This window comes from Marmota flaviventris, chromosome 7 (genome assembly GCF_047511675.1).
Source record: "Marmota flaviventris isolate mMarFla1 chromosome 7, mMarFla1.hap1, whole genome shotgun sequence".
Lineage (NCBI taxonomy): Eukaryota > Metazoa > Chordata > Mammalia > Rodentia > Sciuridae > Marmota > Marmota flaviventris.
In genome coordinates, this window is record NC_092504.1 from 123,177,935 (window position 1) to 123,466,292 (window position 288,358).

At 38.6% G+C, this 288,358-nt stretch overlaps 2 protein-coding genes across 6 annotated transcripts; one reads left to right on the forward strand and one right to left on the reverse strand.

Annotated features, from left to right (window-relative positions):
* Positions 1-656: 656 nt before the first annotated feature.
* Slc10a7 (solute carrier family 10 member 7) lies at positions 657-240,718 on the forward strand. 5 transcript variants are annotated; one of them, XM_027926759.2, is made up of 12 exons: positions 657-1,090; positions 7,302-7,384; positions 14,494-14,630; positions 20,200-20,275; positions 77,077-77,115; positions 171,398-171,433; positions 190,761-190,844; positions 201,342-201,507; positions 202,459-202,510; positions 210,898-210,971; positions 235,848-235,993; positions 238,251-240,718. In XM_027926759.2, exons 1-12 carry the CDS (start codon positions 991-993, stop codon positions 238,278-238,280), a joined length of 1,023 nt encoding a protein of 340 aa, XP_027782560.2. In that variant the 5' UTR covers positions 657-990; the 3' UTR covers positions 238,281-240,718. The 5 variants fall into 5 exon arrangements, with proteins under 5 accessions (XP_027782560.2, XP_071470736.1, XP_071470737.1 ...); XM_071614635.1 differs by having other exon boundaries at positions 202,462-202,510; XM_071614636.1 differs by lacking the exon at positions 171,398-171,433.
* Positions 240,719-262,976: 22,258 nt separating this feature from the next.
* Positions 262,977-273,207, reverse strand: Reeld1 (reeler domain containing 1). The gene is given in 7 exon segments (XM_027926550.2): positions 262,977-263,660; positions 264,433-264,496; positions 265,411-265,712; positions 267,994-268,001; positions 268,971-269,140; positions 271,317-271,539; positions 273,003-273,207. Coding segments are annotated over 7 exon segments (1,656 nt in total).
* Positions 273,208-288,358: the final 15,151 nt, after the last annotated feature.

A 288,358-nucleotide genomic window follows, 5' to 3' on the forward strand; every position in this document is an offset into this window, starting at 1 on the left:
CCCGGCACTACCCAGCCCCGGCCGCAGGTGCTAGCCCGGGATGGGAGTGGAGGCGGGTCGGGCGCCCACCCTCAGGCGGCCGATCCGGCGAGGTCCGTCCCGCCTTGATCCCGCAGCGGTGGCTGCTGGAAGGAAGGGGTCCGTGAACCTGGGCGTCCGCTCGCGGCCGGATTGTGAATCCATCCCCGCATCCCAGACCAGGAGCCGCTTTCCCGCGCACACAGCTGAGCGCGTCTGGGTCGGGCAGTTCCAGCCCGGAACCCGGCGAGCCGGAGCGGCCGCCCCTCCCCCGCGCAACGTCAACGCCGTCCGGGAGGCGTCGTAATGTCCCGAAGAAGCGCGCCTCAGAAGCCTGAGCCCAGCCAGCGCCGCTCCAACCCAGAAATTCCTTTCCAAACCTTGCACGCCGAACCCTCCCAGTGGCTCCTGGCTGGCTGTGCAGAGGAGAGAATTTCGGTGCGTGCATGCTCTAGGGGCGCGGGCAGGTTGGCCTAAAGGTTTATTGCAGAAAGACCCTTGATGAGGCTGGGTATCTGCGGCGCCAAAAGACAATTTTTAAAGTCCCCTTCATTCCCTAGCTTTGGCAGGTCTGGGCGGCAGCGCGTCTGTTAATCCCAGCCGGTGGCCAGCCTTCCTTCCCAATCGCCTGCTATCGTCAGTCTGGGCCAAGTCTCCGCTGCAGCTCCTCTTCGCTTGGGACCCCGCGGCCGGAACGGCTATGGGCGCGTGTGCGCGTCTATTAGGAGGCGCGTGGTAGTGATGGCGGCGCTCAGTGAGACTTTCCTGTCACTGGATACTACTACTCCCAGCCCTCCTCCAAGCCGCCGGAGCAACCCTCTGGTCTTTAGTTTACAAGTGGCAATTTGACTTGCTCTGCTGCATGTCTGGAGGGATCCAGGAAAGTGTGGAGACGCCCCGGGGATTCAGAGACCGCAGCTTGAAAAGAAAAAAAGCCAAACAAATAAACAAAACCCACCCACCCTAACAAACATGCGGCTGCTAGAGAGGATGAGGAAAGAATGGTTCATGGTCGGGATCGTGCTGGCGATCGCCGGAGCCAAGCTGAAGCCGTCCGTGGGCGTGAACGGGGGTAAGTCGCACCTCCGCTGGCGGCACTGCGGCTCCCGCGTCGGAACCGGCCCGCGAGTCCCGGGAAGGAGGGGCGAGCCGCAGCCGCCAGTGCCTGTCGCCCGAGCGGTGGCCAGCCCGCGGGTCCCTCGGCCCTCTGCTCGGTCTGTCATTTTCCAACCCTAAAGGGGACTTGTAGTTAGGAGCGAGGCAAAGGCGTTTGACTGCAGGTTGCCTTTTCTTCGAGCAATCCATGACCAGCCTCGCTGTCTAGGAGTGAGGTTACAGAGAGTGAAACTTAACTCCTCTTGCCTTCCAAGTAGCATCCCATCCCAAGGGACTCCAGGCTGCCCTTATAGATAAGAATTCCTTATCTATCTTGGAGTGAACCTCATTCTCTAGTCGATTTCTGACTCCTCCCCCTCCGCACATTGGGGAAAAAAAGTGTGTGTGTGTATGTGGGGGGGGGGGGGAAATGGTCACACTGCCCCCAGCTCAGATTTGGTAGCCCACGTGTTGGAGAGTGATGATTTGCTGGAGTTGCTGCCACTCCAGAAACTCCCAAGCCGAATGACACGTTGCACTCTTTCATTTCAGGACACTACTTCCGTGTGCTGCTGGGATTCAGTAGCTATACTGGGAGTCTAACAGATACAGACTGTGTTAAACCATAAGTGATGTGTATTTTGGCAAGGAAACGCAGATGGGCTAAAAACCTACCTAAGTCTGTATACTGGAAGCTTTGTAATGTGGCCTGAGGACACTGGTGGGAACCCTGGAAATATCATTAGCCTTTTAGAACCTCCTCCTTCTACCTTTAGACAATCTCGTCCTACTTTTCATCAACATTAATTGAATTTCTTCATTTACTTTTGTCCTTGTCAATCTTCGAGTTTATTTGTAGGTTTAGTATCCAAGTCTCACAAGGAAGGCAAATAAGGACAGAAGAGAACAATCTTTTTATAGTAGGAAGTGCTCATGAGGATATTTGAAATTGCTTGTACCTCTTTGTGAAAACTTGGTGGAAGTGAATGAAATAGTAGTTCCTTCTAAGTTGCTTTTGGAATTGTTATGTACTTTTTATGTTTTGTTTTTTACAATGCTGGGGATTGAACTCAGGCCCTTGCTCATGCTGGGCAGGTGATCTACCACCTCAGCTCTGGAATCACTTTAAATGGAATGAATTAAACAATGATCTTGGAGATGAAAGCTTTTCTGTTTAAAATTTTTTGTCTTTTATACATAGTGCAAAATATGTACAGTACATAACTGTGAGAACAAGCCTGTTATTCCTAGTGGTTTCTCCCTCTGAAGATATGGGTTTCTTCTTTGACACAGCCTCTTGGTAAGCTTTTGAGAAATTCTTCTGAAAGCTGGTATTTCAGGTTCTGTCAAAGGAAGACCTTCTGTGCCTGGAACTAACCAAGCAGTAAGATTTAGACCATGTTTGTAGCAATCTGCAACATACACTTCAATAGTTAGAACTTCTGGTGTTAGATCTGTTTGCTCAGTTTTGAGATGAAATCACTGGTGACGTATGATCTTTAAGTTTAAATCTGCGGGGGCTAGGTTTGCAAATTACTTTTACCTTATGTTTCCCAAATGCTGTGCCAGCAGGAAGGTTGTTGAATGGTGAATCAGTTCCCTCCAGCTCCCCTGGCAGTGGCAGATATGAGCTAGATCCTATAATCATGTTTCTTCCCTTGGCCTTTGCTTATTGAAGTTTTGGTACATTATTGTATCTTAGAAATATTGTTTCCCATTTCCATTACTCCTTATGGCGTTAATAGAGGATAATTCATTTCTTTGCTTAATTATAACAGTAGAAATAGAATATTAAGAGCTGGAAGGAACATAACAAAGTATTTTAAACCAGCGTGTGGCTTTCTTTCTTTCTTTACTTTTTTGTTCAAGTGCTGGAGATTAAACCAGGGCCTTACACATGCTAAACTAATGCTCTACCACTGATGCTCTACCACTGAGCTACATCCCCAGCCCCTACACTCTATTTTTTTTTTTTTTAATTTTTTTATTGTTGGTTGTTCAAAACATTACAAATTTCTTGATATATCATATTCCTACACTCTATTTTTAAGTGTAAGACTTTTAAAGTATTGCATATATGTGTGGTCGGACCTCCCTTAAAAAAGTCTTTACTGACATCTGGTGAGTTAGTGTGCTAAGAAATTTATAGATTTTGTAATCCTAAAATTAAATAAGTTGAATAACTTTCCAAATGGAAAGAAGTATAGTAGATATTAGCTTAGATAACTTAATTCTTAGTTCACTGCTCTTTTTACTCATTTGCATTTCTTTCTTTTTCTGGTACTGGGGATTGAACACAGAGGTCAGGGGTGCTTTGCCACTGAGCTATATTTCCAGCCCCTTTTATTTTTTATTTTAAAACAGGGTCTCACAAACTTGTTGAGGGTCTCGTTAAGTTGCCCAGGTTGGCCTTGAACTTGTGATCCTCTTGCTTGGTTCCCCAGTTGCTGGGGTTATAGGCATGCACACTGTCCCTGGCTTATATTTCATTTTTAAATATATAGGAGGTTAAAAAAAAGTCTTACAAGATATAAATATGTAGATCGTGAGATATTGACAACCTGTTCTAATGGGACCCAGGAAAGCCCTGCATTATTATTGTACACCTTAGAGTTTATGGCAGTTCAACACTGTTCTATTCATTCTTGGGAAGAGAAATGTTTATTTCTTTGGAAGTATAGAAGAAGTTTGTCCTTTCTATTTGTGTATTAAAATTATTACTGTTAATAAGACATTAACCCTAAAAAGGAAGTTGCTTTGTTTTTCCATTAAAAAAACTGGAGCTGGGTGCTGTGGTGCATGCCTATAATCCCAGGGGCTTGGGAGGCTGAGGCAGGAGGATCATGAATTCAGAGCCAGCCTCAGCAACTTAGTGAGGCCCTAAGCAACTCAGTGAGACATTGTCCCAAAATAAAAAAATAAAAAAAGGAGCTGGGGATATGGCTTAGGGATTAAGTGCCTCTGGGTCCAATTCAAGTACCAAAACAAAAATAAAAACAAAAAATAGAAACATGATAAAACCTACATGTATTGCCACAAATATCTTAGAATATTTTGGATTATGTTTGAAAGTGTAATTTACTTTGATAATGAGTGACTTTTGTGAAATGGTAATAATTCCTTGCTTTTTAAAGTATTCCAAAACATTTTATTTTTTCTTCCTATTAGAAATTGCCTCATTTTTTTCAGTTGCCAATTTTTCTTTTGATTGATGTACTATCCATTCCATTTTTTGGATGAACATTTTTTGAATTTTGTTTAAAAGTAAAAATATATTTTCAGTTTAGCCATTTAAGATCGGAATCTACTTATTTTGGTGATTTGGAGAACATAATTATTAGCTCAAGGAAGGGCCAGATATCATTTTTATGTCTCAGCTTCAACTCTTTGCTCTGCAAATATTTGCCAAGTTTTTCTTTCTGCTCTAGGTGACTTCTAGTTCCACATTCCCAACTTGAGCCATTTGTTAGCCTATTGGTTGAGTATGTCTCAGAAGTGACTTCTCTGAAGTCAAAATTAATTCTTCTTTCTCCCTTACAGGTATATTGTAAGTAGCCCTGGAATAACCTCATTGTGTCCTTTTGTAGATTAGAGTTATTTACATGTGCATCTATTATAAAAGACAATATACCTAATCTTAGGGATTTAAAATATTAAAAGTCCAGGATTATTTAATTGAATTATGCCAATTTAGTTAAATAGTTCTGTGTATTTATGTATATGTGTGTAGAGCATGGGGAGAATTAGCTTCTTAAAAAGTGAAATTATGTGGGCTAGAGGTATAGCTTAGTGGTAGAGTGCTTGACTAGCGTGAATGAGACACTGGGTTTGAGCCTCAGCTCTGTCAAAACAACAACAATAACAAAAAGAAGTAAAATTATTAGTCAACAAATGTGGATGCCTGAGCTACCCAAAGAGACATGTAATCCAGGTAAATACCTCCTGCTGGCTTTGCAGCTGGTCTGTGGTCCCCTAGCTCTCCCCTGCAGCCATATTGCTAAATCTGACCCCTCCTGTATAGAAATTCTGGAGGTATCACTGAGAACAGAACCACAATTAACAAGAATAAGATCTCAAAAAAGCAGGGCATAGGAGGAAAATAAAAATGACATGAGTTTCAAAAAGCAAGGTATTTAAAATTCCTAGGAACCATCCTCTTCCAAAACAAGCCAGATTCCTTGGATTTAAAATCTGCTCTTAAATCACCCTTCTCAGCTGTTGAAGTAGTACGTTTGAGTTGCTGAGCAGATTCACAATTGTAAAAAAAGTACTTCCTGAGAAAAGTTGATGAAAAGCCTTTATTGTCCCCAAACATCATGCTTTTCATACTTGTATTCATCCTTTGGCTCCCTTTTCTCAGATCTCAGCAAAATGGTTTGTATTAATGCCAGGTATATAAAATAACTTATTGCAGTGTTTGATGAGATCTTTGTTTCTTTTATGCATTGTTGTTCTACAAATGCCTAAGACACAGTAGTTGCTCAATAAATATTTGTTGAATGAGTGAATGGTAGTTTTTATTTCTGAGCTTGGTCTTCTCTCCATTTTTTGAGCAGTATCTGTGGATATGGCGGAAGGTTTTGGAGTATGGAGGAGCCACAATTTTTGTCTTGTTTTGCTTTAAGGAAAACAAATTAGGCAACAAACGACCTAAGCAACAAATTACCACATATCAGGTGGCTTAAAACTGCAGAAATGTATTCTGTCACAGTTCTGGAGGCCAGAAGTCCAAAGTCAGGGTGTTCTCCATGCTCTGGGGAAGTAGCCTTCCTTGCTGCTTCTGTCTTACTGTAGTTGCGGCTGTCTTGGCTTCTTGCCTTGTGGTGTTATCACTTCAGGCTCTGCCTCAGTCTACACGGGGCCATGTTCCCTATGTGTGCCTGTATTCAGGTTTTCCTATTTATTAAATATGAGTCATCGGTGTGTGTGTGTGTGTGTGTGTGTGTGTGTATGTGGGCGGAGGGAGGGGGAATATCAGTCATTGAATTTGTAACAATCCCAATCCAATAAGACCTCATGTAAATTTGATTATATCTGTAAAGATTCTATTTCCTAATAAGGTCACATTCACAAGTCCTGGGTGGACATGAGTTTTGGGAAGATACTACCCAATCCAGTACAGAGGGCTTTACAGAAAGTCAAATATGAGTTGATCTCAGATTTTAAGATCTTGGTATATACGGCATATATCAGGGTTTCTCAGCTGGGATATTAATGACATTTTGGACATGACAATTTATTGTTAGAGGGGCTGTTTCACGCCTCCCAGGATGTGTATGTAGCAGGATTCCTGATCTCTTTCCACCAGATGCCAGTAGCACACCCTCCCTGCTGAGTTATGACAACCAAACACTTTTTAACCATTGCCAGATATCTGTGGGGACAAAATTGCCACTGCTGGAAAACTGCTTGTACACAGGTTTAAAATGGCATTTCCTCAGAATTGCATCTTTTAAAGGAGAATTGTTCTGTGGTTAGCACATTAGGTCTTCAAGCTGATTGTGTGCAAGTCAACAAATGATAATTAATTATCAGAATGGCCCCTGTTGTTCTCGTAGCATTAATATAATTCTAATGATGCCAGTGCAGCTCCAGAGAGAATTTTCTGGAGGGTAAGGTCCAGGCCTCTCTGGTTCACTATCATGTCCCCAGGACCTAGCACAAGTAGTTAAGTGTTCTGTGTGCAGTATCTCACATAGGATATGCTTAGTACATTTTGGTAGAAAGAACACTCTAGACTAGAACTGAAGGCATGTATGGATACATGCTTTTATTTCTGCTAACCAAAATAAATGACATTTACTATATTAGAGAAAGGAACTTCTTTCATTGGTTCTCTTTTTGAGTTTGGGGTATTTTGATTGTTGTAGCAGCAGTCAAGCGTGGTACACATAGGACCTGTATTGAAGGCAGGTGCTTTTCTACTCTCCTGTGAGCTTTTTTTATTCTTCTAGTCTGAGGATAATGTGCTGGGCCAGAGAGCCCTGATCCTGGCCTTCTGGAAAATCTTCTCTGGGTTTGGGCTGGATCACAGCAAATGAGCAACTCCGCTGGGCAGGGGTGGGGTGGGGTGGGGTGCGGTGCTAATATTTAAAGTAGCATTTACTCTCCTACAACAGAATTTTCTTCCATGCCAAATTTTCTACTGGAAATTCTTTTCTAACAGTAGCTCATTTCTCTCTTTTTAGGACCACTGAAGCCAGAAATAACCGTATCCTACATTGCTGTTGCAACAATATTCTTTAACAGCGGACTGTCATTAAAAACAGAGGTACTGTCACCTATGGGGCACATGAAAAAAGGGTAGAAAATTTAATTTGTACTTAGGTTTTGAAATTGCAGGGTACTTTTGAAGAGCCATTTATAGGTACAACGGTCTAAAGGCTTCACTGTGACAGAAGATAACTTGTACTATGTCAGAGGACTTGTGTTTTGTTTCTACATATTATAGAAACTTCATAGTTGAGCAGCATGGACTCTAAGTATGGCGTTAAATGAATATCTTTTGGCAATTTAGTAAGATCCTGTCTTAGAATTAAAAAATAAATTCATGAGTGAAAAGGGCTGGGGTTGGAGCTCAGTGGTAAAGCACCCCTGGGTTTAATCCCCAGGACTACAAAGAAAAAAAAAAAACAACATTTATTGCATTCTGTTGAATATCAAGCTAAGTAACCATTATTTAATTTTCTAATTTCACAACTACTTGCTTTTGAATAACTAAATCTTAGCCTCATTTAAAAAATTAAATGCTTATTCAACAAAGCTAATTGAACGAACACATCTATACAAGTTTATATCCTGGAATACCAAACAGGCGACATTATTCAAAGATGAATAAAAAAGTCCTGTTCTTTTTTGTCATCTATGTGGTCAAGTTGCAAAGGACAGGCTTTTCTCTTTGCTCTTCCTGAGCCACTGCTTCCTGCTGCTTCATGAATCTGATTCTCTCTTTCAGAATCTTCAGGAGATAGCCTGGAGAGACCGCTAGTTCTTTTTTTGCCACTTGGAGTTGGGCAGACACAAACTGGATTTCTTCCTGCACACTTATTTTCAGCTTTTCTTGATGAGAGTGATAAAGAATTAGTGGCAGAGGTGGAGGAACCAGGGGCCAGAAGCCTAGGGGCTCTAGCCACCACTTTTCTGTAGGTGCCTTGACACAGTCTGCTTTAGTTGGCATCAGGTTCATAGAAGAGGAAACAGGAAAACACTTTCCACCTGGGAGTGTTTTACTGGACAAGCGCCTCATGAACAGCCCTTTTAATGAACACAGTGGTATGAACAATATCCTAGTGAAGAATGCAATCAAGAAAACAGAAAATCAGAGTACAATAAGGTAGCACATCTCACCTGCTAATTTGGAAAAAATTAAAATATCTGGTAATACCAAGAATTAATATATTTTTTCTTTAAAAAATTTTAAGCTGATACATAAAAACATAAAACTTGTAAGAATGAGTGTTTTAAACATCTACTTCACATCTTCTTCTGGATGAAAATGATGGGTGCCTGCTGTGCTTGGGCACATTTGTGCTGCTGAGGTTTAGTTTAGTTTCCATAACTTTTGGGGATCATCTTTTTTTTCCAGGACTCATGCTGTTCAAGTGCTTCTTTGGTCATAACTTTTAACTAATTTTTATTTTTTAAAATCATAGGTTTTCCTTGCCTATCTATTAAATGTTAATAGTTAAAAGAAATATTGGTATTTTTCATACCAAGTCACAGTCTGTCATCAAGTCACAGTCTGTTGTGCTTATTGATAACATTTACTGATCCAGGCTTCACCCAACATGGTATTCTCTTAGAAGTAAAGAAATCTGGGCTAGGGATGTGGCTCAAGTGGTAACGCCTGGCATGCGCAGGGCGCTGGGTTCAATCCTCAGCACCACATAAAAATAAAATAAAGATGTTGTGTCTGCCGAAAACTGAAAAATAAATATTAAAAAATTCTCTCTCTCTCTCTTTAAGAAAAAAAAAAAGAAATCGACACATTTTTACATCTGAGAGAGGAATGAATTGGATTTGTGATTCTCTTTTGATAATTGTGAATGAGGAAAAAAGAGGAGAATATACCCATTTGTTCTTGAAGAAATAACATAAAGTTATTCATTCTAACATACTTATTCTTATGCAGTTGGGAAAATCTTACTATAAAAAAGATTTTTTTTGGAAATGTCTTGAAAAGTTAAAATTCTTGTTCAGCATTATTTCTTGCCTTTATTTATTTAAGTTTATTTTTTTAATTTAAAGTCTGTTTGTAGGCTAAATTTAGTTATCTCCTCCTTAGAGCACTCTTTAACAACATGGAAAAAACATGATTTACTAAGTTTGTGCCTTCTGTGTTTATTGGCTTGGTATAAATCTTTTTATTGGGGTATTCTTTTTGATTTACATAGGATCAGTGTAGTGTTTACAACTGGTAAATTGTATCTCAAGAGTTCTAAATGTTCTCACTGATAACTCGCTGTTCATAAATATGTCAAATTCAAGATTTTATAAGAACTGTTGATATGAAAGAACCATTATTACAGGGAATAGACCTTTTTTTTTTTTTTTTTTTTTTTTTGTCAGCACCCCAGTTCAATATTGGTTCTGAAATGTGGGGCACAGTGACACAGGGAGATATTTGCCACTGCTGTGGCTCTGGGCTGATCCGACTTGGAGGTCTTCCTACTGACCTTGGCTGATGCTTCTTGTGGAGCAGCTGCCTTACCCAAGTCCTCTGTTAGGACCTTGCTCTAACTACGTCCCCTGGTGGCTGCTTAATGGCTACAGCTGTTACTTAGGCCATGGGAAATCTGGCAAGAGTCTTGATGTCTCTCACTCCTCAGCTTCTTACATCATGCTCTTCTGTAAAGCAGCCAACTTTGTGGGATGCAAGAGTTGAAGAAAGAAGAATGTCATAGCTATCAGCGTCTCTCTAAGGACCAGCTACTCTAAACACCTAGGAAACCTTCAGAGTCATCCAGCTAATTTGGATCTAATGATGAAATGTCTAGATCTGTGCTTTATCGTGGTATCTAAGTAGCTATCAAAGCCATTTCCTCCTTTTAGGCCCTTTTCAATCCAATACAACATTAAGTAATTTTCAAAAGCCATTTAATGTGCTAGATTGCATCGCTGTGTAATATTAGACCATCTCTATTTTCTTGGGCAAACAAACAGTTATAAATTAGGAGGTAGCATCTTGTTATTTTCCAGTTAATAATCCTGAATTAATTTCAATTGCTATTATGATTTGTGTGTCTTAGAATAGTGTATTTTTGCACACAGGAGACACCCAGTAAATTATTGACTTGAGGTTATTTGGAAGCACTTATTTGGTTCCACTCAAGTTTGATTTATAAAATTGACCATTTCAATGTCTGTTTTCCATACATTGGTTTAGTGATGTGTATTCTAGAATTTGTTTTACCAATTTATTAAAATTATAAAGGATACTATGCTAATGCAATGCTACATCTTCAATTTCATGACTATTGATTTCTAATTTAAAAAAATTTTTTTTAAGTTGTAATTGGACACTATTTTTATTTATTTTTATGTGGTGCTTTTATGAGGATTGAACCTAGCACCCTGCACGTGCTAGGCAAGCACTACATCGCTGAGCCATAACCCTTGCCCTGATTTCTAATTTCTGAAATACCTGTTGAATGGTTTCTGAAGTTTTGTTACATTGAAATAAGGTTCCATTTTAAATTTATTTCATATTTATCTAACTTCAAACTTACAGTTTCAGAGAATATGTCACAATAGGTTATGGAAGGGCCAATTCATTTAAACAAATACCTTTTAAGTGTCTGTGGCTCCAAGACACCGTGCTTGGTGCTGGGGATAGAAATAAAGATGAGCAGGAGGCTCAGGTCCTGAAAAGGGGTCCAGAGTAGGGCAGAATACATTTTCTTTATTTTTCTAAACCGATTATGAATTTTTAATCCCTTTAGCTGAAAAATAAATATAGCAAATTTAAACTTTAGGCTCATGCTGCTTGTTTGAAGCCCAGAGCTATGAGGCTGACTCTTGGAAAGGGAATCAAATAAAGGTCAAATAAGGGCTAGAAGGGAAATTGGTATGTAATGAAAATATTTCTACTTCCCAGTCAGAGCCCTGGTTTTAAGCAGTTCTTGATGCCGTCAGTGAGACTCTGGCATAATCAGTACATTATGTGGAGTATCTCCTTAAGTTTATTTTAATGGAATTTGACCTGTCTTACATGTGAATAAACAAAATGTCATGCAGGGTCTCCTTTTTAATTATTCATGATGGGATTTATTTGAATGTATGGCCGTCTATACGTGGGTATGTATGGAATGATACTATTTTGGATTTTGTGGGGTTTACTTATTTTTTATTTTCCATTGTTTCCTTTTCTTACCTTTATGATTGTATGAAGAAGATATGGAAAATATTTGACACTGGATTTTTGTGAGAGTCTTAAAAATCTTCCTTAGAAACACTTCCTGTCTGTTCTTTCCTGTGCTTCAGAAGCCCCTGGTGGCCCAACATGGTAGGCCATCATGGCTCATTTTGCTGAGTTCTTTACTGTTCCATTGTTCTTTTACATTTGCAGTTGCTTCTAATTTTATTTGTTAGGAGAGTTAGTATTTTTTAACTATAGTTTTATTATTTTTTACTGATTTAAAAAGTGACATTTATTTATTGTAAAATGATTAGAAAGTTTAAAAATGACTGCTATTAATATCATGTGTTTTTAGTCCCTTTGCCCTACAAATGCTTTATATATATGATATTTTTAAAATAAAGTTTTTGTTTTTAAAAATAATATTATATGTATGTATGTGTATCTGTATACATACTTGTAGACATATATGTAAACATGCATACACATATGACCTTACCTTATTTTTTCCATGTAACACTGTAAAACAATTTTTCATGTAATTTAATAATATTAATTAATTTTTCATCACTTATATATTATATCTGAAAATAAAATAACTTACATTTTGTTTACTTTGAGAAGTATATGATTTATTTACATAGTTCAGAATCAAAAGGTACAAGATTATTTAGGATGAGAAGTCTTCTTTTTACCTTTTCACCACATATCTGGTTCTTTTCTCTAGGGACAACCAATTTTTATAGTTTGTATGTATTTTTCCAGAGATAGGCTATGCAAAGCATAAACGTGTATCCCACCACCGTACAAGTTGTATTATTTATGTTGTTTGATACCTTACCTTATTTTACTACAAAAAACAAAACAAAACAAAAAAACATACCTTGTAGGTTGTTTTACATTAACACATCAAAAATACTATTTCTTTTTATATGCCAAATAGTGTGCTATTGTGTGGATGTACTATGTTATATTTTACTTTTCACTTTTCTTCTATTGATGGACACTTAAGTACTTTTACAAAGTTTTGCTATTACAGATGTGTTGTGAAGATTAGCCTAAATATATGCCATTTCCCACATTGGGACTATAAGTGAAGGATAAATTCCTAGAAGTGGAATTTCTGGCTCAAATAATATACACATTTTAAGTTGTGATGTATAGTTTAGATAATAATATCTACCTAATGGGGTTGCTGTGAGGATTAAATAAAATAACATGTAAAGCCATGAGCTCAGATCATCATGGCATATGGTTATTATTAATAGAATGGTCCTATGTGCTCAGCAAGTATTTCATGAATGAAGGAATGAATTGCCAGAATGTTCTCCATAGGCTGTGCCAGTTTACACGCCTGTTGTGGAGTAGGGTAACATTTCATACTCCGACATCCTCACCAACCGTTTTAATAGCTCATAACACTGTGGTTATACTTGATCTATTTAATTTTTCTCCCATTTTTGGACTTAACTATTTAAGTTGTTTTTAGATTTTGGTCTAAAAGATAGCTCTGATGATAACTCTGTACATAGCTATTCATTGCTATTTTTTATATTTGTGGAGTAAGTGCATGAAGTTTTGGGGTCTAAGAATGTGAATTATATTATGGGTCTTGTTATAAATTCCCAAGTTACTTTCCAGAAAAGTTATGCCAGTTGATATTCCTATCAGAAATAGATGCAAATGCCTCGGTTGTTGCATTCTAGCTAATCATTTTACTGTTTTTTTTTCTAAATAAAAAAAGAATATTTATTTGGCATTTGTGGTTTCTTTAGGTCTGGTGTTTCCCAGTGACCCTATATTAGACCCAGACTGCCAGAAATTTTTTACATGTCTTCAGAGATGACTTATGATCAAATAGGAACTGCTGTGGCCTCTACATGGGGAGATAGCAGGAGCTGATGGGACAGATCAGAACGTGGCATTAAGTCAGTGAGTCTCCATTGACCGACTCTTTATCATACCACGAATGTCTCTGAGTTGAAGATCTCCTCAACATCTTACTTGAACTAGGGCCATAACCAGTGAATTTCTGACATCTTTGAATATATTTTCATGGTTACTTGTTTTCAAGGTGTATACTTTTTCTACTACTTTCTAAATTTGTTTGATTTTAACTGAATAATCCCATAACACAAATTCAAATAGGCATATATATTTGAACTCTGGAGATGAACTAATTATTCCTTTTTAGCTGTGAGACTCAATAACAAGTACCTGTTTATGTTTAATGTACATTTTCCTCCCTAGTGTGCCAAAATGGATTTGATAACTGATTTTCACTGTGTAGTAGCTATCAACCTCAGTTTCCTCATCAATAAAATAAGCATAATAATATCTATCTAATGGGTTGCTGTGAGGATTAAGTGAAATAACATGTAAAGCCACAAGCTCAGATCATGGTCTATGGTTATTATTTAATAAATGTTACACAGTACAGTGACTGTACTGTACAGGGAGTCATTTTTAAATTATAGACTATCATTGAGGCGATTGTGTAAGAAATTATTATTTGTTGATCCAGGAACATCTTGACAAATTGCGGCCTTATAAATTTGGTATAATGAATAGAGATTAATTAATTAAAATGTGATAGGCCTTATAAATTTGATGTGATGAATAGAGGTTAATTATTATACTTAATTAAAAAGTGATAAGTCCGGCAAAGATTTTTTTTGAAAGATTAATTGTAGGTAAGTATGCTTATTTGTTTATGGAGTCAACAATCTGTAAATCTTTAGTAGTGTGATGAGCTTATACTGCCTGGTCCAGAGTTCTACAGATCTGAATTGTTAGGCCATATTGTGTATTTGAAAGATGTTAAAATATATTTTGGAAATTTTATATAAAAGTACTTTGTAACCATCATGAGTGCCTTTTTTTTTTTCTTGAGGTCTGTCTCTTATAGATGTGCTCATGGATAAAACTATGAAACAATTCAGAACTAAAGACGAACTTGTGGTGCTATCTTTTTCAGAAATAATTTTCTTACCTTTATTTATTTTGTGTCCTTCCTTTTCCAGGAGCTGACCAGTGCTTTGGTACATATAAAACTGCACCTTTTTATTCAGATCTTTACACTTGCATTCTTCCCGGCGGCAATATGGCTTTTTCTTCAGCTTTTATCAATCACATCCATCAATGAATGGCTCTTAAAAGGGTACGTTTAAATCTTTTGAAGGGTGTACTTTTAATGTGGCATATGCTTTCTTATAAGGAAATAAAAACATTTAACATTAGCATTATTATCCTTTAAAACAACAGTGTTTCATCAAAAAGATTCATAAGAAATAGTTTAATAATATCTTAAAATAAATCCCCATGCTTAATCTTAAGATACTACGATAAACCGGGCACTGTAGTGCACACCTGTAATCTCAGCAGCTCAGAAGTCTGAGGCAGGAGGATCGCAAGTTCAAGGCCAGCCTCAGCAACTTGGCAAGGCTGTAAGCAACCTACTAGACCCTGTTTCAAAATAAAAAATAAAAAGGGCTGGGTATATGGCTTCCTAGTGGTTAAGTTCCTTGGGTTCAATCTCTGGTACAAAAAAAAAAAAAAAAAAAAAATTCAACAACACACACAAAAAAACCTTAAAAGACACTAGGATATATGCCTTTTTGTGAGTTTCAAAGAGAAAAAAAATTGAAGAAACTAGAGGTCATAAGATGTATGTGCATGTGTGTAATGTAGGCTGTCCATTGGATGCTTTAACTTTGCATTCTGTATCTTAAAAAATGTATACAGATAAGATGGAATATTTTCTTTCAAAATGTACAAGATGGGAAAAATATGTATATATTTGTGTAAATATTTACTTTTCCATGTGTTTTGTTTTGTTTGATGTAATAGTTGAATTAACAGTAGATTTTATTAGAATCCTTTTCATTAAAAAGTCATATTTGATGAAAATAACAATTAAAGAATTTTTAAAGTGATTTAAAACTAAACCTATTATAGAATTGTAGTATGACAGCTAAAATACTGAGCTTAGAGCCTGAAAGTTGGTTTCTGATCCTATTCCTAACATGCCTTTGAGCAAAGTTATTTAATAGTTTTGAACCTCAATTTCCTGGTTTATAAAATGTAATCATACTTTTACTTTCTACTTAAAAATGATGTGGGGATATCAATTAAAATCACCTATTTATTCAAGTCACTTCTTTAGCCCTACTATGAGCCAGGAGTTTTTATAGGTAATAGTAGAGAAACAACTGCAAAACTGGTGCCAGTACATTTTGTGTGTTGGAGAGACTTGGGGTACGAGTGTCCATAAACAAGTAAATAGATGAGTAAGATAAAAAAAGAGGTGTGAGAAGAGTTCAAACTGTGATGTGGTTGAAAGCTGTTAGTCAGGCTGGTGATTAATTTGAACTACAGAATTCTTAGGGTAGAATGTTCTAGACAAGGAAAACAGAATGTGCGAGGCTCTAAGGCAGCAATAAACCCGGTGTGTGTAAGGTCAGTAGAACAGTCAGGATGGCCAGATCTTGGTGATGTGGAGGAGAGATACCATGGTGTGGGGGTGGGAAGGTTGGCAAGAGCTGTGTATGCAGAGGCTTATAAATACCCAATAAAGAATTCTGACTTGATATTAAATGCTACGGGAAGCTATTGCAGGGACTGAAATGAGGTAGAAATGGGGTCCGATTTATATTTGAAAATGATTCTTCTGGCTGCTCTGTGGGAAGTAGGCAGTAGAGGCAGCCGAGAGAAAGATAGGAGATGAGTTTGGAGACCGGGGGTGAGGCAGTCGTGCAATAGAAAGGTGAGTGCACACAGGGTAGAATTTAACAGAGCTCTCAGAGCCCGTGGGTGGAGGGGCTGAGGAGTGAGGACTTCTAGGTTATAGGTACAAGCCACTGAGTAATTGGCAGTGTCATTTACTTAATTGGGGAGAGACAGGTTAGGAGCAGAGGGAAAGTGAAGAGTGCCACTTTGGCCAGATTGAGTTCTGAGAGAATGAGCGTTAAATTCATCCCAAAGCATAAGAGCTCACATAAGTAAAATGGCAGCATTTTAGAGCAACACCGTATGTGCATCAAGAACCAATTGTAGTTGCTGGGCACGGTGGTGCAGGCCTGTAATCCCAGTGACCCGGGAGGCTAAGATTGGAGGACCGAGAGTTCAAAGCCAACCTCAACAACTTAGTGAAACCCTAAGCAACTCATGAGACACTATGTCTAAATCAAATACAAAAATAAGGGGGTGGGTGGGATGTGGACCAATGGCTGAGCACCCTTGGGTTCAATCCCCAGTAACACAACACACACATATACGCACATCTCACACACACACACACACACACACACACACACACAGAACCAATGGTATCTGCCACATGTAGGCCACTCAAAGTATAGGGACATAATAACTCGGTTTCCTTGTCTTCAGGGACCTTCCAACCTAGTTAGATACAGAGGATAATGTACATGTGTACATGGTTGTTTATTATAATAAAGATGGGGCCGCCTATGTTTTATCAAATGAATGGTAAAACCAGCTAAAGGATAAATGGTTCAGCAAGGGTTGGATATGCTTTAAAGTAGAAAGTTAAAAAATGAGACATTAGTAAAAGTCAAAGATAAAAATATTTCTTTTGGCCCACGCCAGCAAAGTCTGCACTACTTGGCTGAGGAGTTTGGGTTTGAAGCTACAGGTGACGGGGAGCTCTTAAAAGTGCTAAAATGAAAAGACATAGTGCTAAAAGGTAGTCATTCAGGGAGATTGGTCTGATAGCACTGTACTGTGTTTATTATTAGAATAGTGCGTGCAATTCAGTATGCTAAATAAAGCAAGCATATAGTTCTCACCTTGGGAAGTTAGACTAAAAATGTACATCTTTGGTTTAACTCCAAGAAAGCTCTCTCGTAGCTTACTTTTTCCTCTGCCCAGTCAGAGAGTACACACTTAGTATGTTAACTTGAGGGAGTTGCAGACTCAGAATCCTGTTAAATAAAGGTGTTCTGAGCACACTCTCCTTACTGTGCAGTGGTGAAGGGTCAGTGTGGAGGTAGAGAGCATTCAGTACATTTGAAAGTTTCAAGAGTCCAATGAAAAGCATCTTAACAAGAATGATGGCAACAGTCATGGAGAAGAATGGAAACTAGGATGTGGGGACTGGTTAATTTATAAGGAGCAAGTGGAGTTGCCTATAACTCCGGAATTTCAAATTGGATCATTAGGTGAAAACTGGTTCCTGTGGTAAAGTCACAGGAAAAAATTGATTTTTTAGAAAATATATAAATTTGTTCTGGAGATCTATTGTACAGCCCAGGGACTATAGTTAATAGTAGTGTATTATGTACTGCCAAATTTTTGGGAGAGATCTTAAGTATTCTCACTGCACAACACACACAAAGATAACTTTGTGAGGTGATACATATGTTAATTAGCTATATTATGGAAATGATTTCAAAATGTAGACATATTTTAAAACATTTAATATGTAAATATATTCAGTTTTTATTTGTCAAATTATGCCTCAATAAAGCTGAAAGAAAGAAAATATGTAAATTCAATATTAGACGTGTTTAGTTTGAGGGAACAATCTGGCTATAAATTTGGTGGTAGTAGTTAGGGCTAGAAATGTAAATTTAAAAATATTTCTATGGACTGAAAATAAGATTGAAAAGACAGCAGGAAAGCCAGCAAAAAAAAAAAAAAGAATAGTTTAAAAGGGGTAAATGAGAATGATGAAGTAAGCTAGTGACCAAGAAGATAAGAATAAGAGTTGCCTGGAGAAGCAAGAATGTAAATAGAGTGAATAGGGAAAGGGTGTTTGGTTTGGAGATTTGGAGATCACGGGATACTTTCAGATCACTTCTAGACTAGTAGAAGTGGGGAAGAAATCCAATTCCAGAGACATTAAGGGAAAATGCATTGTTGTGGGGTCATGGGGGTAGAGTATTCTTTATAGACCAACAGTGAGTTGCAATGAAAAATGTAGGATTGGATCTTGAGGGGGCAATAGTACTAATTTTGCTGTTAGTTATCTACATTTGTGTATTGAATCTTCTTAAAGGCAGGAATAATATCTTATGCATCCTGTTTTGGATACTCTTACATAGTACCCTACTCATATATTCTATATATAGTTCAATATACAATTCAAAGATTTTTGTTTTTTAAGATAGGGAGAATTCTGTTTCTTTGTAAGTTAAAGGGAAGGGACTAGAAGATAGAAAAGATTGAAAAAGTTAGAAAGATTGAAAATGCCCTAGAGGACTCACCTACTATTGGTGGTAGGGGAAATAGAAGGCTGAAGGAGTCCTAGATAAGTAAATCTTTGACCCTGGATGCCAGAATAAAAGTTTAACTCTAGAGAGCTGGCTTTGGGAGTTTGCGCAAATTATTGAGCTTCTGTCTTAACTTTAGTTTTCATTAAAGTGAGAATAATACTTGAGAGGAATAGATAAGACAGTGTGTGTCAAGTGTGTAGAATTGGATCTACTACAAATGGTAAATGCTTTGTATTAGTGAACCTGAAGAAGGGGCAGAGGCTGGGAATTCATAATAGGACAGACTACATTAACCTCACTTAGGAAACAGACCTAAGACCAAGCTGGGTGTGATAGCATGTACCTGTAGCCCCAACTATTCAGGAACCTGATGCAGGAGGGTCGCGTGAACCCAGAAGTTCAAATCAGCCTGGGTAACATAGCAAGAGGCCACTCTAAATATAAAAACAGTGGGAGGAAAAAAAAAATCCAAAACATATTGAATTGAATGAGATGGAAATTCCATAAGTTGAGTTTTCTTATGTTTTAATCAAAAGGAACTAAAATATTTTTTTCTTATTTCAGAGCTAACATCAATTTACTGCATAAATTTTAGATAACACATCCTTAAAAGAATCAATAAAAGTCATCTATAAGCACACTCATTCAAAATCTGTTTTATGTCAAATACACTTTGTCCACTATGCCCTGTATGAATTTCCCCCTAGTTAGCGTAGCTCCTTGCTCCTCCTATATCTTTTCCCTAGAAAGGTATATTCTATATGAATTCTGAGTAATTTTTTTAAATTTTTAGTATTTAGATTTAGTACTCATTGTTTCATTTTCTTGTACAATTTATTTTGTATCTTTAAGAGAGTAGACTTGTTATTAGGATCTTGTAAGTATAAACATAATTTAATAAAAACCAAATTTAGAACAGATATGAGACTATCATTATAGAATCTAAATTCAACACATATGATTATGTCATGCCTATTTTTATAATGACACTACAACATGAAAATGTCTTTTATAAGGTGAAAGTTTGAGAATTGCTGTTTCATAGAAAGAAATTGAAAATGTAAGTTGTGTTTTATTAAATATTTTTCAACTTCAGATTAGAGCTTTATTTTTACTAAAAGATTTCTACATAAAGTTTAAGGAGCATTTTTACTTTAACTGAAAATAACCTGAGATTATTTATGTTTCAATGACTGTACTTACTATAAGTTGGCTGTGTTTTGAATTGCACAATCAAAACTTAAATAACTACGAAACTAAAATCACTGTCGCTTGTAGAATGTAACGAGAGCTCAGAGGCTGCATGTTTGCTGCATCTTCTAAGTAATGTTGCTTCATATAAAATCGTCTAAACTCACCAGGGAATATGCATCAATAAACACTCTCCTATTTTTATTTGCTCAGTTCTGCTATTTTAGAATAAATACAGTGAAAGCTACTATAATTGGGGGGAAAAAACTATTTACAATTGGATTTTCTTTTATTTTTCAGTTTGCAGACAGTAGGTTGCATGCCTCCCCCTGTGTCTTCTGCAGTGATTTTAACCAAGGCAGTTGGTGGAAATGAGGTGAGTCCTGGGGGCTAACCTGATTTAAACATAAGTGCGTGCTGTGCTTCTATTTTGTTCAAAACCGTGTTTTGAACATAAAGCAGTCATGTTACAGAAAACTCATAACCATAGCAGCTTATGAAAGAATTGGTTGTATTCATATTAAGATGTGCTAAAATTGGTGATGTTGAGTGGAATTTAGGATTTGAAATACAAGTAAGAGAGGTGGGTGAACCAGAGATGGCAATTTTTCCACCCCAGTGGGAAATGAGGCGACCAAGGACAGAGAAGTCCAAGGAGGAACGTTCCGCACAATACTCACAGACTAAGAGCTATGGCCATTTCTTAGTTCCTATAAAATTTATAATAAATTAAGTTGGTGATAAAAGGCTCAATTTGTTTAATGGCAAGTGAAAAACAACATAAAAAGGAGAAATTAGGTCAGGTTTCTAAGATGGATTCAAAGAAATCATTCAGCTGCTGGGAGACTGTGGCAAAAGATTCATGCTTGTGTATTGGGGGTGGCACTGTTCATTTCAGAAGTGATTGGTGGTTCTTCCTTGGTTGAAAGCCCCTATAACTTTATGTTGAGGGATATTTCTTTGTGATGGGTTATTCCTCCTTTCCTACCGATATTCTCTCATTTAGAAAAGAACTCCAAGGGCTGGGCACAGTGGCACCCGCCTATAATCCCAGCAGCTTGGGAAGCTATGGTAGGAGGATTGCAAGTTTGAAGCCAGCTTCAGCGACTTAGTGAGGCCCTGTATTAAAATAGAAAATAAAAGGGATCAGGGATGTAGCTCCGTGATAAAGACCTCCATATTCAATCTCTAATACAAAACAACAACAACCAAAAAAAAAAAAAAAAAAAAAAGAATGCTCTGAGGGAAGATATAATGGGTTTCCACTTCTGTTCATTCTTGGATTCTGTTTCTTAACCAATTTTATTTTATTTACTTTATTCTTTCCAAAAGTAAAGTACATGCTGTATTTTATTTTGATAATAGGTTTGTTGAAATATCATTTTTATTCACTAAGTTGGCACAAATTAACATATTTTCATGTTTTGACATATACCCCTACAAAACCATCACCACAATTAACATGGTAGACATAACTGTTACCTTCTGTCTTAACTTCATTTTGGGCTGCTGTAACAGACTACCTGAAATACCTGAATACCTGAAACTGGATAATTTATGAAGATTAGATTCTGGATTTGGGAAAGTCCAAGGCCAAGGGGCCTGCATCTGGTGAGGGCCTTCTTGCTACGTCATCCCATATTGGAGGTGGAAGGGCAAAAGAGAACATGATGGAGGGAGAGAGGGATTCATAGCCTCAAGTCCTTTTATAATTGGCTCATCTGTTCTTGAGGGTGGAGTCTTCATGACTTAAAATTCCTCCCATTAGGCCCCCCTCCCAACACTGTTGCATTAGAAATTAAATTTCTAACACATGATTTTTTGGGGACATACTCATTTATTGTTTTTGTTTTTTGAGAGAGGTCTCACTGTATTGCCCAGGCTGGCCCTGAACTCTTGGGCTCAATGGATCCTTCTGCCTTATCCTCCCAAGTAAGTGGGCCACCACACCTGACCTGGGGAACATATTTAAACCATAGCACCCTCAAAGTTTCCTGTGTCCCTTTGAAATTCCTTCCTCCTGCCTTTCTCAGCACCTCTCCTCCCTAGGCGACCCCTGATCTGTTTTCTGTCACTATAGCTTTTTTTTACAGTTTCTTATTTTATATAGTGGAATCATACAATATGTACTTTTCTTTTTTTCATTTACTCAGCATAATTATTTTGAGATAATCTACATTGTGTCTATCAGTAGTTCAGACCTTTTTATTGCTGAGTAGTAGTATTTTGTATGTATGTACCACAAATTGTTCATCCATTCACTTGCAGATGGACATCTGGGCAGTTGCTAGTTTTCAACTATGAATATTCAATATTTAAATGACATATACTTGCATTTTTCATGGGAATACCTAGGAGTAGAATGGTTGGATCATCTTTTGACTAAGGAAGAATTATCTGTATGTAGTTTTTATCTACTAGAAACAGCTTCTGAAGTAGACAATTTCCATCCATAATATATAAATACCCTTCTTTTAATGCAGACATATGTTTAACTTTTTAAGAAATTACCAAACTAATTTCCACATAGTGCTTATGCCCTTTTATAATTCAACCATTAGTGAATGAGAGTCCCAGTTTCCACATCCTAGTTAGCACTTGATATTGTCAGTCTTTTTTTTTTTTTTAAAGAGAGAGAGAGAGAGAATTTCAATATTTATTTTTCAGTTTTTGGCGGACACAACATCTTTTGTTTGTATGTGGTGCTGAGGATCGAACCCGGGCCGCACGCATGCCAGGCGAGCGCGCTACCGCTTGAGCCACATCCCCAGCCCAAAATATTAACTAATGTGCACTTTTTTCATTTTTTTGGTAGGAAGTGCTGGGGATTGAACCCAGGGCCTTGTGCATGTGAGGCAAGCACTCTACCAACTGAGCTATATCGCCAGCCCTATTGTCAGTCTTTTTGATTTTTTATTCTAAGATGTGTATGGTGTTATCTCATTGTAGTTTTAATGTTATTTGCATTTCCTAGTGACTAATAATGTTAAGCATCTTTTAATGTGTTAATTTGCTGTCTATCCATATGTCTTCTTTGGAAAAATGCCTATTAAATTTTTGGCTCATTTTCTTAAATTGAGTGGTTTATTTGTGTACTGATGAACATTGATAAAGTCATGATCACATATATGCACTGTAAATATTTTCTTCCAGTCTGTGGCTTGCCTTTTCATATTCTCACCCTTGTTTTTCAAATGCGGAGTCGTGGTGAAGGCAGTGAAAGGTGATAGGATTCCGGATGTATTCTAAAGTCATAAGATATGCTGATAAATTGGATGTTGGGTGTGAGACAAAGACACAGATCAAGAATGACTCCAAAGTTTTTGGCTGAATAGCTAAGAATTTGGGGTTGTTGATACAACAAAGAATATGGGGAACATATTTAGACCATATGTGAAAGCAGATTTGGGGACTATTAGCTTAGAGAGGATAGGCTATACTGAGGTCCCTAAGAATGCAAAAATATTGGTGGCTAGATGTATACATTTGTTTCTTTCTCATGGCACATACCACTTGTGGGTCAGTAGGTTTGCCATCCCTAAGGGAGGCTCGTTGGAGGCACCATCAAGATGGTACACCATCTAGATGGAACAGGGAGCATTTTCAGTTGCCATAAGAGAGGGGCAGACAAAGAGAAAGAAGCAGAGAAAGAGATATTAGGGAATTACGAACAGACTTTTCACTGCCCAGGCTGGTAGCGATACATAGAACTTCAATTTGCATTAGATTGGCCAGCAGAAGTCACATGTCCTTACCATTCTTATGCCCTGGAGAGAACTAGATCTTGGTGAGCACTTTTAATGTCAGCCATACTGATTAAGAGTTTATTTTTGTGATGTGTTAAGATGGTAGTTCAGGGAGTGGTCTAAACTAGAAGTGTAAATTAAGGAATCATCAGTGAATAAATGGTATTTAGAGCTATAAGTGGCTGAGATTACCTGGCTAGACAGCATAGGTAGAAAAGAGAAGAAGCCAGGCATAGTGGCACATGCCTATAATCCCAGCAACTTTGGAGGTTGAGGCAAGAGGATCACAAGTTTGAGGCCAGCCTCAGCAACTTGGTGAGACCCTGTAAAGCTCATTGGAAAAGCTCCCCTGGGTTCAATTCCCAGTACCACCCCCTACCTTCTTTAAAAAGAAAGAGAAAAAGGAAAAAGAAAAGAGAAGAGGTTCAAGGACTGAGCCCTGGGTCCCCCCATCAGGGTCAAGGTAATGAGGAATCATTAGCGAGGCAACAGAGGAAGCATAATTAGTGAAATAGTAGTCAAAACAGGAAAGCAAATCAGGGAATTCTGGTGTCTTGGAAGCCATGTGAAGAAAGTGTGAAGGAGTAGAGTGTAATCAGCTGTGTAAAAATTATGCTGACATATTGTGTTTGTTAAGATGAATTCTGAAAATTAACCCTAGCATTATGATACATGGCATGGAGGTTATTGGAAAACTTGGCCAGAATTATTTTGATGAAGCACTGGGGCAAAAGCTTATTTAAAGTGAACTTAAGGATAAATGGGAAGAGAAGAATTGGAGCCTGTTTTGAGATCATTTGTGATGAAAAGAAAGAGGGAATGGGGCTGTAATTAAAGGGCAAGGTAGGGATTGAGATTTTCTATGTGCAGTAATTGTAGCATGTTCCTATCATTATAAGCATGTTTCAGTAAGGAGAGAATTGATATGAGGGAGAGAGAGACAGAGAGAGCAAGCAATGGAGTGATACATTAGATTAAATGAGAGAATGATATGAGTTTCAGGAGGGGTTTAGACTGTTTATTCATAATAATAGGAGTGAAGGCAGAGTGTGTAGATACAGATGCACTTGGGAGTTTCCTTTTGATGACTTTTCTAAGTGAAGTAGGAAACAAGGCAGCAGCCAGCTGTGCTGATGGAGTAGATGGTACTGAAGTTTGAAAAGAGAGGAGAAAGTATGCAGTTGACATCTAGGTAGAGAGAGAGATTAACTTGAGAGTGGTAGATTGCTAGGCAGCACTGAGGGCCATTGATATTCACCTAAAGAGAAGTCAGCCATCCATCATGGTTGTATATTTTTTCTTGATCACATTTAGCTTCATGGGATAGGAAGTGAATTGGCGGATGGTTGGACTTAGCCAAGGTTTCTTATGCCAGGTATTTTCTGTTGCCACATATTATTGAAAGAAAGGAGTTACAGAAGTTTTGGTCTAGTGCCTAGTATGTTTTTTTTTCTGTTATCCTGAAAGAATTTGAGGAAGGAGTCTCCTTTGGTATATCTAAGACCTGTGTTAATTAACTTGAAGGTGTCATTTGCTACATTCTTTTAAATGTGAGTATCTAACTTAAATACCTTTTTGTTTTCAAATGACTTTGGCAGAACTTTAAAGTTCATCCATTTTCTTGACATTAATATATAGCATTGAATTCTTTTGAAGTATATTTATATGTCCATTCCACAAAAGATATTTAAATTATTTACATTGTGTTGCATATTAATAATGTGGAATTTACAAATATTTCCTTAGTTTTCTAAAAGTTGCAGTCTAATTTTTAAAGTGCTTATATTGTATAGCTTACTGATATTCAAACATTTTGGAGGCTGAAGGAGTAAGATACAATTTTTCATAAATTTTCTAAAAAGAACTTCAAAAATGAAACTGAGAGTCCAATGAGGTCCAGTGGAACACACTTATCTCAGCAGCTAAGGAGGCTGAGATAGGAGGACTGCAAATTCAAGTTCAGACTCAACAATTTAGAGACCCTGTGTCAAAAAACAAAAAAGGGTTAGCAGCTCTTGAGGCCAGAAGTCACTGGTAGAGTGCTGCTGGGTTCAATCTACAGAACCACAAAATAAAGCAAGCAAACAAGCAAATAAATAAATAAATTTACATGTCACATCTGATGTGAAAGGAATAGACCATTTCATATTTACATTAGATTATGGGAGAAAATGATCTGCAAGTAGATGATTTTATATTTAATGGTTTTTTCTAAAATCATGTTAGCAGGTAACTGAATATAGACTTTTTTAAAAAGGAAATGTAAGAGATTTATCTTTTCTATAATAGGTTGGGAAAAATCAAATCTGAGAATGTGAAGTGAATTTGCTGGTGCAGGTAAATGAAAAGGTTCAATAGCTATGTCCAGTTTCATTTGATGAAAGCTCTCTGTGATGGTGTCCTGCTTGGCATGTAGTGTCTCTGTACTCACTTTTAATTGGACTAAGGTCCTGGTTGCCCCTTACTCAAAAGCCTATATTTGGAAGATGAGTTGGTAGGAAGGAATATGGGTTATTCACAGGCCAGCATCTTAAGAACATGGAGGGGCTGACAGGGGGTTCTTTTTTATTTTTTGCAATACTGGAAATTGAACCCAGGGCCTCTCATATTCTAGGCAAGTACACTACCACAGAGCTACCCTTTTTTCAACTTTGAGATGGTCTCACTAAGTTGCCTAGGTTGGCTTCAGACTTGCAATCCTTCTGCTTCAGCCTCCTGAGTAGCTGGGATGAGAGATGTATACTACCAAACCCTGTTGGAAAGCACTTTCATAGGGAGGGGAAGGACGTGTAGAGAGACAGTGGGCAAGAAGCCTATGTGCTGAGTGGCATGCTTGTGCTGAGCAGTCTTCATAATCAGGGTCATGGATCTCTTTTTTTTTGTTATTGTCATCTGGCTGGAGCTTTGCAATAATCAACCTTTACCTTCTGGGGCTTGATGCTGTATTTCTTTAGACAGATTACTTTTCTGCAAGTTAAATATCATAGTACTTTGCATGCTTCCTGTTATACTTGGGAATAAAGACTAAGGAGGGATCTTACAAAGGTCACCAGATATTCTGGATTCTGTAATTTTAAGGAAGATTATATAGCAGTTAACATTTTAACCATTTAGGTGGGGTTTCCTTTTAGAACTTAGAAAGACTGGCAAAAGGAAGGGAACTGAATACTTACAAAAGGATTAGGGAGGGAAAACCACCTATGGAAGAGGAGAGGGACAGTGACTTGCCAATGCCCCTCCAAAAGAAGTGGCCCTGTTACATTATTGCCTTCAACATGGTAGTAAAATTACTGGGGCACATTTCCATGTGTCACTGTCCTTTCAAGCTGATTAGTTTTGGCAGTGATTATGACGTGTAAGAAAACTATCTCCTTAAGGATTAACTTCTTTACATTTAGTTCATGATCTTGTATATTTATGTCTACATCTTCATATATATTATATACCTGTTTAGTATATGCTTTCATGTATTAAAGAAGTGTATGTGTAGTATATTTGTTTTCAATGATTTAGGGATATGTATATATTATCATTTGAAATGATGCTTTCATATGTATATTGCAAAATTGTTACATAAGTTAGAGGAAATTTTTTCTGTTAAATAATATACCTTTAGATGATTTTCAGTAAAATTATTGGTTATCAAAATATTTCATTATGGGTTGAAAGAGTTATTTCATCCCTTTAAAATCACAGCTTAAAATTTGGTGAAAAGTGTTTTTAATACTCTTTGTCAAAATTAAAAAGTGATTTATGTTTTTATAACAAGTTATTTTTGTTTCAGCAAAACAACTAGAGTTTCTAATAGTTTTTAGCAGTGGAGGGAATTCAGTGCATGACAATGTTTATCCACTCAGATGCCAGTATATCTTTTAGGTATTTAAATGAGACTACATTTTGTGGCATTTAAAATTTAAGCTATCTTTATTTAAATACTAGAAATACACTTAGGTTCTTTTTTGAAGTTATATATTCATTCCAGTATTTTAAATGCATTTTTTTTCAAAATTGTAGAATTTGAGTGTTCTGTTGACACAGTCCAACTGGTGATGGTGGTGTTTATGTATGTATGCGCACACACATGCACATGCATGCTCACATAGTTGTATTTTTTTTTTAAATAATGGAAAAAGCAATAGGTGAGGGCCAACTTAATTGCCAAATATAAGAAGATAGATCAAAACATTTTAAGTTTTATTCTAACATGGGAGACATAGGATGAACACTTTTTTGTTGTATAAAATCAGATACATGTAGTTAATTTAGATTTCTCTTCCAAATATAAAGGTCTGTGGTAAAAAATTTGATTTTCCCCAAAAACCTTTGCAAAGGTTTTAAACCTATGAGACTTGCTGGTTGAATAATTGTATTTAAATCACAGTTATTTCTGCCTTGTAGTAACTGCCATAGGGATTCCTTTTATAAAATAAATTTCTTTTTTAAGAAACTGGAAAATTATTTCCCTGTGTTTAGAGATAGAGTCCCGTCCCGTCCCGTCCCCCCCCCCCCCCCATACTGTGGTTACGGAGATATTTCATCTCTCTCATTCCTGCTGGTGTTTAGTGAAAGAGAAAGAAAGTGGTTTGGGAGATGCCCTGACTACTTTTACCACAATATTTCTTCTTTTTCAAGCTAAGAAAGGGAAGGTTTCAGCTAAAAACCATTTCCTAAAGCTATGAAGTGAATATGAGGTCTTAACTCCCAAATAAAGTTGCAAAACTATGTAACTGTAAAATTTTGAGTCTAGCATCAAAGCAAATATGAAAAAATATAATTAATGATTTCTGCCTTTCAAATCTTTGAATCAAAAAAGAAGAAGAAAAGCATTAGGAATCCTAATGGATAAAAGTTGGCAAGTTAGGAAGGAGTTTCTAGTCCTACCTGGGAGTACTACTTAGGCTGCACCCTGTTATCTGTGTTTAAGGCTAAGTGGTAATTAGAGCTATGACAATAGACACCTTCAGCACTAAAAGCACTGTGCTGATTCTAGGCATGACATTTAAGCTTGCTTATTTTGTTTCTTTGTTTCTCAAAATGAACTTCAGGGATCACTTGCCTGAGCATTATCTAAATGACTATAAGGATAATCTTAAATTATTCCTATCCTCCCTATACCTATTGAATTAGAATGTGTGGTGGATGGGGCTCAGGATTCTCTTTTTAAAAACTGTGAAGTCCATGATGTCTACAAAAGGCATGTAAAACATGTATACACTTTAAAAACATAATACACACTTCTGTGCGTGCCATCTAACTTTAGAAATAGAATGTGATATTTAACCAGTAGTTAAGCATCCGTTTTACTGAAGACACTATTTTCTACCATAGGGAATAAGAGGTAAGATGTTGTATGGGAGAAAAAATAACCTTTTCCTCATCTATTACAAGGTACATGGCTGTCATCCCTATAATAAAACACAGATTAACAAGAGAAAAGTATAACAAATCTGTTCAACCAAAGTTTTAACGTGACTTGGGAGGCTTCAAAAAGAAAGAGGTATGGATACAGAAACATAGGAAAGGTTAGAGAGACCTTCTTGGTTTCAAGACCATCCTGTCTTCAATAGTACTTGGGTGTCATTCACTGGGGTTTGAGCACCAGCTGAGTACCAGCAATCTGTGCTTGCCTTTGAGAAGCTTATATTGAGTGTGACATTGCACTATTCAAAACCTCTATATAAATAGGGAAAACAGTGAAATTGTTCAAGGTTGACCTTTATTATTAAATTATTATGTTCCTATTTTAGTATAGAAAAAAATAAAATACACTCAAGCCCTCTGTGGGTTGAGTCCCACCCAGTTTAGGAATTTGGGCTGTGTTTACTACTTGGAGGCATTCGGTTGTTATTTTGCCTAATACAGGATTAAGACCCCCTTGCTTCTTTTAACATAAACGTAATTAGGCTGCTGTTTTAATTCTATTTTATTTATCAGGTTGAAGGATTTCAGAACCCTTTGATAAGCATGTTGAATTCCAATACATATTAAAGAAACTTTGATTTTGGGTATAGAAGAAAGGTAATAAGTAAAAGTGTGTGTGTGTGTATGTGTGTTTAGTTTCACCATTGGGATTGGTGCCCTAATCTCTTCAAAGAAAATTTAAGAGTGTCTCCTGAGCAAAGAAATTTATAACATGTGATGAACTCTTTAAGTTAAGGACGAAGGTCATGAAATCTGAGTGTATTTTAAAAAAGATCTTCTATCTGCTTGGAAAGCAAATGAAGCACTCATTACTAACTTTAAAAGTATAGCTATGAGATTTTTGCTAAAGGTGAAAGATCAAGATCATCACAGTCCAATTGGAGACCAAAAGTTCAATTTCTGGCTTATCAGTGAGGCATGAAACATTTCAGGGTTATTTTGCATTATCAGTGGGGAGTTGGTCTTGCTAATCTAATGCATGAAGATAAGATTCATTGAAACATTTATAAAGGCAGTTAGAGTAGATCTGATCAGCAGAGGGAGAGAGGACTTGGAGTGAGAAGGAAACTTGATCTGTCAGTCACCCTCTCCTCTTCACAATCACTTAGCCTTTCTGTTCCTTGTCTTCTCTTCTGTTAAATGGGGTTACTGCTTTTGCTTGCAGTAGAAGGTTAATGCCCTCCTGGAGGAATCTTATATCTGAAAAAGGCTGTCAGTGCTGATCCATCTTGGAAACTGGAAGATGTGTGTTTTTCAGTTACTAGCCTCTCGTGGTCTTTGGGAAATAGTAATCATTTTCCTACTTTGACAGAAGAAAGAACAAGTATAGCAGTAGTAGCAGCAGGAAATTCTGTGCTCTACCCTTCTTTCATGCCTGCCTTTGACTTAAGTCTCATTTTCTGGGTTGGATTTGAGTTTTTAGCATTAAAAAGACTTGAATGTTTTAAGCTGCTGTAAAACTTGTTGAAAGGTATCTACATTTCCTGAGGTTTTTGTGCATAACTTAGAACTTTTTCATTTAACCCTGCTGCCTTTCCATTTGTCTTTCACTTATATCATGCTAACAGAAGGGTCTAATGGTTAGCAGTAGTTTCTAGGCCCCGAGCCCCAGTGGTCAGTTCTCAGTTCTCATCTTCCATGATTTAACTGCAGTTGTTGATCCCTAGCTTCCAACTTCCTTCTGCTTCCCTAGCACTGTTCTCTCCTAATTTCCTTCCCACATCTATTTTCACTTCTTTTTCTCTTTTCTTCTTGTCTTCTTCCCCATCCAAGGGGAATATATGCCTGAGATCTGATCTTGAAATACTTCATTTAGCCCTGCCAGATTTCTGTTTCTGAGTCCTTCTTCTCTCTATAGTAAAGCCATGTGACCCTTCAGACTCAACCAGGATTCAGATATTAGGACCATTGCCATCTTGAGAAGTATTTGAACAACTCCAACTTAGCATGCTGTGGCTTGATCTCACCACCTTGGCTGCTATCCACCTGACCTTGAGCATTGGATACCCTTTTCTTGGCATCAAAACGTGTTTGATTCTTGCTTTTACCATATTCCTTAGTTACCTCAGTAAGCCCTGGACCTCTCTGACCCTTGGTTTTCTCATCCAAGGATATTTCATATGATTGCTTGCAAGAATTTCATGCCTGTACATGGCAAAGTATTTGCAAATTACAGGGGAACTTATCAAGGAAAAATCAGTATTATCATCAAAGTGCAGGCAGGTCACTGATGAAATCACATTACTTGATGGCTTTTTCAGGACTTTGATTTTCTAAGTTCATTCATTTACTCACTTCATTCATTCATTTGTAGGTAGTATATTTATAGAATCTTCAGTTTAATAAGTCATTTAAAAGAGATGAATGGTAAATTGCAGGATAAGATGCATGGTATTTAAATAAATTTACAAGATGGGGCATGATTGTTTTTTATTAACATCCATTTTGTATTATTAGTTGTATTTGGTACTTTTATTATCATATTTCCTTTCATAACCTGGAATATTTACATCAGATTTCTAAGATAAGCCTTTCTGGGAATGAAAGAGCATGGGGAGCCAAATTAAGAATTGAAAGATTGCTTTTAGAATTTAGAACCAGATGAAGGGGATTGAATAGATTTACAGAATGTTTCCCCTAAACTCTACAGAAGACCATCCTAGCTCCATTCCAGCAAACAAACAGTACAAAAATAACCATGTACCTTTTAAACAATTCTGCAGAAACATTGAAAATTTGTTATTGACCTAGTTCTCCTTTTTAAATTTCAGAGTTTCTGTAATATGCTATGACTAACAAAACATCTTTAGATAGTTTGGTTTACTTTGGTTAGTTACATTTTTAATATTACATTTCCTTTTCAAGGAGACACCCTAGTCTATTAGTAATTTTGAGAAAACTTTATCTAAATGACAGCACACTTATCTTTCCTCTCAGCTACTCTTATCTGATTGGTGTTTATATTTTTTGTATCTTATTATAAAGAATTTTGTTATTTTTCCTTTATTTTCAAATTCTAGGCACATACCTTTTTTAGGTTCTGTAGCATATCTGTGCACTGATTACCTGTCACTTGTACTTGTATTTCTGTATATTTATGGAGTTATTACTATTGAAAATAGCCTTAATCTCAACAATTTATTGAACTGTGGAATTATGGAAATGTCACTAAATTAAGCTTCAAAAAGAAGCTTTTTCTTTTGGCCCCATCAATAACTTGCTTTGCTATCATGGATGTTATCTTTTTCAACTTTTAAATCAATTCTGTACAGGTAGAATTTTTTTTTTATTTCTTTATTTTTTGGTACTGGGGATTGAGCCCAGGGGTGCATAATCACAGAGCCACAACCCCAGCCCTTTTTTATGTTTTATTTTGAGAGAACGTTTTGCTGAGTTGCTTAGGGCCTCACTAAGTTATTGAAGCTGGCTTTGAACTCTGATCCTCTTGCCTGAGCTGCCTGAGAGTCCCTGGGATTACATGCATGTGCCATCATGCCTGGCTGGCAGGATTGTTTCAGATGAAATTATTTTGGGAAAAAAACATGTAAGAACGTATACATATGAGAGAAGGTACTCTGTCACTTGAAGCTGTTTTCTTCTTGGTGAAGTATGATCTACTTTATTGCCTTAATTGTAGATCTTTATGCTTCCTTGAATTATTTTCCTCATGAGATTACATGCTTCCTAGAGGTGTTACATGCTACATGTTGTCTTTGGCTTGTAGGAAGGTTTTGGCTTCTGTTGGACTATTATTAAGGGCATGGAAGTTGTGGAGATAGGCTAACAGAATCAGTCAGGCTTGATCTTTGCTGCTTTGCCGCAAACTTTGGAAATAACCCTTTTAAACTTTATTTGTTTCATGAAAGCATCAGGCTGTGTCTTCTAAGTATCTGATAAGAATATTCTGCAGTGAGGATGCAATAATATTTTCAAGTGCATTATTCATGGCCAAGAACACTTGGCTCTAAACTATGGTCTTCGTGTATTGATTGGGCTGAGGTATGTTTTAATCAAGTGCCGAGATATTGAACTTGAAGAACTCTCTAAATGAGTGATTTTTATTTTTATTTTTAAATAATATCCTATAGGTAGAAGCTAAAAAGCTTCTTAGAATATAGCTACTGTGGGTGTCATTCTGAGCCTAATCTGCCTTCCTGTTTCTCCTCTTCCTATTCTTCCCTCTGCCTTTCTCTTTCTTTCCCTTTCCTGAGGTGGGGGAGAAGCCAGTCCATATTCACTAAGTTTATTTCGTGAACCACAGCTTGGAAAACACTACTCTCAACTGCCCTGGAAACCTGCCATCCACCTTGCCTCTTGAGTCAGCTCTTTTTGCTCCTTTGCACAAACTTTTTGGCTTTGTTCTGTGCATAGGACATGCAGATGGTTTCTTTGGTGTTGGGCTGCACACCATTGTGAGGACTTTGTTTTCTTGATGACTTCTTCTACCATTTGTTGTCATCTTACTTGACGTGGCTGTTCCTATAACAGCAACCTCTTCATCATCCCATATCTTAGTTGAGGCCTCACCCACAAGTCAAGGCCCAGCTTAAATACTAGTTCTCTCTCCAAATCTCTTTTCCTTCCACAATGGAGTTCTTTCTTTGTGCTTTTGTTGTAACACTCACCCTTAATAAGATCTTTTTGCATATATTCAGCTCTTTAGCCAATATATATATATTTTTTTAAATTTTCTGTGCATAGACTGACTGCTTTTCTTTGTGTCCCCTTAGTGCAGGACAGGAGCATCCAAAGTAAAATGGCCAAGGAGACTTTGGGGAAGCCAGAGCATGATCTAGTTCCCTCCTGTTCACATCACAGTCCTAAAATTGTTTAGAACAATGAAGTCACTTACTTGAAGTAATTCCAAAACGTGTGTTCTCCATCTCCCTTTCAAGGATCTTTTCATGTATTTACTGTGCCAGAATAAAAATGGGATAGAATTGAACAAAGTCTTAGATTTAGACATATTTTCTCATTTATGCAAGTTCATTTTAGAGAGCTTATCACGTTCTTTATTCAAAGTTTATGCTCAGAAGTGTTTCTCATTTAATGATCCTTCAGATATGGACCTTGAGACAATGTCATTACAACATTCAGTCTAATTACAGTTACATGAAGTTCACACTGGTTTGAGACTGGTATACTTTCTCAAATAGGCAGATCAGGATAGTCTAATTCTGAAAAACAGCCCGAGAAACTAATGATGTAAAAGAAAGCCCATTTATATTTTTATATATACCAATCATTGTTTAAGTCCATTACAAGTTAGTTAGCCTATTAAAATTTTTTTTTTTTTTTTTTTTTTTTTGACTTGCATGGTCCCCTTTATCAACAACAACAGGGGAGCTGGGCTTGTGACACATGCCTGTAATCCTAGTAACTTGGCGGGGGCGGGGGGCGGGCTAAGGGCTGAGACTGGCCAACCTCAGCAACTAAGCTAGGCCCTAAGCAGTTTAATCAGATCCTGCTTCAAAATAAAAAATGGACTGGGGATGTATGAGGATGTGGCTCAGTGGTAATGCGCCTCCTGGATGGGTTGGTGGGGGACTGATGTGCCTTAGCTGTCATTTGTGTTTACAATAAGTCCTTGTCAAAATAACCTGAAGTTAATACTCATTTATGTTCCTCCAAAGTTTGATATTTTCAGTTTCCCAATTATTAAATTACCAACTGTCTGCTGTGTGTTTCATATTTGTTGTTAAAGGTAGTAAAGGTAGTACATAGTCATATTTTGACATGAAAAATGAGAACTGGCATAATCATTAAAAAAGAAATCTGCTATGCTCAAGTTGTCTAGCGAGACATTCTATTGGTTTGATTTTTTTCTTTTTGATAAAATATGGAGTTTTTGTTAGAGGAATTATGTAGCTTTCTTTAAAAAATTTTTATTTTCCAATTATATTTGAAAACTTTTCAAAGGGTAAAATAAAAAAGAAACTGTTGGTTTGTGGTTGATGAAGTTTTACAAATTCAAGCCCAATTCATTATAAATTGATTATCAGTAGAGAAATAGGAAAGAAGTTAATTGAGCTAGAAGCTTATTTGCTAAATAAAGTTTCCTTGTATAGGCTGAGAGAAAGCCTAACAGTTTTTATAAGCCCCTTAGGGATGGGAGATAATGCTAGCATTTTTTTGCATCTTCCAAATTTCCAATCTAGAAGGAAATAAGGAGGACTGTGGGATGATGGAATAACTCAGGACTGCCATCATGCACAGTATCAGGAGGCACTTTTAACTTTTCAGAGCAATCCTCTGCCCCTGTGGGTTCGGGGGGCTTCTACTCTGCACATCAGAATAAGCTGTCGTCATCACAGCGGTAGGACCAGCTGGCATTTGCTCTGTATCAGGTCTTGTTTCTTTAATCCTATGACCACCTTTTGAGATAGGTACTATTATTATTCCTATTTTACAGAAGAGAAAACTGATACAAAAGAGATTAGGAAACTTGTCCGCTGTTATCAAATATGAGAGAGGATGCAAACCAGGTTCTTTTGTCTTCCATGTCTATGGCCTACCCCTTCTCTTTTAGTTAATGGTGGAGGTAGGACAGACATATAAATGGGATGGATTCAAACTAAAAAGTTTCTTCTCAGCAAAAGAAACAATCTGTGAGGTGAATAGAGAGCCTACATCTTGGATGCAATTCTTTACCCCTCACACATCAGATAGAGCACTAAATTAGGGTATATAAAGAACTCAAAAAGCTAAGCACCAAAAAAAACAAATGACCCAATCAATAAATGGGCCAAGGATTTCAGAAAATGATATACAATCAATCAACAAGTATATGAAAAAAATGTTCATCTCTAGCAATTAGAGAAATGCAAATCAAAACCACTCTAAGATATCATCTCAATCCAGTCAGAATGGCAGCAGTTAAGAAGACAAACAACAATAAGTGTTGTTGAGGATGTAGGGTAAAAAGACACTACACTTCTGGTGGGACTGCATATTAGTGCAGCAAATATGGAAAGCAGTATGGAGATTTCTTGGAAAATTGGGAATGGAACAACCATTTGACCCAGCTATCCCTCTCCTTGGTCTATACCCAAAAGACTTAAAAACAGCATATTACAGGGATACAGCCACATCAATGTTTATAGCAGCACAATTCACAATAGCTAAACTGTGGAACCAATCTAGATGCCCTTCAATAGACGAATGGATAAAAATAATGTGGCATATATACAGAATGGAATATTACTCAGCAATAAAAGAAAATAAAATCATGGCATTTGCAGGTAAATGGATGGAGTTAGAGAAGATAATTTTAAGTGAAGTTAGCCAATCCCAAAAAACCAAATGTTGAATGTTTTCTCTGATATAAAGAGGCTGATTCATAGTGGGATAGGGAGGGGGAGCATGGGAGGAATAGACAAACTCTAGATAGGGCAGACATTATTATCCAAAGTACATGTATGAAGACATAAATTGGTGTGAATATACTTTGTATATAACCAGAAATATGAAAAAAATGTGCTCTATATGTGTAATGTGAATTGTAATACATTCTGCTATCATATATACATAAAAAATTAATTAAAAAAAAGCTGGAATCTAACTATTTTGGTGGGAAAGATAAAGTTGCCCTGAGAGTAGACTACAAAGTCCATGACTTGGTAGAATGTGATCCTAAGAAGTTTACACTTGATCTTCTGTCTGACTGGCAGCCTCCCTTTAGGAAGCTTTCCCCGTCTCCCAGGGTCCTGTGGTCCTTACCCCATCCAGGCACCTCAGTGCAGAATATTGCAAGGACTATGCATCTCACCAAAGCTCTCAGTGGATGACCAGGGGTGTGTGCTCCTTATTCACAGTTGTATCCTTTACATCTAGTGCAGTATTTGGCATGTATGGGGCATAGTAAATGATTTTAAATAAATGAATATTTTTTGGAGAAATTTGTTTAAATTTAGCCCTGAAAGTGTCTTGATTTAAACATGTGATATCACCAGGCATGGTGGCTCACTCCTGTAATCCCAGCAGCTCGGGAGGCTGAGACAGGAGAGTTCAAAGCCAGCCTCAGCAAAAGCAAGGCATTAAGCAATCAGTGAGACCCTGTCTCCAAATGAAATACAAAATAGGGCTAGGGATGTGGCTCAGTGGTTGAGTGCCCCTGAGTTCAGTCCCCAGTACTCCTAAAAATGTGATATTAAAGTAATAATTCATATTCAGTTATACTTTGTCCTGTGTTAAATTTTTATATAAAAATCAAGATACATAATTGGCTGTATTTTGGAACATTTTTGCCTTTCTCAGTCATTTGTACCTATCTGCTTTTCTAAGCCTCAACAGCCACAATTTTGTGGTAGCAACTTCCCAAAGTGGCTGGCATCATGCCTGGAAGGAAAATTATGGTTATTAATGCGTATTAATTGTACAGAACAATGGGTTCATTTTGCCAATTTCATACATGCATATAATGCACTTCCATCATAGCCACTCTCCTTAGGATGCTGGACTTTTAATGCCTGGAAGGAAAGAAAAGGCTTCTATAGGGTTGGTTGTGCATTTTCAAACATATTGAGTGGTGAAAGGGATATACAACAATTTTAATACCTGAATGGAATCTTAGTCTGTTTTATGCCATTTCTAATTTTGGATGACCTTAAATCATTTACTTAAGTAACTATATCAGAAAAATGATTCAGACATTAGTAGATACTTAATAAATATATATTTTTTAAACGAATGATGAAGTAAAAGTTCTTTTTCTTCCTTTCAATAACTGATGAGTCCCTGTGGAAATTTCAGTATACACACAATGAAAATACATGTGAGAATACTTCTTTAGGTCGTGTCTTATTGTGATAAATACATTTTTAAATCATTATGCATCTCTTAGGAAATGCTTTTGTCTTTGTTTTCTATTTTCAACTTCTCCCCAAATTGTGTGAAGTCCATAGGACTGGTATTATATTATTCTGATTTTACAGTTAGGCAAATTAGGATTGAGAGGTGAGGTGGCTTGTCTGAAGTCCCACAACTGGGATGTTCTGACTTCTGCAGGACACTTTTATCCCATTATACATTTTTTCAAGCAAAATTGGGAAAGCTTCAGAAACCAGCTCTATAAGATCTAGATCTCGTGTTGGCTCCTCATTACAGGCGAATGACTTGACATCTGTCTGAAGGGTGGATGTCAGTGTACTATTAATTTAAAATGAATTATGAACGCCTAAAATTACAGAGGGCTAAGTTAACATTCTGGGAGTGAGGCACTAGAATACAGATCTCAGACCTCATCTGCTTTCAAACAGCTTGGTAACGAAGTGCAGGAATTGGCAGGAACCCTAACAACAGGTGAGTGTGAATGAGCACGTGGGCTGAGTAAGAGACATGGCTGGGGAGGTCTCTGGAGCTTGAGTCAGGCTGTGGCTTGGACTGTTGATTCTTGGAAGTGAGAGTTTCAGGTTCTCTCCCAGGGATATTAGACCTTTTTGGAAAGGGCTTTCTGTGGTCAAGATAATGAACTCCCTGAAGATCCAAGAAGCTTTATCTGATGGAAGGGGTGTGTTACTCAGAAATCTTCCTTGGAATAGCGTTATCTGTGATGGGAGAGGAGGGCAGACTGGCTGAGGAAGTAATTGCAATTCTGTTGACAATTGGACTACAAAGTTGCTTCCTTATGGTGAGTTGGTGGCAGAATGATTGCTTTCTGGGCCCCGTAGATACACATTCTGAATGGAATCATTGAACACTTGGGTGGGTATTATGGCAGTGGAAGAGCTGAAGGAAAGGGGACATTCTCCTGTTTGTCTCAGGAACGCCTGCTTCCTGTAGCTGAAAGCCAAGCCGAGGTTTCCTTCCATACCTCAAACATGAGGGAACCATTGTCCTGAAAATTTGTTTTGGTAGCTGAGATCCAAATGCTATCAAGAAGCTATTCTCACCCAGGAACACATTCCCATGTATATCCTGTTCTAACAAATGTTTTAAATGATGTTTGAAACTATAAGACACCACGTACATGTTTTTTTTTTTTTCTTTAAAATTTGTTTGTTTAAATAAAGGAAAAAATAATCAGTATGGCCTGGGATTGTGGCTCAGTGTTTGAGCATTTGTCTAGCACATGTGAGGTACTGGGTTCAATCCTCAACACCACATAAAAAATAAATAAACAACAACAACAAAAGGATTATGTCCATCTACAACTAAAAAAATGTTTTAAAAAATCAATTACAATGTTAGGAACCCTATTAGGCTGTACCTTCTTTACTCCTGAATTTACTCTATTCATTAGGTTATGTAAAACATCCTGGCAATTCACATATGTTTCTTAGTGTAATTTTGTTAAACGATTAAATAAATGTGTATGTGCTCGGTAAATTATGAAACATTATACTGTTATGTTATTGTTCTTGCTACTAGAAGACTGGCTTTATACTTTTTTTTTATTAGAGTGCCTTTTGGATGTAGTTAATTGGTGATAAATTAATTATTGCTATCTTGACAGCTTTATTTGAATGACCTACATTTTCTAGTAGTATATTGAATTGTCTTACTTAATGTTGAGTTACTACTTCAGGGTTTAGGAATTCAATGTCATGTTTACTACTTTTGTGTATAAAATCATAGTTTTATCATGACAACTGAAAAAAGCTTTAGTATTTTCTCTCTCCTTTGCCTAAGTTGCTTCACACATGTCTTCTTATCCCATAAAGCCCAGAAGAGAGAATTCCATAATAGTTTACCTGATTTTTTTTAAAAGTTTCTTCATTTTTTTGTCTTCATATTTTTAAAATTCGTGCCTCTGTCTTCTGCTCTTCTCTCCTTCTCTTTCCTATCCTTGTCTTTCTTTCCTTTTATCTTGTTCCTCCTTTTTCTAGGGAGTTTTTGTTCCTCCACTTACCAGATCTTAACCAAGCTGGGGTCTTTAGAAGGACTCTGCTTGATCCTGTGGTAACTTCATTGTTGTCGTCATCCGTATCTTCCTGTGGTCATTGTACTCTTTTCCTCTGGACATAACTGTTTTTCAGCCCATAGTGGGGATCCTGCTTAGATTTCCAAGTCGTGAACTTGGATTTTGTAATACTAAAGCATGTGCTTCCCTGGCACTGTGTCTTCTTGTAGAAGTTCCAGTGGTTGGCCAGTCTGTTGGAGCTGTGGTAGACTCTAAGGGTCGTCTAGGTCAGTGGATTACTGTGAACCTGGCACTGTGTTGAGCAGATGTTCCCAAGGTATTCCATCTCCAGCTTCAAGGTGTTAGGAAGCTTTCTTCAGCTTGCTGCCCTGTTTTGCTGCTGCCACAAAGTCCATTCCAAAGCTTGCTGTTGCTGTCACGCTCCTTTGGGACTTTCTGTTAGATAACAACCTCTCAAAGGATAGCTTCCAATATGGTCCTAAAATGAATCACTGCAGCTTTATTTGGATGCTGCCGAAGCCAGGGTGATCGGTGATCGGCAGAAAGGAACTTGGGCTATATCTGTAACTCAGAAATCCCTAGTTACAGTCAAATGAAATTTTCTTCTTAAACTCCCTCCTGGATTATTTTGCACAGATAATTCTCCTTTTGATCTGTGGAATAGACCCTATATAAAATTGTTTGGTTGTCCTAATTTTCACTCTTTTGCCTGTGTGTGTGTGTGTGTGTGTGTGTGTGTGTATTTTTTCCAGTGGGAGAAAGGGATTGGAGGCATGGTGGAAAAATCAATGACTGCAGTCCATACCTAAGGATTTTACTCCCCACGTTTAGCTCTGTCTTAGCCAATACAGAATGTTGACTTATTGGAGGATCTGCCTGATGAATTTATTTAGTAAGGACCCAATTCATACTTAAAGAAAATTTACTTTGTTGCAAGGAAATTGATCCCTTGTGCCTGTTTCCTTAATTGGATATTATTTTTTCAAATTGACTCAACTTTAAATTTCTTTTTTCATCATGGTGATTTATTGATAATTCCTACTCTTTCATCTGAGTTATGCTAATTCAAAACCAGTAATAGGAATAAATTTATTTGCCTTTTTTTTTTTTTTTTAAAGCTAGTAACTGACAATTGTGGTTTTATTCCTTTCTTTTTTAAAACAGAGCTTCATCTTGCAACCAGGCACACCACCGCCCAGCTAAAGTACCATACTTATTAGATTTCCTGACATTCTCTTTGGCCATGTAAGACCTAAATGAAAGGATTGTATGTTACATTCAGGTGTCTTCTTAAAAGAGGGTGGTACAACCTTCATTTTTTTCTTCCTCTTTATCCTTGTTGAACTGTTGATTTGATGATTTAGGAGCATTCTTGGGCCATTAACCTGCCAATGATAGTGATGCAGCAAGAATAGCACTTTGGATCCTTTGACTATGAAGCTACTGTCATGCCAGCCCTGGATTGATTTTGGACCTCTCTTACATGAAAGAGAAATTAAAATTTCTTTTTATAAATTATTGGTATGTGGAATGTGAGTCTGTGAGTGTGCTCATGCACAGCTAAAACTTAAGCACAATTTATATAAAATATGTTAAGGGTATCATTTTCAAATAGTAGGTTATGTTAAAGTATACCTAACATTGGAACCATTGAATATAATTTAAAATTAAATGATATCTAGTACATACTTTAATTGCTGAGTTACTTTTTGGGTCTATTATAACTTAATAGTGTTCAGTAGTATTCATTAGTTGTTTTAATTTTCTAACTCTGGATTCTTTTAGAAATGCAGATTGATATTCAGAAATAGTTTTGTAACTTAGTTGAAATACTCTTTAAATTTTTTTATTAGCACATTATAATTATACATAATATTAGGGTTCATTTTTACATATACAAGCATGACTCTTAATACTAAGTACAAAGTTCTAGACATCTAGGGGAATTTTTGGAGACATTCTTTCCAGAATCCATTTTGCTAATATATCCAGGGACTAGTATTCTGCTTTTTTGTTTGTTTCTTGAATATTGGTGATACAAACCTGTAAACTAAAGTGATTTTGGTATTTTTCTCATAAATTTTATGCATCTGTGTTCATGGAGAGACAAAGTAAAAATTCTCTGACTTTTCATTGTCTTTGAGTTTTTCATTTTGTATTTCTAACAATGTTTTTGAATTGTGGTAAAATATACATAATAAAAATTTATTGTCTTAATCATTTTTTTTTTTTTTTGATACTGAGGATGAACTCAGGGGCACTCAACCACTGAGTAACATCCTCAGCCCTATTTTGTATTTTATTTAGAGACAGGGTCTCACTGAGTTGCTTAGTGCTTTGCTTTTGCTGAGGCTGGCTTTGAACTTATGATCCTCCTGCCACAGCCTGCTGAGCCGCTGGGATTACAGGTGTGTGCCTCTGCGCCCAGCTGTCTTAATCATTTTTAAGTGTTCAGTTTAGTGGCATTATATACAGTCATGTTATTATGTAACAATGGCCATCATCCATCTCCAGAACTTTTTCATCTTCCCCTGTTGAAACTCTGTACTCATGAAATAATAAATCCCCATTAAACTATAAGTTTTCATATCTCCTTTGTCTCTGGAAGCCACCATTCTACTTTCTGTCTCTAAATTTGACTACTCTGGAAAACTCAAATAAGTGGAATTTCTCAGTATGTGTCCCTTTGTGACCAGCTTATTTCACTTAACATAGTTCTTTTGTTTACTTCAGAAGTTATTAAATCACAAATGAATTATTATTGCATAAGATGTCTTTCTTATATTCATCTTCTGAAAATTTCATCTGTCATGGTAAATATAATGGATGTTGGAGTAGGTAATATGATAATAGAATAGGCTTTTGGAGGTTGTTAATGGTATGGTCTAAGGTAGAAGTCGCTACATAGTTATGTTTTTGTTTCTACAAAGATAGCTGAAACATCAATAAGAAATTTCACTAACAGTAGAGCTGAAATGAGCACATTGGGTATGTTGGGATTCTAGTCAGTTTTCCATCACCCTGTAGAACAATATAAATATCATATTGCATAAAACATTTAATTTCTTATATTATCTAAATCTATAATCATGTAGTAGAAATAGATAAAATGTGATTTTAGGATAAAGTATCAAAGTTTTCAAATTAAGCAGTTGTCCCACTTGGTTTATATTCTGTTCATAGCAAATGGTAAATGATTTTTTTTTCTTCCTCAGACTGTATTGATTTTGAGGATTGAACAATAATCCCTAATAAGGTGTTAAGATATTGATGATGATTTGGTGCCTTGGGAAAAATATTAATGATACCATGAGTACAAAAATAACATTTTGTCCTTAAAAAAAAACAAAAAAAAACCCTTGTATCATTTCTTGCTCCTTGGTTTCCTCAGAGACAATTTACAGAAGCACTCTCTATAAAACCTTTCTGCTAGATTGGAAGCTAAACTAAGATTTTTTTTTTTTTTTTTTTTTAAATCCCAGTTAAAAGAAGAACTAAGATAGGGAGTTGGCATAATGATGGTGGGAGGCATGCAGCTGTGTTTGCAAATCTTAGACACTGTCCCACAGTTTTGGTGTCACCCTTCAGCTGACAATTAAAATCTTTGTTTTATCAGTCATCACCCAACCCTAACAGATGGATGAAGAATTAATCTGATTTGTATTTTTCCCTACAACTTTCTCCTACACATCGTAATTTCTTATGATTAACAATCAGTGAATTCTTAAAGATGATTGATGGGCTTTAAAGATCTCTGTACTATATACATCCTATTTAAATTATGCCAGAATAAAACCACAGAACAGAGGCCCTCCAGAGACCCCTGTAGAAATTTGAAGACAATTTTTACACTCTCGTCCACTCAAAAAGAAATCTGCGAATACTGTAATGTTTTTTCCCTTGCCAGGACCATCCTTGCCTGGTGTCATTTCTTGAGCTCTCCTGGGAGGAGATTAGTCTAAAACAACAAAGTAGCCAGATGTCTGGTTCTGAGAGAGTCCCAGAGGCCAGGCTACAGTAGGCAATAGAAACCACGTGGGGCTGAAGATCAAAGATACCTGAGAATTACTTATGGGCACATAGTATGTGTCATTCCCATTATTAGCAGTCTGAGAAAATTTGTTTCTCTAATTAACCCTTTTGTTGGAGTAACCTCAGATTTTTAGTGAGTATATTTATGTTTTGATATATTTTCTTTAGTGTATCTTTGAGAAGTGCGTGGTCTGAAAAAGAGAAATGAAAAGGAACTCATGCACTTGGTAGAAATCTCTAAACTGTAGTGCTTATCCAAAATAGATACACTATCAAGTATGTCATCATTTATCATGAAAGAAGTGGCCATTATGGTCCTAAATTAAAATTATAAACCATAGGAACCTACGTGGCTTATATGTACAAAGAGCTTTTCTTAAATCCTTAATCCTTACATTTTAAGCATTGTTGATTTACCTTTTATCTGTTTTAGACTGGAGATTTTTAGATCACAGCTTCCTGGTCTTGAAATGAATTCAGAATAAATCCCAGTGGTGGGAAATCTGTACCTTATTAGTAGTAGGCCTCTTTCTTTTCACATTGGTATTACTAATGAAATGCTAATTAAAAATTCTTGTTATCCTTTACCTGTTTGCTTTGTGGGTACATTTTTACATTGTTTAGACATACCGATTTGGAAGCTATGAATGCACTTGCTATTTTAGATTATTCTTAATTCTAGACCCTCTAAAAGCTTTTAGCTGAATTTATTCCAAAGGATGGGTAAAAATCCAATTTTAACTTTTGATGCCTTAGCCTCTTGATGTGAGTATCAGAAGACAGAACAAAAGATTTTGGTTGACCTTGCCACTTGTTTTTGTTTCTGTTCAACAACAAAAGCATATAAAAGCCTCCTTCTTGTTTTCCTTGGGATATAATCATAAACCATTGTTATCAAGAGCATGATTAGCCAGCTTTAGAGCTTTTAAGTGCTACAACACATTCTTTAACATTCAGTAATATAAACTTGGCATAAAAGCTATAAAAATGTCTTTAAATCTAATTGGAGATATGTGTTAGCAATTTAGTGCTGAGCTTTTGTATTCTTTCTGTAGTGGTCAAGGGTTCTTTTAACTCCTTGAGGAAAATGAAGCTCCTAGGAGCAGTTTATAAGGATTAATTGATTTATCTCTTTGTTTCTGGATTTAAGTATTGAAGCAAGAATAAAAATCAGCTTCTTGCACAAAGAACTGGAGAGGCAACTGCGTTTTGTTCAGAGCAGAATTTATTGTTACCTGACAAAGGGTGATGCATGTTTTCACTCTTTGCACCTGTGTTTCTGTTACTGACTTACCCCCATTCTGAACAATACCATTTTCTGTAACTGAACCAATCTCGTTTTCTGTTTTTCTCGTTTGAATGCAGGTTCAGTCAGTTGTGGCCAGTGTGCCATAAATATTTCTGAGCCCCAGTTAGTGGATTATTGTAAGCAAGTAGTATTGAGAGTAACACAACATTTCCCAGTACACTCTTAGGAGTTGTCACTCTTAGGAGTTGATTATAGCAAGAATTGCTCCGAGGGACTGAGAGTCAGAGTTTGGTGAGTGAGGTCTAAAAGAAGATGCAGGATGCAGCATCTACTCTACTGTGGTTCAGGGAACTGTTCTGGTTTCCCTTGTTCGGGGAACTCCATGCCTTTCCCCTGACCCCCGAGATACACATTCGCCTGTACACACACACAAGCACACATTTTAAATGCTATGCTAAGGAGAAGACCAAAAGGTACCTCCACTTTCTGTCTTCTAGAAGTTGCCAATACAATATTGTTGTCCCTTCCATCCGAGTGTCTTCATCTTGGGTTGCTTCATTGGCTACTGGTTCTCCTCTCCTTCCTGCCTCATCTCCTACCTCCATGCACCTATGCACCATTCCTGTGTTGTCATCTCTTTGTGTGACATCTCTTTCATGACACTGTGTATGGAGAATTGTTTTAATTATGTTTAAAAAATAGGTATTATGTCAAGATGGTTAGTTTTCTAGTTCCTGCTCTTTACTGACTCATTTTTATTTACCTTTCTCTCTTACAGATTTCTTTTTCCATCACCTCCTCCTATAACCCTATATTTTGTTTCTTTTTTTCTTCATCTTTTAGTTCTAAATTCTGTTTCTTCATACCATCTGTATAAAAAGGTCTGATCTGAAATAGGAGCTCAACTGTAAGAGCAGATAATTAAGGTCTCTTTTAAAAACTTTTAATAACTTAATGCACAGTGATTTAGTGCTTGAGTAGATATTGTGGGTATTGAGGTTGTTTGACAAATTTCTATAGCTTTAATTTAGTTATATTTATCCTTACCTGGAATATGGAGATAGCCTTGGAAGGTCTGTTACTGTTTAGAATGGTGGTCTTTGACTTAAAGTTGGTAAAGCAGTAGAATTATTAGGCCTTAGCAGGTGGGAGGGCCCTTTTCTCAGGTGCCAAATGTGGGGTAGTGTGCTGCTCAAGAGGGTACCCCTGGAAGGTAGGTTGTGTTTTAGGTACAAAAACAATCAGCTTTTGAATACTTGTACCTTCCAACTCTAGTGCTAAATAAGGATCAGCAATTTGAAAAGAAATAGTGGAAAATTAACTACCCTCATCAGTTGCATCCAATAATGAGCAGCTGCCAGAAAAGAAATACTTTGAGTAGATTATTTTTACTTTTTTCAAGTAAGATTTACATGATTACATATGAAGTGAAACTACTGCTGATGGATAATCAGACACCTAAGAATAATGTTTGGGAAGCTGGGTTTCCTGAAGATGTGAGGCTCAGTTATTGTAGCCTGGGGATTTTGCCTGGGGAAAAATGTATGTGCCTCAACAGCTGAAGGGCTATTCAGAAAGAAACAAAGTAAAATGGCATCAACTTCAACGTGTAATTTTGATATTTCATACTTAATTTCATCCTTGGCAGAAATGTCAAAATATAGTAACTGTAAGCTTTCTCTGAAGCTATATGTACACTAAACTGAACAGGGTAGAGAAAGTCCTTAAGAATCAAATAGTTCTCATTGGAGAGAGAGGAAGGACCTTTCTAGGTTATTCTCTGGAGGGAAGGGAATGCTTTGGGAGAATCAAAACAAGTAACTGGCTTATTTCAAATATAGGAATGTACAGCCTAAATAATGTCCACTCTAATAGCGGGCGAGGGAACAGATTTTAAAACTGGGATATTATACTTAAGTACGAATATGATTTTTTTCACAGCATTTTTTGTTTATATTTACCCCCATTTAAAAATTTTAAATATACTTTCTTTCATTTATGTTCATTTTTTTGGTGTGTTTTTAAAAATTTTAAGTGCATAGAAAGTTGAATTGCTAATGTTAGAAATGACACTATGTCCTTATTGCCTTGTCTACCATCCTTTAGAAACCAAGTTATTTTAGCTGCATAAGTTGCTATTTAAAATCAGTTCTTATTAATGAAATAGCTAGCTAGATTTCTATTTTATATAAATGCTTTTCTTTGGTTTACCCTAGAGTGGAAGTATACCCCTTTAAGGAATTAAAGCGTAGGCCACTATTTATCCTGTTACCACCACATAGCTGTTGTTGATCGTTTTTTAATCAAAAATCAAGTTTCTGTATTTAATGACTTGAAAGATCTATTACATTTTGTCACAATGTAAGAATTTATGAAAAATAGAGAGGCCCTGGAATCCCCGAAAGATCAAGAAGGGTATGTATATAATTTTGCTGTTTAACACATATGTAAACATTAATATTTATAGTAGAGTTTAGTATTTTGTATTTATACTTCCATCAACATGTACTATATTATGGTATGCTATTTAGAGACTATTAAATAGCTCAGAATTTACTCACAGAAGAAAAAAAAACTTTTAGGATAATTTTTTTCTCTTTCATTTGAGTTTTCCCAGGTGTTTGGTAAGGAGCAAACAAATTTCTTCATGCTGAGGGTACTTACCTTATATAAACCCCTCTCTGCTGTGTGTGGAAATAATGCAGAGAATTGACAAGTAATTGAATGTTCACCGTCCTCTGTTAATGTAATGCAAAAACTGTTAATGTAGGGTGACAGAGGTCACACCAGGAAAAGCAGTGCTATGTGTCCACATGGCCCTTGATACTTAATTTTTACTTAATTATTACACTGTACATAAAATATATCAGCTTGGTTGGCTTAAATAATGGTGTTAGTTTCTTAACATTTAAAATTCATAGAAATATTAGATAAATGTACTGGAGGATTCATTTTTTATTAAAATACCAATAAAAAATAAAATGTACCATTCCTACTCACTCATTTTTATTTAGAAAGACTTGATCAGTAGAAAAGGTTTCCCTAATCAAATTGGTAGCGTCATATTCTTTTTAATAGTGTTCAAAGCACTTTTCCCTGTATTAAATTACATGTCAAATTATGCACCTTCTTTGCAACATTTTTAAGGGTAAATTTTAAGGAAGGAGACACTGTGTTTAACTCACTGAAGTGAATTATAATTTCATACTTCCTTTAAGTTGTTTTGAAAATGATCTTATGTTACATGGTAGTAAATGTGCCTATTTTAGTGGAATATACCCATTGGCTTTTCCTTACTTTATACATATTGTAGCTTGGAAAGACAATGACGTGTAAAGTAAATCAAAGATTCCAGCAACTGAGCAGCACAAAGATAAAATGTGCATTTTATACATGCAAACAGTAAAAGGCATACCGATGGGCCAACTTTTCTTTCTTTTTAAAAGAATCTTCAGTAATACTTTGAGATTTAAAAAATAATTTGGCTGTGTCTTTTGCAATCCAGCTTATTTATTGTGATCTGTCTACACACTTCCATATGGGGGTCAGTGTGCAAAGGCTTATCCTTTACAGTGACCTTAGGATATGCCTGGATTAGAATAAAAACCTACATTAAAAGAAGACAGCCATGTAGGATTCCCCTCCTTTTTGTCCCCTTAAGGAAATAGTGATGATTGCCATTCAGGCCCTCCACACACCTCTAGTCCTTTGTACTGATGGAAGAATCTTTAGACAACTGGTGTCCAAGCAGTTAACTCTTTATCATCTTGGGCTTTTGCATTTGAAATTCACATTTTAGTCTCATTCCTGCCTACTGCAGCAGAATGGCCTTTAGACAACTCGACTTTAAAAAAGTTAAAAGGCAATAAGTCAATCTCCTGGAAATGATGCAGAAATGTACATTCAAATCATAAATAAGGAAATGCATTGAGTACATTAAATAGACATAGAAAAATGGATTTCTGTCTTTTGTAATAAGGTAATTGGGCACCGCTGCTTGGCAGGAGCTGGTGCTATTGAGCCAGCTATAGCTGCCACAGGTTGATGGGCAGGTGATAAGGCAGCTTCCACCGGGTCTGCACAGGAGGCCTACCTAATATGCTGTCTGCCCTAAGGGCCTATGGGAACACAGTTGGATTATTATGTTAATGCATGAGCCCGCTGCCCTCTTCCTATCCCAGCTGGGTTCCCTGTTGTTAGGAACTGCTTTGCACTGACAGTGGAGTAATATGCTTCATGATTGAAAGGGCAAAGGGGCTTGAAAGAAAAAAAAGAGAGAGAGAGAGAGTGAATAGGCCTGCACAGATATGTAAATGAGGGAAGGAAATCTGTAGGAAGATTTTACTCTCAGTACAGAGAGAAAGTTTATTAGAAAGTTCTCCCAGTGCTCTGTAAAACCACTTGTTTCTTAATTAATTTCTGGCTTGCTTTCTTTCCTAAGGCTGGTGTGTATACTGTAACTGAAAATGTTCTCCAAGATGGGCCTTTTGGTTGATTTTTTGGTTGATTGTTTAAACTAAGGTAATGTGGTGTATTGGTACCCAGGTATAGTGCTGACAGCAGTATTTTTTCTTCCATTCGTTCGTTCTTTTTTCTTATCTGTTTTTTTTTTTTTTGCAACTTCTTTCCTTTAAAAGTTCTCCCTCAGCTATTCCACTATATTTTATAGAAAAGTTATTTTTTAAGCTGTTGAAGGATTTATATTTTGTGTTAAGGCACTACTTTTATTTCCCTTTATTTTTGATGTAGGTTTAGAAAACTCTGTGCCCTTATCTTTTGGGAGTGGGCTGGGAGAGAGGTGAGGAATAATTTGATGAATCAGAGGGATAATTCCTTGTGTTTATGAATTTGGTATGAGTGGTGGTTCGAACATTTTTATTTAGTGGAGTTTTTTAATCTTGACACCTTCACATTAGTGAAGAGTGGTACTTTTGGTGTCTGTAAGCCTATCCAAATCCTGGCTTTACTAATTAATTATCAACTATCTGAATTTAGAGAAATTACTTTTCATTTATCTCAGCTGTAAAAGGAGTCTACTCTGAGTTTGAATGGGAGGATAATAACTATAAATCATTTAGCCTCATATAGAGCACTCATTAAATGCTTGCCATATTTTGATACCTATTGACATTATAACAACTGTCATGTTCAGTTATATGCCTATATAATTTTAATGGAGTGAGGAATGAAGATTTTTATATATTTCATTTTCAGCAAGCCTCACCAGAAAATAGGAGTGACCGGCTTCAACCAGAATTTGATACAGGAAAATATTCAGAGAGACCCCATTTAACTTGAAAGAGTTAAAGACTCTTCAAACAAAATGCTAGGATATGTTCCTCAACAGTTTTATAATCTCAACAGTTTTCTAATAAGCTGTACTTCAAATATAAAAAGAAAATCAAATGGAAAAGAAAATCTAGCTGGGCTCATGTTCTGGATAGCTCTTGGAATCACTTTAAGAATATGCTTGAATTTGGGAAAATATCCAAATATCCATGTATTTGTAATTGTTTCCAATATATTTGTTTATTTAAGCCAACTTGAATGGCAATGTGTAGTTGGATGCTATTTTAAATATATCTCGTGTCTTTTGCCCAATTAATACTGCACCTACTTCACGACACAATATGTACACGAGGATATGTGCATGGTGCCTAGTACACACTGAGGGATTGAGAAGTGGCAGTCACTGTTACTAGTGCCCCAGTACATTTCCCATACCAATGGACTGGCTTTCATTAGTAGTGCTTCACAGATTTACAAGGAGGAATTTCAGAGAGATTCTCAAGGTCAGCAAATGCAGAAAGTTTGGGGCTAGTGTAGGTTCCTTAGGCTAGTAGAATGGTTACCTTATAGCTGGTAAAAAAGGATCCACATGAGTGCTTTCACAAAAATATAAGTACATAAGCATCATTTTAATACTGTCATGAAAAATTCATTAAGTAGCTTGTGTGCTATCAGAAAGGAGACTCCTTTCTGAAAAGGCAATTGTGTATTTGACTTTAGGATAAAGGGAGGAGGAACTAGTTCTATCTAAACTATCCTTCTTTGTAGCCATAGGAAAATCCTTTTATAACATGTCTTCAAACTACCTAGTTAATTATGGATTTGGGAGTTGTATGTGTATGGCACAGATGTGTTTGTGTATAAATAGGTACATGTGTATATATCATTGCATAAAATATATACATGTATATAATACACTTCTGTATGTATCCAAATGTATATGTAATATTGTAATATTTGCCTCTGTACCTCAGAATCAGAAGTGTAGCTAGGGATATTTCAAGAGGCGGTCTGGTCCAGCACACTCTTCAATAGTGAACATTTTAAATAATGCATTAAATCTGAACCATAGCTGTTAAGACTCTGAAGAAAAGACATAAAAGGAAGCAATAGCCCATAAGACAGGTAAAGAAATAGTTAAAGCATTACACCTGTTTTACATCTTTTTTTCTTCCACCAACCAGTAGTGCAGGCTCATAGCCATTAGGAAGAAGCCCATTACTGAGTAAATAATATATGCCATTTTAAAAGAAGTCTTATTTTAAGTGAATTCCTATTTTTTTAAAAGTGGATTTGTATTTGATAAATGCTCTATTCCTTTATACGTTGAAATGATCTCAAGAACATGGATCATGTCTTACATTACAAGAAAAGAAAATTCCCAGTATCTAATACACAGTAGAATTTTAATGATAGTACTTAGATTCAAGGAATTCCATAGGCTCAAGTGCTCCTGTGTTTATTACATGGGTCCTTTGGCAGCTTTGTGAAACTACTGACTGAGTGAAATTTCCAGCTTCTCTGAAACACCAGTGATAACTTCTGCTTCTCCTGACTAGCTTCCTGCCTTTATCAACCGACTATGCCTCTTTACCTCCTCCCATTTTATCAGAGACTCTAGAAAGACCAGAGCTGGAGGAATGCCTGTTAGGAGACGTACTTCATAGGAAAGACGCACAGATCTTTCTGCCCTCCTAGAAACCATGAGCCTCTCCAGGGGCTCTGCTGTCCTGGTCATGTTGCTATTCAGCTTTGCTTTTTAGGAAACTTTTAGAAATACTCTGAATTATTCCTTTTTTCCAAACCACAGTCCTAATTGAAACTCTTAGGACATCTTCCTCCATACAGGTTTGTTTTCTTTACAGTGATGGTATAATAAAAAAATTGTTGAATATTTTCTTAGGCTTCACAAATCTATATTAACAAGGAGGTCACAAATAACAAATTATGATTTTAAATAAATGACAGTGAGTTGCCCCAGAACCTAATGTCCATCCTTCCTTCTTTCCCCCTTAAAATATTTGTTTCTGTTTCCAAATTTACCAGAAATTTCACATCTGTATTTCTGGATTCCTAATTTGGCAAGTTATTGATTAATGATTTTTATTGGTGACAACATGGCTAATAATAGCTAATCTTTATTAAGCACTTACTATGATAATGCTTTATATGAATTGTCTCATTTAATTCTCACAAATTGTTATAAGTAGATACTAATATGATGCGATAAGAAAACAGAGGCTTAAAGTAGTTGAATTAAACTCATGAGATGTTCTCTATTTAATCTTAGGAAAACTAAGTTGTGGGCCCTCTGATCCCTGCGTAGCTCATGATTGTTTTAGGTGATGAATGACACACTGGAATATCTCTCTTGTCCAGTCTATGTCCTTCTAATCTTGATTTTGTTTGTTTTCTGTTGCTACAGTGGAATACCACAGGCTAGGTAATTTATACAGAATTGAATTTTGTTGAGCTCATGGTTTTGGAGGCTGAAAAGTACAAGAACATGGTGATTTCATCTGCTTGGCTTTCAGTGAGATTCTTTTTCCTGTTAATAACATGCCAGAGAGCATGGCATGATGAGACACAGCAAACTTACCAGAGTGATAATTTAAAACAAAGTCATACCCATGATAATCCATTAATGCATGAATGGATTGAACTATACATGAGGGCAGAGTCCCCATGACTCAGGTACTTCCCCAAAGTCCAGGCTCTCAACACTGCTGCACTGGAGACCAAGTTTCAAACACAAGGAATCAGTGGAACACATACAAGCATAGCTTGTCTGTATCTATCCTGATGGTGTGTTACCTTAGGCGTAATCACATCACATAGATTGAGGAGGGAGGATCATAGATAGATAAGCACAGAAAGTTGTTTTAGCCTTATTTTCAGGATTGACTGAATAGTGAGGTTTGTCACTTGGTGGTTCTGATGTTGACTATCTAAAAAGAAAAATTAAGAGCTTGCTTAACTAGTCTCTGTTTTGTTAGTAAAGTGTAGCAGCAAAATTGTGTGGAAACTGATAAATTAACAGCAAAATGACAATGGAAGAGAATGAAAGGCAGAACTTGAATTTGCCTTAGTTTCTTAAAGACAAACCTAGTTTTGGACTGGGTAGTCTATGGAGCACACAAGCAGACCTGAGGATAAAAGAGGAAGGTCACCAACAGGAAATTCGCATAGATGGATATGCCAGAGCTTTACATTATGGAGAAGCCAGACAGTGCCTGAGAAGACCACAGAGAAAACCTGACTTTCAGCAAGCTTTTGGCCTTTGAACAAAGAGCTCAAGAATGAAACTTTTGCAAACATTCTAACCAAGCTTACCCTCAGAGATGAGGCTATCACCTGGGGCCACCAATATTCCAGCAGCCAGTTTTAGAGGATTATAGTTACATTGAAAACAGATGTTTGATCCTAAGCTTTTCTCTTAAGGCCTGACTTTTGCAGAAATGATGCTTTTACCTGACAAGTGTATGGGTTTAGGACTGAGATCTTGATTTCACTAACTATTCATTTAAATTTATTTCTCTCAATCACTTGTCTTCTCTGAGCCTTTTATTTTATGTTTGTAAAATAGGGCTATTTTGAGGATCAAAGAAACAGTTGTTGTCTGGAATATACAAGATGTTTAATAAATGCCAGTTTTTTTCTTCTTCTCAAATGCTATTTTGGAAAAAAATAAGTTAAATAAAGAAGCTAGTCATTCCATTATGTATTCCTGGGTTAGAAGAACAGATTTTGTCTCCTGCCCTTACAGAATTGTATGCATCACGTCTCAGTGAAGACTTTGTGAATTACTGATCTAAGGAAGAAAAAAATGAAATTCAGTTTGGTTAATAAAACCTCTTGGAAGTCAGTTTTTAAACTGCACTGAAGCTAGGTTAAATGGAAACCAAGTGGGGCCATTTTCAGGGGTTTTGGAGGTGAAGCAATTTGTTTTTATACTTGTATCAGTGCTTTTACTCTTTTAAATCTCCTTTCTGATCCCTTAGGTTCCATAATAAAGTCTTCAGTACTATACATTTTTATTAAACATCTTTTTTTGGACTCCAATTTGCATTTCAGATAATATAACAAAATATGTGTTTCAAATTCACTGCATAATTGTGATTAGAACATGTAATCCCTCAAAAGATGTTAATTGCAATTTAAATTCACACTGAATTTAATTAAGTGAGTTGGGGATTAGAAAGTAGATGTAAGAAGTAGTTAAGGGAATACATTTTTAAAAGGCATCCACTTTTTTCTAAAAAAAAAAAAAGTAAACCTCTTTCAACTTTAAGATTAGAAAGATAAGGAAATACTGAAGAGGAAGAAGCAGGTTAAGGACATCTTAGGAAAATCTTCAACTATGTTCACTATTTGGATAGTGAATTTAAGCTAATTGTGGTTTAAGAAGAAGGTCTGTTTTGAGTATTCTTCTCATTTATATTCTCAAAGAATCTTTCAGTACATGTTAACTCACTTGGCTTCTGTGAAAGACTTCAGTCAAACTGAGATGTTTAAGAACTGCAGAGAAGGATTGGGTAGGAAATAGCAACAGAGAACTTTCAGTCCAACTGTTATTTGGTGCTTCAATCTTCCCTACAATCTACTTGCCAAGGGGGTATTTTATGAATAATTAGATTTAATAGAATCCTCTTGCAAAGGCAATTTGTATATAAGTAGCACTTTTCTATGAAGACTCCAGTGTATTCATGGAAATAAAGAGTAGCTTTGGAAGAACTGAAGACGGTCTTATTTTTTCTGATATTGTAAATATACTAAAACTTGAGATTTAAGGTTTTGCAAAGTTCTAAGCAGCCCTGTCTTCCAGTGATTGGGAGAATGAAGTGCTTAAGTTAATTATTTGATGTTGGCTCAAAAAGCAGTTTTTCAAAAGGCTACCAGAATACCATTTGTGCCTATAAATCTCATTTTATCAATAATTTTTCCAGGAATGTTTTAAATCAGAGATCAGTTTTGAGACGGTCTAAAATAGTTTAAAAGCAAAAATGTTATTTTTACTTTTAAGTACTTTCATTGTTTTCCTGTGTGTTTAGAAGTAGAAAAATATCAATTAATTTTATAAAACTGGTCTGAATGCATCATGTCATGAATGTGGTGCACAAATTTCTGGCGAGAAAGAGAGGAGTTGGGGAGGGCATGTGTGTTACTCCTACTAACTGCCTAATATTTTGTTAGACTCTATAAGCAAAAAATTAAAAAAACCCCCCAAATTTCAGAATTTCAAAATGTTGCCCTTAGTGAACTGTTGCATGATAAGATTGAGATGAGAAGCAATGAGATACTGTCTGTGGCTTTAATTATTTAAACCACTATTCATTTTGCTTGCAATGTAAAATTCTACCAAATTATCGTCTTCATTTATTTGTAACTTATTTTCCCCATAAATGACTACTTTGATAATGACTAAGATTTCTTTTCTAGTGGCAGACAATTTTTGTTATTCCTAAAGAAAAGACTTTTTACCTTTTGATTTTGATTCACACTATCACATAAACATAATTTCTGACTAATGGCATATCAAAGGAAAGGCTTAGCATTTATTCCCTGTCATAAAACACATTGCGTTGTGACAAACCCTAGTTCAATACAGTATTCCATGATGACTGTGTAGTCCACAATGACTATGTGATTAAAATTTTAAATTACAAAAGCACGACGTACTCCTCATGTAAAGTTTGGAAAATATAGATGAACAAAATAAAGAAATGACCAATCCCACTTTTCAGATAAGTTTATTGATTTTCTTATGTATATTTATCTAAACCGTTTTATCTATACCTTGTGTAACAAGATTATATACATTCTTTTGTAATACTATTTGTCCACTTGCCAATATATTGTGACCATTTTTCCAGAATGTTCCACAACATTCTATTTATACACTTTTTTTTTTTTTAAACTCAGGGGCGCTTGGCCACTTAGCCACATCCCCAGCCCTATTTTGTGTTTTATTTAAAGACAAGGTCTTACTGAGTTGTTTAGCGCCTTGCTTTTGATCAGGCTGGCTTTGAACTTGTGATCCTCCTGCCTCAGCCTCCTGAGCTGCTGGGATTACAGGTGTGCACCTATTTATAGGCTTTTTTTTTTTTGTTCTCATGTATGGATGTGCAGTGATTAATTTTAGCTCTGATTATTTCATGTGCTTTTTGCTCTTAAAAAATAATAGTATGATGAAAATCCTTTTAGCTGATTCTTTTCTTGGATTTGCATTTTTTTCTTCCTAGGTAAGTCTTTAGAAATAGACTTGCCATTAAGGGGTTTTGGACATTTTTAAGACATCAACACTTGTCATCCTCTCAGCCAAGACAGGAATAATGTGAAGTTACCACTTTTCTGAACTCTCCTCAATCTTATGCATTATTATTTTTAAAAATCTTTGCTCGTTTGGTAAATTTCTCCCCACAGTACTTTTGTTTCTCAGTGCAAGCTAGGTCATGTTGTAAAAATGGCGAACCCACATAATATTTTATAACAATGTGTATTTAATAAATATTTAAAAAATCTTTTAAACTCCTATCCATTTACATGTTAGAGTAAAATCTAGAGAGCAACAGTGAAGATGTTGCCCTATTTCTTTGTTTACTTCAACCAAAAGAAACGCACATTGAAGTTGCTGAACGCATGATTTTACTGGAGCTCTCTAACCAAGTGACAAATGGTGCCTCTAGAAGGACCCAGGGACAAGACCTTTATGTTTTTTTTTTTTTCTTTTTCTTTTTTTTAATCACATCTTAAGATCTCAGAGAATCTGAACTTATATAAGAACGTTTGGCCTACTGTTATTACAGTGAAACCTTCTGAGAGTATCTTCTCAGGCCATTTTTTAAGAGAAAGTCACTTACAGATATAAAACGTTTGACCAGAAGAAAGCCTCAGGTTGTCAGAGTTACTTATACACCGTTGTTCAGCTGGGCCTCTTTATTAAATCATCTCTTGGCAGTCCATTAGTTGTGGTGCTACAGCTATTGCATGGACCACTAAGCTAATCTACCTTCAATCACTAACACAAGGATACCCTTAATAAAAATTTGAAGTCGATTTAGTGCTTCATTGCTTGCTGACTAGTGTTTCACTTTTTAGTGTGCCTGTACAATTTCCACGCTGTATATTTTTGATACTCACATATATCTTATCTACATAGTATATTAGAGTCAAATAAAGATTAATGACCTGGAGAAGGAAGAGTGTTTGGAAGCTCTTCCTTGTAATTCTGAACCAGCCACTGTCAGACATTATGATCTTGAGCAAGTCACTTCCCATACCAGGCTGCTGGCTAATCCTTATATGTAAAATTAAGCAGCACAAGTCACAGTAGCATATTATGGAATCATGCCAGATGTCTGTTAATAGATGAATGGATCAGGAAAATGTCATATATATATACACAATGGACTTTTACTTAGTCATAAAGAAGAATGAAATTGTGGCACTTGCCAGTAAATGGAGAACAGCATGCTAAGTGAAATGAGTCAGATTCAGAAAATAAAGAGTTGAATGTTTTCTCTCATATGCAGAAGCTAGAGCAAACTAAAGGAGAACAGGGGGATCTGATATCACAAAGATAAAGGGAAGATTGGTGGAGTAGAAGAAGATTGAGGGGAGGGAGGAGGGATGAGAAAGGGATGGAAATATGGACTGAATTGAGCAAAATCAGATTGTTTATATTATATATAAATACATTAAAAGGAATTTTCATCCTAATATGCAGAAAGTAGTAATAAAAAAATAACTAAAAAAAACAAGCAAAAGGAAGATCAGTAAAGGAAGACTGGGGAGGATGAGGGAAAGTAGGGAAGGGTGAGGGAGGAGGGGATTGAAATCACATTCCATGCATGTATGATTTTGTCAGAATGAATCCAACCACTATATATAACTATAATGATCTAACATAAAGAAAGGAACTTGGACTTACTTCTGTATAGCTCTATTACTTGCAGAAAAGGTAAATCACATTTTGCTGAGAGTAACACTTTGAAGCTTCTTATTTAACCTTAGCTTGATTTTATAGAACATAAAAAGAACTGCTGTGTTCTGTGCCCTATGAAAATTTGAGTAACTCGAGTGATAAAAAGAAAACCACATTATTCAGTGGTAAATGATATAGGAAAAAGTTTTCTTAAAGTCAATTTTAAAAAGAGAATCAACATTTCATAGTAAAAACTGAGAATACATTTGATCACTTTACTTTGAAAAAGTGAAATTTTAATTTATGAAAGCAAATTTATATTATCATTCAATAGCAAAATTCAAATTATAGTTATTTGCTAATTCTTGGAATGCAGAAAAAATCAAGTGCTGTTTTTTGGGGGGAGCAGGAGTTAATATGATTTTCCTAAGAAATTTGTATGATGACTTGATGCCATATCATTCTCTCCTATTTATTTTTGCATCACAATCATAAAGAAACAAATCTGAACAAAGAGTTGTCTTCATCAATCTTCATAATCTGATCACTCTTCCAAGCACCTATAGATCCTCTTTCCCCTTACTTGTCATTGCCTTGTTCTGATTTCATTGATTTAATTAAATCCTGCATCTTCTGCAGGACTTGAACTTTTTTTTTAACAACCTGTTTGCTATTTTATTGATGATGTATTGCCAGGTGTCAAAAGTACTGTATAGTCATTGAAGGGTGGAGATATAATACTGTGTGTAGTTGGTTGTGGGTATAGGAATGGAAGGGCAAAGATGATGAAATTTATTTGTAAAGACGGATTCATTTTTTCTTTTCTAATCTGTATGCCTTTAGTTCTTTTTCTTGCTTTATTGCATGGGTAGAGCTTTTAGATTGTCAAAATAAAAATCAAATCAGATTACCATAAAAATTTTAAAGTCTATTATTACATAAAAGAAATAATACATAGCCAAAGTTGGGGGTTATTTAATCTTTACAGTGATTCAACATAGCAGTGGAAATTTCCAGATAATAGGAGACTGGCTAATAACAATTATTTTTACCATTAAAAAGTCATTTTCATGGCCTAAGTGGCTTCTGCTTGGAGAAGTTTAGTCCCAATGTTCTTTTCATTTTACCTTAAAAAGGCCAAAGTTAAATAGAGGTAGCAGTCAGATTAGACATTCTCACTTTGTTCCTAATTTTTTAAAACATCATTTCCACTCTTTTTAAAATACTTCTTTAGTTGTAGATAGACACAAAATCTTTATTTTTTTTTTTATTTTTATCTTACATGTGCAAGGCAGGTGCTCTACCACTTCAGTCCCACTTTGTTCCTAATTTTAGGAGCGTTTAGTCTTTTGCCCTTAAAAACAATATAAGCTGTTCCTTTTTTTTTAAAGAGAGTGAGAGAGAGAGAGAATTTTTTAATATTTATTTTTTAGTTATCGGCGGACACAACATCTTTGTTTGTATGTGGTGCTGAGGATCGAACCCCGGGCCGCACGCATGCCAGGAGAGCGTGCCCGCTTGAGCCACATCCCCAGCCCTAAGCTGTTACTTTTTGATAGAAAACCCTTTATCAAGTGGAGAAAATTCTTATCAATTCTAGTTTTCTGAGTTTTTATCATGACATACATTTTTCTGCATCTTTTGAATATCCATGTGTATAGATATGACCATATGTTTGTGTGTGTGTATATATATACACACATGAATATATATACATATATATTCATATATATGGTAAAAATAATTGTTATTAGCCAATCTCCTATTATCTGGAAATTCCCACTGCTATGATGATTTACTATAAAGGTTAAATGACCCCCACTTTATATTCATATATATATATATATATATATATATATATATATATATGAATATATATGTACATATATAAGAACATACACACATACATACACATATACATTTTCAAATAATTTTTTTGGGGGGGGTACTGGGGATTGAACCCAGAGGTGATTAATCACTGAGCCATACCCTCAGTCCTTTTTTCATATTTAGGGACAGGGTCTCCTTGAGTTGCTAAGTGCCTTGTTAAGTTTCTAAGACTGTCTTTGAACTCATGATCCTCCTGCCTCAGCCACTGGGATCACAGGCATGTGTCACTGCACCCGGCTTGATTTTCAAATTTTAAACCAACTTTGCATTCCTGGAATAAACACCACCTCTTGACACATTATTTGTTTCATATATTCAGTTAGTTCAGATTTTGTAAGGAGTTTTGTGCCTAGTTATATGCATAAGGATTATTATTATTTGAAAAAAAGTTTTAGTTGTAGATGGACACAATACTTTTACTTTTCTTTATTTATTTCTATGTGGTGCTGAGGATTGAACCCAGTGCCTCGCACGTGCCAGGTAAGCGCTCTACCTCTGAGCCACAACTCAGCAAGGATTATTGTTTTGCTTCTTCCTTTATGAGTTTTCATTTGGTTTAGTACCAGGCTAATGGTAATCTCATAGAATGGTTTGGCAAATTTTCCTTCCTTCCATATTTTCTGGGGGAGTTTTTACAGAGTTAATATTATTTCCTTCTTTACATGTTTGGTAGAATTCACCAACAAAACCATTTGATCCTGGAGATTTCTTTTTGGGAAAGCTTTTAACCATACGTTCAATGTCTATCATATATAATGATCATATATAATAGGCTATTTATTCTTTCTGAGAGAGCTTTGGTAATTCATGAGTTTCATCTAAGTTGTCAAATTTGGGGATATGATGTTTATAATAATCTTATCTTTTAAATATCTGAAGGATTTTAGGATGTCCAGTTTTCCATTGCTGATACTGGCAATTTCTTTCCAAAAGCAAGAATGGATAAACTGTAGCTTAATAGAATAAGTCAGGTTTGCTGCATGTTTTTGTATGGTACATAAATTAGGAATGTTTTCCACATTTGTTTAATAGTTGGAAAGAAGTAAAAAGAAGGATGACATTTTCATTACATGAAAATTAAAAATCAAATCTTAGTGTTCATAGACAAGGTAAAGTTTTATTGGAACGCGGCCACACTCATTAGTTTAGCTAGTATCTATGACAACTTTGCATTTAACAGTAGAAAAGTAGAGCATTTGTGACAGATGGGCCACAAAGACTAAAATATTTATTATGTGGTTCTTATATAATAAAAACCTGTTTCCAGTCTTTGTTCATGTTCTTGGCACAGAGCTCCAAAAACCTTTGGAATTTGCTGAGAGATGGGAGTGTCCGTGTTATGCTAAGGAGACAAGCTTGGAGGGTCTCTAGATAGCTTCAGGATGGGTGCTGGTCACTAGAATTAGTAAGCCAATCATTAGATTGAAATTTTCAGCCACTCCAGGGAGGCCTGGGAACTGGAGATTGAGTTCAGTCATGTGATCAGAGAGTTAACACCTTATACCTACATAATAAAACCCTAATTAAAAACTCTGGACAAAGAAGCTCAGTGTTGCTCCCTGGTTGGTAAACACATTGATGTTCTCTGGGGAGAGGATATGGAAGCACTGCATTCCTTCCTAGACCTTACTTCATGTGTACTCCTTACAATAAAATTGTAAGGACAACATTTTGGGCAAGCTCCACGAATTATTTTAGCAAATTATTCAACCAAAACTGGTCAGGAGAACCCTAGAATTTGTAGCCATGTGGGCATCCTGGGGAGTTCCAGAGTTTGCTGCTGTCTAGATGAAGAGCAGTCTTGTGGAAGATGAAGCCTTTAACTTGTGGAGTTTAATGGTAACTCCAGAATGTGAACATCAGAACTGTATTGCAGTATCCCCAGTTGGCATTAGACCAGTTGGATCCATTACAGAAAAAACCCACCAATTCTTATTCTAGAGGTGTATCAACTTTATTGATCTTTTCCCAGAGCACCAGCTTTTGATTTCATTGGTTTTCTATTTTGTTTTTCTGTTCTTTGTTCTAGCCACTATTTTCTGCTCATGTCTTTATTATGTCCTTCCTGTCTTTATTTTTAGTTTGCTTCTTTTTCTAATTTCTTTTGCTTTTGGAATTGTGCCATCTTTCCCATCTTGGTGTATAGTGACATCATGTTTGCAGCTTGAAATTGGCCATGGTGGGAGTATTTGCTCCATGAAAATTAGCAAATGTCACAGACTGGTGTTCCTCCCCTCCTTCTGGGAGCTAGTTGTTAAATGTTTACGAGCACACTACTTCCAATGCCAATAACAGCTCTTTTAAAATTTTGTCAGGGGACCTAACCTGAAAAAAGGGATCTCAAATGAAAGTTAATTTAGAAAAGAAAATGATTTACTAGTGAAAAAAAATGTGACTTAAAACATACTCTTTAAATCTAAAACTCTAAAAGGATTGTGCAGTCGTTGATTCTGAAGACATGGAGAATAGGAGTGGCAGACACCATTTGCTAGTGATTTCAGTGAAGTCCTTTTTGAGAGAAAAAGTGCCTTGATTAGATGATCTGCTGAAGTCCACTGCAGCTCTGTGACTCTATGGTAAATTATTTCCCAGAAGATGGTTGGAAAGCTATTTTATTGCTAATGAAAAGCTGATGAGAGAGTTATTGCTGAGGGATTGATCCATTGCCCTCTTAAGAAGCTCTGAGATTCCCAGACCTAATGGATGGAAAAGAGCAGAAATAACAGTTAGGTAACTAGAGTCTGAAATTTGTAAGAAACATTAGATGCTTTGACATAGGTTGTCACTTATGTTTTGTGGATGCCCTTCTAAACAAAGCGTTAGGGGAATTCTTGGCCAGTTTCTCTCCTGGTGTGCTGAGAGCTTGGTTCATGTTTGGCATTAAATAGAACTTCCATTAATTGATCAGAGAAATGCTTGTCATATATCAAGAGGAGACACTAAAAAAATTCATTCTAAAGGAAATTTTAGCAGTTAATTCAAGGCCGCAGTAACTCTTTGATGTCATTGATCTTGCATTAAGCTACGATGATGTCTTTCTTCTGGTCCTAGATAGTGACTTGGTACTGTATACTATTTATTTCTGTTTTCTGAGGGCCTGACTTAATAAATTGCTTAATAAATTTGTGTTGAATAATGAGTAATTAGAGAAGTATTGTTTTATTCCTTTTTAGTAGGGATAGAAACCCAAAGTTAAACTTTAGGAATATTATGAAATTGCATTTTTGAAAGATAGAAAGTCAAGTAACCTATAACATTTTAAGTAATTTTTTTTCAGCTTAATATTAGATATTTATAAGTGTTGAATAAGCTACAAATAAATATATGTATTTTCAATTTAGGAGTTGGTATTCGTGTTTATATCCACAGTTTGAATAGTCAGTGGTAGGACAGCAGTGATTATATTTCAGGTAGTATCCTCTTGGTAATATCCTCAGTTCACCAATTTTTAGTCAGCACCTAATATATACATATCATTGTTCCAGGTTTGCCTAAAGATTAAAGAGAGAACTTCTAAAATTCTAATTTATACTTAAAATCTAACATTTATTCTGTTTTTTTCCTACTAAAGATATAATCAGTACAAAAACCTTAAAAATCAAAGAAAAGTATAAATGGAAAGTGTCCATAATCCCATTATTTCAACATAACCCCTATTAGTGTTTTGGCCTTTTCTCTATTCCACATCTATGAATGTTTGCTTAAAATAACATATGAAGTAGACAGTGTGACTGTAACTGAGGGTCCTGGGATTGTGTGGAGTTGAATTCTGGTTTGGCTTTGCTGTTATCCAACATGACCTTGAGAAAGACCCTTTGCCTCTCTAGAGCTTTGTTTCTTGATTATAAAGAGATATTTCTAGTATCTAAGGAGTCTTCCCATTTGAAAATTCCAATTTCATTGAAATTGAACACCTTTGAAGACTTGAGATTTCAGGAGGATGAAATCCAAAGCATTTCATTAAGTCTATATTCATCTCAATGATAAAGCAGATTTAAAAATCTTGAACTAGAGTAAGTTTTTCCTGTTAATACCATTAGGTTTTGTTCTTATGGACTAGTAACACTTAAAGTAACAAATTTTACCTGGAACCTGAACTACCATCTGAATTGACATACTTATTTGAGTTGTTAAATATGTTTTTAGGAAGCTGAAAACAATTCTTTTAAGCTTCATATGCTACTAGAAATAAGAAATACCGAATCTCCGCCATTTTAAGTGCACAGTATTTTATCAAAAAAGCATACCAAGGAGAAAAGCAAAGCAGTTATGTGATTTGATTCTTTTTGCACCTCAAGAAAATTGATTTTGCTCTCCTTCTCCTGCTCTGTGCATTTTGTGAAAATGTAGATTGGTATGCAAGAACTATTGCATATTAGGCACCAAGCCTTTAAAAGTGTTAAAAGGTGTCTGGTTTGCTTTAGAAGGGTCAGTTTGCACATTAAACGATTTTTGTTGAACAGTTAAGATGTCCTTTTACTTTTACATTTTGTACTAGAATTTTTTGTATGCATTTTAACGGTTATTTAAGAGTCCCCATGTGCTTAGAAAGGAATCTGAATATATGTGCCTTTTTAAAAAAGGCCTCAGCACAATGTAGGTTACTCCATCAATACCATCAAATGACTGGGAGCTGTAGTTGGAACAATATGTAAAAATACAGCTTGTGAAAGATTTCCTTTATTAACTGTCATCATCCGCAGAATATATGTTCAAATAAACGTTGTGTAATAACTAAATTTGAGATTAATAGGCCCCTTAAGAAACAGCGAAGTCATTCAGAATAGTCAGTGAAAAATAGGCTGTAAGACTGTAACATGCACATATTGTCCTGCTTACGTGCTCTCTCTGGTGTCATTCCCATTTATCACTGTCGCCAGCTCTGTTCTCATTAAAACAGTCTCGCACAAAAGCAACTTAATTTTCTTAAGGAGAGAGGACACCTGATTCAATTTAGCACCCAGAAACAGGAACTTGAATATATTTTTTTCCTGGCCTGAATTGAGATGAATAGTTACAAATAAGAATACCAGCCCCCGTTCGCCTCAAGATTAAGGATATTAAATAATTTTTTTTCCACCATGGAATCAAGAAATGGACCTGTAGAAAGAGGAAGGAATTGAAGCTTAGTCCTGGAAATGCAGCTGAATGTCAAATATTTACTCCTCACTTAGAGATGTGTAAATATCTGTCTATTTCTATTTCTGTTCATTTCTATAATATTTTTAGAACAAAGAATTAAAGTGTTTTTAAATTAATCTTGCTTTACATTGGTGGATGGCTTTGTAGCAGTACTATAGTCTTCATTTAGATTTCTTTGTTGAGAAGACCCTTTTTCTAGTACGGTTTCAAAATAGTATTCTTACTTTTTAGTCATTACTGCTTAAAAATCACACATAAATGGAATGAAATGAAAAGTGCTCATTCTGTATTTAGCATGGTGTGTAAATTCACATTTTACTTGATATCCTGTAGGTTCAATAATACATAAACATGGTATACAAATGCATGTCAATTTTTACTTCTTTTGAGATTTATACAGTGAGAATACTGCTAATTAAGTACTCAGAATAAAATTAGAAACTAAGTTGCTTATTAGAGAAGGATAATTGACTTTGAAAGCAGATAATAAACTTTTCTTAATTGTTTTTCTTTTGCCTTTGTTTAGCACTTTATAGAATACAAGTAAGGAGAAAGTGTTTTATGTTTCCACATTTAATTGGAGGTCAAGGATTGGAATTTACTCCTTGATGTTTTAGTCGTTATATGTTTTTCAAACTGAACCTGTGCTTAAGAAGGAAATAACTGTTAAGGCCAGTTCTCCTTCCTGTGAATCAGCCTAGTGTGATCAGAGGTTAAATCCATATAGTTGAGGAACTTTTCCAGATAAGGTAATTCAGCTTTGGTCTCTAACAATCATGACCAATAGCTAAATTTCTTTTCCTTCTTTTGCAGTGATGCCATTGGCAATGAGAGCAAGAGATTGTGTTAAATAAGCATCATCCACCTCCTCAGAGTTATCTTAGGGGAAGCACTTTTTAGTTTATCCCACCTGCCCAGTTAGTCCTTTGTTGTTTTCTTCTGTTTAGGGACATGATTGTGTTGCTTAGGCTTCAAGTCATAGAAAATAAACTAAAAGTGGCAAAGCAAGCAGGGACATATTTTTCTCATATACCACGGTGCTTGGAGGCTGGCCCGCTGGCTTCGGCCTTATGGCTTAACCATACCAGTGCTGCCACTGCCCTGCTCTTCTTAAGGATGCAGGATGGCTTTCACTGCTCTAAGCAGGAAGAAGGGAAGACCAGACAATACCAGATGCTAACCTTTCTAGGTCCCCGCTATCAAGCAGGTATCAATTGCTGTTTCATTGGCTAGAACTTGGTTACATGGCAACCCCTAGCTTTTCCTTTTTCGCATGCACTTATTTAAAAAAGCACTTGTTTAGAAACTACTTTCTTTTCTGAAGCCATAAAGATAGTTTCATATTTTCTTCCAGAAGTTTTAAAGTCTGCCTTCCACATCCGGGTCTTCAGTCTATCTAGTGTTTTTTTCCTTTGGCATATTGTCCAGAAGCCAATTGCTTCTCCTGTCCTCGCTGCTCAGTGATGTACTCTTGTCATATACAGCTTCTTCCCATTATTCACAGTGTTTCGTTGAAAGCTTCTCTTCAGTGGGCATTGTTTTCTCTGGGAACTCACTTTTTCTGGGTTACGGAAGTGACCCTAAAGAGAAATTTTGCATTTGTTTCTTTTAGGGTGTCAGGAGTTCCACTGGTCCTTGATCTGTCTTTTCTTTAACCCTTGGTTTGGGATTCTTGAATCACATGGTAGTGTAAATTCAGCCCCTGTACCCACATTTGATGCAAGCCTTAGGTTACTTTCCTGAATGTGTGAGTAGAGTTTTCTAGATGCTCTTTACTTGTGGGTCAGCCTTTCTAGCCATCCACGGCACCCTGCTTTAGACAGGTGTCTCAGCTCCAGATCTCCCACATGGCAGCAGAAGCCTGGGCTTATTTCTTCATGGGCATGTGTGCAGCATTAACTCGCGCAGGTCACTGCTCAGGTTTTACCTGACTGCTATTGGAACAGTATAATTTTTGTTTTATTTTAGTCAGCTATGTATTTAACATACTGTGTGGTCATTGTAGCCCCTTTATCAAATGGTATAAATTTAAGAATTATCTATCTGAAATGACATCTCACATCTCCTCAACCCAGTCTTCCTTTGACAGCAGCTCTGTCAGATCTCATGGATTTCTGGTTACTTTTGGTTCAAAAATAGTCATATATTTAATAAATAGATTAACTTTTAGTTATTGAATAATCCAGGGTAGTATAACTAGTAACTTCAAATTTCATCTTTCTCAATCTAGGGCTAACCTGTATTTTCAAAGAATAGAAAATTTTACTTTTTAATTAATAACTGCATACACAGGTGATACAAATTTAAAAAGAGGACCATGAGAAAGAAACAGCTTCTGTGTTATTGTTATGTTTCCACTTCTCCTCCTCCTTACTTCTGCCCTTTCCAGAGGCAGGGTAGGGCCAGGATAAGCACACAAAAGTGAGTGGGACAGTCTTTATTTGTTGGTACTATTGTGATATGGGCCTCAGTGCCCTCTGCCATCACAAGTGTCCAAATACTGTCTCTTGTTCTGGTTTGATTGTTAATGTCCCCCAAGGCCCCTATACTAAAGGCTTGGTCCCCAGCCCATTGCACTGTTAGGAGGTGGAGGACTGTAGGAGGTAGGACTTAGTAAAGGAAGCTCTGTCATTGGGGGTGTCCTTAAAGGAGGCTCTTGGGACCCTGCCCCTTCCTTCTCTCCTTTGCTTCCTGGCTACTGTGAGGTGAGCAGCTTTGCCCCAAGATGTGCTCAAACCATGCCCTTGTGCCTTTGCACAGGCCCCAAAGCTATGGAGCCAAATGACCGAAGACTGAAACCATGGATCCAAATCAGTCTTTTTTCCTTTTTAAGTCATTTATCTCAAGCATTTTGTCATACTGATGGAAATCTGACTAAGTCTTTGCTGGACATGTTAGGGGAGGGGTTATTTTTTTCTAGTCCCTTCTCCTAGTCAGATCCTCTAATTGCTGGAGTCTCTTCTTGGGCGTCTTTTTGGCTCCTATGGAATTGGCATAACCTTGCCCTTCACACAATTGAAGTAAACTGTCCAAATACTAACCCTCTCTCCTTGCCCTGTCATTGTGGACTATTCTAAGCAGCCTCCCCAAGTCCTTGCTGTTTCCAGTCAGGAAGCAAGTGCCTGTCTTTGGTTTACTTACACAACCTCCCCATTTCTGCCACCAGTTCTAAAGAACACACCATGATATTTCTAGGACTCTTATGGCATGTACTCACTGCTCCAGCATATAACTGTTTCCTCAGTAGACATCTAGCAGGGGACAGCAGTACAGTTCTTGCTTCTCTTCATTTTCTCTCCTCATCACTGGCAATTTTGTACATCATTCCCATCCCCCATTTGGGAGTTGTGGTGAACAGATCATTTTTTTCCCCTAGAAGAGAAAAAGTCAAAACACTGCTTCTGGAAGTTTCCTTCTTCAGTCTCTGTAGTTTCTAGTACTCACTTACATAGCCTGCACATGAAGTGAATCCTGGTCCAGTTTTGGCATCCTTCTGTTAGTACTAAGGGACGTGTTGGCATCTTATTTAAATAGTGGGGTATTTGTCACATATTCTCCTTAGTTTGGAATATTTTTAGAAATTCTAAAACAACCATAAATATCCTGTTTTAACATTTTGGAAAGCATTTCTGCGTACCCTCACTGGGATTTGGGGTATTCAACAACAAAAATCAGCAATTTCACAAATTAACTTGTAATAAACCATTCATTCTCAATGTAAATAATGACTTTTTTTTTTTTAACTTGGTGACTCATAAGGAAAGAAAAAGAGGGGATGTTGGACAAACATCAGGAAAAATTTTGACATCACATCATAGGAGAAGATTTGGATAGGACCCATCCGTGTTCATATGTGTAAAATGCATTTTTAAAAGGGACTAGATATATTTGTGTAACTCTGGAGCATAGACTATGGTCAGTGCATAGCAGTTATAGGAAGTTGTGGCTTTCAGGCTAACTGTAAGAAGAACATAATGTTCAGAGCCATTCAACAATGGAAATGATTGCTTTTAGGAGTTAGAAAACTCTCTGTTCCCATTGTTTTCAGATTTTTTTTTTTTTTTTTAGAAATTTACCCTTTTATTTGATATAATTGCAAGTAGGTTATGAAGAAAATAATTTATTATTGAACTTGTTCAATTTTCCCAAATTATTTAATAAACACATGCTGTATAATATATAATAAAACATTAGTACAATAGCTAATATTGGTCAGATACTGTGGTGTATGCCTATAATCCTAACTAATTAGAAGGCTGAGGCAGCAGAATTACAGGTTTGTGGTCAGCCTGGGCAACTTAGTGAGACCTTGTCTCGAAAGGCGGAGGGGCTGAGCATATAACTTAATGGTAAAATACCCCTAGGTTCAATTCCTAGTACCAAAAACAGCAACAATAACAAAAACAAAAATCAAAAACCCTTATTGGATAAAATTGGGTTAATACCCAAAGCAGTATATTATCTAAAAATGTGTAATATAATAGAAGCCAATTCTCTCATTATTAAAAAACCACCATACTATGAACATTTTACAGTTAATATCAATCTAATTATCTGTCAAATGTGATTATTCCGATATATATATACTTTGCAGAAGTGATTCATGAGTTAATATTGAAAACATTGTATAAGGCATTCAACTAGCACAAGAAGTATTTGTTCATTCGTTCATTAACTCATTCTTTAATTCAGTGTTATTTGTAGAGAGTACAGTATGAATCAGGTGCTATTCTGGGTACTAAAGATGTAACCTTGAATAAATTGGAGAATAATTTTATTGTAATGGAGCATTCTAGAGAGGAATGGGTTTTGAAATTATTTCTAGCAAAGGAAATAATAACTTTTTCAGTCAGCTTTGTGTTATTGTGACAAAATACCTGAGATAAGCAATGTAAAAGAAAAAAAGGTTATTTTGGCCTTTAGTATCAGAGGTTTCAATACATGGACACTTGTCCCTTTTGCTTTGAGCCTGTGACAGCGCAGTACCTCATGGCAGGAGCAAATGGCAGAAGAGGTCTATTTACCTCATGGTACCTGAGAAGCAGAGAGAGGGAGAGGAAGGGAAGAGGTCCCACTATCCCCGCTAAAGGCACACCACCCATGACCTAACTTCCTTCTACTAGGCCCTACCTCCTAAAGATTCCACCACCTCACAAATCACCACAGGTAGGGGACTATACCTTCAACACGGACCTTTGGGGGATAGTCAAGGTCCAAATTAGAGCAGTAACAGATGAATTAAGAATCAGTGGATTTCTCTCACCACTTCTGTTCAACATAATGATTGAAATTTTAGTCAGAGCAGTTAGTCAAGAAAGGAAATAAAAAAGTATAAGTAGGAAAGGACAAAGTCAGATTATCACTGTTTGCAGATAATGTGATCCTATACTTAGACGATCCAAAAAGTTCTACCAGAAGGCTTCTAGAGCTAGTAAACAAATTCAGATAAGTAGCAGGATACAAAATCAACAAACAAAAAATTAAAATAGTTTTTCTATAAACCAATAATGAATTTACTGAAAAAGAAATCAGGAAGTAAATCTATTCACAATAGCCTCAAGCAAACAAGCAATAAAACAAAAACGTGGGAATAAATCTAACTAGGGAGGTCAAACACTTGTACAGTGAAAATTATGGGACACTGAAGAAAGAAATTGAAAAAGACACTAGAAAATTGAAAGACTTTCCATGTGCATAATACATAATAAATATTGTTAAAGTGGTCATATTACCAAAAACAAGATTCAATGCAGTCCCTAGAATGTCATCAGAATACTAATGACATTCTTCCAATACCCAGGAAAAAAAAAAGAAAAAAAAAATCAGTCTTAAAATTCATGTGGTGGAATACAAGACCCAGAATAGCAAAGGAATTCTTAAAAAAAAAAAAAATGCTGGAGGCATCACAGTACCCTGCTTCAAATTATGCCACAGAGCTGTAATCACCAAAGCTGCATGGTACTTGTATAAAAGTACACACACATACCCATGGAACAGAATAGAAGACACAGGGACAGACCCACCCAGATATAGTCATCTCATCTTTGATAAAGATGCCAGAAACATACATTGAAGAAAAGACAGCCTCTTTTAGCAACTAGTGCTGAGACAACTGAATATATGTATGTAGAAGAATGACATGAGATCCCTATCTCTAACCCTGCACAAAAGTCAACTTTAAGTGGATCAAAGACCAAGGGAATAGGCCCAAAACTTTGCACTCCTAGAAGAAAATGTAAGGTCAACACACCAACATGTAGGCACAGGCAATGACTTCCTCAATAGGACTCCTAAAGCTTAGGAAATAATGCTCAAAGTTAATAAATTTGGATGGTGTAAAATTAATAATGTTTCTGTACAGCAAGGGAAACAATAAGAGCACGAAGAGAGATTCTACAGAATGGGAGAAAATCTTTGCTAGTTACTTTTCTGACAGAGGACTAATACCCAGAATATATAAAGAACTGAAAAAACTTATCACCAAAAACCAAGAAACAAAAATAAAACAAAAACAAAAAACATAATCAATAAATGGGAAAATGAACTAAACATACTTCTGAAAAATAGAAATACAAATGACCAACACATATATGAAAAATATTTCAATATCTTTAATAATCTGGGAAATGTAAATCAAAACTATATTGAGATTTCATCTTATTCAATTAAAATGGCAGCCATTAACAGTATGAATAATAATAAATGTTGGAGAGGATGTGGGAGAAAAGGAACTCTTATACACTGTTGGTGGGACTGTAAATTAGTACAACTACTATTAGAAATCATTGTGAAGGTTCCTCAGAACACTAGTAATGGAACCATCATATGACCCAGCTATATCATTCCTTAGTATTTATTCTAAAGAATTCAAGTCAGGGCTGGGGTTGTGACTCAGTGGTAGAGCACTTGCCTAGCACTTGTGAGGCCCTGGGTTCGATTCTCAGCACCACATATAAATAAATAAAATGAAGGTTTATTGACAACCAAAAAAAAGAGAATTCAAGTCAGCATCCTATAGTAATACATGCATACCATGTTTATATCAGCACAATTCACAACAGTGAAATTATGGGACCAGCCTAGGTGTCTATCAGTGGGTGCATGGATAAAGAAAAGGTGGTATATATACACAGTGGAGTTTTATTCAACTATGAAGAAGAATGAAATTATGGCATTTGTAGGAAAATGGATGGAACTAGAAAACATCATGTTAAGCAAGATAAGTCAAACTAAGAAGGTCAAGGGTCCTACGTTTTCTCTCATATACGGAAGCTAGAGATGGGAGCCTATGTTTCTGTCGACCTAGGTTCCTTCAGCCATGAAGAAGAATGAAATTATATCATTTGTAGGAAAATGGATGGAAGTTTGAGATTATTTTATTGAATGAAATAAAGCCAAATTCAGTAAGTCAAGGTTCATATGTTTTCTTTCATATGTGAAAGCTAGAGAGATAAAGGGGAGAGGAGAGCGGGGAGGAAAATTATGAAAACAGAAAGGAGGCAAATAGAGGAAGGGAACCCCGGGGAGGGGGTGGGGGAGAGGTATAAGGGAATGAAATTGACCAAATTATATTGTTCTATTGTGTGCATATATAAATATGTAACAGTGAATCCCACTATTATTTATAATTATAATGCACCAATTAAAAAAAAAAAAAAAAAGAATCAGTGGACTGTTCCAGGAATGGCTTCAAGGCAGAAAAGAAGAATTTCATATCCCAAGAGAATCTGGTGTATATCCCAAGGGGTCTTACCTTCAGAACAAATTATCTTTGGTGGCTTGTGTTTGATCTCAGTTCATAAAGTTTATATTCTCTATAGCTGTTTGTTTTAATATAAAGACAGTAGTGGATTTTGTTCTCAAAACTGAGTATTCACATTGCTATTTATATTTCTAGAAAATGCCCACCATTCATCCTGTAGCCACCCAGCACAGTGATGTGTGCTCCAAGGGTGCTCAGTGGCCAGCTTGCAGGCGACCAGCAAGGAATATTAACATGCAAAGTAGGAATTGAAATCTTTATTGTATTTTACAATGAAGTATTATATATTTTTTTTAACACAGAGGGGTTCAAAAAGTAAACAATAAGTGGCTTAGCATCTTCCTGCCCTGATAATCCTCGTTGAAATATACAAAGACAATGTATTAAAGAAAATTAAAGTTAAACAGGACAAACAGAACAAATGAAACAAAAATGACCTCCACCCCAGCCCCTTTCAACAAATTTAATCACGGGTGGGATGTGTTTTGTGATCCCTCTGAGAAAGATATTGTGTGTTTATACTGTCTGTGTGTGTACATATTTATTTACACAATGGGAATTATACACATTGTTTTGAAACTTGCTTTTTCTCTTAATATATTTTGACCTGTTTTCATTCGTATCAGTGTATGCAGATCATCTTGTAAGTGGTTGTAGAATATTCCTTAGTAATTCTAGATTTTATTTAACTTGATTGCTGTGTAGCAATGGCAAGTCTCAAAAATTATGCCATTACCTCACTGTATCATAACAGGAAAACAGGATGTTGTGAAAAAGATTCTTAGATTGGTTGGGAGACTGAAAATCTGAAATTTGAAATGGGAGACAGAAATCTAGATTCGTCATTGCTTTGTAGTACCTACCACATGTGAGATCCAGTCTTCTCTGCCTGCCTGTTCTTGGATTTTGCCAAATATAGAATAACTTAGTAAAAGAGGTAGACTTTGGACTTTTTGGGCAATCCTACTTATTTCATTGATTCAGTTATTAAACATATATATGCTTATGAAGAGCTTCCTTGCTTTCCTTAGAATACTTTTGACTCTGGTGGTGCAGGGAGGCATGTATATAGGTCATTTCAATATCATACGACAAACTCTATGACAGAGATAAGCTTAACATGTTCTAGCAGCAGGCCTGGGGGGGCATTCAGTCCACCTGTAAGTGAGATGTATGTGTGTGCTAAAGAATGATGCCCAACATTTGCAGGTAAATGGATGGAGTTGGCGAATATAATGCTAAGTGAAGTTAGCCAATCCTAAAAAAACAAGTGCCAAATGTTTTCTCTGATATAAGGAGGCTGATTCATAATGAGGTTGGGGGGAGCATGGGAGGATTAGATAACCTCTAGATAGGGCAAAGGGGTGGGAGGGGATGGGAGGAAGCATAGAGCTGGAAAGACAGTGGAATGAGGTGGACATCATTATGAAGACACGAATGGTGTGACTCTGTATACAACCAGAGATATGAAGAATTGTGCTCTATATGTGTAATATGAATTGTAATGCATTCTCCTGTCATATATAACAAATTAGAATAATAATTTTTTTTTTTTTTTTTAAAGTATGAGGCCCAAGCTAAGTTGCAAGATAGGTCAGAGTCACCAGGTAGAGGAGGGGAAAGGGCATTTCAGCTCAGGGAGCGAAGAGGTAAGAAGTAGCATGAAGAGTATGGGGAAACTGTAAGAGGTTTAGTTTTCAAAAGATAAAAGTTGAGGCAGGAAGTGAGATGAACAGAGACCTATTCATGGAGGGCCTTGTGCAATCATATTATTCGTGATCCTTAAGCCAATAGATATGCATGTCTTTTACATAACAATAAAATACTCTATTATTATTCTTTGGAACTCTAGAAATCATAATTCTCTAATTTGCTACAACTGTAAAATTGGGCCAACTATTAACTGAATTTCGAGCCCAGGATCCTTGGTTTTGTCTGATTTCACATGGTCTTCATAGCACCTGGAACAATAAGCGACCATTTCACAAAAGTTCACCAGAGTTGACTGCACAGGAGAACAGCACAACAGAGGGAGCTCAGATCCATCTCCACTTTCAAGAAAAAAGCAAGGAGTTGGCCTGCAGTGTCTTTGAAGGCCCAAGATGTCGCATCACTGGCACCACTGTCCTGTCAGAAGACATAGGAACATAGCCAACACACATAACATATGTGTTGGATACAAAAGAGAGTTGGACAGAATCTGGATGTGATGATCCCATCTCATTAACAGAAGTTAATACTTATTTTACTTTGACTTCTGAGTCTTTTTACTTCTAGTATTTCCGTATTTCCTTAAATGCTAGTTTTCAAGTATAAGGTTAATGAAAAGCACTGGAAGGAATACAGGATCTCAAAGGAAAGACCTCATTACTTTATTAAAAGGAGAGTCAAATTAATTTTATGAACAAAATAGGGTCAAGATTATTATGGGGAAGTACATTTTGTAGGAAGGAAAGCAGTGTTCCCTGTTGATCTCACCGCAACTCACTTATTTATATCCTTTTATTTTTCTCCATACATAAAACTTTCTTGGAATCACCCATAATGGAATTCCAGGAAGATGTGTGAAATATGTGCTATAGTTTTCAGTTGTCATCTGTAATGTTTTATTTAGCTGAACCTTTTTTTTAAATTTTCCCTCCACTGCTCCCAAAACAACACAAAACACCATATGCCATTGTCCCTGTTAGGAAGCAAAGGTTTCCCTGGCCTATGTCTGTGCCTTCGTTTATGCCACAGAGGAGCTGTGGTCCAGTGCCATCTTTTATTGATAGGGCCAGCAAAGGAGAAATCTAATGAAATTATCAAAGCTTTGAATTAATTATGAACTGGAAGAGGAGAGCTAAGCTCTCTGGAGCCAGGGATCTCATTACCCATTCACTCTCATTGCCTCCTCTTCTGGAGCAGAAGGCATTTTCAGCTGCAGCTCTTAGCCTGGCTTTGGACTTTATTCAAACTTACTAAACTGACATCCTCTTTTTACTACAGCGAGGCTGATAATGTCCATGATGATTAATTTAGCTCTGCTCTGGATCTGCTGGAGATGTAAATAGGTTTTCTCTACCTACCCTTCCTTTTCCCTTTTCCTATTTTTCCCCTTATTTTCTTTCATCAAATTGGATGTTATACAGTTTTTCTTATTTGGGGGTAATGTGAGAAGCTTTCAGGACTGTGGTGTAGCTTCATGGAATATAGTGATTGGTGCAAAATTAAGAGCTATATTGCATCTACTGTGTATTTCATGGATGTTTAGGTAAGCGCAAAGTCAAATATTTTTTCTTTGAATTTTGAGCACCAAATTGAAGTTTTTCTTGCTTGTTTCTACTGGAGAGATGATGGTTTAGCAATGCTCTCCTGGTCTTAACTGCGTCATTCACATTTCTGAAGTGTGTTGTATGGGAACAGATCTCCCTCATGGTTATAGTTATAGGACTTCTGCTCCCTAATAGGGAGTATTCATGTTTGCCTAAAGATTTTTTTTCCTTCTCTCACTAACATGAATTTTCTGATGCATAAATCAGCCTCTGATTGTTCTAAGTCTAGCAGCAAAATCAATAACAACAAGGTTTTGATTTACTATTGGTGAAGATTCTTTTGGTGCTGTCACACAGGTTCGGAGCATCTTGTGGCAAGCCTTTCTGCCTGCTTTGAGACCCATTATTTATGAATTCCTAAGCTGCAGCTCATCTGTCTTAGTAAACTACAGGCCACTGGCAATTTTTGTAAGCAGTGACTAACTCTGCTCAATAGGGTCAATGTTTTAAGGTTTTGAGTAGTGGGGGAAGGGAAAATGATAATCTTTGCTTTTCCTATTTTTGTTTACTTTCAGTGAGCTTTTCCTCCCATTTATTTTTTCTATAGGCAGCTGCGATATTTAATTCAGCCTTCGGAAGTTTTTTGGTAAGTAAACATGGTTTAACTTGTCTATTATAACTTGTTGTGATGTTGTTTATATGAAAGATTTAGTAAAAGATGGACATTTTTTACTTTTTGGTTTATATGAAAATTCTTGGACCTTTTTATGTGCCATTATCCATACCCTAAAGAAAATTGGTTAATGAATAAAGTAAATGTCCTCTTATAATTATTTTGGAGGCTTGGATTTAATATTCTATGTAATGGATTCAAGGAATCAATTAAAACACTATGTATCTCCTTATAGAGGTTATGTCAATATATTGATCATTTAATGAGGTCTTTTAGATAATTATTATTTCGTATCATAGGACTGAGATTTTGAAAAGGAAACATGACCCAGCTGGTCAGAAAGGGAATGCTAATTTATTTGTTGACATGTCATTTATTTTGTACCTTTCACTGTCAAAGAAGCTACTGTCTTGGATACTTCTGAGAAATCTTTGTGAAAAAATTTTGACATAAGAATATAATTAATGAGCGATTTGCAAGATAATGTAGTACATTGAGAGGTTTGAATTGAGTTAGGTTAAAAAAGATTGAAAAGTAGTTCAACTTTCATAAGCAGAACTAATATTAAGCATGTTACTTTAGCTTTTTAAAATAGATGATATAGCAAAGACTTGATTTTTTGTTATGAAAGAATGGAAAAGAGACTGAATTTTCTGTTAATGTTATTATTTGTACCATAAAACTTTGGTAAATTTGTGAAAATAAATTAGAACATTGTATTTTTATGTGCATAACTCATTGACAATATGTGGTATGGTAATTTCGAAATGATTGAAAATAAAATCAGTGGGGTATGACCTATTTCATGTAAAATAGGTAAAATATCAATTATATATTTTGAAAATGCCCTTTATGTCACCTATTACTGTATTGTATGTAACTAAATGTAGTTAAAGCTTCTAAACACACTGCTGCGTGGTGTTAACTCCACGTGGTGCTCCATAGCTTTTAATGTCTATAGCCCTACAGAACTTTTAATGGTGTAGCTTTCACAAAGTACATGATATTTTACTTGAGCAGTAATGTTTCTAGTGATGCTGTTATTATTGGATTTTAGAGAAGTAATAAAGCCTATTTTTAAAATAGATCTCTTACTCTACTTAGTTTAGACTCAGTAATATTTTGTCAAATCATTCTTTCTTGTGTCCAAGTGTTATTACCTATGTTGTCCCAGTTGTTTGGCAGAATAATATTTATAAAATATGATCTTGCTGGAAGCCAGTGTTTGTATGGTTTGAAATTGTACATATGCACCACAAAACATGGCTTCTTGAGTTAGGGGCTCTTAGGCTTGAAAATGTCAAGGCTAACTGATAAAGTAAAATTCAGGCAATTGTCTGAGTGAAGTCCCTTCATTGTAGGACAGCTTACTAAGGATAATTTGAACTTCACACCGACTGTCTGAGCCTATAATGATATTTTCCTGCCAGGCCCAGTTGTTCAATAAGGTCCTGTGAGGTAAACCTCCATCCAGAGTTTCTTTAGGAGTTTATTTTTGCTCCTTCACTTTTAAGAAGTTGTGTATTCCCATTCCTTAGTCTCCTACTCTTTTTCCTTTCTTCCCTTTCATTTCTTACCTTAATACAGTTAATCAATCAAAAGTATTTATTGATCTCCTGCCACACAGAGGTAGTTTCTTGGTAGCTGTGGAAAGGTACAAAGAAATATGAGGTATGTCCCACTAGGTTGTGGAGGTGACACATAGTGAAAGAAATACAACGTTAACAGTTAACAAGCGGCACAAAAGATGTTGCTGAGGTGTAGATTGTCAGATGAAGAGCAGAGGCAGTGAGCACTCTGAATTCAGGGGCCTCACAGACCAGATTTCTTTGATGTGGGCCTTGAAATATTGGTAGGACTTGGTGGCCTTCGACGAGGAAATGGCATCAGCAGAGACTGAGAGGCAGAAATGTCTTTTCCACTTCCCTCTCCCATTCCTTCCACTCCTCTTTCTTTCCCAAAGCTGAAAATGACCGAGAGAGTCTGAGAATGGAAATGGTGATTGGATATATTTTGCTTCAGTGTTTGTAAGGAAAACAATTCTATTTCTTCCCCCATTCTTTGACAAGTAATAGCAAACCTTGGATTTTGAAATACATGTGGGTCCGAATTGTATAAGTGAGCATTAGGTTCAACTTCTTTAATAGTAATCCCTTTACAAATGACAGTGGCTTATACAAGATAAAGATCTGTTTCCCTATTATATAAAGTCTGTGGGGAGGCTGTCCAAACATGGTATAGCAGCTTGCTAGTCAAGACTCCTGTCTTTCTCTTCTGCCATTCGCAGCATGCAGCATCCTTTTCTCTGTTGCCTCATGGTCCAGGGTAGTTGCTGTTGCTCCAGCCAAAACATCTGGATAGTAAGGAAAAGTAGTAGGAAAGGACAGAGAGCCCCCTAAGAGCCAAGTCTTCTTTGTTTAAACAGCATTCCTGGAATTCCAACACCATACTTGCATTAATATCATGGTGTTATAGTTACTTGGGAATTTTCTATAAGAATGGAAGCTAACCCCCTCTCCTTAAAATGTATGATTACGAGTCGTCGTATTTTAGGAGTTTCTGGAGTAAGACTGTCTGGATTTGGGTCCTTGCTTGACTGAATACCAGACTGACCAGATGCCCTTCCCTATGTATAAAATGGGGTATGATAGTACCCACATAGAGAGTGTGGTGAGGCTAAAGTGCTATAATCTATAGCAAGTGCTTGTATAATGTGATAAAAATCGCTTTGAGTGATTTTTCTGATTAGGAGCAAATGGTTCATGTTATATATTCATATTAGAATTTGAAAAGTGTATTTTTTTCACATTACCAAAACTTTGAATGAAAGGCCTTTAATAGAAGAATTTTTGAAGAAAGAACTCTGAGGGTGTTCTTGTTGATTTTCAGGCATCTGGGTATACCAAATAAAATACTGTACATATTTATAGCTAGTTTAATAATGTCCCAGGTCTAATTAAAACACAGTGTTTTTAAAAAGTAATTGATGCAGAAATTTTTTTTTAAAGAAATGTAGCTAGACTGGTAATAACTAATGATAGATGAATTCAATTTACATAAATTTCAGACCAAGAGAATATTTTAAAACTGTGCCACAGAGGATTGCTTAAGTTAAGAAGTTAATGTCATTATCTCCTTCTCTCATTTAAATTGTTCAGTTTATAATAATTGTGGAACATAATAAGTGATTTGAGATTTCCTTCTTGATGAGGCTTTAATAAAATTTGATAGTCAAGTGCACCCTGAAATGCTATCAAAATTTATATACATATACACTTTTGTGTATGTAAAAGCATGTATTTCAGGTTCAATCATCTTATACATATTACTTCCCCATCAGAAGAAGGGTTGTTTGCTTGTTTAGATATTGGCAAGTTTTTGAAAAAAATTCCAATTGAGAAATTCTTTTCCAAAGGTTTAACACTGTTAAATAATTTTTTCCCCAAACCAAATATAGATCACATGATTTGTTAGCATTTAGCATTTTTTTGTTTGGAGGTTAAATTCGGTGTTTCCATGTCTCCCAAGACTTACAGATTAAAAGGGAAAGAAAGAACATTTCTTGTTGGATTACTCAGCCTATTTTGTTATTTGTGGTGACTCCTGATCTTAAAGAGAAACCCTAGTGAGTGACAAAATTAGTCATGCTATTGCGTTTCCAGTAACCGGTGTTATACAACACTGGAGCAATCCATGGCAACACAGATGTAAGGATTTCTGAAACCGCAGCAAAGAATCAGAAGAGAGGTTTTACCACCTTGTGAATGCATAACAGCTGGTCTCATAAAGACCTATGAATCACTGTTCGCTTTCTGAAAATCTTCACTTAAAATGTCAAAAAAATGGGTTTATTTCACTTTTTTTAAAAAAATACCCACTGCTACAACTAGCAGGCTATTCTACCATGAACATTCCTCCTTACAAGCAAGGCCAAGGTTAAAAAGAACTCCTTCCCTTGAGCTGAGGGACTAGCCAGCACAGTTCTTCCTTCACCTGTCTGTTTCCCTCTTTGCTTTGGCTGGTTCCCCCATCACTGCCCAGCTTTGTAAAAAGATTCGAATAGTTAACTGATGTTATGGAAGCTGCTGGAAGGAAGGAAGTTGCAAACACTAATGCCACATTTTAATAACTTGAGATGTATGTTTATTCCCTCATTCTTCCTTTCTTCTTCCAAAATACACTCAGCCACATTGAGAATGTTGGAAAGGAAGCAAGTTAACTTTGCTGCATGACACTGCTTTTTAACAATTAGAGCAAAAATCTCACATGTGAACTCAGAGGCACAAGGGTGGTACTAGAGAAGACACAATTGTTACTTTGGTTTTTCTTTCACCTAAGTCTAGAATGTAAGTCATTTGTGGTTTTGGAGTATTTTATTTTGTACAATAATGAGAACTATGCTGATTTTGTTGTTGTTTAATTTTCTTAAAATCACAACCACTCCAAATTATTCACTTAGGATTTTGCCCCTCCCCAGTTCATGACTTCTTTAAAATTTTTATTTTTATTCAACTTAAATGCCAGAAAAAACAACTTCTTTGTTAAATGGTGTTTAGTGTCACCGTATAGAATACTATTTCAAGTTCATCCTTGTACTGATGAGGACTCAACAACACCAGATTTTGAATGGCTCATCTGGTCTTTAAAACTTGTCTTTTGAACTATGTTCAGATCAATGGAGGCTGTTTTCCACCTTACAGAATAGAAATCCCATCATGCCATGCATTTCATTTGACCACCTTTTGGGGCAGATGAATATCATGAGAGCTGAACTAGTCTGCTTTAGCAGACTACTTTTCCTTTTAAAAATACTGTTGGCTTAATTTGCAGTGTGGCACAAATAGGAAAATAGGAGAGGAAATCAGCACACATATACTCAGAGCCCATTAGGTTCAAGACATATTTCTAGATACTGAAGCAAGACATAGAATAGAAATATGTGAAAAAATAAGTAAAAAGAAATGATTTAAGAAAGGGGGAGGACAGGAACTGCCTTCAATGCAGCATTTTCCCATGTTCAGGCACCACGATGGCGTCTGTCATGTCAGCCCACTGTTTGTTGAATAAGATCCACTTTTTAAACCATTTCAAGTCAAAACATCAACACTATAAATAAAAAAAATCTTTTCATGAATAGAAGCTTACTGAAATTAAATCAAATGGGGAATAGAAGCTACTATTACTCTGTAGCTATGCTCTGCCATCTACACAGGCTGTCTGGGGCGTACCCTCCTTTTGATAAAGATGAAATTAGCACAGTACAAAATCAAGACTTTCCATCTCTGAACTCTGCAGGTTTGAAAAGGATTCGAAAAGAGAGTAAGTTTAATGACTAATTCTGACAGTGTGTCTTTTGAGTCGCTTTCTTTGCCTTACAATTGGGCAGCTCTGTTCTTAAAGGTCATTTCTCAGTCATTTCATCAAAGAGGTGAGTAGCACTATTTGGGAGAGGCAGAGAGGAAACTCCAAGAATCAGGGCCTCTGGCAGTCTGAAGATGCTCATATTTCTTTCACTGGAGCATTTTCTGTGTAACACTTGATTAGAAAAGCAGAACACACATCATGTTTAGTTAAAAATGTGCTATAATGCTGCAGGAAGGAAGACCCTGTGATAGCCATGCTTGGATTTAGTTTTTAAACAACTCTTATCTGAAGTATAGTCATTGTAAGTAAAAAAAATGGCCTCATTACTCAATAAAAATGTATGGAATCTTTACCTACTCCATTTTAGCAGCATAATGCTCTCTATGCTGTCTGACAGGACTTGTGTAGCAGTAAATGCATTAGTCACAGTGACCATTTTTCTTGCAAATTTGTGACACAGATTTAATTATATGAATGACCAGCAACTTACAAATCTAATTTTGGTGGAGGCTGAGGCAAAAATTTTTTTTATTTTAATAATGATGGATTTTTTTAAAGCAATGATTTCATTACTATTTAAAGAAATCTACTGGTGTAGAACTAGCCAATTGACTGGAGTTATTTTATTACCCTTTAACAAATGCCATGTACTTTCATGTTTATTTTTATTAATTTTTAAAATGTCATCATTCTCAAATTGGAAAAATATTTGCTCCTATATCCCTTTGGGTAAAAATAAATAAGTATAAATTATTCTGGACCAAGATATTTGTAAAGGGCCTTCTAAGAAACATGATCCTAGTAGTTGGTTAGAACCAAAATTAAATTTCCTTAATTTGAACCCAATCCACTTGGAATTGCTTCATTATGGACTGAAGTAGAACGTGCCCACCAATTATTAGCTGATAATAATAGTGTAGCAGATAGTTCACATTTTCTGGCTTCTGTTTCCCCAAACTGAAAGTTTACCATGATTAATCTATTTATTGAGCCAATTTTGGGGATCTTGGCATAAAAACATAGTAAACCAAACAGTGTAGGTTTCTGCCTACACAGCAGTACAGACTCTTAAAGTGAGAAAGTCAAATCCCAATTGGGGTATGGGTGGAGGGGGGGGCAGGTAGAGAGAGAGTATTAAATATTTGCTTAGAACTTATTAAACATTTTTCCACTGTTGCTATATCTCATTGACTCATATTTTTGATTGACAGAATCTTATAAATTCAGCTCAAATTTATTGAGGTATAACTTTTATACAGAAAAATTTACTTTAGGCATACAGTACTGAGCTTTAACAAAGGCACAGTCATGCAACAACCACCTCATTCAAGGCAAAGGAGAGTTCAACATTTCAGGAAGTTTCTTCTTGCCTTCTTGTAGTCAATTCCCTTCCCCATTCTTAGCCTCTAGTAGCCTCTGAATTTTTTCCCTGTCCCTATACTTTTGCCTTTTCCATAGCCATATGATTGGAATGGCATAGTGTATATGTTTTGAATCTACTTCTTTTGCTAAGTAGTATTGCATTGTTCATTCATTTATAAGTTGATGAACTTTGGATTGTGCTATACTTTGGATGTTGAATATCCCCCAAAGGCCTATGTTTTAAAGATTTGGTCCTCGGGGTGCTACTATTGGGAGGTGCTGTGGACCTTTAGGAGGGGCTTAATGGGAGGCCCTTAGGTCACTGGGGATATGCCCTTAAAGGAGATTATGATACCAGATCCCTTTATTCTTTCTTTTCTGTTTAACTGCCATGAGGTGAGCAGTTTACTCTGTCACATGCTCCCTTCTATTCCTATGTGGCACTTTTACCCAAGGCCTTAAAGAGATGGGTTTGCTCAGCCATGGACTAGAACTTCTAAAACTGTGAGCCAAAATAATCCTTTTTTCTTTATAATTATCTCAGTTATTTTGTTATAGTGAACAGGAAGCTGACTAATAGTTTTTTTTTTATGTTTGGTGATTATGAATACAGTCGCTATGAATATTTGTATACAGAATAAAGTTGCTATGAATATTTATTTACAAGTTCTGGCATAGACATGTGTTTCCATTTCTCTTGGAGAAATACCTAGGCATGGGATTGCTGATATGGTAAGTATGTTAACATTATCAGAAACTACCAAACTGTTTTGCACAAGAATATCCCAAGATGTTACATCTGAAGAGTAAATACATAAAGAATCCAGTTGCTCCATATCCTTGCCAGCCCTTGGTATTAGCAATATGCATTTATTTTAGCCATTCCAAGAGCTATATAGACATATGTCAGTATAATTTTGTGTTTCCCTAATAATTAATAATGTTGTACATTTTTAATATGCTTATTTGCTATCTATATATCTTCTTTGGTGGAGTGTATTTTCAAATTTCTTACCCATTTGTTAATTGGGTTGCTTATTTTCTTTAATGAGGTTTTGAAATGTCTTTTGAACACCGTTCATTTGTCAGATATGTATTTTACAAGTAGCTTCTCCCAATTTGTAGCTTCCTTCTACATTTTCTTAACAATGAATTTCAAAAGCAGAATATCTAAACTTTAGATAAATTGAGTTTATCGGTTTTTTCTTTTATGTCTCATGCTTCCAACTGCCTGCCTGCGGCTAGGGTTTGAACCCAGGGTCTTATGCATTCTGTCAAGTCTTTCACTGCTGAGCTATGTCCCCAGCCCTTTTTAAGTTTTATTTGGGGACAGGATCTCAGTAAGTTTCTTAGACCCGCCTTGAGCTTGGAGACTTCTCCCTTAGCCTTCAGAGTAGCTGGGATTGCAGGTTTGTGCCACAAACAATATATATATATATATATATATATATATATATATATATATATATATATATTGCCACAAACAATTATATTCAGGCTTATGATCCATTTGGAGTTAATGTTTGTGTGTGGTGCAATACATGAGTTGGAATTCATTATTTTGCTTATTGTTGTTAAAGTTTAAAGTTTTTATATCCCCCGGATTCATCCACCCTTCCTTTGTAGATTTTCCCCATTGCCTTTATATTTATAAAGTTCTTCCCTACCACAGTGTCAGACAAATCCCACATTTTCTTTTAGTTTTATAGTCAAAATACATATCTGATATATGTTGAAAGGCAAAACCCATCATCTGGGGGTTCTGTAGATACAAGTAATAGGTTTGGAAGTGCCTCTTCTGATGGTGAAACCGTTGGTTAATGAATTGAATCTGTTTGTTGCTGCCTTTACTGGTATTTTTCCCATGAAAGTCCAGCCTCATCGTGTTATTCTCACATCTACATAGTGATAATATGCTTGTCTCTGAAAATAATTGGATCAGTATTCATGACTGTTAAAAATTATTTCTCTATCTTAAGATATTACACATGACATTAATACAATTACTTAAGATAAAATTGTTTGTATGGAACATAAAATGAAGATGAACATAGAAGAGTAATTGAAAATTCTAGAAACCTCATTTTGATCTCTATCCATTTAATTTGCAAATATTCACATAAATCAACAGTAAAATTTGGAGAATTATGCACTTAAGTGAATGGAGGTTCCGATAATAGAGGACTTTAATAAAACAAAATATATTGTGAGGTAGTATTTATAAAATGTATGTCTTCTGAGCTTACAGTTTATATATCTTCTTTCTCTTTTGTTATAACCACACATGTGTTTATTTTTCCATTGTAGCTTTTTTGGTGATGTTTCTAATAAGTGTAATAATTAAATTTAAAATGCTGTGTTTATAGTTTAACTTTATAAGACTGCTTGGTCTACTAGTCAAGACTTAGGGGTTTTTTTTTTTAATCTTTTGGGCAAGAACATTCTAAAATGTTCTTAGTTTTCTCTTGAAAGCTTAAGTTAGTATGTTTATCCATTTGCTTAGGAGGGGTAATGTTTATAAATATTGTTGTGCTTTGGTCATTTCCAAGAGCTAAGGTGATGAATCCTATCTTCTTTCTCATTATATTCACAAGGGTCTAAGACAAACTGTCATCCCATACTACTTTTATATGTCCCCTCTATGCCCCAGTGCCTTCAGTTGGCTCTTAATTGCCTTCCACAAGATTGACCATTCAAGGGTCCTCCCTGTTTGGCACTCTCTTTTTTGTCTTCAGTGTATTTCATCCTCCTGCTAACTCTTGATTCACTCTTCCTTCTTTCTTCCAGCACTTGGGCATTTGCTTTGCTCGCCTCATGGTTGCAAGTCTCTGTTCTCCATTATTCTAGCCATCTCTTAAAGCCTCTTTTAAAAGTAATTTCTCAGGCTGGGGATATGGCTCAATTGGTAGAGTGCTTGCCATGCACACATAAGGCCCTGGGTTCAATCTCCAGCACCACTAAAAGAAAAAAAAAAGTAATTTCTCTTACTTTTTAAAAAAATGCTTATTTAATGTATAGAATGTGGATTTCTCTGTTTTGCTATACATATAATGAAATAACTGAGGCTGGGTAACTTAATAAAGAAAAGAGGCTTATCTGACACAGAATAAGTGCTCAAAAATGTTTGTTAAATAAATAGATAGAAATAATTCATTTAAAAATATGTTCTATATAGCCAGGTGTGGTGGCACCTATCTGTAATTTCAGTGGCTAGGGAGACTGAGGCAAGAAGATCACAAGTGCAAAGCCAGCCTCAGCAATATAGCAAGGCCCTAAGCAACTTAGTGAGACACTGTCTCAAAATTTAAAAACATAAATAAATAAAAAAGGGCTGAGGATGTTGCTCAGTTGTTAAGTGCCTTTGGGTTAATCACTGGCACAAATAAGTAAATAAATAAAATGCACCTCAAATGTATGTTCATTTATTAAAATTATATGTTGAATTAATTCAACAAAAATTCCGATGTCACTTTGGTTGGTCACCTACTGAACTATGTTAAAGTGATCTTACTTTGTTTTTTCTATTTTAAAATGATTTTAGATTGTGAGCTTTTAAACTTCTATAAAACATGGACTATAGCCATAAACATTTGTATTGCTTTACCGTCACATGTTGATTGAGAATTGGGGAGAAAATTCATCCCCACATTTTATTTGATATTGGATGATTTATAAGATTTTCTTCTAATAATAACCTCTGTGAAATAGATTAAGTCAGATTATTTCTACATAATAGATTACTAATCCATATGCCCTTATCATTGAAATTAGTGATTTTAAATATCAGAAAGTTTTCCATAAAGATTACTATATATGTGACTTCTACATATATTTAAATAGCTAGAGATTTTCTAATAAAATGTTAAAACAAGTGAATGCCATTATATACATTATAGAGAATTGTTACACTCTTGGTAATGAAAGAACTACTGTTTTAAAGTTAAATTTAATCTTTAACAATTTGTGAAATAGATCATATAGTCAAATTGACCAGTGAAAGCTGAATTTTTGGACAGTACTGAAAAAAAAAAACAATATATCAGAGAAAAATTACATGTTTGAAAGATTAAATAACCAATTCAGTAGTGTATAAAAGCTAGATAAAAATCATATCTAAGAGGCACTCGAAGTACTTAGAAAATAGAAAAAGGGGTGGAGAGGAAAGGTAAAGAAAAAAACTCAAGGTGATAGTGAGGAACCAGATAACTTGAACTTGCCATATGATATGAGAGCAAATGGAAGCTAATGCAATTCCTTCTTTAGAAGCATCATGTTACAGAGTTTTGCAGTTGAGTTTGGTAGATTCATAACTCAAGAGTATTGCTTTGACTTTAGTCTTATCATTTTGCTAGAGGTTAAATTTTGTTAAATGAGAAAATAATTTGTGACGGCTGGAGGAGCTTTGGAGAGTGATATATATCTTTATATAAAAAAGAAAAGAAGATATAGACTTTGAAGATACCCAGAGAAGGGATGTATAGTTAATCAGACGTGATTTTTAATGGGAAAGTTGGTTTCACTTTCTTATGATAACCTTTGTGACATCTATATTTCTGATAGCAGCTTAACAGGCCACTCAGAATCCCTGATCAGTAGCCACTGAGGTCAATAAATTTGGAGCAGGACAGATTTTTTTCAATCTTTTTCAAAAATTAAAATCAGCAATAGAAAAATAATATATTTTTTGTTTATTGAGAAAATAGTGGTTACTACTTTTTCTCTTCATTTGCTTCTGTTTCTTTGAAGAGGAATAAATTAAGTAGGGATCATGGAAAACATTGTTCATGCAGGGCCATCTTTTTTTCTTTTTTTTCACAGATACTTTTCCTCAAAGATAGTTGAACCCTGACTCTACATCATTAAGGATCTATAGAATTTGGCATCCACATCTCTTGTAGTTTCAGGCCAATTATTGAAGTCAAAAGGTTAAATTTTCAGCTTAAAAAAACCCTCACCAATATAAACAACTGGTTAAAAAAGTTTTCAAACTATTAAAGTAGAAAGTATTCAGATTAGAAATAATTCTTCTTTTGTAATAAAGTGTGTTCTGTTTTTTTCTTCTTTTATATGAATTTCAAAGATATATTTGAAAAATAACACCAAGGTCTCCTACAAGGAATAATCTCAATAATCCTTAGTCCTAAAGCAAACTTTCCATCATATCTGCCTTTTAAATTTTTTTTTTCCGATTCTGTCAATCTGGTGTCATAAACACTGAGTTTTCTAGAGACAAAAATATCATAAACTTTTGAATATCTCAGCACTGTTGTTGCTTCTCTTAGTTTTCCTAAATGTCACTAATCTTTCATTTGTATATGAGAACTGTAAGGAGTGGATCACTGAAGTACATATTTTGATATATGGTTTTAAGAATCTGAACAAATCAGAAAGAGAACTCTTTTAAGAATGAGACATTGGGTTCCATAGTCCTTGAGGAAGTTTTTCTTTGTCTGCTGGAGATAACTCTGGCACCCCAACATCTGTGAGCTCTTCTCCCTTGGCTTTGGTGATAGCAGATGTCATCCCCAGGTGAAATCATTTCCAGTACCGTCAACTGTTCTTTTCCATCATCTATTTGAATCTTTTTACATTTTCAAGGTACTGAGCTCTTCATTGTCAGGGACACAGGGTCATACACTTTGTACATTTACTACGGTCCTTTTCAGAAACTGATTTTGTAGCTCCATCTCCCAGGAATGGACTAAGTTATTCCCACTCAGATAATAATATATAAAGCAAGTAACCAGTTTATTAATTAAGTGGAAAAATAATTATGGGAAAATCTTAAGACATTTGCGTTGTTGCATTCTTCATGGTTCATTCACATGAGAAATATTTTAACAAGAAGTTTATTTGGTGAGAACAGGATTAGAGAAAGTTGACTTAGGGAGATAGTTCCCAAGTTTGATTCTATCGGGCTGTTGTAAATGGATGTGTCTGACTCCATAACAGGGGTATGTTACCCTTGGAAACAGACAGGTCCATCATTTGGACCAGGGATCTTCTTTCCTAGATGATGCTTAGAGATAGGTGTTCTTAATACTTGCTTTTAAGTGTGTTCTCTTTTCCATTGCTGACTGCTTTCCCTTTTTATTGACTCACTGTACCTTAAAATGATGTCTTGCTGACATTGAAACCTTCCTGGTTTGCGTGTGTCTGCTGTAAAGGCAGTTCCTTTATTTCCCAGTTCAGGAAGGGGAAGACAGTTGAATGCTGCCATTTCATATCATTCATAGCTGCACTGACTAATTTGGTAGCCACAAGCCACATGTGGGTATTTAAAGTTAAACTGATAGAAATTAAATTAAACTTGAGTTCCTCAGTCACACTAGCCACTTGTGACTGGGCTACAGCATTGAACAGCCTAAAGTGTTGAACATTTTTATCGTTGCAAAAGGTTCTGTTGGATAGCACTGAAATGTTTATTATACAAACTATTTTGCAAATATAAGTATAATTTGCTGTCTACTTTTATATGTCTTTATTTTTTAATGTTTATTTCAGGTAATAGCCCAACTTTCCACTCAGATCTTCTTATAGTGACTCTAAAGCCAACCGTACTCCCATGTCCGGCTTGACAGGGATTTGTTGTTCGGGTACTACCTGGTGCAGTATTCAGCATTTTACCTTATGAAAAGTGCTCATGAATTTCATTTGCAGTTCCCTTTTAGTTTACTGAGAGGACTATTTTCTTGAGGATATTAGAAAAAACTCTGGTGCATAGCCAAACTTTTTTAGTGGTTAAATTCCAATATATATATATTTTAGCTTTTCATAATGGTAGATTGCTTTTCTCCCCCAACACTGTGCTTATTTTGATCAACTACTAATACTCTTAGAAAATGTTTACAGTCTCAGGAAAATAAATAAACCTCATGTGTATAAGACTTGGGAAACAGATGATAATACAGCTAACATCCCGCAAGTTAGTTTATTTTCAGAATCTGAATATTTTTACTTTGTGCCTTCCTCTGTATTCAACAGCTGTTTTCATGGTACTATTATATTTTTTAATCGAATCTACTAACATCCCAAAACTAATTTTCAGTAGTAGTGGTCTCTTATGTGGCAGTTTGACTAGGTCAATGATCTTTTAACTTTTGGATTTCACTGATCAGTAAAAGTTCAAAAGAAATTTTAGTAAATGCCCAGTGTTTTCAGTTCTTTATTTTGATAATTAAGAACTACCATTTGTTGTTATAATTTTTGAAAGAATATTTAAGCCTAAAACCTAAAGGATATATTTCAGAGTAACTTGAATGAACAGCTTTCTGACAGTCTGACTATTCTTCTTACCTTTCCTATTCTATTCCTTTCAGGCATTGAATTGTCCCAAACCTTAGCTCTTCATTGTAGAAATTACCAATTTTTTTTTTGTTTGTTTGTTTACCTCTTTGATCCTCTTACCACCCCTCTTTAGGGGTTTGAATACTGATTTTGATTTAAAGTTAGGCAAAGACTATCTCTAGTCACAGAAATCCTGTGTTGTAGTCCAGGCTGGTCAGAACATTTAACAAAATGGCAATTTATCAAAAAGTTAAAAACAGTCTTACCTATGCCGATTTTTATCCTTATTTTCATTTTTCTAATTCATACCTGAGTTACGTTTGTCCAAGTTATTATTCTGTAGGGGCTCAGAAGAAATGATTTATCTTCCCAGAAATGTAGGCAGAAGAAAACAAAGGGATAAACAGATAAAGAGAAAATAACTAGTTAAGTAGATCTAGGAATCATTTTCAAAGAAAAATGCTTAGGGACTAGGATAATTTAGCCAACTTGTCAGGAACTTAAAAGTTTTAGAAAAAAATTATAAAGTTTGGAAAAATGCATTTTAAGGTGCCATTTAAGTTATGGACATAATTTTTACTTGTAAAATTTTCTATGTACTTGATGGATTTGTGAATGAATGTCTTGGAGTGTGTTTGTATAGAGGTGAATGTTCATCTGTATTTTTATACACAATTGTTCTTATCATTAGAAAAGATCACTTTTTATTTAGTACTTGCATTAAAGGAAATGGATCGTGGAGCTGGGAGGAATATGATGTCACCAGGCATAGATCCCAGTCTTACAGAGCGTACACTGCAGTGATTAAGTCTTTACAGGATAAGATAAGTTGAAGAATGGGTGACTGGAGAGATCTTCTAGTAGAGATGGTGTGAGAAGAAATCTTGCAGAGTGGATAGAATTTGGGAAAATAATGCCATTCATTCCAGACTAAGGGGATATTACTGCTGTTGATTCTTGTTTTAGTCAGCTTTTTTTTTTTGCCTGCTATGACTAAAGGATCTGACCAGAGCAATTGCAGAGGAGGAAAGATTATTTTAGCGTTCATGATTTCAGAGGTCTTAATCTGTAGAAGGCCAGCTCCATTTCTCAGGGCTGAAGGTGAGGCTGAACATCATGGCAGCAGAGGGTGGTGGAGGAAAGCCAGCTCCAGATACAAAATATATACCCTATGTCCATGCCCCCATTTAACTACTTCCTCCAACTGCACCCCACCTGCCTCTACCCCCCCCCATTCAGTTAATCCCATCAGGGGATCATTTTATTGATTGGATTAAGACTCTCGCAGTCCAATCGTTTCTCCTCTGAGACTTCTTGCATTGTCTCACACATGAGCTTTTGAGGGACACCTCATATTCAAACCATAACAATTCTCCATGCAGAAATCTACCTAGTAGTTTATGATGAATTATAATGTTACAGCCTTGTAGACAAAATATAGTATAAACCATCAGAATAACCCACAAGGAACAAATAGTACATTGAAGGAAACTAGTCTAATATTTGTTACAACTGATTTTCTGTAGGAAAGTTATATTTGACATGAAAAGCTTGCGAATTCACTTATTAGACTTTTTAGTTAAATTTACACATGGTTAAACTATGCTAATATTCTTTTTAGGTTAATATTATGACTACACACATAATATTAATCTTTGCTTCTATTGAAAACTAGTTTTTCTTCTAAATAACTAAAGACTTAATTTGCTTCTATCAATATTATTGACATCATAGCAGAACCCTAATAAATTTGGCCTATGATATGGCCTCTAAATTATATTTTATAAAATAGAAGAATTTTAAAAAAGACTGATATTTAATATAACTTATAAAATACTATACATTATTGACAATAGCTAAACCAGAGCAAAAGAAATTTTCCTTTTTGTACTTTTTTCATTTGTAAATCTATATCTTTCCTAGAGTTTTTTTGTATCTCCATTTTCAAAGATAAATTAGATCTTGTGTGTTATTATTTTGACTTAATAGTCTTAATTATTTTCAGTATTGAAGATAGTTTTCCTACTTTTTACTTATTTATTTTTTGCAGTGCTGGAATTGAACCCAGGGCTTTTGCATGTGCTAGACAAGTACTCTATCACTGAGCTACTCCACCCAGCCCTGAAAGATATTTATTGGCCACACAGTATTTCCATGCCATTGATTTCAGTTTAGTTACATTCAGTTGTGTGATGAAAAAAAAATAGAAGTCACAATTTCTGTACTTAGTGTAATGGAAGAAAGAGATGCACAAAAGTAAAGCATTTAGAGAAAAACACAATATGAAATGTAATTAACTACTTAAATGTATGATATCATCAATCAAAAAAGGGAGAGCATGATAGAGCAAAATGGCCAGGAAAGGATTCCTGGGGTATGTTAGGCATAAGGTTTTGAAAATCAAGAATAGCCTAAGTGGGAAGGTCAGCCTGAGAGTGGATGTGTCCCCAGAAGGCAGAGACCATGCCTGTTACCTTCACGGTTTTATCTCCCTGTGTATGGATAATGGCAAATACAGCACCTGGTATATAGTAGATAATCAGTATAGAATGAATGAATGACTTACTGGATAACAATGGCTTACTGGATAATCAGTATAGAATATTATAGAATGTAGAATCAGTGTGGAATGAATGAATGGCTTACTGTAGTAAGCCTATTCTTATTGGTGATCTGTAGAAAAAAGGTGAGAAATCTAATGTAGAGGCTTGAATGGGCGGCTCAGCTTGCACTTGATGCCATGTAAGGTACTGCTGTTGATTTTTCAAGAAGTATATTATGTAAAGGTATATACTGGGGAAAAATGGCCTGGCAGCAATGCATCTGTTAGTAAGTGAAGGACAGAAGTGCAGAGCATTCTGAGTCCAGACAAACAATGATGAGCACTGAGCCTTCGAATACTCTTAGAAAGAAAGAGGGAAAGGAAAAATTTTCTTGGTCATTTCTTCAGTGATTAGTGCCTCCTGTGTGCTGGGCCCTGATACAGGAGCAGTTTCACAACTAGTTTTAAAAGTTTTAAATTAAGGATGCCTTGCTTCCCAAATTTTTAAAGAGATGAAATAAGACCAAGTATCTGAAATCCTTAGTAGAGTGACCCATTAGCAAGCATTCATCAACATTATCTGCAATTTTTATCCAGTTTATTTTTAAAAATGTGTATTCCCAACCTTCTCCATCCCTGTGGCCAAAACTCTCTGTAATCCTGTTTTGAAACTTTTTTTTTTATCTAGTCACTGGTATAGTATTTCTTCAAAACCCCTGGCCCTTTGAAACATTTTTTTTTCACTAGAAGTTATGAAACATTTGCAGAGTAGATCAAATAATATTAATGAGCCTTCTGTAGCCATCCCTCAACCTCAGCAGGTGCCATCTCAACCCACCCTTGTTCCCTCTACACTCCCATCCAGTCTCCCCCTCTTGGGTATTATTTTGAAGCAAGCCCCAGTATTCGTCTCTTTTTAGTAAGTGAAGGACAAAAGTGCAGAGCATTTTTGTCCAAATCTCTAATAGATAAGGACTTTTGTTTTTTAAGCATTATTGTAATGCTCTTTTCCTACTTAGATATTTATTCTGGCAGTTTTTCATGAAGGTGTCTGTGGTACTGGGTGGTAGAAAGAACAGGACATGTAAAGAGCATAATGAGGTAGGGACGCCAAAGATTTTAGGATTAGTTAGTGTGGTGTTAAGAACAAAATTAGTGCATTTAGGTGAGATAATCAAGTCGGATTTGATACCTATTAGGTATGTGGTTTCCAGGGGTGAGCATAGCTGATTCCTGTTTTTTCTTCGGGAATGAAAGACAAATAGTTATTAAGTCAGTATAAAGGTGAGAATTCCATTCGTTCCCTCCCTACCCTGTTTTGTTTTTCTTGACTTCTATTCTCATCCTAGACTTCAAGTCCCTGCCTATACTCTCTTACATTCCCACACATTTTCCCATATGCTTTGTAACTTCACTTTTCTGTCAGTTATGTTATGTTAAAAAGTTGACTTTCTTCAAAAACATTTTGGCCCTTTTGACAATACTTGGAAATAGTTATGATTAGGCAATGAATAAATATTTAAATAGAATGGATGATAGATTTAATTTTAATTTTACACTGATTTCAGTTTAAGATCATTTTCAAAGTAAAAATGTAAAACTTTTCTATGTACATATATGAATGTACCACAATTAATCTCCACATCATGTACAACCACAGACTGGGATCCTAATTAGAATAAGATGTACTCCAGGTTCTTATAAGTATGTCAAAATAGACTCTACTGTCATGTACATCTAAAAGAACAAATAAAACTTAAAAAATATTATTATAAACAAAAATCCCATTTATCAAAGGAACACACAAATAAATGTCACTGATTCCTGAAGTTAAATTAGAACCAAAAATGTCCCTAAATGAATAACTTTAATTCTTAAAAAAAAAAAAAAATCCCCTCCTCTTTCCCTTTTGAAAATAGGATAAGCAATTTAGCTTTTAGGTCAAACTAGAGATTCTATTATTCTTTTTGATGCATGAGTATCATCACATTAATACTGATTCAAGTTATATGTTTTTATCCAGAGTAAAAATTAGCCTTGTTTTTGTTCCTGATTTAAGCCTGCAGCAGATTTTCACATCAGAATTGTAAACCCTAAAAATTAGAAATTTGTATAGAAAGTGGAAATATATATGCCTAGGACTTTGGCTTTATAACACACTCACAGTTATTAGCAGTGGGATCCATGCTGTTAACTGGGGACACTGTTTGAATGTTGTGTGATAATTTATAGAGTTGATTATTCCAGCCTCAAGTGGAAGCTTAGAAGAGGAACAGCAAATGGTAAATCTTTGTCACAGTCCCTGGAGCAACATTTCCATTGGAGGCTCTGAGTTATGTGGGTCTCAACCTCTTTTCCTCCCTAGCCCTTTCTGTGGCTCGTCATCCTCATCATCATCATTCGTTCAGATCATGTGTGTTCAGAAATCACAGGTCCCCAGGGACGAGAGAGAGGGGCGAGTCCTGTTGTAAGCAAGCTCGCTGCGAACCTTTCACCTTGCTGTCAAGGTGACAAATGTTTGTCCTTAAGGGAACACTGGAGGTTAAATCACCAGTGTTTCTCTCACTTATCTTCTTCCCCATACCCAAGCTCTTAGCCAAATTTGTAGCTAAAAGAATATCAGCAAATTAGGCTACTCTTAACCTTTATGGGTCTTATTCAGAGAGATTTTTTTGTGCACGCTCCAAGTACTAACCATATGATATACTGGTGTCTCAGTAATGAGAATTTGTGAAGTCATTATATCAGTGCATTTTCATTTGAGGGCTCATTCAGAAAGAAAAGATTGGGAAAGAAATATTTAAACTTTTAAGAGACAGTATTGGAAACTTTGCAAATACAATGTGATAAGGTGAGCAAATGACTTATTTTCATTTGCTAAGGGTGTACAGATTAATCACATAGATAGATGCCAAAGCTTGTGTGAATCCCAGGGATGGGAGTTCTTATTTGGTCCATTCCACTCCATTCCATTTTCCTTATACAAATTAAAATGATCCTGAAAGATATAAATTGATCATGTCGTGTTTCTGCTTAAAATCTGTCAATGGCTTTCTCAAGATAAATACCAAAATTCCTTTTATGGCTTATAAGGTCTTGTGCCTTAACTCCTTCTCCAGCTTCCCTCCACATCACTTTCTTATCTCCAAGATATGCCGTGAGAATGTAATACATGTTCACCAGTTCATTCATTAAACAAAAGAGGAAAGCTAGTGGAGCTTGCATTCTAGGGAGGAAATATTCCTAGTGTATGGTTTTACAATTTATTTGTATATATACTTCATATGGAGAAAATACAGTAATTTATCACTTCATGGGGGATTCTGAGAAAGGTGTTGTTGGTCAATTTCATTGTGGTAAACATCATAGAGTGTACTTACACAAACTAAGTTGTCACTAAGCAATATAATCTCATGGGATCACTGTCATATATGCATATATGCAGTCCATCATTTTCTAGAATATTTTTAGGTGGTGCATGACTGTAGAGAAAAATGAGGTTGGAAAGGGAGAGGAATAGAGGAGTGCAATTATGTAAAGAGTGATAGATGACAGTCTCACCTGTAAAAGAACATTTGAGCAGACACTTGAAGGAGGTGAGGGAACAAGCTATGGGTTATTTGGGGAAACAGTGTTCGTTACGAAGAGAACCCACGGTGCAAAGGTACTGAGGCGAGAGAGTGGCTAGAACAGTAGAGAAAATTCAGATATGTGTGACAGGGGTCCAGATTATGTAGTTGAGGACTTTGAAAGCAATGTGGCTTTAGATTTGAATGAGATGGGAAGACATTTGGGAGTTCTGAGCAGAGCAGTAACATGATGTCTCTTGACGACCACTCTCTGGAGAAGCAACTGTAGAATTGAGGCTGGAGCAAGATGGCCAGGTAGGCCTTGGCTGCTGGAGTGAAGTCGGGAAAGGCTGGTGGCTTTCAACAGGATGTAACTTCTGAGTCAAGCTCATTGTAGTCTCAGGGCATCCTCACAGGTTGTCTCCCAGATGGCTTTTACATCTCTTTATGGGACCCGTGTTTAGTGACCAACTTATTTCCCAGGTTCCAGCTTGAATGTCACTTCCTCAGAGAAGTGTTCTCTGACCTCCTTTTCCAGACCAGGTGTTCTTCCTGCACTCTCCCTGCACACAGTAAGTTCCTTTTAAGGTTTGATCAGAACTTCAAATAATTATTTATGTGACCTTTTGGGTTTTTGTTTTTCTCTGATGCGTGTTTTCTACCACCAATATATAGTTCTTTGAGGGCAGGGGTGAAGTCTCACATCCTAGCAGAGTTCCTCAAATGGTCAGATAAGAAGATGAATATGTTTTGAGTTTTCTGATTTACCCTTTTAAACAACTCATCTAAAAATTTTTTTTCCACAATTAATAAAATTATTTAGAAGTACATTATATACTCTTCTATCTTCTTTAAAACTCTCTGTGGTTTAATCTTTTGTTAGTGACTCCATTGGTCATTACCATGACAGTCATGCTGTGCCTCAGCTCCCATACCAACCATGCTGACCTCATGGCGTGGTCAAATGTCTTGGGTCTTTTCTGCTACACTCAATGGCTCCTACACTGCAGTGCTGTCTGCTTTGGGGTGTCTGGGCTGCAGTATCGGGCATCTCCCTTGCTCTGAGTTAACCATCTTCATGCATTCAGCCAGGTGTCTGCCCCATGCCAGTGAACATACCTGGTAGGAGGAAGAGCGCGCCTGGTAAGAGCAGCCCACTGGCCTTCATTTCTGTGGATCTGAAAAGCAGTTTGTTCAGATTGGTTTCAAAAAGGAACAGGTTCTGAGAGAGAGAGAGAGAGAGAGAGAGAGAGAGAGAGAGAGAGAGAATGCACACATGTGCACACTCGAGCTTGGAGAGTTTTCCTTTGTGTATGTGCTCCTTGGGTCTATATTTCTTACACATTCACAATTTACCTATTTCAAGCCAGGTTAAAATGGATTTAAAAGTATATGATACACACATATACTGCAAGTAATTTTAATATGCTTGAGAAATAAATTCAATATTTTATACTTTACTGATTTAATTAATTAGAATTAATTAGATTGATTCTGCTAATTCTTAATGAATTTTATCTATTCATTAAATACTAGTGATTTCTTATATATGTATAGCTTCTTAAGTTTCAACACTGTTTTAAATGTATTTTTTTCAGGCAAACACCAGTCACTCCTGCGAAGCAGGCACAGTACTGCTGAGACTCAAGTTTCCAATAGCACTGATGCTTACTCAGACCTGTGCCTCTGATTCTTGTAGGGGAATACAGGAAATAGTAACTTTGAGAACCTTGTTGGTTGTTGTGCAGATTAAATGAAAAGTTTGGTGTTAATAGAATGTGAAGCATGTCAGTAAATACTCAGTAAATATTAATTCTCCATTATTTTTGCCATTTAATAGATAATGGAATTGAGATTCAGAGAGGTTAAGTAGTTTGTTCAAATTTGCCCAGCAGGTAATGAGAAGAATCACAGCGAGGATCTACTTCCTATTATTTCTTTTACAGTCAATTTTGTATCATGTCACAGCTGAAGGAGTTCCATTTTACATCACAGGTTCATTGAGGTTATAAAAAGTAGTAAATGTTTTTTTCTTTTAAAATATTCTGCAATTTGGACTTTCCAGTACTCAGTCTTGACTTACATAATTTCTTTCTGATATTAATTCATAAAATGAGATTTCCCCATGTTACTACTATTCATAAAGTTATTTGTAAAGTTTATTCATAAAGTTTCCCTTAAGTAGTCAAAAAATTTATATCTTCAATGAATTATTAAGCTCATTTACCTCTTTGGAAATTGTTTAATTTCTTTCTGTTCTGTTTTCATGAGGAGTGAGAGTACTGAGGCTGGGACATTGAATTAAAATTATAAGGTTTCTGCTTCCTCACCTGACATTTCTTCTGTTTTGCCCTGCCTCTCCTGTTGGTTAGTTTACTGAGGAACATACAATACAAGTCCTATAGCACTCTCGTATGTCCAGGCAGGTCTTAGGTGTAGTTTTCTCTGGATACTCTGAGTCCTGGATACTGATAATCTCAGTGTTGGCCCCTGGCTGAATCTTAGAATAGGCTAGAAATGTGTGAAAAAGCCATATGGCGGCTATTGTCATGTAAGAGCTGCATTTAATGTTCGTTTATCTAGAAATCTTTATTTCCCCAGAATAGCTGCTGTTGCTTCCTAGTCCTCTTGAGCTTGGCCCAATGTGAGATTTCTAGTTTTCTGCTTCCCCAAGGCTATGCCTGAGGAAGCTATTGATTAGCACCTTCGTTCTGGGTTCTGGATATTTCTGCTTCACCATCTGTTTCAAGGAATGTCCTCACATTTGCCCTCCCTGCCTTCCTCTTCCTCCATGCATTTCTCAGTTTCCCTTCCTGTGGTTCAGAAGCGTGGTCAGCCTGCTCTCTGGGTCATGAAGAGTTCCCTGGCATCTCATTCTGGACTTTTTCTCCATCCATTTTTGTGTTAAGCATTGGCTTTCAACTCTCCTGGACTTGATCCTTCATCTGTTATAGGCATTTAAAGACCTTAAAAAATCTCTCTCTCTTTTTTGTTTTTTTTTCCTTTGGAAGATACTGAGAATCTTCTTCAGGAATCTTTTCTCTCTAGGAACTGAGACCTAAAATTCGACTGTCCAAACTGAATAGTAGGGCTGGGGATGTAGCGCAGTGGTAGAATGCAAGCTTGGCATATGTGAGCCCCTTGGTTCCATCCCCAGCACCACAAAACAAAACTCAACAAAACCGGAATTGTAACTTGCTGCTGTAGACTACCCTCACCCCACTTTGGATGATGAAATGGTTTAGCTTGAATGGAAACACTGTCAGGAATATTCACAAATGGATTTTAAAAAGACATATTTTAATATTCTCATAATATTTCTGTTAAAGGTTTTTTAAATGTATGGGACAAGATTGCGTTAGGAGCCTCTCATTCATCCTAAGTGATAGATAATAACTTATGAGGAACAGGAACCTGTGGTGAAGCAGCAGCTAGAAAGTAAAACATTGAAAACTGCGTTCAGAAAGGAGACAACAGAAGCGAGTCCATATTCATAGGTCCTCTTGGGACCCAGGCTTGGAGACACAAAGCCTTACCTGCTTCACTAACATCTGAGGGAGTCATGGTATTATATGGAAAAACAGAAAGTTTTAATGAATAATTTTGGTTGTCAGATAACAATAAATGATTAAATTATATGAAGCTTATTTTTTTGAAGGTAGAGAAATAATTATATGTTTGACTCACTTAAAATAGTTAAAATTAAACTGTCTTAATATCTTTAAAAGGTCATTTTGCCATTTCTGGCTATGTGAGAATCTCAGCTTATGTAGAAAATATTATTCTATAGCAATGCTAGTTAAGTGGGGATTTTCCGTGTGTGTGTATATCTGGTGTTTTAAAGGAAACAGAGAATTGGAAATAGTTCTTCAGAGTTCCTTCTTATTCAGTCTGATTGGGATTTTAAAAATTTGGATAAGAACTATTTACTATTTGCTGTGGGCTTGGAGTTCAGCTAGACATTAAGAACAAAGCGGTGAATAGCCAACACACTCTTTGCCCAAATGGAGTTTATATTTAGATGGGGAGACAGACAACAGATAAGATAGTCACATTATAATTATATGCTATGGAGGAAATAAGGAGAGAGACAAGAATCCAGAAATTGTTTAATTTTATTTCAGTTTTTCCCACTACTCCCATTTTTCCTCCTCTCAAGATAATTTTCTGTATTGGAGAAAGGCTTAAGTCCTCCATTTAAAGTTGTATAATACAGGGCAAATAATGTAAGTCATTGACAGTAGATTGAGGGTCAAAATTTAGCTGATGTTTGTTGATATGTATAAAATTTTAACTTATGTTAGGAAGGCTAAGCTAGAAAAACAAGCAATATAGTAAAAATGAACTTAGAAGAGATATTTGTGTGTTTTACAAATGGTATCAGTTATTACAGTTAGGTTTTTTCTTCCAGTTGTACCTGAAACAGACACTCATTGCAGAGGAAGTAGATTCTGTTATTTTTGCTCTACACAATTAATATTAATGTTTCAAGGAGATGGATACTATAAAGAATGACAACATTAATTAGTAACTTGTTTTAAAAATTATCTTTTGATAAGATAAAGGAGAATCCCTTTCAGAAGATTGTGTGAATTACTCCCTATCCATTTTAGGCCAAGTAATTATATTCTATAATGTAATTTTTTTTTTGTTAGATGGACAGAGTAAAGATAAAAGATGACTATAGAGATAACAGCACACTTCACAGCTGACTGAAGCAGGTGTTAGAAATGCAGATGAAGTAGGCTGACTAAAGACTATACAAATTTGAAGTGAAAATGCCCCTGGTCTGCATGCAGTGTTCTGCACATATGAAGTTTCAGGTAGTTAAATTATTCATTTTATTGTGTGAACTAGTTCAGGAGTTAGGGAAAAGGTGCCTTTTACATTTAAACTGTTTCTTCCCTTCTTCCTTTTATCTGCACTTGACAAGCAAAACGAACTTCGTTTTGTAAGTTTTATTCCAGCAAGTGAATGACTTACATCTCTCTCGCGTTACTCACACAAAAAAAAGCACCTAGAGTATAATTATAACACACCAATAAAAACATGGACAATTAATTTTTAAAAGAAAGGCAAAAATATAATTTATGGGCTACCAAAAATATATCTGAAAACAGAAATGCTTAAATGACAATATAAAAAAATAGAAACCAGATATTATTTATCTTTCTTACTTTTGTAACAAAAGCCACTAAAGACAAATAAATGTGAAAGGAACTTTGTAATTGTCATTACCATGACTCTCACCATGAAATATCTCTCAAGTGTCTATATGTGTATTTTTCTGTGCTGGGTTAAAAGATTTTTTAAAATAAACAATTTCTTCTTTTATAGTTGAAGAGTCCTGATTTTAAACAAAACAAAACATTTTTAAACATTTCATATGTAGTTTTAAAGCAGAGTTAACATCCTAAGGGAAAGGTCACAATTCCTGGAATTGTTCTCTCATTTTGCTTATGTTGCATTTTGGTCTCACGGGCTGGCGGGGCTGACTGACCAGCTGTGGGGCACCATGCTGGTACATGGAAGGTGATACTGGTATCAAAATGCCTGTTATTGGTGACTCAGATCACTGCAAGACACCTAGAGAAGTTTGTCACAGTTTTGAAAGGCAAATAAGAATACTTAATCCTCATTTTAGAGGTAAAGAAGCTATGAACAACATATGCCTTTTTAAGTATTTTATTGCTGTTCAGATTCAAAGTAAGGGAATGACTGAAATTTTAACTTGTTCTTTATAGATGTTCAGGCTTACAGTGTCTTTCTTTTGGGCTTCAGAATTCAGTAGGCTTGGGATTAGAATTCTGTTTCCAACCATGATAAGCTGGGAGACTTTGGGCAAGTTAATTTGCATCTCCTGATCCAAATTTCTCTAAATGTACAATGAGGGGACAATACTACCACCTACCCCTAGAGATTGTTGAGAGAGAGGGTATACACAGTGTGGCTGGCACGTTGTAGGAACTCTGTGTGTCTCCCATGTGGGTTTGCTCAGGGCCTGCTTCCTGAGATCCTTCCTGATGAGTTCACCATGCTATTGCGTCTTTTTATTTGAGCAGGAGCTTTCTTTCCAGAACATCCTGCCTCTGCTATATACTTATTTTAATTTATGGAGTCATTTAAGAAGCTATAGAGCTAAATTCCCTAACCTTTCTTTCAATTTTAGTTGGGTTTGTAGCTAGAGATTTGGAGAAAATTTTTGAGGTATTTTGTGTTCAGCTGGCAGCCTGATATTAGAAAAGTATTAGATTTGGGGTCAGAATATCTTGATTCATCTTCTGACTCTCTATATACTGATTTTAGAACTATTGCACCTAACTTATTGGGCCTCTGTTTTTTCATCCATTTGATGGGAAATATAAAAATTCATCTCTTATCTAACTTCACTAGATGCCTGGGAGAATCAGGTGAGATAATGTATGTGAGATATTTTGTAACTATTAAATGTTCTTCAAAGTTAAGGACATTATTGTCATCATCATACACATCATGTGTGCCTCCTTCCCACTGGAAGGCACAATTATGCTATGAAACATTAAGATTAATTGCTTATTTCCACAGCAAAGGATTTCATTTTGGGTGATCCCTTACTATGAATTAAGTCTAATAATTTGATATCAGATATGAAATTGATACCATTGAAAAGCCTTGAATATTTATAAATATTCATCCTACAAAATATAGAATCCTACAACTCAGTATTATTTCTGTCACAGAGATATGTAGGTTGAAAATTTACATAATAAGGGGAACAATTATTATATGTCTCTGCTTCTTCACTAGTTATTATAGCACAGATTAATCCAGCATAGAATAACTTTGGGGTCAGGTGACAAATGTGCTATTTCTAATATTTTTGAATTATGGTATAATTTACATATGTCAAGTTTATTCCTTTTTAGTGTACTGTTCTGCAAGTTTTGATCTTTGTGTATAATCAGATAGCCACCACAGTGGTCCAGATGTAGAACATTCCATCACACTGAAAATGTGCCCCTTTGTATGTAGTGTCTCCCCCTGCCAGTCCCTGTCCTGTCAACTGCTGATCTTTTTTTCTGTCCTTTTAGTTTTGGCTTTGCCCAAATCGAATCATGTATCATGCAGCTTTTTGAGTTTGACAAATATGGCTTATTTTTAATGTGCCATTTTAAACACTGTTTTGTTGTTTGAAATCAAAAGTGTTTTTATTTTTTAAAAGGGATTTCTGAAGTTGCATTTATTTTTAGTTTGCTTTTTATATATTGAGAAACACTGGTTGATATTCTTGACTTGGGTTTTTATGTATTTGTAGATAGTCTGAGTGTCGGAAACACGAGTAGATTAGACTAATGGTGAGTGATAGTCTACACTGATATCAGATATGTTGTCCCAAAGAAAACAGTTCTCTTAGCAGATAAGAAGCCAGGAATGCCTATTAGGTGGGCAGTTACTAGGGTCTCATATAGTAACTGCTTAAATGTTATATTTGATTTTAGAATATGCATATTTGGATCTGAATAAAAACATATCAGTTTCTCTCAGAAGTCACTTTTTTTCCATCAACAAGGAAACTGCTAGAGAGTGTAAGGGAAATGGGGCGTTTTGGGATAGGCAGAAAGGTTTAGTTATATTAGATGAGTAAGTTCTATAGATCTGCAGTAAAGCAGCATATAGTTGACAATACACAGTTGTGCACGTCAGAATTTGTTAAGAGAGTAGACCTCATGTTAAGTGTTCTTACTACAAAAAGAAAGGCACACGGGAAACATTGGAAAGTGTACCCTCTGCCTGTGACCTTGATTGGTTATGGCATCCTGGCTATTTGCAGGTCCAAACTCATCAATTGTACTGTACACAACTGTGAAGTTCTTGCTATGTCAATTATACCTAAATAAAAACTTTTAAACAGTCATACAACTGTATTGTGAAAGAGGAGCTACAAAGTTGCCTTCTCTTTTCAGGTATGCTATCTGCCTCACTTTTGATAGTCTGATTCCTGCGTGCATTGAGCTGTCCTGCTCACCTGTGAAGGGAAAGTGGGGGGCAGAAAAGGGCCCATCACCAGCACGGTTTGGGCTTATATGAGAGAGGCCCAAATAGCATGGTAAACTCATAAGGAAGGATCTTAGGAGGCAGGCACTGAGCAAACCCACATGGTAGCTGACTTATTTGTCAAGTTCTCTTGCAATTAATTCATTAGGTCTGCATGTAGTTGAACAGGATGCTTCTTGTGAGTAGTCATAGCAGAGAGGAGACCAGGTTTCCAGGCCTGAGGAGGCTTATCCCTTCAGAGTACCAGTGTAGAATTTATGAATGAGAATGTGGAACTTTAGGTCTTCTGTGCTTCAAAATAAGTAGATGGAGCGCCTAAGGTAGAAACAGAAAATGACTTCATGTATTAGGTATCTAGTTTTTAAAACAAAATTAGAAGGCAAAAATAATACCAAAATTTGCTCTGGAATTCCTTAGCCTACAGGCTTGAGATACTTGTGGTTAAAATTTACTGTATAATTAGATATGGGTTTTTGTAGAGGGAATGACAGTAGCTCTCACTTCGTTTTCAAAGATTAAGAAGTGAGAATCAATTGAATGTTAATTAACCCAGATTTAAAGCAGTCTTCCAGATCTTATGAGTTATTCTAGGAGATTGCAGCTCCTAATTGTCCTATGACCTGGTAAGCTATTTAAATTGTAATTTTCCTTTGTTATACAAGGTGCTTTACAGTTTGTACTATGTATATCACCAATTGCTTTATGAAAAATTGTATGCTTTTCTACAGAATATTCATCAGCCCTGAGTCCACAAATTCAGTTTTTCCTTCAAAGAATTTAAAATATATTTTATGGGATGAACAAAATGATATGCTATTTTATAGGTAATATTGCAAAGGGGCCATAAAATTCTTTCTTCTATTTCCGAGATTGTATAGAATTAAGAGTAATTTAGTTAAGCCCAGGCATGGTGACTGTGAGAAATAGAAAGTCCATTTTCAGAATACACCATTTAGTCTTAATTGTAAAATTGTTGAGGATGCAAGAAAAATCAGCTGAAGAGGAACTAAAGCAAATGGTTACCAGCAGTTAACACAGTTAATATAACAGATTCACAGCCCCCTTGACAAACAGGAGGTAAGGAGGAAGGGGCCAGCCTGACCCATACAGATAAACTTCAAATTTGTCAAAATGTACTCTTTCCCAGAAAGGGCTTCCTGCCACCAGGGAACAAAAGGAGGTGGGAACAACTAAAGGTATATTTGTTTAAATAACCCAATAGGCAACAGTAAATTGGGTTACCTTTGGGAAGATTGTGTACCCCATAGTACTCAGCCACCAGGGAACTGGGGAAGGGACCCTTCTAGGGGATAAAATGCTGATCATAACAGCCCAGGGGTGTGCCCCCCGTCCCCCAGTCTTTTGCTAGATTGTCATTTAAGTAAAGATTCGTTGTACCTTGTGTCTTTTAGTCCATTTGGGGGTGTTGGACAGGTGAGCATGTTTCTTATGGTGACACACATCTATAATCCCATCTACTCAGGAGGATGAGGCAAGAGGATCCAAGCTGGAGGCCAACTTGAACAAGCTTAGTGAGAACTTGTCTCAAAATTTAAAAAAATTTTAAAGGGCTGCCAACATAGCCTGTTGTTTTATAAGTACTGCCAAAAAAAAAAAAAAAAGGAAAAGGAAAAAATGATTTAGTTAAAATAATACTTATTTACTAATAGCTCTTACAGAATTTGAATATCAAAGATATTAGGTTAGCTACCTAGTTAGGCTTGTAAGCATAACAAAATAGAAGTGATAGAAAGAGAAAGAAAGCTGGACAAAAGAACTATTTTTCTCTACTGTAAAACAATCCTTGGTATTCCTTTAGATGTGTGTTTAAATATACCCTGCCCCCCCCCCCCCCCCCCCCGCAACCAAGGATGAAGCTGACAGCATTTTCCAAATTGATTTTTCTATCTGTAACATTCCAACTATATTTCAAACCTCATTAAAGCCCTTTTCATCATTTCTCTGACTCCATTAGTTATGGAAGCCTCTCAAAATCTGGTTTCCTCAGTAAATTTCATTATTGTGGTTACCAATTCATTATAAAATGATCAGAGGAGTAGGAGGCAGAGGGGAGGAATTGACATATGAGGACAAAGTGAAAGATTAGGACTCCTTGGCCTAGAAGGTAGAAATCTATCAAATCATAAGATGGTATGGAGGTATGGATAAGGTGAGCATGATCAGGATGGTAGATCTGGAAACGGAAAGTTGGGGTGACATTCTTAAAACTTTCTTGAAAAAGAAGGTCAGATACCAAGCAGGAGCAGGAAACTAATTTAAAAAGCTATGGGTGAATTTATTTCACAACCAATGAGAAATTCTAAGAAATTTATCTTCCTATAAACTCTGATCAGACTTTAATTAATTATATTATAATGCTAAACATAATTTCTTATTATTTATATTATCACATTCTCTGGGACATTCTTAAGGATCAGAATTTTACACTGATTCTAAAATTACTGGTAATTACTTACTCACTAGTAAGTAAATCTAACTTGGCTAGATTTATAGGGTCTGATGTGGAAAGATAATCCCTATGCTGTTTTGGTTGGAAGCAGTCTGGCAAGACTTAATAACTAAAATCATTACAGAATGCAACTATAGAGATCACATCTTTAGTATATTCTTTACAGTGGTACCTCTGGGAACTCATCCTCTGAAAACTAAGTGCTTTCATATCCAAAGTTCATGTAGCAAAAATCAACATATAGATAAGGATGTTTTTATCTTTAAATATATATACAATTCTTAAAGATCAAGAAGAAATAAATACTCATAGAAAAATGAGTAAAGATCTTAAATTGGCCATTCACAGAGAAGCAACTTTGGATGAGCAGCATACTTATGAAAAGGTCTAGCTGGACTGGTAACCACATCATTGCAAAGAAAAGATGGTATTTCCCATCTTTGAAATTATCAGGTTTCAGATTTACATGACCTATTGGAAATGGAAAGATGTGGAAACACACATTTGTTGTTGGTGTGTAAATAGGTATAGTCTTTAGTTGGTAGTTTAGCAATATGAATAAAAATTGAAAGCAGAATAATAACAGCAATAATAATAGCATCTATCAAAGCCACCTTGGACTTGGTATTATGTTAAACACTTAGCGAGAATTACATTTCTTCCTCACAATAATTATTATTGCTCCAATATTTAAAAGTGATGAAACTAGGATCCAAAGAACATGCCCCCCATCCTAGAAAGATTTTAAGTGAATTCAAGATTTGGATTTAGCCTGGTGTGGTGGTATGTGCCTGTAATCCCATTGACTTGGGAGGTTGGGTCAGGAGCATCACAGGTTCAAGGTTAAGCCTCAGCTACTCAGTGAGACCCTGTCTCAAAATAAAAAGTAAAAAGCATGGGGATGTGGTTCAGTGGTAAAGCATCCATGTATTCAATCCCTGGTACCAAAAAATAAAATCAAATAAAAAGATTTAAATTTACTTTTTTTAAACTCTAGATTTTAGGATGATAATCACTTTGTCATTCAGCTTGGTCTTGTTTAATTAGTTTCACTTCTAGGAATTTATGTCAAAAAGACATTTATCAGCTGTCCAAGTTCTACACATAAGAATATGATCAACTTTCATAATTAGCTGCTAAGGACACAAGCAGATATGTAAAATGTAGCCATGGGCATGTTCAAAGTAGTTAGCTGGCATTGAGATCACTGAATAAACTAGAAACCTGTAAGGTTCCCCTCAGTGAAAACTATACCAGAAAAACCCTATTCATTGGCCAAGATAAGTGAGAGTGTCATCCTAGTCTGGTACTTTGTATGAAAGGAAATAAGTCTCTCTGGGAAAAAGTCATACCCGTGTTACAGGTGATTGTAGAATATCAATTTATGCCATTTCCAGGGGGCTAGAAACTCCAGGCCTAGAAGTTCATGTTGAAACTAGTTCTTGACAGGAGTTAGAAATGAGAATGGCTGAGAAATTTTCAGAATTACTGAGACACAAATCCTCAGGTTGAAGATCATAAGTTCTAAGCAGTCCATTTATAAAAGAATCGACACTTGTGTACATCATAATAAAACTTAAGTACAACAAGGTCTACTACAACTGAGGGCACTACTAGCAAGAGCAGGCACTTAGATAGTGGACGTTGTGCCTAGGAATCTTCTAAGTACTATATATATATACACACATACACACACACACACACACACACACACACACACACACACAGTCACCCTGACCCGAGGGTGCTGCTCAGCAGTAAAGCACTTGCCTGGCATCAAGTACAAGGCCCTGGGTTTGATCACCAGCACCTCTAACAAAAAAGAAAAAGAAAGAAAGGAAGGGAGGAAGGGAGGGAGGGAATAATGGCAAAGGGAAAAAGACTGTATGTGTTTACTACAGACATAATTTTTTTTTCTGAATATTTTGGACATTAAGGTCTGTAAACAAGTCAAGATGGCGCCTGGCATTTTGCCAGAGGGAGTGGTTTGTGAAGTAACATCAGCGAGCCATTAAGTGTGGAGATTCCTTATTGGTTGACTGCTGTATCTAGTTTATGTTAATTAAGATAAGCTGTGTGGAATGTATATATACCCCTCCTGTCCTACAATAAACGGCTCCCACTCCTGCTGTATCAATGTACCCTAGAAAGGGTGGAGACTAGAATCAGTTCTGTGCTGTTGGGTTGGAGTTGTTGCTATCAGTATGGGCTCATGCTTTTTAAATAGACATAGGTAGGTACATAAAGAATAAATAGAGGTGTTTGTGTACACACATATATCTTTCTGTCCTGTGTCTGCTGAAAGAGTCTAAAATCAATTTTACCCTAGTGACAGTAAGCATACCTAGCACTCCAGATCTTGGTTTCTCAATACTGTTCTCCACCAAAGAACTATTATGTCTGCAAGTCACTTTAAAACCTGAAGATTGTGTGTTTATGTGCATGGCTATGTGTGTGTATGTGTGTGTGTGTGTGTGTGTACCTCTTCCAAAGTGATTGTGTGATTTCAAGTTATTTTTTCGTTCCAAACAGATCTTTATACTACCTAATTATCATCCTTTAATCTCATTTTTAAAAAATGCTTCATAAATTTTATTTTTATCTAGTTTTTAGCTTAGTTGACCTGTGCAAAAAAAAAAAAAAAAAAAAAAGCTGATTCAAAGCATCTCAGGTTACACATAAATTTCAGTTATATTTGACTTATTATTTTCATATAATTTCTTCTCAATTGAATACATTTTAAGCATATTTAACTCATAATGTATTGTGATGGGAGAAGGTGATATTTAGGATCATGCAGACTTCCTTTATGACTCAGTTCTGTTTCTGGTAGTTGTGTGACTTGGGGCAAAATTCTTACCCCTCTTTCATCACAGGATTGTTTAAAATATAGGAAAAGCCTAAGCAGAGTAGATGTCATGCAAGAAGCATGCAATAAGACTTGCCTTCTTTCATTTTATTTGTTTTATTCTTTTTCTTACCAGAGTGAAAAGAAAAAAAAAAACAGCTATAAAGTGGCCATATAGCTCTATTGGGCATAGCGATATACAAAGCTTATTAATAAAGGACCATAGTGAGAAGACTGTGTCCCTGCCCTTTTGTTCAAATTTGGCCTCTCTCCTTGTATCTCATTCTTACCTTTGTTTCTATAATTAAGTCATCCATCATCATCCAGAAGATGAACCAAGCCAGACGGTGGCCATAATTTGTGGGGAGGATGAGGGGGATGTGAGGGGAAGGGGGGCTTGTAAGCACTGAGGGCCACTAAAATGCCAGAACCCCCTGTAAGTGGGGAAGTTAAAATAGGACATCTTTCCAAACAGAAGATGGTTATTGTCTGCTGTCAGAGTCGCTTATGATCTCCAAGAAAAATGCTTATTGATCACAACTGAATGACTCCGCTTATGCCTCTCTCTGACTCCTTCCTTGGCGAGCAGATTTTAGCTCCTCTGAATGTGGGGGACATTCAGTGTTTCAGTTTCTTTTCTTTCTTACATTGATGTGTTCATTTTGTTTTCTTTTGGGAGGGGTTTGGAATATTTTCCTTATTGCTAGCTTTTGTATCTACTTTTATAGAAGTCTGTATTCCCTAAATATGGATATATATTTTGTGCAATTTTTAGGGAATATTGATTCATTTCTATGTCTTTATATTCCTCTTCTTTTCAGTATCTTTAAGTTCATACTGATGATGCAGGTTTTAACTAAACTACACTCATAGAAGGTAGGAGCTCTTATTGACAGCCTGTCCATTCATGGCTGTATTAGATGGGAACTATAGTAAGTTCAGCAGGACCTGCTCTTTTTGGTTCCTTGGAACCAAACTTATGGAAACATCCCACAAGTCTAGGATTAGGTTCTGCTGCCAAGCAAGGGTTCAAGTGCTGAAATTCTGAGCCCATATCTTGAGTTCCATTCCTGACACATGACTTGCGTCTAATAGATGTTAAATGTTTCATCGTTTATTATACCAGTGACTCAGTAACTTAGGATTCTGCTTTCCATCACTCATATTTGTATTTGTACTAAAGCCTAAAAACCAGAATAGAATTGGCCATGAACCTCTATTGGGTCCCGCTGTGGTAACACCTCTCAGGTTCTCCTCCAGCCACTGCCCAGTTTCACTTCTCTCTCAAGCACAATTTGAAATAGCTGTTCCAATCTCCACTTCTGACAACACCCTCTTCCCAGTTTCCCTAATTGAGCCTCCCTAGCACTCTACCCAGCAGTTGATTCTGCTCTTCTCAGGGTCTCCAGTGACCGACCTCCTTCTTGCCAAATCCAGTAGTGCTCCCCCTGTCCTTGTCTTCCTCAAACACCTGGCACTGGTGGACACTACTGACCGCTTGCTCCTCGCAGCATGTTTTCCTCTTCACCTCCATGAGGCCTCCTTCTTTTGGGGTCTCCATCTCCATCACTGAGTGATCCTCAGTTTCCCTCACTGGGCTCTGCGTTCTGCATGTCCTCTAAATGTAGATCACCTTAGGGCTTGGTTGTGGCTTCTGGTTTCATTTTTTCTGTCTCTATTATCTCCTTAGAAAAACCAATCCAATCATGGTTTTATATCACACCCAAATCTTTGTTATATAAAAAAATTGACATCTTCAGCTCTATGGGACATCGGATAGGCATTTCAGGCGTGCCATGTGTGAAGTAGAAGTCTTGATCTCCCCATCTTAAGCGCTTCTTCCTATTTCTTTTTTCAGTTAGCTGCCCTACCCATTACTTGGACTTAGGATTGTTTCTCAGCCTCCCTTTTTCCATCATCTTCCCCTCCCCATATCTGATTCCTCAGAAAATCCTATTGGGACTGTATCTTGAGTTTTTTAACTTCTTTTCATCTTCACTGTCACTGTCCAAATCCAAGATGCCACCAGCTCTTGCCTGTTATGCTACAATTATTATTCCCCAACTGGTTTCCCTGCTTCTTTTCTAATCCCCCTAAAATTCTGACTCTACCCTTCAGCTAAAGGAAGCTTTTTAGCATGTAAACCTTACATTGCATCATCAGACCCTCCCAACTCTTCCCAGTGCCTTGTTGCCCTCAGGGTAACGCCTAGACTCCTCATCCCAGCCAGCAGAACCCCGTTTTCCAGCCCCATGTGCTCCAGGCCCAGTCTTCCATCATGCCCCAGGCTCAGCTCACAGAGCAACACAGATTTTCTTTCCTCAAACACAAGGAGCCTGGTTTCTCCTCAGGGCTCTGCACCAGCCGTGCCCTCTGTCCCACATTCTTCATCAGCTCTTGCCTAGTCCTCCTTGCGTCCTCCTTGTCACTCAGGAGGCAGCTCCTCTCTGAGGGCCTCCCGGGCACTCTTAATCCCATCAACCTGCTTTCTTTTCTTCACAGTCCGGTTCCCACTTTCAAAAGGTGCCTTGTTCACTTCTCTCCTGTCTGTCAGGCCCCGCTAGATGCAAGCTCTGAGACAGCAAGGTCCTCGCCTGCCATTTTTACTGCAGTATATTCCCTGTATACACAGTGCCTGAAGCCCGATGTGGCTAAATATAAGTAGAATCGGTGAGCCACGCTCCAGGACTCAGCTCGGACAAGAACCCTGGGACTTGGGAGTCTGGCCAGTCACTGCTCTGCGCTCCTTAATCACATGCCAGGTTTCCCCTCTTCCATAATGGCCACCTTTTCTCTTCCCCCAGTATGGACTCATCTTTTGTTTCTGTCTCTAAACAGCTTTTACAAAGCCACATTTCATTCTTCCTGTCTTTTGACATCACCCAGAGATTTTTTTTTTGAAGCATAGTAATTTCAGCATGCTTTAGTCTGTAAGTCTGTTTCTTATTATATCAAATTAAAGGACTTCCTGATCACTGGCCCAAGGCTTGTCTACTTTTCTTACAACAAATGTTCCACTGTTGGTAAGATGTAGATCTACTGTAGATCCTTCTTTGTTTTTTATGGCTTTCTTGATATTAATTTTTTGACTTCTTTTGTGATAAAGAATCTTTTGATATCACCTCTCAGTTTTAAACCATAAAGATAACTAAATATTTAAGCTGTAGTGGATGCCTGTATTTATTATATTTGTGTGTCTCAGTGTGCGTAAGTGTATGTGATCAGTACTTTTTTTGCACGACTCTTTCTTATATTCTAATTGGTATTTCATTGCCAAAATGAATGTCAAATTGTAGCACACTGACTTCTGTCAAGAGATTTACCTGTGTTTTTCAGTACAGAGTGAGTCTCTTTTTCCCTAGTTGTTCACAGGCACTTACTCTTGCATGCATATAGCCACGTTTTCAGAAATCTCCAGAAGCTCCTCAGAGTTGTGTTCTGACTGCATGATACTGTAGAAAATACCAATGCTGTATCAATAACGCGTGGAACCTGTGTGACACTATACATCTGGGCTGCCTGAAGAGCTGACTAGCTATGTAACTCCACCTAGAACTTCTTTTGTTATTGCTGTATGCAGTTTTTCCTTTAGCTTTAGTTCCCTCCCTCGTTTTGTATTATTCAATGCTACTCAGAATTCTTAACGGTGTTTCTTCCACTGTCCTATTTTAAAGCCACTTCAGATTAACTCACTGTAAAATGACTGCTTGGGCATCCTGTTGCAATATCTTATTAGCTCTTGAACAACCCATAGGTTAATGGTTCAGCACTGCTTTAGTGTAAGTGAACTGGCCATAGTGAAGAGTTCCCTGAGAGCGACCTCCCTCTGACTTTAAGTTCAGGAGTGGTGTAGATGAGAAGCTTCCAGCTCCCCAACTGCGGAAACCCTGTACAGATAGTCCCTGGTGCAGCCTGGACCATTGTCATGGTTTCTGCAAGCTGAAGGAAATGGTCCCCACAGCAAAGACCAAAGAAGATACCTGTGAACAAGATTATATATATTATGAGGGCCGTGCTTCTAAAGCAGACTTATCTTACCCTGAAATTCCTGGGTGACTTTGTTGTTGCTTGTAGTTGTTAAGCTGGAAGAAAGTCCCAGATGTCTGAAAACTTTTCTGACATTATTTTAATTGACAAATACTCTGCAAGTGGCCCTGCTTTGAAATAAGTATTATTTAATCCACAGTAAACCATCTTTTAGCTCTCACATCAGTCTTGACTTTATTAAAGTCAAAAGTAATGTTTAGGGAGGGTAAAATCATAAATATGATTCATAAATACTTAAAAAAACAACAACAACAGAGCTCCTAGTTGAATAGAAATCCCACTTAGAATTGTAGTTTATCTTTGAAAGAAAAACTTCTGGGATTGAGGGTAAACCAGTTTTAGAAAAGAAATCAAATATTATAGAATTTGAAAATCTAATTTAGTATATATTAGATTAATGCCCTGTAAAATCCCGAAGTCTGAATTCAGTTAGCAGGGTGTTTGACTTAATTCTCTTGTTTCTTTTCCTTCTTATTCTTTTGTTATTTGTGTTTAAATCTCAGTGACTTTTCCTTTTATGGGTTTAAACATTTAGTACTTCATTTCTAAAGGGGCCAATCCCTTCCTTACTTTTCAGGGAAGTTTTGAGGAAGTAGTGGTCAGGAATGTGTGTGTGTGTGTGTGTGTATGTGTGTGTGTGTGAGAGAGAGAGAGAGAGAGAGAGAGAGAGAGAAATCACTCTCTTTATGAACACATACATAATCTTATAATTTTACTAATGTACATATATTTTGCTTGCAAATAAGCAAGGATTTAAAAATTGTGTTCATAAAGAGCAAGGTTGATAAAGGCCTTTTCATATCTCTGTATCCTAATGTGTTTTTGTTTTTAAAAACATGCTGAAGCTGATTGAAATAAATTTGATTTTCACTTGTGCCACAAAACTGTAATTCCTTCAAAAATGTGTCAATATGCAGTATATTTAAGGTGATGTCAGCAACAATTCCTTCTTTATTTAGAGTAATGTAATCTAAAACTATCAGCCTTTTCTGCTTTCATGAGCTTTTGACTCTCTTGCCATAATGCGGAAAGTAATTCATTTTGTTTAGAGCTTTGGGTAAAATGTCCATCACTAGAGGGAACTTATTTATTTATTTATTTAAATATGTGCCTTCTACTAAAGGCTTTTCTACCTATATTTGTGTTTCTTTTAATTTTCTGAACCCTTTGAATTACTTTTGTTTAGTTAGTTCTTTATTTAAAAGTTAATATAATGGTCCCCTTCAGTGGCCGAAGAATTGAACCAAGCACCAGGATTGAGATGGGGAATTACATGCCAAATGCTATCAGAATCTAGTTACCCTATCAATCCTCTTCAGATGGACATCACTAGGTAACCTTTTGGATGGGTCTGAGTCAGAAAGAAGAAGAAATAATTAATGTTGGAAGGCTGTGTGTATGTGTGAGGGAGGAACCTAATTATTCTATAAAGAGAACAATCCATGATACATACATTAACAAAGAAGAATGATCAGTGTCTTGAATTCAGAAACTAACTTGGCTTATTTAATGAGGAAATTTTAATTAATTTTTATGATTATGATTTTCTAAAAAGTCCAAATTGAGCAAGAACAACATGGCATATATGGTTATCTACAAGTGAGGCATGGAGGGATGGGGAACTTGAGGGATAGAAAAATACATTGAAAATTTTAATAAACAAAGTAGAAATAGGCTAGCAAGATATTCATGCTGTGCATACACATTTGGTTTTGTTTAGGGGTTTTTGTTTTTGTTTTGAACTGGGGATTAAACCCAGGGTCTTGCATGTGCTAGGCACACACTCTACCATTGATGTACATCTTCAGCCCTTTTCGTTTTTAAAATTTTGAGACAGGGTCTTGCTCACTTGCCCAGGCTGGCCTCAAATTTGAGATCCTCCTGCCTCAGCCTCTTAAGTAGCTGGAATTACAGGTGTGTTCCATGTGCCACCACGCTTGGCCACGCCTGTTTTGATTTTTCATTTAAGTCAGTACATTTTATCACTAAAGAGCACGTTTGATGTTATTATATGTTAGCAGAATATATATATCTGCACACTCCAGTTTACTCATAAGCAACCGTTTCCATTTATTTGTGAAGTGAATTGTTTTCTTATGTTCATTCATTATGAAAAGTACTGGGGACATGAGGTGGGCACAAAATGTATCCAGTTAAAAAGCTTGCCCTGGATCAACTTTTGGCTTTAGCGGGGAGACATGGGCACATAAATATAAGAAATAAAAAATAGTAGGCACTGCATGTTTTAACAAGGTAGCATGTAATGGAGAAAGGTGTGACTTAGTAACATAGAGTGGGAGTTCAGAGATTTAGGGGGGAAGATGGAAATCATCTGGGATTGCTTCATGGAAGAAGTAGAGGCATTTACTGGAGAACAATATTTCCCTTAAATATTTCTGATAGCCAAGCAAAATTTGTTTATGTCTAATGAGGCATGGATTTTTAAAAATATGTAGAGTACAAATGCTCATATGAATAAGAATATGGAGAAATGTGATCCCATGAGAAAGAAAAAGAATTTAGAAAGAAGGTATTTTTCAGTCTTTCCCCAGTTCGTCTATATTTTCATTTGGTCATGTGGTTCATATTTATGTATGTATACCTGGTTGGCCTCTGTAGCTTCCTAACATAAAAGTTTTAGACGTTTGTCTTGGTGTTTTCACATACATTCTGATGTAGCCTAACTGGTCATTTGCAATGTGTGATTTACATTGTAATATTTATGCTCTTTGGAAAATTTTTCCTGGCAAGTTTCCTCATATCCTTGGCCATTTCAATACTCATTTACACATTGTAGGAAGGAAGAATAGGAAATGAGACCTGTTTATTTTGTTCTGGTGGATAAAAAATTTAATGAGGTAGGATGCTGAAATAAAGACTGAAAATAAAGAATGAAATCAAGCTTTCATTCAAATTATAACCATGGTTTATAGCAATTTGAAATTTGGGGCTGACTTTCACCAGTCCTCAGAGTCAGTGGAATTGGCCTTATGTTCTAGGTTCGAGAAAATATGTAACCACTCTATTTAGATTTCCTGAAATAATACAGAGTAATACTGAGTCTGTTTAGATGCAAGGGTTAGCTATATTCATTGAGGTAGTAGTTCTATAGGCTTGGAAACAATTTTACTTTAATTATACATACTATTTCAATGAGAGTTTTACATTTGTTTACAATTTGGAATGACAGTTAGGAGCTATGAAGCTTACTTTGAAAGCTTTAGATAACTGAATTTTCAAAAGGTTCCCTGATGACTCTATGCCATGTACAGTCAGAGAAATGAGAAGTTGTGCTCCATTTGTGTACAATGTGTCAAAATGCATTCTACTGTCATGTTTAACTAATTAGAACATATTTTAAAATTAAAGCAAATAAATAAAAAAAACAAAAGAACAAAAAAACACACACAACAACAACAACAAAATGTGCCCTGAGTAATTGTACATACCGCATTGCCTTCCCCTGCAGACCTTTCATGTAGTTCACATTCAGGCTATGTTTACTGTGGACTTGTGTGGACTGCATCTAGGACTTAAAAATAATTTTTTTTAAATATATTTTTAAGTGTAAATTGACACAATATCTTTTCATATATTTATTTTTATGTGGTGCTGAGGATCAAACCCAGTGCCTCACAGGTATGAGGCAAGCGCTCTGCCACTGAGCTACAGCCCCAGCCCCCCTATTTGAACTTTTTAAATTCAGCACTTAAATCGGCTGGATAGCAGAGTATCGCAGACTGTTTTCAATTAGTGTCTCTTTTCTCTGTGCTAGGAATTACTGAGCGTGCCATGCTGAGTAATTTCAAAAGGAATATTACTTCCCCTGTGTTCCCAGCACTAGCACAGTGCCTCTCCTGTAACGAACAGGGTGACAGTTTCTGCCTTCATGGAGGTTGGAGTCTCGTGTGGAAAGCAGACATTAAATAAGCTACTGATTAGGTGATGGTTTCACCAAAGAGTATGAAGATGTAAAGAGACAAGGTAGTAGCTAGAGCACCTCTGTCAGTCCTCCTCCACCATTTAAGAGCTGAGTGATTGCACATGTTCCTTAATCTTTCTAGGATTCATTTTTACATCTGTGAATAGAAGTAATAATAATGAGGGTTGTGAAAGCTAAATTTTAAAAATGCATATAAGGGGTAGGAGACAGTGCCTAACACATAGTCACATTTAGTAATTATTATCTATCATTATTAATTTATTCATTTATTTTGGTGGGGGGAGAGGTTCAGGGAAAACTTCTATGAGCAATTGAGATCTCAACAATGGTGGGAATCTGCTAAGTGGAGAACATTTCAGTAGAGAGAACACTATGTTCAAAGGCCCTGAGGCAGGATTGCCATGATGTTTTCAAGGAATTAAAGAAAGCCTTTGCACCTTGAGCTCAGGAAATGAAGAAGAGAGTGGCTGAGACTAGGCTGAGGTAGGCAGGGGTAAGTAGATCTCATAGAGTCTTGTGGGTTTGTTAGAGGATTCAGGATGTTTATTCTAAGGGCAATCTGGAGAATTTTCATCAGGGAATGGCATCATTCGATGTGAGTTTTAGGAAGACTATTCTGGCTTTAGTCTTGAGCAGTGTTCTACCATCTGGGAATGGTTCAATGATGGAGCTCGGGCTTAGTATGCGCAAAGCCCTAGAGTCAGTCTCCAGCACTCCCCACCTCCCCCCAAAAAGGAATTGAAGATCTGGCTTGTCTCTAAAAGGACTTTCTGGGAAAATAAATATTGGTGAATATTTTTGCTAGTGTCACCTTCATGAGTGATAGTCCCTGAGTTAATAGTGACATAGTTGACATTACTAATTTCTCGTTTTTCAGTAAGTCTGAGGGTCATAGTATGTGAATATGTACATGTGTGTGTACATCTTCATCTGTGTCCCTAAACATACATAAACATAGAAATACCCTTACACACACACACAGAGAGAGAGAGAGAGAGTCTCTCCCAACAGGGAAAGAGCCAACATGTTTTTCTTTCCTTTTTCTGCTTTCTGACCATTCAATTTCCATGTCTTTTTAAGAGATGAGGAAAATAGAACAAACTAACCAGTCCCTTTCGTCTATGAGGTAGGGTGACATCATGAGGCCTGCTCTTCCTGTGAGAATGCAGCGTGTTCCATTATGCATAATGACTTTATAACATAGATTCAAAATTCCAGACACTGCAGAGGTGCGGCAGGGTCCTGTGTTGTGCGTGTCATGATGAACGCAGCAGTCGCGCACATATACAAGAATAGATCATACTGAGCATCCCCTGAGCTCCGTTTGCAGACAAGTCGTATCTCCACCATGACAAAATTCCCACAAGATTTTGAATTATTAATGTCTTGGAATCTGCGGGATTCAGCAGATATGTTCAGTGTTATTGATGGCAAACTTTATCTCTTTTATTTCTGAGACATAATGAAATAGGGAGTTCCTCAAATAACCACAGTTAGTGTTTAGGCTAATTTTGTAGGGGCCTGTGGGCTTTTGCCTTAATGTGTATAAATAAGATTTTTCTCTCTCACAGCAGATTGCATGGTAGATAGAGGGAGAAAGAATTGGCACTAATTTATGAATCTTCCCAGCCTTCTCAGTGCAGTACACCCGGTGAGGGCAAGATGCTCTAATTACACTTACTACATATAATGAGAGCTTTTAATGACAATTACTGATTAGAGTTGGGATGTTTGGGGACCTTAGAGAAGATGTATTGACTCTCAGAAGACAGCAGTTCCTCTGGATAGCTCAGTCCCTACCAGTTGTCCAGCCACACAATAAAACTCAGCTCTACCGACTTGCCCCCAATACTGGAGTAGACTGAACTGCGGGGCTGAGACACACTTTGTTTCTCAATCAAATTAGGTCAAAGAGTTCAAGAATTTGGTTTGCTTTTAGCAGCGTCTTTACACTTTTTCTTCCTTGTTGATGATCACACAGATTGTTTTTCTGTTTGGTAGCAAGAATAACCCATAGTCCAGATGCTCATTTTAGACATTGATTTGCACTGTCATAAATGGATACATGACATTGTTTTCCTCTTAACACATTTGCAGTGTTCAAACTTGGGAGCCAACTTTGAAAAGCTCTGGTATATTTTATATAATATGTATATGAGAATTGTAATGAAGATTTGAGAAATTACAATTTTAGTTAGATAGGAGGAAGTTCTTATGTGCCCTTGCACAGTAGGGTTTCTACAGATAACAATAATTTATAGTATCTTGTAACAGTCCAGAAGAAAGGATCCTAAATGTTTTTACCATAAAGAAATGATAAATGTTCAAAGATATGTATATGTTTAATGTTATTTAAACATTACTCAATGCATATATGTATTGAAACCTCAATTGGTATCCCAATAGTATGTTCAAAGTTTGTTTTATATCTCAATTAAAAAATAAAGAAATTAGAGATTATTACTAAATGTACTAACAACATGAATGTGTGTGGTTTACTTGTCCTTTTGGAGTAGAGCAGATGACATATTATGTGCATGCCACATTTTTATCAACACGAGCATTTCATGAACACAGCACACTGACACATAACTAGCAGGACGACAAAGCCCTTTCTAGCTTCAGCATGGCCCTCTCCTCAGTGAAAGATCAAGCTTTGTTTGCTTGCTTGCTTTTCCTTTTCAGGTTGCATTGGTTTCTTTTAAAACCCCTCTCGCTTTAATATTTCCCACCTTTATAGCCATTTTTATTTTCTTTACAAATTTTCTATCTTCATGCTTGGCAAATCTGAAGTTAGATTTAAAAGCAAAAAGTGCTTGTAACACAAGCAGGTGTAAATGCAGTAAATTCAAAGAACTTACAAGTAGTGTAACTGGTAATGTAGGAAGGGAAATGGCTCCTGTTTCTTCCTCTTGTTCACAATCTCCCCAGTTCCCAGATTCTGATTGAAATCACTGTGGCTGATTTATTCTGCATCCTCCCGGTGCCCTCCCTATGCCTCCTGTAATTGAATCACCATTAGCTTCAGCAGTGCAGATACCAAGCAAGGGCTTGCTGACCAATGTGTGTAGAAGCTAATACCAAGGCACTGAGTTTTACAGAAAGAAAGAGCTTTACAGAAGGTTGAATTGAGGCACTAGGTTCGATCGTCAGCATCACATAAAAGTAAATAAATAAAATAAAGGTATTGTATCCATGGGCAACTAAAAAGATTATTAATTTTTTTCCCAATTTTGAAAGAGCCCATTACACAATCATACCTCTACACTTTCGTGATATTATGTACCATTATAATTTTCCTTGTCATAGCCTTTAAAAATCAATTTTTGAATCCCTGTAAGTTGTGTTCAGATACACTTGTTGATCATCTGTTAAGCCAGGCAGCTGTACTAACTGCTTTCTTATCCATTATTTCAAGGACAAAGAAGGCATTCTCAAATCTGTCTCCCAGATTAGCCAGTGAAGAGGGGTTTTAGGGCTTTGGGAGTTGATGGGTCTGATATGTCTTGGGTTTTGACAGGATGCAGTTGTATCTTTCAAGGTTTTCACTGTCCTGTGTTGTAGTTTCATGCTCAGCACCGTGCTCTTGATTGTAATTCATGTTCTTGGTCCTGAATCTAATTTTCATTGGTCTGAGCTTTTTAGTTCCATCCACCTCAGGGTCATCCCTTAGGTCAGACTTCCTCCCAGAACAGCATGTTCCATAAACAACTCACCTAATAGTTTGGAATTAGGGATTGATTGATTGATTGCCTAGCAACAGGAGAAAGTTCTTAGCTCCATTTTGACTTGGACTTTTTTAAGTGGGGGTTCTGGGGGCTCAGAGAACTGCACAAGTACAAAGAATTCGTTAGTGATTAGGCCAGCTGTGTTTATTAGCTGGCAGTTATCAAAGTTAGGCCATGCCTTCCCATGGCCTTTCAATGGTTACTTTCTTGGGAATGACTCTCAGGTCCTTGAGAGATGCTTCTGAATTGCAAGAGATACATACTTACAGTTGGAAGCCCTTTCTACTAAAGCCTGGCAGGAGGTTGTGGCCTCTGGAGCAAGGGCTCGGTGGCAGTACTGGGATTGGTAATTGAAACCATAAAACATGGTTGCATTCCGTCAATTTCCACGTGGTTGTTCCAGCAGGTTTGCTTATAACTAAAGAACCTGTTTTCATTTATTCATTCAGTGAACACATGTATTCACTTACTCATTTAATGAACACATATATTTTTTTGATTTTTCATTGTGGATAAGGTATAAAATTAGTCTTTCAAATTGCAGAATTTAGGATGTCTTTATCAAATTTTAATACTAAAAAGTTAGGTTAAATATGTTTTCGAAGTCCCAAGCCAGAGGCCTGACTCTGGGGTATCAATTATGGTCATTTACCATCTCTAATCTCTAATTAAGGAAAAGAAACTGTAGTGAAGAAAGAAAGGAATTTATTCTTGGCTTGACTGAACCTGGAAGATGCTCAATTTGGAAGGTAACTCTAGGAATGCACAGGAAAGGACGAAGCTGGGAACCAGTGTCAGCTGTACACGTTGTCCTGTGTCTGCAGTCCTGCTGGCGCCAGGAGTAAAAGGCAATTTAAAGAGAACAGGTTAGAAGGCAGGATAATGACTGAGTCTTCCTTAAAATTTCTGAATTTGGGGCTGGGGTAATAGCTCAGTGGTAGAGAGCTTCTTAGCACATGTGAGGCACTAAGGTTTGATCCTCAGCATCACTTACAAGTAAATAAATAAAATAAAGGTATTGTGTCCATTGACAACTAAAAAAATTATTAATTTTTTCCCCCAGTTTTGAAAGAGCCCATTACAAAATCATACCCCCCATGCTTTAGTGATATTATGTACCATTATGATTTTCATTGTCATAACCTTTAAGAATCAATTTTTGAATCCCTGTAAGTTGTATTCAGATACATTTGTTAGTCATCTATTAAGCCAGGCAGCTGTGCTAACTGCTCTCATATCCATTATTTCACAAATCCTAACAGCCCATTGGAGGGATGGTCATGTGTACTTTATAGCTAAGGGTTCTGAGGATCTTAGAGGTTAGATCAGTGATTTGCACAGAGGTCATAGCCCCGAGGTTGACCCACCAGGCCTCCTAATTCCAAGCCAGGAGTTCAGATTTATGTAAAACCCTGTTATGTTAAAAACTGATTCCCTGGCCTTCAGAAAGTCACTGAAACTGCACCAAAGAGAATGACATTCTCTCTGGGAGTGTTGGGCTCCCACTTGTCTTGGCCTTGCTTACAGCTTTAAAAAGACTGTGTAGTTCTCAAGAGTATATATTTCCTTAGTTTGTCTAGGCTGCAGTAACAAATTGCTATCATCTGGGTGCTTTAAACAATGAGCATTTATTTCTTGAAATTCTGGAACTGGAAACTGGAGATGAGGGTCCCAGCATGATTGGGTTCTGATGATGGCCCTTTTCCAGCTTATAGCTAGCCAACTTTTGCCTGTATCCTCTTATGGCAGAAGGTGGACTAGCCAGCTCGCTGGCCTCTTCTTATGAAAGCATCAACCCGATTCATGAGGCCTCTCAAAGGCCCCTCCTCTAAATACCATCACATTTGGATTACACTTTAAACACCTGAATTGGTGGGGGGAGGCACATCAGTCCATTGCAATGTTCAAAACTGAAACTCAGCAATGTCTTGGAAGAATGTCTGTATAATGAAGGGAAACAAGAAATTTGATAATTGATCTATGCACTAAATTTTTTCTTTTTGCATTTTAAGAGCAAGGCTTATCAGTGAGTTTGGCATTAGGCTTTAAGAGAACTGAAATAATAGCCCAATTATTTTAGGTTTCAAAGCCCTTCTTAGCCAGGAAGGTTGTACTTGACCCACAGACTTCCCTGACTTGGGAGCTGGGAACCAGATCCCCTATGTGACAACAAAAGGCAATGACACTGGACTTTGGGGCTGAGCCTTTTCCAAGGTACTATGTTTAGTAGAGAAGTTACAGATTCTCATCTGAGGGGTTTGGTAGAATGGCCAGTTACACAAGAACAGCAGACAACAGTTATAACCAGAACCTGCTCCTCTCCCAAAGAAAAGGCCACTCAGCACTGCGTATGTTTTAAGTATAGGCCTTAAGTATACGCATATGATATTCATGATAAATCAAAGTTTAAAGCTAAATCAAAAGAAGTGAAAGAACCTCTACAATGAAAACTATAGAACACTAAAAAAAGAAATTGAAGAAAACTTCAGAAGATGTAAAGATCTCCCATGCTCTTGGATAGGCAGAATTAATATTATCTAAATGGCCATACTACCAAAAGTGTTATACATATTTAATGCAATTCTTATTAAAATCCCAATGACATTCTTCATAGAAATAGAAAAAGCAATCATGAAATTTATTTGGAAAAAAAAGAGATCCAGAATAGCTAAAGCAATCCTTAGCAAGAACAGTGAAGCAGGGGGCATCACAATACCAGACCTTAAACTATATTACAGAGCTATAATAATAAAAATGGCATGGTATTGGCACCAAAATAGACTTAGGTACCAGTGGGACAAAATAGAGGACACAGAGACAAACCCACATAAATATGGTTATCTCATACTAGACATTTTTTGTCAAAAAATTCACTGGAGAAAAGATAGCCTGTTCAACAAATGGTGCTGGCAAAACTGAAAATTCATATGTAGCAAAATGAAATGAAACCTCTATTTCTCACCCTGCACAAAAATCAACTCATCAAAGTAGATCATCAAAGACTTAGGCAGTAGAACAGAGACCCTGCATTTAATAGAAGAAAAAATAGGCCCAGATCTTCACCACATCAGCCTAGGATCTGACTTTCTTAACAAGACTCCTAAAATGCAGGAAGTAAAATCAAGACTCAGTAAATGGGATGGATTCAAATTAAAAAGCTTCTTCTCAGCAAAGGAAACAATTATGTGACACAAGAGCCTACAGATTGGGAGAAAATCCTTAACACATGCAGCTCCGATAAAGCATGAATCTCTAGAATATACAAAGAACACAAAAAACTCAACACACACAAAAAAACCAATAATCCAATCAATAAATGGGCTAAGGAACTGAACAGACACTTCACAGAAGAAGAAATACAACTGATCAACAAATATATGAAGAAGTGTTCAACATCTCTAGTGATTAGAGACATGCAAATCAAAACTACTTTAAGATTTCATTTTGCTCCTGTAAGAATGGCAATCATCAAGAATACAGGCAACAATAGATACTGGTGAGGATGTGGTGAAAAAGGTACATTCATACATTGCCGGTGGGACTGCAAATTGGTGCAACCTCTATGGAAAGCAGTATGGCGATTCCTCAGAAAACTGAGAATGGAACCACCATTTGACCCAGCTATCCCACTCCTTGTCTTATACCCAAAGGACTTAAAATCAGCATATTATAGTGATGCAGCCACATCAATGTTTATAGCAGCTCAATTCACAATAGCTAGACTGTGGAACCAATCTAGGTGTCCCTTAATAGATGAATGGATAAAGAAAATGTGGTGTATGTACCCAATGGAATATTACTCACTTTAAAGAAGAGTAAAATTATGGCATTTGCCAGTAAATGGTTGGAGTTGGAAAATATCATGCTAAGAGAAATAATCCCACAAAACCAAAGGCCGAATGTTTTCTCTAATATGCAGATGTTAATTCACAATAAGGTGGGGATAGTAGGGAAGAATAGCATTACCTTAGATTAGATAGAGGGAAGTGATGGGAGGGCAGGGAATTGATGAGAGGGCAGGGAAGGGGATGTTGGGATAGAAAAGAGAGTAGAATGAAACAGACATTATTACTGTATATATGTATGACTACATGATCAATATGATTCTGCAACATGTACACTCAGAAAAATGAAATTATATGCCATCTATGTATATCAAAGTGCATATCATGTATAACTAATTAAAATAAATTTAAAAAAGCCAAATCAACCTGTTACAGACCCCCAAAGTACATAATGTCAATTTTTGTGATAACAGAAAGTATCAGCTTTTCTTTAGTTCTCTTTTATGAAGTCTGAGTTATTTTGTTGTTTTTGTTGTTATTTTGATTAAATAGCGTTACCCATTGAGTTCACATGTGCTTAAGCAGATATAAACACCCAATTTTAAACAAGTCCTTCTACATTTATTGAACACCTTCTTCAGGTCAGGAGAACAATACAGACAATGCAGATGAGCAAGATAAAAATCAAAAGCCAGTACCTTACCTGTGTGGCCTTAGACATGGTAATTGATCTTGCTCACTTGAGTTTCCCCTTGAAATATGGTGATAATGTCTATTCATAAAGCTGTTGTGAGAATTAAATGGCACAGTATGTGTGAAGTGCCACATCTTGGAAGAAAAAAAGAACTGGTATTTTGTCATCAATATTATCACTGCTAATGTTAAGTAATGTACTTAAAGTTTCTGAATGGGTTAGTAATACAGTCTAATATCTCCTGATTCTTTTGCACATGTACATTTATTCTGTGATTTTTAATGGCTGATTTTTCAGATATTTGTTATATATCTCCTCTCTGCAAATGACTCTTCTAAGCTCTGAAAATTATAGCTTGCTTTCAGATATGCTTCCTACCCTCCAGTGGTCATGGACTATTAGAGGGCATGAGAAACATACTTAAATAACTGGGCTGCCAAGAAGAAAGCAAGAAGTGGTCCAAAAGAGTCACAGAGAACAGAAGGAAAATTTTTTTCCAAAAAATGTTTAGGGCAAAAAATATCAAAATGTGTAAGAAATACCTAATCAATAAACAAAGGACAATCTATCTAGTTTTAAAAATGGGTAAGAAAATATTAAAATCAATAAAATCAATATCAATAAACAAAAATATGTTTAACTTCTTAGGAGTTAGAGAAATTTAATTTCAAGTAATGAGATAAGATAAAAATGTGGGGGGGATCCCACAAAAATAGAGGGAAGATTGGTGGAGTAGAGGATGGAGTTTGAGGGGGAAGGATGGGGGTTGGGAAAAGGGAAGAACCGTGGAATGAAATTAACCACATTACGCTGGCTGTGTGTATGAGTATACCACAGTGATTCTACCTTTACGTACATCGATAAAGACCCATTAAAACAACCAAACAAATAAATAAGTAAATAAAAGGAAGACCAATAGAGTAGAGGAAGGGGACCAAGAAGAGGGAGGGAAAGAGGAATCACTAGGGAATGAAATGGAACAAATTATATTCCATGCATGTATGATTATGTCAAAATGAATCCCACTATTAAGTATAACTACAATGCACTAGTAAAAACATTTTTTAAAAAGAAACAAAAATAAGGAAAAAATTTTATTAATGATAATATTTTCCACCTGTCTGATACTACATTTTTCCCCCTTTTTTCAGTGCTGGGAATGGGACCCAGGACCTCATACATGCCAGGAAAGCTCTACCACTGAGCTATAACCCCAGCCCCTGATTACACCATTTTTTAAGTGTAGTGTATTGGGGGTATTTGGGGAAAAGTGATGTGACTGTCTTCTGAGATTGCTATAGGGATTAGAGAGAAAAGATATGAAATACCTGCCACATAGATAAACTGGGACAGTATCTCCTTCTGATGTTATCATCTAGCCAAGGGTCTCCTGGCAAAGAGTGTGGAAGGCACTCAACTGGACTTGGCAACATAATTGTATCTGAGGGAACAAGGAGGAGGAAAGAGAGCTCAGGGCAAATCCAGAAGTGTTTCCATTGTTTGTGAAAGAAAAATTGCTTAGGAGAAGAAGATATTGCTTTGGAAAGAAAGAGAGAGAGGGGGAAAGAGGGAATAGAGAAATTGATTTGTTGCTGTATTGATTGGAAATACTCTGAAGGAGTCATCCATAAGAGTGGTTGAATCTTAGAATCACTAAAGATAGACCCATAATTTAAAGACTCCTCTCATAAATGTTCTGCTTTTAAAGATTCTATTCTTAAATACATAGTATAGGCACATTTAAAAAGGTATATAAATATAAAAAATGAAAATATCCCACTTTAACTAAGTTAGTTAGTGGATAGCCACTAAGTTCCTCATGTTTTCCACCAGAAAAATGTTTATGCTGATACTAGTGTAATATATGGATGTGCACGTGTATATGTCTGTGTTTTTAAAAATTCACACAAATGGTAGAGTATCATGTAATTTCCATGCCTTCCTTTAAAATTGAAAAAAAGAAAAAGAAAAAAATTACTATCTTCTTTTATTCTGTTTAACACCTGCATAATAGATCACTGACAATATACCATATTTGATTGGACCAGTCCCTTTTAATGAACAGAGAAGATGATTTTAGTTTTTTACTCTAACAAACAAGAATGTTCGTATGCATTGACCTAGCTGTTGGTTTTTCAGTTTTTGTTTAATTTGTTTTGGTTTTGGTTTTTAGTAGAATTGCTGAGCCTAAAATATTTATTTTTAAATTTTGGTAAGTAATTTTCCTATAAAAAGGTTCTACCATTTTACCTTCCTTCCTTCCAGCAGTGTGTGAGAATACTGTTTTCCCTACACCCTACTAATAGTGGGTGTTATTGACTTATAAATTCCTTAAGAGACAGCATTATTTTGTTCAGATACATATTTGTCAATTATTTAAATCATTTATCATGACATCATTTAAATGTTTCTTATCAATTACCTACTATAAGTGAGGTTGAACCACTTTTCAAATGTTGGCCTTTAGTTTTTTACTTTTTTTTTTTTAGTACACTATTCTGTGTTTATATTTCTGCAAAGTTCTGTAATAATACTGTAAAATTAGCCAGCTGTTATTGTTCCAATTTCTATAGATAGGTTGTGTACTTTTTATATTAAGCCTGATAAAGAGACTAACCATAAGATCACATAGTGCATGTTCATCATTGGCCTTTTGACCATTTGTTTCTTTCAAGAAATCTAGGCTAAGCACCAAAGATTCAAAGAAATATGTTCATATCTCTTTACCTATTTTCCCATTAGTCTTTTTATTGATTTTATAAGCTAGTCATAAAATAATAACCCATGTGTTTTGCATGTGTTGCAGATATTATTTCCAATCATTCGTCTTTTGACTATATGATCCTTTTGTCTCCTGGGATTTTTAAAAAGTTATATAATTAAATTTACCAGTCTTTTCCTTTATAGCTAAAGAGCACAGATTCTGGAGCCATACAGAGATTGAATCTCCATGATCTTAACAGTTGATTGGTAGCCTTTCTGAGCTTCAGGTTTTTTCGTCATAAAAATGGAACCTCTCATAGGAGGTTTAGAGAATTAGCAAAGCACAACCTGAATCAGAATAATCATTACATTAGTATTTACTCTTATTATTATAGGAACCACCTCAGTCTCCCAAAAGCAACTTGAATCACCTCATCTTGCCCAGTTTCTACCTTCTGGGTTCTTGAATATAAGCACAATCTAAAGGTTCACTGAGACAACAGAAATGCTCTTATATTGTATAATGATGTTGCAGATGACAATAGATAAGGAGACAAAATCAGCTTCATGCAAAAAGAAAGAGAGGCTATCATTGGAAAAAAGAAAATGTGGGAGCCACGCATGGGAAATAGTGCAAGAAGTTAGAACGAACCAAGCAATGTTTCACAATATTGGTCACATTTAACACCTCCCTAGTACCACCACCAATATGATAGAATTCTGCCTCAAGATATCCTGGACCCATATGACTGGACTCATTCTTGAGAATGAGTCAAGATTGAGATTTGGGAGCTGGAGTTGTGGCTCAGAGTAGAGCGCTCACCTAGCGCGTGCAAGGCCCTGGATTCAATCCTCAGCACCACATAAAAGTAAATAAATAAAAACAGAGGTGTACAAGTAAAAGAAATATTTTTTAAAAAGATTGAGATATGGATTTTTCTGATGTTCAAGTCTTCAAATATTATGGAGTGGAATATCAAGAGACAATTTTATAAGGAAATAAGTGATATAATTTAAAATGCATTTGCAATATTTTAAATCTCTTGAGTTCTGGAATGTTTTTCTAGGAGACATTGCTATATAGGCATTGCTGTATTAAAAATCACTCCATACATAGGACTGGTCATCTCATCAAGAGCATCTTCTGTACCAGCTCTTTATAAAGCGACTTAAGTGTTTGTATTTCCAGTGTGCCACTCCTCAAATATTCGTCAGGTTTCTTGCCATTCACATTTAAACTGAATAACCCAATTCAAAGTCAGTTTTTGAAATATATAAACCTCACAATTTAATTTTATCCATTCCATAACTCTCCTTCAACGAATTCCAACTGTGTGTCAGCACTTAACTTATCACTAAGAATACAAAAAGGGAAGGAACCCCAGTGCTTCTTCATTAGCCCATCCAGTGCCCTAAAGTCTACTGGGTGAAACAGTTTTAAGAACCAGGTACTTTGTCATGTGATGGTATAAATTCGGGGATGACACAAAGGAACGACCACTTTACACATTCCTTGAGCAAATTTAGTCCTTCTCTGGGAGCATAAAAATTTCAACTTCTATCCATTCATATGTGTTATTTTGTACTATTGCTCCAACTGCACAACATGTGTAGTCTTCCTATCATATGGTAACAGAACCCTGACTGCTTGGTTTTTGCAAAGGTCAAAATACAACCTTTGCAACAAAGCCCTTTGTTGGAGCAGAATTTTTTCGTATCCCATGAATTTAGAGAGATCAAATGCCTTCTATAAGAATGGAAGACATTTTTCTTTTTGGGTTTAGAAATCATTATTTTCTCAGTCATCTTCTATAAACTATGGATACCACAAATGCTTCCTAGAGAGTCACTGAAATGTGTACTTTTGTAGATTTTAGAATCTAGGGCTCAGCAGTTGTCTCCTGACATTAGAAAGCAGGCCTAGAAAAAGGTATAAATGTTGCCTCAGTGATTGATAATGTGGCCTTCTGTCTCAGGGGCTAGCTTCTGGAAAAAGCCTTCCAAGGGTAGTGTTAAGAACAATTGCCTAGGGCTGTCTTGGGCTAAGTGTGTGGTAGAAACAGACCTTGCTCCTTTGGGGGAAGGGAAAAGAAGGCCTGGCATCCCTGCAGACTGATGGCTTCTCTTTGTCTGACGACAGAATGGCATTGACAGAGTGCAGAGTGGAACATAACAAATCTTGCTTGAGATTTTTCTTTGGTGGGGTGGAGGGATTCGGATTGTGAAGTCTATTTGGGATGAGTTATCTGTAATCTCTCCCTATCCCTGGAGAGAAGGAGAATGACTAATTGAAGCATCCCATAACAGTAATTGAGACGAATTGAAAGGGGAAATGAGTTATTAACCTTGAGACTCCTCCTGACACTGTGCATGTTCATGTTAGACTGGGTTTCTGGGGGTTCCTTCGCAGTTATCTCACAAAGGCCCACATAGCTCTTATAATTAACTTTTTAGGTTTCCGCCCCAACTTACATTTCAGATACTTGTTGCTCTGCTTTACATCATGCTATTAATGAAAGTTGGCTACTGGAGGCTGAAAACCAGAGGCAGATTTACTCAGGATTAATGAACCTAGAGGGCCCCTCATTTGCATCAGCCCCGTTGAGCCCTGAAACTAATTTTGTGTTCCTTTCTTAAAGAAGATCCCACAAAACCTGAATCTCTCTCTGCTGATAAAATTCCAATTTTAAATGAACAATATAGCATAAATTAAAATGTTTGACAATATGGTGGCCAGCAGTTTTTCAATCAAGGATTTTGGAACTGTTTAAATGGCTTTTAAAAGAAGAAATGCTTAGGTCTATAAATGTTTACTCTAAATTATTTATATTCTGAAATTTTAAGAATTAAGGTAACATTTCATTAGCTCATTATGTGTTTTTGGAAGTATAGTGATTACTTTGTTCCTTTGAGATAGTGTTTGTAATGTTAAAAAGGGAAATTAGAAGAAAGAAATCTGCATGATATAAGAATATAGAGGTTTCAGTTTACATATTTCTGTGTACTGGTACAAGTATAAATAGTAATCAAATGGATTAGTTTCAAAAAAAATCTCAGCAGACTTCCTGCCTTCTGAATTGTGATGCAGTTCGACTCTGTAGCCTTTCTTTAGTCACAGCTCACTTAGTACCCCAGGTGTAGTAGGTGGTCAAAGAAGTGTTTGCTAAACCAAAACTACTTTGTATCTCATGAACTGAATGGCTTTTAAAAGAAGAAATGTTGGCAGGATATCTCTGGTTTGAAAAAAAAAATGAAACACATAACCTAAATATAGAGGTTTGCACAACTGATGGTAAATAACTCTTACAAGGCAGAATTCTCCTGCTTTCCCAGAAGTTATGTAATCATCCTTTCACAAGCAAGATTAGTATAATATCACAAACCTACTACCACATTATTACTTGACTAGTGAGTACATGATTAATTCAGGTGACCTATATGCCTTGTGTGCAAATTCACATATGTTCAGAGATGGGTTTTTTCCCTTAGCTTTTATTTTTGATTTTGATTATCTGCTTTTGACAGGATTGTAGATTGACCTGGATATATGCCTGGTTTTACATTTTGGTATAGACTTTTACCTGAAGCTCATCTTTTGAATAACTCTCTTCCCAGTGGGTATCAAAGCTGCTCCGAGAGCTTTCCAGGAGACAGGAGTTAGCTCTCTCATTTGCCGCACTCAGGCACCCACACACCCACACACCCACCTACACAGCGACAACTATTTGGCAAGCAGATAACTGTAGTATGAGTCCCTGAAGGAACTCTGAACTGCATAATTTGACAAGAACTTGGGCTATTCTTCAAGCTATCAGGAATATTATACCCCTCAGCTAGGAGTAATATATCTGATTCAGTTCTCATGGTGGAATGGTCTAGAAGTACTCAGTAAAGGAGTATGAATTCTTATTACTATGCTCTTCATAAAGAATACAAGACATAGGAAGGAATACATTGATTTGGAGCAAAGTATTTGATTCCTGGTATCGATGTTGTTCATTTAACATTTTTTCTTCCAACTGAACAGTTCTTAAGCTTGGAATTTTTGTCATTGGAAAAATTTGTTTCTCACATTTTTTAATCTCTGTTATTCACAGTTTCATAGGGGATTAAGTGAGAAAAAAATGTTTTATTGTTGTAGACCAGCTATATTAGTTTTGAATGTTTGCTTGTCCTATCACCAGCAGCAATTACAATATTAATATGATCAATAACTTTTTCATTGGATGTCTTGTTTGCCAAAGACTTATATATATTGATGATCTTACTGAGGCTCCTGATGAACGAGCGTCAATAAAAGATATTGTATCTATCAGTAAAGCACAGAGCCAAAGCTGCCTATGCACATATCCATTTGTCAAAGATTTCTACTTTTGATAGGACTACAGGGTAAATATTGCAAATTCACCGACAAATGTGAACTATGTAGAGCTGTTGGATCAGCACAGATCTGAACAAATAGGATCTTAATGGTTTTGTGAGCTCAAAGGTAGAATGAAAGTAATTTGGTGGCATTCCTAAGTCTGCCATTCTGTTAGGCCAGTTCAGGCACTCTCCACAGGAAGCGGCCATTGAGGTCAGAAGTTGGGTCAAAGCCTTTTAATCATGAGCCTCCACGATGCCTCTGGGCTTGGGTCGATAGCCTGAAAGGCCCCGTTTGTGGGCCTGGAAAGGGTATATTATGAGGGCTCAGGTGGTCTCTTAGACTGTTCTAATGCTCAATTGTGAGAAGCAGATTATCTGCTTTGCAGATTATCTGATCTTCTATCATCAGCCTTCCCGTTGGGCTTTCGGTTGCCAGGGATGAAACTGAAATGTGAAGTGCAGGGTTAGGCACGGGGAATCCACAGTCCTGTTACCCATCCAAATCGGACTCTGTCAAGCACTGCTTTGTTTTATTTGGTTTGGCATTTTCTCCACCTTAATGTGTATTCTCTAGAGTTGTCTAAGCTTCATGTATTTTATTCTTATCTGCTTGAAATCTTTAGACGAGAAATGAGACATGTCATGAAGTCCGGCAAAATGAAGTGACTCCACACCTTTCCTTCTTTCGTGTTCTTTGTAATGCAGGCATACCCTTATGTAGGAGCTTGATTTCTCTGGAAATCTGTGAAGTCATTCCAGACTAGGCTGTTGTTGATGCCCTGGAACCATTTGTGCCCATTCAGGGCAGCTGTGGTTTGGTAAAAAGAGCAGTGGTTTTCTAAGGGAATCAAAGTCTTCATGGATTAGGAAATAAGAGCTGAATTGTGAGTTATGTTTTTATTAAACATCAGAGAGTTAGCATCATCCTTCCATGTTTTCTGAAATGAGGAGAGAAAGGGAGGGAGAGACAGAGATATAGTATCCCAGATAAATTGTTAAAAAATTGATTCATGCCTTGTTTGTTTGTTTTTGTTTAAGAAGACCACATATTCCCAACATATTTAAAAGCAAAGTGACAGCTGATAGACTCTTAAATGCTATCTCTGTTCATCTCTAGGTCATTCCTCTCTCCCAAAGTTAGTCTTTTCCCCCTGAACTGGGTATTCTTTCCTGTATTTCACTCACCCTTACAGAGATACTTTAAGAATAAAGAAACGTCAATTTGTTCTAGTAAACAAAAAAATTTGACTTTCAACAACTCTCTCACTTATCTTTTCTAAAAAACAATCGGCTTTGATGACTTGCTTTTATATTAGTATCATTCATATAATATTGCCATATAAATGTATGAATTTTGTTGGCAATTTGGAAGTCTTTTATTATTCAACAGATACCCGTTTCATACCCTGTCTGGGACAGGCTCTGTTCTAGGATACTTGGGATATACAATTTAATAACACATCTCCACCAGGCATGGTGGCACATGCCTAAAATCCCAGCAGCTCAGGAGGCTGAGGCAAGAGGATTGTAAGTTTGACACCAGCCTCAGGAACTTAATGAGGCCCTAAGCAATTTAGAAAGACTCTGTCTCAAAATAAAAAATAAAGAGGGCCAGGGATGTGGTTCCATTGTTAAGCACCCTTGGGTTCAATCCCTAATACTAGCCCAAACATGCAAAGAAAAGAAAGAAAAAACACAGATGTCTGCCATTGTGGAGTTTATAACTATGATATTGTGATATATAATAAGAAATATTTATTGGGTCTCTGTCCTCTGGTTCCTGGCACAGAGCTCCTAAAACCTTTATATGTAGGGATTATAGGAGAACCTTTTGTTCTGTTTGGTCCTTGGCTCTGGGTACCTGAATGGAGCTCCTGCTTGTAATTTTCTGGGTGATAGGAGCATTTTAAAAATAAGTTATACTCCATGAATGTATACCTTTATTTTATTTATTTATTTTTATGTGGTACTGAGGATTGAATCCAGTGCCTCGCATGTGCTAGGCAAGCGCTAAGCCACAACCTCAGCCCCTAGGAGCATCTTTTGTTCCAAGGAGACCACTCTTGGTGGGCTCCAGAATAGCCTCAGGATGAGGGCTGGTTTCCAGGGAAACCAATCATGTGATTAGAGGGTTGGGACTTTCAGCTCCACCCCCAGACTTCTAGGGTGGGAGAGGGACTGAAAGTGGAGTTGATCACCAATGGCCAGTGATGTGATCAGTCACACCTATTTAAGATGCTTCCATAAGCCCCCAAAGGACAGGGTTCAGAGAGCTTCTGGATAGCTGACTGCGTGAGGTTTCTGGAGTGGGGTGCACCTAGAGAGTGCTTGGAAGGTCCACATCCCTCTCTGCCTCACATTGTGCATCTCTCCCTTCTGTCTGTATACCATATAATAAATGTGTAAATGAAATTAAAGCATTTACTTGAGTTCTGTACACCACTCCTGCATGTTAATCAAACCTGAGGAGGGGCTCATGGACACTGTGGTTTATAGACCAGAGACATAACTAGTGGTCACAACCTGAGATGTGTGATTAGCATCTGAAGTGAAGGGCAGTCTCAGGGGAGTGAGTCCTCAACCTGTAAGATCTGTCACTATCTCCAGGCAGGTAGTGTCAGGATGGATGGAAGTAGAGACACCCAGTTGGAGGAACAGCTCCCCGACACCTGATCTCAGAAGTGCTGTTAAGTGAGAATTGCAAACACACTTGAGGGTTTTGTTTAGCCTTTGCAGCTTCCTGTTGGGAGTAACAGACAATAAAATAGTAAATAAGATAAACAAGTTACAAAAGAGATAAGTCCTAAGGGGGGGGGGGGACGGGGGGGAGAGAGAGAGAGAGAGAGAGAAGGAGGGATGGGGAGACACCAGAGTTAGGGTAAAGGTTATATGATACAGGGAAAGGGCACATGTGCTAGATGGGGTGAGGAGGTTGCTGTGTGAGTGAGAGAGCAAGTTGGCCTCATTTAGGAGCAACAAAACCTTGAGGGCCATGAGGGAATTAATTTGAGGATTGCTGGAGAAGAACATTCCAGACCAAGGAAACAGCAAACCCAAGAGCTTTCCTCCAGGTATTCACAGACCTTGTCCTGAAAATTTAGACCAGAATGCTTTTCCTAAGACCAATCTTTTATTATCAGGCAACTTTCCACGTTTACTTTTGTTTTTTGAAGTAATTTAAATGTTAGAAGCAGATATTTTTTTTTTCAAGACGTCCATGTCTCCAGAAATGATGATACACTGCAGGGCGTGATGGCACACGCCTATAATCCCAGTAACTTGGGAGGCTAAGGCAGGAGGATCACAAGTTCAAAGCCAGCCTCAGCAACATAGCCAGACTGTCTCAAAATAAAATATATTAAAAAGGGGCTGGGGCCAGGCATGGTGGTGAATGCCTGTAATCCCAGCAACTCAGGAGGTTGAAACAGGAGGATCAGAAGTTCAAAGCCAGCCTTAGCAAAAGCGAGGCGCTAAGCAACTCATTGAGAGCCTGTCTCTAAATAAAATACAAAATAATGCTGGGGATGTGGCTCAGTGGTTGAGTGTCCTCGAGTTCACTCACAGGTACAAAAAAAGGGGGGGGGGCTGGGGAGGGGGCTCAAAGGTTAAGCGCCCCTGGGTTAAATCCTCAGTACCAAAAAAAAAAAAAAAAGAAGAAGAAGATAAGAAGATAGAAAGAAAGAAATGATGATGATGACATATTCAAGACATCGTTTAAAAAAAGTCTTACATAAATAAATGATGGTGCATGTTAAAGGATCTCATGTAGTGAAACAAATTCAGTTCCTTTAGGAATCTAAACCACTACACCTGACCTTTCATGGTAGCCTCATCTGGAATAGCATGAGAAGAAAAGGAAGAACATTTACTGGGCAGCTATTATGTAACGGGCACTGTTCTAGGTCCCTTCTACATGTTATCTCATGTAATCTCTACAATTTCTCTGTAAGATGTGTTATTATTTCCTTTTTGTACAGTATTAAAATGGATCAAATAATCTTCCCAAAGCCTCAATATGGAAAACAGACAAGCAAGATCCAAACCCAGGTCCATTACAATCTGAGGCAATGAATAGCACCACAGTTTCCCCCCTTTCCTGGGAGAAATCTTCTGGTGATTTTGACTGTGTTTCTCTCACTTCCCCCAGGTAACCATTACATGCTGTTGATCTTACCATCTTAATATCTGTCAAATTTATCACATTTGTGTGTTTCTACCCCCAGGACTCCAGTTCAGCCATCCTGCCTCATAGCCTTGCTGGTCTCTTGGCTCAGTTGGGACAGTGGTTTCAACCTTGGTGTACATTAAAATAATATGGGTCGTTTTCAAAAATGACTGATGTATTGGTTCCACTCTAAACCAATTAAATTAGTATCCTGGTATAGGGGACCTTGGGTGATTCTAATATTCTAATATTTACTCAAGATTGAGAACTACAAATGGTCTCTGATTTAGGATGATTCAACTTAAGATTTTTCAGTTTTATGAAGATTTGAAAGCAATATACATTCAGTACAAACCATACTTCAAATTTTGAACTTTTCCCAAGCTAGTGATACAATGCTGTTTCTAAATGTTGAGCAGCAGGAGTGAGCCACAGCTCCCAGTTGGCCACATGGTCTCAAGGGGTAGCAGCAATTACTCTACAGCATGCTGTGCTGCTACCCTGTGATGTTTGGTAGGTTCCTGGATTCAATGCATTTTTAACTTGTGATTAATTGTCAGGTTACTCTGGGCTTATCAGGCTATAACCCCATGGTAAGCCGATGAGCATCTGCACTGTCTTAGACTTTTTTATACCTTGTATATTTTACCGTTAGAACCTCTTCTTTGCTTCCCATTCTTCTCAGAATAAATTTTGAACTTCTGCTCTGCTGCTTCTTGGCCTGCTGCCTGTGCTTCCCTTGCCAGCCCTTGTATCGTGCCTGCTCCTGTGTTCATGTAAATCCATAAAATTATTTTTATAACTTCAGAAATATTTATTTTTATTTGTATCCAACATTTTGCTTAAAGATGGTTTTCCTCTGCAGAGGAAGAATGCGTTTTTAGCATACACAGGGCCCTGGATTGTATCCCCACCCCTGAAACACAAAATGAAAGGTGAAAACTGTTTTCCTGTATGTCTTTCTGTGGAATGATGATCAATGAATCCTTAGGTGCACTAAGAAACTGTAAGTGATTTCAATGAAAGAAACCATTTTGTGGAGCAAATAGACTCTCTGATGTGGCTGATTGATATTCCTTAAGACAGACCTACAAAAGCAAATGGATTGTAGCAAATAAAAACTAGATCTTCCTAGTGATAATATTGAAACCTTGATAAATTAGTTGGATTTTTCATATCATAATCTAATAATTTTTCATATCATAATCTACATTTTTCATAACATAATCTAAATGTATCTGAGAATATAGTTAATAATGGCAGAACAATTTATTCTGTCAGTCAGTGTTGTAATACTCAGTCCAAAAAAGGAATATTCTAATGTTTAATGAAACTTTGAATTAACTTGCCTTTCTGTTGTTCCCTGCTACATTAGGCCTCCATCATTGCAAAATATTTCATAGCTATGAAGAAGGAAGACATAATCTTATTAATGCCTTATGCAAACAAATCAGTGTTTTTTATAGGATTAAAGCTAGAAAGGAGGCTAGTGGTCTCATGAATCTGTTATTATTAGATAAGCCACACGTTTTCAGTGGGCAATGAGAGCAAGACATACTGACTTGGTTTCCAGGTAGACCAGAATGAATGTCTCCAAATATGGCTGTTCATCAGAATCACCTGGGAAGCCTTTTAAATAGAGCCGATTCCTCAGCTCTACTTTAAATTTATTGAATAAGAATCTCTAGGTTTAGACTTAAAGGCCCTGTTTTTTATTTGTTTTCCCAGGGGATTCTGATGTATAGCCAAGTTTAAAAATCACTAGACCAGAATATATTTAGCAACAGAGAGAGACAGAAAGTGTCCCGATAGAAATAAACCATTCACCCCCCCCTTGAGATGAAATATTGCTTCCAGGTTACTAAACAATAAGAGGCCTGGAAGTCAAATGGTAAAATGAGAAATACTACTCTCAGAACCCACACTTATCCATTTTTTTTATGCTTGAACCATTCCCTATCATCTGGACTTCTAGTAATAATGTCTTTATTAATAGAAGCTCCAACAATAGCAGTAATGATGTTTAATATGTGAAAGTCCATGTTTATTTATTTATATATGTATAAATATAAATCTCCATTTAATCCTTTTTATACCCATTGGTTTAGGTTATGTTTTTATTTAGGCAAAGCACATGAATAAAGTGAAGGCAGGCTCTTTACCCCCAGGTCACCCCTAGGGGGCAGCAGAGCCATGATCCCACCTCAGGCAGGCCAACTCATACTCCTGACTACTTCCTTCTGCACCTTCTGAACATACCAAGTACTTTTTCTTCTTGTTGTTGTCTTGCTAAATTGCCCAAGCTAGCCTTGGACTTGCCATCCTCCTGCCTCAGCCTCCAGGAGTTCTGGACTTACAGGTGTGGGCCACCATGCCAAGCACAATGTACCTTTAACAGCTCTGTTTCTTTTCTCATGATGCTCCCTTTGCTAAGAACCCCTTAGTTCCCATTCTTCTCTACAGAAATCCCACTTGTTCTCCAAAATCCAGCTTTGCTCTTTATTTTGCCCTTTCTCCCATCATTTTCACACCTTTAGACCAGATGAGTTGTTCTTGACTTTGTATATAAGGTCGGAAAAGCCTAACGTATATTAATACCTGTCAAGGTCACCTTGTAAGGTGAATATTATTATATCTATGCTATATGTGGGTACAGTGAAGTTCAAGAGAGTGGTACCTTTTCCTCAAGTCCCCCAGTATGTGACAAAAGGAGATCTGGACACAGTCTGTCTCACTTCTACACTGTCTGCGTCATGCCATGCCGTTCTGTCCTGTGACTTCTTGTCCATGTCATAATGATACATGTCATGTTGTAAGATAACGAATTATGAATTCCCTAATGGGAAGAGCCATGTACGTCTTTGAAACCCTAGTTCCATAAAAAGGGGACTGTGTATAAAATATGTGCTCTGGAAAGTTTTCAGTGAATGAATTCTAAAAAGCAGATCTGAGCAACTGTTACGGTGCTGTGAAGGATACCATTAGCAGAAGACATCAACTTTATTTTCTTTCTTTAAGTGTACAGATCTCAAGTCATCAAGAAAATGCCAGCGTCACCTCTAAGGTTAATTACTGGATCCTCTCTCTCTCGGTATGAAATGATTAGTGACTTTATTTGCCTCGTGATTTTTCTTTTTCTTTCTTTCTTTTTTTTTTTTTGAGTAAACATTTTAGAAAGACGAGTAAGGGAGACAATGAAGATGAGTAAGAAAGCAGCATGGGGCATAAGAAGAGTGGTATAAGATAATTTTTATTTTCACAAAGCCATGAAAAGCAGCCTTGAGCTGTGTGAGGGAAGAGAAAAATAAGAAAAGGTTGACTGCTGGAACTGGTTCTGCTTGCTTGAGAATTCGGCACTTCTCTCTGTGCCCCGCAGTTTAATGGAGAAACACTGACAATTCTGATTTGACCTTAAGTGCCTGGCCAATCTGCTCAGGGGACTCCCTTTAGGAATATAAGCTGACACCACCTTGCCTGAGCTTCTTCCAATCAATACCATGGCACAGCACACATGATCCGAGTAGGCAGACCGATAAGGAAGAAAAGTGTTATCTGTTGGTATAAATGGAGCAATAAATGGACTGGCTTCTAACCAAGGACTTTGAAGGACAGATCAAGATGGGGCAGGGGGGAGGGGAATAGCATATGTGAATGTATAGCAAATTAATTTTTTTCTAAGGGATGATTTTTTTTCAGAAGAGAATGGTCAAGTTGCTCTATGCATGAAAGGACTCTGTTACTCTGATTTTTAGAGTTACTCTGATTCAGGCCTCTTGGGAGCCTGCATTTTGTGACTGTAAATCCACAGTGGCAAAATTGTGTTAATTTGACTGACTAGAAATATTAACCATATTATATCAAATAACTGCCAGAAATAATTCTCCAGCATGCCCTGTGACTTTATTTTAATTGATTTTTTAAAACTTTCAGCTTCTGTGATTTTTGTTTATTCTGACATATATTTATTAAATACATGAAGAAAATTGTTTTGCAAATTATTTTTGGTGTTTTTATCTTATTTAAATTGGTAAGTTAACTGTTTCTTTCCCAGAATTCCAGTCTTTTTTTTTTTTTTTTTTTTTAATTTTCAGCCTTGATAGTGCTGAGTTAGCTTTTGGGGCCACCAATGACATTATCCTCCACATCAGCAGTCTCTACAATTAAGCTGTATGTTTAGCAGTATCATTTGATGTTTCACAAAGATTTGAAAGTCAAGAACTGAATATAATTGATTGCTGCAAGATATGTTAATATTAGGATTCCTGAGCTATGTTATGGAATAAATCATTCACTGTAATAACAAAGATAATTCCTCCAATATTGCTCATTTTGTCAGTAATCAGGCCTTGAAGATCATAGAAACATTATTTATGACAGGAGAATTTACCTGTCAATATTGCCAGTAAATACATGTTCAAAGGAAGAGAGCTCTGTTTCCTTTACACCCTATTTTCTTCTCTCTATTCACCTTGACCTCTGATGTTTAAAAATGGAGCTATATCTGTCCAAGTGCCAAGTACCATAGGATGCAATAGCATATTCATTTAATCCTTCTCACAACACTAAAGGGTAGAAGAACTGTTGTTATTGCCCATGTTACTGAGGAAACTGAGGCCCAGAAAGGTTAGATAACTTGCCTAGTAAGTGGTAGGGGAAAATTTGAACCCAGGATGTTTTTGTTCCTTCTGTGGGGTACCTGCGGTAAAAACATGTGAGACATGCTTACTTTCTTATTTTGATGATACTAACCGTGAATAATGAGTTACAGTAGAAGACAGACTAGTTAAGTAGCAGAATTGGTGCCCCCAATCGGTGTTGCAGACATTCGAGAGAAAACAAAGACTAGTCAAGACCAAGTAGCTCTGAAAGTAACTTGTCATTATTTACTTAAAACTGAAATGCCTAGGAAAAGTTTTAAAATTCCAAAATACTAAATGTCAATACTGGAAACAGTTTGTTGATTGCAGTATCTTGATTTTTACTTGTGACTCACGATACTGGTGAATGTTATCTCTTACTGATTCCAGTTTACTCCCAGATTATTTTGAATATTTACACATTTTGGGAAACTCCATTTGTAGAACTTTTACCTGTGATGTAAATTAATAAAAAATATGTTGCACGATGCTGATTTAATATCTAGTGGGTTTATGAAGGGAGGAAGTAGCACAAGTTGTATTCTTTTATAGTCTTTAAGTGTTACTCCTTTCAAGTTTTAGGCTAGACAAAATAGCCTTTATTTTCTTTACATAATCCAGTCAGTGCAGTTGATACCTTCGTACAAATAATAACTTGCTAATTTAATGTAAGCTTAGAGTGGATTAATTTCAGTGATTGGCTGTCAGCAGCTTTGGAGGGTTTTAGCAGTTCTGGTTAGGAGAAGCTCTGTGGCAGTACCATTAACAGAGCATTTGTGCCGCTAAGCCTTCAATTCTTCCTCAGCTGTCAACACTTGGGCACTTTCTGGAGCCAGCTTCTCTCATGCTGTGCACTGCCTGCAGCTCGCCGGAAGCTCGACTTTGACTAAAAGGGTTGATTTCTCCTCTTTTACCCTTGTTCTCATTTAGTGATAAAACCTGCTTAAAGTCCTCCTTTTATTCTGAAAAGTACACATGCACGTGTCATCTCTTAAACCATTCTGATGTCGAGGTAAGGCGCTCCAAAGAAATGCTAGACTTCTTAACGAATAATTGATTAGAAAGGAGTCTGGCAGTGTTAATTGTGAGCTGTAGCATAATGAATGCCGAAACAGCTTTCTGGATCTTTCCAGAAACGGGGTAAGATTGTTAGTACTGAGCAATATGGGCAGTGTGCTAAGGTGGATTTTAAAGGGATCTTTTTTTATTTTCAAACCATGATAGGCTTTTCAGTTGTTTTGCCACTTGCAGTAGTTGTTTGATTCAAGACTCATTTGTTAAGAACTATGCATTGGCTTTTTGTGGTGGTTTGGTTTTGTTTTTAGTATTTGTCTTCCTGGAGCCACTTTGTGGATATTTATTTATTAGACATAATTGGCAAGGTGGGGTGGACACATGAGCCTAAAGAACTTGAATTTATGAATACAGAGAAGCATCCACGTTGGTCAAGATGATGAACTCTTGTCAGCTATCCCAACGCAGCACTCCAAAGCAGGAGCTCTCATTCCTGGAGGATGGAGGGTCTATTTGGAATTTAAATGATTCTTTTTAAGGAAGATTATAGGAAAGAGCTCTCAAATTTTATTATACAGAACACATTACAAATAGTTTTAAAATAGAACTGGCATTCAGTGTCTCTATTAAAAAAGACTGCACAAACAATTGAGGTTTTGTGGATAGCAGTATCTAATACATTAGTAAGCAGCCACATGTGGCTAATTAAATTTAAACTGAAATTAATTTAAAAATTAAATAAAGTTGAAAATTTAGTTCTGTAGTTTACCACTAACCACTATTCAAGCTTATTAGCTACACATGACAGAGGCTGTTGTATGTATTGAACACTTCAGATTATAGAACATTTCATTACAGAAAGTCTTACTGGACAACACTGTACTGGACAATAATAAGGACAGTCAACAGAAATATTTGTTTGTTTCTTTACTTTGTCTTGTTTGCTGTCTTTGGTTTTTGATGGTAGTTCCAACTTTGAAATGTTCCTTCATGGAAGAAAAAACTATTGAAGAATTAATGTGAAAATTTTGATGTTTATCTTGACACCATACTATTACGATACCTAACAGCTCATAGATGAATAGAACATTATTTCAAGAACTAGGGAACTGAGGAAATGCCTTTCAGATGAGCTAAACCATGTTTTTAATGTGAGTAGCAGAATATGCCTTGCTTACAGGTTGGGCAGAAGAGAAAAAAATCTGAACTAGAATAAAACTTTCTTTTCCTCTAGCCTTTTACAACCCAAGAACATTTTTGAAACAGGAAACTCAAAAAAATTTGGCCATGATAAAGGAAAAGGCAAAATCAAGAAAATCTGGTGCAAAAATATAATGAATTAAGAAAATAAATAGAAAATAAATAAAATAAATAAATAAATAAACAAACAAGCCTGTTTTGTTATGAAAATAGTAAATGTCCATTACATAGAACTTATAAAGTATGCACAATTAGATAAAGTTTGTTTGGAATTCCATCAGTCAACAACTATGACTTTTAACAATTTGTTGTGTTTTCTAGTCTTTCAAAATTGTGATAATGCTGGTGATAGAGCCAACATCAGTACTAAGTATGACCTAGTGTATGCTCTGAGCTCCTCAGACATTTTTTAAAATTTAACACTTATAGCAGTCCCAAGAAGCAGAAATCCTAGGTCTTTCACCCCTTTTCTTCATTAAGAAACAAAAAACTCTGGAAATCAAGAGCAAAACCAAATGTGTTTGAGTCAAAGCAAGATCTAACCTGATATGATATGAGTCTGTTTTATTCTTCTTTTTAAAAATATTTTTAGTTGTAGATGGACATGAAATCTTATTTGATATCTTTATTTTTTTTATTTTTATGTGGTGCTGAGGATTGAACCAAGTGTCTCACACAGGCTAGGCAAGCGCTCTACCACTGGGTCACAAGCCCAGCCCTGAGTCTATTTTATTCTTTATTTATGTAATTGGACATGAATCCGAGTAGAATATATTTTGCTATAGAATGTAATGTGTTTGATTATGGAGTGCTTCCCCATACACCATTGGCAAGGTTACGTAACATATATAGCCTTTCAAAAATCTGACAAATCTGAAACCCATCTGGCACCGAGCTTTGGGTACGATGGAAAACTGCAAACCTTCTAGAGCCTGAGCAAAACTCTTAGATACTGATAACATGCTAACCATTTAGTAAGGCAATTCTAATTTGCTCACACTTCAAGACTTAAATTTAATTATCTAATGCCAAAAACTCTGTTAACTGTGCATTAAGTAGAGGTCAACTTTAGAATGTGGTAATAAAGTCAGCTGCTATCAACTATGATGTACTAAAATATTTTGCTATATACTTTGTAATTTTTAAATTGAATGATTTTTACCATATCTTACAAAGTTAGGTATCAAGTTAAAGATTGAAAGTTGAAATTCAAACATAGATAATTGACAAAAAGAAAGCAAATATCTGTAATATTATTGTCTGCATTCAGTAGTTACATAAATATAAGATGGTGTTTTGATTTGTACTTTGGTTCCAGAAATATGAAAGATATACTTAATGAACAATTTTGGAAGGCTTTTTATATGTTCTCTGTATTTATCGAATCTTAAGCAACATAAGGTGATCTTATTGTACACTCATCAGAGAAAGAATTACCCTTTCTGTTGATACTTTGACTAATTCATGGACTTCATGACAAATTGCCACCAAAATTGGACATCTGCTGTTCTGAGTGGTCTGCTTCATTGGGAGTAGAGGGAGAGAGGGAGTATCTCCCTAATGAGAGTAGTATTAAAAAATCAAATGGAATGGCTTCCATTGTGTATTGGTGTTGGCTTTTTCTTTTTCTTTTTTCCCTTAAGCTATGCAGTTGTCAGGAACTTAGACAAGCAAGCTTGAATCAGCAACCTAATCCTTTTTACCACTTTTACTTTGACTACCCCATTTTAATTGTCTATCAAAATAATTCTTCTGAAGCCTCTGAATCCATTCGCCTTATATTAAAAAACACAATTTCAAGTAGTTTGAGATAAGTAGCAAAGTGTTTGTCCACCTAAAAACATCTTCTACTGTGTCATCGGCTATTTTGTAGAAATGCAATCATCTTTCAGTTTACCCAGTTCATATTTATTATGGACCAACAACATGTGAGACATAATTACACCTGGTACTGTGGAAGAAGGTAAAAGACAACTAATGTATGCACTTTCAAGGAGTTCAGAAAAGACAAAGATCATGGCAGTAGTTGCAATAGTAATAGTAATAGTAATAGTAACAGCCCATTAACTGATATTATATGAACACAGATAGCCTTGGCTAACCTGAAGTTATGGTGACTAATTGGGGAGCCTTGTACAGTGATACAAGAGAAAAAGAATGGTGGCCTAGAGTAAGGTCGTAGCAGTGGGAATGAAGAGGATGAAATATATATTGCAATGTTATTTGAGAGATAGAGCATCCTTGGTGAGTAGCAGATGAAGGTGAGCAAGAAAGGAGATAAGGCTGACTCCTAGATTTATAGTTTGAGATCACTGGATGGTTATCAAAAAAAAAAAAGATTGGAAATATGAACCCAACTCTATAAGGACAGTTGTGGGAGATCAACTCTGTTGTAGCTATGAATGGGCCATTGTTAGGTAGGTAGTGACAGAGCAGGATGGGAAAATACTTGTACCTCCCTGATCTGCACTTTTTCACTAAGACACAAAAACTCCAATAGCAAATTCCATGTCTAGGAAAATCAAATTATAAGAGATGAACATCTTTGTGTGGATTGCCCTAGGGCATTCAACATATATTCATTAATGGGAAGTATTCTGATTCTGTATAACTATGTCATATCTATAATAAACTTAGCTATTAATCAGGAGTGTCTCATATATTCACTAGGAGGATTGTTCATTTAAAACAGACATGATATACTTACTTCTCAAATGAATCTTCACAGCCCAGCCAAGTATAACTGATTTATTGAAGAATCTAGCCTATTGGTTGTAAGCAGAAAGCAATATTAAAATAATTCATTAGCATCCCTTTATACTTGTTCAGAGAATTTATTCCTTCCTCTTTTTGGATAAAATATCAGAATGAACTTATATTTTTTCTAGACATTTTCAGGTACTAACATAGCCAGTCTGCTAGAGAAAAACATAGGGCAATACCTTAAATCACAAAACAGATTGATTAGTGGGACTTCACTTAAATTAAAAACATCTGTTTTATTATAAGCCAGGCAAAGTTGGGCACCCCTGTATTCCCAGTGACTTGGGGGGCCTCTTATATATACCTCATATACCTCAACTGTCCTTATAGAATTGGGTTCATATTTCCAATCTATTTTTCGGTAACCACCCAGTGATCCCAAACTACAAACCTAGGAGTCAGCCTTATGGCCTTTCTTACCCACCTGCATCTGCTGCTGTGACCAAAAGACGTGACAAGAACAATTTTAGAGAAGGGAAAAGTTTATTTGGTGCTCACGGTTTCAGAGGTCTCAATCCATGGCTCCATTGCTCTGGACCCAAAGTGAGGCCGAACATCATGGCAGAAGGGTGTGGTAGAGAAAAGCAGCTCAGGACATGGACCAGGAAACACAGAACTCCTTTCACCTCAGACAAAATATCAAGCCCAATGGCACACCCCCAGTGACCACCTTCTTCAACCATGACCTACCTGTCTACAGTTACCTCCTCATTAATTCCTAGCAGAGGATTAATTCACTGATTTGGTGAAGGCTCTAATAACCCTATCATTTTACCTCTAAGTTTTCATGCATTGTCTTGCATACGAGCTTTTGGGGGAAACCTCATATATAAACCATAATAATGAGCTACTGCCCCCCCCACAAAAAAGTGGTTAACTGTCACAGACAGTACTGAGAAAAACAAGCCAGATACAAAATGAGTTCTTACATATGATTTCATTTATGTGAAGTTCAAGATAAGAAAAATTAATCTGTGATGATAAAAGTCGGGTATCTTTGGCAGGGTGGTTATTGACTCAAAGGAAGTATAAGGAATCTTTCTGGAGTACTAGAAATTTTTTATATTTGGATCTGGCTTGTGCTTTCACAGGTATGTGTAAGTATGCATGAGATATACATGTAAATTTTGCACTATGTTTTACTTCAGTAAACAAAAAGCCCACTTAAGTCTAATGCAGAACTTCAGTCTCAGATTACCAAGTAAAACCTTTGCCCCGTTTCTCTTTTCCCACATCAACTCATAATCAAAGTCTGCAATAGAGAAAAAGAATTGTTATGTTTCTTTTCTCATCATTGGTTCACCTCCTCTTCCATTCTTGAGCTATGTCTTTGTCCCTTTTAGGATCAGGGAGATGGAGAAGGAAGGATTAGAGAAGAATGGGCAAAGTCTCATGTGTCTCCAGTTGTAACCTGGCATCAATGCCCTTTGATGTCCACGTTTCCAAAACCTGGATCTTTCTCTTGTGGGGTTGCCCCTGGGAGGTTTTCAGTGATCCTACCTCATTAGGAGCAGCCTAAGCTAACGTTAGGCATGGACAGTGGTCCTCTTGGAACTTCAACACCAGCTCTGGGCTCCTAGTGATCTACCTCTTTAGGTGGAGAACTGGTCAGTATGACTCAAGTCCAGCTCTTTGGATTACTTGACTTGCGGGTAAACTGACATGGCTTTGCCTGGCCAGTGGAGAACTCTCACTTGCTTCCATTGTAGCCTTCTCCCCTTCCAGTCTCTCATGCTCAAGGTTTCAAGGAGGGAATTGGGTCTACTCCCTAGCGTTCGCCCTGCTTCCCCAAATTACAGAAGACAAGTGGTTCTCTGAAGCACCCCTCTAACACCTTGGAGAGGGGATTGGGTATCTATAGTCCAGTGTCAACTCTCATCAGAGAAATTCCTCCCACCAGTCTTCCTTCTACCTTTTGTGTAGCTGGAAATTGGATAATGGGTTATGGTAGAGCACAGCTGTTGGGTTTTTGTTGTTGTTTTTGTACTAGGGATTAAGCCCAGGGATTCTTGAGCTACATCTCCCGACATCCCCAGCCCTTTGCATTTTTAATTTTGAGACAGTGTCTCACTAAGGTGCGTGGGGCCTCCCTAAATCACTGAGACTAACCTCAAACTTGCCATCTTTCTGCCTCAGCCTCTTGAGTCACTGGGGTCACAGGCACGTGCCACTGTGCCCAGCACTGTTATTCTTTTAAGCTAGATAACAAATGAAAGGTTTCTGACTAGAAAGAGAAGTCGTTCCACCCACCCACCCCCACCCCCACCCCCGCCTTCTCTGCTAGTTACATGAACCTTTTGCAAGTGAAAAGAAGCTTTCTGGAATCCCAAATACTGTGCAGTTGTTTTTGTTCTGTAAATGTTTCACTTCAAAAATATTCTGGTAGAAAATAAACATTGGTAAAATATAGGTTTATCTTGGATTCATACACACATTCACATGCACAGACATCATGGGGACTTTCTGAGTAGTTGCAAATTACTCTCTAAGTCAGGCATGCACACACTCAGAACAAAGTGCACAGTTAGTGTGATTTACTTTTTCTTTCTTCTGATGATGTGACTGTCATCCCCTTTCTTTTAGTAAAGCAGCTTTCTTTAGTTATAGGCTGTGGGTAGAACAGAGAGAGAGAGAGGGCTATAAGATTCATTGTAAAGGTGTGTCACTTTCTTTTGGAAATTTTTAATGTAGGTACACTGTATTTGAAGTTAAACCAGCTATAGTAAAATAAACACAAACCTAGAGTTAGAAAGCTGTGTATTTAAATCCCAGTTCTTATAACATCTGCCCATTTGTTTTACTCAACAAGTTTATTGAAGGATTACTTTATGCCAGATACTGTTGTAGACACAGAATACAGGGTCGGGTGGGGTCTCTTGTAGAACTTATTTGGGGTTGGGGTAGGAAAACAGTGAGGCAAACAGATAATAAGCAAATAGCTAAATATAATGACAAGCAATATAAGTTTTATGGACAAAAATAAAACAAGATAAGGCACTAGAAACTGGTAGTGGAGGAAACATAGGGGACAGGGCATGGGGTAGTAGTATTGGTTGGGTGGTCAGGGAAAGCATTATAGATACCTGACTAAAGTGAGAGAGTAAGATCTAGAGGAAGAAGGTAAAAGAGAGGAATAGAATATTCCATAAACCAAAGTGTTTGAAGAAGGAGGACATCAAAAGGTATTGAGTGATGGAATAATAAGACAATCTCTCAGTAGCCATGTGACCCTATTTATTTACCTTTTAAAGCAACAGTCAATAAATTATTTTTGAGTGTTGAGATAATTGATTTAACATGGTTGACAGTGTCACATGATAGACAGTGATTTACATCACTTCAGACAGATTACTGAAGATTTTCTTCACATTTTATCTATGTAATAAAATAGAAGTTAAAAAATTCATAGCGAAAGATTTTTTAAGTGGTCTCAAGTCAGTTTCTAAATGTGCAAAATGTTTAATTAACCAAGTATGTACGCCAAAATATGGAAGTCAATAAGTTTAGCTGTAATAGTTGTGGATTTGTAACTTTGTCTTTTTTAATGCACTATATTAGTAACAACTGGATGTGTAACAATTTGATGAGTTTTGGGTCCAACTGACAGGGGTTTAAATATGTTGGAATTTGTCATGCACAACCTGGCAGAAACCATTTGTTAAAAAAAAAAATAAGAGCTGAGAAAATCAAATGTTTCAGCACTCATTGAGGTCTGTTTTGCTAAATTATACTTTCTGTGAATGATCAGCAAATTATGCCCATTTTAAATCTAAGAAATAATGGAATTGATTTGGTTCTCATCTGTTTCAGGCATTTCCTAATGTCTTAGCATTGATTTTTAAACATGCTTTCAATTTTACAGAATATAGCTGAAGACTGTGGCGTGTGACCTAACCTAGACAGTTATGACAAAATGAAAGCACTACACACTCTTTAAAGTGATATGAAATCAGAATGTCCTTGGCTACCTCACAATATTAAATGCCAACTAAATTGTTTTATAGAAATCAGGCATTAAAAATTCTACCTTGAAGCTGTTAAAGAATGAAGATGTATATTCAAGAACGTGTGGCTCTGGAAATTTCACATGCATTTAAATGATATGTTTTTATGTACTGTAGTTTTCTCCAGAAGAAATCTGTATGCTTTCTGAAAACATGACTCTTAGATGTTTAAAAGCCTGTCAGATACCTTAAAGTCATTTTACGTAAAGTAAATCATTTTTCCAAATTTTCTCAAGCCCATTTATGTAGGTACTGAGAGAGAACAAGAGTTCTTTTTCATGTTTAAATACACAACACACCAGCTGCTACCCTAGCTATCCACTGGAGAAGGAGCAAATAACTAAATTTCTGCAGCAATGTATAGAACTAAATTTATTGAAATCCCAGTGAAAGCTTTTGCTGTGCTTGGTATAATAGGGAAAATTCCATAAGATATCTTAGATTGCATTTTGTTCATGTTGATCTTCATAGTCCTGTGCTCCCAGGTCAGTTTGTAAACATGCTTCATTCATTTAGGATGAAAACCCACACCTCAGAAGCCAGTCCATTTTGGTAATTTCAAGACATTCTATTTCAAATAACACAACTACTCCTTGTTGTAAACCCCGAATCCATTGGATTTGGTTCAGGGAGGCTGGAGCTTGGTGACCCCATTTGTTATTTTTCTGCAAATATGTGGATTTGTATTCTGAAGTGTGTGGTTTTGATGAGCCAATGTTAGCCTTTCTTGTATCTATTTGCAAGGCTTTCCTCTTAGTTATATTTCCGATTTCATTTTAAGTGTTTTTTAAAATTCATTTTTTGCTTATTACAAGTCAGATATATGTATTGAGAATTAACTCTCATTTTCTTTCATGGATCTTTCTCTTTTCACCTATCCTGTGTTTTCTAAAAGTAGACACAGTCAAATGTTTTTGTTCCTCTTAAGAAATCCCTGACAGGCCCATGACACTGGCTACTGCTGTAGCTGTACATTTCTATACATAATTGATGACCTGGGGCCGAGCAGACAGCACCACTACACAAGCCATATAGATTACCATACAGTGAGGGTTGCAGGTCTTTGAATTTTCCATTTCTGAATAGAAATAACTCCTTGCTAACAAAATTCCAGCAGGAGTAAGTTTACTCTAGTAATAAATATTCTTCAGAGAACAAAGCACTCGCCAGCATTAGAAGACTCAAGACAGTCTTAACGTCCTAACTTTATTATCTATCTTCTCATCCAGCATGCCTCACCTTAGCATCAGTGAGAGTGTTTGGGTTTTTTGGCATTTTGCTAGGAATATCTTTTTAAAAGTTTTAGTGCTGAGAAAATTTAAATTTTAAGCACATTTATGAGTTATTCCTTAATCTAACTGCCCTTCCCCCTTTTTTATTTACTAGAAGATGAGAAGGTGAATAGATAAAGCTGTTTATCTTTTTGTGAGGGTTTTCAGAGATTCGTATCATGGAGTGGTGTTTGTGGTGTCTCCTTCACTATGACTTCTCTTTCTTTCCCTCTGAGCACCAGGAGCACACTTTCTTGTCTACAGACATTTGTACTTACTGTCAAGTCCACTCCAGCCCTCACCTCCACTCCCACCCAAGACCATTTTCTGGTACTTCCTGCTGATCCCCTTCTCGGACATTTCTATTCACGGTTTGCATCTGTTTAAATGTCATCTCCTTCATGGCCCCTATGCAGTTAGCTGAGCTCGGCCTTCTTTCCTTTCCCCTGTAATCTGACTTCTGCCTTTTCCCTTTGCCATAACTAGACTAAAAGATCTCTTAGGCCACTTTATCATTGTTTCCCCAATTTCAAGGACATGCCTGACAGAGTAAATTTTCAGTAATTTTTGGTTGAATAAAACTACAAAGATTCTAATAATATAAAATGGAACTTTAAGCCTATAAATAGTATGGGCTATTAAGTTTCAGATGATCAATTATTAGAATTTATAGACTTCCTGTATGTTTTACTTTTTCTTATAATAGTATATATTAAGTGTGCTGTGATAACAGAAAAAAAGATTGAAATTATGATTGTTATATATTTAAAGACTTATGAAACTATGTTTTAATTTCAAATGACCAACTTGATATAAATAAAACCTGTGTTAGTTAAGAAACAAACATATCTGAAAAATTGTAGTTTAGATTAAACCCATTCAGGGAGGGGGGATATATATCTGTTTAATTATAAAATTATAGGTGCCTTTTCTTATTTTGATTCACTTCCTTTTTAAAAATCAGATTTCATAGAAGAGAAAAGAATTTATTTAAATCTGTACTATCTAGTTATAGATATCTTTCTAGATAGCAAGTGCACAACAGCCAGAAGAGAATATAATTTTTGGTCAGTATTTCTTGGATTGCCTTTAAACTTTCAGAAAATAGACTATATAAATTTTTTTAATCAATGAAACATAGTAAGTTATTAAAGCTTTCACACAAAATAATTGTTTATTGCTTTTTTAATTCTGTTTAATTTTTGAACATCTACAGCTTAAACACATTTTAAAACACAATGCTTATTAAGTCAATGGAGTCAGCCATCAGTTTGCAAATTAGCTTCCTAGAGTTTGTAAATTAGTCATCGATTTCTAGGAGCAACAATTTTGAATTCCAACCTTACAGATGGAGACTAGGCCAATTTTTCATAAGAGAAATGAACTACAATAGGAATGATGTTGTGGGCTCTAGAATCTCAAATCTTGACCTCAAAAATAACTGTCTGACCATGGACAAATTATCTAGCCTCTCTGTGTGCTGGTTTATTCATCTGTAAATGAAGATAATATTGTACCTATCCTTTGACTGTTTTTCAGAATTCTATCACATGGGGAAAGTGCATAGAATAGTGTCTGTCAGGTATGCTTAACAAATACTACTTGTTGTTATTATAATCATTAATCAGTCCTAGAGGCAAGAAATATTTATTCCATCATTCATAAAAGGTAGCTGAACCCCTACTATGTCTCTATGTCCCAGGCAGATTACTAGGTAGAAGGAATACAAGATGGAGTAAAAATAAGCATGGTCCCTACCCTTAGAGACCTGGTGGAGGAGACAGACGTGAATGAAAAAAGCACATAAATAATTGTAAAATTGCCGCTGTGATACAGGTGCAAAGAAGACCTATGGTGCCATGAGTGTGCATCTTCAGGGGGAATTGCTATTGGCAGGAAGGCTTCCTCAAAACTACAGGAGGCCAATGTCTGCAGGTGAGAGAGAACATACGGCAGTCAAGGAGTAAGCTGGAGTATGGAGAGCCAGATGGAGAACAGGGGAGATAGAAATGAAGAGGCAGTAGGAGTGGATCATACTGATGTAGACCATGATCAGAATATTGGTCTTCAGTGACCAGTGGGAAGCGAATGAAGGACTGTATTTCAATGTGGAGACTGGGTTGGAATCTCCTGGAGTATAAGCAGCAAGAGAAGGTGTAGTGCCGACCCCTTCCTAGGTGTAGTGTCAGTCCCAGACTAAATTTGAAGTCAGAACGCTTACCAGCACAAACTCCTGATGCTCTGTTTTTTCTACTGCCTGGGTCATTCCACCTAGGTCTGTTTACTACCCCTGTTGTCAAGCTAGTCAGGCTCACCTTGCCCTAAAAGTGCTGCAGCCAACATACCCAACCTCTCCTCCTAATCAGATCTTTTTCTGGGAAAAATCTTAGGTTCACAGCAGTATAGAGGAAAGCATACCACCTAGGATGTGAACAGCTTGCCTCAAGAATAGGGATCTCAAACTTTTGGACCTCTTTTACAGTCTTCACATTTGCTGAAGTTCCCAGACAGCTTTGTTTTTGTGGCTTACATCCATTGCTGTTTATCATATTTGAAATCACAGATGGAATTTTGTTTTCATTTAAAAATAATGCTAAATCTCATGATATGCAACCCTATCTTTTTATGAAAAATAACTATATTTTCCAAAACAAAGAGAAAAACTTGTGACAAGAGTATCATTGTTTTACATTTTGCAAATGTCTTCTCATGCATGGCTTAATACCAGACAGCTGGAGTCCAGTATTAAGCCAGGTATGAAGCTTCTGTATTAAATCTGCTTCAGTGTCACATGTCATGTAGCCTCTGGAAAACTCCACTGTACAACTGTGAGAGAAAGAGAGTGAAAAAGGCAAAAAGAGTGTTACTATTATTATGAAGATAGTTTTTATCTTGCTGACCTTCAGAAAAGGTCTGTGGAACCTCTGGGTCCTACTGGGAGACTGTTCGTGGACCACACGGGGAGAACTGTCATTCCAGAGAGCAGCGTGCAATTTTAAAACAAGATGCTTATGAAGCCAACGCCTCTCATCTGAGATGGCATTGCAGGTAGTCTAAAGAGTAAGTCAAAAACATTCAGGCAATGGAGCTCTAAGCTCTTTCTGCTTTGCAGCACGTCTTCCGTGTGTCTGCATTTGAACCCATTAGATTCCCTAAAAATTCCAAATAATGTTTAATGTTGTTAGCGACTCCTGCAAGTGTTTAGCCAATATGGTATTTGAAATTCCTGAAACATGATCTTTTTGCCTTGGAGGCTGGTGGAAGGCTTATTCCCCACTCAAAGTAAATTGTGATTCCCACACGGCTTCCTGTGAGCATCAGGTCACTTAGCTTTCTGTGACACAGCCTCACCTGGAGACTGCAGCTTCACTGTGTTTATCTTTCAAGAAGAACTGATTTGTGAGTGTAGCTAAAGCAACAAGAGGATTGGTTAGTCTCTGAAGTCTTTTCCAGTTCTGAAGTGACATGACTTTATATTATTTTCTTAGGTGGCATAGAACCACGGATGTACTAGTGCTGCTTATTCACAGCCAAAAATGTCTGGAATGATGCATCATCACTTAAAAACAGCTTTGGCTTCTTTCACTGACAAGCCTAAAGAGCAACATTCCTATATATAAATTTTGTTGCATTTGTTAAAAATTCACTTTCATTACTTTTTATCAGACTTTGTAACTGTAGTATTAAGTTCTGTTATCACCATTTGTGGGAATAATTCTTTTTTTCATTTAAGATAATCATATTTCTATCCATTGAATATTAGATACTTGAGTTTTGTATTTTTCCTTCACAATCATAAGAGTACCTGCAGGGAAAGGAAGACCAGGCCAATGAAAAAGACCACTAATATGTGCTTCTCTTTGAGCCAGTAGCTTATCAGGGACAGTTAATACTTTCCACTACTATAGTTTATATCTCCCAAAGCTTTAGTAATTTCTGTTCTTTAAGAATGACATATATAAATGATAAAACATTCTAGAGGGACAGCAAGAAAGTACTCTCTTGAACCGAAATTCTTGGGTTATTTTCGAGATGTCTCACTCATAGATAAATTGGTCAGGAAAATGTTTGGCTTGGTTAGAGGTCACAAATGAGTGGCTCCACAGGCCATGTGCAGATCATAGATTTGCCTTCTTTGGCTTGCATGATGTGGTATATGTGTGTGCACATGCACAAGTGTGTGCACTTGTGTGTGTTTGTCTGAATTTGAATCTTAGGTGCCCCCCCCCCATTTCTTACCCATGACCCGGTTCAGTTCATACATTTACCATGCCAATCTGAATTACCAGCTCTGCAACAAGCTGGGGAGAACAGAAGATTATAGCACATACTGTGATATGAGAATTCACCTAATAGTTTCTTGACAAGACTATGAAATTACTGATATATTTATTCATGGACATATGAAAAATAACTTTAAAGATAAATGGCAAATAATGTTTGATTGAGAAGCCTGCATCAAAAATCCATTTATTATAAAAGATTTTTTAATAGTTTAACACAGGAATTAGGACAGGGAATTAATTATGAAAGGGGGTTGTGTCTTCCTGAAAGAAATCATCGATCAAAAGCTCTACTTTTGCATTATGTTAATGTTATTATTTATGTGCTGTTGGTTTACCTATACAAAATATTTAATGTACATTTAAATATATAGAATCAACCACACAACTGATTTGTCAAGAGCACAACTTTGCCATGCTAGTTTATCTGGAAGGTCCCACAGCACCACCTAGTGCCCTAGAATTTATTTTGCATAATATTTTTTATAAATGTAAAAATTCTGATGACCACATTTTAAGTGAAAATATTGAAATAAATACATTGTTTAAACATTATTTAAGTGAAATGATATTAAACGAATTCTTACATGTTTAACTGAAAAATTTAAGTGGCATTCTAAAAGAAATGATGATTGTACAACAACTGTATAAAAATTCCCTGGTTAAAAAAAAAAAAAAGTACTAGTGCTTCCAATTCACAACCAAAGACATACTTTCGAAGCTTGTTGCATTATGTGTGTCCTAATGAAACTATTGGTAAGTATTTTTTGTCCAAAGCAGATGCTTATTCCTTTTATTTTTTATTTATCGTTCTATGATAAATTAAATTCATTTTCCCAGGCTGTCTCTTGAAGTCTGAATCCTAAGTCTTCATAGATTACACCAATTAATACCACATATCACAGTCTTTTCAATATAAGACAAAATTGTGTAACCACTTTTAAAACGAATTTGTGAATTATTTGGAGACGGATATTAAGTGAGTCAAATAAAAGAATGAGGTGTTCTTATTTATTCTTTTATGGAAAAAAACTCCAAGAAACATACCAAAGTGAGGAAATACAAGGCTATGTTCAGATATTGTGTATAATATAATTGTCTTAGGAAAACTATGTAAATTTGAATAATTTCTGGAGGCTAGATGGATAAGCTGGTAGGGAGAGAAGTGAATGGATACTTATTTACTTGTGTTACTTTCATTTCTGAAAGGAGTCACAAGAAAATGTCTGTGGGGTGAGCAGTGTGCTGGAGAATTTTACTTTTCATTTGTACTTTTCTATACAACTGAGACTTTTTCTAAAGAGATTCATGTATTATTTTGTTTAAGGTCAGTAAGGCTTAGTTGAATATGAAAATTATGAGCCACTTCATTTTTTCTATACTATCCCCTTCATTAGAAACAAAGACAAATGTTTTCATTTGAAGAAGAAACTATAGAGTTGCAAGACTAGGTAGACATTCATCTTATAAGCCTATCTGTTCAGAAGGTTTTACAATAGGTTATTTTTTGTTATATAGCTTGCAGGCTCCAAGAGGGCATAGAATTTTGTCTCTTTTTCACACTGTATCTTTGATCTCTAGGATAGTATATGCCACATAGTAAGTGCTCAGTAAATATGTGTTGAATGAGTGAATGAATGAGAATATATTGATTGTATCACAACTATTTGGAACACTGTATAGTAATGTGGTGTATTATAGTGGAATTTACTCTATTTGCATATATAAATTTATATGTATAGTTACATCCTTATATCTAATGTCTTTAAAATATGAGCACTGATAAGGATTAGTTTAAAGTTCATAGTATCAAAAACAATTATATCTTCAAATGTTTGTGTATGTCCAGTTTTTCCTTTTTGCTTTTTTCTAATACAAGAATATGCATTTATGTTAACTATATTCGTACTCAGCCATAATGAAATTAAATCCAAATGATTACTAAAGAACAATAATCATCTCCCTTTTATATTTCAGTTACTGATAATTCTATCATGGTGACTTAAAGATTGCTTAAAGTTGCTTAAAATTCTATCGTGGTGACTTAAACAGTTTCACTTAATATTATAAAATGCTAACTATTCACTAAATATGCTCAATTTCTAATTACTTATTTAAAATTCCTTCATATTTTGTAGCTTACTTCTTGGTGAAAACCCATTCCTAGGCATAAGTTACATCGTTTTATTTTAAACATGCAGTAGTTTTCCTCATGCTGTGTGCATACATTTTTTTTTTTAACTGTCAAAATGTGTAGAAGTTGCCCTCTACTGGGGAAGTAGAAAAATTATGTGACATAGAGTTTTCAATTTCTTTAAAGACTCTTAGTTGAATTCATTGATATTATTTACCAGATGACCACTTCTTGCTCTGTGGCACTTTTAAGTTCCAAAGATATTAAAGTGCTTAGTAGAAAACATTTATCTGATATGAATATATCTACACCCATTTCTGATTTTTAAGAATTCCTTATCTGTAACACCCAAAAGGTCTAAAAGTAATTGTGTTAAGATGAGTCTTTACTGAAGCATTAAGGGAAATTAGCTGTGTATAATTATGCAAAATGAGACAGTGCTGTTTTTAACAATTCACCCTAGGAATTTTGGGGATAAAAGTCTAATTATTCTAAAAGTTCTTTTAGCTAGCTCCTTTCCATTTTTCTGGTCTTAAGAGGAAATTTGATTTGGGTGAAATGATCTGCTTGTTCTATTAGTCGTTCAACTTATTATATAACAAAAAGGTCACGTGACCATTAATGACCAAGTCCACTCTCCAGTTCTATCCTAATAAGACAGTGCTCTTCCTGGTCCCAGTATTGCCTTTCCTTCTGCCTCCAGGAGTTCGGTCATGCTTTGGGTGGCACTGCCCTAGAGAGGTTCAGAACCCAGGCTCCATCTCCAAGTTGTTCAGACCCTGGTATCACATTTTTCTTCTGTCCACTAGTAGTTAATAAAAATAAATATATTAAGTAGTAACCAATTTAAAACTGACATCCTTGGTGTAGGAGTAAGTAGGGAAAGAAGAGACAAGAGTCTGCCCAAATCCTACTGCCTCTTTGTCTGTTAAATGGGGATTTGAGGACCAGTGATGTTCATGTGGGGTTCAGATCTTTTTTAGAACCATTGGCTCATCCTCCCCCCTCTCTAGGCCTCTGAGTCACAAAGTTCAGGGCCGTTTTCTAGGCTACAGGAATAGTTCTGGTTAAGGAATATTATAAACCAGAGTAACTCAGACTAGTGATATATGAGACAAGGCAAGTGGAGTGAGCTGTCTCCATTCATTTTGTCCATCTAATACTCAGTATTGATCGTCACAGCTAGACCTAACAGCAGTGTGGGCTGTCACTTAGACACATCCAGAAGGAATGGGTGAGCTGGGCCAGATGCATTCCTTGCACGTGTGTAGATGGCCGGGTTTTGTTGTTGTTGTTGTTGTTGGTGGTGGTGGTGGTGTTTTGTTTTGTTTCTTCTCTTTGGTCTGTTTGTTTGTGTTCAAGGTTTATCATAAGTCTGGACACTAGTTTGTGTTAACCCATTATTTGAATGTCTTATTTAATAGGGAGTCAATTTTTAATTATTCTAGAAGTTTGTTTAATATCCAGAGGCTTTTGTGAAAAGCTGCCTTTTCCCCAAACCTCCCACAAGTTACTTTGTTTTCTCTCTTCTCCATCCTCATTGGCCCTCATACTATCCCTTGCCTCTGTCTTCCACACTTCTACCTCATTTCTGAAAAATTTTGCAAAAACAAAAAAATGTTCTTCCATGGTCTTTCTGGCAATTTATGGACTTTCAGGGAGGGAGGTACAAAGGGAAGAGAGCACCTGTTTCAAGATTATTATATGGAATATTATAAACCAGAGTAACTCAGACTATTGATATATGAGACAAAGGCAAGAAACCTTTCTCAAGTCTGTTCTAATTTTTCTATCTATTCATTTTTCTTCCTTATATGTGTGATAAATAATGTCATCCAGGGAGCACTTTCAGGTTTCCATGTGTGAGCTCTGCTGTATTCCTGTGATTTGTAGGAGGCCTGTGGCATCAGGAGTACAGAACTGGGCAGGACTGGAAGCCCCCGGATGCCAGTCCTTGTGTTTCCATGAAGCTGAGTGAGAGATCGTCTTCTTGGGCCTTGACTTCATGGTCTGTAAAATGATGGAGTAGATTATTTTTTATGTCCCTTTTAGCTGGAATTCCATGATTTCTATAATTCTTGAAGAACTCCTTACCAGTGTATTAAAAAAAGAGACCATGATTCTGGAGCAAGAGAGTATGGCTTGCTTCCCATTCTGCCTTTTTGCTTGTGCTTTCTGTAAAATTATTTTCTCTATGTGCCGCAATTTTCTCCTCTGTAAAATGGGAATCATAATGGTGCCTTTCCTACCAGTATGTTGTGAGGACTGAATGAATTAATATACATAAAGAGCATGGAAGAGTTCCTGATGAACAGTCAGCATTCAGTAAACATGAACTAGCCTCAGTATCATTACAAACACAAGGATCTTAAAGCATTTCAGAAAGCTTCTCATCAGATGGACATGCTACTGCCTGAGAGACGCGTTGGTGAATATTCATTAATTTGTTCATTGGTTCAGAGAAAAGATTGATTTAGGTGCCTAATATTAGCTGAATGTTGTTCTCAATGAGTGGCAGATTCACTCCAAATATTTAAAACCAATAGGAATAAATATTCACTTCACTCTAGTGACCTAAGAGAGTTAGTTGGTGCATTGACTTCACTTATTCCTACACCATGGCAGGTGATAGATAGATAATTGATAGATAAATACATAATCTTTGACCCTATTTTTTTATATTACATGTTTTGTATTAATTTCCTATAATTCATTTCCTGAATATATTTTCTTTCAAATTTCCTACTTCCTCCTGTATGCTTTTTAAAACACCTTTTCTTTGTCTAGAATCATCTCCTGATCCCTCGGCTTTTGTTTTGATTTCTTTGCTGGGTTCTACTTCCTGACACTTCCCACAGCTTAGCCATAGTCTCTAAGCCCCTTTTTTTCTCACCTATGAAATTGAGACAACCAATTTACTTATGGGGATTTTAAATTAGATAATGTTTGAAAAGTACTTAGCACAGTTCCTAGTACGTAATATACCTCAGTAAATGTTGGCAGCATCCAGCATCAACTGAAGCAAGAAACGCTACAAACTCCTGTGTATGTTTCAGCCATAGGCGCTTCGACCAACCATTGGTAACATGGAATCTCCTGTTGAAATTTTTCAAGAGCTGTATTTCTTGTGCTTAGTGTTTGCTGTGCTACTAATGGGTCCGTCTGCCCTTGTCCTAGGGGAACAAACTGCAAGCCTTCAGACTGCAGCTGTGTGCCTACAGAGAAGATTTGCACAGCTAAGATCTTGCCTTAACTATCTTACCTGTGTCTTTATAATTTGTCATCAAAAACTAAAATTTTACTTGATTTCCTCTTGCTGCCTCCTTGGTCTATTACCTTCTTTGGAAGGCCATGGATTGCATTTTAAATCTATAAACTAAGAAAACATTTACATGAAAATTTATTGGAAAATAAAGAAAATTTCCACATCTATTTGCTTTGGGTTTTAAATAAATCTCAGATCATTTTTGTCACATATAATCTAGATATAAAATTAAAAAATCAAGTCAGAAGTTAACAGTTTAATACAGGTCAATGAATTTACATGGCCTGAGAAGAAGATTCACTTTTTCAGTTAAAAAATAAATGGACAAATCATGAGTTTGGTTATTGTTTTTCATTTTTAACACCTATCACTATATTAGTTGTAATTAGTACTGTACGTATTTCTCTTTTGTGTTTTGGGGAGTATCCTTTATCTACTCTATAGCTCTGGATATTAGAACTCCTTCAGCATCCTAATCCCCACCCCATCCCCCAGCCCTTTCCTTTGCTCCACCATCCTTGGCAAGAAGAACCATCTTCAGATTAGAAATGGTAAAGTCAATATTGACCAAAGGAAACCACCAGGCCCAAGATAAGTAGGCTGTATTTGCTGGCTTGGACAAATTACTTCATAGAGTCCTGAGAAAAGTAACATTTGAGAATGCTGAATGTTATTTTTGACAAATCATAAAGAAAAGGAACAGAACCAACAGCTGGAGACGTACAGATATCACTCTAAATATCAAAAAGAGGAAGAAAGTGGACTATGCACACTGCTAACTAGTAATTTTGATGTCTGTCTAGGAAAAAAAAACGATTGGTTAATTATATAGTAGCTTATAAGAAGTCACAAAGGAACAAACTGTGATGTTTAGAAGTGAACACAGGTTAAATAAAAGCCAAGTTATTAAAAATAAAAGTGCATTACACTTACCTCTTTTTGAAATATAATTGCTAATTCAAAGCAGTACTTTGGAGCAGAGACCTGCCAACCACAGCCCTTGAGGCAACTGCGGCCATGCCCGTTTGTTTACCTGTTGTCCTTGGCTGCTTTCCAGGTGCAACAGCAGAGTGGAGTAATTGCCACAGCATGGCCTGCAAGCGTAAAATAATTATTATCTGGCCCTACACAGAAAACATTCGCCAGCTCCTGCTCTAGAGTCTAAAACCATTCTTCCTGAATTTCACTGTACCTACATATTATCCAGAGATCTTACTAAAATGCAGATTATGATATAATAAGTCTGACTAGCTTCCAGGGAAGGCCAATGAAGCTAGTCCCCAGACCACATTTCAGTCTAATGAGGATCTGGATTTCAAAAGGACAGCAGATTCCCCTATTTAAAAAGACTATACACGCAAAAGGGGGGTGTGTGTGATAAGAGTCAGAAGTTAGTTCAGTTGATTAGCATCTTATCTGTTTGAATGAAAGTGACCAAAGAATAATAGAGGATCAGTGTTACCTAGGAAGGTAACATCAGTGTTACCTAGGAAGGTTACCTAGGAAGTTAACATCTGGCCATTTCAATTGATTATCCTTTCTTTGCACAAGGATATTAGCCCAGTGATGATGTGTAAAAGCAGCAATAATGAACTTGATAACTCACATATTTAGATAACTAGCATAAACTGGTGTGCTCTTCTGGATGTTTCCTCTGTTGGAAGACAAATCTTGATGTGCTTATATTCTTGTACATTTCTTGAGCAGAGACATTGATTGCCCTTTATTGTGAAGTTTTTACAGGGATGTTTGCATAGCAAACAGCCTTGAAAGAAAGAAATAGAATTCCACTCTCAGGAACAAAGGACAGATTTGCTTCCTACCTATTATAAAAGATTCAGGTTCTCAAAGTTTAGTATTCCTCACCTGTAACAGAGCCCACTGCCTGTACAGTATCCCCTGACCCCATACACATCACTCTGCTTAACTTCAGGGTGGGAGAAACCACGACCAGCAACAAGCTTAGACTGTGACAAAATCCTTTGTCTTTGACCCCAGAGTCTTGTGTCTTCTGCCAGCATACCTGGAATGTGGCAGACAAGCTTCTTATCTGCAAAGTGTGATAAACTTCAGACACTCCCCAATTTTAGACATGCTCACTCATTAGTCCTAACATAGGTCTCCATTTGCTGACTTTTCCTTCCTCTGTACCCACCTTCCCTCAATAAAATCTATTACCGACTACTTAATAAAGAAGAGAGAAACTTTTAAATGAAATTCCTTCACCTTTCTGACATCAAACTTACAGGTCTGTCTTCACCTGAACCTCCATTATCCTTTTCTTGTACAAGGAAGAGATTCACATTCCCCACCACCACCACCTTCTTTCTGTAGCTAAACCCTCTAGCTGTGTGCCAGAACGTCTTGCTGCCTCTGTTGGTGCAGTATGTATCATTCTTTTTCTCCCAAGTTTCTATTCCTCCGACCTGTTTTACCTCTTTTCTATGAATTTTGAGAATCCTCAAGTTTCCCTATCCAGAACAAACAAAACAAAACAATCAAGAACAACAAACCTCCTTTACCCCTCATTCCCTTCAAGTTCCTGCTGCATTTCTCTTCTCCTTGTTATACCAAGATTTCTTGAAAGCATTGTCTTCCCCACTCTGCTTCTTAGCCATCAATCCACTACAGTTTAACTTCCACATTAGTCATTTCTTTGAAATTGTTTTCCTCTAGGCCTCTGATGGGCTTCAGCCTGTATTTTATGATCCTTAACTTCTTCTCTTCTTCTTTCATGTGCTGGGGACTCAGTCACTACACCCAGATTCTACTCTTGAGCTTCAGTCTCATCCATCCAGCTACTTAGAATATCTCCAGCTGGAGACCTTGAGAATACCTCAAATTTATAATCTTCCCATAAGATTCATTTCCAATGCTACCTTGGCTCAGAAATTGGCTCTATGATGTCCTCTTTAGTCAAGAATGACTTAATTCAGAAAACTAAGGAATAATCTTATCTTTCTTGTTATCATACACCCCCATACTCAGTTAATTGGCCAGTCTGGTTTCAAATTCTTTTTGCATCTGGTTTATCTATATTGATCACTAAGATTCTATCACTTTAGCTCATATCGGTTCCTGCCTGGAGTATGAACTGAACCACCTCCTTATGAGTCTCCCCCTTCAGTTTTGACTCCTTCTCTAAGCTGTACCCAGAGTGATTTTAGCCTAACTGTAGATATGGTGTCATTGCCATAGGCTCCGCTGCCACAGTCACGGCTACCCTAGTTCTTTCAGTGACTCCCTCTTGCTTTGAAATGAACCCAAACTCTGTGGCCTAATAATATAGTTCCTTGCCATAGATTATTAGGCCTGACTGCCTACATCATCTGACTTTTAACCTCATCTCTCACAACCACACCCACGCTCTATTCTTCACTTTCAGTTTCTGAAAGTTCTTCTCACCCCAGAGCCATTATTCAGTCCCTCCTCTGTTCTGCACCTCTGTTGCCTGGTTAACTCCTAATTCTCCTCAGTTCTTACCCTAATTGTGCTCACCTCCCTATGGGGCACTCTTGTAGCTCCCTGAGCCGTTTGCGTATCTGTCTTCTCTAAAACCATGGAGGACACTGGTTGTGTATGCATCATTGACCACTATGCCTCAGCATCTAGCAGGGTCTGGCCTCGTGTGAGTTGAATGGAGCAGCGACAGACTGAAATCTAAAAGGATACTGGGCCATATCTAATAAGAAAACACTTAATATGAATATACTTATAATATTCTTAATTTTGGTCTGGAAAAAAATTATGATCTTATGAAAGTAAGATGGTAGAGAGATTTCTTCCTGGAAGTATTGAGATTAGAAAGGAATAAATTTTGAGTGCTATCTGTGATGAGAATCCCTTTTGGGCATGGACCTTCACCTTTTCCATCTACACCTTTGGAGTCTGTCTGGTACACAGCACTCAATAAATGTTTGTTTATGGAAATGTAATGTCACTGGGACAAGCCAGCTGTCTGTCATGCTGGTAAGGCCTCATGGGGCAATGTTGTTGTTGTTTTAGGTTAAAGCTTATTTGTTTGTCTATTTATTTATTTATTGGTTCTTTTTAGTTAAACATGATAGTAGAATTCATTTTGATATAATTTTAATAAGCATGAACTATATCTTATTCTAGTTAGGATCTCATTTGTGTGGATGTACATGATGGTGGGATTCACTGTGATGTTCTCAAATGTGTATACAGGAAAATATCTTTTTTTAATGGGGCCACCACAATCCAAGAATAGGGCCTTAGATTTGCATGTCCAGAAACTCATTGTCATTAGCACACTTCAATGTGATTTGAGTTTCTTGTTTATATTTTTAATCAATTTTTTATTTGTTTTAACTAGTTATACATAACAGTAGAATTCTTGTTTATATTTTAATGCAACTAAACCTCAGTATCTCAGATTTGACACTTCTTTTCTTTCCACTAAAGTAATTGAAATATATTCACCCAATCATTCACATCAGAGGTGTAAATGGATTTTCTCAAAGTATTTCAGGAGACAAGGAAAGGCATCACTTTGTGACTTGACTGCTTCAGGTGTTGCCGTCCAAAAGCTTTACATGCTATCCCCGATGCAAGGATGCTAAAAACTATGTCTTGACCTTGCATCTGCAAGGAGGGCTAACATCTTTTGCTAGAAGTGCTCTTCCACCACATATTTGGGGTTCCCCCCCACCACCACCATTTGTGTAGAATTCTCTTAGGAAAGTGGAAGGAGAATAAATTAAACTGAGACTTTTTTTTTTTTGGTGGTGCTGGGGATCAAACCCAGGGCCTTGTATATGAAAAGCAAACACTCTACCAATTGAGCTATATCCCCAGCCCTAAACTGAGCCTTTTATAGACCAATAGAAAATAAAATGTTGATTTGAATTTTCCACTTTCAATGATTATTGTTGTCACAGTTTAAATTTTTATTTCATCCTTTTTAACATTGATATTTGCAAAAACTTGATTTTAAAAAAATGTGTATCATCCCTGTCACACAATGGCCTATTTCTCAATTTGTTGCATGTCATCACAAAGACATACTGGATCTGAAGCTCATCTCAGATTTACTCTTAAAATATAATCCTAAAGAAATAGCTTCATATTGCAAAGATTTTATGTACACCATTCAGAAGTCACAGACCCTGGAGCCAAAGAGTTAGAGGCTCAGTACCTGGCATTGCCACCTCCCACATCACCCAGCGTCTCCAAGACTCACTAGGTAAGCTTAGTGTTTGAGGATAATAATAGTACCCACTGTGTAAGGTTGCTGTGAGGATGACATACAGTAGCATGCACAAAGCCCTGTATCTGACATAATTACTTTATAAGTATTAGTTATTGTTATTTTAATAATAGTTATGATGACTTCACCAAAACCTAATTATGGTGCTCTTGTCTGAGTTAGTAGAATCATGGCTGACTCATTTCCTGATACAACTGAAAAGCACATTTCAGCATTATATAATAATTCAGTTTAATTAATGGACTTGGACATCCATTCTTGAAAAAAGAATGAGGAGTATTTAACTCACAATTAGAAAATACACCTTACTTAGTAACATATTTTAGAAATAAATATTATAAGTCCTTGGAAGAGCTGCAAAGAAACTATTGTGTGTTGGTGACTGTAGATATTTAAAGTATTCATGCTGAGAAACCTACAGATAACTGTGCACTGCTTTCCAGAAATGACCGCATCTCTAAGAATCTGTTGTCAACTTGAGACAAAGATCATATGGCAACTAATCACTACATGCATGTTATGAATAGAACTCTGTAGAAAACCATACTGGTAGCTGTGATCTGCTTCCCAGTGACCAGTGGTATAATGGAGTCAGCTCAAGATTTAGAGTTGGCTCAGGCTGGCTCAAGTCCAGGATTTGCCATTTATTTTCTGTGTGGCCTTGGGTTTGGTTGCTTGGCTTTTCTAAGCCTGTTTCCTTGTTTATAAAATGGAGCTGGTATGTAACCTAACTCCTTCAATAGGGAATGGTCAAATCTTCAAATATACATGACAACACTGAAGTAAGATACCATTATTAATAGTGCTAGTATTATTACTAATACAATTATCATTCCATTAACAAAATGAATATCCAGAAGAACATGTGTCCCCATGTGTGACACGAATTCCTCCAATACAAGACAAATGTCCAGAATGGTCACAGTGCTCACTTTCTTGTTAGGTAAAAAATCTTGTTCTATCATAACTCTCATTATTTCTTAGAAGTGTTATTAGTGCTGTTGATATTTCCTAATTAACATTAATAAAAGTTTTCAGTTTCTTTTACCTGCATTTAGGTGAACTGATAGATAAAGAGAAAACCAGGTTAGGTTATAAGCCAAGTCACATCCATTCTCCATATACTAAATTGTTTACCGACTCATTATACCCTCCCTTTAAATAATCCACAAATTTCCTATTGTTAGTAGGATGAACTTCAAGCTCCTTCTCCTGGCCTGTGAGGCTTTTGGTGATCTGGTCTCTGATCCTCTACTTCACACCTTTCTTACCATTCTGCTCAACTTCTCATAGCTTTGAGTGTCCCTCCCTCTTCCTGGAATAACCCTGCACTTTTTCAACTGGATCAGTATCCATTCATTCTTCCTGTGTGTTCAGTATCTCCTCCTTCTCATGATCTCTCATAGAGAGATAATTATCACTTCTTTCACACCACTTTTCCTCTTACACCAGTACATTTACTCTTATACATCACTCGGTATTGAACCTTGGTCATAGATGAGCATCCCTCTCTGGATTATAAATTATTCAAGTGTAGGCACCACGTTGGATTCACCCTTGCCCTCCACTGATTCACCCTTGCCTTCCAGATAAGTGGAAGTTCCATAAATGTTTAAACAAATTTACTTGAAATTGGGTGGCTCCTTCATAGCCAGATTGTTTTATTTCCACATCTCCTTGTAAAGGTTGAAATTCATCCTAAAGTCTGACCACATTCCACGTCCTTGAAGAACAGTGCCTTCTAAATTTTGGCATTTGGCATGTTTGTCTCTCTGAAATGTGCTAGTGAGAACCTGTTTCATAGACACCAGTGGAGTTGATAAGCCACAATACATGTTTTAATAAATAGATTTAAAAGCATGACACTCAAAATGTTTTACTCCTTTTTGCCAATTGTAAAAGTTTACATAATAAAGAAGCATTCATTCTATTATTTAACAGTAAAACAAATCTGTTTGAGAATATTCATGTGTGTATATACTCAAAAAAGTCCTGGTTCAACATCAGACATGGTAAGCCAGTCCCTCGTGCGCCACACCAGAACAATAAATACCTAAAGCACTGTTTTCAAAAGTAACAAAGTGTTCCAGACACGGATCCTGGGCACAGTGTATAGTCTGTCTGTCTGTCTCTTCCTTCCTCCATTCCCTCCCTCACACACACACACACACACACACACACACACACACAGAAAGAGAGAGAAAGAGCCTCAGACTCTGAAATTTTAAAGTTCCAAGTAGAATGCATTAATGAAAATATGAAATGCTTTTTCTTGTATAAATCATAATGAAGCGTTGAGAGATAAAGGAAGAACTAAGGGGGTGGATAATCATCTGCTGCTCTAAAACTGAAACCTGTCATGTAAACTCCCAACTCAAACGCTTAGTTTTAAAGATTTACCTTCAAGAAACCTTAAAGCTTGTATCCCGCCTCATCGGCAACAGCCTCAAACTGTTCCCTGTCATCGAAGAAAACAAATCTTTTGCTCGTTCCTGCCTCGGGGAGGCAGAGGGACCGAGGTGGTCCTGTGTGGCTGAATTAGATGAAAGACTTGCCTTCCACCATGGAGACATGGAGTCTAATCAAGTGAAATGAGTTTTGAGATCCCAGCTCATTTCCTAGGGGAGATCAGTTCACATTACAAAATCACGACATCTCATTCATCACAGCTGACGTGGTCTTTGCTCAGGAGAGGACCCCAACTGGGACTAAACCACCTGTCTTCTATGAAAAGGGGCACTTTATCCAAGTTAGAGTTGAAAGCCTTGGAGTGAGCAAGCATGCCAGCCACCAGCTTCCATGGTGTGGAAGGGAACTTAAGTATAAAAGAGCAAAGCAAGTTTAAGGAAGATTGGTGGTTGTATTCTTTTTTTTTTTTTTCATTCTTCTCAAACTTTATTCAACTTGTGGTACAAAATCAAATTTTGCACTTGAATATGTTCTTTTATATCTTGGCATAATTTCACACTTTCTTTTAGAACAACACTTCTCCATTTGAAAACAACAGGACCTCATAATATTTCAAACACAGCTGCATTTCACACATGTATGTGCTTCTACCATAGGCTCAATTACCTGTAGGTATTATATCACTTAACCAAATCAATTGACTTATATTTAACTGTGAAGTAGGTAATTGTTATTGTTTAGGTAATTGTTATTGTTTACCATAAATGAGTAATTTAGTATAGTAGCAAAACTCACCCGACACATCAACTTCATACCTCTGAAAACTGATAAGAATGGCAGGATACATTCATTTACAAGACCGAAAAGTAGAGCCACTCTGTAAGACACTAAAGTAAGAATCAAAGTGACTTGTTTTAAAACCTGTGCCTTCAGATATGCCAAAAAGCAAATAATCTAATCTAATGGAGATGCTGATGCATGGTGGTAGGAGAGCCAGAATTGGGGCCTCCTTCTTCTTGATCTCCCAGATTTTTATTAGAGACAAGGATAGCATTTCCTTGTATCCAGATTTAAATTAGCAAAAAAAAAGTCTTTCTTGCCAACCAATAAATGATCATTATCTCTTTTATTTCTTTCAGGGCATCGTTATAACCCCCCTGTTACTGCTGCTTTTTGTGAGTATTTTGATGTTGTCTTTAATATCTCTTATGAAAGCCGTCTACAACCCTTTAAGAGAGATTCTTAGAATAAAATTGAAGGTTGAATTCTACACCATTTTATGTCACAATTCAAACTGTTCCCCCAATGGAGCTGTATCCAGTGGTTACATGCCAATACAAAGGGCTCCATAATCTTGAAACCCAAGGACAGCTTCGGTCCCAGTTATTAGGCCTCCTGACTAAATCATTCATTTCTTCAAATTAATGACCTGTGACAGAGGTCAAAAATATGCTGCTCTTTATTTTCTCATTAATAAAACTAAAGTGATTGATAGTGACCCAGTGTTTGACAGAAAAGAACCGTGGGCCAGGGCATCAGAGGAAGCTGAGGTTCCAAGGCTGGTACTGGTGTCACCTAGGCTCCTCACCCTGGGGGAGGTTGCCTTGATTTTTTTCATCTGTAGAATGGGAAACAGTAACATCTTCCCCAGTCTGTCTTCCAAAGGTAATGAAATGTGCTTTAGAAATTAAAAAATAATAATAATAGTAGAAATAAAAGTAGATACAAGCCACTGGTTAACTCCATAAGAATTGTACAGAAAACAAGGAATGCTAATTAACTGCCTTATTTCTTTTGGCACTAAGCATATGAGAAATTAGATGAAAGATTATAATAGAAATTAATGTTATCTCATGCTGAGCAAAGCATATGTAATCATGAATGATACCTAAAATATTTTATGAACTGTGCATTTTTTCATACACACATCTTCCAAATATAAATCACTCCACTTATCACTGAAATGTAGTGGGGATGTGTTTCTGGGAGTGAAATGGAGCTGTTTGACTAGCACTATTTGTCAGTGAATTGAAACTATGGGGAGAATTTATTTAATTATAGTGTAATTACCCAAGTTGGAATTCAATTAGAGTAATAGAGTGAGGGACTTCATTTCTTACCAGCTGTGTGGGAAATAGAGAGGGATAGATATCCTACTAAACAGTTGGATTCTGCATCTTTCATGAAAGACATTACCTTCAAGTAATAAGCCACAGCCTCACCCTCCCTCCTGAAATGCCGGCTCCGATCTGAGAAGGTAAGAAGAGTCAAGTAATCAGATCACTTCCCACAGCAGAACAAACCTCATTATTTTAGACTCCACCAGTTTAGAATTTGCAGTGAGTCAAATTAAACCTAAAGTGGATATTTGCATTAATTTGGAAAAAAGACATGTGCTTACCTACTTGCTCAAACTAGAAGTGAGGACTTGCAGGTATTCATCTGTGGTGCTTTTATTTGACCAAGACTTGAGTCAATGACCTGTGACAGAGGTCAAAAATATGCTGCTCTTTATTTTCTCATTAATAAAACTAAAGTGATTGATAGTGACTCCAGTTTTCCTAGAGCTGAACTCAGTGGGTGCAGGATGCAGACCTGACTGAGCATCAAGGGACTAGGACAGAGCTGTGTATGTAGCACATGCACAATAAATGACTGCACAGCCTAGATGTTCTGCACTGCAGACGAATGGCATTTCTTACCCTTGAGATTCATTTAAGAAGAGCAGGACACAAGTTACAGCCACAATAGGTGATTGAACCCTGGGGTAATATTTTTAAGTGTCTCAGAGCCTGGAATCTCTGATACCCTGTTTCAGCTTGTGGTTGAAGTAACCAAATGAACACTTTTCTCCCTCTCCTTCCCAGCTCCCTGCCATAACAGATCTTCTCAGTTGATTATTGTTGTGGCATCACATTTCTACAAGCTTTCCAACTCAGACCCACGAGCTTGTGAGCTGTAGTTCAACATTTTAAACTAATAGAGCTATAAGAATAATGAAAGAAACTCCAAGACCCTCAACTTAAAAGTTGAATGCTTCCCTTTTGAGCCAACTGGACTCTCCCAGTAGGTTTAGGAACATCACTGCACTTTAATAGGTACTTAATAGGTTATATGACTTTAAATCACATGCACAGTACATACTCTTTTTTTTCTGTTTAGGTCATTGTGAATTTTATAAACCATGAATTTCTTAAACATGGGGGCCACCAGTCCTTATTTACTGAGTGGGACAAAAACTTAAGTGACTTAAAATACAAACATGTGCATAAAGGGTATACTGTTTTTTTCTCTGCACCACTGTTATGAGTTGAATTGTTGTCCCAAAAGAATACATTAAAGTCCTAAATTCCAATACGTCACAATGTGGCTTCTTTTGAAAATGGGAATCATTGCAGAATGTAATTAGCCAAGATGAGGTCATATTGCAGTAGGATAGGCCCTTAATCCAATATGACCAGTGTCACATGAGGAGGCAAACACAGAGGGACAACTTCATGTGGCAGTGAAGGCAGGGATTAGAGTGCTGCATCTCCAAACCAAGGAACACCAAGGACTGCTTAGCAAGCCTCAGAATCCAGAAGCGGAGGAGGGCGCTCCTGCGCAGACTTCAGAGGTGGCATGGTTCTGCTCAGTTTAAGATTTCAAACTTCCAGAGCTGTGAGAAAATACGTTTCTTTTGTTTTACGTTTCCCAGCTTATGGGCTTTGTTACAGAAGCCCAAGAATCTAATACAACCCCTGAAGATTGTATTATTTTATCATATTTTGAAAATGGACATTTCTCATATTCAGGCCTAGTTGCCATGAAAGGCAGTATTTGCTGATGGAATCTCAGGTCCCTGTGTTATTAACCTCTTCTCAGAATATCCCCTTCCCTTTCTTGCTCCAACTGAAGTGTGTCTTCCGATTTATGTTTCTGCCTCAAGCATGTTTCCTGTCACTGAGTCTTGAAGTGGGGTATGGTGTTTCTTCCTTGTGCCTCGCCACAAATTCCAGGTCACTTCCCATGCCTTCTGCGTAAAATCTTCTGCTTCCTTTGTATGTTATGCCAGTACACCTGGTGTGGTGGTGCAGACCTGTAATCCTAGCTACTTAGGACGCTGAGGAAGGAAGATCACAAGTTTGAGGTAACCCTGGCTCAAAACTTTTAAAAAGGGCTGGGGATGAAGTTCAGTTGCAAAGCACCACTGAGTTCAGTTGTGTGTGTGTTTGTGTATGTGTGTGTGAATGCTATGCCAATACATCAATTCCATCTGTTTCCCCTCCTTGTCGTAGTTATCAGTAGTACCCAGTTCATTTTGTATCAGTCCAAAAAAGTGTTAGCATCCTCCATTGTTTTCTTCTTAACAGTGCACCAGTACTTGGTGTTTTCAGTCTTCACATATATGACCTCCTGTACTCTGGCATCTGAGTTCTCTTCTCCAAAAAGGTTGACTTCCACTTCATCTCAGCCAACTGTCCCAATAGTCAGTCCCTTGACTTTGCTACTGCTGATAAGCTTCATTCCTCTATAATCCTATTTTCAAATATCCTCTCTGTCCTATATTCATTCATGACTTACTCTCCAAGTCAGAAATTCTTCAGACTCACTGGAATGGTGAGATCATTTACCTTGTCACCTTTATAATTCCTTGACCCATCCCTGCCTACCCTCACCCTGATGCCCTCGTATCTCATCTTAGGCAGCCCAGATCCCATGGTCCCTCAGTACAATTCCTTTATTATATGTACCATCAACAATCATGCTCACCCAGGGCTTAGTATTTCCCTGGCAAAGTACCAAGCCTGCTGCAATTCAGTTCTACCTCTTCCCACATGTGTACCTGAACACCCTGACACAAACACTACCATGACACTGGTCTCATTTCAAATTCATGACAACTGACTTGTAGTGAGCCTGGTACTCATGCTACCTTCCCCTAATTCATTCACTTTTCTACTCTGGAGAATTATTTCACACATTCTCCTTGCCTCTCAAATCTCTAATGTCTCTCTTTTTGTATCAACTAATGCTGAAAGGAAATTAAATGATAAGGAAATGAGAAGCAATCAGAGGAAATTGACAAATTCCCACCTACCCTCATTCATAGTCATATTCTTTGCCACCTCTCCTGTTTTCATAGATAAACTGTTTTTACTCTCATCTAAGGCCAGTCCCTTTAGTAATGCTATCTCTTCTTGCTCACTTAGTGATATAAATCATATAGATTTCTCTTTCTTCTACATCATCAAATTTTCTCTTTCTTCTGGGTCATTTCCATTAGCATAGAAGCACTCATCTTAAAAATTAAACCTCACTTTTTTCTATCTGAACTCTATTTCTCTGCATTTTTAAAAATATTTTTAAAGTTGTTGGTAGACCTTTATTTTATTTATTGATATGAGGTGCTGAGAATGGAAACCAGTACGTCACACTTGTCAGACAAGTGCACTACCACTGAACCACAGCCTCAACCCCTCTGTGCATTCTTTATAAATTTTTATTTAAGTTATTTAAACCTATTCATCACTTGTTCAATCTATGTATTGAATTCTGCCCCCCCCTTCAGTACTAGCAATGGAACCCAGGACCTTACACATACTAGGCAAGCAGTCTACTACTGAGCTACATCCCCCCATCTATATTGAGTTCTTCCTCCTCCAGGTACTTTCCTGGGTGCCAGGATATAGCAATGAGCAAAAAGAGGATAAAAAAGGATGTCTGTGCTCTCATGGAAGTTATATGCAAAAATGGAAAGAAACAGCCAAGTAGAAATACAGTGTGGAAGGTGGATGCTAAGTGCTGCAGAGAAAATAAAGTAAGGAAGGGAAATAAGAAATGCCAGGGTGGAGTCAGGGAGAAGGTTCTATTTTAATTAGGATGGTCAAGTTCTGACTCTCTGTGAAAGGGATATTTGAGCAAAGACCTAGCAGAGATAAAGGAGTGAGTCTTCTGGTGTCAGAGGCATGGGAGGGGCCAAATGATATAGAACCTCAAAGTCCTTTGTAAGGACTTGCAATTTTAATTTGAGAGAAATGGGATATTATTAAATGGGTTTTGATCAAGGGAACTGCATGTTCTGGCATTCCTTTTAAAAGGATGATTCAGGAAAGGTGTCTCTCTTGAAATGACATTTGGCCAGACCTGATGAAAGTGAAGGAGGGAGCCATGTGGATACCTAGGGTGGGAAATCCAGGCTGAGCCAAGAGCAAATGTTAAGACTCTGAGGATGGCCAGTCCCAGTACTTCACTGGGATTGTATTAACAGGAAGCTAGTAGCTAGTACGTGAGTTTGATCAAGGGAATGGCATGTTCTGACATATACTTTTTAAAAGGATGATTCTAGATGCTGGGTTGAGAATAGATTGTAAAGGGATGAGTGTGGAGGCAAGAAGACCATTAGATAGATATTTCAATATCATAACAAGAGATACTGTTAGCTTGCACTAGAGTGATTGGATAAATGTGGTGGGAAGTAGTTGGAAATAGAACTTGAAAGTAGAACTGAGACTGAACAAAGGTTATGAGAGAAAGAAGAGTCAGGAAGACTCAAAGCCACAGCAATTGAAGAATTTAGTTGCTATTTACTAAGACAGGGAAAACTGTAAGGTTGAGCGGGTTGAAGAAACTCTATAGAGTTCAGTATTCACTGTGTTCAGACTGAGCTGCCTTTTAGACAGCTAGGTAGAGACCTCAGGTAAGCAATTGACAGTGGAATCCAAGGGGAGTCTGAACTAGAGATATTCACTTTGAGAGGTCAGCACTGAGGTGGATTTTAAGTTAGACTAGAAGCAAATGGAGAATAGAAAAGGAAGATACAAGAGTTCAAGGCCTAGAGCATTACTATATCAAGAGAACAGCAAGGAAGGCCAAGCAATGGCCAATTTGCCTAGAAGGAACACCAAGAGATTTTGATATTCCAGAAGTCTAGCTGAGAATGTATTTCAAAAGGGGGGCAATGATCAACTACTTCAAATGCTGCTAATAGTTCAAATAAATGAAGTTTGAGAAGCAACTATTGGTTTAAACAAGATAGTGGTCATTGTGGGCCTTTCCAAAAACTGTTTCTGTCATTTTCTATTTGTAGAGAGGTGGCACAGTAAAGTGACAAAGCATAAAATTTTGGTTTAATTTATAGTAAATACCAGTTATATAATAATAATCTACTTTCTTGGTCTCAGATTTTACCTCTGTAAATTGAAAATTATGATAAGAAGTAGTGAGTAAATGTATGTGGAAGCATGTTATAACCATGCAGACGTTAGCTACTTAAATTTCACACTTCATAGAGAAAAACAGAAAATAATTCCAAGAAGGACGCCCAGGTTCCTCTCTCTCATCTGAAATGCAGCAACAGTTCTACCGCTTCAGACCTTAGTGATGGGCTGAATTTTAAACCATAAGATTCTATAACCGTGTATAATCTATAATCTTATAGTCATATATGTAAATGATTCTACTATGAGTATCACAGTCACAGGAAGAACAATGAAACTTTTCCTGAAATATTACCTTTTATTCCTAAGATCCTGTCTTAGTGTGTTCAGGCTGCTATAACAAAATACCATAAACCGGGTGACTTTACAAACAACAGATATTAATTTCTCATGCTTCTGAAGCCTGGAAAGTTCAAGATCAAGGCAGATTCTGTATGTGGCGAAGGCATGCTTTTGGTTCATAGATGGCTCCTTCTTGCTGTATCCTCGCATGATGGAAAGAGCCAACTGGCTCCCTAGGGTCTCCTTTATAGGAATACTAATCCCATTCATGAGGGCAGCAGTCGTGACCTACTCCCCTCCACAAAGCTTACCTCTTAATGGGGTAGGGGTTCAACTTGTGAACTTGTTGTAGGGCATGGTAACATTCAGACCATAGCAAACCCAAAACCCAAAGCATTTTCATACACATTACCTGTTATCTGACTTGGGCAAGGGCAACCATTCCCTTTATTTATTTTGTGAGTACAAATACTTCAGTCCATGAAATTTGTCTTGGGGGTTAATTAAGACCTTGTCCAGCTTTAAAAACTGCACATATAAATTTACTACTTGAAATTTTTTTAGTCATTTTCCTTATGATATAATAAGTGTTAAGTGTTCACAAGATTTAGCTTCTATTGGACTAGGAATCATGCATGTCTTATTCATGACCTTACCTCCAGTGCCAGGTATTCAATAAATATTTGCTGGAAGGAGGGCAGTAGAAAGGTGATTGAGTAATTAATGACTAGAATGATCCAAATGGTAAATAAATAAATGGTTAGGAGGTTAGATCACAGCCATACTCATAAAGTCTCTTATTTGCTCTGAAAAATAAATTATTTTTTCAATATTATTAAACAAAACACCTAGTATTTTATACCATATTTGAGTATTAATCTGACACTGATTATTTTAGTTAGTTTTGGTTTTTTTTTTTTTGTTTGTTTGTTTTTTTGCCTCTGTGACCAAAAGACCTTACAAGAACAATTAGAGGAGGAAGTTTATTTGGAGCTCACAGTTTCAGTAGTTTCATCCAAAGGATGGCTGATTCCATTGCTCCATTGTTCTGGGCCCAAGGTGAGGCATAACATCAGGGCAGAAGAGTATGGTGGAGGAAGGCAGCTCAGGACATGGCACCAGGAAGCAAAGAGAGATGAACACTCTAGACAAGGGACAAAATATGTACCCCAAAGGCATTCCTCCAATTACCCGCCTCCTCTAGCCACACTCTATCTACTTACAATTACCACCCAGTTACTCTGTTCAAGTGGATTAATGCTCTGATCATAACCCAGTCACTTCACCTCTGAAATTTCTTGCACTGCCTCACACATGAGCTTTTGGGGGAACCACATGTCTAAACTGTAACACTGACCCTTCCCTGAAAGAGCTTATGGTTTAAAAAAGACACTAGGATATGGACACAGATAATTAAAAGTCAAGGTAGAAATTCTAAGTATCCCAGTATCATCATATTTCAAAGGAGATTATTAAATACAAAACATTTCATTAAATAGAAGGTGGTTTTTTGCATGAATTTCAGGCTGAAAGAAACATTTTAATTTGAGGAGCAGGGGACAGTGATAGAAACTGCCAATGTTTCTCAAGGGATCTCCTGCTTGCTTCAGATTTTTTCATAGGCATAGTTCTGATTTTCTTCTATGTCTAACATCACTTAAACTTGCCTCTCTTTCCTTTCCTTTAATGTGGTTTATCACTAACAGTATGTTTAGCAGTCATTATTATGTTCTTTATTCAGCAGCATATAGTAGAGAAGATTGAAGGAGAGAGACTATAAAACTTAAAAGTAGTGTGGTGTGATGTTTAGGAGGATGAGGCCCCGTGCTGGGTGAAGCAGCTCAGCTGTGAAGTCAAAACCCAACTCTGGTCAGCAGTGCCAGGGCCATCATCGGGCGGGGTGAAGGCCCCTTTATGGGCTCCTGTATCCCTGAAGTTTCACAGTAACTACTTCACAACTTCTTCCAGCCACATGAGGCAGACCCTAAGAAGAGGAATGCAAGGAAGCAATCTCTAATCTTTTATCTTACTCCCCTTGAAAGTTAAGGTAAAGAAGCACAAAGATGACTGTTCAAACCATAAAAACAAGTCAGTCTAATCCCACAGAATTGTGATTGAAGGAAACCATATATTGGATTATGTTGTTATGGTCCCAAATCCCAAAGTTTTGCAGACCACCATTTTATTCAAATAAGTTCATGCTTGGCACAGGAAGATCAGTAACACTTAATATTTGTACTATGGAAAGCCTTACCTCTGCTCTTCCCAGCCATCAAGGTCAATTAAACTTCAATACCTCTTGAAACTAGGGTCCAAACTTTGACCACTATTGAAAGCCAGTATCCTCAGAGTTTATAGGTGACACTATTTTCCTACGTAGGGGATATTTGGATATTTGGCATTTACCTACATGCTTACCCATTCGGTATCATATAAGCACCCCTTAAGTAAATGGGGGCACCACTAGCTACTGGCTATGCTGCTGTGTCGATCAATCTCTTATAACTTGGCCCCTAGTCAAGTAGATAGGTATTTATAAGGCACTGTGGTAATTAGACGTATATACACACATACAAATGTGTACACGTACACCAATACATATACACACAATGCATACACACCAGCCTCTTTCCAGGCTACCGCGTCCCCCTGACCTGCCTGTCTCTTCAGTTAGTTTCCATTTCAGCAGTTCTTAAGTCCAGTAGACTTGCATGGTCACAACACTGCATACAACACCTTTTTTTTCCAGGATGGGTGGGAAAGGTAATGTTTATTGAGTAGCTATTATGTGTATTTTATGCATAGGCCCATGTAACAAACCTGACTACCTTTAAAGGTTGGTGTTATCCTCACTTTGTATGAGAAAACAGAGGTCCAAGAAGATTACATAACTTGAGACTACCTAACTGGTAAAGAACACAAGACCTTTTTACCCTGGGCTTCCTCTCCTTGAATGATCCTTCCAGGTTATTCCTACAAAGCCTGCCTTCAGGGAGACACAGTTTCTTTTTAAGATATATTATCAGCATTCAGTTACTGTTTCTTAAACATCTGTAATCTAAGTAATGTGGGAGACAAAGAAGAATGAGGCATAATTATTGCTTATTGTGGGTAAACAGGAATAAAGAATATGGGAAGAATTTAGAGAAAAAAGTAACTGTTAAACTGTCATTCAGACTGAGTTTAATAGAAATTCATAGAAGGGAGAGGTCTGGGTCAGAAAGATCAGGGGTGGCCTTTGAATCTATAATCAACAATTATTTCCCTGGTAATTGGCTGCCTGTGATAAAAAATTTTTAATTGCATCACCATCAACAAAAGTAATATATACAGCCATTAATGTCATGTATAATACGGGGATTATTTTTTATACTGTGTTCTCAATTGTGGTTGCATAATTGATGGTCACATGTGTGAGATACATAGAATGTTAAAAATAAACATAAAGCACTCAAAGAGGAACTAGCCATTTGCCCCAGTTGCTCCTCAGAGGAGCCAGTTTCTCAGCCTCTTGCCCAGAGTGTTTGTTTCTAAAGAAGGTGAAGATGAATCTTCTCCTCTTGGAGTCCTTAATAGCTTGTCTTCTTACTGCATGTGTAAATCACAGAGAGGTTGTTCTCAGAATTTAGTGAAGAACAATAACCAGTGGTAACTAATAAATGCTCGTGCCAGGGCTCCCCACCTTACTGACCCATAATTGGGGAGGGAATGCAAGGAGAAGCCTTCTAAGCAACTTTCAAACGCATTAGAGGTGACATTGATCAACTCCTTCCCCTCTTAAGGACCAGTGACCAGAGATATCAAATTCATTGCTGGCCTGAAACTCCTGTGACCTAACAGGAGTGAGGTGGAGACACAAAATGAGCTGGCGGCAGCTATCTCTTAGCCTCCTTCTCCCTTACCCTTTGGTCCCCCTCTAGCACCAGCTCTGGGGGGCATAGGGTCCTGCCAGAGTGGGAGCCATTGCACTAACCTGTTGGTTACCAAGCCTTGAGCACCCTCCTAAAGGAACGTAAGCATTTGTTCTATTTGAGGGAGTAAATTGAGAAGCTCTGGTTCCAAAACAGATTCCAGATGGACAAGATCAAGCCTTTTGTCAGGGAATAGGGAGTAAAGTTTGTTCCTTGACGCCTCTGTGTGTATCTGCCTCTGCTCTCCATGTCCTGGAAGCTGCCCTCTTTATGTTAGAAAATATCAATTTACAGTTTATTGTAACCCAAATCATGACCGTGACCATTAAGTTTCCATCAGAGCTGGGGCCATAGCTCAGTGGTAGATTGAGGTTTTAAGTATGTACAAGGCCCTAAGTTCCAGCCCCAGCACTGAAAAAAAAAAAAGTTTCTATCAAAATTATGGAAGGTAATCTTTTCATCTTACATTTTAAACTAGCATTTTACGTGTTATTAAATTACAACACGTGTAAAGCTGGAGGATTTTAAGGTAAATTAAATAAGCCAGAAAGACAAATACTGCATGCTGCATGATCTCACTTAATGTGAACAATCTAAAAAAGTCAAACTCATAGAAACTTAGTAGAAGAGAGGTACAGGGTTTGGGGCAGGAGAACTAGGTACCAAGTTGCCGTTGTAGAGCTGGGGTTGTGGCTCAGTGATAGAGTGCTTGCCTAGCATGTGTGAGGCACTGGGTTCGAGTCTCAGCACCACATATAAGCAAATAAATAAATAAAGGTCCATCAATAACTAATAAAAATACTTAAAGAAAAAAAGTTGCCATTGTAAGGTGAATAAGTTCTAGACACCTTGTGGCATTTCAGCATGGTTTCTTTAGTTAGTAATCATTTATTGCACAATTAAAACTTGTTAAGAGTAGATCTTAAGTATTCTCACCAAATAAATAAAAATCAAACTAGATGAGATGATAGATATGTTAAACAGCTTGACTGGGGTGAATATTTCATAGTTTACATATATCAAAGCCTCATGTCATATACCTTGAATTATGTGATATTGTCAGTTATACCTCAATAAAATAGAAAGTACACATTTGCATATAAACAAAAGTGAAGCCATGTTCTATGTAATTTTTTATCTTTAAAAAAGTCATTAAAGCCTATTTTGTTCTTGATTTCTCAGAGAAGAAAAAAAGACCACTTGGCTAGAAAAAGATCAATTCTTCTACTTAAATACTCCTTCTATGCGATAACCCAATTCTAGTTTGATGCAAGCAACTGAATCATTATGACTGTATAACCACCATTTTTCCTAATGTTGATAAAGTTGTCATCATTTTCACATTGAGTCCGTCACCTGATATACACGTAACTCATCAATTGTGTATAAGTAGTCAACTTAGTTTGCAGGTATCCCTGTGAGGAAGGGGCACAGGGAATGCAGGAGAGACAGAACCGTAGTTCATGGGGAAAGGCAGAATTCTGGAAAGATTTGGGAGACTCTCCCTTCTCCTGTCTAAATGCTTGGTTTTGGAACAGGAAGGAGATATGAGTCTGAGTGTGTCTGCAAGAAAGCAGGTGCAAGAGTTAGATGGGATAGACAGCTTGTCCCTCCCTGTCCTCCTTCCCCCGGGGCTAGGGTTCTTGGCCCTGTAGGGAGAATGGAAATGGGGTGGGAAAGGAACAAATCCTGTTCTATGCCTGAAGCTGCTGCTTCCTGATTTTCTAGCCAGAGAGGTTTCATGTTCATCGTTCTATGGTATAAACTGTAAATATCTATTCTTATTTTCCCCTGAATATGATGCTAATGAAAGTGAAGGCCAATCATCAAGGGTGAATTATTTAATACAATAATGTTTTAATAGCTGAGAAGAGACACAATAGTGGTGTTGCCTGTGGCTAATGGATTTCCCTGATAGGAGATAAAAGGCTGATTACACAGCAGAGCCAGTGAAGACCCTGTGCATTAATGACAGTTTACAGGTCAGCTCACTTACAGGAGTGATTTAAAACGCACCATCTGTTTTCTAACTGCTGGTTGATAAGTGTGATTCTGCAGACAGTCAGCGTCTCTTCATCAGAAATTGTCACTCGTTTGTCTTCCTGAGTCTGGTTAGTTTGGCCCCAAAATATTTACCGACTCAACTCCCCGATTCTTTACAAATGAAATAATTTCTAAATTGAGTGGATTGATGGCAGTCAGTCCTGCTTCCACTTAGCCCTTCTCTGCCAGGTTAGAAAATGAGGCCCTAATGCCCTACGGCATCCAGTGTGTGCACTGCATTAACTCCTCTGTGAGGCATCTACCCCACCCCAGCCCTACCAGTCACTACCCTCCTTGGCAGTGTTGAGAAAATAGCCACTCACATCATCTCCTGCTTCCTGTAATTCAGATCAGGAACCCCAGTTGAGAAAGGAACCTGTTCCCCAACCCATGGAGGCAGATGGACACATGTGCTCCTGCATGCCTCCCCCAAACCCCCTCGCCTCCCCCACCCCTGCCATTCTCACATCGGTGAGGAAAGGAGAGGCCAGTTTGGGCTTCCACTCTGTCCCCTTCCCCATCTCTGGTGCCTGTGTCGTCTGTAATTAATATGCAGTGGAGCCGTAGGATGAAGTGAGAGGGCTTTGGAGCTACATTTCTGGATTTAGATCCTGGCTTTGTCTCTTCGAACTTTCATGACCCGGGCCAAGTTGTTTAACTTGTGTCACTGTTGCCTCATATGAAAATGGGGGTAGGAACTAGTTTCTCTCAAGGGAGTGCTGAATATTAAACTGTTGGACACACATTTAGCATTGAAAAGCAGTGACTGCCACATAGAAGTGCACAAAAAATGTCGCTGATGTATTTATAGGACACAATGGGGTGGGAGGCCAGTGTGATCCTTTCTTAGGTTATGAGTTGAGTGGAACTTTGTAACTCAGCTGAATGGAGTTGGAAGAATGGAAAGGAAACCTTGTCAAGCTCCTTTTTTTTAACCTACTTATTGTAGCCATTCACTAATTAACAGATTTATTGAGTACCTACTATGTGGTGCTAGAGTACTGGTTCTCAAAGTGTGAACCTCAGCTTAACAGCACCACCTCCTGGAACCTTTATTAGAAATGCAAATTCTCACCATTCTACCCTCCCCCATATTCTCCTTAGGCTTTCTGAATCAGAAACTCTTAAGGGTGGGGCCAGGCTATGTGTGTGTGTGTGTGTGTGTGTGTTAGTTATACTTTCTTTTTAGATATACCTGGCAGTAGAGTATATTTTGACATATTATACATACACGGAGTATAACTTATTCTATTTAGGATCCTATTTTTGTGGCTGTATAAGATGTGGAGTTTCACTTTGGTGCATTCATATATGAACACAGGAAAGTTACATCAGATTCATTCAACTGTCTTTCCTTTTTCTATCCCCACTTCCTTCCCTTCATTTCCCTTTCTCTAATTCACTGAACTTTTATTCTTCCCCCTTCCCATCCTTTTTGTGTGTTTGAAGTTATATACTAGAGAGAATATTTGGTCTTTGGTCTTTGGGGATTGGCTTATTTCACTTAGCATGATAATCTCCAGATCCATCCATTTATCAACAAAAGTCATAAAGTCATTCTTCTATATGGCTGAGTACTATTCCATTGTGTATATATCTCACATTTTCTTTATCCATTGTGAATTAAGCTGCTATAAACATCAGTGTGGTTGTGTTCTGTAGTGTACTGATTTTAAGTCCTTTGAGTGTAGCTAAGGAGTGGGATACCTGGGTCACATGGTGGTTCCATTCCAAGTTTTTTAAGGAATCTCCATACTGCTTTCCAGAGTGTTTACACCAATTTTCAGTCCCACCAGCAGTGTATGAGTGAACCTTTTCCCCTATATCCTTGCCAACATTTGTTGTTGCTTGCATCCTTGATAATTTTCATTTTGCAAATGCTAGAGATGTTGAACATTTTTTCATATATTTGTTGACCATTTGTGTTTCTTCTTCTGTGAAGTATCTGTTCAGTTCCTTTGCCCATTTATTGACTGGGGTATTTGTTTGGATGTTAATTTTTTTTTAAGTTTTTTGAATATCCTGTAGATTGATGCTCTATCTAAGGTGCAGGTGGCAAAGATTTCTCCCATTCTTTAGGCTCTCTCTTCACACTCTTAATTTTTTCCTTTGCTATAAAAAACTCTTTAATTTGATACCGTTCCATTATTGATTCTTGGTTTTACTTCTTGTGCTTTACAAGTCTTGTTGAAGAAGTCAGTTCCTAAGCTGACACAGTGAAGAGCTGGGCCTACATTTTCTTCTCAGAGGCACAGGGACTCTGGTCTAATGCATAGGCCCTTGATCTACTTTGAGTTGAGTTTTGTGCAGGATGAGAGATAGGAGTTAAACTCTTACTATAAATGGATTTCTAGTTTTCCCAACACCATTTGCTAAAGAGGCTATATTTTCAAATGATGTTTATGGCACCTTTGTCTAGTTTGAAATAAGTATATTTATATGAGGTGTGTTTTTTTGTTGTTGTTTTTTTTTGTGTGTGTGTGTGTGTGTATGTGTGTGTGTGTCTTCTGTTCTGTTCCATTGGTCTTCATGTCTGATTTGTTGCCAACACCATGCTGTTTTTATTACTATAGCTCTGTAATATAATTTAAGGACTGGTATTGTGATTGATGTCTCCTGCTTCATTTTTCTCGCTAAGGATTTCTTTGGCTATCCTTGGCTTCTTATTTTTCCAAATGTAATTTGTGTTTGTGTTTTAACTAGCCCCCCGGATGTTTCTGATGTGCTAGAGTTTGAGAACCACTGCCCTAGATGTAAATTGTGAATAAGTAGTGTTCTGACCTGAAGGAGAATACCATCTCTAGGGAGAGACCATTTGTAAACAAGAACAACTGAGGATGCCAAGAGGTTCAATGGAAATGCAGAGGACAGTGGTTCACAAAAGAGGAAGGTGCAATTCAGCATCTTGGGAGAAGTTTTTTTAAAAGATTCCTAAAAACTGAGTCTTGGAAAGATTAAAAACCTGCCAGTTGTAAGTGGGGAAATTACATTCCAGAGAGAGTAGTTCATGTGTACTTGGGATGGGCAGGCATGTGTGTAGACCTCGACTTTCTATGAAAAACAGCCCCTTGAGAGGAGGGGTTTTACATTTTGTCCACTGTTATATCCCAGTGCTGAGAGCATCCCCTGAGAACGGGCAGCACACGGTCACTACTGAAATGATTGAACACCAAGGTCCTAAATTCCCACAGACTGAGTTTTCATAAATCATTTCTTCTCAGCATAAGATGTGGAAACCAACCTTCTTGTGAGTCCTCTGCTTTAAAGTACCACATTCCTGTAAGAAATTAGCCAGTGACCGGATTGCTTGTTTAACACACTGTATCTTAAAGCCTGGCTTGGCGGTAGGAGACATACTGAAATCTGCCAGGGTAGTTCAGTAAAGCCCAGAGCTCTTGCTTAATACAAGATGACTCTGAACCTGCAGACTTTACCTGCAAATTATTGATGCTTCTTCCAAGCCCCACTAGTCTTTACAATAGAAGCCACAACTGGTTCCTCATTAAAATATGAAGAACTAAATATCCTAGGCAGCATATTTCCTTCTGCTTTCATTAAGATCAACCCTGCATACAAAATAATCAGGTCTCGTACTTTGCTAGTCATGTTCTCATATGCTGCCCTGAGCCAGATGCTCACTCTTCTTTCTTCTGGATGCCAGGGCACTTCACAGCATCAGAAACTTCCCAAGGGCACCTCTGCATCTTCACTCTGACCACAGCGACAGGTCTGGTGGCCAATTCAAAAGAAAGGACTTATGCCAAATCAGACTTCAGTCCTGAGGTTTCCATCCTTTCAGAGCCACTTCTAAGGGACTCATCCAGAGGGATTTGCTCCCCAGCACCCCTACCATCCCTTATCTGGCTTTGGGTACCCTGTTAATTTCATCTGTGGCTCACTCTGATCTCTCATCTGACAGTGACTCAGAGAAGGGCCACTCCAACCTGTATTTTCAGTCGAGTAAGTCAGAGGTCAGAAGCATCTTGGGGTCATGGACACCCTCCTCCTCGGTCCATTGCCTTGTTCCACTGTCTTCTCGTAGCATAAAGTTTTGGAACACTGAGCACATGATTAGCCTATTATGTGATAAATGGAGAAGTTTAAAAACTAATGACTTAATAAGTAGGCAAAGTATCTAAAGAGATATTTCTCAAAAGAAGAAATACAAATGGCCAACAAATATATGAAAAAATGTTCAGCATGCTTAAAACAATCAGAGAGATGCAAATCAAACTACACTGAGATTTTATCTTACCCCAGTTAAACTGACAATCATGAAGAATACAAATAACCATAACTGCTTCTGAGGATGTGGAGAAAGGGGTATACTTATACATTGTTGGTGGGACTGGAGATTAGTACAACTAATTTGGAAAGTAGTGATTCCCCAAAAGACTAGGAATGGAACCACCATATGACTCAGCTCTCCCACTCCTTGGTACTTACCAAAAGAACTAAAATCAATATATTATGTGGTGGTACAAGCACATCAATGTTTATAACAGCACAATCCACAATAGCCAAGTTATGGGACCAGCCTAGGTGCCCATCAATAAACTAATGGGATAAAGAAAATATGGTGTGTGTGTGTATATATATAGAGAGAGATTTATATATAAACACACAATAGAATTCTACTCAGCCATAAAGAACAATGAATGGGGCTGGGGTTTGTGGCTCAGTGGTAGAGCGCTTGCCTAGCCCGTGTAAGGCACTGGGTTCCATCCTAAGCACCACATAAAAATAAATAAAATAAAGGTATTATGTCCATATTCAACTAAAAATATTTTTTAAAAAAGAACAATGGAATTATATAATTTTGTTGGTGAAAGAATGGAACTGGATAACATTGCTAAATGAAATAAACCAGACTCAGAAAGTTGAGTGTGGAATATTTTCTGTCATACAGGGAAGCTAGAGAGAAAAAAGAATAAAAAAGGGGGATGTCTAGAAAACAGAAGGGAGATCTGTAGAGTAGAAGCAGGAGACCAAGTGAGAGGGAAGAGGGGAGGGAAAAAAGAAGTACTAAGAATCAAGGTAGAGAAAACTATGCTATGTACATTTATAAATATGTCAACATGAACCCCACTGTTATGTGTAACTAATAAAAGGCACTAATAAAAATAAATGCAATACATAATAGTTTTAAAACCAAAGTCAAAATTAGTTCTTCGTTATTCCACTGGACTTAGAGAAGGAATATTGCTTGATATGTTATTCATTTAAAAATTTTAAAAACATAAATTTATGTTGAGGTAGAAGGAGGAGCCAGAGATATAGGAGATGAGTCATGAGGGTCCAGGTAGAAATGGTCAACTCTTATGTGAACACCATACCTCTAAATTCCATGCCTCTCTCCATGCATTGTAAACCTTATGAATAGAGCATTGAGACGGATGGTGTTAAACTTGAAAACTTGGTTCATTAAGATTTATTTTTTCTATTCATGTGGTGCCTCGATTTGTCATGAAATGTTTTTCTTTATTTCAATTCTTACTCCAGGAACAAATGTAAGGCTAATATTTATGGAGAAAATATATTTGTTAAGCACCTTGTGCTTCAAAGACATAGTTGCTGTAAGATAGGGTATAATTGTTAGCTTTTACTATTTTAGTTTGGCATAAAAAGAAATGGCTAACAGCCAGGTAGCTGTCAACACTCCAGGAATCCTGTCCTTCATCGGTTTCATTTTTTCTGCTTGACTTTCTTCATTTTTCACTTTATATCTGTTCCAGAGGGAAAGGGCTGAAGCTACAGTTTTAGGGGTGAAAATGACAGCCAAGGGTCAATGTTGAAGCTAATATCAAATGGCGTGGGCCACTGGTGGGCAAGATGCCTTAAGTCATTGTGTCTTGTATATGGGGACTGAGGATGGTGACAGTTTTATAAAATACACCAATATAGAGAAAAGATTTTGGTAAATGATTCATGCAAAAAATCAGAAATCAGTGAAAACATTGGTCTTACATCATTTCATTCTGAGCTGTTAACTTTATTTATGTAAATATTTGATTTGCTTTATCTGACATTCTGTGCCCTCAGTCATCTCCAGTGTCCTTTCACAAAATGATTTTCCAAAAGATATTTCTAAGTTAACTGAACTTAGGTCGATATGAAATTGAGATTGGATCTGTAGGATAAGGGCAAAAAGGAAGTTCCAAGGGCCAAGGAAAGCACCATTGATGGTTTGGGACGCCCTGGCTGCCCGGGACTCAAGAAAGAGAGAAGCAGGCTGCTGTTTGTCAGAGAGATCTGAGAGCCAAGAGGAAGTACTAACAAAGATGAGGCAGTTCACAGGAAGACTTAGCAATGCCTGATGGTGAGACTAATATGCGTGTGCAACTGTGTACCTAGTTCGACACTCCTATGCTACAGGGAGTAGAATCTTTATGAAGCTGAGATTGCAATTTTGAGAAGAAACAACCAAAAATGAAGAAGGAAAAATGGGAGTTAGGAACAATATTAAGACATACAAATTTAGGAGAGAGAGATTGAAATTTTAAGTTGTAAAGTAAGTTAGGCATTAGGATTTCCCATTTATTAGACCTTGTGCGAAAATAAATTTTGAAGACTCTGAGATTTATTGTCTTCGACTTGAAGGACAAGGAAAGTTAGAAGTTTTTCATTTACAAAAATAAGATATCATCGTAAGAGAATGAGACATGCTTGTTTCTTTTATGTGTCTATGAACAGATGAAATAAAAAATCACACACATTTTGATTGTAGGTGAAATGTCATGGTATATGACAGTATGGACATAGAAATGTATTTAATATTTTTTAGAAATGTATTTAATAATAAGTAATTTGAAGGGATTAAAAATTAATGGCAAAATAATTTTTTCTCAACCATAATCCACTAATAAAATTATATATTAAAATACCTAACAGTCTATTTTGTTTTAAATTTTAAAAATTTGAGGTAATTCACTTTGTTGAAATCTACCAAATATTTGGTGTCTGTGAGAGAAATTTGTGGAAATGAAATTTATTACATTACTTAATTAACAGTAATATTTAATAATTGATTCAGAGTAGTTCTAACTCCTATTTTTCTAATTTTGCAGCTTGGCTCATCCTCTACTGTGCCTTTTACATCGATTTTTTCTCAGCTTTTTATGACTGTTGTGGTTCCTCTCATTATTGGACAGGTAAGGTCTTCCAATTTTTACCTGTTATTTCCCTAAAAGATCAGATTGTAAATCCTTCTGTAATATCAGGGAAACTGAGGTGGAAGAAACAACTAAATTAAAATACACAGCTATGAAAATACAAGTTTTCATCTACCACAATATTCTCATCTTTTAATTTTAAATTAATATTAATCTTCTTTGCAGTTAGCTAAATATAAGAACTACTGAAATGAATCTTAAAATTGGATCTTAGACTACTTAGAATTTCCTTTCAGATTCTTATTTAATAGGACTAATAGAATTTCTTCTATTTAACTTCTTATAACAAATTACTAATAAGCATTCGATTTAAGTATAAGCATAAAAATTTAAAAACAAGGTTTTTGTTTGTTGGTTTCGGGTGGTGTTAAATCACAGGAAACCACAGGAATAGAGAACAGAATTGAATGTCCAACTGAAATGAGTGGGCCTGAGGGAAACAGTGCGCAGGATGACCAAGAGCTCAGACCTAGAGTGACTGGATTCCAGACTCAGTTCTGCCTTGCATCTGGTGTGCGACCGTGAGCCAGTCATTTCACCTCCCTAGCTCTAGGTTCATAGTTCATTAAATGTTATACTAATAGTACCTGTCACTTAAAATATTGTTGTGAGGATTAAATGAACTATGCATGCACATAAAGTTCCCAGAATAGAGCCTGACACAGATGAGTGCTCTGTGGTTTCTGTGGAGGTCGCCATCATCATCATCTTCATCACCATTCCCATTATCAAATTGCCTGCAGATATTAAACAGGAAGCAGCTCTTTGGAATATTGCATATAAAATTATTTATATTTATTTATATATATATATATATAAATAAATTTATATTTTGTAAAATTATATATATAGAAAGAGAGAGAGAGAGAGAGAGAGAGTGTGTGTGTGTGTGTGTGTGTGTGTGTGTGTGTATTTATATGCTCTCTTTGGTCAGATTCTCTGGGCAATAAACTGAGACAGGTTTCCATGCAGGAAGTTTCCTGGGGAGTAAGTACTTTTTGAGGGGTGAAAAAAGTAGGTGGGTTAATATCTTTCTATCAAGGCCTACATGGGTTCCCTGGTGAGTTCTGGAACTAGGGTGACCCCTTAGAGTTGCAGTGCCTTAAGGTAAGAGCGCCTGGTCTCTATACTCTGCTCTGACCAGTCTTTCTGCTTACTCCCACCCCACTGAGGTCTGTGCTGAGGACCTCAACTGAGATCCTTCTTCCAAGCCAGGCTTCCTGCTCCCAGAGCCTGTGGGATTAAGTACCTTATTCCTGAAGAGATTGTTCTGGATAGAGCACCACAGAATTCACTACATAGGCACTTTTTTTTTTTTAATGTTATACTTAAGGGACTAATTTTAGCTTAAATGATGACAATTTAAAACACCATTTGCTGAAGTGATACATGAAAAAAATATTTTCTCCACAGTGCTGATCACATAATAGGGATTCTGAATAAATATTATATCCCCTGCCTTCTTCTTCAGCTTCTGCCATATTTTGTATTGCTAGCTTTCCTGGCTTTTCCTCAACTCCTACTTATTTTTTCTGGTGTTTTTGTTTGTTTATTTGTTTTGCAGTACTAAGGGTTGAACCTAGGGGTACTCTACTAGTCTTTTTATTTTTATTGTGAGACAGGGTCTCACTAAGTTTCCCAGGCTGTCCTTGAACTTGTGATCTTCCTGTCTCAGCCTCCTGGGTACCTTGGATTTCGGACATATTTCACAGTACCTGTCTATTCCTTCTGTTTAAAAAATCTTTGTGTGCCAGGTGTGGTGGTGCACACCTGTAATCCCAGCAACTTGGAGGAAGCTGAGACAGGAGAATCACAAATTCAAGACCAACCTCAGCAATTTAGTGAAACCCTAGGCAACTTAAGTAAGATACTGTCTCAAAATAAAAATAACTGGAGGTGTAGCTCAGTGGTAAAGTACTCTGGGTTAAATCATGAGTTTTAAAAAAAAAAATGTCTTTATGCTCACCCTTCCACTCCAACTTATCACACTCATTTAACTGTAATTCAGATCTGAAATGTTTTCCTGGTTATTCTTTTTTAATTTTGTTTGTTAGTTGATTGGTTTTTAGTACCAGAGATTGAACCCAGAGGCATTTTACCACTGTGCCACACCCCCAACCCTTTTTTATATTTTTTATTTTTTGAGATAGAGTTGCTTAGTGCCTGCTAAGCTGCTAAGGCTGGCTTTGAACTTGTGATCCTCCCAAGTCACTGGAATTACAGATGTTTGCCACTGCACTCAGATTCCCTGGTTATTCTTTGCAGCACCTTATTTCATTTTTTTTCGTGGCCCTTCTCACAATGTCTATTTATCTTTTGTTAACTGTTTGTCCCCCACTGGACGAGAAACTTCATACGTACAGGAACCGTATTTGCTTTGTCCACCATTACATTCCCAGACCATAGGCACCCCATAAAGTTGTGTTGAAAGAGTGAAAGAAAAGAGTTATATGATCAATAAGAGGCATGCTTTGCCTTCTAGAGGCATATCTGAATCTACCTGTCCTCATCTCTACACAGTTTAAGCTACAGATGCATTAGATTAATTCCATACTGATTTTTTTAGTTCTGAAAATAATTCCACCTAATAACTTGGAGCTCATAATTCTTCTCTTAGTGGATCTTGGAAATAGTCCTGTTAATAATTAAATGCTTGGCTTGAAACATATGGACAAAGAAAATCTAAATTAGTCAATTTTTTAATGTATAGGGTCATGTAATTTATGTAATAAAAGAATATTCATAGAGAATGGGTTGTTAGATTGCTCATTCTTTGTGGGCCCAGTAGTAAATTATTCCATAAATCATAAAGTAAAAGAGACAGGAGACAGTCAAAAAGTGGAATATGTAGGTTTTTTTTTTTTTTTTTTTTGTTTGGTCGGTTGGTTTTTTTGGTAGTGAAGTATTTTGATGGTGTTTTTCAATGAGGAAACCTATATGCTTGCACTTACCCTGCCCCCCAGTGTATTGTATTCTTAGGAATTAGCAATCACCAACTCATCTCCACATCTAGAAACCCCTAACAGCCTTGCCTCCTCCCTCTTCTTGCCTCCTTTCTCCCTTACATGCAGGCAGTTGTCACATGCTCCCATTCAGAAATCTGTCACATATGGCACCTGAAACCCCATTCATACTGCAGGGGAAGATGGCACCTTTGCTATCTCTTGTCTAAGCTTACACTTCCTGAACCAGTATTTGCATAAAACCTATGCACTTCCTCCTGTATCATTTAAACCATATCTAGATTACTCATAATACCTAATACAATGTAAATTGTTATTATACTTTTTTTTTGTTTAAAGAATAATGACCAGGAAAAAAGTCTATACAGTTTCAATACAGAGTCAGGGTTTTTTCCAAATATTTCAATACAGGATTGGTTGAAGCCACAGATACAGAACCCATGGATACAAAAGGCTAACTGTATGTAATTTTTTAGGTTATCAGTTTATATGGAAAAATAGATTGTTCCAAATTTTATGTAAAAGAAAGACCACATTTTTAGCATACTCTCTTGCTTTTGGTCTTTGAATGAACTGTGCTGTCACAGGCCCACAGATACTTTAATATAAAGGACATAGCCACATATATGGGTACATCCTGATATGAGCACTGCTCCATGGAGAATGATCCCCAGGTCCTTGAGTACCATAGGGAAGGATGAGCATCTCTGCAGGCAGTGGTTTCCAGGACAGGCAGAGCCACCTCAGTCACCTGTCCTATGGTCATAGCTTTATTGGTGTTGGCCCACATTTCTATGGATTGTATAGTGTATATGATGCTACCTTTCAGAGAAATATATTTGCTTAGAGGCATCACGAATCTGTGTTTCTGTCACTAGAATTTTCTGGCAGAAGGAAATATATTAGAGAAGGGATTTCCTTTTTCTAATGCATGTGGAAATGCTTTAGGACTTCACAGCAGGCCTCTTTGATCTTGATCAATTCCAACAACTCACTTCTATGGTACCACTCTTTACCCTGTAAGCTCAGGTTCTCACTAATTCTTCAACCTCATCAAGGCCCCTTCCCCTGTCAGTTGACCTTACTCTCTATCAGCCACCGTCCTCATGACTTTCCCTTTTTACTCAGCTTGGATTCCATAGTCTCTCACTATGATCATTCCTTTGCTAATATTCTCAATTCCTGCATCTTTTGCCCTCTGCTCAGAAAGGCCCAACCCTGATTAACCCCGCTCTGCCACCCAGCTATGCAACTGAGCTGCCTAGATGCCTGGTCCATTGTTAGCCTCACTTCTTGGCAAAACTCCAGTTTGTTGACTTGCTGTCTCTCTATTTTACTAACTTCATGAAGACCCAGTGCATGTTCCTACCAGAGCGGCAGAGCTCTGCTTCCCAGAAAGCAATACACATTGTTCCCATTTTCTTTTAAATTCAGGACCCCAAATTTAAAATTAAAATGTCATGTAACACCTCCCAGAAGTTCTACTCTACTTCCTTTTAAGGTTTCTATTTCTACTCTTTAAAAAGATTATTGTGCCCATCCTCCACCTTTTACTTGCCCTGCACTCTTCCAACGTACCCTTTGACCCTTGGTATCACTGACAGCCTCTGTTTTCTCAAACATCCCAGCCTCATTCCTTCCTTAGAGCTGCCATTGGCTCTGTATGACACATCTGCCTCCTCCTGCCTCCTCCCCTCTCCTCCAGGAGCTGCCCCACTGCCACCAGAAACTATCCTATCACCCAGTTTAAACTTTTGCTTAGTGTGCTTCATTATCTCTTCCTGTTTGTTGTTGTTTTACTCTTTGTTTATCTCTCCAATCAGAATGTGAAATCCATGAGAACAGGGACCTTGTCTTTCTACTCTCTCTCTCTATTTTTATTTATTGACTTGCCTACCTGTGCAGTATGATCTTTGAGGGCCTTGCCAAAACCACTCATACACACTAGTCCAGAGCAAAGAGATTCCAGGCTAGTTTCTCAGTTGTAGCAAAGAGGGTGCCAAAAGATGAAAATAAATATTCCATATTGTTATATGCATCTTTTAAAATGAGATTCTGTCATTACATGTTAAACAAATAATGGGAACTAGAAGGTGAAGAAAAAGACCCAAGTATGAGCTGAATAAATTTCTTTAATCTCTAACTAATAATAAAACTTTATCATTCAACTTTTGATTTATATTTCTGAGAGGGAATTTTGTTTTCCGTATACAACACTCCCTTTGGGTTAAGTCTTCATGGACTGGCTTCAGTGTGATATGAGGCCTAGTTTGGTCTTCATCACTCCCCAGCTGCATACATGATTTCTAGGCCTCACTTTTCAATCTATAGAATAAACAGATTTATGTTTTCCAGCCCAAAGGTGCTGTGAGTCTATGAGATGAGTATTCTTTGCATAGACGATGGTTAAGAGATTGCTGCTTCTCTCAGTTCTAGAAAGAAATAAATTTTGTGCCATTGAAGCATTTTCCTTCCTTTTCCAACAAATCCTTTTAATACATCCAAGTGCTGGTGACAAATACTTATTTTATGCAATATGTGTAAAAGCAATTTATGAATAAATTTTAATGATACAGAATTTCCACCACTTTTCATTATTTTCTGTCACCTTGGATAGTTTTCTAAGCAGCCCAATAAAGTCCACATTTCCCCCTATAAATAATAATAATAAAGCTTATCTTTTCCCCCTATAAATAATAATAATAAAGCTTATCTATACATTATCAATCATGCATTCTCTGGTCTTTCCCTCTGTGATTAGTTTCACTGTTTGAGGTTGGTCTTTCATATTAAATCAGCTTCAGCCAAAGCTGAAGTTGGTGTTCTTAATGCTAGTGAAAATTTGCACTTATGAAATATTAGATTTGAACTATTTCTACTGCTTCATATGAACAGCTTTGAGAGAAAAATAGCTGTACCTTTATAAATGGGATATATACTGGTAAACATTGATAGAAACATCACCAAACTAAAACCAGGAAATAAGAATGGGGATTGTTTACCATCTACAGGCCCTGTTTTGAAAGCATTATATAGTCACTTAATTATTTAATCATCACAACTATTATTATATCCATTATCCGTTCTGCAGATGAGACACAGGGAAGTAAAGGAATTCACCCAAGATCACAAAATAGAGAGTGGATCCAGGATTTAAGGTCAGGCACATCCTGGATCCAGAATCTATACCTTGACCCCTATGCAATGTTTCCTCCAAAAATAGAAGTCATAGTCATACTCTTCCACCTGACTTTTTAACATTTTATGCAAATCGTTTGGGCTCTTTATGCCTCTGTTTGCAGCTCTAAACAAGCAGGATAATATTTGCACAATCTTTCTCCTAAGAATGAAATAAGAGTAGCACTGGGAGAGGATTTTCAAAAAGTGAAGTAGATAATGGGTGTTTATTGTACTCATTTATTATTATCTATGCTTTATAGAATAAATTAATGTGATTTGAATCTAATCAATAAATTTAATAAGACCTATCTTTAAAGAAAAGTGTTATATAAGTTGGATTTGATTTCATCTCTGACAACAAGATACTAACAAAGAGACAAAAGACTTTATGAAATTATATGGATTCAGTGTAATAGAGGATAAAATTGAAATAAGAATCTAAAGCCATCTTGAAGAAAAATAAATTTTGAAATTCAGGCTTACTATGAAAAATTATCTATCATATATCCTCACTCAAAAATCAATTTATAAATGTAAAGACAGAATAGAAAGAAAAAGCAAGGAAATACCGTGACCAAAAATATTTAAGAAAACTAAAATGATGACTATACTACCCCAGGGTTACCTTGGTGTCTGAACATTCTTCACATAAGACGTGTCATTTTTAAAGGTTTCCAACTTGGAAGTCATATAGTAATTGCTAGGTAACCCAGATTATTAGAAGTACAGAGTCAAATTTAAGTATTCTTTTAACCATTCCTGCTAATTAACTTAAAATAAAGAAAATAAAAATGCTGAAGATGAGACAATAAAATAGAAAGCTTCCTGAGGAAGATTTTCTTTTTTTTTTCTTTCTCCACAGGGAAAAGCAAACAAGTTAATGAGGATGTGTCACTTAATTTTTAATGCCTAAGTTTCTCTGAGCCATGAGGACGAATGAATCAGTGTAGATCCTAAGCAAAGATGCAGCTGGCCGCCTCCTCGGAAGGCCTTTGTCCCCGCGTCTTGCTCTGTTCTTTTTCCCAAGGGAGAATGCTGAGGTGCTGTGTCCGGTTGTGTGAGGCTACTCAGCAAAGTCTTGGTACCTATCACGCCATTTAAAATTCCTATAAGGCAAAGAAGTTTGGAGTATTTTAAATGGCATGAATTCTTGACAAATGGAGAACGATTGTGTCAAAAGTGTAAGTTGCTAAACTACAAGAAGATGAGGTTTCCTGGAGTTTGTAGCCAAAGCACATCTCTGAGGCACGTCAACACTACTCAGCCCAGTCTTGTTTATGAACCCCGTTAACATTTTTCTAGCTACACAATGCACCAGCAGCTGCTTTGTGAGTTTAATTTTAGAGAAAGAAGGAAACACTCATTGGAGCCTGGAAGATATAAAATAGCTTACTTCAGAAACACAGATAAATATAAAAAGAAGACTAAAAATGATGAAAGACCATTTGGTTTCCTCTAGGGTTACTGTTTCCCTTGTGAGTCTGTGCAGTTATTTTCTTTATGAAGAACAAGTATCCGTCATTAACCCAGGGATATGTTTTTAAAAAGACATTTTGGCCAGGAGGATTCTCTGTTTCTTGTCATATCAAAAGAGTTCTATTCCACCATGAGACTCTGAGAATTTTGTAATGAAGAAAGAGAGACTACCAAGTTTTATTAAATCAAATTGCTACTCATAAAGTTGATCCATGATTAGATATTTGTTTTGGTTTTAAAATGGCTTTGGCTTTTAAGTTATACTTCATTCATATTTTTTGTTCTCTTGGGGCCATGATATTGGGATTACTTTTGAAATTGGGATCATGCATTCTATGGCCTGTTGCAGAGAGAACTCGTGTGTGTTTTTGTTTTTGGGGTTTTCTTTTATTTTGGTACAGGGCCTCACACATGAGTGTTCTACTAGTGAACTACATCCTCAACATTTTATTTTATTTTGAGACGGAGTCTGAGTTGCCCAGGCTGGCCTCCAACTTGCAATCCTTCTGCCTTCAGACGAAGAGCAGCTGGGATTGCAGGCATGTACCTGGAATATATGCTTATTTAACCATTGTATATTAAAATAAGATTGAAGGACAGCATAAATTTCAGTGATTCCATGTATTTTCCATTTATTTTATTTCCAAAAGGAATTGAGTAGTGTTAAGTTTGACTTTCTGCTACTAAGCACAGCAGATTATGAATTGACCCTCTAAGTGAAGTTCCCTTGGTAGCCTCCTCGTAAGCACCAATGGAGACATATTTGAACACGGGGCCAGCTGAGCAAACTATGAGACCTCTAGCACTGCTATCCAAAATTTATGTTCTAATACATCAGTGCATCATACTATGCAACAGAACTGCTCTTCTTTCTCTATATTTTCTGCATTTTTAATTTTAAAGAAAGAAATGGACAGATGAAATACTATGGGATCACTTCTACCTTCCCATCATAATATTTACAAATCCATATAACTTCAATAATAAGATCCACTTTTAAGAAAATTATAGCTGCTCTCTGTGCATTACACTCTTTCCCCTTCATTCCCAACCCACCCACCTTGAATGGTTTTGTTCCTCTACCTTGAACCAACTGATCTGCTTTCTGCCAAGACTCTCTATATTTTTACTTTTTTCCCCTCCACTGGAGCTTGAACCCAGGGGCTCTCTATCACTGAGCTATATCCCCAACCCTTTTTACTTTTATATTTTGAGATGGGGTCTCGTTATGTTGCTGAGGCTATCCTCAAACTTGTGGTCCTCCTACCTGTCTCAGCCTCCCCAGTAGCTGGCATTACAGGTGTGTATAACCACACCCAGTTTACTCACATTATTAGGACACTTAGTGAGTCCTAAACAGATCCAACAGCCATTTTTCTGAAGTTCTAATGAGAGTACAGTAGTCCTTCCATATCTTCAGGGGATATATTCTAAGACCCCCCCATAGATGCCTAAAACCGTGGAGAGTACAAAACTTATGTATACTCTTTTCTATACATATATATCTATGATAAAGTTTGATTTATCAATTAGGCACATTAAGAATATCAGCAACAACAATAATAAAATAAAATGATTATAACAATACACTATAATAAAATTTATTTGAAAAATAATAAAATAAAACAATTATAACAAATACTGTAATAAAATGTATTTGAAATTTATGAATTGCTTATTTCTGGAATTTTTCACTTAAACATTTTCAGACAGCAGTTGACCACGGGTACCTAAAACTGCAGAAAATGAAACTGAATCCAGGTGGAGGGGACAAGTGTAGCTTATTTTGTTCTTAAGTATGTGTAAGGATATGTTCCATTGTGAATTAAGCCCTTTTGGTGACAGAGTAGATAATGTCAAAACCCCATCAGCCTTATCAGGAGAAGTTCCCTGACCTCATTATTGCTAATGGATCCACAGTAACTCAGCCTGTTGTGAAATCTCATGTTCAATTATGCAGGATAATGAGTGAGTCAAAACTTAATATGTCTCCACTATCGTCCTTCTGATAGGGCTAACCTAGCTTCTTTCAAAAGCCAAGCAAGGTTTTTAAGTAGAGTTGTTCACTTTTATGTCCCCAAAAATGTTATCATCAGTATTCAGACTGTCCTAATTTTATAATCTGATTTGATTTTTAAATGAGAAAGGACTGTTCTATAACTTTATATTTCACTAATCCTTTTGTAGGAAACTTAGGACAGGTTTATTCATTTTTAAGTGTTAATTTTGGAATTCCAAAAGCATGCAAATGGCATTTGTCTTTGGATTCACAAAAACTCTAGATATTCAGAGTTTGAATTATTTAAACTCCCACAACACATGCACTTTTGCTTTTCAAGCATGAGTTATAATTTAATTAAAAACTTCTGGTGCATTGCTAGCATTTTAAATATTAATATGTTCCATGGATCACTTTCGATTATCTACCGTCTTGAAATTCTTGAAGATGTCAGATTTTTAAGATTCCCAAAGTTGCACTTGGAATTGTCTGTTGAGGCAAAGGGGACTGTGATAATTACACACATCCATTAGGATCGGCAGAGGAGATAAACTTTGGGGAGGCTTAATGGGCATGTCTCAGTGACAGCTAGCAAAGAGCATTTGGCATGATTAAGGATGGATTTGAATGCAGTTGAAAATATACTCTCATTATGGACACCCAGTGGAAGTTGCACTACAAATGTTAAATTCCCCAGAAGAAGTGTGGTGTGGCAGGGAAGCTTTGAAATCCATTGTGGCCATCATCCAAATTATTCCCTTTCCTTTATGTCTTTCTGCTGTCAGAATCATTTTGTGACGCCCAGTTCAACTCCCTACATCTCTGAAAAGAGGCAACCTGTTGATCTCTATATTTCAGATTGTCCGAAGATACATCAAGGATTGGCTTGAAAGAAAGAAGCCTCCTTTTGGTGCCATCAGCAGCAGTGTGCTCCTCATGATCATCTACACCACATTCTGTGACACGTTCTCAAACCCACACATTGACCTGGATAAGTTCAGCCTTGTTCTCATACTGTTCATAAGTAAGTTGGAAGATGGGTGCCCTGGCTGTCCTGCAGTAGCAATGTGAAGTCATCAGTGTTCTCTAAATTCATCTCTCGTGTTGATTTGATTAAATACTTAGTTTATGTCTGTTTGTTGACTTTATCATTTGTATTTGTTCTTTGGAAAGACATCAATTATGCACTTATAATCTTAATCTCCTTTACTTTTTATGTCCCTTGCATCATTTTCTGATTTATAATAGTTGATGTTAGATGGAAAAAGCCTTGATGTCTTTTAAATTCTAATATTAGGTTGAGCATTTTGTCACCAATTCAATTTATTATAAGTTTGAACAGATCTTATTCCTTATTGTGATTTAAAAGCAGGATTTATAATATATGATAATATTATTTTTATATGTATAATAATTTGCCTCCATCAGCTAAAATGCGAATATTCACATCATTATTTGCTAATAAAATATACCAAAACAATATTTCATTTTAAAGAGCAATAGACTATAAAATGCCAGTAACTTCTACGGCTCATAAAATAATCTTTTTGTTCTATTTATACTAATATGAAAGACGTTATTAATATTATAGTATCAAATAATCTGTTCTTCTTAAGAATCAAGATGAGTTATTTCAAAGTACATATTATATGGTACCACATTTGTGTTATTTGCTATAATACATATAGTATAAACCAGCTTTTTCTAAATTGAACAAATCAAAGAGGGTTTTAGATTTCCCCTAAGTAGTGGATGTCATAACTTGTGTCTATTGTTAGATATTGTTAATAAGGACAGGTCCTAGTCATTGGAATGATTCTATTAATTTAGCAGTGTGCATTTGTTTGGGTTTTTTCACTTGTTTTTCTATTTGAGTTCCCTTAATTTTCAGATAAAATGCATATAGTAAATGTGCTACAGATACTGCTCTTATGTTGCTAATTTATATTGAATCTTTTTTCTTCTTTGTCTTCAGTAGTTTCTATTCAGCTGAGTTTCATGCTCTTAACTTTCATCTTTTCAACAAGGTAAGTGACTTGGTGTCTCTTGCTGTTAGTCTCCTAAGGGAGGAGTAAAGCTCTTATTTGGCTACTGTGCCACTGTACTGTCCTAGTTTTCCTCCTGTCTCCTGGCCATTGTTTCTCACTCCTCCTTTCTCACCCTCGAGTTGTAGACCTTGTCAAAGGATCTGCCCTGGATGCTGTTCCATCTGTCCACATCATGTGCTTGGGCAGCCTTCTCCACTTTCCTGGCCTGAGCCATCAGCTTCATGCCTATGACTCCAAGTCTAGACCTGCCACTCCAGTGCTATTCTCGAGTTCTGTGCTGTTGTTTTCCCTACCGGTTGGATGTCTTCCCCTGATTGTCTTAACAAGACCTTAGACTCCAGATATTCAAAATGGAATTAACCTTTTCCCCAAAAATTTCTTCTTATTTCTTCACTTACCTGTTGTGGAACCACTATCCTCAGAGTTACCCAGACTCTAATCCTTCACATAATTATTTTGTAAATGTCTTGACCCTGCTCCCAAAGCTACTTCTCTCATGGGGGCGCTTGATGTCTCCTTTTCATCTCATCTATTGCAATGCATATCTTGCTCGTAGCTCCATTTCTAGGTGCGAAGTTTCTTATGCTTTTTATACTACTTCCACTGACTCAAAGTGTGCTCATCACTCTCTTGATCAGATATCTTCTATTAGTCAGTGCCTACAGAATGATGTCTATTTTTTAAGTACAAGACCATCTAGTTTAATTACCAGTCTCATTGCCAAAAGTGCCCATGCTCCCTAAGCTTTATGTTGAAGCAAAAATCTTTGCTATTTCCTGGAAGAACCCTGCTTTCTTTCTTTTTCTTCTTCGAGCTATCCCCACATCCAAATTGGCCATCATGTCCAATTTCATCTTTTATTCCTAAATGCAGCTTCTTCCACTAGTATTATTCACTCAACAGGTATTACCTAAGCCTTTAGTTTGAGAAAGTTAGCATAGTAAATGCCATAAATAAGAGGTGATTCTGATCCTGCATGAATTTTCAGACTAAATATGTATACTGACAAGTAAGTGTCCTCTGAGCTGTACAGTAAGCCAACCTATAGTCCATTCAAAGAAGGTGGCACTTCCAAAGAGAATGGTAGAGCCAGGCTTCTTGAGAGATGCAGTTTGACATGAGTCATAAAGAAAGGCTAATTGTTCAGCAGAGGGAAGACAGGTGGTTCTCATGGGAGAAAAAGCAATAATACATAAATGAATACACAAAAACAATACAGGATCAGGTGGCAGGCATAGAGGAAGATCAGAAGTAAAGACAGTCACTGGAAAGGTGGACCTGAGCCCAACTGCAGGGTCCTTGAACTGCAGGCGCCAGCCATGAGTTACCACAAGGGCAGCCTCCCAGGCTGTTTATGAGGCTTGAAATAGTATCAGGGCCATGGACCGGTGGGTTTAGGCCTCACATTAGGCACTTGGCTCGTACAGCACTTAGATAGCACTAGGCTGATTGTAAACAGTCGATAAAAACGTATTGATTAAGTAATTTAAAGCATTTTCGCAAGCTTGAGTTGTGATTTATGAAGTAAGAATAAAGCCTGGAGCCCTTAAGTCACAGAGAAAATGTTACTTAATTGGGTAAGTCTGAGAGTAGGAACTATTTTAAAGTTCTTTTTGTGAATGGCTTGTTATGTCACCATAGAAAAGGCGTTTGCCTTTCTGTGACTGTTCGCTGGTCCTTGTGGCAGAAGTAATAATCAGGCCAGGTCATCCTACCCAATTATGTAGGAGGCAGATATCCTTTTGGTAACATAGAAATTCCATGAAAAGATAGAGCATGGAGCAGCCACCACCGGGATTACTGAAGGAAGTAGGGGGACGAGGGAAGCGTCACAAATAAAATAGTTGAATTAAACAGTTGTTAAAAATAACAATTTTTAGCATGCAGTAGACTGGGCTTTCCTGAGAACCTCCGTTTTGATATTTATTTATTTGTTTGTTTGTTTGTTTGTTTGTTTATATCAGGGATTGACCCCAGGGACACCTAACCACTGAGGCACATCCCCAGCCCTTTTTAATATTTTATGTAGAGGCAAGGTCTCACTAAGTTGCTTAGGGCCTGCTAAATTGCTGAGGCTGCCTTTGAACTTGTGATGCTCCTACCTCAGCCTCCCAAGCTGCTGGGATGACAGGCGTGCACCACCGCACCCAGCTGAGATCCTTCTTTTCTGCCTTATTCTCCCTCCCATGAAATTCTGTCATGCTTTGTCCCTCCTTGACCCACAGGCAGACATGGATTCTTTGATAAAACATAGAATATGGAAAAGCTGTAAACGTGTTCCACAGTAATGGTGGTGTAGCCCCCCAGAAAAGTCCAATAAAAATTGAGGATTTTTTTAAAGGGACATAATTTGGAAGATGGGTTTGTGCTCTGTTTTCTCACTGAGAGATCCCATAGTGCCTCAGAATTTTATTGGAGGAATGTAGGATACCTACTCTATACCAGGCACTATCCTAGGGATTGTGCACATAAGTCTGACAGCAAGACTGTAATTTTAAGCATTTTCTTGCTCTTTTGTAGATGAAGACCCATCCTTAGAGTAACTTGCCTCAAATCATATCTTAGTAGCTTAATAATTTACCCCAAATCAAAGAGTAAGTAGCACACCCAGGACCGAAATCCATTTCAACTTGACATTTCCTAAAGCATTTGCCAAGCTCATTTCCACTGCTTTAAACTATTTTTATTACTTTTAAACTCAATGCTTGCTTTAGAGAATTTGTAAGGACTGTTTAACTGAACTCTACAAGTTTATACACCTTACAAACAAGTTTGTGAAAGATACCAAGGATATGAATGAGAATCCACTGGTTTTTGCTGAGTTCCATTTTCTTCTCATTGAAATGGGTGAGATTGGTGTGGGGGGGTGTATATTTTCATTTTTTCCTTACCAAGCCAATAAATCTAAAATCAATTTGGGTATCAAAAGATAAAAATCTCAACACAGAAATCAGTCTTCTGTAGTGTGGCATGCTACCGCATTCTGATGATGGAAATTTAGTAGTGTAAAACCAGGAGAGACCCAGCCCAGGAAACTCAACTTCACTGCCACACTCTGCTTCCCTAGTAAGCATTTCTTAGATTTACTGACTGCTGTGATACCATTGTAGTGAGTATTTAAAACAGACTTGAGAGTCATTTATCTGTCTACAGAACAGTGTCAGGGTTCAAAACTCCAACACTAGAGCCAGAGTTGGGTTTCAACCCTATTTAATGCCTTTGTAACTTTACAGTTTTCTTGTGTATAAAATGAAGCCAGGAGTAGTACCTATCTCAGGAACATTTGGAGAATTAAATAATAAGCACATAAAGACCTCAGTATTATTCCTAACATATAGTAAGTGTTCAATAAATGTCAGCTACTCTAGGATATTTATCATATCAAAATAGTTTTATATTATATCAAAAACTAATGATAAAAAAGAGTGAATTTGCTGGCTTTACTATATTGTAATATATCACATATTTCTTTTCTCTGTCCAGTTGTTAGGAAATGAGAATGAGCAAGCTATCCATGTGATGTAGGCTTTCTGCAACTTGGGGAATTGTCAGTCAAAAAAAAAAAAGTGAAAAATTTTAGGAAAACAAAATGATGATTAGGAATATTTTTTAAAATATAAGAACATTTGGTAGACTGATAACTAGAGTAACAGAAACCTAGAATCAATCGTGACAAAAGAACCCCTTAGAAAAGGAAAAGGAGGAAGACAAATATTCAAATAGTTCTGTAGGTATTCTAATTTTTTTCAGTACATTTCCAGACAGAAGTATCAGTGGGCCTTACCCCACAGTCCCCAGAGAAGGTGGGTGAGGAGAACAGGCTTTATTATTAGAGGCAAATCTTCTTACCATTTCGAAGATGAGGACACTAAGCCTTGGAGCTCCGGGTAACTTGTTTTGCGCCACACACTCAGGACAGTCTTCTGAAATCAACCAAAGATAAGACACTGTTACGGAGGTTAACAAAGGAACCACCTCACATGGACGTTTCCATGTCTAAAAACAGTGGGTTTTGACAGAACTCTCCCACAGGACCTTTTCTGCTCCACATTCTGTGATTCTGCTAGTAAAACCTGACATGTTTTCCTTTGTGGATACTGCAAAGGAAGGCAAAATAAATATTATGTGGAAAACACTGATTGAAAGCTTTGCAAGAGAGAACAAAAAGACCAGTTGGGAAGAAAAGGAAATAAACATCTCAGGGGAAGCCAAAGTGATCAAAAGAATGATGAAAACAGGATAAAAAGAAAATCAATATTAAAAAGAGATAAGGTAGAGTTAGAAAATAAATAGTAATGTGACTCCTTTCAAGAATGTGAGCAGACACAATAGAGATGTTCATCCCTGGAATAGATTATGGTCGTCACTACCCAAATTTAATGTACAGGACCCTTGGTTTTTTTGAGTATTGTCATGACCTGTGTCATGAAGCCACCCGTGACAGTATGGCAGAGGGTAGATGACTAACCAAGAGAGCTGCCCTTGTTCATTAAACTTGTTCTTTTTTTTTTTTTTTCTGAGTAGGCAAACTGACCTCCAGAATTTGACCAGCCTACTTCCTAGTTGTGACTTTAGGGAATCTGCTTAACCTCTGTGCTTCAGGTTCTCCTTTTGGAAAAAGCAAGGCCATAATATTATCTAGCATCTAAGGCTAGATAATATTATGGAAGAAATACTGGAGGCAAAGTGCTTAGAGAAGTAGTCAGTAAGGTCCACTGATGTGGTCACTCATTGCCATTATGAATGAAAAGCCATACCATTATGAATGAAAGCATCCACTCTGGGAGCTGCACTGTATAGCTGGAGTTCAAGTCTGCCCTATTATGAGGAATATGGTATAAACCATGAGCATCTGTTTTATTACCCTGTGGCCCTTATCCTCCCCTCCCCACTGTGGGAGTTTGTGTCAACAGAACCATAGAGTCGTGTTCAGTTCCCATAAGCCAGAAATGTCCCAGCCTGGACCTAGGCTCAGTCTTCTTACCTGAAACAGGACAAGTGATCTTCTCTGCAAATCTCTTAAGCCACATTTAAGTGCTACTGTAGTGATTGGCAGCCAGTGTCAGACCAGAACCTCCTTGGCCAGAGACTTTGACACACTGGAAATGTGCAGTGATCTGGATAGGAGTGAATATGAATCAGAATAAAGTGCACTAAAGGAGAAGTATACTGTCAGACTCTCCCAGAAGAAAACCAATATGTGTAATGATTGGTTATAAATAAGGGCAGCCAAAGACTGGAAGGTCTTAGTGTTACCAACACCAGTGCATTCTGGGGAACATCCCAGACTAGGCTTCCTGCCTGTGTGCATGTTCTACAGCCACAGGTGGACACCGGCCTTGCAGGGAAGTTTATTATTCATTGTGAATTGACTGTATGTCTTATGCTCCAATCTGCCTATTTCAAGCTATTCTAATTTCTTCAGGTCCCAGGCCTCAGTAACCTCACACTCTGTGGAGGTGTGAAATGCCTCTCACTTTATAAAGAAAGTAAAAGCCTAGACAAGTTTTCCCAGCTTTCCCATTCTCCACCTGAATACTGATCATATTTTTAAAAAATATTACTGATATATTATTATTATATATAATAGTAGGTTTCGTTGTAACATATTCCTACATGCACTTAACCTAGTTTGTTCAATTTCATTCCCCAGCACCTGCCCTCTCCCTCCCTCCCCTGGTACTCTTCCTCTACTTTTCACCCACTCTGTCTACTTTTACTTTCAGCTCAGAGACTATAGGAAACTCCACTCTCCAGCTTACCAATCCAGTCCTGTCTCTCAGGCCCTCTTTGGGGACTTGGAGTCATCAGTTAGTTGTCTCTACTGTACCTTCACTCTCTCTGTGTATACTTCTGTTCGTATTTCCCAAGATCTTTTTCTTCTCTTTGTCAGATTTCTTGAAAACACAGTCCCTCTCACTACCACACACCCAGCACCCTCAACATTCACTCCCTGCCTTCTCCCCAAACCCCACAAGGTCTCTCTTGCATTAAAACCTTAATCTCAGTCCTGGATGTGCCAAGTTTCTAACATCTCTTTAATTTCTCCTCTTTCCAAACAATATAAAGTAGAAATATCAATCAGCCTTATTAAATACTTTTAATGTGTCAGATTCCTAACAAATATTGGTATTCGTCTACACAAAGGTCCTAAGAGGTAGGTAGTATTATTCTCATTTTATATATAAGCAAAAGGATGGTCTGGATTTAAAATCAGGTGTGCTTGCACCCAAAGCATGTGCTACTCCCAAGCTGTTGGAAGGGAACGTTGACAAGGTCTGTCATCTTATTCTGTGTCTCTCAGCACCATCTCCTGCTCTTATCCAGGCCCTTCTAGCTCCCCGCTTCCTGCATGGCCTCACCAACTTCAGTCTTATGCCATGCTGGCTGCTTACTTTTGTATGTTTTTTTTTTTTTTTTTGGGGGGGGGTTGCTGGAGATTGAACCCAGGTGTGCTTAATCACTGAGCCCTGTCCCCAGCCCTTTTTATTTTTTTATCTGGAGCCAGGGTCTCGCTGAGTTGCTTAGGGCCTTACTTGTTAAGCGCAGCTCTGATGCTGTCACTCCATTGTCCCAGGTTCCTCACTGGCTCCCTTCATCCCATCTTACCAAGTCCCCACTCCTGGTCACAAGGCAGGCTGAAGAATCTGCTGTTGGCTAGCTCTCCCCTGCGCTCCTGTACTGCAGCGTCACCACCCCCTGCCTCTTAAAGGATTCTCTGTGTACTCCATCAGCATCCTCCACTCCCTGCCAAGCTAGAGGTGGCCCTTTCCACAACAGTTCCCTCTCTCTCACACATACCCCACTCTTTTCTCCCTCTTTTATATAAAGTATTCGTTCTACTTTCATCTCTCAGCCCATTCATTTACAGAATTACAGAGGTCCTTCCCATTAGAGCTGCCATGAGGAATAAAGGGGAAGGAAATGTGTCAGTCATGTAGCACATTGTTTAAAAAGTTAGGAGTGTTCACAGTATGCACAGGCGAGTCAAATGTGGAAACAAAGCAGTCTTACTGTCCTCAGGTAGTACTCCTCTGTGGGAAATCCTCAACTGAGGCGAGATCCCAAAACTCCAGTCAATGTCAAGAAAGAGCTGGAAGGAAGTCTAGCTAGGAAACAGAAATGTGCATGTGTTCTCAGAGGAGAGGAGATCAAGGGCCATTTAAATATTCTCTTAACACCTGCACATGGAACGAGGGAGAGGAGAGGGCTCTTCTTCCCTCCTGTAAACATTTGACAAAGAAAACAGGAAGTGGGATTTTTTAGAGATTTTTCTAAATAGTTAAGATTTTCTCCAGCAAAAGTTATACATGGGGATGAGGAGACTAAGGGAAATGTGGACTCTTTCATTAGAAATCCTTACAGATCAGGTAGAGGGCTAAATGTACTACTGTATAAAGTCCGTTTCTGAGCATCTTTCTATGAGCAGACTTTTGTCAGAATTCGAGGGGTAGGGGAGTGAGGAATAAATAAACTCATTATATCATTCAAAGCCTGACTTTCCAGGAAGGAGGAGTCTCTAAAATATAAGGCTACAATACTGATAATAGTCACGTCTAACCTTTTTGGCTTGTGTTCTCTAAACCTTACATTCTAGCATAAGAAATTTGATTATGATATTTAACCCATAGCACTGGCCCCTCATAACAGTCAACCAGTTTTGACAAGTAGAAATTGTTTTTAACTGATTGTATAACGATGGTAGAACATAGTAGTTGAGAGCACAGGCATATGAGCTAGACTTGACTTAAATTCCAGCTCTGTCACTTACTAGCAGGGCCCTGAAAAAGTGACATGCCTTCTCTGTGCCTCAGTTTTCTCATCTTTAAATAGGGATATGATATCTCCTACCTTTTGGGGTTACACACATGCAAAGACCTTTGAGAAGTACCTAATCCCCACCCCAGCAACTTGGAAGAATTAATATATCTGAAAATGCTTCTCCAGAAACAGTATATCTTCATGGCAGCAAACACACATTTAACATCATATTTTGGTAAAAAAAAAATGTTCTTCCAAACTGCTGGATAATGTCAAGTGGCAATCCAAAGATTTATCTAGAAGAGATCCTTGCTACATTGTTTTCATAAAGCCCGATACCAACAGCTAGGTACACGCATGATCTTAGGTGACCCCCACACCACGTATTATTAAAGCTATTTTCTTTTCAACGGATAAGTGTCTCAGAAGTGGTTCTCTAAAAAGAAATTTAGACACTTGTGTACATTTCAATCTAGAGTTACTTCCGTCACCAAGATTATTTGAGGGATGTCAACATGAAGGTAGATACTACATTTGATTTAGGATGTTTTAAATAATATTTTATGCAAATATTTTAATAAACCAAACCTTTTTCTTGCTTCTAGGAATAATTCAGGTTTCACACCAGCAGACACAGTGGCTATCATTTTCTGTTCTACACACAAATCCCTCACATTAGGTAAGTGATCCCCAGAGCTAAAACAGTGTATTACCCTCACAGAGTTGCATCTTAAGATACTAAAACTCATACAGAACTCTTCAAATTAAGAGAAATAAGGTATTGTCCATTCTTAGATCAAAAGTATTAATGAAGTGAAGATAGCCATTCTCTGAGATACTGTCATTTGATCAACCAATCTCTGAAAGCCTACAGTTAATACTGTCAGATTTAGCTTCATTTGTAATCATGTATTAATTCTCATAAAAGTTGATAATGTAGAATATTAACATTAGACTTGGGGGTGGGGTGGGGGTGGAAGTCTGCTGGGACTGTTTCTAAAAAGGGGATTACAAAAAATTCCCTTTGGAAGATTCCAGAGTTGCCCCTGGAAAATGTTAACTTCTTTATTGGGAGCTCAAAGCAAGGTAGGAAAAAATGTTATTCTCTTAATTCAATATTCACATCAGCTTGAAATTCATTTTGAAATGTTATGTTGTTTTCTATAGAGAGAAACAGTATAGTTGTCTAATATTTACTCAGTCAAATTAGCACTAAGAGTAAAATAAGTATTTGTTTAACAGACAAAAACAAATTAAGAAGAAAAGTGCTATTTTCTGCTTAGCTTTATCCAATTTAGTGCAATTATTCCAATAACCTCTTAGACATCCAGAATCTATGTTTTTAGTCATTAAAAGTCATTAAGTAATCAGAAACTTTATTGAAATATACATCATACACAAACTCCTTGGGGTGGTAGGCATTTTGTGGCAAAAACTCATATTAAAAATTCCTCTGCATTTTGGCTTGTGACTCACTTAAGAAAATGACATTACTAAAAGAAAGTCCAACTGTAAACTAAAAAGTAAAGAATTTTCAGAATGTTTTTTATTAGTCCTAAATGTATTTGCCTGATAGAATCTTTATCAGTCTTACCAAATTTGGAAATGGTTTAATCCTTTAAGGACCTCAAAGAACTCACCCCATATATTCCCATGTGTGTTTTTGTGGATGCCATGTCTGGTGTTCTGTGTCTTCCAAAAATTAAGGGGCTTATATAAAGAAAGGGATTCCAGAGGTGGTGAAGAGTCCAGGGATCAGATGATCCCAGGTCCTCAGAGCACCCACAGTACCATGGCTCGCCAGTGCGTTCCTGCAAAGGGCTGTTAAACCTGACCCCCTCTTAGGGATTCACTTTTGACAGGAAAACCAAAGTGGATGATTTGGGGTTTCTCCATGATGTTCTTCTGTGCTGCTAACACTGGATATGCTGAAGAGAGGCAGGAAGCATACCCAAGATGCATACTACAGTGTGATCGGTTTTCTTTGTTTTATTGTGAAAGAAAAACTATCCATTCAATCCATTTTTTTTGTCTCTTCATTTTTCTTAATCCCAAAGCTATATACTCTTCCTCCTTATGCTTTCTGATATCTCATTTGCAGACAATCAGGTAGGTGCTCTGAAACCAGATCAAAATGGGTTTTTTTGGCTAAAAAGAGTTGGGTAAACCTGGACTTTTGTTTGATTTTGCAGTGTTCTCCCATAAAACAGGTATTTAGATCCTCCAATATGGTTCTCCAATAAACTATTGTGGTATCTGTAACCACGTAGTCTAAATCCTGGGTTTCTTTTAGCATGACAGATTTAAAGTCTGTTGAACTGTAAGTCTCTTGATCTGGTCTCAGGTTCCTTAGCAGTAAGATTAGGGAATTTTATTTTCAGCTTGATTATCCTGCCATACCTTGATCACACCTGCCTTCCCTCCTGTAGTCTCCTTGGTAGCATTTATGATAAATGGCCTCTTTGTTGTTCCTCTTGTCTCAGAGAGATGATCCTTATTTCCACTTATATCAATGGATATTTGGATGCAATTTCTAGAAGAAGTTTATTAAGCCCTATAATTTTACTATGTCCATTTTCACAAGATACAGTGCACATTTTCCTCTTCTGGGGACCTGATGTCACTGATACAGAGGATTGACCTGAGCTACAGGCTGATAATTATCATCCTAAGGGAAATTCTTATTTGCATGGAATTGTAAGAACATCACATTGAGTGTGAAAAATTCATATTCCCCAAAGTAGGGAAAATTTTCAAGTAATATGACTCAGTGCTATTTTCTCTCAGATCTCAATACAAAGGTGAAATACAACAGATAATAATGTAGCTTCTGTGCACTTTAAAAACGAACCTTTCCGTTCTGCAATCGCTGCCATAGTATTTCTACTAGTGATTTTACATCTACACATGCACTTATGTACACACATATACACATCCAAATAGAATACATGAAGGAAGCTTATAAAATACTGTTTATTATTACATCCAATATTTATATATAAAAATAAATCATTGTAAACCAAGTGGTACTCATATAACTAATAAACCAAAGATGAAAACTCTTGCTTGAGAAGCTTTCTGAATATTCTCTTGTGCACACACCTTCAGTTTACTTTATTGTTCTTGCTTCTGCCCTGTCCCAATCCCTTCCACATACTTGCATCTACACACATGCTGAATTTGATTCATTGCTTTTATTAGTGCATTTGCCATTGATTGATTAGTTCTTCGTATTAGTACTTTTTCTATTGATTGATTGCAGATGAAGTGACTATTTGACCTTTAATTATGAGGCTTCCTATTGAAAATGACATTGAGCTATGGCTTCACATAATCCATCTGGAAAGCCTGACATGATGCCATTCCCTGGAGTTCATTCAGTAAGAAAGAGGAGGCCTGAAGGAAGTGCAGAGCTATCACTGTGCTTCATCTAAAACAATACTACAGGGCTTGTTTGCTGCACTCCTATAGTTTCAACTCAGGGTTGGAGGCAATTTTATATTTTGTCAAGACAGCATCACTTGCTGTGGGTTGCCATAGAAGCCATGAACTCTCCCAAATTATTCTCTAGTTTGATGGTGATATTTGTACAATAGCAAGAAGATATTATATGTGGTAGAGATGGAAAAACAGCTTGCACCCTGGTTAAGAATGGCTCGGTGCACAGTCAGTCAATAGATTTCATTAAGAAAGAAATTACATCCCAGATATCCCATGGAATTGGTGTTCTACTTATCGTTTTCTCTTGAGTGTTTAAATCATTTTGCTTAGAGTTTCAACATATGTAGAAATTTTTCTCACTACACCTAGAAAGAGACTGTTTCAGGATGTTTAAGGTTCTTAAGTCAAGCATATGTTTATGTTAGTTTTCAATGTTTTTTGAGTAGCAAAATGAAAGTACACAAGACTATTGACAGCCAATTATATATTGCCAGTTTTTTGTTATTTGCAAATGCATTTCTAAATTCAATGCATGCAACTTCAATTCTAGAGTGTCATGAAATTTACTAAATGTTCATTACATGTCCCATCCACCCCCAGTGCTAGGGGTTAAACCCAGGGTGCTCTATTACTGAGCTACAGCCCCAGCACTTTTTTTTTTTCCACTTTTTAAAATATTTTATTTTGAGACAGAGTCTTGCTATAAAACTATTGCCCAGGCTGGCTTCAAATTTGTAGTCTTCCTGCTTCAGCCTACTGAGTTGTAGAATAGCAGGCATGTACTTCCCCACCAGCTGTTCTGGCTTTTCTGGACATGTGTACAAAGGCAAATTAAGGTAGCTGTTCCTCATGTTTATACTTCATTGTGGGTCTGTGGTCACAGTTACATGGTTGACAAGAAACTATGCATTATGCTAAAAGCATGTAGCATTTTGGTTGACATATGATTCAGGCAAGAGTGGAAAGAACACAACCTGATTCTAGCCTGTGTTCCAGTTCCTGTCCTTGCACAACAGCTGGAACAAACCACTGAACTGCTGTTGGTCTCATTTACCCATCTGTACTGTGAGAAGATGGGCAAAATGACACTTGAAAATGACACTTTCTTCCAGGTTTAAGTTTCTGTGAGTCTACAATTGATATTTCTGTCCTATGAAATAACATTTCTCTGTATTCAAAGGAAAGGAACTCTTGAAAGGAATAGTTCTGTAAATAGTGTCACAGGAAAGGAAATATGGCTGGTGCTACTTCCGACATAGGTCAGAACATATCTGCACTCTCCAAAGAGTTGTTTGAGAGACAGAATCTTAAGGGGATCTTCTTTTCAGTTTTAATTGGAAGTTTTTCAGGAATGTTAAAGGACAACCTACAATCTAGGCCAAAAGTATCACTTAATAACATCTGGGTCACCTTCCCAAGAGGAAACAGAATTGAAATACCATTGAAATTGAAAGTTTGCTTTTCTGGTAGTCTTTCACACCAAAGCTTATCTGAGATTCTATTAACACATGAAGATTATCTTAACAAAACTACCTTCACAATTGCACAGTACTTTCTGAAAACAACCTATGTTACCTAACAATCTTGAATTATTAGCAAATCAGTAATTATCTCACCTTGCATATGAAGAATTGAAAGCATAGAAAAAACTGTTAAAAACTTATCTCAGATCATGTAACTTAGAGAGACTAAATTCCAGTCCTCTTAACTTTCAGAATTGAACATGGTTATAGGGTATGAAAGCACTTTGAGCAAAGAATAGGTTCTAAGTTCTAGAGGTGTGAGATCTTGGCATGGGTTTGAATTGTTCTATTACTTGCTCAAAAAGGAAAATTGTTTCTGAATACACTGCTGCCACTGCTGCTTGTAAGACAGCTTCAAAATTTAACATCTGCATTTGTTTCCATGAACATGTATTTCCATGTGGCCCAATCATGAACTGGCACATGTTCCTTATATTTACTTTATTTTAAACAAAAGGTTATATGCTACTTACAATGGGTCTCGGTGAGCCAGTCTCACCTTTTATGAGGCTACATTGTCTGCACTCTGATCTGTTTGACAATACGCTGTTAAAGTGGAAATGGAAATCCAGAGTCAAGACAGAAAATAGAATCTTTGGAGTATAGCCCATAAATATATTCCTGCCCTGAAGTTTGCCTCTGTTTACAGTTCTGAAAGGAAAAGCAGTGTGGGAACCTCTGCCATTTGACAGATTCTTAAAGACGTCATTGAAATCATGAATCCTGTAGATTTTGCCACCAGGCTAAAGAAAAGTTAAGGAGCGTCTGTCAGCATGTGCTATTTCTCAAACAAAGTAATGTACTTATCTTCCTGAGAAGTTTCTGGGCTATTTTATTTTAGATTTTTTACTAAATTTGATGTCTCAAAATCATTGCTAGCATACCTAGGTTTTGTGATCAAAATTAGGGAAGACCCCAGGGTTCCAGGTCTAGGGAACCACAAGGATGAACTTAAGATAATAAAACTCATTTGAAGGATCCCAGCCAGGCCCTCATATATTATTCATCTTAATGATATTCCAGATGTTTGCCAGTAGATCCGAAGCCTGGTACCACACACTTCTCCTCCTGCTCTCTTTTCTAGACCAGGGGCTGTCAAATGTTTTAAACCACACATACACTTAGAAATGCATCTTATAATGTGATCCAGTGATTAGTGATTTTGCAACTCACTAATAGGTTCTAATCTAGTCTGAAAAATACAGTTTATACCTTGCTTTGTGAGATTTCATCCTCTTTCTTAGAGTCACCATTAGGCTGTGGCTCCAGCTATCCCTCCCTTTGTCACCTGACTCTACTCACAGTTCTGATTTAGAAAAATCAGAGCTAAATTATGACTTAGAGTAATTCTTGAGTTAAGTAATGTAAGATTATTTTTATTTAGGTTATTATTTTATTCAACTAATGTAAGAGAGTTTCTATACCTTTTGTTGCTCTATTCAATGTGTTTTCAGTCGCAGTAAATAATATCAGCAAACTTCAAGTGGGTACTTCACAGGCCAACATTGCATCAAGTACTGTTAGGGAAGTTATTTGCTTTAAAATACTTTTGTGTTGTGACAGTGTGGCAGTTTTGCATGTACTAGTTCATTTACACTTCAGCACCAGGGACAGCCAGTTGCTCTAATAGAAAATTCTCACTGGAGTGTTCAGCTACTGTTTATCAGAAAGGAAATACTCCAAGGGCAGCTACAACAAATACTTTTGTTGTCTATCTGTCTAACAGCTAGAGACTTTACTCATTAGCATAATGAATTCAGAAGTAGGTTTTGATTGGTGAAATACTGACATGCTGCTTTACATGATAAATGTAATAAATGGGTTCTCATTAGTATGCGGACTGCCTAAAAACTTTAGAAACACTTACCACTTGCTAGAAGAATCTAGCAAATTCCACAGCCTGCATATGAAATCCTCAGGTATGTGCTGAAGGCTTGATCCCTCCTGGGTTTGTGTTCAGCTCAGGTGAGGAGGAGCTGTGGTTGCCTGAGGCTGACTGAAAGGAGCACCCATCCTACACTGGAATGTAACAGTGTGGGGGCTTTGAGAGACCCCTCATGCATGGTGCTGTAGGGTACCTGAAAGGACAGGGCTGGGACTGCCAGTTTACAGGATAGTTTGCACTGTCTATTTTTGTACTTGGATGGTAATACATATTGAGTTAAAAAAAAAAAATGCCTGGATGGGGGCAGTTTCCTTTCATTGAAGCCTGCTGGCACAGTGGTAGAGGTGTTGCTAACCTTTACCGACCCTGAACTTCTTTGGCCACTGCACTTTAGACATTAGTTACCTGGAAAAATCTGAAAGTCATGCACACCAACTATAGGTCACTTCCCTGAAGTACTTTGCATGCACCAGCTCACGTGACTCCCACAGTCACCCCAGATAACAACAATGAAGTTCATAGTGACAAGTAACTTTCTAAGACACATGATCCCAAATGGCAGAGCCAGGACTTGACACAGGTCTGACTGTGAGCCACTGCGCTGAGCCACAGAGAGAGTGGCTCTGCAGAAAGCTCCCTGCACAGTGAGCCTCTCAGTCCTGCTGTCCACTAACTATGAAAAGTTCAGGCCAGATGATCTCTGAGCCCTTTTAGTTCTGTCATTTGATAGTTTTCTAATGGCAAAAGGCTTAAGTATTTAGTTTTAGAACCTGGGGCCCCTCACATGGACACCATAGATTTCATACTCCCCAAAGAATGGTCCTCAAACTTATAGTGAATGCTTCCTAAAAAAAATAAAAATCAGGCCTTGGCTTGGGCCTAGTGATTCAGAATTTTTAAGGATAAGACTCTGAGATCACAGACTTCAAAAGATTACTGTGTGCATTCAAGGGTGAAAGCTGCCCTGTGACACACACCCAGGATCACCTCTCAGCCTCCAGAGACACTGGCCCCTGCCCCAAGGGTCTCAGGCAAGCCCAGTCAGGCTTCATGAAAGTGCTTTTTGATGATGGGGGGACAAGTTTGAATGGTTGGTTGTTTTTTTTACTTTAGCCTGGCCTTCCTATAAGCCACTTTTATTAGATATTTATTTCCTCATCATTAGTAAAAAGGAGATACTTAGGACATAAGTGCTCATAACACTACTAAGTGCTGTTTAAAAGTAAATAAACAATAGGGCTGGGGCTGTAGCTCAGTGGTAGAGCGCTTGCCTTGCACATGTGAGGCACTGGGTTTGATCCTCAGCACCACATAAAAGCAAATAAATAAATTCAAATAAACAAACAAACAATAAAAATTAAAAAGAACAGCTCAGTAGACCTGAACCCTCATTTCCAGGAACTACCCACTTCCTTGTTCCTTGATGTCAGTGTGTGATGTTGTGGTCCTAAGAAAGATAAAACTCTGACTCAAGTCTTTCTGGTCTGTAGGTAGGTTTTCATATTTTTGCCTAACTTCAGATATTCTTTCAAGTTCCCTTTGTGCCAGTCCAGTTACACCTAAGCATGTGCATGTGAAAGTGTGCTAGTGTTTCATCAGATACAATTCAAACAAAAGAAAATCATCCCTTTCACATTCATCACACCTAGCACTCACTCCAGAAGTAGGTCTCATTTTCCTTAAGACCACATCTTCCTCACAGGCTAAGGGTAAAATTGAAGCTTACTTAAAATAATTTCAGAATGCCTTATAAGTTATCCTTATATAAAGCTCTCTATGGAAGGAAGTATGTATGATTTTCCAAAAACCCTCCCAGAGCTGTAGATACCATGGGCAGATTTAAAAGAGAGAGAAGAAGACAGAATCCCTGCATTCCAAACATCTCTGGAAGGGGCAGCAAATTATCGTGGTCATATGGAGAATACGCGTAAGCAGATGAAGGCAGTGGAGGTGGGGGAGGCAGTGGGGAGGAAGGCTCAGACCCCATGCCTTGCCACTCTTAAAAAAAGTTTCAGAAGTGCTCAGACCTTCTGAATGACTCTGGTTGAGCCCCTTCCTTGGTCAGTCCTGTAAACACTAAATCTAAACCCAAAACTACTTCTAATAATAACAACAGTAGCAGCCTGACAGCTGGGGGTGTTGGCTCTGTGTCAGGCACTAGGTACTTCCCACACTTTGTCTCATGTGAACTTATAGCCACACTTAGAGGTGTTTTGTTTTGTTTTGTTTTGTTTTACCCTCATCTTGAGCAAATATGCAAACCAAGGGGTACTGAGGTGAGATCACCCTATCGCCTAGCTGGTAGGTGGCATAGTCAGAATTGAAAGCAGGTCCCTGACATCAAAGTCCACATCCTGGGCTTGGGGTGTAGCTCAGTGGCAGAGCACTTGCCTGGCACACACAAGGCTCTGGGTTCCATCCCAAGCATAGCACCACAAAAACAAATAAATAAACCCCCTTCCTTTCCATCACACCAGAAATTCCTAAATGCAGCAAGCATATCAGCTGTCTGCTGTCCACTCAGCCTGAATGATGGAGCAAGGGCAGGAGGGGCCAGGTGTCTCCTGAGCTTACCTGCAGTTATCACCCAACAGCCAGTGGCAGGAGCTGTGAAAAAGCCCACATATTCCACAGTGACACCTCAAACTGTATACGGACTCTGGCACTCTGTACTTTGTAATGTCAGCTCTTAGTGTTAAAAGCTTTTAATTCCATAGTTTCATATTCATTTCAAACTAAAACACACCCTGTCATAGTCAAAAGTATCTCTAAGGAGATGCATTTTACACATTCATGATTAGCTCATGTGCCCTAAGTCATATACAGCCCATATTCCCAAGTGGGAAAGTCCACAATCAGTAAGGGGAACATGTGCTGTCATCCTGCGTCGTGTCCTCTCTGATGAGGCCTTGACCATGGCCAGAGAGCCAACGGTATCCCATTTCCCAGGACTTCCCATTCATCAGCACCTTCAATGTCAGTTGCAGAGGGATTTGTTTGTTATTTTTAATATTTAGAAAGTTTGCCTCTAGCATACTAACGTGTGCATTACAGATCGGCTCTTGTTTACTGTCTTGAAGTGAAGAAGCTCACCCAGGAGATCCCACTCATTTGAAGTCGTGTCTCAGTCTCAACTTGCAACCAGAGTTGGATGAATAACAATCCTCCTTTCCACATTGCATCTCTCCAATTATTTATTTGGTCACATCTCTTCCCAGAAGTTCCCTTAATCAAGCCAGACACTATAAACCAGATTGTGTGTATTTAATGACAGCCAGTGTCTTGGTTCTCTGCAGTAAAGAAAAAACGAACTTGCAGCTGCAAAGCAAGGGAAGGGCACACATCTTCATCCCCATCCACAGCCATCCAATCAGCTCCAGCCACAAATTAAAGTTGGCTGCATACTGGTTAAAGCTGTGGGGTACCCAGTAGGTTTTTGACAAGTTACCCTGGGGGTGGGAGGATACATAAAATCAAACACAACTCAAAAGTGGCTGGGCCCCAGAAGCCAGTGGGTTTGGAATGTCATCTGTATTGAAACTGAGCATGTTGATGGTATTGTAGTGGTGACACCTCCCGCAACAGCCTTTGCTCCAGGTTTGCTCTATAGAGACGCTAATGAAGAGATACTTTGAAAGTCTGCATTCATCCATGCATTCATTCTTTCATCAAGTGTTCAGTCAGTGCCTACTATGTGGTGGGCTCTTTGTAGGCCCCAGAGGTACAACAGGGAACAAAACACAAAAAAGTTCTTGCCCTGCCAGGTGCAGTGGCACTTGCTGATGATCCCAGTGATTCAGGAGGCTGAGACAGGAAAATCTCAAATTCGAGGCCAGTCTCTAAACTTCATGAGACCCTCAGCAACTTAGTAAGACCCTGTCTCAAAATAAAAAGGACTAGGGATGTCGCCCAGTGGTAAAGTACCCCTGGGTTTAATCACTAGCACCAAAAAGGAAAAATAAAGTTCTTGCCCTTATCTAGCTTCCTTTCCAGTAGGGATAAGTAAACAAACCCTTAGATGTAGAACACTTCTGTGTTAGTCAGCTTTTTCACTGCTGTGATCAAAAGACCTGACAAGAACAATTTTAGAGGAGGAAGAGTTTATTTGGGGGCTCATGGTTTCAGAGGTCTCAGTCCATAGAAAACCAGCTTCATTTCTTAGGGCTTGAGCTGGGGCAGAACACCATGGTGGAAGAGTGTGGTGGAAGAAAGTGACCCAGGACACAATCAGGAAGCAGAGAGGGAGCTCTACTCAACAAAGACAAAACATGTACTTCCAGGGACCCACTTCCTTCCAATGCACCCTACCTGCCTTTAGTTACCTCTCAGTTAATCAGGGGATTAATTCACTGGTTGAGTTTGACTTTCATAACCCAAACATTTCACATGTAAACCTTCTCTCATTGTCTCCCACGAGTTTTGGGAGGACACCTAATATCCAAAACATAACATCCAATGAATGGTGATGTTCTGGAGAGAAATAACAGGAAGGAGGATAGATAGAGGGCCTGGGTGGAAGTAGAAAAGTTTGGGGCTTAAAGGGTGCCATGGATCAAAGATCTGAAGGAAAAGGAACTGAACATGTAGATATTTAGGGGAAGGAGACCAGCCAGAAGTCCCCAGTGTGCTTGGTGTGGTTGGGGAGAGGGGTAGAACAGTATTCAGGAAGCACATTGCAGGGGGAAGAGAGAACAGTGGGGTTAAGGTAATGGGCGAGGGGGTCTGTGACATTGGGTTAGGACTCATGGGTCATTGTAAAGATTTACTTTTTGCACAGAATGAGAGGGGAAGCCATTGGATAAGTGACAAAATCATACTGTCACTTTGAAGGGATGCCTGGGGCTCTCCTGTTAAGTATAGATGGGTTGGGTGCATGGAAGGGTAGAACAGAAAGAAGTGGAAGGACTAGTTAAGTGATCTGAATCCAGACAAAAGCAGAGGGTGGTTTAGTGGAGTGTAACAGCGGTGGAAGAGGCAAGAAGCCTTACATTCTGGCTGCATTTTAAACACAGAATTAATGGGAATTGCTGCTGAGTTGGAAATATTAGAAGAATTAAAGGTTCATACAAGGGTGGGGTTACCATGTACTGGATGAAGGGACACTGTAGAGGCACAGATTTGGGTGGTGGAAGAGCGATGTGGGAGCAGATCAAGAGTTCAGTTTGGAATGTGGAAGTTTGAGGTTCTCTTCCACATCTGGTGCAGTCTGGAACTCTATTCCTGGCTGGAGTGTTCAGACTGTATTATTTTAAGCTGTTGGACAGGATGAAATCACTCAGAGAGTGGACAGATGGAGGGGAAAGAGCTCTGAAGACTGAAATCCTGACATTCCTCAGAGGATATGGAAGTATTTCAATAATAAAATGATAGAAAGGTTCAAATAAGCCAGACATATAGATATCCAAGCTTGCAAGCCCATATTTTTGTCCTATGTCAAAGGACAAAGTGAATATTAAACCAGAAAGTAGATGTGAAAACATGTCAAATGTTGAAAGGTAGGCCTGGCATTTATTTAGTACCTACTATATACTACACATTGGATTAAGTATTTTGCTCGCCTTATTATCTCATGTAATCATCACAACAACCTGTACAATTATTATGATTGATCTCACTATCCAAACTGGAAAACCAAGCCTCGGAGAACTCAAATAATTCATCCCAGTTCCCATCATGAGTAAATGGCAGAGCTGGCCTACAGTGGCCCATCTGTCTACCTCAGAGCCTTCATCCTCTCCCTCATTAGCAGACCTGGCTTTTTAACCTGTCCCAGGATACATTCACCTGGGAGCTCTCCAGGGACAATGTTGCCAGGACCTCTTCCCCCCACCCAGGCACCCCCTCTCAGGATAGATCCAGACATTGTCATATTATTAAAAGCCACCCAGCAGTTCTGATATGCATCTGAGGCTGAAAACCATCACATTAGACACCTTGACTGTACTTGTCTTTATGCTCCTCTGTGTTCCAAGAAGAATGCAAAGTAGGACTTTGCCCACTCACTTGTTGACAAAGATGACCATTCTCGTTCGCAGGAGTCTGTGAGAACTAAATTCTCTGTATCATGATTAAATATGATGGTTAAATATTCAAAGGAGAAACAGGAAATTAGAAAAACATTTCCCAAAATGACTCCTAAGATTTTCTTAACTTCTTTCTCTGCAAGAAGTCTTCTAAATGGGGGCTTTAATCTCTAACTTTTAGCTCATTGAGGCTGAATGAAGATAGGAGGTATGTTATCAGGATATTTATCATCTGGCCAAGAGAAACCACACACTCCTGAGTCAAACTTTTCAAGAGAGATGGATCTAAGGTTAAACTCTGATTTTTATTCCCCAGATCAAAACTGCCATATTCTTGTATCTCACAAGAGAGGTCTTGTGAGGCTTTTGTTCATCACAAACACAATGCCATAAGAAAGATAATCCAAGGCCATGCTGACAAAATAAAATAGATATTAAAAGTAGTCAATGTGAATTTGGGTCACAGCTTGCTTACGTTTACCACTTAACAGGACAAGACCCAGTGACTACTGATAAAAAGATTATCAATGCTACATTTTAGGGAGAACTAAGTTTAGATGGTGGAGGTGGTGGCAAAACCTATAGCTCATATCACACCGTCAACTTCTCTTCCCCTCAGACTTAAAATGTTCGAGTAGGTTGTTTTTTTGTTTTGGGGGGGTTTTTTTGGTTACATTAAAAACACATCTAAAACGTTTTGTAAAATAAGATAAAGCTTTCCAGAGCTAGTCAGATGGGACAGTTCTGTGTTGGTGACCATGTTAAATATATTCTTGTGACCTTGTGTTATTTTTGTCACATGAAATTCTCATTCTGTTTTTGGTGTTTTCACACCTTAGAGTGTGAACATTAGCCAGATTTTCTCTTTCAAAAACTAACAACTCTTCATTCACAGCACAGAAAAGGAGGAAAGTAATCTCTCTACTTCCTGCCCACCTTGTCTCCATAAACATGGCAGCCCCTCCTGGAAGACATAGCCAGTATTTAAATGAAGACTTCATAGCTCAGTTCTTTAATTCATTCTTGAATTCCCTGTTTGCTAATTACTCCTACAATGCTGTCAGACAGGTGAGGGTGTACCTGCTCTTCTGAGGCAGAAACCTTCAATTGGTAGAGTTAAATGTTTCATTGTTAGCATCTGGTGAGCCGGCTCAGGCCATTCATTAAACATCTTTTCCAATCAGAACATACCTGTTTCAAAAGAGAAATAACACCAGCTGCTCATTTTGGTCTTTCTTGCTTCTTTATTTACACAAAACTTTCAGCAAAGCATAGGATTACAGGCCAGGTAATTGTAGGTTGAAACCCAATCTTTAACTTTCCTAATGGGCTGATTCAAGTCATCAACCAACCTTCATTCAAAGAAAGTAAAAGCCTGCCAGGCTTTAAGTACCTTTGTCCAAAGACACACCCTCTTTCTTTCAAGCCTTTCTTATGTAAATAATATTTTCTTTAGTTTTCCACCTTCCATTGTTCTGCTACCATTTTCAAGCATCCCTAACTCCAGGATTCCTAAATACTCTAACAAATTACAATGCAGACACTTTGCTGGTGAAAGCACCAACTCTGGAGTCAGTCTGCCTGTATTCCAGCTGCAACCTATTACTAGCTGTGTGTGGCCTGGGCCAGTTTTTTTGTTTTTGTTTTTTTCCTAGGTAGAGGGGCCTGGGGATTAAACCTAAGGGCTCTTAACTAGTGAGCCACATCCCAAAGCCCTTGTTTTGTTTCTCTGAGACCAATCTCACTAAGTTACTTCAGGTGCTAAGTTGCTGAGGCTGGCCACAAATTTGCAATCCTCCTGCCTCAGCCTCCCAAATCACCACCATGCCCAGTGGCTTGGGGCAAATTTTTAATTTTAAATTAAAATTTTAATTTTAATGTCTCAGTTTCCTCATCCAAGAGTTGGGGGTGATAATGGCAGTTGTGTTTGCATTGTGGGTGAGAAGAGGGAATGAGTTCATGTTTTTATGCTCTCAGAACCGTGCCTGGAACATAGTAAGCACTGTGTAAGTATGTGCTACAATCACTGTTCTGCCCTACCAACAATAAATGAAAACGAAAAATATTCATGAGCTCCAGATATGGCTTCTGAATTCTTGTGTAAGGTGTGATCGTCAAGAGACTAAAATGTGGATACTGCTCTTTTTACTAAAGGTCTCAATTACTGGAAAGATTAATAGGACTTCCCCTTAATGTTTCTGGAAACTTCCAATCTAGAAGGCTTAAGGTTCTACTGAATCCCTGAGGAAGGTGGGACAGGATGCCACAGATCCTATAATCCACTCTTGTTGCCCCCCACCTAGAATGACTGGCCTTTTGCTCAAATTCTCAAAGCTTTTTAACACACCATTGCCATGACTTACAGTTTGTGCTGCCTTACCCATTACCCATCTAGTTTATAACCCTGTTTGTTAATCTTCTTTCTTTTCCAGGCCTAATTTTTCTTTTTTAGGTAAAGGAATCTTCTTTAAATTCTGGTTTTGAAATATGAACGAAAGATAAGTCTCTTAGAAAAGTTATACATAAATATCAATTTAGAAATTCAATAGCTCCGGCCTCCACCAGAAAAGAAATCTGGGCTTAAAATCTTTCCCAGTGTAGAGGACTAGGGCTGTAGAGCAATACCAAAACTCCATGGGGAAGCTGGCCCTGGGAGACGGCACAGTGTGTGGGTCATGTGTACAGTGTGCTGGGCTGACGGCCTCCTGTGTGGATTTCAAAGTGTCCCTTTGCTTCTCAGATGCTACCTACAGAGAGAACCACGTGACATTTTTCAGGCCTCAGAGGCTAGAAGTTATGTGCCATTTGCCCATATCTGTAAGACTGATGCAAGGTTATCCTGTTTTCCAACCAGAGATCTAGCAAGGGCATGTGTCAGACATCCCTGAGCGGCTGTGTCATTGTGTTCAGCAGTTTGGAAACGCTGAATCTTCCTGGATCCCATGAACCCAACCCTGGAACACTGAGAAAACCACTAGGGAGCTCTAAGTCATGTACATCATTTAGCCACACCTCATTTTGGACAATTTTGTATTAAGAAGATAAAAATGTTTTCTTCTGTGTTTCATAAAGCAACAGTAAGGCTCTGACGCTGTGGTGGGTCACACCCAAGACAACATGGAGAAGTTTCAGTTAAGGTGGAATGCTAAAAAGAGGAGGAAAGCAAGTAAAATGTAAACCTCTGGCGATGGCATATTAAACTACCTTGGAGAATTTGAGCACAAGACCAATCACATGGTGGCAGGGCTGGGGGGGGGGGGGACAATGAAAGCAGATCATGTGATCTGTGATTTCCTGTCTCTCTTCCTAAGGAGTTCTGGAGAAAGCTGACTTGCTGTACTTTAGAAGTTTCCAGAATGGTGTGGGGGAAGTCTCACATAGCCAGCATGATGACCAGAATGGAATTGTAGGGGCCATGCAGTCTGAACACCACCTGAGCTTAAAAGCAGCAGGCCTCTGATGGACTCCAAACCAAGCCATACCCATCAACCTGGAAGTCGGTGGCAGCCTTTCTTTTTATACCTTCTAAAAGGGAGACAGAAATTAAAATAAGCCAGACTGCTCACTGAATCTATTTTAACTTAACAGCTTTTGTCCCACTCAGTAGTGCTACCTTTTCTCTCTGCCCTGTACCCTGATTTTGTTACTGGGAGTTCACCTGACTTTGACACTGTGCTCTCTACCTTCCCTCCTTGTTAAATAAGAAGAAGGTAGGTTCCCTGAGGGCAGGGGTTGTCCATGGATCTACTGCACCCAGAAGAGTGCCTGGCACATAATATGCTTACTGTACAAAGTATTGGCATTATTTCACATACCTTTTATTTAAAACAAACAAACAGACTTATAAAACAGGTGCATGTTACAGATGTGAAGGTTCAAAACCTTCCCAGGCAAGGTCACACAGGTGACCAGTGGTGAACAGGGATTCCAATCAGGACTCTGCCTCCTGCTCCAGGTTTCACCATGCTACACTGTGCAGCCTCATCATGTGGGCCTCTGAGACCATAACTGGTACCTGTGCATGAAGGGACAGCTGTTCTTACTGTTTTGGGACAATCCTGAAAGCCTTTTCTAGGCCGATTCCAAAATCATGGTTATACCTTATCTTGGCATCATTTCATGATTTAGTCAGTGAGACACATCGTGCAGTGAGCTTGACTTTCTGTGACTATTCTCTCTGAAGAGAAGGTGTGGGTGCCTGTGCGCGTGCACAAGGGTGAGTGTAGTGGGTAAAGGGACACAGAAATTGGTATTTAGTGACATCTGAAAAGAGAAGCTGTGTTCCTTGAATAGGGATTGCCTCCCAATGAGCTTTAAAGACAAACAGGAGCTTTTCTGAGAGCTTCACCAAAGAGGAAGAAAGGGAATTCAAATAACAAGAGATAGGACATTTGGAGAGTAAACTTATGGATGTTTCTAACTAAGAAGGAACTAAACAAAAGTGGAAAATTACCATGACAACTGAAAAGAGAAGCAACTGGGTTCCAGATTTGCCAGAAGCTCCCTTCAGAACTCAGTGAGACTGGGAGAGAGCATTTAAATGGAAAACAAGTGAATTCAGGCGGATGAATCTTTGAAAGACAGGAAATGATCCAGGTGATTGGAGTATACTATCCTATCTCTTAGCTAAGTGGGAAAGTCAGTGCAATATTGACTCCAAGAGACAAAGAGTGGTTTTCAGTTTATTTCTTTTCTTACTCCACCTCAGTACTCATTTCAAATTTTGTGTTCTTGGTCAGTCCAACTTCTTTCCTTCCTGCCATAGCACATATACTTTTGTTCCATGAAATATATTCCTCTCCCAGAGGAGTGTGTATGAAGGCATTCTCCTTAAAGTCCAGTGAAGCAGCTAGTATTTAGTCTAAATCCTGTCTTTTTGATCCACATAGGAAACATTAGCACCTATTCTTAAATAATCAATTATTAATGTATCACGCACCAACCCTGTGCCTAAATGTTGCAAGAGATTTAAAGAAAGATGTGTGTTGCCTGCATGCAGGGAAATCAAAAGCTATGCCAAAGAAAATACTGGCAACATAATCCAAATATTAAATTATGTGATGCAACTAGAAAGAATGTCCTCCTTCAGAAGACAAGTCAGTATGAAGGTCACCTTTGTGGCAGAGGAAAAAATAAACTGAGTTTGGGTGAATTCGCAGGACTTAGGCGCATAGAGAGAAAGTCAGAGATCCAAGTGGAGCTTGGCTTTTACCAAGACACAGAAGGGCTATGGCTGAGCCAGTGATAGCAATTGGCCATTGAAAGTGTGGCTTAATGGCATCAACATAGGTTAGTGATTAAACACACTGGGGCCACTACCAGATGTATGAGTTAGGCAAGTTACTTAACTGCCCTAAACCTCAGTTTTCTCATCTTTAGGTGGGAAAATTGCTATCTACTTCATGGGTCTGTTGTCAGGATTAAATGCGCTTAGCGTACAGTAGCACTTACAATGGTGGTGGTAGTGATTATCCTTTACTAAAGTTGAATAGGTAGAGGATTTGATGAATGGGCCCTGGAAAGTCATTGCAGTTCTTGAGCAGGGTGTTGGCTTTAATTAATGTGGGTTTGGGGAAGATTAATCTGGCTGTGCTTTGTAGGATTGATGAGGGGAAGAGGCTGAAGACAGGGATTTGTGTCGGGAGGCCATGGTGTGAACTTGGCTTGATTTTATGAGGAACTGAATTAAGAAGATGGCAGTGATATCTGAGGGGGAACGGGAAATGAGGAAATAATCCATAGAATTCCACGACTTAGTCTAAAGGCACAAAGAAAGGGGCTCGTCACAGGTGATCCTCAAGCTTCAAGTAGTAGAAACTGAGTGGCCCAGATATAACAGGGTTTGTTGATGCACTCACCCAGCAGACAGGGAAAACAGAGGTGGCCAGGGCAAGAGCTACCAGAAAACAACAACAGGAGTGCAAGGACCCTGTCTGTGTCCTCCTTCTATCCCTAACAGCCAGGAAAGTCACTCACAGATAGCAGAAGCTCAAAAAGACGGGGGTTTTGTGGTGGTGGTGGTGGTGGTGGTAGCTTTTTGGTTTTTTAATGAATGAGTGGTGGGAATTTGTCCATCTACAAATACTGTAAGAAAGCTCTGACAATGATGTAAAGTGGATACTTATTATTTTATGAACAATGGAGCAGCCTTCCATGGGGGTGAAACAAAAGTCCATACTGAATCTGGGAAGGAAAATGTCTGTTTCTTAAGGAAAAAAAAATTAAGACCATCCATCTAACAGAAAGTAGTAATTGTTGAAACTTGAACATAGATACAAAGGGAATTTTCTAATTCAGAGAACATAAAATAAGCATATTTAAAATAGGGTGGGAAAACTTGTTCTTGTGCGTATTGTTTCATCCTTACCATCCTGGGTATAGGATAAAAGAAAACCCTTACTTGCTTGTTAGAAGAAGAAAGCTCTTACTTGAAGTTCCTACTTGGCAGATGTCAGTTGAAAGCTCTGCTTATGGAATATGCTGCAGTGTCAAACTCTGTTGGATAATTTTAGACAAATGTGTCATGTGTGACATGGAAATATGGCATGCTGTACATTAGTGATTTCCCAAGTGTTTGGATCAGGTAGTAATGTGCTGAGAAAGTGCTCTTTATCTATCCACACAGTGTACTTGTAGAGCAATGGGAAAATGCTTTTGGTGGAAATTACTTTAGTCAGAAAAGGAATCCATTTACAATATGCGCCTTCTAACATCTTTCAGACAATGCATTGTATTAAAGAGGCATTTTTTGATTAATGTTTTATAAACATTTTTCAGCATGACAGCTTAAAGTCCCTGTAAAATTGTAAATGCGTGCATAGTGTTCACTTCCATAAAGTCAAATGCCATCTCATAAAGTCTAGTTGAATCCTGTCAACCATGGTGACACAGAATCAGTACCTGGGAGCATTAAAATTAATTTGCTTCATTTATATTACTGCAGTGATAGCAAGATGAAAAGAATCCTAGATTTAAATTTTACTTTAAAAAGAAAACTCTTTCTAGTAAGTTTGTTTGGGTTTTTAAATTATTGCTATTTTTTTCTAATTAACAAATGTGGAAACGGAGTGATAGTCTGCATAGTAACTTTATGATAGAATCTGGAAAACATACAGATCCATCCATCTTTTGAGCACCTACTGTGTGCTCAAAGATGAAGAAGAAACAGTTGCTGATCCTAAGAAGTTTGTGGCTTGGTGAGAGAAATTCAGGATTCAAGCCATGATTGTAAGTTCAAGGCTAGAACAGGGGAACATGAAATAGAAGGGATCCAGGCCAGCACTGGGTGGGGGGGGGGGGGGCTTCCCAGAGGAGGCAACCTAAGAACTGAGGGCTGAAGGATACAGAGAAGTCAGGCAGGTTAAGAAGTGGGTGACAGGTGTTTTAGTTAAAGTGAGCTTCAGTGCAAAGGCCTTCAGGTGAAGCAACATGCTGCACGGGCAAAGATGGGTGGGGAGGAGCCACAGGTGCTTGGTGCAGAGGTCATGGCTGGAGTGCAGAGATCAGGGAATGGTGGCATGTGTCCAAACCCAAGGAGGGGACTGAGAGATGCGAGGTACAGCAAAAAGCGAAGCTTTACTTTAATGTCTGTCTTGCAAGACCCATTGTCTGTGGGAGAGCAGGCACTGGGGCTCTGGGTACCTCCCCTGGTTCCTCATTGGCTGAGTACTATGGGATGCACAATTTTCCTGACCATCACCTGGGTTTTACTTTCTCCTGTTGGGTTATTTAAAGAAATACACCTTTAGTCATTCCCATCTTCCTTTATTCTCTTGTGGCAGGAAGGCCTTCTTGGGGTGAATGCATTCTGACACGTATGCAGCTCTTCTTTACCTAAGTTACTATTTCGTAACAGAGAGATTTCTGCCTCTATTGGTTATGCCGACCCCTTCCCCCACCTCCTCTTTGTCAAGGGGCTGTTCAGATGCGTGGACTTTGGATCTGTACAGGCTAGGATGCTGTTGTGTAACTTTCCCTTCTGCTCTATTTCTCCTCTGGCTGCCTTTCTTACATCCCAATTTTACACTGAAGGCTAGATACTATATTCTGAAAATGGACCACAGGACTTCCTGTTTCTCAAAAGAATTGGAGGGAGGGAAAGCAAGAATGGAGGGCCAGGCCTCAAAGTCCTTGTATGCCACCCTTAGGAGTCTCTCTCATGTTAAAAACTTTGATTTTATGTAATATATTTGCAGTTTAGAATATTCACTCTGGTTGCCAAGTGGGAAATGGCTTGGACAGGGCAAGACTGGAGTCAGAGAGGCTCATTGGGGACGTATGGGAAGAGCAACTGAGAGCTAATGTGTCCTGAAAGAAAGTGATGGGGACAGGGGTATTAGTGATCACCAAGGTGCCCTGTAGGTTACTTAAATGCAGGGTGTGTCAGCCAGATTTCTGTCACTGTGACAAAATACCTGAAATGATGGAAGTTTTAAGGAGGCGGGGTTGATGATTTGGGCCCACAGCTTCAGAGGTTCATTCCATGGTCACGTGGCCCCATCACTCTGGGCACTTTGGTAAGGCAATAGAACATATTGTGGGCGTGTGTAGCTGCAGAGGTCTTCCCCTCATGGTGGCCAGGGAGCAAAAATAGAAACAGGAAGGGGCCAGAGTCCCAGTGCCCCTCCAAGGACACACACCCAGTGACCTAACTTCCTTCCACTAGGCCCCACCTCTCAGAGATTCCACTGTCCCCCAACAGCAGCACAAACTAAGGACCAAGCCTCCAAGACACATGTTTTGGGGGGACACTCCAGATCAGACCGTAACCCAGGCCTCCTTCCTGGTTCAGCTGCACGGTGCTGGTGAATGGATGAGCTGTAGGATGACCACTGAGCTGTGAGTGAAGAGGATGAGAGCACATGGGCCTTGGCTGGAGATCAGACCTAGGGCCTCATGCATACTACACATGCACTCTTCTACTGAGCTACCCCCAGCCTCACCTCTTTTTTTCTATCCTGACCTCGGAGTAAATAAAACTGTACCAAGTAGGCTCTCTGCCAAGATGGGGCATAGGGAGGTGGAAAGAGACGAAAAAAATCAGGAAGAAAGAAATTTTGAGATACACAGGAGATTAAGAGGAAATCCTAATAAAAGGAAAGTGGGTAATTAAATAGCTGAATAGTAAGGTAGACTTTAAGACTGAAGAAAAATAAAAGTTCCCCAAACAAATAATGTGTGACCTGAATTGCTAGGTGTCCCTGCCCTCATCAAGTGATGACTTGTTAATTCACCCTGTGAAATGACAGAAAAGGGGGCTTGGGCCTCTCTGATATGCTTTTCCTAATCAGATTTTTAGCTTTAATCACTTGGTGCAATTAATGATAGAAAATGTGATTAATAAGTAACAGGGAGGTATCACAGGGACAGAAAGTGATGGGGAGAAATTCCTATTTGACAAATATCTGCACAACAAGTCACCAGGGATCCTGTTTTCCTTAGCTTTTGCATCACTGTGATCAAAATACCTGACAAAAACAACTTTGAAGAGGAAAAGTTTATTTGGGAATCAAGGTTTCAGAAGTCTCAGTCTATATAGACAGTCAACTCCATTGCTCTGGGCCCACCTCCTCCAGCCTGGCCCTTCCTGCCTACCGTTACCACCCAGTCAGTCCATTCAAACTAGAATGGACCAATTAGGTCACAGCGCTCACAATCCCATCATTTTGCCTCCAAACATCCCTGATTAACAGGAGCTTCATATCCAAAGCATAACATCCTGGATCCCTCCTCTTTTCAAGTAAGGCCAATGACGATTGTACAAGGCAACGTAAGAGAAGCTCATCAGGGTCCCTCAGTAAAACAGAATCCACCCTTTCAATGCAGAGAATTGATTCCACATTTTGGGAAACAGAAAAGGGAAAGGGGCAACTGAGGAAACACAGGAACAATAACTGTAGGAAGTCGCTAGACCTGGGGGGGACAAAGGATGGTCGATGAGGTTCTCAGAACCTAGCTGCTTGTAGGAGGAGGTGGCAGGAGTGAGGGTTCAGACCTCAGAGGCAGGGACTGACCCCAGGGGCTAGCAGGACGCACAAGCAGCTGGAAAGAAGGGCCTCCTCCTGCCCTGCCTCCTCTTGCTACTGTTGGAGAATATTGCAGGGCCCTGGCCAACAGGACTGATAAGTCCCAGTGAACAGAGGCTGTGATTGATGATGAGAGATCAGAGCTGAGGAATTTTCCAAAAGAAAGCTTCAGAAAAATGGACACTGAGGTCCAAAGAAGGTGAATACCACCAGTATACTAGAAGCTTCTGGAAGGTCATGGCTCAGCAGTGTCTTTGACTCCATGACTCCCTTGGCATGATGGGGCATTCCCAGCATCTTTTTTTTTTCACCCCTATGAATTCTCAGGATATGGTGGTATGGGTAGCAGGGAAGTCAGACAAGGTCTGCTGCCCCTGGAAGGGTTTCTGCGAGGGTGTCAAGGGGAATGAGTTCTCGAAGGACAGCTGGACTCCAAAGCTTCTTGCATACCAGGTCCTCTTCTGCTTCCCAGGAGTGTAGTACATGTGGCACCTTGCACTGACCTTGCGGAATAGAGCTAGAAACACAGTGTGCCAGTTACAGCCTGGACTGTCACCTCAAATTTCCTGACCACTGGACGCTTCCGTTTTCTCATCAGTCAAATAATGAGAATAGTGGTTTTCACTGACCTCATGGGGTTGTCATGAGGATTTCCCATCAATATGGGAAAGCTCTTGACAGACTTGACAGAACCAAATGCACTCAGCTCTTGGTATACACTTGCCATGATTATCATAATTGGTGCTGTCCCAGCATACCTACTTTATCACATTAAAGGGAGTTTCTGATGTTGCTTACATTTAGGTATATTGTGTATTTTGCAGTTGAGTTTTTATTCACTTACTGTAGCAGCACCCTGGCAGAGTCTCTGTGGCTGAGCCCACATACGCTTGCTGGAGAAGGATACCGAGCCCAGATTCTTAGCCAAGAAAGGCTATCCTAGATGATTTAGCCCAGCAGCCACAGTCTTTGAATTTGGGGTTCGAAAGCCCTGCTGTGATCATTTCACATCCTTCATGTGTTCCCCCCTAGCATCATCCTTTGGGCTCAGGAATGAATAATTTTTCTTGGAAACATAAGGAGTTATGTTCAAGTGTTATTATTTTCTCATTATAACAACTTACCAAGACTATAGTATCAGTTGATGCTTTTTAACAATAAGTAGATTTTTTAAAGCTTTTAAATTTTTACAGGAGAGCTCTTTTGTGGGTTTTTTGTTTGGTTTGGTTTTTTGTCATTGCATAGTTGTTTGTTGTTTTTATTGGTGTGAAGGTAGAAATTGTGCACAAATCTAAACAGGACTTTGGAAGCTCTAAGAGGGACTTATGTTTGGGAAGGGTTAAGTGTCTTCAGTTTATGGCAATGATATGTGAGGCTGTGAAAAGGAAAGCAGCCATGAAATACATTTTTGCATAAAGGTTTAAAATTTATTAGAAGGTAAAAATAATTGAAAAAGCTGAGCCTTCCTTGTTGTGTTATAAAAATTTATTTATGTGCCATCATCCTGCATGTTTAGGAGCATGGGTCCTTTTCAGAGGCTATTCTTAGAGAAACAAGAAGAAAGCTCAGCTATTAAAGCTATTCAGTTGAAAAAGCTGACATATATGCACAGCAATCTGAAGATCATGGCCATATTAAAACAATTGGTAATAATAGTTAAACTGCTAAGGTCTGAGTTTTGAAGCTGTAGAAGCTCAAAAGGTATGTTCTGTGATAGCTGCTTACCAAATATGCACAGCCTGCCCTTTTATAATAGAATAGTATATTCACAAAGTGGTATTCATTTGTTGGGGTTCCATTAAGACCTTCACATTCAGCACTAATTTTACAATTTGCCTGCAATACATAAAACTGCATGGGTCTTGCTTGATGATCTTAAAGAACTCAGATCCTTGGCCAAAAGAGAAAGTGCAGGACTCAGGGAGTAGCTCAGGGGTAGAATGCATGCTTCACCTGAACAAGACCCCAAGTTCGATCCCCAGCAGTAAAAAGAAAGAGAAAGAAACAGAACGTGCAAATTTTTCCCAAAAGTGACTGTTGGGGCTTTGAATTGGTCTCCCCAAAGACCAACAGACTAACTCACCACTGAGCAAGAAGAGAAATCTTTTTTTGGCACCAGGGATTGAACCCAGGGGCACTTCACCATTGAGCCACATCCCCAGCCCTGTTAACTCTTTATTTTGAGACAGGGTCTCCTGCATTGCTGAGTCTGGCTTTGAATTTGTGATCCTCCTGCCTCAGCCTCCCAAGATGCTGGGATTACAGGTGTGCACCACCGCACCTGACTAGAAGAGATCCATTCTTAACCTCTACTTACCAGTGTTTTTCCCGTCTTCTTAAAGCAACTTCATTATACACGATCTTCTCTCCTCCCCTTGGTAGATGGGGTGCTCCTAATTCACAGTGAGAGGTATTGGTGCCCTCAGACACTGGCCATCTTTTCACTTTCATCTGTTCTTGTTAGAGTTAAGAGCTTGTCCAGTGAGAGGAAGATAGAAAGGCTTATTGACTCACTTGAAACCTTCCCATTTCCATTTTGTGAATACACCCGGGAAAGTATGTGGATAATCTCCTCCAAAGTCCTGATTTAACAATGTGCCTTTAATTTGATGACAGCCTGAATTTGCCTCCCGGTTTTCTGTCTTCTTTGTTCATCAGGAATTCCTATGCTGAAGATAGTGTTTGCCGGCCATGAGCATCTCTCATTAATATCCGTACCCTTGCTCATCTACCACCCAGCCCAGATCCTTCTGGGAAGTGTGTTGGTGCCAACAATAAAGTCCTGGATGGTGTCAAGGCAGAAGGTGAGACTCTAGAAAGATCTTATTCGGATCAAGATCAGATTAAAATGTGGTGCCTGGATCTGAGCTGTCTGTGTTCTTCCACTCTTGCTGACATCACTCTCAGATACATCTTCTCTTAACTAGCTACAACAGTAACGGTGCATCCATCAATTTCCATTTGAACAGAAGGATTGGTTGTTAAATGTTTTCAGTTGTTATACTTAAAATGCAGTCTTTAAATGCTCCTTTTAATTCACTCCCACTTAAGAGTATATTGCAGGTGGTACTCCAAATACATACCCCTCTTCTTGTGCACACTGTCTTTGCCCCACCCAGTCTTTTCTCTGTGTCCTGATTTCACATGCCTTTCTAAATATGGTAGAACTTGGTTTTATCTAGAATGTTAACTACATTTCCAGTTTCCCAGACACATAATAACTTCTTTGTCTGGCAAAACTGTGTTTGGATGTCAAAAAAATAAGTAGCAAAGGAGTGTGCACAATTTTAATTTCAACACACTTAGCACAGAGTCTGGCTACACGTTAGCTCTTTGTGAATTTCATTTTCTAAATTATTAACCAAATTAAGTCAATCAGTTATTCAGAGAAGCTCAGATGATGCATAGAACATGGTAGCACTGCTAGAGCTTGCTCCTTCCCAGTGGCTTGGACATATCATGACTTATTTTTGTCTGTACATGAGGCAGTGACTGTTATCAGATTTGTGGGAAGAAGAAGCATCCAGTGATAAAAACACACGGTGTAGTGTCCCTGCTGTCCTGAAAGCACAATGGCCACAGTACCTACACGACCCATTAGCTGTGTGTTCTGAGCAGGTCCATCCTTTACCTGGCTCAGAGGAAGGACCTTGACCAACCTGTCTGGGCCTAGTCCCTATCAATGACCATGTTCATAACAGACTTTGATTCCCCATTTTACAGGTTAGGAAAAGGGCTCAGAGAATTGAATGAATTGCCAAGGTCCTGTGGGTAGCTTAGTAGGGGCAAGATTTAGGATTCGGGCCACAACACAGCAACACTCCAGACAGAAGTAGGACATCACTTCTAGAAGGCTCACCGAGCTAGGCCCTCAGGATCCTACCTGAGAAGGTTAGCCCATCCAGTGTATTCACTAATTCAGTTAGTTAACAATATGTTAGTGATTGCTGTTCTGTCTGGCACCACTCCTGGCTCTGAGCCTTTTACTCAGAGTTAGCAGAGTAGTAACTTAGTATCTTTTTCTTTCTTCTACTCTTCATCCCCTTTGAAGACTCTTTTATCTTTATTTTACGTTTATCAATGTGTGTGTGCATTGCTGCTCAGAATGTATACATATAAATTTTGACAAAGAATGAAGAAATTGAAAATCCTAATACCCTTATCAGCAATGTGTTGTAGTAGTGAACAGCAAGTTAAATCAGAGTGGGGTTTCCTTCTAAATGTTCCAAAACTCTGAGATTTATTCTACAGAGTAACAGAAGCACTTCCGAAAGGGTGACTAAATTGAACAATACTGTTCATTTTCTCTTTGCACAGCAACCCTGGCCAAGTTGGAATAATCCAGAAGGCCTAGAATATTTGACCACTAAAATAAATACCAGGAATCCATCCTTAAGGTATCCAAGAGTAACCCAGAGGTATACTTTCTCAGCTTTGCAAACGATGCTGATGAGAGTGAAAACCACTATCTGGTGCAGAGCAGAACTGTACAAATAGCCAGGCAGACTGGGAGCAGATAGAAAAGTCTGCTGGCCAGTGAGGTGGGCAGGGAAGTCTGAGTACAGAGGTTTGGATTACTGGTTATATAATGCATCCGAGCGAGTATGTCAATCAGCTTTCCATTATATAGTAATGGAAATACTGAGATAACCAACTTACAACAAGAAAAGCTTTATTTTGACTCCCACTTTTGGAGGTCTCAGTCCATGATGCTTTGGCCTGTAGAGAGGCAGCACACCACGGTGGGAGAATGTGGTAGAGCACTTCACCTCATAGCCAGGAAGCAAAAAGGAGAGGCAGGAAGAGACCAGTTTCCACAGTCCCCTTCAAGGGCATGTCCCGAAGCCCTCCCACTAGCCCCCTCTCTTAAAGGTCCCACCACCTCCCACGAGCACCAACTAGAAACCAAGCCCTTAACACACAGGCCTGTGGGACATTCCAGATCCAATGTGTAGCAGTGGGCTTCTTCCTTCTGGTGGTAGAAATTACCTGGCGTCCATTTCACTTGAATTTCCCTGGTGGATTCTGTCCAGCTGAACAGCGTCTTTTCCTGTCTTACAGGGAGTGAAGTTGACGAGGCCACCAGTGTAACAGAGGAGGCGCCTTTGTGCAGCGGTGTAAATATGTATAGGATTGTACATACAAACAATTCTGAAGACTTGTACTTGTGAATGTTGCTTCGATGCATATTTTATTTTTTTACAGAAAAATATGATACACCTGTTCAAGTGCCTTAAAATGTGTTCGACGAGAGCGTCATCTCCAAAACATACTCTGTGGCTACTGCCAGGGGTGGTGCAGTATTTGGAGTTAGTGTTTTTCCCTAATGCTGAAAGCAGTCATGGTAAGGGATGGAAAGCTAACGGGTTTCTCCTGCGCCACCTTCTGTGCAGTACCACTCCAGAAAGTTACTGTAATGTTGAAATGAGGTCACACCGTCAGGAAAATACCCTCTGATGACAGTGAAAACTTCCAAAGTCTTACTCGCACGTACTTTGATTCACTGCGTGATTCTTTTTTTCTACAACTGTGACATGTCTCTTCCTTATCAACTCAGCAGGGGTCATGGATCCAATAGATGCTGAAACGTAAGATAGCTCTGCATTCCTTGACATCGTTTTTTTTTTAGACATTCCTTCAAATAGTTTCCACACAGAAATTCTTCAGTCCCATCAGAAGAGATTGTGGTGTTATATCTTAAATTTATTATAAGCTGCTTCAAAGAAAGGGCCTGATGTTTGAGTTATGTGTGAAGCACATGAAGTTTTGAGGTAAACTACAGGATTTCGGGGGTTTTAATTATATTGCGATATGTTTTGCCTCTTTCTTCCATAATTTCTTTCTCACCTGTTTCTCTACAACTTGCACGCTCATAACAGCCAAATGGGAGACACAAAAATGTTACCATCCGTTAGACAGCACATTCCACAACTAAGCCCAAAATTCTTTTCCTGTTACACAGATGTGCCAACCCCTTTCCAGATTGCCCCTTTTTGCTGAGAAGCAGCCTGTTACATCCTTGGATTAAGCACATTTACGGTATTTGAGACCATTTGTTAATGAGAATCTCCTTCTCAGATTTGATAAATGTTTGCAACATTTTTCAAGAAGTTAATGATTGTTATGAATAAATGAAAATATAAAGGTCATGGATGCAAGCAAATGTTACATGTACACATTCTATCTAGCCAGATGGAAAGAAAGACACAGCAAATGCAAGACCATTCATTAACCAAAATATCAAGTAAATTATGCCCATGATTTAATAATGTAATCGGGCTTCAGTTTTCAAAGGAATATCCAATATTTGCTTTTTTATGGCTGGAACAAGTTGAGCTAGACTCAAATAGAGAATAAAGCAATATATTGAGTTAAGGGACCCTTTTTCTGTGATTTCTACTTACCATTTTGTCTCATTTCTCTACATGTCCCTTCTGGATTTGACAAATGACGTTAGCATCCTGGGTCTCACTGAGGCCATGCTTAGCCCCAGCAGCTGTGGGTATAACCCAAAACAACAAAAATCATTCCTTCTAAACTTACCCAGTTCATCAGCAGTGTAATTGTATTATTGTTACCACCAGGTCTCATCTTTTGTTACTTCTGACTCATTCAGAGGTCACTGAAGTTTCAAGTTCTAAAGCCGGTGCCAGACCTGCAACAATCCATACTAAATGCACTGTGGTGTACGCTGTTATCAAGAGTTACTATCTAAAACACCAGTAATTTTGCTTGATATTATTGATGCTTACCTAGGGAGCACAGAAAGGTTTTCCTGTTTTATTCCTATAAGCTTCTTGGAGTTTTAGAATGAATGGAAAAGTCTTGTCTGTCTCACTGTCTGAGCTATCGTAAAAATCTTTCTCCCCTTTTATTTGAATACTGAATTTTTCCTTCAACCTACCTACCTCTATTGTCTAACACCTATAGTAGGTGTGATTATGGGATAAAATTCAACTGAAAATGTTATAACGTTTTATCTTTAAAAATGTGTTTTGTTTTCAAATAATCCTCTTTACATTGTGAATTTTGTGACTTTAGTGCTACATTTATGAAAATTTCTGTTTTACACAAATGCTGTAGCATATTTTTCCACAAAGAACAAAAAATAAAATCAAATTTTATTTTTAATTCATGCTTATCAGGATTTAATTATTCAGAGTTGAAAATATTTTATTATGTTTATGCACTGTCAAGCTGTTTAATGCAGTTTTTTCGTCCAAATGTATTTATGAAAGAAATACATTAGATTATGTTTAATCATTTTCCACCTGTGTTTTTTTAAATGCTTATGATTTTTAAGTAATGATAATGTTGATCTTTACACATGTTCTAAGTTTTAAAATTTTGTAGATTTTTAAAAATTCTTCTCTGTTCTGTTGAAAAGTAACACACCTCCGGTTAATGTTCCGTCTTTATGCTGAATACCAAATTTTTTCAAAAGGATGGCTAAGTAAATGAAGTGGATTATTTATGATGAATGGAAGATGAAAATAATTCAGTGATTAAAGAAAGAGATGCTTGAGAAATCTCAAGAGAATCTGTGGCTTATTTTCAACCTGATTTCAAATGCCTTCCAATGCCTTCCCGGTGGTTTTTGGATTCTCTGGAGCACTGTGGCACCACTTGTGGATAAATAGAGGTGGCTTCAGAGTCTCCAGGCATCCAAACCCGTTCTGCCACCACAGCGTGATGTTAAAATTCAGAAGCAGCTCTTGCTTTTTCATTAGAGAGAGAGATTTTCTCTGCATCAGAGTTGAGGACCAAAAGAGCAACACACGCAACAGAAAGGACAAAATTCAGGTGCCCTGAATGCCAGCCACCCTTGCATTTTTTTGAGCACGAGGCAGGCGGAAACTTGAGCAAGCCCAGTGCATCTTCCAAGAGCAAATTACCTTGTGTGGAGTTGCATGCCTTTGTTTTCCTGTCCCTTCTGTCTTCTTGTCCTCTTTCCTGGGAGCCTGACAGAAACGTCACCTCCCCGGGGAAGCTTTCCCGCTTCCCAGCTGTCCTCTGAAGCCCTTGCACATGCTGCATCCCTGTCTCCTCCACTGTGGAATGTCTCTGTTTCTTCTGTGCCTCACACAGTGCCTGGCTCAGAGTAATAAAAATTTCTAAAAATATGCATGGATTTTGCAAATTGTGGGACACAAGCCTTCCAAAAAAAAATTATGTGCTCTCTTCCTTACACAGAGATCATTACTAAGTTAGAAGGAAAACTGACCTTTTTGCCACTACTCCTCTCCAAGGAAAGCCAGGATGCTCTGCGTGGAGCTCTTCAGAGGAATGTGCCACTTCCTGGCTGTGTACTACTACCTCTCCCCTGCGAGACCACAGGTGTGACACGCACACAACTTTCATCTCCTGTGCTTTGACAAAAGGATAAACTCAATAATTCAGGCTAAGTAATTATTTGATTCAGATCGAATCAGGTTAGTTTGATCTGAATTAGTGAGGACTTTATATACATAAAAAATAAAGGCTTTCCTTATAAAAATTCTGACATACTATTAAGACTAGGTAAAAATTATCATGTTCATCTGTAGACAATAAACAAAAGGTCTTCTAAGACTTTTATTTTCTTTCATAAATCTTATACTCTAGGATAGTTTATCTCAAATGTGAGTAAAATATTAACTTTGTTTAAAGGAGAAAAAAAGGGCTGGGGTTGTAGCTCAGTGGTCAAGTGCTTGCCTCACATGCGTGAGGCACTGGGTTTGATCCTCAGCATCACATAAAAAATAAATAAATAAAACAAAGATATTGTGTCCATCTACAACTAAAAAAACTAAATGTTTAATAAATAAATAAACAGATATTCTTACAGACCCTGGAGTACTTGTCTTCCAAGCCAGTTATGAGGAACTCTGGCTTAAACACGAAGCGCTGTCACTTTAAGGGTTCATCAGTGCTGGTGTGGTTGTCGTCAGTAATGCACATGAGGGCACTAAAGTCACAGGGCCATCCTGAACCACAGATGGTCATCAGATGAGCCCACGTAGCCTTTCCCAGACCTCCACCCCGGGAGCACTCCCCCGCATCTCAAATCCCCTGATGGTTCTCCAGGGTGCACTCAACCCACCCAGGCATGAAATTTGGCTCCCATCACTGGTTTCTACAGAATTGTGGACATGCTGAATGTTTGGGGTCATCCAAACTTAAAACTGAACAGTACACATCCTGTTCTCACCACCTCCCAACCGCCCTGCCATCTAGAATTCCCACAGACCTCTCCTCCCCGTCAGCCCCACCCCCCACCCGATTCCAGGCTCCTCCTCTTCTCTCTCTCTCCTTCCCTTCCCCCCAGCTCCCAAACTCAGACATTTGGCTGTCTGGTGCTCTCCTTCTGACTTCTTGGACCTGCCTCGGGGCCTACTTGCAACATCCAGGGGACGCTTTAAAAACGCCATCTTCCCTTGATGACTACGTAACTGACAGAGGCTTCCTCGTGTCCATTTCCTCTGGTTTAGACTGGCTCCCATCCTCCCACCAGGCACTGGACAGGGTTCCTATGAGGACCCGTGTGCTTCCTGGACAAGTCGCACCCAGAGAGCAGGAAGGAGAGGTAGGCGCAGGTGACTGACTCAAGGCACACTAGAGAGAGGTAGACGATATAACTGGGCCACTCACAGTGGACAAAATAAAAATGGTGAGTAGACATGTTTCCAAATATGTATAAGAGAGAGTACTCCTAAATGAAATATTTTTCATCTATGAGATCGACAAAAGTTTGAAATTTAATAATTTCCAAAAAGGGGCAGGGATAGGGGGAGGGGCACTCATGCCCTGGTAGTGGACCGTGAGCAAGATGGAATTTGCAGAAGGCTATTTAGCAATGTATATTCTTTTCTTTTTCTTTCTATTTTTTTTTTTTTAGCAGCATCTCAGCCCAGTTCTTTCATTTCCAGAATCCACCTTGCAGAAAGTGCATAATGATCTAGCAGTAACGTTTCAGAGCACTGATAAGGGCTGAAAGCACCATCCAAGTTCCCCCAAGCAGAAGATGTTTAGATAATCAATGGTATATCCTTAGAGAGTGTTTCTGAGCCATCAAAAGGCCTGAGGGTAGATTACCTTGTAATAACAATATATTGTTGAGTAGGAGAAAAAAGTAAATTTCAGGAAAAATATCCATTTTTTTGATCTCCTTTCCTCTCACATTTTGTCAAATATATGCTAGAAATGTAAGGACACTGTACAGTTTTAAAATGCTCGGAAAGATAATTATAACTAATATTTATTAATTTCTTTCTTTATGCCTGGCACTAATCCAAGCACTGTGCGTTATCTCATTTAATCCTTTCAACAGTGCTATGAGGGTAGGTAGTGTTATTATCAGATGAGAAAAATTATCAAGGTGTAAGTGGCTGGCTTAGAGCCACAGAATGAATAAGTAGGACTATTTGAGCCACTATTAGACTATATCTAATGGTGGTTACTCTGAGGAAACAGGAATGCAGAGGAGATGTTTAATTTTACATTTTACTTTAGTCACACTTTGATGGAGTTATAAGCATGTAACACAAAATGGAGCTACTACTTGGAGAAATACCATAATTCATGTCAGCCCTGGCCCATTTATCAAGCAGAACATCTCTTTTTGTAGAAGGAGAAGAGGGAGGAGGAAGAGGCAGCTGTCTGAAGATGGTAACTGAACTCAGGTAGGAAATGCCTGGCACGTACTTAGTAACCTGTATAAGTGGAGAGGTGATGGTGGTGGTGGTTTTTATCATCGTCTTTCAGTTATGTGTTACTTTTATAATTTATTTGGCAATTCTAAAATATTTGCTTTTCCCATCCAAAACCCCACCCCCAAAAAACAACCATAGTAAGAACATGTTTTACATTAGAGGTGTTCATCCACTTGGACAAAAATGAACTACACATAGTCAACATCCACTAAGAGGTAATATGGAGAAGAAGAAGTAGAACCTTCCAGTAATAAAGACGCCAAATCACAGGCAAGGAGTTCTGTTTATGAGATGATTGGAAGAACGGAAACCCCAGAAATTTGGGGGAGAGAATACTTCCTACACAGAACATGAAATTCATTCTTAAGCCATAATACATGTATGAAGATGTGAATTTGGTGTCAACATATCTTGTATACAGAGATATGATAAATTGTGGTATAAAGGTGTATTAAGAATTGTAAGGCAAAAATTTTTTAAAAAGTTATGTATTCAGATGGATGCAGGGGATTTGCCATTGCAGGGGGCAGAACTCCCATTTGTAGCACCTGCCCATTTCTGAGGCGTAAATGCTCCAAGCTGGCCGATTTCAAGCAACATGCTGTTACTGAAGGTGGAGTTAGGAAGAGGTGTGTGCCCAGAATTGGCTCTCATGATCCCAGCATACCGCTATGTTATAGTTACTAAATTCCTTATTCACATTTTTCATTTAATTATTTCTTTGACCCTCAGAGGAGATGCGCCATTATTATCTGGGTTGCATTGGTAAGGAAGGAAACTAAGTCCAGAAAGGTAAGTAGTGAGTCCAACCTCACAAATCCTACAGTAGTGGAGCTGGGATTCAAACTCAGATTTTCCTGACTTTAGGAGCCCACCAGGACCTAATCACTAAGCAGACTTCTTTCCAATCCCCAAGCCACATGGTCCTTGCAAGATTTATTTTCTCATGCTTGGAAATTCTGGAAAATAACAGTGATTCGGCCTCTACTTGAATTCTGCAACCAAGATTTTGATAAAGGCTGTGGCTCTTTCTTTGGGTGGAATCAAAAGCCCTACAACCCAGAAATACCAGACAATGGGAAGGAAAGAACCTGGATTGGTGACATATGTACCAGGCCTCAGAGTCCACTGGTAGGGAAAGACACGCTAGAGCTGAAGAAATGGATCATTTCCTTGTCAAGGGCTGTTCCGAGCTTGAGATCCTTGCAGCCATGTGGACTGCTGCCACTGCTGGAAGATCTAGGCCCGATTCTGGGTGCTCACAACCAGCTCTTGTCAGGATGGTCTCCTGGGCTGGTTTTGCCAGCATGGCTAGAACTTATCTTTTCCACCAATACCTGTTTACCATGACTTCCGACCCTGTTATACCTCACATGTCGGGCATTCAACATGGACCCTGAGCAGCTACTCTGTGTCCACACGAGGAAGCCCTGGTCATGCTGAACACAGGGCAAAGAGTTCACTCTTTTGCTCACAAAGCCAAAGTGACAATTGTGTGACAGCACAGGGTTGTTATTAGGGTGGAATGAGAGAATCCCCACAACTAGCTTGTCACAGTGCCTGCCAGTTGGTAAGGGCTCCATCAGTGGATGGGACCTGGGCAAACCGAATTGGATATATGGAATCATACCTGTATTGGCCAGGGTTGGATTCCATTCTGCATGACTTCTAATCTATTACAGAGTCCATCAAATATCACTGATCAAGTCAGGAAGGGACCTGGGCAGGAGTCCATACCATCAGTAAATGAAGACTCTGGATTCTGAATCTTAAGATCCCTGACTTCCAACAGGCGTGCCCAGGAGCACCCAGGGGAAGGACAGATGGAAAGGCCCTCCCAGCCCACCTCTGCTGCCTGGGTTTGTCTTTTCCTTTCTACTCCAAACATCCCCAGGAAGAAATGGTGCCCAGCTCTCCCTGAGTCTGGCGGAGAACCCTCTGATTACACAGAGCTGCCCTCTCTGATTCCATTAACCAATCGGAGATGTGTTCTCCCTTTGGGGCCGGTTCCTGCAGCAGTCCACTCCCTACAGGCTGACCCTTGCACTCCAGCTGCACCCAGGCCAAAATGTCCCCTTCCTGCTCCATCAAGTGCATCATAACAGGAGTGGCTGTCAGTCCCCTTCAGACTCTTCAGTGTTACCAGTTCCAGGAATTTGGGCCTCGGAACTTTCTTCCCAGTGTTCTTCCAGTGGGAACCTCCCTCAGAGAGTGACATGGTGTCAATCTTCTGTTGTAAACCAGCAAATCTATTGCCCTGAGCTCCTGTTTCCACCCGATGCCTTCAGGCGCCTCCAACCCCATAGGCCCTGAATACTCAGTAACCTGAATAAACTCAACAGCCCCTTCCCCCACACTCCATCCTCCCCAAACCGGCTTCCTCTGTTGGCATAGCAACCACGAACTTCACATCCCACTTTTCATATTCCGATAGTCACCAGTTCTGTTGATTCCATCTGAACTGCCCCCCACTGACCCCCTACCTCCCCAGCAGTCCACTGTCGCTGTCTTTCTCTAGTACCTTTCCTAGAATGTTCTTTTTTTCTGGCCACAACCCCTGCTGGCCAATCCATGAAACTGCTGACATTTTCAACCCTCTACCGTGGGCTAGGCCCTCTGCTACATGCTCCAATGCTTTAAATGATCTATCCCACCTAATCCTCACACCAATTTTTGACACTGATGTAATTATTCCTGTTTTACAGATTAGAAAATAGAGTCCCCATGAGACCAAGTTCCCAGTTCTGTGGCTTGTTAGTGGCAAAGCCCGGATTCCACTGGGTCTCAGGAGTGGTCCACCCCTGTGCGTCCCTCCACCTCTGTGCTACGGCTTAGCCTGGACTCCAGACCCCCACCACCATGAGACCCCATGTGACACAGTCCTGGGTTTTCAACTATCTACTGAATTCCTCTACTGGCTCTTATGTCACTCATCAGGTTGCACCAAATCATCTTTTTCCACTTCTCTCTCCCTCTAAATAATTCATTCCAATGGGGACCTTATTATGCTTATCTCTGTAACCCTGGTAATTAACAGAACACTTATCAGACAGGAGGAAACTCAATAAATGTTTATTGGATAATAAGGTAACCCTTGAGGTCTGCTCTCTGGGCTGTTTTTCTGATTCTGGATAACAGATATCTTCAGATTGTAAAACACGATTTTGGAAGAGAGGCATGTAACTCTCAATTATCATTCACTGAATGGGGGTCATGGTGCTAATCAATTTACTGATGCTACAGAGAGGGTTTTTTATTATTTAAAAAAAATCAGTACAAATAACAATGACAATTTCACCCCAGATTATTGAGACCTAAAGAATCTCCTCCAGACCCACATCCCTTATGGCCTTGGCTGATCTGTAGACATGCAAAGGTCCTGGGGAGGCTCAGCTTAAAGGGATATATGGCGTGTGGATCAAGCAGGCTTTGCCTCTCTCCCTTCCATCTCCCATCCCCTGGGACACAAATGCATCCCCTGCTCACACAGGGACATCAACAACTGGGCCCCATGCTAAATTAGGACCAAAATGCACCTGGATGAGAACACACAGGCAGATGCAAGAGAGAGATCTGGGCCAGGCACAAGGAGGCACGGGTGGCTGGTTACTGTAAAGGGAGCCCTACATCCGACCCTTCACCTCTGGGTCACAGGTTCAAATCCAGCCAGGCCTCGCCTGACAGAAAATCATTACCAACCCTGTGTCAGGCGATGTGACAGATGGGAAATGAGTTTCTGTCTCCATCCAGCAGGCACGTGTCCACATCAGGCTTGGCACTAAGCAGCCCTCGCCTCCGTGGAGACAGAGTAGAAGTCCTGCAAAAGTAACCCCTTGTCAGGCAGGGCTCTGAGGTCAGGCCCAGACTGCATTTTGGCATTGCTGACGGCTCCCCCCACCCCCACCCCGTCTCACTCCTTTCACGAGCACTTTATTAATCACTTGGTTTTCCTCTCCTCTGAAGGCACTGTTTAACAAGCAGTTTGAAGTCACAGAACAGCGGAAAAAAACTGGGTTCTGCAGCATTGAAATAAGAGCAGCAGAAATCACCTCAGAAAACACTTTAGCCTCAGCTCTAGATTGAGTTCACTCAAGTGCCTCAAAGTCTTCAATATTTTTTCAATATATTTTTAGTTGTATATGGACACAATACCTTTATTTTATTTTTATGTGGTGCTGAGGATTGAACCCAGGGCCCGCCATGTGCAAGGCAAGAGCTCTACCACTGAGCCACACGCCCAGCCCTCACCATTTCTACCCAGAACCCCTCACATAACTTGGTCCTTTCTAGAGACACCCAAAGACCTGAAATAGGACTTGCTGACTGCACACTGGGATGGCTCCCACAGGTGGACTGGACTCTTCACTCAATATAATTCCCCTCCCTGAAGGACAATCATTCAGAGTGAGGGAAGGGTGGTGTATTATTAGTGAGCTCTCTGTCACTGTGACAAAATACCTTATAAAATCAACTTCAAGAAGGAAAGACTTATTTTGGTTCATGGTTTCAGTCCATGGTCAGTGGGCTCCATTACTTTTAGGTCCATCCCAAGACCAGAAACATCATGGTGGACGAACATGGTGGAGGGAAGCTGCTCACCTCATGGCAGCGAGGAAGGAGGAGGTTGGGAGTTAAGGACCAGGGACAAGATATAGTCCCAAGGACATTCCCTCAAGGACCCACTTCCTTCAACTAGGCCCCACCTAATAGTTTCCACCACCTCCGTAGTGCATTCAGCCCTGACTCCATCACTGGATTAATCCACTGAAGAGGTTACAGCCCTCATGATCCCTAAAGCACCAACCCTGAACACTGCTGCACTGGGCACCAAGCCTTCAACATATGAGCCTTTGAGGGACATTCCAGATGCAAACCATGACAGATGGCACAGCATCAAACAACATCTGACGCCCTGTCTGGGAACCACTCATGTGGGAAGGGCCTGCCATTCGTGCCATCAGAAGCCCAGCCCAGGAATGTTCTCTCAGGGTGCGTGTCTCAGGCCCCTCCCTGGCACCACAAGGAGCTTACTCCTCTCAGCCCAGAGGAGTCTTAGTTGTGCAGGGTTTAGCTGGGTTCGACTTGGCTGGGCTGGGTTGCTAAAAATCAGTCCACATGGAGGGCTCAGGGCAACCAGGCAGGTCAGGCAGGACAGGACAGGACAGGACAGGGTAGCTTTCTATGAAAACAAAAACTAAGGAACTCTCCAGATGAGGGTCACTGTGGATAATTCCCTCCAGGATATTGTGTTAGTCAGCTTTCAGTTACTGTAAAAAAAAAAAAAAAAAAAAAAAAAAAAGGAAAAGAAAAAGAAAACATATCCTGAGATTAAACCAACTTATAAAGAGGAAAGGTTTCTTTTGGCCCACAGATTTGGAGATTTTCATCCATGGTTGGTTGGCTTCCTGCTTACGGGCCTCTGGCAACACATCTTTGTGGGTGTATGTGGCAGATGAGGCTTCTCACCTTATTGTGACCCAGAAGAGAAAAAGAGACAAGAGGTGTTGAGGTCCCAATATCCCCTTAAAGGCATGTCCCCAGGGACCTAACTTCATCCTCTCCGTCCTCTCTTCCTGAAGGTTCTACCACTTCCCGGATAACACCACAGACTGCCGAGCAGCCTTGAAGGACCTCTGGGGAAACAACACAATTACGGCAGGTATATTATTTTCACCTCTTTTCTTCTCAGAATCATCTAAGCCATCATCCTAAACACATTTCAGGTTTGGAAAAACTATTCTTCCCTTCCTGTACACAGATAGGCCCTGCAAAATCCTCCTAAGAGGACTCACCAAACGCATACACACTGCACTTTTCTTAACACAGCCTAGTAGGAAGAACTCACCCACTGCAGGATTGTTCTGGAAAATGCAGAGCATGAGTCAACCTCACTACATGAGTATTTCCAGATTCCCTCCCCTTTCCTGGGGCCATGAAACCTGACAGTGTACAATTTCAGTCTGGGCCCTTGGAGAACTTCATCGAAGGAGCTGTCCTGCTTTCTAACCCTTCCTGGGATTGCTGCAGAGTTGTCCCCAGTCCCCAGATCACTTGCTAAGTGAAGTGATAGTTTCCCAATTCGTAAGTTCAGCTGGCTTGTGGGAACCAGGCAGAGGTGTGGCATGGGACCTGCTGAGAAGACAGAAAACCAGGAAAGTCATTTTCTGTTTCCCTCCTGAGGAGAACCACTTCCTCCTTCTTCCTCTATCCCTCCAGCCTTGTTAGAATGAAACAAGTGCTCCCCTGACCGGGCTCATCTCACACCTTATTTGCAAGAACTCGGGGGGCGGGGGGCGGGGGGCAGAGCAGGGGAGAGGCCCGAGAGTGCTCCCAGCAGCCCTTGCAGCAGGCCAGGCTTTGTTCCCGCCTCCCTCACATCACCATCTTCTTACCACCCTCCTGGGAATTTCCTGAAGTCTTTCTGGTGTGCATTTCCTATTCTGCTCCCACTCTGGTGGACACAGTGGCATTATCACACAATCACACATACCAGACGCTTTCGTTATAGATTTCCTGCTGGGTCTGAATTTCGAGGGTGCCGATATTGCAGCATTGGTGTCCCTTCCGTGACAAACGAGACAAGAGCAGGTTCCATGCTCCTGGGGGAAAATTCAGCATGGCCGAGAGTGAAAACCAGAAAGCTGGAGAGGCCACCTCCAGGTTGTGCACTTGGGGAACCACTGACCAGGGCCCCCTCTTTGCTCCTGCCTCTTTGACATTCTCTGCTGCGGGTACCTTAGAGTACAGAAGAGCTCCTTTGCAGCCCTTTTGTTTCTTCCAGGAGCCCTCACTGTCACCCTCAAATACAACATTTAGGCAGAAACAGTGAACCTCCAGTGCCAATTTCCTGGACTTGCTCCCCTGTTCATATATGGGCATCCATAAAGGGGGTCAAGTTCCACAGAGAGGATCGCCCCTTAGAGGGGCAGGACAGTGACGCAGGCTGTGGTCCGGGACACCTGGAGCAGCCCAGGTCTTCCAGAAAGTGTTCCTGCGCCAAGAGAGGGCGCCCCCTGCTGGCCTAGCCCCAGCAGAGCTGCTCTTACTACTCGGGGAAACACCCACGTGGACAAATGGCCCCAGCTGCCTGGCGCATCCTCCTCTAGCTGAGCTTCTGGAAGAATAAGAAACGGTTCCAAGTGAAGTCACAGGGCTTGCCTTGGCTTTGCAAGAGCCTGTTTTTAAGGACGAACAAGAAGCTGCATCTCGTGCACACCTGGCCCCCAGCTTGGCGCTGGCAGATGCTCTGGAAAATGTTACATGGGAGAAGTGAACCAGTTCCAGCCCCAGCCCTCCCGCCAGGCTGCACAGGGGGCCCCATTCAAACACCCGTCCCTGAGCTTGGGGTTCCCTCCCTAAAGGGGACGGCGGTGAAGTCACCTATCTCACCGGCTGTTTCCAGGATGAAAGGAGGCCACTCCCTTGAGGGGATGGTGTAAAGTCTCCAGGGTGAGGCACGCCTGGATGGGAGGGTTGGCTGCTGGGTATCAAAGATGATCCGGAAATGGGTTTAGCGGCTAAAAGGGGGGCCCTGATATTCTTCTGCTTGTCGAGGAAGACATCTAAGTTGTAAGAATGATCTTTACCCCAGTCCCCACCCCCAAATGGAACTTTCTTCCTGAGTACCACAAATTAAAAGTCGCACACACACATACACACACAGATGTTCTGAAAAAATAAGGAATAGTTCCTAGTAAAGGCAAAAAAATTTACTCTGAAATTTAGATGGGTTCTTTTTTGTCTTTAAGGTTTTTTGTTTTTTTTTTAAGTATGTGTGGCATTCCATACATGTATGGATTTGCCAGGATGAACCCAATTACTATCTATAGCTATAAAGCTCTAATTTAAAAACAAAAAAAAAAAAATGTGTTTTCTCTCTCTCTCTCTCTCTCTCTCTCTCTCTCTCTCTCTCTCTCTCTCTTTCTAAATTGTGCTGTGTGCAAAACGGGGCGCGGGGTGGGGGCTGGCTCCACAGAGGTGCCCGGCCTGGCAGCCCGGACCCGGCCTGGCTTATTTACCCTTATTTACATGTGCAGCGAGATCTCCCTGGCTGCCCGCCTGGGAGCCCTATTTTTAATTGTCTGACTCCCCGGCGCCCCTCGGACCCTTCCTGGCTCTTTTCTGAGGATTTCCGGCCGTTGCTAGTTTGGGACGAAGAGCAGAAGCCCAGCCTTGGCGCAGGGGACCCCCACGGACGCCGCGCTCAACCAGAGGCCCCCAATCGGGACCTCGCGGCCTCTTCCCGGCGATCCGCCCGGTCCACCAGGGCCCGTGCGGAGAGGAGGGGTCTGGCTGCCACTCGTCCCCTCCACGGCGCGGGTCGCCAGCTGCATCCCACGTGGACAAAGGGACAGGGAGGAGGACAGCAGGTGCATTGACATCCCGGGCTTTCTTCTCTAGTTGAGCTTCTGGAAGAATGAGGAATGGTTCCAAGTAAAGGCAAAGACTTTACCCTAAAATGTAGATGGATTCTTTTCAGTTTTTTTGTTTTTTTTTAAAAGCACCATTTCCTAGACAGAGCCATAAAATATAGACTTATAAATATTTTCCAAGACTGCCCTCTAGTGGAAATCTGCGGGCAGTAGCAGCTCTTACAAACAATTCCAAACTTTGAATAAAAATAAGCAGAGTCTAGTGAGCCCTCCATTCCCACGTGCCCTGCAAGCACTGCGCGTTTCCTCCAGCGGCCCAGAGAGCAGTCCTCTGCCTAGAAATGAAGGCTGCCTTAAGTCTTCAAAAAGAAATTGCGTTTTACCTTTAGAACTGGAAAGGGCAAGGAAGTGTATCTGATGGGACAATGGAAGAGACCCGTGGGTGTATTCCTGCATCTGGGACAGGCCAAGCACTTTTATTTTGGCTAAGGAAGAAGCCAAGATTGCAAGAGCATCCAGCCCCAAAGGCCACACACACTGCTGGGTTTTCACCTTGGAGGATGTGGAACAGTGAGTCATCTGTGCCTCTTCCTGCTCTTCCTGGCCAAGGTCAGCTTTCCCACTGGAACAGAGGAGCTTGGCCTGGTGCCCGAGCTGTCTGGAGCCTTTCAGTGAAGCAGAGCCCAGGGAGAGGGTGTGGTCCCCACCCTGCACCGCCCCAAGGGCCCCAGTTCCGGTGGTGAGACAGCCCTTGTCCTCATCATGAAACCTCACCCACGCTGCTCAGCTTGGCATGAAGGGCAGAGGACGTGGAGGCCCGAGGAAATGTCCTATGCAAAGGCTCCCAGGCACAATTCCATGGGGAGGAAACTGGAGTGGATTCTGACCAGGCTCATCCCTTTGATGAGCTTTCCAAAGATGATTCAATTTTATCTGTTTGGGCTGGTTCCGATACCTTGTCAACCTCCGCCGCTACTGGCAGTCATAAAACAGCTGCCGTGCATGTTTGTATTCACTTGACAAATACATGTTTAGCAGCTACTCTCTACCAGGCACTGTTCCAGACTCGGATCAGCAAGACAGACTAGATATCTGATCTCATGGAAATTACAGTCTAGCAAGCAGACAGAGGATACACAAGTAAATGAATCAGGTCCAGGGCAATGAAGAAAACTGACATTACAGTGAATAACAGGGGGATACCTACGGAGGTGAAGTATTCAATCAGGCCTCTCTATGAAGGTTTCATTTAACCACCTACTGTGTGCCATGTGCGGGGTTGAGGGTACAGAGTTGATGAAAACGCATTCATGCTTTCAGAGAATGCAGAGCCCAAAGGTGAAATAGCATTTTTATAGGATTTCAAACAGTTGAGCCTTAAGATCTATTGCTCACAACAAATCTGTCAAATAAATCATATCGTCCCCATTTTATAGATGTGAAAACTGAGTTTAAGGAATGTGAAAGTACGTACTAAAATGGTTATGTTCATCTACAGAGCCATCAGGCTTTGAATTAAGAGCTGTCTTACTCCCAAACATTTTATTTCTTGTTTTCCTAAGCCATGTAACTTAGTAGAAATGAGGTGGAAGGGGACAAACTCTGAAATTTCAACATCTCTGAGCCCAAAGGCTGTCTACAGGTGCGCTTCCCTGTCTTGAGCAGGTTGATAGTACACTACTCCACCTGGTTCTCAACAAGTGGCTGAAGGGCCCTTGCTGGGGTACAGAGCAAGCAAACTAACTTGATCAAGCCCACACTCAAGGTCCCTCTTTAGCTTCCTTTCGTGATACATCTCTCATGCAGCAGCCAAGGGGACAAGTCTCCTGACTCCAGCAAAAGGACACTTTCTACTTATGCAAAACTCATCCCTGACCCTACCCTGAGCAGGAGCAAGAAGGAAGGAAAAGCCACCAGATGTGACCTTTGATTCTTCCTCAGCCACCAGTGGAGAAAGATAACAACCCACAGCAGGCTATATACAGACAGCAGCAGGATGGCTTGAGCCTCCTCGCGTTCCAGAGCTTTGTGGTCACATCCTTAAGCCCAGAGAAGCAAGGAGGATGATTGGGTTAACTTCTTCAGTGACAGGGTTGTTGATTTGGTGCCAACCAAAAAACCTGGCTCTAGAGAGAAGAAGTTATCAGATCAGTAGTGTGCAGCCCGAATCCTCAGCCCCTGAGGACTTAAGGGGTATTTTGGAGAAGGGGTGACAAGAAAGAGGTAAAGGAGAGGTCAGAGAGCAGGGCTTCCCTCCCGTCCAAAGTAACAGTGCTTGGATCTGACTTCTGTAGTGGGCTTCCATGAACAGCAGATTCCTTTTGGAGAAAAGGCTTCCAATACTTGGAGGAGAGGGAAGGAGTGTGTTGGGAGCTGGAGGAGTAATCACCCTTAGCTTAGTGGTGGCTCTAGAGATGGTTTGAAATAAAATAATATTGCCATCTGCATGGGCTCAAGCCTCACTTCCCCTTGTACCCTCAACCGCCAGCACAAACCCCGTCATGTGGTAGGTGCTCAATCGGGGTTTGCTAAGGGACCCCAATTAGTTTGGGCTCCATTTAAGTCTCGACCTTATAAAGCTTCTCTTCTTATTCCTTTATTTCTCGATGTCCTGCATCTCCAAGTCAGCATTGACTGACACAGAGAAGGCTGGAGCTGAGCAAAGGATTTCCTCCAGGAGGGACCTGGACAGAGATCCATGCTACCTTCCTGGGGCCATTTCCTGCAGTTGCTGGCTGCACAGGTACAAGTTCTCCTTTCCACCAACAAGAACTGAGGGCATGGTGTGTGCCTACTCACACTGGAACAACCAGGGACCCATGTGTGCCTGATGGCATGGCACTTGGAAGCCAGGGGGGTGACTCTCCTCCACAGGTGTGCTGAATGGCCTAATTAATATTGTTTCCATTATAGAAAAGTTTCATCTATTATTTTTTCCTAGTAGAAACTGAATCTGTATTCAATTTCTATCTAGTACAGTGTCTGGCATATAATAGAAGTTAATTCAATTTCTACTCTGTGTTGGACGCTAGATTCTAGGGATATAGCAGAAAACAAACATAGAAGTCCTGCCCTTATGAATTTTATATTCATTATAAGCCAAGCCTTGATTCTCAAGTTGGCTACACATAAGAATCACCCATATTTAAAATATGGTTGTGGACTCCATTCTCACAATGTCTGATTTAGTTGGACTGGGCCCTTGATATCACAGTTTATATTGGGAGGGTGTAGAGTCAGATGAGGGAGTTTCTAAGGCTCTGTGGACAAGATTCTATTCTTTCTAATTGTGCAAATGACCAATCTCCCTCCTGGCTCACTCATTGAAGTTGAATCTTTCCTCTATGTATTAGTCAGATTTCTATCACTATAACAAATACCTTGGATAAAGTAACTTTAAAAGAAGAAAGGTTTATTTGGTTTCCCAGGTTAGAGATTTCAGTCCATGATTTGTTAGCCCCCTTTGCTTTTGGATCAGTAGCAGGCAGCACAGCAAGGTAGGAACATGTGGTGGGGCCAGCTTCTCATCTCCTAGCCACCAGGAAGCAAAGAGGGAGAGAGAAAGGGGCTGAGATTCCACTATTCCCATTGAGAGTTCTCCCCAAAGACCTAAGACCACCCACCAGGCCCCATCTCTAAAACTTTCCACCACATTCCACCAGCACCAAGCTTAGCACCAAACCTTTAACACATGGTCCTTTGGGGACTTGCAAATTCCAGACTACAGCATGGTAGGGCCAGGCTGAGGAGAGAAGGAGGGGAAGTATATTGCTTGTTTTTTGTTTTTTCTACAATTTCACTATGGCTTCATGTCTTACTTTTATTGACTTCATTTCCCACATCAGGGGATTTTTCTTCTGAAAGTCAGACTTTGCCAATTGAGGTCAAGCAATCTGGACTTCAAAGATGTTCAGTCTCTGCCTTCAACCTCCCTGGGCTTCTAATCAGTTGTCTTTGACTTTTTGCCTTCTCATTTACTTCCTTGGCTTTGTTGCCTGATCAGTAGCTTCTTCGTTTTCTTTATGGTTCTGATAGATAGCAGTGACCTGTGAGCAGGAATAAAGGACATTTCTCCTTCTAAGGCCTTCTGATATCACCCAGCATCTCTCTCTCTCTCTCTCTCTTTGATCCTCCTCATCATTTTTTTTTTTTCTTTTCTTTTTCTGCAGTGCTAGGGATTGAACCCACGGCTTTGCAGATGCTAGGCCAGTGCTCTGCCACTGACCTAAGTCCTCAGCCTTTCTTCTTTTTTTAATTTTGAGACAGAGTCTTGCTAAGTTGCTCAGGCTAGCCTAGAACTTGTGATCCTCCTGTCTCAGCTAAGCAGCTGGGATTACAAGACTGTGCCACTGCATCTGGACGCCCCCCTCACCACTTTACACCCCCAGATCTATCCTTTATCCCACTCCAACTCTGTTCTTCAAGCTGCTTCTAGACTTTTCTGCCATAATGCCCTTGGGCAGAGAGAGGGTGTCCTGTCATTAAGCTTCTGGGGGTAGAAATTGAACTTTCTGAAATTCACACCATTTTCACCTGTGTCTGCCCGAGAAGCAGACACAATATCAACGAGCATTAAAGACAGGAAGAACCAAAAAAAGATTTTTTGTTTGTTTAATATAAAAAGGAGTTGATTTTCAGTCCCAAAATAGACTGGGCAAGTAGGGACTCGGCTTAATCAGAGGGCTTGGGCTTACATATGCCCTACAAATAATAATAATAATAACATAATAGTACTAATGCTTGTGGTACATTTGGAGCTTGAAATGATCAGTGACATTTCCCCTGATGAGGTTAAACAGCCTGGCTCACGGGGCTGCACATTTGCATAATAAAGATCAGAAGTCACTGCCTTCTACATTTCTCTCAGCACCAGCCACCCCGTGTCCTTGATTCTGGGACACCACATCCTAATGTACTTCCATACGCCGTCCTGTGCAGCGATTCTAATCTTTGGCTTGCATGTGCAATGTCAGCTTTTTATTTTTTATTTTTTTCCTGGTCTGGGAGAACAACAAATTATGTTTCTAAATGAGAAGGTGCTGTCTGTAATGGATAATATAATCTGAAAGCGCAGAGGCAACATCTGTGACCCATGGTGCTAACCTAGCAAGCTCTAGTCTATTTTTCCAGCCTATCAGTTGATAGGAACGCATCACTTTAGATATAATAATTAATCATTAGTCAAAATGGATATCCCCATTGGTTCCTTGACTCTCAGACAACCCTGCCTTGCCTGTCTATAAATCAGGGAAATACATTCTTTAATATCCAATGGAATATATTTCCAGGCAGTCTCTCCCTTCTATAAAGAAACAAAACACTTTACGCAGAACATCTGTCATCAGCTGAGAGGGGAAGAGGCTCCCAAGGTGCCATTTGAAGGAAAGAAAATGTGGAGCCCAGAGAAAAGGAGTAGTGAATTCAAGATGGTGGCTGAAAAGCACTGAGAAGCATCTTGCAGTGGTGAGCACTTAGCTGGCTAGAACGGTAATGGCAATCAGCCCCTTCCCCATGCAGGCCCTTGGGGCCCTCTCCCCTTTGTTCTGTCTCTTCCTTGTAGCTTCGGCTGGCCTCGGTCCTAGCCTGGTAGGTCACACCCTAGCCCGGCCCATTTTTCTCCTTGGTTCTAGTCCCTCTCTGGATCCACAGGAATATTTATAACACTCAATGCGCTCCCAGAAAATAAATGAGCTGCCAAGTGTGGTGGAAAGGAAAGTTGATTTGGGAGTCAAGATGGATCGAGGGAATCTGAGGATTGCTCCAGACTAACTTGTTTGACTGTGACCTCTGGGGGCCAGGTTCATCAAAGAAGGTGTCCTTAGTGGTTCTCAGGCTGTGCCTGTTGAGGCCCCAAATTTCAGTGCCTCAGGGAAGATGAAAGGCAAAGAGGAAGATGTCCCCCAACTTTGACTAGAACATTCCACTTTCATTGTTTTGCCTGAAAATTTTTTTAAAATTCACAAAGCACCCAGTCGGAGAGTCTTTAAAGCCACTCTGTTTCCAGTCCTAGCCACTTCATCCCTGAATGTGGGAATGACTTAGGAAATGCCACTTCATCTGGAACCTGTAATTGCATCTCTTAGTTACTAGGCCAGTGGTTCCCAGAGAGGAGGTTTGCCTCCAGGGGACATTTGGCAAAGTCTGGAGACACTTTTGGTTGTTTTAAGTGGGGAGGAGGGAGATACTGGCGTTACTGGGTGGAGGCCAGAGATGCTGCCAAACATCTCACAAAGCACAGACAATGACTCAACCCCAAATGTTGACTGTGTGGATGTTGAAAAACCCTGTACAAACTGTAAACTGAAGAAAACATGCTAACAGAGGAGCTTCTGATTGGGGAAGACCTCCTGCAGCTTTTTTTTTTTTTAGCCCTGGGTCATTGGGAGGTTAAGTCTAAGCTCCCCTCCTCCCTGGAGCCTTGGATCTGAGACACAAGACCCAAGACAGATGCCCATAGAACTTCTCAGTTTATCTCTAGGGAGAGAATTTGCTTTGCCCAGTTCCCAAGCACCTGGAGCTGCTCAAGATGCTACCTCGTCAGCTTTACTCTACACAAAGAGCTGGTGAAAGTACCATGAATATTGAACTTCTTGTTCCCTCATTAACAAAAGATTTATTATCTATGATTTTTGATTATTTATGGATTATGTACGGACCAGGAATGATACAAGGAACTATGAACTGAGATCTAACAGTGAATGAAACAAAGTCCGTGCAAGCATCCAAGTCTGGGGCGGGGCTGGAAAGCAGAAAATAAAAACAAATAACTACATGACTCAGTGGGTGATAACGGCTATCCATGCCCCACAGCAGGGTAGGGGCTTTGGAGTGGGAAGAGGTGACCATGGTCTAGTGAGGCAGCATGGGAGCAGGGTTCTGAAGCCTTGTGCATGTCTGGGGGGTAGAGTCCAGACAACAAGGACAGCGAGAGCCAAGGGATGAGTGGACCTCCTTGGGGTGTCCCTGGCAACCCAGAGACTGTGCTGGAGCCAGGAACAATGGGTGATGTTGGAAGGCCACGTCTCCCAGGACCTGGTCATCCCCAGCAGATGTTGAAATCTTACCCTGAAAGAGATGGAAAGCCTTTAGAGAAGTCAGAAATAGTGTGACATAAACCGATTCATGTTTTTTGTTTTGTTTGTTTGTTGTTTTGCTTTTTAAAGCTCCAAAGGCCTTTGAAGACCGAAGTTGCCTTCCCTGGGACCAGGAGTCTCTAAATGTTGACATTTTCTTTTTGCATTTAAAGAACCTATGAACAGCCAAAACATTAGCATTCCTTTTATTACAAAGTTCCTCCTCATAGTCTAACCCAGAGATTGCTATGGCTGATTTTGCAAAATGCTTTGGAATATCTTAAGAAGAATGGAGCAGTGTTCAAGTTTAATAAGACGAATTAATGCAGACTCCATCTCACTTGAATAAAAGAAATTTCTAGCTGTGCACTACTTGTAGAAGAGGGATAGGTCAGAGTGAAATAAAAATTTTAAATTCTGCATTCCAGAAAGACTGCAATCCATAATTAACACGGGAAGTTCAAGACAGGAAGAGGGTCTGACCATCATTTGTTAATTTATTCAGAAATTGACAGCTCTTCCCAGACAACTTTTCAAACAAATCCTGACACTTGTTTAAATATTTGTTGACTTGATGACCTTTGTTTTGTTTTGGTTTGGTTGTTGTCATTATCGTTGTTAATTAATTTTTTTAAATAAAACAAACATTGTAACAGCAAATAAATGTTGACAGCTTCAACTGTGAGTATCTCAATCAAGCTATGCCTAGGTGTTAAGTGGTGGTTTACCAAAATTGTATCTGTGGGGAAAAAATCCATTGGCAATATCAGAAATAGTCTCTGAATGTAGAAAGGTTAAGGCCCATTCTAATCCCTGACCTGTGGTTATTAAAGTAGCGCAATAGGTGTAAAAACATCTGCTTAAGATACAGAGTTTTCAGCAATTGTTTTTCCATTATTTTCCCTCAAATATGTGTTTAGTCTCAAACCCCTTTCCTTCAAGAAGAGGTTGGCTGAAGGATTCTATAGCTGTGCTTACAAAACAAACAAGCAAAAAAGTTATTTTAAGATGTTGCATTTGAGTCCTTTGCCTCTTTTAAACTTTTAATGGCTTTGTGATTTAGTAACAGTCTTCAGATTAAGTTAACACTTCCTACTCACTCCCTTGGGGCTGCTCTGAAGCCAGCCTTTCGGGGGACCTTGAAGAACACAGTGACAGAGGGGTTTGATGTGGCTGGACTGTGTGGCTATGCTCCAGGCGCCCTTGCCAAGACAGTTGAGTCAAAATGTCGCAGCAACATATCTGATACATGGCAGGAATTGTAGCCAGTGGCTACCATGGCAACTGGTTCCACACGACCCCTCAAGTTGCAGGAAAGTGGGGTGGGGGTGGGGCTGCACAGGGGTGGGAGTTGCCATAGCAAGGGAATGACAGTTGTCTGTGGTCACAGAATTCTCTCTAAATGGGCAAGATTTAAGGACAATATTGAAGCTGCAGGATGACATTAATAGCAATGGCATGTCAGATCCGTTAGCTATGGGTAGACAGCCAAGTGTGCAATCATTTAATATTTACAACAACCAAAAGAATGATCTTGATTCCCTTTTCTCTGATGAGGAAGCCAAGGCTCAGAGGTCTACCTTGTCTTTCTGCAGAACTTCACTCTTTTGCCTGAGCCAGAACCCACCAGGAGAAGAGAAAACGCCTGAGCGAGTCAGAGAGTTCTCTCAACTGCTCTGATGCTCTTCAGGGGAGGCGACTGAGGGCATCCACCTGGGATAAACAGCCCCTCCTTCTACTCTCAGGTGAACCCCAGAGCAGGTCAGCGGTCTAACCAGAACTAGTGGTGAATTAAAGATGGTTGCATATCCTTTGACAACTCACCTGTCAAAAAGGTGAAATTGACTGATCTTCAGTGGGGGCTGGTCCTGTGACTTGCTCTGACTGGCAGAGAGAAGCAGAAGTGAAACCAAGGTGAGGTCCTACGAGATCTGCAGCTTTGGGTTATATGTTCTTGGAACTCTCCCTCTGCAGGCAGTGTGGTGTAAGAAGCCACACAAAAAAAAAAAAAAAGAGCCAGATGGCTTCCCATTTTCAGCAACAAGCCCAGCCAACAGCCAACACCACCTGCCAGCCAGGTGAGCCATATCCAGATGTCCCAGCCCCTCAGCAACTCAAGGAGCCTCAGAAAGGCCCAGCTGAGCCCAGGTAACTCCAGAATCAGGAAGGAGAAAAAATGGTGGTGGTAGAGATTGTTTTAAACCACTAAGTTTTGGGATGATTTGTTCTACATCCATAGCTAACACTTTAACATAAGAAAATTGCCCCTTGGACCTGAAGCTCTTGGAGGTGATGTGGCCAGATGAGAACAATGACTAATGAGCTCCATATTTGCATCTTGGGAGGAAGGTCGTCTTTTAGGAGGGTTGGGTATAAAGGAGGGCTATCTGTGCCCCCGTTGTGGGACAGCACATGTGTTTTCTTTCCAGAGCCTTCCTAGAACATGCTCATTCATGAACACACAGATTACCAACCAGTGCCTCAGGATTGAAGCTGGGGACAGGAGTTGCCTAGTCCAGGGTGCAGAAGGAGCTATGCCCAATGAGCTGAAGTAGGCTGTTGAAATAGACACTCAGTCTTTTTAAGAAAATGTTTTTTGTTGTTGAATTGGGGTGTCATGAATGCCTTGCTGTCCTTGGAAAGTTACTGAATTCATTTCTTATTAAATTATTGTGAGGACCAAATGTGAAAAACCTACGCTAATTTACCAGTATCCTACCTCTCTGAAATAGGTGCAAGATAACTAAATATCCTTTCCGAATTTCTGGTCAACCCTAATGTTTTGACACTATTTAGATCCCTGGAACCATTGCTAAATCAAAGTGAATTTCATAAAGAGAGGAGCTCAGATGGACAGTGTCCGTCCATGAAGGTTTCTTTCTGACATCCTCTGAGAAAAAAGGTAACAGCTGTTCTTCAAACTCTGCTGGTAATATTTTTCTTTCCAGCCTCACCTTTGGCAAAGGCAAGATGTCTGGTACTTGTAGAGAAACACAAGTCTTTCCATCAAGTGTGAATGGTTGGGAAGTCCCGGATCCATTTACATCTGATAGGGAGGCTCTGCCCTGCTCTAGGGCTTATGTTTTCCCAAAGATGTATTCAACCAGACTCTCTAAACGTTCTTGCTTTGGATTAATTTCTATGGCAGATTTGCCAGACTGCTGAGTTTTCAGCAGACCAAATATACTCCCATTCACCTAAGCAACTGAACAGAGTTCCAACTTGTTTTTTTGAGCCCCAGTTTTGAAAAGTAAACTTCTAGGGTGGTTTAGAGAGGAAAGAGAGGGCTGCAGTTCTTTTTTATTGCAAAAGCCACAAACCCAACATTACTTCTTTTCAAAGAGTTAGAGGAGATGAGGCTGAGACACTGAGGAGGGGAGAATGTCTATTCCAGCGGGTTCCTCAAGGCAACAGAGGAAGCTTGGTGGCCACAGGAGTCTAGTTAATGAGCAGGTTATACAATATTCATTGTGTCGAGTTTAACTCTTCAAACAGAACGTCTAATTGCAAAAAGGAAAAAAAAAGGAGCTAAATTACAGATGTTAAGACAACAAAGCTGGGTGAGAACTCCCTCTGTTGATCAGCCGGGCCTCTCGCTGCCTCCTCCGCTGGCTGCGTGCTGACAGGAGGCGCCGTGAATCCCCATCCTCATCAGGAATTCTCATTAGTCCTGTTTTGACTGAGCCGCTCTGCAGAGTGGAAGGAGGCCACTGGGAGCCCCGCCACAAGAGTCCTTTCAGAGGACTGCTTTCCTGCTACCTCTGAAGGAGAGACCCTGTTGTATTCCGCTTGAACCAAAACAAACCTGTTCTCCCCAATCTTCCTGATGTGAACAGTCTCCCCACCGTCGCTCCTGGCGATGGCATCCGAGGCTGGCTCACTGAAGGACACTTCTGTTCGCTTGTGGCAATGCTGAGTATGCAGGTAGCAAAGGCCAGCAGCCAGGGCCATGCCCAGGGTGGCTGACAGACAGAGTAAGGTGCCCAGCTGCGGCGTGCTGAGCTGGATCCCCAAAGGGGCACTGGCGCCCTTCTGCCCGACTGCAGGCCTCACAGTCTTGCTAGGGTGTCCCACACCACCTTCTCCCTCCCCTGTCCCCATTCTGGGATCCCTGTGCTCTGACTCAGGTACAAATTTGGCAGAGGGCCTTGATGCCTGGCCACCAGCCACTTGATGCTGGGAAGCACTAGAGATGTGAAAGTCAGGGGTTGTGTTGGATTCCCCCACCCCCCTCCCAGTGGACGCTTCAGAAGACCAGAGACTTCGGGGCTGGGTAAGGTGGCCAGTGTACAGAGCAAGCCTCACTGGTGACCTATTAGAGGCTGTCATCTCATCCTAGAAAAGAAAAGATAAGTTAAAGGAGCTGACCTTCCCCCCAATTTGCCAATAAACTTTACCACTAATTTGTGTTCCTTTTAGGCCCAACCTCTTGCCTATTCCTAAAAGAGCTGAAAGTAAAATGCCCAAGTAGATAACTCTGCATTTGTTATCAGTGGGGACAGAGCAGCTAATGGAAACCCCACGCAGAGTGTGGAGGCCAGTTACTAGAACAAGCTTCGGATCCTCTAAGAGGTTTCCAAGCCCACAGGGGAACTGCATCATTCCTGGTGCTGAAGGCTTTGAGTATGTTTTTTGATGGCAGGACCCAGGCAGCAGGGACCGTTTAATCTTGCTGAAGGTTCTAATAAATTCAAGAAAGAATATTATACTATGTTTTATTTTGTGTTCCTTCTAAGGCTTCAAAGGAAGAGTAAATCAGGGGGCATGTATATTTTATATTGCCCATTGATCTACCCTCTAAGCCATCCATGTTGTTTCCAGGCTCGTGTTATGAAGGAGAAGTGGAGGGGGAGAGAAAAGGAATTATTAACCACAGCTAAGTGGGCAAACAAATCTCTAAAACCATCCATTTCTACAATTGCTGATAACTTCAGAGATACTGCATAGAAAGCCATGGCTGGTATTGATCAGTACCAAGACACTTCATATATATCATATCCTTGCCTTCTCTCTTCAGCCGCTAGTCTGGTAGCTCTGTTTTCCTGGAACTTCCCACTCAGGGATCAAAATACCAACCTTGACCCCCACTCACCCTTGAAGCTCTTACCTGTTCATCCCTATCCAAGGGCAGGCACGTTTCCAAGGAATGAAAGCTTGGATCATCCTGAGTCCTAAAGGGAAGAATGCGGGGGCTGAGAAGGGGTCATTAAGTATTTGGATGAAAAAGCAGTATCTCCTACCATTGTTTTAAATGCTGATGGTTTCAGATTTCCCTGGGATAACTCCTGAGTTTGGGGTGAGAAGACAGAAGGGAAAGTGAGGGGTGGGGTGAGTGAGAATAGTAGTAAAGAACTCACCAAGAACTATAATTTATTATTTTACATAATATTTATATATCATACCATAAATATATTTAAATATTAAATGATTTTATTTTACTTATAGCAGCCTCTCAGAGATCTCACCCGTCCAAGAAAGGAGGTTTCCCTGGGTGATTATCATACCCAGCTCTTCTGACCAGTAGCCTTGCTACAATAAGGGTTTTTGCACACTTATAAATAAATATGGCTGAGATTTTTTTTCATCAGACTCCAAGTGCCACAATATTTAGCCTCATCTCACCACCTGTACCAAATGACCCATGTGTTTTGGTTTGGATAGGAGGCGTCCACCAATAAGCTCATGTTAGATGATGCAGGAATGTCCAGAGGTAAAATGATTAGACTTTGAGAGCTGTAACCTAATCACTACATTAATCCTTGAACGGACTAACTAGGTGGCAATGATTGGCAGACGGGGCATGGCTGGAGGAAGTAGGTCACGGGCTGGCGGGGAGTGTGCGTTTGGAGTTTGTGTTTCCTTCCTGGCCCCTCTTCCCTTCCTGGCTGTCATAAGCTCAGCACTCTCCTTTGCCATGCCCTTCCACCATGGTACTCTGCCTAGAGCAATGGAATCAGCTGACCATGGACTAAACCTCTTAAATCATGAACCCAGAACAAACTTTTCCTCCTCTAAGTTGTTCTTGTCAAGTATTTTGGTCACAAAGATGAAGAGCTGATTAACACACAATTCCATCACCCATTACCTATGGTGGCTGCTCAGGCTGGAAGCAAATTCCCCTGAGGAGAACCTCTTGAGGGCCACAAGCCGCTCCAGCCCATGGAAATCCAGGGATGGTTCTAGGATTCGATTGCTGTCTCCCCTGGGTTGCTGGCCATCGCTGCTTGCAGTAGCGATACGTGACGGTGATTGGGACAGAGTCTCTGTGTCCCCAGGCAACTTTGTCACCCCGATACTAGCAGGGACAGGATGTGAACTGCCCTCTTCTGAAGCTCCTGTAAAAACAACAGCAACACCTTTGTGCCATCGCTAAAGTGTGATGGGGCACTGGGAGCTGAGCCCAGGCCTGAAGACACCACAGAGACGGTGAGAGCATTTTCCCCATATTGATTTGTACAAATGTCTACAAAAACAGGGCAGATAGTGGATACTCTAATGTGCCTTAAGAATGGTCATTAAATGTGAGGCACTCAAAAATGTCAACAGGAAGATGATCTGCTCAGTAACATAACCTCCTAATCACGTAGCAAAGCACTGATTTCTCACATCTCTTTAAGGAGGAAGTCACTGGCTCTTCTGGACTTGTAAGTTCTTAACTGCCACCACACAGGGAATAGAGAAGCCACTGGACCACTGTATTTTTGTTTTCACCTCTGCCAGAAACTCTAGCTAGAAGAAAAGTAGAATCCACAAATCAGATGTCTTAAAACCCTAGATCTTTTGCCATGTGTCTTTTGCCATATATTATTAACACTCTAAATTTCCCTGGTGATGATAATGACTTGAGTGTCTGTTATGGGCAGAGGCGAGACCACTGACCTCCACTACCCTCCACCAGCTGATTTCCCATCTGTGACAGTCTAACACAGGGCTCAGAGCATTAGAAATAGCTGCAAACAGGGCAGCAAGCAAGCAAGGGCTCCTTCTGGAGTCAGATTATGATCTGGGCTCCATGTTCCTCTCTGCTAACTCCTAGCTTTGGGCAAGTCTTCCCAGAGCATTAGGTTTATTTGCAAAATGGGGCCAATAACAGAACCCATGGTTCAGAACTGTTGAGGGACGACATAAAATAATTGAAGCACTGTGGTTGGCACACAAGCAGCACTGAGTAAGGGGTAACCACAGTCATGGTTTAGATGATAGGGTTGGTGTAGACCAAAACAGTGTTGGCAGAGTTCATCTGGCCAGTGTTTGGTGCCCCTTTTTTCCCAATGTTTTCATCATCCAAAAACACTGAGGAGAAGAACAAAGTAGTATAACCCAGGCACATACAGCAACGGACAGTTTGGAATTCCTGCCTGAACTCAAATTGCACTCAGATGTTGTGGACAGACCCAATGCATGCTGGGAGTTTTTCTGGTGTCTGGGCATGCAGAATTGAGGCAGACTCGTGATTATTGTCCCTTAACTCAAAATCTAGGAGGTGAGATTCTACATGCTCAACTTATGAAGTATAAATGTGAAGAGGACTTCAATTCCAGAGCTAGGGAAGCAATTACTTTTGCTGCTATGGTCTGAAGTGTGTTCCCCCAAATTCATGTGTTGAAACCTAACCTCAATGTAGTGGTGGGTCTTGAAGAAGGTGATTAGCTCATGAAGGCAGCACCTTCACGAATGGAATTAGTTCCCTTACAAAGAGGCCTGGGGGGCTTTGTTTACCCCTTCCATCATGTGAGGACACATAGAAGGCGCCATCTATAAGGCTTGGTCCCTCACCAGACACTGCTGGTACCCTGATCTTGAACTTCCAGCCTCCAGAATTGTGAGCAGTGAATTTCTGTTGCTTAGAAATAACCCAGTCAAAGATATCTTCTGACAGCCACCTACATGGAGAAAGACACTAGTCTACCAAGAAGTATGAGAAAAACTTTTGTCACAGAGATATTTGAGCTGGGTCCTGCTAGCAATGTAGATCATCATGAGGAACCGCCCACGTTGAGGGAATCCCAGAGGGAAAGCTTGAAGTAGAAGAGTCAATCATCCCCAGGGGTGCAGTGGGACCCCAAAATGTCCTGAGGGTCTGTGGCAAATATGTTTGAGAAACACAATGTACTATTTTTCCAATTTCAACAAGTCCTCATTGACATATAACTACTGAAGTCTTCTTATAGTTAAGAAATCTATTTCATTTTATTAGATGACCCTCCATCACGCGGGCACACATACACACACACACACACACACACACACACACATACACACACATACACCCATGCTCCTTCTTCCTTTGGGAATCACTAGGGTTTGTGTAGAAGAATGGGCAGGAAGGCACAGTCAGAAGGGGAGGAACACGGCTGGTATAATGAGAAGTTTCCCCCGTAAGCGGCTCAGACTAGCATCTGCGACCCCAGGAAGGACCAGTCTAGTGGGACAGGCAGGTATCAGAGAGACAGAGCATTCAATGTGACGCTTCCTCCTGATGACTCTCTTCTATTCACGTCCATATGAAAACAAACATGGTTGTGCTTGGGGCTGGATGCAGCATTTTCCTGGTTTATAAAGTAAAACATGAGACTTCCGCCCATGTTGGTTCTGCACGGTGTTCCCTGGGCCACCTCTCAGACCCTGAGTTCTTCACTCTGCTTCCAAGAGTGTGTTGGCAGAAAACTGGAGGAGCTGTTCTGGGGCAAGAGTAGAAAACAAAGTTTTGGGGACAGGGACAGAAAAGGGAGGGTGGCCCTTGATTGTCCCTGTGCCTGGGTCAGCTACCCTAAGCACAGGCAGGGATTTGGATGGATTTTCACTTTAATGTATCAACTAAGAATTTTAAGGAAAGAATCAAGAACAAAGGAAACTGGGATTGAATGGGTTAAGGATGGAAACTTCTGTGGAGGCGATTGGGTGTTTTCATGAGAGCGTCTGCTCAGCACCCTTAACTAGAAATAGATAATGAGAAGCGGCTCCATGTCACAGGATGCTAGGGAGGTCAGGCCTTCTCTGTCTGGTTAGGGGTTTCTGGTCGTTTGTTTTGTTTCTTTTTTTTCAGAAGTTCATGGGCCAATGGAGGATAAAATCATGCCATAAACCAAGGGAAAAGTTGATTCCTATTGAAACAGTCTCTTATTCTTCATTCTGTTCTCCAACCCAGGCTGCAAAGAGCCATCTGCCTACCATGGAAAGTAACAATAAAAACTGGATAAGGTTTTTTTTTTTTTTTTTTTTTAAAAAAAAGAAAGAAAGAAAAATAGCTCATTTCTTCTTGGTGCTCCCTGTGTAGCTTCAGGGGACTAAGGAAATCCTATGCTGACCAGCAAAGATGAAGGTAGAAGGGTCTTGTCATCTTTTGGTTTTGCAACGCAGCCCTAACTGTCCCCCCACAGCCCCACACACCAGGGTTTATCTAAATTTGTTGGGTTGAGCCAGAGGAAGTGTGTTGGGTTGAGCCAATGAAGCAACCACGAGCAGCCACCCCTCTCACCACCCAGTTATCGAGTTCCATTCCTGGGATGGGCTGCAGCCACTAGAGGAAGGTGTTTATTGCTTGTTTTGCAGGGACAGGAAACTGGCAGTAGTCACTTGTAAGTGAAAATAGATCACTGTAAATAACGACGGCAACCAGATTGTAAGCACAGTGGTCAGCTGTACCTGTGGCTGTCCCTTCAGAGTCATCCAGCCTTCGCCCAGGGGTTGGCACCAGCGTCCCCAGCACAGCGCGGTGGTGGTCATCAGAGAGGGCACTGCTAAGTGTCTGTTGTGACACAACAGCTGATTCAATCCTTGCCCAGTAAACAAAATACGACTGGACTACTGATAAACTGTGGGAAAAGAGCAGAGTGAGTCATGATTTAGTTTCCCCTAAATAATACCCTGGTCCATCCGAATAGCAAGTTGACAACATGCTGGACAGTAAACCTAAATGTTTGGAAGAACTCGAGAGAGATTGTTTTCTTTTTAAGTGACTTCATTGTTGGATAAAACGAAAACTCAAGAGTTGTAAGTAGTTAGACTAGGAGAGGGTATCTACAATTGACAACCCCCTCCTAATAAATATAGGCATCAAAAATCTCTTTTGGGGGCTGGTAAATCTCTGGCTGAGCAGGTATGAAGCCCTGGTTTCCCTCTCTAGCACAGGTGGGGAAGAGTTCATTTTTTTTTTAAATATTTTTTTTTTAAAGAGAGAGTGAGAGAGAGAATTTTTTAATATTTATTTTTTAGTTCTCGGCAGACACAACATCTTTGTTTGTATGTGGTGCTGAGGATCGAACCCGGGCCGCACGCATACCAGGGGAGCGCGCTACCCCTTGATCCACATCCCCAGCCCCAAGAAGAGTTCATTTTGACTAACAGGTGTTTTCTTGAACTGTTTCGACCCAAGTAAAAGATTGCATCTTCAGCTTTATTTTTAACCCTCACTGAGATACTACTAATTACATCATTAATTATGTTTTCAAAATTCTATTGTACACTGGTAAGATTCTATTGTAATTGTAGATTCTATTGAAGGTTAGAGAGAAATCATTACTATTCAAAATAGCATTTGGAACACACAATGCCTTTCTTCAGTGCAAATCACTTTCCCAAAGTTATTTATCCTTCCAAAATTTTCAGGGAGGTAGATATTCTTGGCGAGTATCATTTTTCCCACTTTACGTTTTCCAAGGGCAGTCACAGCAGGACCGTGTGACTCATGCAGCTGAGGTCTCCCAGAGAGAGAAGGAACAACTGGGAGTCCTGGAACAGGCCTCGGTCAACAGTGCGTGGCAGGGATTCCAGGAGGGGAGAGTACAAGGTGACTGTGGGGATGACTTCTGACCCAGTGACGGGGCTCCTTTTCCTGTCACGTGGAGGCAACAGCTTTTAAACCACTTCCTGTGAGCACAGGGCAACTGTGGTGGTGAACCCCAAAATAAGAACGGAGGGGCTTTGCGAGGGAAAAGCCACTGGAGAGATTGAGGGAGTTCAAGTGGCAGAATCCCCTCCCCCACATAAGAACTGAGGCCAGGACAGAGGCTGTTACACCCAGCATCCAGCAGGCCCCTGCCTGACCACATGGCAGCCCTGTGAGGGCGCAGTGTTCTCTTCCTGCTGTCCTGGCCTCCAGGAAGGGATGGAGGAGGGACAGCATGGGGTGGGCCATGACCCTTGTCTCTGGCTCCCAGGGCAGAGGGCAAACATGGTGGAGAGGCCTCCACCCTTGGGTGCAGTCTCCCTTCTGTATTTCCAAGGATGTGGGGGAAAGAAACTCAGGGACACACTCCCCTTTCCCGAAGGATGAAAAATTCTTTCTTGGTAAATGGCAGAATCTCAAAGGAATGATAAATAAGTATTTCATTTGGAGGAACGAAGATAAGTTATGAAGCTTACTCTTACTGGAACTGCCCTAAGTACTCTGCATGCATTGCTTTTCCTCCTTACACAACCCTAGGAGGTGGATGGTATAATTAGGATGCCCTCCATTGATTTTCTTAATTGATTTTCATTTTATTTATTTATTTACTTGTGACGTCACCCAGACTGGACTCAAGCCGTCCTGTGCCTCAGCTCCCAGGGTACCAGGACTAAGGGATGTGCCACCACACTAGGCTCATTCTGCCCATTTGGTAGAGAACATGCCAAGGCACAGAGACTGCAGTGGCTCTCCCGGGTCCAGGGAAGTGTCCATTTGTCCATCTGCCTCCGTCTCTCTCTGTCCCTCCTCTCCTATCACCAGCTCTTTTGTTCTCTAGTCAGAATTTCCTGGAGAGAAATTCGGGAAAAGGTTGGCTAAGGTTCACCTGCAGCTCGGGGGAGGGAAAGAACACCCCCCAGGACTGTGGATAATGGTGAAGGGAAGGTCTGGGGCCAAAGCCCTGTTTAGTGGCCCTCTGCATAGGCTGTCCGGATTAGGCAGCCGCAGGGACCCTGTCCTTGTTCTAAGGTGGCTACATATGGCAAAGGGGACCGAGGATATGAAAGACTCAGAGACCAAGAAACAGCACCTCCCTGACTTACAGGAACCTGATGTCCCCCACAGGCTCAGCAGGGGCCTTCCACACGAAGGAGAGGTTTCTCTTCGGGGACTTGTCAGAGTGGGTGACTGCGTCCGCCTCTTCAAAGCAAGTGATCAGTTGGGAACGAGGAGGAATGAGGACAAAAGTGCCAGCCGTCTGATGATCAGACACCCTCCGAGCCTGCAGCAGGAACCCCATGAAATCCAGACTGCTCCTCACGGTCACTGCCACAGAGAACACTCCGCTCAGCTCCCGTGGTGGGTTGATGGGGGTGTTTTCAAAGCTAAGAGTGGAAGACCTGTCACCCTCTCCCAGAAAGTGAGCACACCATTAGGAGGAAAAACAGTCCAAGTCCTATTTCACACCAAAATAAAGACTGTTTGGACCAAAGGTATGTAAAAATTAAATTAAAAACTAGAAACAATTTTTTTTTTTTACACATCAGAAATAAGTATACCTCTCTAAGCAAAACCCATTTGCCAAAAGGAAAAGATGAGTAAAGTTTACTATATTTAAAAAATATGGATGGAGATGAAATCAAAATACAGATAATAAACTAAGTCTTTATAACATTTAAAACAGACAATGGCATAGAATTAAGGTGAATCAGTACAAAGATGATCCCTCCCCAAATAACGAAAGGACACTAATAGAAAATAAAACAAACTGGGTCATAATTTTAAAAGCAGTTGTAAATGAGTTACTATTTTGTATCTATCATATTAGCAAATATTGAAATATGAATATGACTAGTATCGGTAGCACTGTGGAAAAATGAGGATATTCATTCTCTAGTATTGGACTTAAAAACTGTGTAACATCTTCTGTATTTAAAACACAATTCCTATGATATATCCTACAACATCGATGGACCCTGAAAAAATAATATGGGCAATAAGTCAGATGCAAAATGACATATAAATCCATGTAGGCGAGATACCTAGAGTAAACAAACTATTAGAAAGAGGTGAGCAGAGGCTGTGTGTGGCAAGAGGGTGCCAGGGATTGAACCCAGGGTCTCATACATTCTTAGCACATGCTATAAAACTGAGCTACACACACCCTCATCCCTGTATTTTATTTTTAATTTTTTTTCATATTTTTATTGGTGCATTATAGTTGTGTATAATGGTGGAATTCATCACCACATATTCATGCATGCACCCAATATAACCATATAATTTGGCCAATATCATTCCCTACTGAATTTTATTTTTAAAGATTTTTATCATATATATTTAAGGTATATAACATGATGTTTTGATATACATTGCAAAATGGTGACCATAAGTCAAGCAAATCAACACACCCATAATCTCACAAGTGTTAACTGATGGGTGAGTTTTAGTTTTAAATAATGAGAATAATTATATTTTTCACAACCAATACAATATTGGGGTACCATATTTCCATCTATGATAACATATATTCATCTTATGATAAGGACAAGATCACGTTTTATAATAACATTACTTTGTTCTCTTTTCAGAATTGCTACTAATACAGAGATTCGTTATCCTGTGGTTTCCATGACACAAAAATTTCATGCTTAGTGTTGGCCACATAATTGCTTCTTAGGAATAAGCCAAACTTCAGTTCAGGAGGTTCCTGCCTGGGGTAAACACAACTGGGAGGACCCCCCAGGGCTCCGGGGCTCCTAGAGTGTCTCCAATCCTCCCATACCTACCTGGAATCTTGTCACCTGGTGAGTAGGACCTGCTGGTGTGGATGGTGAGGTGGTGGGAGCTGGAGTGCTGGGGCTGGGCTTGGATGTGTCTGGGCTGCATATCCTCACACGCCACGGCACTGGCCCCATGGGAGAAGGCAGATGAGCAGGAAGTCAGGAAGAGGGAGGCACAAGCCCAGCCTGCGAAGGTAGCTGGGACCTTCATCCTGCCCTTCCCTATTTAGTGACAAACAAGGGCTTCAGTCCAAATGCTATTTAAGAAAATGATACAAGTCTTTTTGAATGTGACTGACCTGAATCCCTCACTCCCTTTGTACCTGGGATGCTTTTAGTGCTGCCTCCTCAAGGTCAAAATCAAACAGACATGCCAGGCTACAGGAAATGTTTCATTTCCAAACACTTAAAAAAACCACTTTTCTTCTTGTAACTTTGTCATAAGACCAAATTGCCTTTTTTTAGAAAAAAAAAAAAATATTGATTATTAAGTCAAAGAAATAATACCTGAAAATGTCTGGATCCTGAAGTGAACTCCTTGCAATCTGTCTATATCCAAGGGCAGGGTGGGGGTACTAAGTTATTGTTGAGGCAGACCCCCCACAATGTTCCAATAAGGGCAAGCGAATGACAGACATATGGGGACTTGAAATAGCGTCTTACCTCTACAATCCAAACTACAGAGTTAAATGCTACAAAATTTCTACCAAATATCAATTATTTAGAAGTGGTTAAGTTTGCAGTGCTTTGATGATTCCCTTTTCCTTTCTCCTGTCCTTTTTCAGTTATTTCACTACTTTCAGCAAAGAAGATGAGCAGAGAGATCACACCCAAGATGACTCATCCTGTACCTTGTTTAATATGTCTGCAAAACCTTTGACTCAGGGGTAGAACACAATGATGGGATTTGACAGCACCAATACAGTAAATTTCATTTTTGTTTACCACCTCAGATGCCCACCCATAGAAAGAATGAGAAGTACACAATATAAAGAAGTTACACCTAAAACTAAGGTTAAAGAGAGCAAAGCAGGCAGATAAGAGCTCTCTGAATAAATATTCAGGACTTTGGGGTATTTTTAAAAATAGTTCTATGTTCTTATTTTTTGATAGTGTTATACCTAGGCATTTTAAAGTTTAATACTTTGATCTGTGGGACAACAGAAGTCAAAGTCTTCCCCTTTAAAAAGTTGGTTTTTGAAAGGTAAAAATAAAATCCCCCAAATTTAGTGAAACTAGCTATAAAAACAGTAGGACAATCCACACAACCCAAAGGCCAGGTCATCCACCCGTCTTACCCTCCCACAACCATCACCGCCACCACCAGCCGCAGAGAGAGGGGAATATGATCTAACAGATCCCTAGGCTTGTCTCAAGAGTCCTTCAGACAAGGTCTTTCTCTTCTGGATTTGTTTTCCAAGGGGCACAGGTTAAAACCCTGTCCCACGCAACGCCATGTTTGCTGCTTCCTCTAACTGGGAGAGAATGACCATGAGTTGAGAAGCACAGTCTCATCACAGGCTTCCCAGGCCCTGTTCTTTCACAGGGGTCCCTAGAAAGTGCCCCTGACCCCTTGTTGGTGGCAGAAGGTGGTGTCCCTCCCAAAGGCAGATCACACACGGGGGCTAGGGAGGAAGGGAGCGAGTATGACATCCCTTCCACAGCCACAGTCACAAATCTCACCCCTCCCAACCTCAGCTAGTGGGGTCTTTCCCACCAGCACCTTATCTATCTGAACCCCCCAAAACCATCCACTTACCTAGGGAGACGCTTTCCTTCAGGCTTGATGGAGCAGTTTCCCCCCTCAGAGTTGCAAAGTCACACTCTTTAAACAAAAGTCCTTTCTTCTCCTTCAGCCATGTCTCTAATGAGGAGGATAACAGCTGTTACCACTAATCCTCAGCATCTACAGAAAGCATCCCTCAGGGTCCAAATTCAGCCTAAATCATATTAGTTGTCCCTAAAGCCATGATCTCACACACAGTTTCCAGCCACATCTTCATTCAAGCCTGTGTGAAAGACTAGAAAAATCTGGGACTGGTTTTGTACATGACAGGCATCCATATCCTGGGACGAAGCCGGATGTCTCCAACTTGGACTCCCTGCCAAGGGGAAGATGCTTGATTCAAACACTTCTTAGCATTCTCTGCTTCCTCAGTCAATATGGGCTGAAGAAATTAGCCCCAGTGAAGTGGGATTGACACCCCAGAGCAGTGTTTGATATTAAAAAAAAAATCACATAGTACATTCTTTCCCATATTGATGGCACTGAAGTTGGATTTCACAAACTTGCTGTGCATTTAAAAATCACACAGAACATTTGATAATAGCACACACCCTATAGATGGCTTTTAAAGTGGGGTCCTGAGAGTATAATATCAGCATCACCTGAAAACTTGCAAAGGTGACAATGGAAATAAAGAAAGTAGAATGGACTAAGGAGATCGTTTGTAGGCAGACTTAGTGGGGTTTGGTAGCTGACTAAATGCAGAGAGTCCAAAAGGTAATTCTAGAATTGATGGTGCAGAGAGATATGAGCTGGGGACTCCAGAGAAAGCAATGGTCTGATCACTAAGCCTAGTCTCTACATCAGAAAATTTGAGACTCTCTACCCTACAAACACTCAGGGAAGTGGACCTTCCTTGGCCTAGGACTCCAATAGCCACCCCCAGCCCCACTGAATTCCAACCAATCAAATTTGCTTCCTCTCAGCCTCTGTCGTAGGAGGATGGAGGGAATCTCAGTCTCCCATTGAGTCATGAGAAAATCTAGAAGACTTAAATTATTAGGCTGAGGGTCTTCCATTACTGCTATTCCCCTACTTTTCCAAGCTCATTTGGCCTCTTGGAGGCTATTAATTCAACAGCTCCCATGCAAAAGAGGGGCTCAAATCTGTAGCAATGCAGAAGATTCCCCTGTGAGGTCCCCCACTGCGCTCCTCTGAGCACCTCACCCTGCTGCTGGGGGAGTGTGGCTAACCTCTTCTCCACTCCCCTCTGCTCCAAAGGTCTCCCCACTCTCCTTCCTCCTCAGCATCCCCCCTCCCCGCTGGTCAACTGGAATAATCTACCTCTGAAACCTACCAACCCCTCTGCTTTGGCCTTAAAGCACAACTCCCCTGAGGTTGGGGTTCTCAAAGGCCCAACTACTAATTTAGAAAGGGGTGCAAAGATTCAAGAAAGCACACCTAAAACGCTGAATATGTCAGTTGACATTTCTGGTTAGAAACCAGGAGGACGCCTTCGACTAGACACGGCCCTCACTGCCTGTCACATTACAGCCTTCACTGAGCTGGCAGCAGATGGGGACAATACCTGGTCCCAGGGGAGGGCACTTTCGAGCAGAGTTGAACCAGACACTCCTTCTGGGAATCTGACGGAGAAAACAGAGGGGAACTTTACATGAGCACTGCTCAAAAGAAATATAATGCAAGTCACATATTAAAATTTCCTAGTAACACTATGGGGAAGGAAAAAAAGTGAAAAAAGAAAAAAAAAGACTAAAACAAATGATGTTTATTTTAGGATATTTATTTAAATCAACATGTTAAAAATATTACCACTTCATATGCAATCAGCATAAAAAATGTGAGTGAGACATTTTGCATTCTTGTTTCCATAGTAAGTCTTTGATAGCCAGTGTAGATTTTGCACTCATAGCACATCTCAATTTGGGTGAGCCACATCTCAGGTGCTCAGGGGCCACACTTGAGGCCGTTACCCAAATAGGCAGTGCAGGTCTGTACCAGGAGACCGGGCGAGCAAAGCCGTCATGATATGGGGTTGGGTCTGACATGTGGTAGCACGTGCAAGGTCTGGAAGGGGAGACAGTGTGGTTGGGGGGATACGATAGTAACTAAAAATAAAGGCACATTTATTCAGGGCTTGTGTAGGACCAGCACTACTCCAGTCAATCTGTTAGTAAACTACTCACTGACACAACACTAGGAAGTCCACCCATTTTATGGATGAGGAAACCGAGTCCCCGTGTTTCCATAACTTGCCCAGGTTCACACAGCTTTCAGGCTGTGACAGGTAGGATTTCTCACCATGACTTTGCCACTGAACAGCTTTGAAGCCTCATCTACAAAAATGAGGATAACTCCGGTCCCGTACCTGCAGCCCAGTGTCTAAAGTTTCAACGAGACGATAACGATTAGGCAGTGGCATGAGGTTTGACCCAAAGGAAGGGCTCGGTGCACATTTTGGGGAAGATGATGATAGGGCCTGTGCACCCAGAGGAGGCATCCTACACCAACCCTGCCCCCAAGCTGGAAAGAGACAGTGTGAATGTGAAAGAAGCAAGAAACAAACCAGCCCAAGAGAGAGACAGCAATTCCACTCCCGGCCTCCCGTGGAGGAGCCCAGCCGAGGGCACCCAAAAGGGGAAACTTCGGGGGCTTTTTGGTGAATCTGCTAGAGGTCATTTCCCACCAGCAATCTGGCTGAACTTGATATATGAACAGAACTAAATCCATTATATTAATATCCCATGGCCATGACTATATTAATGTCACACACAGGGTAAGTCTCATGGTGGTTTTTATGGCTATAAATCAGCCACTTTGTGTCCTTCGGCAAATCACTTAACTTCTCTGGGTAGCCTCAGGTATAAAGTAAAAGGTTTGGATTAAATAATCAGTTAGATTTCCTCCAGCTAGAGCATGGTACATATTTTTAAAGTTTTATGTAGCCATAAAGGTATTGGAAGGAGTTACTCTTAAAACGTCTCGAGATGACATGAGATGAAAGTCTGGCACGTCAACATCACCTGTATCAACACCTTCCCTCATCACCTCAACTGAAGAGCCGACCTTGAAAAGTCTCAAAGCATCTCAGGAAGGAAGACCCTGCTGTGCTCACTATTCCAGCCCTGTTTCTGGACCCATGGACGTTTCCTCTCGTTCACGGTCTCTGGTGATGGAGAACACGCCTGTGGTGACTCATGACCGACCGTTCCTACCAGGACATTTTCCTCTTTTCATACCTTAGTCATGAATTTCCACTGAAATTGACCAGTGGTTTTACACGTGCTGGCCAGACTAGTGTCGTTATCAACGTTTTAATGTTCAGATAGATTAAACAAATCATTAAATACACCGACAAATTTCTGGAATGCTGGCACCATCTGTGCAAGAAAAGCGAAAAAAAATCATCATAATCTTCAAACTCTGATTTACATAAAAATGGGAAATCAATGGACGTTTAGCAGGCTGGTTGACTTTGGCTTCATTCTTTATACAACACTTTCTGCCATTAAAACAAAAGAGCCAGGCCTGGTGGTGCACACCTGTAATCCTGGTGGCTCAGGAGGCTTAGGCAAGAGGGTCGCATGTTGAAAGCCAGCCTCAGCAACTTAGCAAGGCTCTGAGCAACTCAGTGAGACTCTGCCTCTAAATAAAATATAAAAGGGCTGGGGGCATGACTCAGTGGTTAAGCACCCCTGGATTAAATCTATGGTACCAAAATAATAATAATAATAATGATGATAATGATGATGATGGTTTAGTGCTTTTATTCTACCATTTATCTTCTCTTTCATTCTCCCCTAAAGAATAATGCAATCAGGGTTTTAAAAATGAATTAACATTTGAGTGTTTACTATTCATAAAGCAACATGGAAGAAAGTCTCCTGATAGAAGAAAGTATCAACAGAATCTCTCTAGAAGGTGACATTTTACTTGAGGTGAATTACAAGGTGTAGAAGAAAGAGCTCTGGATTCAGACCTTGGACACATTCATGTTGGAGAGCCCCAGTTTTCCCATCTGTAAACTGGGGAGATTCTTAGTTTTCTCACAAGGACAAGATGCACTAGAAATGATGCATAGCAGTTAGTAAAAGCTATTATCAGAAGAGAGATGTGATGGTTTGGATATGAAGTGCCCCCCAAAGGTCCTGTCCGTGTTAATGCGAGAATGTTTGGAGGTGAAGTGTTTGGATTGTGAGAGCTGGAACCTCAGTGGTCGATCCTAGTTTGAAAGGACTGACTGGGTGGTAACTGCAGGCAGGTGGGGCATGGCTGGAGGAGGTGGGTCACTGGAGGCCAGGATGCTTCTGCCCTGAGGTCCCTTCCCTTGCTCTCCTCTTTCTGTTTCCCAGCCCTCCTGCCCTGAGCAGTTTCCCCCCACCATGACTCCCTGCCTCACCTTGGGCCTGGAGCAACGGACTCAGCAAACCAGGGACTACATCTCTGAAACTGTGAGCCCATGTCAACTGTCCCTCCTCTAAGTTGCTCTTGTCAAGTATTTTGGGCACAGCACCACACAGCTGATTAACACCACCAGACAGAAAAGCCAGGCTATAAGAAGCTAAGAAACCAGAATTTTCAACTAGAAGTGAGAAAATATGGTGGATCTTAAAGGCTGGGAGGAGTTTGGGTAGATGGAGAGAGTAACAGGACATTCAAATCCCGAACAGCGGTGTGAAGGTGGGATGTAGGGCATAATTACCCAGACACCAAGTGAGGCACACCTGACCGAGACTGTTGGGGCCTGAGTGTTGACTGAGTAAATGGCAGCAAAAGGAAGAATCTGTAAGATTCAGAGAGTTTATGGAGGCAAAGGCGGGGTCAAAAATGATTGGCATCTAGAGGACCTGGACTAATAATAAAATCTATACATTATCTGAAAGAGGGAAGTCCTGGCGCTGGGTTGTAGATCTGCTGGAGTGCCCTTGGCTCTTATTTATTCCTTCAGGCAAACTTCATTCAATGGCCACAAGTGCTGACCTTGAGCTCATAAAGATGAAAAACACATAGTTTCTTCCCCTTTAGGGCTGGCAATGGAGACAAATGAGTCAACAGGTACAAAACAAGGAGACAAACAATTAGGAGAGTTGTGAGCCCACGTCATATCATTACAGGCACAGGAAAAACAATCTCCTGGACTTGATGAAGAATTTCTCTTTTCCTTTCAAAAATTCCAAGCATTCCCATTGTGGGATTGGATCCCAAAAATTAATCTCAAAGACTAATTTTAAAATTAGTTTTAAAATACTGAAATAACTCTGAGGACTCCTCCATCTGAATGATGTATGTGTCTGCTTAGGATCCTCATCCACGTGCACCGTTCCTCCTCAAGTGGGCTCCAGGTCTCCTTCGCTGCCCTGCATTGCGACTGATCAGCTTTATTTATGCTGTCTTTTCTATGGACCTAGCTTTAAGCCCTGGAGGGTCAGAATCATCTTAAAATTGCTTAGCCCCAATGCACAATCCCCTGCACATCATAAGTCATCTATTAAAACAAATTTAGCATAGACATAAACCAAGGAAGACTAAGATGTGTGCAATCTCTCTGTTCAGAGCTCTCTCCGGCTCATTTATTTTAATACATCCTTCTTCCAACCATTGCAGGGTTGGAAGGATGAGCTCCATCCAGTGCTTGAACAGGAACAGAACTAACATTCATGAACTGCTCACAAAAACCCAGTAAAACATGGTCTAATACCCTCCCCAATGTACAAAAGAGGAAACCGGGATGCAGAAAGATTCAAGTGCCTTGTCTGAAGTCGCACTGCCAAAGAGTGCAAGAGCTGAGTGTGGGACCCTTGCATAGCAGTGCCAGAGCCTGTGCCACCAAACTACCCTGTTACAAGTGTCAAGAAAACTCCTGCCGTCCCACAGTTCTAGAAAGCTCACTAAAGAGGAGGGGCAAGAGTTCAGTTTCCTGCTTCTCCAGTCCCTCCAGGGTCTAGAGGGCCACTTTGGGTAAGTAAGAAACCTCTCTGGAACTTTCTCTCACTGCAGACCACAGACCCACAGACCCAGCAAACCTTCCATGATCAGGCAAACTGACATGAAATCCACTCCTCCGGGGTGTGCAGGTAAAAGCCATCAAAACACACCTGGACTTCCGAAGCCCTGACTATTGAATGCTGCCAATGTTTTCCCTTCCTTTCATCCGTGGCAAACTTTCTCAAATTAAACAGCATTTCAGAATTATCTGGATAGATTTCCTTTGTCTCCTTTTTTTAAGTTGAGAAACGCAGCATCATGGTTGAATATCTAAATATCCTCCTTTATTTTCTCACACTCCACACTGCATTTTAATCATCCACCACAGGAGGAGTCACAACAAATTAGTCTTATTCTCCTCTGAAGAAGTGGGCTAGGCTGGGGTGTAGCTCAGTGGTCAAGCGCTGGCCTAGTGTGTGTGCGGGGCACTAGGTTTGATCCCCAGTATGGCAAAAATGCTTCTCTAGTAGGAAGAAGAAAATTGGTTGGTTGGCTCCTGTTCTTCCTTGGCAATGGGATATCAAAATTCTCGAATGTGAAAAGTCCTTTATCAACACTTTTTTAATTTTTCTTTTAAGACATTTTTTCAAGGCACCTACAAGGACAAAATTCCAAAAGTGATTCTCTGATTCACTTTCACAGACCATTTCCACAGGGCAGATTCCTTCTTTTGCTTCATGACCCACTGAAGTTTGGATCTGTGGCACAACTGGGAGGTAGTAGAACATTTGGTGGGGTGGGGGGACTAGTGGAAGGGAGTTAGGTCATTGCAGGTGGACCCTTGAAGGGGATATTGGGATCTAGACCTTCCTCTCTCTCTTTTGCATTCTGGCCACCATGAAATGGTCAGATCTCTTCCACCACTTGTGTCCACTGTAATGGATTGTGCCACCACAGGGTCAAAGTGATGGTACCAATTGACTATGTACTGAAAGCACTAAAACCATGAGCCAAAATAAAACTTTCCTCCATAAAAGTTATTTTTCTCAGGTGTTTTGTCACAGTAATGAAAAGCTGATTGACACAGACCCTCAGCTTCAGAGGTGGGTCTATACTTACCCCAAATCAACTGCAAGACTGCTGTCACAGCCCTTTCTTTTACTTCATGATATCCCAAATTGAGAGACCTCAACGTGTTGAAGTCAACATGTTGGGAAGCACCCCAATGTCCCAAAATGTTGCACCTGCTCTTGTTGCCAGAATCTGAGCTGGCTCTCTAGAGAAAAAACTGCCTGGTGACTTTGAATTCTGTGAGTCCCCTACACACACCTCCAGTGCATGAGGGTGGCCCCTTGTCACCAGCTTGTGGCACTGCAGAGAAGTTTAATCATTTGCTCCTGTGCCGCAGTCTGGCTGGGCACACAATCACAAGCCACCACACAGCTTGTAGATTCAAACAGCAACTCTTTATACTCACACCAGCCGTCTACAAACACGTTCTGGGGAAATCCACGTTCTCTGCCCAAATCCACCTCCACTGGGCTTCTATCTCCAAAATATACTGTCTGAATCCCGTGAGAACTCAAGGGGAACTCAGGCAGCAGGATACGCCCTATTCCCAGCAGGAATAATCTTAAACCTTAAACCTGGAACCTAAACCGGGAACACCCTAATCTGCCTTGGTCCTTGAGCAAGGTCACCTACATTCAATGTCGCTGCAACATGTCAGCAACATGGGGTACGCTGGCAAGGAAATTGTCATACCTACTTGGCTAATGGCTCCCAGCATCTCCCCCCTTCTGATTAATTAAACAACAAGCAATGTGGCTTAAGGACCGTGCCTGGTAGGTTGTCCAATTCAACATATGGTTCTTACCCGTCATCGGAAAACTGACCTTTAGGCGTCAGCCTCCTGTCTTAGGTTGATACCACTGCAATTGGATCATACCCGTCACTGACTACCGGTCCAGCATAAGCCATTGGCCCCCAAATTTTAGACCATCACTAGCAGAAGGGAGGAGGATACAGAAATGCCACGACACCAAGCCAATTGACGGCTCCTTGGGAAAAAATTGCATCACTGGTGACACCATCAGCAAAGATATGTCAGCACTACCACAATTAACATGGGGTGCGCTGGCAAGGAAATAAAAATTGCATCACTAGTGACACCATCAGCAAAGATATGCCAGCATTACCACAATTCGCTGCACTAAACGATAGTTACATAGTCCAGGCAAGTTCTGCAAGCAGTTCAAAGCAGAGGAATCTATCAATATGTCCATTTCCTCCCAAAATCCGTTTCCTCCCAAAGTAAGTTGACTCTTTGATTGAGCATTACTTGTTGAGTTCTTCACCGGCACTGGGATGGAGATAGGAATTCTGGCAATGATGCTAAAGAGACATTATCCTGAAAAGAATTATTAAATATAATGAAAAGGAAAGGTGAAAGTAAACAAACAGATCTGTTAACCTACTTTAAAAACAATCCTTAACAGCCTTTTACCTAATTTAAACTAGTAAACAAACAGATCTGTTAACCACCTTTAAAAACAATCCTTAACAGCTGTTTACCTAATTTAAATTAAACCATTTAAATCACGTGAATAAAAATAATAATAATTCGGATCCATTTTTTCATGAGCGCTCATTTTTTCATGAGTCCATAAGAAATATGGACATACGCACATACAGACATACAACACAAAACACAAGAGTGTACACAAACATACAACACATAAGAAAATAGTAAAGGCCTTGTAGCTTTACCTAGGTGAAATCTCCATTGCAATGTTTAAAAACTCCACAGTCAAAAAATAAAACTGATCAGAAAAACATTAACCTAGGTTTGTATGAGCTCAAAAAATAAAAATAGAACCTTATGATGTGGAAAAATGCAATAATAAAATAGCTATTGAAAAAAACATCCTGGTTAATCACTGTCGCAGATGTAAGAATGGCCAAGCTGGAGTTCTGGATATCAGCTGTTATGGATTTGAGTCAAATCATCTTCTTTTCGATCTGTAGAGACTGTTTTAGTTAATCTCTCTGGAATCCAAATGGGCTGCTGTTCTCCCTGTGGAAAAACACAAACAGACCCCCGACTCCAGACAATCACTGGGTCAGGACCTTTCCATTGTCCTGTTAGAATATCTTTCCAAAGTACTTTAGGCTTATGTACATTTTTTGGATACATACGTCTTTCTGCAGCACTAAGTCCTGATGAATCCAAATTTAAAAAGTTTAGAGTAAAAAGCGTTATTTTAAGTTTATCTTTGGGGGATATATACCCCTTTCCAATTCCCTCTTTTTGCTTTAATAAGTATGTTTTAATAGTTTGATGAGCTCTTTCAACTATGCCTTGTCCCTGTGGATTGTATGGGATTCCTGTTATATGAGTAATACCAAATGATGAGCAAAATTGTTTAAAAGAGGTAGAGGTATAGCCAGGACCATTATCGGTTTTTAACTGTTTAGGAACGCCCACAGTGGCAAAATTTTGTAAGCAATGAGCTATAACATCTTTAGTTTTTTCTCCAGCATGAAGGGAGCCCATCAAAAATCCGGAAGAAGTATCAACTGTAACATGTAAATATTTTAATTTTCCAAATTCTGGCAAGTGTGTGACGTCCATCTGCCAAATATGGTTAGGTATCAGTCCTCTAGGATTGACTCCAAGATTAACTTGTGGTAAAAATGTCACACAATTTTGACATTGTTTTATTATATGTCTGGCTTGTTCCTTAGTTATTTTAAAATGCTTTTGTAAAGTATTAGCATTAACATGAAACCTTTTATGAAAATTTGTAGCTTCTTCAAATGTAGAGAAAATATGTATGTCATGTGTAGTATTATCTGCTAAATCATTGCCTAAACTAAGGGCTCCAGGCAATCCTGTATGTGCCCTAATATGTCCTATAAAGAATGGATCTTTTCTGTCCCAGATTAGACTTTGTATAGTGGAAAACAAAGAGAAAACAGTAGAAGAAGGGGAAATCCTACCAGCATCTTCAAGAGATACTATAGCATTAACTACATACTGACTATCAGAAAATAAATTAAATACAGAATCTTTAAACATCAAAAAAGCTTGTAAAACTGCATTAAGCTCTACCTTTTGAGCTGATTGTTTGGGTACTAAAAATGTAAAAGTTTGATCTGGGGTAACTACTGCTGCTGTACCATTATTAGACCCATCAGTGAATATATTTGGAGCATTCATGATAGGTGTTTTTCTTGTCATTTTAGGAAAAACTACAGGATGCTTAGACCAAAAAGACAACAAAGGATTAGATGGTAAATGATTATCAAATGAAACATTAGATTTACACATGATTATTGCCCAAGTATTTAACTCATTAGCTAACTCATCAATTTGATCCATAGTATATGGAGTAATAATTTTATTGGGAGAAATTCCAAACACTCCCTTCGCTGCTTTTATTCCTTTGAGTATTAATTGTCCTACAGCCTCAGGATACCTAGTAAGAATAGTGTTAGGAGAATAAGATAAATGTATCCATAATAATGGACCTTCTTGCCAAAATACTCCTGTAGGAATATTTTTTGTTGGTAGTACAATAAATAATAAAGGCAAACTTATATCAATTCTATCCAAATGCATATTTTCCATATATGTTTCAATAATTTTTAATGCCTTTCTTGCTTTAGGAGTTAACATGTGGGGTGAATTTGGATCTGATGGACCTTTTAGAATATCAAATAAAGGTCCCAACTCTCCTGTTGGTATACCTAGATAAGGCCTTATCCAATTTATGTCTCCCAATAACTTTTGAAAGTCTTTAAGTGATTTGAGTTGATCTACTCGTATTTGAATTTTTGGTGGACGGACCATGGTTGAGGATAATAGAACTCCTAAATAATTAATTGGAAAATTTAATTGTACTTTATCTATTGCTATCTCTAGATTATAATTTTTTAATAAGTTTGTAAGTGTGGCATAACATTCCAGCAATATGTTTTTATCTTTATGTGCCAATAATACATCATCCATATAGTGAAATATTTGTAGTTCAGGATTTTGATTTCTAAGTGGCTGGATTGCTTTGTTAACATATATTTGACACATAGTTGGACTGTTAGCCATCCCTTGAGGGAGTACTTTCCATTCATATCTCTGATCAGGACCTTCATGATTTAATGCAGGGATAGTAAATGCAAAACGTGGACTATCCTTGGGATGAATTGGAATTGAAAAAAAACAATCTTTAATATCTATAGCTAAAACATGCCAAGTTTTTGGCAAAGCAGACAATTGAGGAATCCCTGATTGAGCAGGTCCCATAATAACCATCTCATTATTAATGGCTCTTAAATCTTGCAATAATCTCCATTTACCAGACTTCTTTTTAATGACAAAAATGGGAGTATTGTAAGGAGATACGGAAGGTTGTATATGTCCCTCCGCTAATTGTTGTTTGACCAGGTCATGGGCTGCTTGTGTCTTTTCTTTAGTCAGGGGCCACTGAGGAACCCACACTGGTCTTTCTGATTTCCAAGTAATTTTGATTGTCTCAGTGGCCCTTTCTGAAAATCCAACCCATGTCTGTCTGTTCCTTGATCTATTTGTACTGGTGCTGCTATACCTTGCCCTTGTTTTCCTAATCTTTTTTCTTTCCTAAAGCCTTGTCTAGCCCTAGTAGTGGGCGCATTAGGATTGATGTTATTTGTTAACATCAAACCTAATTGATCTAGGACATCTCGTCCCCATAAATTTATAGGAAGATGATCCAATACATATGGCTGTATAGTTCCTTCACATCCTTCAGGATCCTTCCAATCTAATATCATAGAACTTCTATGGGGATTAGTCGCCACTCCTAGGCCTCGAAGCGTTTGAGTGGCTTGTTGTAATGGCCAATGTTTTGGCCATTCTTGACGAGATATGATGCTAAGGTCAGCTCCTGTGTCCAGTAGCCCATTAAACTCATGACCTTGAATATTTAGTTTTAGCATTGGGCGAGAATCTAAATTTAAAGACAACATAGCCCAATCTACACCTGTGGAGCCTAATCCCCTGGAACCTCTTTCTACACTATGACTAGGAAATTTATTATGTAGGCTGGGTATTATTAACAACTGTGCTATTCTATCTCCAGGTGAAATTACTGATATACCTCTTGGAGAACTAGCTATAATTTTTATTTCACCTACATAATCGGGATCAATTACCCCAGGACTTATCATAAGTCCTTTTAATGTAGATGAACTACGTCCCAGTAATAAGCCTACTGTTCCTTGGGGAAGAGGTCCTTTTACTCCTGTGGGAATGATTTGAACTCCCATCTCTGGAGTTAATACTGCTCTGGCAGAGGCGCAGATGTCCAACCCTGCGCTCCCTCGGGTTTGTCTGATGAGGGATTTAATGGACAATGTGTCCTGGGCACTACCCTGATGGTGTTGCTGGGATCCTCCACTGCCCCGTATATTTGTGGTTGTGGGCCCCGGAGCATTGGGCCCCCCTGTCCGGTTTTTGGCAATGGAGCCTGATGCCTTTCTCCACGATATCTTGGATAAATACCTGGTCTTTGTCCGTTTTTTGATAAGGGAGTACCTTCTATGGTGGTTTGAGAACAGCATTCATTAGCCCAATGTCTCCCTCTACGGCATCGTGGGCAAATACCCGGTATTCTATTCCTTTGATACCTACTTTTGTTAAACCATCCTCCTATGGGGCAATTCCTTTTAAAATGTCCTGTTTGTTCACAATCATAGCATGTTTTTGGCCTGGCATCTAAAGCCTGTTGTACTGCAGCTGCCAAGACTTGCCCTTGTTCATTAATATCTCTACATAATTTAATATATGTGTTTAAATCTTCATGTCTCCATGGTCTAATAACCTCTCTGCAGCAACGATTTGCTTGGTCATAAGCCAGTTGTTTTATTAATGGCATTGCTTGTTCTGTATCCCCAAAAATTTTGGCAGCCGTTTGAATTAGCCTATCTACAAAGTCAGCGTAAGGTTCATTAGCTCTCTGTATTACCTTAGATAGCTGACCTTGTAAATCTCCATGTCCTTGTAAAGTCTTCCATGCCCTAACTGCGTCTGCAGCAATTTGTGCATATATAGCAGGATCATATTCAATTTGTTGCCGTTGACCCTCATAAGGTCCTTTTCCTAACAACATATCTAGATTTCTTTGAGGGTAACCGGCTGCTGCATTTCGCCTAGCTGTCTCCGTGCAAAATTCCTCATTGGCAACCTTCCATAACAAATATTGTCCTCCATTTAGTACAGATTTACACATGCTAGCCCAATCTGCTGGCGTCATGTCCAAGTTAGTAATGGACTCAACCATGCTTACCGTGAAGGGAGCTTGGGGACCATAGGTTGTTACAGCCTCCTTTAACTGCTTCACTGTTTTAAAATCTAATGCACGGTGAATTCGCTGCCCTCCTGCCTGTTCAAGTACAGGGCATGCTAATCTTTGAGGTCCTGTCTCAGGATCCCATTTATCAACTATGGGGTTTGAGGGCCACTCAGCTGTCTCCATCGGTGGGGCTGTTGGTTGAATTACGCCCTCTTGTGATAAAACGGAGTTAGTAACAGCCTCCTGTTGTGGCCTTTTTCCTAACAAGCCCTTTTCCTTTAAATTTTCTTCCTCTGTCTGACTAGCTCGAGAGACCTTCTCTTTTGTTTGATCTAAAATGTCTTTCTCCATGGTCTGAA

What these genes read in the sequence shown, in the direction of transcription:
- Slc10a7 (XM_027926759.2), top strand. Translation starts at nt 991, where the DNA reads ATGCGGCTGCTAGAGAGGATGAGGAAAGAATGGTTCATGGTCGGGATC. An exon ending in TGTTCTCATACTGTTCATAA is followed by an intron (nt 201,508 to 202,458) that starts GTAAGTTGGAAG and finishes CTTTGTCTTCAG; the next exon opens with TAGTTTCTATTCAGCTGAGT. An exon ending in ACACAAATCCCTCACATTAG is followed by an intron (nt 210,972 to 235,847) that starts GTAAGTGATCCC and finishes TTTGTTCATCAG; the next exon opens with GAATTCCTATGCTGAAGATA.